General features: G+C 42.1%; 9 protein-coding genes and 1 pseudogene across 10 annotated transcripts; 3 read left to right on the plus strand and 7 right to left on the minus strand.

Moving 5' to 3' along the window:
• Positions 1-335: 335 nt before the first annotated feature.
• Positions 336-9,443, plus strand: ascc2 (activating signal cointegrator 1 complex subunit 2). The gene is made up of 19 exons (XM_070904483.1): positions 336-403; positions 1,520-1,632; positions 1,769-1,927; positions 2,082-2,255; positions 2,449-2,578; positions 2,720-2,787; positions 3,005-3,118; positions 3,498-3,610; positions 3,699-3,773; positions 3,872-3,976; positions 4,054-4,122; positions 4,243-4,317; positions 4,779-5,031; positions 5,635-5,831; positions 6,492-6,611; positions 6,920-7,147; positions 7,330-7,423; positions 7,823-7,914; positions 8,249-9,443. Exons 2-19 carry the CDS (start codon positions 1,549-1,551, stop codon positions 8,418-8,420), a joined length of 2,322 nt encoding a protein of 773 aa, XP_070760584.1. The 5' UTR covers positions 336-403; positions 1,520-1,548; the 3' UTR covers positions 8,421-9,443.
• A 1,513-nt stretch (positions 9,444-10,956) lies between these two features.
• Positions 10,957-15,346, minus strand: rnf215 (ring finger protein 215). Its single transcript, XM_070903872.1, has 10 exons — positions 15,113-15,346; positions 14,415-14,567; positions 14,248-14,319; positions 13,954-14,039; positions 13,078-13,132; positions 12,858-12,962; positions 12,379-12,495; positions 12,086-12,229; positions 11,821-11,923; positions 10,957-11,062 (listed from the first exon to the last, which is right to left on the minus strand). The coding sequence occupies exons 1-10, from the start codon at positions 15,344-15,346 to the stop codon at positions 11,040-11,042; spliced, it is 1,092 nt and encodes a 363-aa protein (XP_070759973.1). The 3' UTR covers positions 10,957-11,039.
• A 1,882-nt stretch (positions 15,347-17,228) lies between these two features.
• LOC139283830 (SEC14-like protein 2) lies at positions 17,229-30,531 on the plus strand. 2 transcript variants are annotated; one of them, XM_070903870.1, is made up of 12 exons: positions 17,229-17,371; positions 18,592-18,667; positions 22,474-22,517; positions 23,506-23,568; positions 23,681-23,869; positions 24,489-24,584; positions 24,663-24,723; positions 24,875-24,958; positions 25,050-25,156; positions 27,835-27,974; positions 28,553-28,722; positions 28,803-30,531. In XM_070903870.1, the coding sequence occupies exons 1-12, from the start codon at positions 17,318-17,320 to the stop codon at positions 28,952-28,954; spliced, it is 1,236 nt and encodes a 411-aa protein (XP_070759971.1). In that variant the 5' UTR covers positions 17,229-17,317; the 3' UTR covers positions 28,955-30,531. The 2 variants fall into 2 exon arrangements, with proteins under 2 accessions (XP_070759971.1, XP_070759972.1); XM_070903871.1 differs by lacking the exons at positions 23,506-23,568; positions 23,681-23,869.
• Positions 30,532-33,002: 2,471 nt separating this feature from the next.
• Positions 33,003-133,377, minus strand: LOC139284383 (protein unc-13 homolog B-like). The gene is made up of 33 exons (XM_070904637.1): positions 133,344-133,377; positions 131,735-131,948; positions 113,412-113,693; positions 113,026-113,113; positions 81,919-81,968; positions 81,692-81,767; positions 78,016-78,090; positions 75,840-76,059; positions 75,042-75,269; positions 72,255-72,396; positions 71,905-72,074; positions 71,547-71,662; positions 70,809-70,972; positions 69,332-69,482; positions 62,313-62,381; positions 61,726-61,815; positions 60,769-60,897; positions 59,338-59,465; positions 59,041-59,126; positions 56,806-56,932; positions 56,194-56,290; positions 53,410-53,553; positions 51,153-51,230; positions 50,786-50,863; positions 39,208-39,296; positions 38,960-39,097; positions 37,780-37,903; positions 36,726-36,770; positions 35,930-36,001; positions 35,671-35,818; positions 34,972-35,055; positions 33,865-34,024; positions 33,003-33,763 (listed from the first exon to the last, which is right to left on the minus strand). Exons 1-33 carry the CDS (start codon positions 133,366-133,368, stop codon positions 33,481-33,483), a joined length of 4,170 nt encoding a protein of 1,389 aa, XP_070760738.1. The 5' UTR covers positions 133,369-133,377; the 3' UTR covers positions 33,003-33,480.
• A 43,762-nt stretch (positions 133,378-177,139) lies between these two features.
• Positions 177,140-178,570, minus strand: LOC139283741 (uncharacterized). The gene is made up of 2 exons (XM_070903770.1): positions 177,282-178,570; positions 177,140-177,200 (listed from the first exon to the last, which is right to left on the minus strand). The coding sequence occupies exons 1-2, from the start codon at positions 178,568-178,570 to the stop codon at positions 177,140-177,142; spliced, it is 1,350 nt and encodes a 449-aa protein (XP_070759871.1).
• Positions 178,571-182,119: 3,549 nt separating this feature from the next.
• On the minus strand, positions 182,120-185,346 carry LOC139283742 (uncharacterized). The gene is made up of 4 exons (XM_070903771.1): positions 184,080-185,346; positions 183,405-183,412; positions 182,262-182,548; positions 182,120-182,180 (listed from the first exon to the last, which is right to left on the minus strand). The coding sequence occupies exons 1-4, from the start codon at positions 185,344-185,346 to the stop codon at positions 182,120-182,122; spliced, it is 1,623 nt and encodes a 540-aa protein (XP_070759872.1).
• Positions 185,347-188,928: 3,582 nt separating this feature from the next.
• LOC139283744 (uncharacterized) lies at positions 188,929-190,974 on the minus strand. Its single transcript, XM_070903773.1, has 3 exons — positions 190,905-190,974; positions 190,645-190,724; positions 188,929-190,515 (listed from the first exon to the last, which is right to left on the minus strand). Exons 1-3 carry the CDS (start codon positions 190,972-190,974, stop codon positions 188,929-188,931), a joined length of 1,737 nt encoding a protein of 578 aa, XP_070759874.1.
• A 21,476-nt stretch (positions 190,975-212,450) lies between these two features.
• rusc2 (RUN and SH3 domain containing 2) lies at positions 212,451-231,554 on the plus strand. The gene is made up of 13 exons (XM_070904088.1): positions 212,451-214,028; positions 215,639-216,221; positions 221,210-221,899; positions 222,824-223,021; positions 223,325-223,498; positions 224,940-225,016; positions 225,740-225,914; positions 226,331-226,436; positions 226,956-227,002; positions 227,112-228,189; positions 228,294-228,464; positions 228,998-229,434; positions 231,114-231,554. The coding sequence occupies exons 1-12, from the start codon at positions 212,451-212,453 to the stop codon at positions 229,203-229,205; spliced, it is 5,085 nt and encodes a 1,694-aa protein (XP_070760189.1). The 3' UTR covers positions 229,206-229,434; positions 231,114-231,554.
• A 2,687-nt stretch (positions 231,555-234,241) lies between these two features.
• LOC139284331 (eotaxin-like) lies at positions 234,242-237,233 on the minus strand. The gene is made up of 4 exons (XM_070904562.1): positions 237,086-237,233; positions 235,416-235,539; positions 235,208-235,325; positions 234,242-234,690 (listed from the first exon to the last, which is right to left on the minus strand). The coding sequence occupies exons 1-4, from the start codon at positions 237,147-237,149 to the stop codon at positions 234,658-234,660; spliced, it is 339 nt and encodes a 112-aa protein (XP_070760663.1). The 5' UTR covers positions 237,150-237,233; the 3' UTR covers positions 234,242-234,657.
• Positions 237,234-241,432: 4,199 nt separating this feature from the next.
• LOC139284369 (C-C motif chemokine 13-like) lies at positions 241,433-243,468 on the minus strand (annotated as a pseudogene).
• Positions 243,469-265,558: the final 22,090 nt, after the last annotated feature.

A 265,558-nucleotide genomic window follows, 5' to 3' on the forward strand; every position in this document is an offset into this window, starting at 1 on the left:
ATAAAAACAATAGGATCATATTCTATAATAATTGTACCACTGTGAAAGAAGCCATTCAGCACAAGGAGTACTTGTACTTTTGATACTTTAAGTACATTTTTCTGATAATACTTCTGTAAGGAGTATTTTTTTTACACTTCTCCTTTAACTTAAAGGATTTTCCTGCTCACAAGACACGTGAAAAACATGGCGACCACACCGACGCTGCGCCCTGGTGCCCACAAGGGGGCGGTAAAGGCAGTCAAGTATAGTTTTATTGCGCATGCGTCATGCCAAAACACAAACATGTCACTTCCTGCCTCCGCACAGGTGATTAGAAAACGTTTGGAAACTGAAACTGTTGAAAGCTGTGACGACTCTGATGAGATGGCTTGAAAAGAGTTACGGACAGTCACATTGAGAGGTGAGCAGATTTATTAACTTATTCCTTGAACAATTATTACATACGACTCACACGAGGACGAGCATCAAGTCACCGGCTGGTTAGCCACGTTACATTAACGTTAGCTTCTCTCCATTCATTGACGTGCTGTCAGTTCTGCTGAACTTGGTAAATAGCGGATAGCTAGCAAGTTATCTTACCGGACACCGCCGTTTTTCAGTCAGAAGTTAGCTAATTTAATACATAGCGTGATAGCCGTGCTGCTGAAACGTTTGTGGTTAACAGGTTACTAGCTGCATTACGTTTCATGGGCAGTGGTTACAGACGTTGATTTAACTAGTTAACGTTAACATGGCTAACTAACCAGAGTGGCAGATAGTAGCTGAAGTTTTACTAGCATATAAACTGCTGTTGTTAGCTAGCTAGCTAACGGTAACTCCCCTCTCCTCAGCAGTTTAGACGCTTCTTAGCTGCTTATGTGACAACAGGAGGTGAAGGTTGATAATTGGCTCTGCTGATGTTGAATTGCAGCTGTTATAAAACTGTGACTGTGGGATCGTTAGAAGCTGCTGCTGTTGACATAGTCATGAACCCTCATGAAGGTTTTCTCCCACTGTCCAACAACATCACTTATACAGATGGTGAACACAACAGCTATTAGCAATAACATATTTTATATATTATTAGATAGATATTCCTTTTGCAGTGTTCACTGTCTGTCTGTGTGTACCTACACCAGATGAATTGTTTGTCAGTTTGTACACATTGTACACAGTGTATGTATTTTTACATCACATTGTAGTATGTTTACTATTCAAATGAGAACAAAATAAATTATACTCTCTCACATTAATGCAACATATTAATGTAAACTCAATATTGCCATAAAGCATTGATTTGTCCATAGTTGCTCAATACAATTAGAAAGGTTGGCATGTTTCTATAATCTCACAGTATATTGCCCATCCTAATAACATGTTATATTTAAAAACAAGAGTTAGCAAAGCTTGTTGTGTTGTGTGATTGAACAGGTACAATACTTCAGTACTTAAAAAAACTGTAAATATAGAATCTTTAAACACCAGCAAGCACGCTGAAATGACTAATACATTTCTTTGTGTTGGTATGATTTGGTAGAAACAAACTATAGAGGGAGAGAGAGAGCCATGGCCTGTGCCCGAGTGCCCCTGGATGAGCAGCAGGTGACCGAGCCCGGCCCGCTGGGAAAAGAGCACACACTGCCTGCACTGGTGAGTCGTATCACTCATTTTAAATGGAAATACACTCAAACAGCAGTCTGTAGTGCTCCAGGAATAACCTGACTTCTGAGCTCTCACAAAGGCCGGTTTATTAGACTCACACCCTGTCCTTTCTATTCCACACCAGCACCCGATCAGGAAGGAGGAGCGTTGCTTTGTGCCTTACAAACCTCCGCCAGAAGACGGCTCTCCCGCTGAGGTGGAGGAGTTTTTGGAACATGCCAAATTCATCACAGAGGACCTGGAGTGGCTGCACGCACTGCCTCACGACAAGTTCTGGTGTCAGGTGAGGGTAACATGTAAACATCCGTCTGGGCCACGTTTCCCTTTCTGTTCACTGAATGGCAGCTGGAAAAATGTAAATAAATGTAAATACACCCAGTGACCACAGCTTGTAACCTTACTCTCCGTCCTCTGCTTTGGTCTGTCTCCTCCACCAGGTGGTGTTCGATGAGTCTCTGCAGAGGTGCCTAGATTCATACCTGCATCATGCTCCTCGCGGCCTCGACCTCGCCACCCTGCCCTCTTCCCCGGCGGTGGCCGACATGCAGCGCTCCGTCCACAAGGCGGTCTTCTTGACCTTCCTCAGGATGGCCACATATAAAGAGTCCAAGGTAGGAGCAGCTCCCAAATATGAACTCTGGAGAAGGAACAATGACCCACTAATCACTCGAACTACCAGTTATAGTTTGATTAGTAAACTGTTTTGACAGCTCATCAAATATAGTATTGTCACGGCCACTCCCAGCGCCTTGACATACAGTTTAACCTGTTGCTTTGTGTTGTGTTTGTGCTCCTCTTCCACAGGAGAACTTCCTCACCCCGGCTGTGTTTGGAGAAATTATCTACGAGAACTTCCTGTTTGACATTCCCAAAATTCTGGATCTATGTGTGCTCTTTGGAAAGGGCAACAGCCAGCTGCTGCATAAGATGATAGGTGAGCTGTTTGTTAAGGTTTAATTTAAATCATCATGGGGTATTTTGATGGAGAGTGTATCCATTAGATTCAAATGTATGGTGAAGACTGCTTGTTTTTATCTGTTTGCCCTGTGTTTGTCACTCTTGATGTCCTTTTTAGAGAACATCTTTACCCAGCAGCCGTCTTACTACAGTGACTTGGATGAGACGGTGCCCACTGTGTTACAGGTGAAATCAGATTAAAAAAACTACTGTATATTTATGTGGAAAATGTAAGACTGGTAGAACATGTTTGGTTTTATTTAGGTTTTCCAAATATGAATTCAAGACACCTCAGAGACAAAAATAATAGACTATTTAGAGTAAATTGTCAATGTCTTTCTGTAGGATTATAGATTATTTTCCTCCTCTCATTCTCTCTCCGTTTATTCTCCGTCACCTTCAGGTGTTTGACACCATCCTGGATAAGTTTGGTCTCCAGTGTGAAGGAGCCACAGCCATGGAGCCCATGAAGCTGAACGCACACAAACAGCCCACTGCCATGACCATGAGCCAGCAGGTCAGACGAACACACGCATCTCAGGTCATCGCTGCATGTGATACTGATGAACTCATAACAATGACACTCACCCATTCTCAAATATAAACATCGTACAGTATTTAACAGGCTGCTCTGGCATGGAAACCTGTTGATTGATGAGACATATTTAGGTGTAATCTTTATAAAATGTGGACGATGACTTTCTGCTTTAAGCCTCAATGAAAAGACCAGGCCTTCCTTAGAAAATAGGTTAGCCTGATTAGGAATTTTTTAAACCTTTTTAATTGCAGTTAGCAGTACTTACTTCTACTCCAAGGATTCATTCGCCTGTGTTATTACTACCGTAGTGTCAGGGTGACATTTGATAATCATTGATAATATATGTGTTTGCTTTTAGGATCTTGTAGATCTTATTCTGTACCTGTGTGACTCGACCACCACCATCCATGCCTTCCTGGACATCTTCCCTGCCGCCTGCTCCAGCTTCCACTCCCACGGCTTCCTCAGCAGGTAGACGGACGAAGTAAACTGGCTGCTCATGGTGACGCCTCACCTTCGCAAAAGCTTTTTATGATCATTTTGTTTTCTCTCCCGGCAGACTGACCTCGTTTTATGAGACCGCTGTGCCTGACCTCGAGAAGGCGGTGAGGAAGAGAAACTTTGATGATAAAGGGTGAGTTTCTGCTGCTTTTAATACTTTGAAAAGACGCCCGAAGATTGTGACCCACTTACTGAATACATTAATGAATCATCTCCCAAACCCTCCGTTAGTCTTCAGGAGGACTTGTGGAAGAGGTTGTCCCACTCCTGTCGTAAGATGGTGGAGACGGCTCACCTGCTGCTGCATCACACCTGCCTACAGCCGATCCTGGAGGGGTGAGACGTCCAAACTCTCGACGTGCAATTAGCATCACACGTATGCATATTAATTCTGCTCATTTGTTGCCTTGCAGGGGAGAAAACATGTTAACATTTGCAGAGGAGCTCCTACAACATTTCACATCTTTTTTAACTGAGAAAAGGTAAAATCACTGGTTAAGATCAGCGGTCACCTCCAAGGCTCTGGGGGGCTTGTTAGTAGGCCCCCTTTAAATCTCACTTTCAGTACAATGACAAAGTGTATTGCTTCTTTGTCCTTTCAGGTTCTTGTCAGACTATGATGAGCAGTTCCCCATCGCAGACGACGTCAGCCTCCTACAACAGGCGCTCCCCGTCATGTATCCTTATCAGCTTTACAGACTATAAACAAATCTGCAGCTTTGACTTTGAACGGTAACTCAAAGATCTGTTGAAGAATAAACTAAACTGTGACTTAAAGTTACAAGGAAATGTCTTAAACAGTTAATATAAAATAAAACACTCACTACAATATATTTAGCTGAACAGTAACAGATTGTGTGTAGAGCTGCAACGATTTGTCGAATAACTAATCAGTAACTATTTTGATAATAAATTCATATTTTAAGTAGTTTTTCAAGTAAAAGGCAAAACTTTTGATGTCTCCAGTTTTTTGAAACGTTCTGATGTTTTAAACACCAAATGATTAATCGATGGATCCAGGAAATAAAACGTTATCAGTCATTAGTTGCAGCCCAACATGAAAGAATGGTCTCAAGGCCAGACTTAAGTGTCAGTTGCTGTTAGTTGTTTCATTTCCTGAACCGCCTGCTTCCCTCAGCGATGAGACCCGGACGTCCTACCTGCTCCAGGGGGTGGAAAGTGCCTGGGACAGTGTGGGCCGACGGAAACCACAGAGCCAGATTCAGCACAAAGTCCCCTCAGTGATGCCGGCCTATCAGGGAGCAGCGGGTGGTGCTGCTGCCGCGGCCTCATCAGCTGGCTTTAAACATCAGGAGGACCGAGAACCAGAAGGAGAAGAGAGCCCGAGGGGAGCAGAGGCCATGTTGGATGTTCCTCGAAAAGGAAACAATGTGAGCTCTGTTATTATTACAGCTAATTTAGTAAGTGCTTATGACGCGGTGTCCTATATTCATCATCACTCTCTAACAGTTCAACTAACAGTTCAACAACCAAAAATATTGTGTTTACTATCATGAACGACAAAGACGAACGTCAATTCCTCACATTTGAGAAAATAACCAAAAATAAACAAAAGAAAACAAAAGAAAATGTTTTGTAATTTTTGCTTAGAAATGAGCTAAAACTATTATTAAAATAGTCTTGTAATCAACGGATCATTGCAGATCTACTGAAATGTTAATGATCCTAATGAATAAAGATAAAAGGATACAAGGAATAGTGGAGTTTCAGTACGTTACAGTGCAGAAATAAATAGCCATGAATGTCAGCTGTATGATAAAAGTGGGAATTTCAAAATACAGCTACAAATGTGGGGAAAAAATAGATGAGGAGACGACCCAATTCTCCTTCAAGTAAGTAGTAGTAAACTGTATTATTTTCTGTGTGTGTGTGTGTGTGTGTGTGTGTGTGTGTGTGTGTGTGTGTGTGTGTGTGTGTGTGTGTGTGTGTGTGTGTGTGTGTGTGTGTGTGTGTGTGTGTGTGTGTGTGGTCAGGGTGCGGTGTGTCCGGTGAGCGAGGCCGAGCTGGAGTCTCTGCTGTCCTGTATCAAGGACCTGCTGCCTGATTTGGGCGAAGGCTTCCTGCTGGCCTGCCTGCAGGAGTACAACTACAACTCTGAGCTGGTCATCAACAACATCCTGGAGGACCGCCTGGCCCCCAACCTGGACAAACTGGACCGAGCCCTGCCGAGGTAACCCCACGCACAGACACCACACACTGGGAAGGACTTTACACATAATGCTCTTATTTCTTTTCTTATTTCCTGCTCTTTTTATTCAACTTATTTCTATCTTTCATTTGACTTTTGTGACAATATCAAGTTATCATGATGCACATTTCTAAATTCACAACAATGAGGCTTCATACCAACAGTAAGTTAAGAAATATTATGTCAGATTTTCAGTTTCATTTGACATCACATTCAGCTTTTCTTTGCAATTAAATGTAAGAAACAGTATTATATTATTAGTTAGCATTGTTTCGCTACTGACTAATTATTGTTTAGTACATAAACTGTTAATAAAAAGATTAAAAATGCCAATGTGACATTCTGTTTTGTCTGACCAAGAGTCTAAAACTCAAAGATAGTCATTTTACATTGATATAATAGAGAAAAACAGCATATCCTCTCATTCTAGAAGCTAAAATCTGTTCATCTTTGGCATTTGTGCTTGATTAACAGATTACCTATTCAATTAACTGATTATCAAAATTGTTGTTGATACTTTTGTAGACTTGTATGAATCCAGAATTTGTTGTGGAGATAGTTTGGGGTAAATATTAAAGAATGAAGTGGGAATTTGTTGCGATACAGCTGTGTTTGACCCCCGTTCCTCTTCTGTCCTTTCAGGCCAGTGAAGGAGAATCTTCCAGATGTTCTGAGCGCCAGATCCAACGTGTTTGATGACGATGAGTTTGACGTCTTCCGCAGAGACCAGGTGGACATGTCCTGCATCTGGAAGGGCAGGAGGTAAGAGCACCCAGCAGATGCTCTCTAATCAAAACATTCAAAAGCCTTTTACGTCCTCGCAGTTATCTTAGTTACAGTTTGAATAATAATGTAAACCACCAATACACTGGTGACAACTGAGCCTTTTATCTGATTCATGTGCGTATAAAATCCTCCTCAAACTGTTTAGTCAAAGCCAAGTAGGAGGTCCAGATGTGACTTCCTCTTTTTGCAATGCTGCTCTTAAAAACTCCTGTGGCTGCCAACTGTACATGTGTTTAAAGAAAACAGGCGAGACTGTCTGAGGTCATGTTTTCGTGCTCCTGCAGGAAAGGCGAGAGCGCTCGAGAGATGCTGAACGACAAGCAGCACATATGGGAGCAGAAAGCTCGTTATCAGGCCTACGAGACGGTGGTGGACGAGGTCGTCATTGAACCCGGTGAGAGCGCAGCCGCCTACGGCCTCGACGACGACTACGACGACGAGTACGACGACACCTACGACATGAACCAAGTGGGAGCTAATGACCTGGACGGAGACAGTTTACTGAACAGAAGGTAAATCGCACTGGTGCATTCATGGTGTCTGCGTCTTTGATCACGATGAAGTCGAGACACTGAAGCAGAATTTCAAAAGCACCTTTTTTCATTTCGACAGGATGCAATTTAAATTTGGAACATGTTGTTCTTGTGGTGGATGCCAGTGCACTTTTTAAAATTTGTTTTGTCGTTTCCTGCAGGCCTTTCACTGTTCCACAGATACTGAGAAAAGGAAACAAACAGGAGGAGGAGGAAGAGGAGGGTGAAGATGAAGAGGAGGAAGAGACTTTACCGGTACTGAAATCATTCCAAAGCGGCAGATCCAACGTTTATTTTTTACAGCATTTGTGCAGTTGACTCCTACAGGATTATTTATGCATGTAACTTAAATTAAAAGTTAAAGACTACACGGACGGACGGACAGGAAGTGATGTATTTTATACACAACTTCAAACTACTCTCGGTAAAAGTGAGAGCCCTGATGTGACTTTTATTACATTTACGAGATCTACAAGCACACGCTTCGTCACGACCATCTTACAAAGGTGCCACTATTATGTCATCTTATCACATGTGAAGATTTAACACATTTGTTGAATTAATTTTTAGTGCAGAATCGTTTGTTTTTCAAACATTGCCTTTCTTCTCTGACTTTTCAACTGTGTGTTCACATGTGAATCCCTTTTCTTTCAGAACAATGTAAACAGGGACCAGTTTGTGCAGGACCCGGCTCTGCTGAGGGAGAGGGCTGAAGCTAGAAGAGCTGCCATGCAGCAAAGGAAAGGGTAAAGTCAGAACTCTCACTCTGTTTCCATCCAAGGAGTTTCTCTTTTCTCTCGTCTGAATAAACAATATAATAGTGTTGTGTGTTCAGATTATACAGCGCTCTGAGACAAATGTATGATCAGGGCTGATACTAATTTATAATATATAAGTAAAATGTATGCATGCATTTTTTGGTCGCAATTTTGAAATTAAATGAAAACACAACTTGGCACGACCTGTCCGTTATATGATGAGAAGAAAAACAATTAGATTCTTCCAATGTCTCAAGGTGTTTTTTAAATTCGGAAACATGATGCAAACCTCCGTTGACTTCCCTTCATCCCTCTCTTCCAGTTTCCGACCGGAGCGTCCCAGTAACGTGGTGGGCCAACCCAAAGGTCAAGGACAAAACCTGGACACATTCCTGGACCGACGCAAAAAGGAGGCCAACAAGAGCCGCGTGTCAAACCACAACCGCCGCTCGATGGCCGACCGAAAGAGGAACAAAGGCATGATCCCCTCCTGAGCTGTGTGACGGCTGCTGCTCGAACCAAACGGACTGATGGTAGGAGGGTGGCCGAGGTGTGAGTCAGGGCAGGGAAAGAAAAACCGGGGTGTTGTTCTGGGTTAAAGGTTGTGAACTTGGTGCCCGCATTTGTCCCCACGATCACGCCTTAGCCCCGAGGCGACTCTTTCCTCGAGGGAGAAGCCACAGAAGGTTTTCAGTTGTTGGTGAAAAGTTGCGTTAGTTTACTGGCTTTCTTTGGCAAAGCTACATTTTGGCCTTTTGTGATCAGAAGTTGCCAAGCAGCTTTTTGAAATGAGACTCTGAACATCTAATTTTAGTGTTTGAGCCTAAAGGACGTTCAGCTCTTTGGCTCAAATGATTTTCTCATTACAAACCAAAGTCCTGAGTGTGAGCCAGAGACTGAGAGGACAAAGAATAAGACCTTTATTTTTGCCAAGTAACAAATCAGTTTATTATTAAGATCCAGAGTGATCGATCTTTGACATCATCATCATCAAATGGACAACATAGGAATAAAAGGAAGCGACATCCAGGGTTTTGGAGAGGCTGCGGTTCCTTCTGTAGCTGGAAGAACAATTACTGACCTGGTGATCAAGTCTGGACATCAGCGGCAGACTGTGTTGCTCTAACTACTCGTCCTGTGCGAGTAGCTTGTGTGAAGGCTGCTTGCATGTAACGTTCAAGTGCATGCATGTGACGTTGCCCACCCAGTTCATGCCACTGTTGTCCAGCCTCCGTAAAACATGACAAAAAAGAAAAAGTCTAGGACTCTCTGACCATCTCATACGATGCTGTTGTGTTTGTGTTTGGAAGCTCGTGCTGTACAGAGCGACCTCGAGTCTCTCAGAGCGCCTGTGGGGGAAAAACCTCCGACATGCTGCCATGCACACACTATTTTCTATGAAGAGAACAGATCTATCAGAGCATTTTGTAACAAAAAAGCACATGTAATTGCTTTTTGGAGTTGACATTGCAAAAAAAACCAACCATAAAATAAATACAATAACACTGTTTTTGACATCCTTCGAGTTTGAGTCATCACTGACAATTAGATTAGACTTTCACAGTAGAATATGATGCTTCAGGGTGCATAAAGACTGAAAGCAGGGGGGAAACAGCTGGCCTGGCTCTGTCCAAAGGTAACACAATCTGCCCATCAGCACCTGCAGAGCTCACTCATTAGACTGGATTAAACAAACGAGTAATAACAAAGTTATTGTTAAGTTAAAGGGGGGGGGGGGGGGGGGGGGGGGGGTTTATGTGCTGGACTGTCTGATGGCGGGAGCAGTAACTTCCTGGAGTTTTGGCGTCCCAGTGAAGTTGCCAACCAGCACCGACTCCAGGAAGTTACTGGTCCTGACCAAGAAATAGTCCAGCAAATATCCCCCTTAAAACCACAACTTGTATATTTGTACACGTTACTGGTGTACGTACATATTAAAGAAACCAGCTATAACGTGTTAATTAGGGAGCTTTAAAGGTGGCAGGCGGATTTCGTTACCTTTGGACAGAGCCAGGCCAGCTGTTTCCAGTCGTTACGCTGCTGGCTGGAGCTCTAAATTTACCGTACAGACGTGAGCGGCCACTTCTCATCTAACTCAGCAAGAAAGTGTTGAAATTGTTCCTTTAAATGGAAAATATTCACTGAACTCGGGCGGATGCCTTTCTAAACAAACAATTGTCACTGCACCAGATTCAAGATGTCGTGTTTATTAGGATTTACCTGTGCAGCCGTACGTCAGAGGAGACGTCATGTTTTTCCACGTGATGAACGAGATGAGCTTCTGCTGGGACGGTCAGAAACCATTGGAGCAGAACAGCTTTCGACTAAAAATGATCAAAGACGGGTGAAAATCCAGCTGAGCTGTGGCTCGACGTGTTTACCAACCTGCATGTTCAACGTGGTGTGAAACGGTGCAGCTCAATGAGCTACTGTAACATACACAACTCAAGTGTAATTCAGGAGGTGTGTCGTGGTTTCTTTCACTCTGCAGTTAAGTCATAAGGCATGTTAAGGACAAGTGCAAACACTTTTTCCACATCTGCTACAGACTGTAGCACAGTTACTTCTGGACGACTACTAGAGAACCTCTACGACTAACATTTAACAGCCAAGTGTGAGTTTGGACACGAGATGAAGTCAGTCACATTTAAACTCCCAGTTAGTCCACTTCATAAGTTGGTTATTGACATCATTTGGACCTAAAGTGAACGTCGACACCGGCCAGTCGTGTGTGACGTCATCACTGCTGTAGATCACACATACAAACAAATATTTCCACAAGAGTACAGTAACATGATCCCAGGAAGAACAGTACCGGCACAGTACTTCATAGTATTGTGTTTGTACTACCACTATGTGTCTGCGAGGCCCGCTGCACCCACCAGAGGGTCAGACGTCACAGTCTGACCGCTCCCCAGTCCAGACGGCCGGCCAGCTGCTGTGAGAAGCTTATATTTGTTCCCACAATCCATTGCTGGAAGGAAGGAGGTGTGAAGTCATTTAAAAAAAAAAAGAAAAAAAAAAGAAAAACGGCTACTGGAGTGTCACCGAGGAAGAGACGAGACTTGATTCCCAGAACTGCTGCTGAGGTGGAGGTGGAGGTGGAGCAACCGTTAACTGTCTTTGCGGATGCTGCCTGGAGAGGGTTAGAAAAGAGAAAGATATGAGAAACAATAAATCAATTCATAGATTAGTGGGTCAACAGAAAATGAACCAACTCCTCGAATATAAATATTTGCTCGTTTTATTATTCGATGATATGAAAATTAATATCTTTGCATTCTAAACTGTTTGTTTTGACATTTTCTGGAAACAAAATTGTCGAAATATTAATTGATAATGAAAAGAACCGTTAGTTACAACCTTATTTTAATTTCTTTGATCAGCACATACTTTCTACAAAAGAGTGTCCACTAACGTTTCTGACAGTGTGTATAATTAAAAATAAATAAATAAAGAACAGGATTAAAATGTTAATCTTTTCAAAAGAAGCCACACTTTTGAGTCCTCGCACACGAGAATAAAATCGTAATGTTAAAGCCAGTGAAGTGTGAAATAACAGTAACCTATGATGAATTTATTTGCATGAAAATAAAATAACTTGATTGATTATTGGTATACAATTGATATTTGCACTGAAAGAGTAACTTAACACCTGAAAATCTTGTCTTTGCTGACCTCCAGTGGTTTAAAACCTTGTTGCAGTGATGTACAGGTGTACTCCTCACAGTACACAGTGACATCACTAGTGGGTGTGGTTACAGGTGCATAAGAGCATAACAGTCTGTGATGTTGGGTGTGATCAGAGTCGAGACAGGCCCCAAACGCCTGGTGTTAATTTACTCTTTAGAAACCTCAACAGATGGACTGCGTGACGCCGTGACGTGAACTCACTGAGGATGCTGCGTTTGCACAGGGGGCAGGTGTGCTGCAGCAGCAGCCAGGGGTCGACACACTCTCTGTGGTACTCGTGAAGACACGGCAGCACCCGTAGACACTGAGACAGCAACGAGACAAGACAACGGTTCATATCACATCATCGTCTGCATGCGTCCGTGACCTTTTTCAAATCTGACGACAGGCAGAATGTACAGGTATGATATGACCACGACTCCACGTGCCTGCCTCTAATTGAGGGGGTGTAGGAGTGTTGGCTGACCTGGTTGTTGTTGAACGGCTCCAGGCAGACCGCACAGTTGTCCGTCTCTACCGGCTGGGTCGGGTCACACCACGGTTTGGGCTGACGATACCTTTTGGTCTTCAGGGACGACATCCTCTTCAGGACGTCCTGTTTAGGAAGGAGCTGAAGAACATCACATACCATGTTATCTAAAGGGCAACAGTTTATCACAGTTACAAAGAGTAAACCTGACGAGAAGCTGCAGGACAGAGATGCCAAAGATATGCCAAAGAATAACCCGTGATGATACCAGCAGCAAAGGCAGAGTGTACCTCTAAGTCGTCGTTCAGCTGGTGGTCCTGGTACTGCCAGCGGGCCTGAACGATGACTCCGGTGCTGAGGATCAGAGCCACCAGGAGGACCGTGTCCCACAGCTGCTGCAGGTACTTCTACAGACACACAGACAAGATCTCCATGAGGTCATCATCTGGTTCCTTTGCAGTTCATTTAAAAAAACACTTGTTGTTTCTCGGACTGTGGCACACCACGACTCAGAAAATGCTTCCGGTAATAGAGGAGAGGAGGAAATGCAAATGATGCTGCTGATTAAGCACCAGACTCAATAATACAGTTAAACTGCATTTGCATGGAAAATGTGTTTTTACAATGTGGTTTCTATCTTCTACATCTGCAGTAGTACTCCCCAACACCTGTGAACAGACTTTGATGTGTAAAAACGGTGGATTTCCCCACAGCGGCTTTAAGAAAACATGTAAACAAGGCCGGTGATGTGTCCGTTGCGCTCCCCCACCTGGACCTGAGAGTTGGTCTCTCCCGTGCAGATGACCCCCTGCCACTCTCCGTAGCGCCCTCCTCTCGATCGGCCGCAGCTGGACCACAGCGTGAGCGTGGCTCCCTGCCCGGACACACAGCAGCATGCGCTCACTGTCAGCTCAGCCTGTCATCTGTTCACTCACCACTGGAGGGTGCTAACAACTGAGAAACACACTGCCAGCTGATTTAAAGCTCACCAGGTTGTCCTGCAGGATCGTCTTGTATGTGATTTTTGCTGTCGCTTGAAGTCCCCTGTGGAGAGAGACAACTATTATTCAGAGCCACTAAAGATCCTCCATCACTACATTTACACACACACACTAACGTGATTACTGTGAATAACCACAATAAGTAACAAGGACACAAGTTGACATGTTTTCTTTCGTTGGTAATGGGATGCATGTGTGACAGGTTGTGTGCTGAACTACAGAAAACATCTTATTAGTGCCACAAAATAATACAAAAAACTGCAGGAATTTGGTGGAGTTAATTGTTTTTCACACTCATTAGTTGATCTGTGACCTTTGTGGTCATTAGATTAACGAATTAATGAATAATAATGATATATTTATTGAAGTTATGATTACTGTGATTTTGTGTTGACTAGATGTTATGGCTGTTTATTGTTTGACAACGTAAATACACATTTATATACAGTATATAAAAGACAAAATAAAAGTTGTCTCAACACAAATAGCTGCATAAGAACTTATCCGAAAAACTATTTTATCATTTCAAGCAGGAAATATCAGATCAAAGAATAAATAAACAAGAATAAAAATCTGACTGAATGAAACTGACTTTCTGAACTTAAAACGAACACAATTCAAAAGTTGGAGCTTGTTTAGATGAAAGCTGAAATATCGTATTTGAATTATTCAAGTGTAATTATTAGTGTACATGTCACATCACTATGATTTCCGTTAAACTGAGGAAGCACGTGACACGTGGTATCAACTTATCTGATTCATAAAACAAACTGTATGTTGTTGCTTTTTATCAGTGATACGAGGGAACAGTTCATGTGTTTCCATGTTGACAGTATCTCTCATAAACAATAAGGTGTTCTGGACCTGAGCAGAGCTCCGATCAGCTTGGTGACATTTTCAGACGTCTGGATCACAATGATGGGCTTGGACAGCACCTGAGACAGATCCATCTAGAACAGAAGGAGGCAGATTTTTAGGTAATAAATATGACCTGGACAAAGTGTCTTTTAAGTTTACATTTTCAGCCTGGGTCTCAGGTTTCTATCAACTTCCCAAATATTCTTCCAAGCCAAAATCCCAAATCCCAAAGCATGCAGTGACTGACGTGGCTTTAGAACACTGTGATGGAAGAAATGGAGAAACAGGGTCCAGGTTTACCTCACTGACGGTGTTTTGGTTAAGAGCCAGAATGATCAGCGCAGACGCTCCGAGGACCAAGGCTCGCTTCATCTTTAGCAGGGAGGGTGCATGTTAAGTTTGCCACAAAAGTCCACATCAGTACGAGCAAAATTCACGACAGATTCACTGTAAATTGAACCTCTTACTTTATTGACCATTGCATCAGCGAAGGACTCCTGGTTTCCTGTGGAGGCTTTGCTGTCGTCCATCTCCACGGGCACCACCCCGATCCACGGCTCCTGCTCTTTGGTGACGTCCTCGCCTTTTCCTCCGCTCACCTGCGTCTCCTCATCCTGAACCTGAGGACAGAAAACAGGCTGAACGTCTGTACTGCAAGGAGGAAATTACAATGCTGTCAGATGTAAGGCTGGTGAAGGCCGCCTTGTTCAGGACCTCCTCAGCAGTGGCCGTTTAGGGAGGCAAGAGGTTCACTTGTTTACTTTTTCCACCCACATTTATTCAATCAAAAACGAATTCAAACCTGAAAATGCAGCTATGCTTGTATATATAAACTCATTATTGTTACTGTTATTTTTATAAATTATTATATCTCACATTCCTGTTTACTTCCTACTGTAAGTCATGATTTTCCCCATGCAGAGATGGAAATTTACTATCATATTTGTACAGGGTTTTTTTTTTAATCTAAAATGTTAGACAGGAATATTTATATCTAAACTTCATCCATTCGTTGTTCATAAGGGTAATATGTTGTTGAACACTTTGGGGTTAATTGACAAAGAGGTCATTACTTTGGGCTCTGGTAAGTTATTAGCTGATTATTCACCCAAATGTGTTCATATTAACGTATTAACATAAATGACTCCCCCTCTGACCGACTCACCAGGACAAGCTCTCCCTCCAGCTCTTCTTGGTCCTCGTCCCGGTGCTCGGAGCTCTTGCTGACCCTGCTGGACTCCACCACCTCCCCCTGGAGCAGAGCGCTGACACCGGGCCGCTGCGCCAGGAAAACCTCCACCAGAGCGACCTGCTCCGCCGCGACCACCAGCCCCGGCCACCGCAGCAGGAGCAGCGGTAACGTTACCCAGAGACAGCACCAGCAGCGAGCTGAAGCCATGGCCCGAACAACAGAGAGAAAATACCACTGAAAACTGTCATAAATGCACAAACTTAATCAACCGTCACCCATTATTTTGGAAAAGCTGCTAGCGTTTTTGTTCGCCAGTTAGCTAACGTTAAACCTCTCGACGAATGTAAACAAGCGAGGGCAGCTTCCGGCCCCGACCGGAAGAAGCAGGAGGATTACTATCTTCAAGGCTGCTGACCGGTAGGCGCATTACCGGAACCCAGCTAAATAACAAGTAGAGTTGTTTTTAGCTAAATGTATATCGTACTTTAAAAACAACAACAAAATGTACCGCACAATTTGCGGTTATTTCGATAATTTCCTGTTACCGTTTTTTGACCGTTGAGTTTGTAGAACCAGAGACGAACGTAGCAGTTTGAGAGAGTTCCCGCCCACACTTCCTTCTTCGTTAATCGAATATATCGACTGAAAACATTTCTCCGATGTGACTTTTGCATCACTACGCTCTATGAACATGATGAAATCATAAAACAAAATTATACCAAAATAAATTTAGACTATCAAATGGCCTTGAAGAGGTAAAGTTTTTGATTAGTAAGGCTGCATATTGACTGTTAACAAACAACAAATATTTTCCTATCATTAGTCCGGAAAATGCTCATGAACTGTTACATATGGTTCCAGAGAAGCCTAAATCTACAAAAACAACAAATGTAGCATGATTGTAGTTTAAAATCATACATGTGCCAGAGGTCAGTGCAACAAAGTGCCACAGTATTAGTGACATAGCTAATGCCACGCCTACAAACCAGTGTATATCCGATATCCGAATCGAATCGTTAAAACCAGACCCCCATAAATACAGCAGGAGTGCTGTATAAAACCTTCACACCGGTCTTCTGTTAACACGGTGAACACATGTCATTATCATATTTTGTGTGATTGAGCGAACAATCAAGCAATTTGCACCTGCTCCATTTTGCGCCTGCGCAGTGTGACAATATCAAATCGCCTAGTATTTAGGATATTTGGTTATACTGTGTAAAACTGAGAGTCTTGAAGAGCAGCAGCAGTAGCTGATGAGCATAACTCGCTGAATCAAACCAAATAACAGTTTTAAGACTTCTTGTATGTGCGCATGTTTCAGATCATCGGATTAGTACCAAAGATTGTCTATTTTCTTCAGCTGGAGATGAATCACTCAATTGTTTATAGTCTTATTTACTTAATGTCATAATTAAATCAGTTAGGCCTAATATAATCATGAGTCAATGCGTTTAATTTTCTTCACATTTTATTGACTAAAGATGTGTTAAATCAAGCATTTGACAATAATGTAGTGAAACTGGAGGGGTCCTGCTCTGTTATCAAAAGCAGGGTTAGGTAAACAAAATGAATTAATTCATGTTAATATTGTCATAAGGATTTCAACCACATCACCCATCCCTACACATTGAGGCTCTCATTATTTAGACATCCATGTGCTGTCAAAGCTTCAGGTGAGCTGTACTTCTTTGAATCCTTTGAAGATTTAAATTTAAAAAAAGTTGTTCCTCTCGTAAAATGACAGGCTGATCACATTTTATCAACCAGTACAGAAGTCGATTCCCGTGTAGTTTGTTTTTGAAGAGATATTGGTTAAACTGGAGAGGAGAGGGGGCGGGGTTTCTCCTCTCTGTGGTTCCTCCTTCTTGTCGAGAGTGATCATCTTCTTATTTCTCTCATCTTTGGCCGAGTCAGCTGGTTGGGCTGGATCTCTCTGACGGGCGGTGCGACGGTCGTGTTTACATTTTTTTTGCCTCCTCCTGACCGTTTTTTCCGCCTCCACCTGCTGACAGCGAGGATATCAGGATACAGAAGCCGTGAATGAGCATCGCCGGGCGGCGTCTCAGACAGAAACCCTCCGGTTAACGGTGACGGTGCTGTTTCTCTCTCCGTCTCTGTCTGCCAGTTTGACTTTGAAGCAGCTCCGTCTTTATCTGACATCTTCTGGCCGCAGACATGAGCGGAAGAGTAGGAGACCTCAGTCCTAAACAGGCTGAAGCACTGGAGCAGGTAAGTTAATGATATTCATAATATTAATAACAGTAATGATGATAATTGTGTTTGGTGACAATGTGCTTTACACTGGTATCCCTTTTTCTTGGTAGCCCTGTAACTGTTATATAATAACCTCTCCGGCACCACTTTCTGATAAGCCACCGCTAATAAATGGCTTATAAACTGCAACTAATGGCATTTTAATGGTAAATGAATTATTTATTAATGTTTTATTATTTTTTGATTTATCAGTTGTAAGCCATTATTAAGAACAATTTTTGCCAGGTTATGAAAAATCTGTCATAGGGCTGCAACTGCAGATTATTAATCGATTAATCGTTTTATCTATTAAAAGGTGCCACAATCTGTTTCGATCGCTTGTTTTTTTCCGAACAGTCAAAAGTCCAAACCCCCCAAAAAAGTTCAGTTTCTGTCATATATGACAAAGACAAGCGTCAAATCCTGACATTTTTTCTTGATTATCAGAATTGAGTAATCCATTAATTGTTTAAGCTCAGAATTGTATTATTCTAATAAAAAGATGCTACAGTTTGCAACCAATCCAAGCTAAGGCAGCAAAGGACAAAGTTCCTGACACAATAATCATTTTCAACATGACAGTGCCCCCCTGCACAAAGTCCAAGTCCATAAAGAACTTGACTGGCCGCCACGGATCCCTGACCTCACCCCCCCATCCAGCACCTTTGTGATGAACTGACATGTTGACTGAGACCCAGGCTTTACTGCACAACACCTCACTAATGTTCACAGTTTTTGACCGTTGGTCCAACAAAACGAGCAATCTAGATACGTCAAATGTCAAAATATGTCAACTGGAAAAAGTGTGATCGTTTTATAAGACAAACGATCAATCAATGAATCAAGAAAGAAATTGTTTAGCAGCCGTAATGCTGTGAGTGTCCACATACTTTGGGCCATTCGCTGTAACCTAAAATGTACCCTAAACCACACGCCAACCGTTCTTCTACCCATGCACAAACTGTTGGCAGGCATCGGTTGTTGAACGCTGTATAAAATAATTAGTCACCAGGTCACAAGTTTCAGCTGCAGGAAGCGAAACTGACTAATCTGAAGTGAATGAGTCCTGTATGTGTGTTTTTTTTTTGTAACTGCAAAGATTAGTTATAGATTTCCCTGAAAGTTGAATCCTCTTTGCGGCTGATATGCAACGCCTGTCGATCACGTCTCTTCTTCTCTCCTTCCTCTGGCGGCAGTTTCGAGAGAGGATACAAGACATTCTTCCTCAACTTCCTGCACAGCATGACCACTTCCTGTTACGTTGGCTCAGAGGTGAGTTGAAAGTCATGAGGCTGCTTATCCCTGACCACAGCTTGCACTCCCAGAAAGAAAGCCCTCCCATGACCCCCCCCTCTCCGCTGAGGTAAATTTGTGATTATTTGCCTATAATCATTTGCATTCATAGGGGGGAGGGGGGAGGGGGGGGGGCTGTCTGTGCCGTTGCATGTTGTGCAATAAGCAGAAGCTGCAGTGGTTTATTACATGAAAGGACATGAAGCAACACATATAAACATCCCTGTTTGCAGGGGTTGAGAAAGAAACTCGTGGTTTCCATCCCTGAACACGATGCTCGCACCACAAAAAACAAGAAAAACCCAGCCTGCTCTGGGACTGGTCACTCAGCAGCGGCTAAACCAAACCAGGAAGACGTCAGGGTTGTTTTTACTCTTGAGACTAAATTTAACTGATACCCAGACTCTGACTTACCTTGGGTAGGCTGAGGCTGGGTGGGCAAGTCTTGAAAAGTCAGAAAAAAAACAAAAAAACAGCCTTAGAAGGTATTAAAAACTCTTCAACTTAATAAAAACAATGTTCAATCCTCTGTTCAATCCTTTTTGGTGGAGGTTCAGTCAGCTCCATCACACCTGTAGCGAACACTAATGCTAGCTACAGTAGCTAGGAAGCGTTAGGGAAGTGTTCATTTTAGCAAACACACACACACACTTACACAATCTTAAATGAATTAATCGTTTTTAATTGATTAATCCATTCACCCATTTTCTGCTGGTTATCTGTGTCCAGGTCGCATCAGTTGAATCAGTTACATCAACAGGAACAGGGTGTTGCAGGGATGACGTATTGACCAGGAAGCTAACATCCCCCTGGTTCCCTCAACAACAAGCCAATGGGATTTTGGATTATCGCAGAAAATAAGCTCTGTGATAAACAAGTTTATGAAACTTATCAGCATCTAACCAAAACCCATTGACTTTGAGACAAGGGAACCAGAAGTGCTAAAATGCAAACTCATTTCCGGGTTTTAGACTCTGTTATTGTATAAACTGCCAGGAAGCACTGAAAAAAATGTGGTATAATAATAAATAATTCTAGACCATATTGTCCCTTCTGGTTTCCCATCATACTTTGGCCGGTGTGGACCATAAAACAGGTATTAAATTGCATTAAATGTGGTATTAGAAAGGCCTTAATAAGTCTTCCATGTAACTTGGTGAACCCTGGTTGAGGTTACGCCCTCAGACACTCGAGGAAATGGGAAGCAGTGATTAAAGGAGGCCTTGTGCTGATTAGTTCTGGAGCAGAGGTCTAGCACTCTGTGTATCAGGCTAATCCAGAGCTAATCGCATTAAAGGCGCACTACGATTGACGACAGTCCGTCTGCCAGGAGACACTCCGCTGCTGTGTTCCTGTTGCTCTTCCCTGCAGGTTTCCTCAAAAACAACGTGTCATAACCAGAATTCAGAGCGGCAGTGAGGGCGTATTGTTTCTCTTTGATGAAGTCTTACTAAATGACCACGGAGGCTGTGACATGCCTCTCAGAAAGACCAGCGTCACGGCTCCTCACGCGCACAATGAGGGTCTGTTCGGGTCGAGCTACGCTCTGAATGATTCAAGTTATTTTCCATTCAACATGGATGTAAAGATGACTCCCATTCAAGCTGTGGGAACAGTGAGGAAAGTTCAGCCCCGTTCACTGACCTCATGATAATCTAGACCAAACCAAATGCTGGATTTTCATGTTTTAAACCCAGGTTCAACTCTAATATTAATGCTTAATATATCTTCTTTAAAGCAGTTTCTTTTGTAATCGATGTGCATGGCGAGAAGTCCTCCTGGGTCCCAGGACATCACCTGAGCCGCAACGCCAAACTGCCTTAAATTGGGCAGTAAAACAGAGGCCCTTGGATGAATCTGAGGCCTCCTGAGTTGTTGTTCTCCTTATTCAAGAGACATGAAATCCACCACTTCTACCAGAGAAGCAAATCAGAAATAAAGTACATAAGCTATCACAGTTTATGACCTATATGCCCCGAGTTGAACAGGAAGTAGCTCTATCCGCTTGTGCATACTGATCAACAAATACACCAAGAATATATTTTGCTTCCTATGTCAAGTTTCCAGTTGGACCCTGTTTCTCACATATAACAGAAGATCTGTGCTAGAGGCCAACGACCTCGTCTTATTCAAATGTTTTCAGCCCTCAGATGAGTCACGCTCCAACTAGCAGTGTACAGTATTTATCTCTGAGGAGCTCCGCCTTAAGAAATAAAAGAGCCAATGACACCAATTCAGCCTGCGACCATATCAGTTATACCGGAGTGCGTTAAGACAAAGGATTAAAGTACAAAAGGGCAAACATTTTGTGCCAGAGTCCAGTGAAACAGCAGCCGTTTTAATTTTGTCTTTATTAGGGGATGTTAGCTGTTTTAGCTGCTTTAGCTACCTGTGGGGCATAAAGATATTATTTGTACTTTTTGCTCAGTATTGTAACATGAAGATATACGTGTTGTCTGAGTCTTATATTTCTTGAAAAGGTTGGAAACCTACAGAAACGCTGTCAGGGTGATGACTGAAAGAGCCACAACATGGTCACAAAGTGCACCGTCCCTCCAAGCTTCACTAGACCTGGACCGGTGCAGTGTGAGATAATGGCTATATGTTATCAGATAGGGAGGTGATATGCTTATCTCCGTAGCTGGAAGGTTATGAACCTCCATAAGATCATCAAATATCTGCAGTGATCTGAGGAGGAACACTGGAACACATCTATCCGCCCAGTACCGTGTATATTATCAGTATTTAAAGGGTTCACCGTTATTATCCAGTGAGGTGATCACAGCGTAAACACTTATTACTGACTCAAAATAATACAGGGCCTGGTCGTGTGCCAGAATCTGCTTTGTGCTTTTGTAATTTTAAGTCATGTCCTAGTTGAGGTGCCAGAATGGAGCATTAGGTGCATTATAATCCACTGCAGGAGTAAGTTGTAAGTCTCACTTCGAGGCAACAGCGTTGTCGTGCTTCTCCACCGGACTGTCAGCTGCTGAGCTAATCACCTTAGATGGAGTATTAGACAGTGGACTGGCTGCGTGTCAAGTCTGTTCTGGATCAGATATACTGACACAGTGGCTTTAACGCCCACCACGTTGGAGAAGAGGAGGTCTTTTGAATGTTACACAAGTTTATTCCCGCAGGGCGTCAATGAAACCTTTTACAATTTCAGGGTTTCTTTCATATGATTATTCTTGGTATTTTGTCCCGCTGAGTCATTTACGGGTGGAGGAAACATTTAAAGAACTCTTGTATAATTGCAGGCTTTTCAATTTTCACATGACCACGTTTTAGTAATCTGGTTGTTTCCTTTGACACATCTTCTGTTGGTTGTCTAAGACTTTACTTTAATGTTTTTGACACTATTTGGATGCTCAAACTCGTTCCTCAACACACAAAACAATGAGACCGGATCATCAGCTGCTGACACTTTAACTATAACACATCTTGCTCTTCTTTTTGTTCTTATTTCAAGTGTGTCAGGGATTTCCTCTTTTAAGCAGATTTAGGTTTAAGGTCAGGCAGATTTCCAAAGTTTCCTCTACTTTACTGACTGAAGATTGATCCGTTTTAGCCCTCTCAAAGAGATGCACGCTTATTATTTTACTCATTCACATACAGTCTAATAACTTCCTTCATTGTGAACATTTTAAAACTAAAACTCACTTGTTTTATATGACTTTTTCTTGATGTTATAACTTCATCTAATACTTAATCTCCTTTTTTGCGTATTTTCTTCTTTGGAGGATGTCTGTATTCATCATTTCACTTTCTTTTCTCTTTTTCAGCCAGAAACTTCAATGTCCAGAAGTCTGAGGCCATGCTGCGAAAGGTAACGTAACAGGACATGTGTCACACGCTAGAAATGCAATGTAGTACAAATGTAGTGAAGCGACAGCAGAGGCAGAAACACAGTGCTCTCTTCTCTTTGTGCGGTTAGCTCAGGAGTGGCTGCAGATTAGAGAGGAGCGGTGCTGTGATGGGGAGATAAGATATAGTTAAAAGGGCTTAAATGAGTATTTAAGATGATAGAAGCAGATTTACTCCACTAGGGGGCAGAAGAACTACACAACAACCTGGCATACTGACGTCTGGCTCGTTAGCTAGCTAACCACACTGCCTACGTTTTAATGACACATCTACCAATGAGCTAACATCAGCAGCAGACAGTCGTGACGTAGTAACAAAGTGCTCCACAAAAACAATACCAGTTGTTACGAAATAAGACCATAAAAACAGTGAAAAGAAACAAACAACAACATGTAATGCTACTCGTTAGCCAAAGCTAAAAGCCAGCTAACTGAGTTAACTGAGCTGCCTCCCAGCATTTTGGAATAACTAATAATTATTACAGTGTCACTGTAACGTCAATTGTCAAAGTGATTTGCTTACACTCCATCTGAACTACAGCGCCACCTGCAGCCTGTTCAGGTGTCTCCATCATTTGTTGCCCCAGCAGCTGCTAGAAGTGACAGTCGGCTTCAAATGATCTTCTGAAATCTATCGACCCGGCTGGAAACAAACATCCATATATCCAAATGACCAGATTGTGGTAGTGAGCATGTGTGTGTGTGTGTGTGTGTGTGTGTGTGTGTGCGTGCTGTAGCGTGGTACACAACTGATCCCCTTCCTGCTGACTGGGCAGGTTTTACGTCACGTACTCTCTGAAATCTCCTAAGCCACTTAAATCACTACATTGTGCTTGGGTGTGCCGCTGTACCGGCAGTCTGTCATGGACGAGGTGATGTTCCTACTGTGTATTATTAATCATATGATTAATAGTTTTGCTGAAGTTAACACGCGCCCATCTTTTCTTGCAGCATGTGGAGTTCAGGAAACAGATGAAAATAGACACGATAATCACTGAATGGCGTCCTCCAGAGGTAAAAGCCTCATAAACCTAATAAACCACAACCTGCTGTAGGTTCAGTTCTTCTTCACAAATTCTCCGGATGATGGAAGCAGCCGTCTGACATTTAAGGTGACTGTTTGCAGGTGATAGAGAAGTACCTGTCAGGAGGGATGTGTGGTTACGACCGCGAGGGCAGTCCCATCTGGTATGATGTCATCGGACCGGTGGACCCCAAAGGCCTCTTCCTGTCTGCCTCCAAGCAAGACTTCATCAAGTCCAAGATCAGAGACTGCGAGGTCCTGCAGAAGGAATGTAACCTCCAGTCTCAGAGGGTAAGAGCGCCAGAGATCCAGCGGTCCTCTTCTCGGGCTGAAGGGCCAATCACAAATGTGTTCACTGAGCTGCAGTATCAGTTTTCCACTGATCAAATCAAATGTGAGCTGAACTCTGAAGTTCTTTTAATTATTAGACGTATAGAAAATAATTAGACATATATAACACGACATGCAGCTTCATATTGACACAGAGAGTCAGAACATGTTGTTTTGTTGTAAGGAGAAGCAAAGACTGTTGGAAGTCCAGTTCAAATTCTCCACCATTTTATGATATCCAATTGTGATTTCAACAGTATATTTTCCTGTTTGTCTTATCCCTTGTTGCATAATAATAATAATAATAAGAAGAAGAATACAGATTTAATTTTCTTTCACACTTTTTTTTAATTTTAATAATAATTTGTTCCTCAGTTTTTCATCACTTCATTTCATAACATTAATTTGGCAGAAACTTTTATCTAAAGTGATTTACATTTGGGTTCAGTGTCTTTCTCAAGTTCACTTTGTGGACAGGAGGAGCCATGAATGAACCACCAACCCTTCAGTTGACGCGTCTCCGCCTGCTGAACTACAGGTCATTATTTCACAGATTATTTGTCTGATTGTTTCCAAGCAGCTGGGGAGGAACGTGGAGGCGATCACGATGATCTACGATGTTGAAGGTCTGGGTCTGAAACACTTATGGAAGCCTGCTATAGAAACATACGGAGAGGTACAGAGACACTCACACATACAGTGCAGACTGTTGTTGGTCATACAGGTGAAGCAGCGTGTTCCTCTGTGTCTGCAGATCCTCCAGATGTTCGAAGACAACTACCCAGAAGGCTTGAAAAGACTCTTTGTCATTAAAGGTGAATTTGCCCTTCCTCCATGAAAGCATGCAACCGAATGAGAGTCCAGATGAGGGGAGTTGCTCGTTGATTCTCCTGCGTTTCTGTTTCTGTATTTGTCTCTGCTTCGTCTTTGTATCCTGCGTGACATCTCTCAGTCTTTCTCCTGCAGCCCCCAAACTCTTTCCTGTGGCCTACAACCTCGTCAAGCACTTTCTGAGCGAGAACACGAGACAGAAGATCTACATCCTCGCAGGTGAGACGCTACACATCACTGCACATCACCCCCCCCACATCAAAACACTTTGACGTCCTCGGTTCTGATCAAATGCTTGATGGTTTGACAGCGAACTGGCAGGAGGTCTTACTGAAGTACATTGATGAAGAGGAGCTGCCGGCGATATACGGGGGCAAACTGACGGATCCTGATGGAGACCCTCGCTGTCGGACCCGGGTGAGTCAGTGGATCACCCGTGGGTGCTGTTCTTTTGGTACTAAGGTGGGCTGATGATGAGTTGGAAGAGACAAGTCTCTGCGTAATTATTTTGAGATACTAATAATACTTGATGAGGACACATTCCCTTACATTTATTTCAATAAGTGACCAGAAAGTAAGATATTAAAGTAACGTAAGCGACATGTTGAATCTATTGGATCTTGTTTAAAACAGAGCTGCATTCTGTTTGTTAAAATCATTTGTGCGACGCCTTGCACCTGTCGTATATATGCTTATAATGTCTAGTTGTTATCAAGCCTTTGAATCATATTGGAAGTCTTAATTTCCTCCTCATAGAAAGTGAAAGTCTGTCTTTATCTGATAAACTGTGAAGTCCGCCCTGTTAATAACAGCCACCATTTTGCAGTTAGTGCTGGCTTTTTAACTCTGCCAGGCGTCAATGCACTAAGTGTATGCTTGGATTATTACTATTCTTATTACTCATCTTTATATTATTTAGTGTTCCTACCTGGATGGCGATTTCTCACACAGTAAGCCGTCTCTCTCAGCTGTCCGTGACCCCTCACACTTACAAAACAGAAACCAGTTAACACCTTTCGTCACAATTTTCACTCAAATATATAATTTTAATGTCACGAAACAATTACTCCAATAATTATGACACTTATATATGAGGCAACTTTGCTTTTCGTGGATACAAGTCTGATTCCAGCTGATCAGCCCTCCTGTAGAGTTAATAAAATCAGATCTGAAGTCTGCAGCAGTTCGCTCGCTTTGCAGCAGTTTCATATAAACCTGTTTTCATAGACTTGTGAGTCCTGCCCTGCTGTTCTTTCACTGGTTTGCATCTTGCGCTCATGTAGTTTGGCAGCTGACAGCTTTGCTTCTGTGAGAGACCGGCTGGCTGGCTACTATTCATACTGTGTGCTTGAAATGTTGTGGGTGGGTTTACATTTGACTGGCAAAATATTTTTCCAGTTCGTCACGGCCCGGCTGAAAGAAATAAAGAGGTGATTTGCCTGAACAGGAATAATGCAACGTGACACTCAAATGAATGACTTTACATACGCAAGAAAAACCTCCACTTCATCCCCGCTGCAGTCCTGCCTCGCTGCGTAGAAATGTTTTAGTGGGCAGCTTTGAGTAGTCGCACTTAAAGATAAATACTCTAGACTGACCGTGCGTTTGTTTTTGTAGATAAATAATTGGGCCCAGGACAGATGAGGAACAGGAAGAGAGATATTCATTTTGGCTGCATTCAAGAATCAAGGAATTGAGATACTCAGCCTCTAAGTGTTTTCTACTTTTTTTCTTTTTAAATAAACCTCTTTAGTTAGCTAGCTGTGTGTCCTTGACGTTGTACTGTATTGTTTTGGTTGTAGGTTATAGGAACTGAGTTATCTTATTAAAAGGAATAGTTTGACATTCTGGGAAATACGTTAGATGAGGAGTTTGATTCCACTCTCATGTCCGTGCAGTTAATGTGGAGCTAAAGCCAGGAGACAACCGGATTAGCTTAGCACAAAGACTGGAAGCGGAGGGAAACAGCTAGCCTCGAAGTCACTGCACCTGGTCAAGAAATAGTCCAGCACATAACATAACATGAACCACAATAAATCATTTTTACACTTTGGTTTGTTGGATTTCGTTGGACAGAGCTAGGCTAGCTGTTTCCCCCTGTTTCCAGTCATTGTGCTAAGCTAAGTGTAACATTGTGTATTTCCCAAAATGTCGAACTATTCCTTCAAGAATTGGGCATCATTTTTGGGCCTGAAAGAATGCATTTATACCATACAATCTGTTTGCATGTATGTAAAGAAAGCGTTTTGGTTTGGTTTGAGTTCGAAGAAACATTGATCCAGTCGTGTGCATTTCACTGCATCTGTAGGGCTCCTTATCGCCTGTGATTATTTAGAAAATAAATAGAGGATTTATTGATGTTTTGTGATTTATTGTTTTTACAGGAAACATTTTCCTGTAACGTTAATGTTGTCTGAGGATCCTGTCTGTTTTAAACTGTTTCACGTCTTGGTGATCTGCTTCCTTGAGCCTTATGCATCTTGTACGTGAGGTTTTTCTCACACTTTCGTGTGTGTTTTTTTCTTTTAGTAATGCCTTTCTCTCTGCGTCTTTTCGTTTTGGCAGTTTCTCAATTCTGTTTGACTTTTCTGCAAGAGTTTTAGAGAAGTGGTTTCAGATGAGTTTGACTTCCCGTATAATAATGCTCATAATTATTCCTGCTAGAGCTGACAGGTATTGTTAAGTTGTGTGTGTGTGTGTGTGTGTGTGTGTGTGTGTGTGTGTGAGCTGTGTCTGTCACCTGTAATAATAATAATGCATAATGTTAATTGTCACCTGCTGGATTGAACTCACTGCCCTCTGTTGGTCGGTTCCTGTGCTGCACTCTACAGTACTGAGAAACCACAGAAACTGATTGGTTTGATATTTATTTTATTTATGTGAATAAACAGAAAAGTGGAAAAGAGAGAACGTTCTTCTCTTGTTTTGTGTGCAAAAAGATGTAAAATTACGAGCATTCAGACAATGTCAGTTACAGTAAGTGATGGCTTCCTCTTTTTCCTCATTTCTCCTAAACTCAAGACTTTCAACATTTCATATGTTTGACTGTCTGACACCCACATCCTAACTCTGCTCATGCCCGGTCTCGGCTGCAGATAAACCACGTCGGCCCGGTTCCCTCCTCCTACTACGTGCGGGACCATGTTAAGGTGGACTACGAGCAGTGTATGACCGTCAGTCGAGGTTCCTCCCAACAGCTGGACTTTGAGATCCTGTTCCCGGGCTGCGTCCTCAGGTCAGCTGGATGCCACACGTTGTCTCGCGGTGGCAGTGATGGTTTCAAAAGTTACTGAAGTCATTTTAGAGCCCAAGAAAAATTGTTGATTTACTGATTAGTTGATAAAAAATTATCAAAAACACTTTTACATTCTAACAGCCTTTTGTGAAATATTACATAGTAGTATTGATAGCTGATTTTTTAGATATATTTTGACTATTGCTTGAAAAAACAATTATTAAGAATGATAAAGCATAATTAACCATGAATCTGTTTAAATTCAGTTATGAAAACTGTAAATTTTCAAAATAAGAGAAGAATAAGGAGCATAAGTAACATTTAAGATCAAATTCAGTTTGAATTAACTTATTCCAGGCCCATCTTGAGATCTTAGTGTTAAAAATGTTTACTTAAATCTCAGTGAGACAATCCCAGTCAGATTAATCTTAACAAATACATATACAGTAATATCATATTCGGTGCATTACACCAAATGTGTACAGTCGTATTGTCTTTTTGTAATGAATTAAATTTACATAAAAAGTCAGAAAAGCGACGGTTGATTAATTAAAAAACCTGTTTTCCCGTCTTGATAGATGGCAGTTTGCCACGGAGGGTGCAGACATTGGCTTCGGGGTGTTTATGAAGGCTAGAAGGGGCGAATGGAAGAAGGCAGCTCAGATGCAGGAAATCGTGCCCAGCCAGCGCTACAACGCCCACTTGGTGCCCGAGGACGGATCACTGACCTGTGAACGCCCCGGAGTCTGTGAGTAACCCGTAGTGACACTCATAGACTGGGGCTTTATGATCCGGCAGTATACTGATTATTCCGTTTGTCCTCCCCAGATGTTCTGAGATTTGACAACACTTACAGCATCTTCCAAGCCAAAAGAATCAGCTTTAGTGTTGAGGTCCTGCTGCCCGACCACTTACAGTCCCCACAGACCAACGGGGGGGCCGGCAACCGCGGGCAAGCCGAGGGCAACAGCCAATCGTAAACCGAGTAATAGGAAGCCTGAGAGACTTGAGTTGAACAGGAAGAGCAACATGCTGCCAATACACAAAGTATTCAACCCATGTCAAGATCTGAAAGTTTGACCCTTTAATCGTCTCTAATGATGACCTTAATCACATGCCGTCCATTTGGAAACATTTATGAAACAAAAGGAGGGACACACATAATATGGCCAAAAGTCTGTGGACACCCCTGTACACATTATTCTGTGTGCTTCTGGTTTTTTTTGTCATGGTTTGGGCCTCTTAGGTCCAGTCGAAATCTGGTCGAACACCTGAAACCAAAGAGTGAAAGCTGTTCTAGCTGCAGGCGTTGGAATGAGATGTTCAACAATCACATGGGGGGTGTAAAGGTTGGGTGTCCACATACTTCTGGCCATGCGGTGTAGCTTCACGTTTATGTGTCCAGCTCTGTTGGAGACACGAGAACCCGTGGAAACAGATGTTGAGCTGCAAGTTGATCTTAAGCTCAAGAGTTAACAGCACATCATCACAACATAGGAGCTCACCAACAAGTGGGCTAACTAGCTTCCCTGCTAAAGTCGCGTAACACTTCTCCCGAGATTTCTAGTTAAGTTGTTCTAGTTAAGTCATTGTGGTTAATGAAGGCGCCAGGTTTTGCAGAGGAAGAAGAATGCACTGAATAAAAAAAGATTGATTTCTGTCAATGCTACAACTCAATTATGTGTTGACCACTTTTAGTTTTTATTATGTTTTTCACGCAAAATGTTTCCCATAGACACCAAGTGAGTCAGGTCAGTAATGGTAAAGTAAGCCACTACGCTTTTAACAAGAGTACAAGAGTACAAGAGTCCTCATTTCAGTGAACAAAACAAAGGATAAACACTTTGTTTTTTTCCTTGTTTATGGCATAAATATTTGCAGTCAACAACAGTAGAAGCACTTCAGTTAATTTATCTAAGAATAAGTTTTGTCACCATTTTGAGATCAGAAATAATAGAAATTCAAGTTGCCACATTGAACATTCCTTTAATTCATAATTACACATTATGGGATGCTTATGGGATAATTTATTATTATGAGTTTCTAAATTAAGTTATTATTTATTCGTCTTTTGAAAGCTCTGTTTACGTTCATCACTCAGTGGATGTGCCTCTAATGGTCGTCTCTGTCAAACTTGACATATTCAAATTTGCAGATAACATTCCTTTAAATATTTATGTCCTCATTTCTATATTTTCAGAAGATGTAATGGGTTGTGTTGAAACAATAATTATTTTATAATAGCAAAATATTCAAGTATATATACAGTATATATATATATATACATATATATTACATTCTCTCAAATAATCAGTATTTATTTTAAGTAAGAATGAATGTTTCAAACAATATTCAGTATTGAATAATTTTCATTTGAACTCATTTGCATTGAGTGTAAATGCTTTTTGAAAACATGTCAGTCCCACCAGACAATTACTGAATGTAGATAGTTGCTGGTCATTATTTTCATATTTATAACAGTATGGAAACACTTGACACGATGAAGATTACAAAAACTATTGTAAGAAAAGTAAATAAACCTGTTGACGACTCAAAATGCCTGAATGTGTTTTTTTTTAAATTCCTCGCCAAGAAACGTCTTTACGACATTGACACATCTCTTCCACGACCTCTCTCTTATTTAAACTGTCAAAGCTTTGTGTCACGGAGGTACAGCATGTGTCAGTGAGAGGGAAATGATTTATGAAAGTGTGGTTCACAGATTGTTTCTTTAAACAGTCTCAAAACTGTGTGTTACCCTGTTATGGTTTTCCCTCACCGTGATACAAAGCCAGTGTCTGCCGCGGTAAATCATGCTTTAAATGAAGGATTTTATTTACTCACAAAATATGAACTAACATGATGCTGAAAGAGACGGCAGCAAACACATCACATGGAGACGGCCTCTGAGGCACCAGGCTCAGGTGCTCCAGCTGGCAGCAATACAACCAGAACGGTCCAACAGGTACAGCCCATGCAGGTGTTGACGAGTCCGTCTCCTCTTAACTCTTGGACTCTACCAAGTCCTGAGAAAAATTGTCAGGATCTTTAGATTCATTATTTCACCACGAGAGTTTCATTTTATAGCCTACAGTCTGTGCAGTCTGTGGTTTGAACACAAGAGGGCGCTGTCTGTCCAGTAGGAAAAGGACTGAAGCCAGTAAACGTGTCCCTGCAGCTGTCTTCAGTTACTTTCCTGGGAAATACTTAATGTCACCCAGCACAGTATCAACTAACAATAACAGATAACAATAAGTGAACCACACGTTCCTGTAACACACACACACACACACACACACACACAAAGCTTGATTCATAAATATTTTATATACAAAATATTGTTACAAGTATATTCAACATATGTCACATTAGAATAATGATAACTACTTTACATACGTTTGATCAATCTTCATATTTCACAGTACATACATGAAAAAGATCACAATTCTAGCTGACTTTGTGTACAATAAATACATGCTCTGGTCATAGGCGTTTATTTGTTTACAAACTTACAGTTAGTTTTAAACAGTGCAAGAGTTCAGCTGTCACTGCAGCTGTGGCCATTGTAAAAGATCACATACCCTCCTGCAGACAGCAGAACCAAAGATAAAACTCCAGACTGTCTCATCGAAATTCTGCCAAACAGATCCTCTTCAGTTCAGCTAGTTTTGTCAAACGTGCAGTAAAGTAAGAGCGACTTCTACAAAGGCCACATCTGCGCGCAGACGACCCAGAATGCGTGAAGAGAGCGAGTTGAACGCGGCTCGCCGAACGCTTGCGTTCCTTGGCACATAGTAAACAGACAAAGAGTGTGGATCAAACCCGGTCACACTTCAGTCAATTCATCCACCTGCCTGCACGTTTTATTTCCCATCCAAGTCTTAAGTTTGATATTCAGAAACACATGATTGGTACAGCGTGTGACTGTGCATGCATGGCAAGGCTGCGGCGTCTGACAGACTTTTGTTTCAAACTGTAAAAGTGGACGTTAAGAAATCCAGAGGCCCATTTCTGGTCCTTTATGAAGGTGTTCACACCATTTAACCCCTGAAAACAGCAACTTTTGGTTGTTTCCATTCAGAGCGGCTCGACGGATAAACAGTGTTCACACTCACAGTTTGACACTTGGCAAAAAGAGAAAGAGCTAAATTCAAAACCTCTGACGCTGCATTTCTTCTCAGGGCAGAGGTCAGTCAGATAGTTTAAACTACTTTACCCATAATTCCTTGCTTCTGAAAAATAGCAACGCCTTCTTACTTTACAGGTCAACGGTGTCAAACCCATTCATGTTAAAAGTCTCTCTGTACGGTGAGCTAGCTACGTTAGCTAGCCATCTTCTTTTCCTTTTGTTTTAAGGCGACGTAATTCATGTGTCATCTTTTCTTTTTCAGTTTAAAGTTTTATAGATTCAGTCTGGGAAAAATGTCACCAGCGTCATTAAAGGGCAGCATCTTGACACACCAGAATATGTCCTTCACTGTCCTCCAGGATTCCCCAGAGTGGACATGCACATTCAACTCTCCAGAAAAGCTGTAGTTTTATAACATTCGCTCTCTGGATCGACATATTCTGGCATCTGGTGCTGCGGCCGTCAACTGGCGTGAATCACAGGACGCGACATGTGATGCTGCTGATGCGTGTTGCCCTTCATTCTATCATCATGTTAAATTAAAAATGAGTAACCCATGATCCTTAATCATAAAAAAGGACCATAAGTTGTTTTATTTTGTTCTTTTGCTCAAGTTGGCCAAGATTCTAATTATGAAACAGTCTCCATCGGTTTCCTGTTTAAATGTTTCTTAAAAACTTGAGCTTTTGTTCGTTTTCATGTGTTTTTTGTAACATTAATTAGCTGGTTTATGTCCATTTTTTTTGGGGGGGGGGGGGCAGTGTTGGATACCAGAGTCAACAGTGGACCGGATGTCGCAAGATATTTGTTAGCAGTCAAAAGGCCTCAAAGGCTCAAACAGTACAAGAATCTGGGATTACTTCCAGGCAGAATTTACTGTTCAGGTCCACTCGGTCCTGTTCACACCAGAGACACGAAGCCCGTCATTCCGGTGGATGGATGTTTGGTAAAGAGCGGTGGATTAGCATCGTGAGGTCACCGTGAGGTCAGCTCTGATGGCCAACGGATGATGGATGGATATGTAAACTTCATCCACATTTCAGTGGCTACAGACGAAACAGTCAGTCATTAGAATTAGAAGATCAAGATCTCAACAGGTGATTTACACTCACATCACTTAGTTATAATGTTGACTGAGCCTCTTGATTTAAACACATTTACTTCTCAACCAAACTATTAAAAATAGTCAACTTCCTCGCGTCTACCGTGTCTTTTGAAGGACGTCCTCCATGTTGAATATCATCGATCAGAAGCTTTAATGTGTTTACTGAGGATGAAGATGACGGTGTTCAGAAACACCAGACGTAGCCCTGAATCTAAACCCTGACCACGTGGTCCGCGTCAGTTCCCAACAAACCTCTGGTCTTGAGTCTCTGCTCATCTGCCCTCCTCCACAGGACGAGTTTCAGATTTCAGCTTGACAAACTCCTTGGCCACCTCGTCAGCGGGCCGCTGGGACAGGATACGCATCACCGTCATGCCCGTCTCGTCGGTCTGGATGCGCGGCCCGAGAGGACACCAGCACACGCAGCTCTTGCGGTCGGCGACGTCACGCAGCTGAACCACGGCCACGCCGACCACCCGGTCCGCCCGGCCGAAACAATAATCCTTCACCGTCACCTGGAGCTCGTAGCAGTCTGGTGACTCCTTCCCCAGGACACTGCGGAGCAGAGGAGCACATTAAAAATCAGCCACTTGGTCGCCGCGTCTCGACACATTTCAGCCGTTGTGAAGAAGAAAGAATTCAGGTTTCAAACTCACAACTGGAAAGATTCGTTGAACTTTGCCGACCAGCTGTTGTTCTTGGATTTTGTGGTGAACTTGCGCTTCTTGTCGGCCAGAAAGGGACCGACCATGGAGACCTCGACGAAAGGCCGGAACATCCCCGACGTCTGCCACTTCATGTCGTTGGCTGCGATGACTGGATGAGACAGATATTCAGTGTTGATGTGGATGAGTAATGTTTGTGGTTGCATGTGTGTGTATTTATATATACATATTGATGCTTCTGTTTTTAAAAGACCTTATTAGTAATTTTACATGTTTATGAGTGTAAAACTATAAAGTGACAATCACTTACTGCGGACCACTTTCCAAAGAAATTCTGAAAATCTTTTTAAGGTATGAAAGTTAACTTGCAAAGCCTTGAGACTCACTTAAGATATTTTAGTCACATTTATTTGTATTTATTACGAAGTAATTGAGGGCTTTGCAAAAGCTAAAAAAAATCTTCATTTTCAGCTTTTTTTAATATATTTTTATAAATGTATATTTGTTTATTTAACATTTTTTATCAATGTTATTATTATTATTAATTTTTTTTCCGGATTCTTCTCTCTCCTCCACACACATACAAATATGAAATATCTCTATGTAGTTTTCTCCCACAAACAAAAACAACTTTTACTGTTTTGTGTTATTGTCTGTATATTTTGCTACACCTGTGTCTGTCTAATTTGTCACCTTTTTTGCACTAATAATATATATATAAAGAATAAAAACATCTCTCTGTTGGTGCTGAATCTTGTTTTGTTGTTCTTGGTGTTGCTGCCATCAGATCTAAATCTCGAGCTTCAGATGTTAGCTTACTAATGACTAGGAGATCTTTATAAAGCAGTTTCTGCTCACAGTTGCGAGGACATAATGTGATGATGGGAAATGGTAATTGATTGCTTGTGCTTTGACCGACAGTTGGCAGTTATTTAAGGTATAAACAGCTCGCGGTTATTTGGCTAAAACACGCAAAACCACCAGCATGGTTTTAAGACTAAGGTTTGAATTAGAACGAGGTTTGGTTTGTACAGTAAGGTTGTAAAACATCAGTGTTTGATTTTAAACGTGTGTGTATTCTGAGTTGAGGAGTCTCACCTCTGACGGTGACTTTGCGTTCCTTCCCGAGCATCATGTCGATCTGCAGAACGGCCTCTCCGATGGGCTTCTCGATCCCCGAGCCTGCAGAACACAACCAGCTTCTTTTACTCTTATCTCGATCTTAAAGTGACCCACTTTCTTATCTTACGTCCCTTTCACTATGGAGGGTGATGATGAGCATTTGAACGGTGGGTAACACCGGAGATACACCACCACATCTTTCTAATTTACAGCAGAGTTTAAAAACCTTACCAACACACAGAATGAGGCATGTGCTTTGCTGCAGCGGGAAAACAATGCTAAAAAAAAAACTAGCTCAACAATCTAATCACATTACAGTTTTACACCCGTTTTCATTAACAAGAAAACAAGCAAACTCCACTGTAACACTGTGCCTTGAGAGTAAAACTCACAAACCTCTAATATTTGGGTTTCCCTCCAGATTTCACTCTAAGAAACCCTACAAAGAAGCCCAATGGTTCCCTGTAGAACCCAAGAAACCCCTGATTTCAGAGTGAGGTGGACTCACCCCTGTCAGGTCGAATCTTCTCATTGCCAGTGATCCTGATGCCCATCCCATCGTGCACTGAGGACAGCAGAGAGCAGAGACGTTTAAGGAACTGTTCAGGCAACCTTTAAAAGCCAATGCAGAGTGTGTGTGTGTGTGTGTGTGTGTGTGTGTGTGTCCATGATCACCTTGGGAGTGTTGTGTGGTGACAAAGGTCTTGATGAGAGCGTCGGTGCTCTGGGAGTAGAGGGAGAGGGCGTAACGCAGTGAAGCCAGTTCAGGACTTTTCTCGACAAACGCCTTCTTCAGCCCGTTTCCGCCTGCGTGGAAGTATTGCTGAGAGAAAAGAGAGCAGCGGGGTGAGGAAGAAGAGACGGACGGAGTTTTAACAATCTCAAAGGGAAGTTTCCTGGTGAGACGTAGCCTGATGTGGAGGCCTCCACTTACCTTGATCGTCTCCAGCCCTGCATCGATGATTATACACTGTTTGGGCGTCAAGGTTTTGGCTTCACCGCCTCCCTACAGAAACCAGAGTTCACAGACTGACATTAGACAAACTTTCCTCACGAGAGCAACACTCAATAAATAAATAAATAAATAAATAAAAACAAATCCGGAGCAGGGAAATCCAGGACTTTATTATTTAGCATAATAATCACATGCTGATCCCTCATCAGTGCATCTTCACTGACTGTGAACTTAAACACACGTCATTAGCGTCTTTCTCTCATTGGCTGAATAGTGAATTGAGACTTGTACTGTGTGCTCAACAGTCACTGCAGAGGGAGAAGAAAAACACAGCGTCTTCATTTTACTCTCTACATCAAAGTTCTACATCCAGCCTGCAGTCTTCAAACTGCCAGCTTTGTGCAACCTGCTGCGAGCTGCGTTCACAGAAATGTTCAAATGCTTTAAGTTGCAGTTCTTCAGCTAACACTGTGGATGCAGAACAATGTTGACATCACCAGGAAAACACCTCAAATGCTCCTCTGAAATGCAAATTTACCAACTTGTGGTCGCTGTAGCTAATTGTACTTCTTCTGATGAATGTTTTTGGTGACAGTTTTGAAATGATTTGTTCCATTAATGAGATATTATGGGGTAAAAACATGTGTGGAGTAATTGCTGCTTGACTCTCTGGTTTAAATAACTAACACGGTGACAAGTTGTAAACCAAAATCCAGGCGCTCAAATGTCCCTTCAGAAACATATATATCATTTTTCTACAGCCTGCATATGTTACCTTTAGATTAGAAAGTCCTTTAGCCGCTGTGAGGAGTTGGGCACCCTGCAGAGAGAGGAAGAGGAGGAGGAGGAGGAGGAGGAGGAGAGAGAAAGACGTGGATAATAATGAGACTTTTCATGCTTCATTGTACATCACAACTCGAAACATTCACAGAAGAAAACAAACTTTAACAAACTCATGAGAAGATCAATCCAGCATTTTGCGAAAGAGAAACACACCTGCTGACATCCACCACTGGGTGGCGACAGAGCACAGCTGCTGATACGAACCATTATCCAACGCGACATAACACATAAACACGTCGCATATTCGCAGACTTACTGTGGTACCCTCCATTCTTTCTACTCTGTTGGGATACAGTACATCAGTACAGTTACAAACTGTTTTAGCAGTTAAATCCCTGACCTTTCCTGCTGGAAGACACAACAACAACAACAACAACAACAACACAATAACGTGGATGTTGAACATGAATATGATGGTTTGTGCGTTATAAACTGTTGCTGTTAGGAAGAGTGAGTCCCTGTCTGCCGCAGCATTACCACATAGCAAAAACATCTTTGAAAAAGAAATTACAAGGAAATCAATACAAAAGAAGATTTAGTAAAATGTTTGGCATTGATACGTACAGAGTATGTGATTTGTTTGTGTGTTTTTCTCCTTCACTGCCCTCTAATTACTCCCATCAGTACGTAAAGCTGGACTTGACGTCCGACAGAAGAAAAGAAATCAGGAATGTGGATTACTCGTCATACGACCGTCTCTCATTGTCTTGGACGTTTTGTCTGGTCCTCACTTCTTCAAAGGGATATATGAAGGTTAAGAACTGGTTTATGGTCTTACACATCAAAGTCTGTTTACAGGTGTTGCTGAGGGCTCCAGAGGGAGCTGCACACAATCTGATAGATTGCCTGAAGTCAGCGTGGTCGGGCTGAAGGCTGAAAGTTTGAAAATGAACAAACTCTGGGGGTGTGGAGTTAGAAAGAAGCGAGTCAGGGTCGGAGGGGGGCTGGGTCGGGCCTGTAGTTGTGATGGTTAGGGTCGCACTTACCAGACTGTCGTTGCTCTGAGGCAGGACGATGGTCTTCTCCAGGCTGCTCAGGACGATCTTCCACAGATCCTTCAGGATCCTCTTCAGCACCGTCTTCTCACAGATGTCGGCAAAGATACTGAGACTGGATCACACAAACAAAACTGTGAGCTGAAACTTGTCTTCATCGTACTGTGGTAGTCACTGTAGAGGTCAGGCATCAAGCGCCAGTCCTTCCTTAATATACTTTCATTGTTAACATAATGACATGAGAAGGGGTACACACAAAACAAACTGCACTGTCCCTTTAAGGTGGAGCAGCATTGAAAAACACTGACTGAAAAACCCTAAAACTACGACTGAAGTGCTGCTACATGTTCAGTTTCTCCACAGTTTGCTGGATTCATAACTATCTCATGAAGCTGATTTGGTTTTGCTGGATAACAACCTGTTCGTGTTCTGCACCTTTCCTGCAGGACGGATGCTTGAAGGAGAACGTCGTGATTAGACAGAAAAGCATCTCGGCTTTGCTTCTCTATTGATGGAAGAAAAGCATTAAAAACACTAAATATTTGACTCTGTCCAAGATGCTTTTCAAGGACTGTGAAATCATTAAATACTTCTTGATGTTTTAACTTTATATAATAATGAACAGCCTCTACAGCCAAGCGCTCACTAGACAACGGACAAGATTCTAGGATCATTATGGAGCCTTGTCGGCTTCCTGCTGTGTTAGTGCACCTTGTTAAATTCCTCTCCAGGTGTCTCCTGATAAGTAATTCAGTTTTTACCCACTAAAAAATGCATCCAGTGTGGGTTAATATACCACCTTTACCTTTACTTTATACTCCAATGGGTTGTTTTGACCTGGAGTTTATATATTACTGCAAAAGATACACATAGTACTGATAGTACTGGTATGAAGTATGTGTAAGTTGCAACCTCTTTAGTTTGGGTAAATATTCCAACAGTAACAGTGGGTTGAGTGTGCAGATACAAAATTAAAGATAAAAATCATTTTGGTTGGGAAGCAGCTGTTTTAACCACTGAGCTTCGCGGTCAGCTAGAAAAAAACTAATTCATGAAATTAGCGGTTTCATGAGAAACAATAATTCATGTGAAAAGTTAAAAGAGACCCACATGTTCAGTCACCTGCCAGCAGCTTGCATCAGGAGCCAGTGTGTGTCGTGCTTTGACTTACTTCCCATCCAGGAACTCCATGAGGGGCCTGAGCATGGCGTCAGCATCTGCCTCTGCAGTGTTGTGGTTGGGGGGGCCTTTGATCTGGTAGAGGATCTCAGCCATCTGACGCATGCAGCCGTTAATACGCGTCTGGAAGCTGGAGAGAGAGGAGACGGGGACAAACTTAGACAAGAATACTTCTGCAAGGCTTGTTCCTCAGACATCCATGGCATACTGTGTGTGTGTGTGTGTGTGTGTGTGTGTTACCTCTTTGCAAAGATGGTGCTGAAGTTGTCCAGGACGGTGTTGAGCTTCACCTGCAGCTCATTGAGGATGTCAGCTGCCTCTGTATCCAGCTACAACACAGGAGGAGAGAGGCGATAACAGGTTATTTAAAGCCTCTTCAATCAGTTCATACGGCGAAATGTCAACGAGGCGCAGCTCGGCCCCGTCGCAGCTCGGCCCCGTCGCATCTCCGTGCCTGCTGCCTCCAGCTGTTCTAAAGCCAGATTTACTTTAATTATTTTCGTTCGTTGAAGTTTTTATTGTATTTTATGTACTAGAGCCGTCGCCTGAACAGCACACTCCTGTGAAGAGTCTTTGATACGAACGAGGCAAAGACAGTGTGACTACATGTGTGTTAAAAACTGTGATGAACTTTCTTAATTGTGATTAACATAAAAAATCATATTAAAGATCAGCGTAATGTCAACTTTGAATGAACAGAGGCATTCATGCGCATGCAGCGACAGCAGCAGGAGCCTCATTCATCAGCGGTGTTTAAGCACAAAATCTATCAAGAGCACATTCAGCTGTCTGCATCTGGGGAAAGAGGTTTCTCACTGAACCTCAGACCTCCACCTTATTGTCTTCTTTATCTTTCTCAGTTTCTCACAACATGTAGTCCCATAATGAGGCTACCAGGTCTTTCAAAGGGATGTTGTTCACCACATATAGAGTCTTTTTTTTGTAAATAAATGAATAGGTGGGTTTCATCCAAGTGATGCAAGTACTGCACATTTTGGAGTAATTGTACTTACAGTAAGTATAAAAGAACCAGCTCTATTTCTGTACTGTGAGTTGAAAACTTTCCAACAAGCTCACACTGAAATACCACAATCAATATCAACATCTTGTTAGTTTCTCCTCAGTGCGTCTTCAACCGTGCACACAGTTTGCAGCAAAATGAATACGTATGGCGCAGATACGAGCGCTGGTCGAGAAGGAAAACATTGTACAGAGCACGTACGTCATTTCTTTCTTTCTTCTCGTCATTTCATCAAGAAATGCTGACTGAAACGCAGCGATCGTGACTGGACGCGACGTCAGCCGGGAAGAGTTCGTAGATGTAACGGGAGAAACAGATGACGAGCTCATTCAAGCCTCTTCAGCGTCTGAAAAGAGCACTTCAAGCTAGAAAGGGCACACTATCACCTGAAGCACGAGCTCAAGGTCTTCAAAAACATACCATGAGGGGCTTTTTCTGCATTAAGTGGAACTCGTCTGACGGCAGGAGGCTCTCGCTCTGCCCTCCCTATTGAGAGTCGGAAGCTGAATTTGGTGAACATAATAACTTATAATAAACCTCTCTCTCACACTGAGGATGTTCAGGAGGTTTTTTTCCCCCGCAGGCATTTTCAGAACCCAGTAATCCATAAGTGAGATCTGCGCGTTGACAAGATATCACAAACCCTGGTGACAAAGTTGCAAAATGCATTGCAGGCGTTCCTCTTGCCTTTGTGGTGTAAATTGGTTGCAGTTGTGGTTTTAGACAACACAATCCAACGTTTGAATGCAAATTTGTCAATTTTGTATATCTCCTATAAGATATATATGTATTTAAATATTGTATATATTCAGCCAGTATTAGTGTGTGGTCAACTTTTCCTCATCATTCATGCAATAAGCTCCTGTTTTCATAGTTGAATTGATTCTATTAATGTTAATATTGGATTTTATTTTAATGTAACTGCCACCGATGATGCCTTCGCAGCCATTTTGCCACCAGTTTGTAGCCACTTCTGTTATCGTAGCTTTCAGAGATTCCCAATATCTCCAACTTGGGATTAAGTCAGAGGTTGAACACTTTTCTTATATCATTATATTGAAAATTAAATATTCCACCATCTATTGTTTTATTTGTCAGTTACTATAAAGACACTAAAGCTGCAGTTTTCAGATGAAGGGGCCTGGAGGAGCCTGGTAACAGACAGCCTGAAGCTCATTAGTATGCACCACATGTTGCACCAGCCAAGTGGCCAGACGACTGCGAGATAAGGCATCAAAGTGTCTTCGTGGAGAGTGTGCCATCGATAACTGTGTTATTAGATAGAGGACGTTGGGCAAACTGCCATAACATATAATTGGACTAAAGGAGGGCCGTGACTTTCAAGTGACAGCGTTTTAGTATCTTGCAGTTTAATGGAGAAATGTTGCAGCGAGTGAAGTGAAAGGTTGGACTGTCCACTCACCCCCCCCCCCAGACCAAGTCTGCTCTTCTAGGTCTGAATCCAAAAATGAAATGCACAGCTGTGGCTACATGAACCGCGGGTGTTGAGCTCAGTCAAACGTCTTTATAGGCATTTGAAGTGAGCGTGCACACTGCGAGCGTGCGAGGTGTCCTTGAGAGATAAATGAAAATACTGGGCAAAAATCCTCTCCAGCATTAGACAGGAGGATGAATCAAGAGCTGTGAGAGTAGATATAAAGAGATCTAGTCTCTAGAGTTTACAATTTATAATCACAAGGAATTTTATGGCCTCTAAAAACACATTTTTAAAATATAAATATCATTAAAATCTGTATATAGAGAAGCCCAGGCTTTTATTTTCAACTATTTCAGGAGCATTCGTGCCTTCATGCACAGAGCTGTTCCTAATCGCCCCCCAACTTTGCTCCTATAGAGACACAACAGCGTTTGCTAGTTCAACACAGTGTGTATAATTTACATCAGTATTTCGTGTAAATACTACCGCCTACGTTAATCTACCAGGCGTAGGTGTGGATCATTTAAAACATGCATTTCAGAGGTATAACAAATTCTCTCAATTCACTTGGTGTAATTCTCCAGGACTCTGGGAGGAGAAAGAAAGTGAATGACTAAGAAGAACAAAAGGAAACACACACACACACACACTCTCCTCACTAGAATCACAGCCTGAAATTGTCCTTTACAGGTAATAAATGTTTGTCCGACTTGCTTATCTCTCTCTACCACACAACTGTACCTTCTTTGTGGCAGCTGTGGCTTCAGTCTTCCCGGAAAGACAGAAAGGGAGAAAAAGACGAGAAAAAAAGACACAAAAGTAAAGAGAAAAAGAAGAAATCTGTGCAGGATATTGATGATTAAAACAGACTATTAGCTACACAGACACAGCGTTGTACATTATGGCATACAGCAGGTTATTTTGGGTGGGTTTTTGTGATATTGTCTGGTGGGTTGGGTAATGGTGAGTGGGTGATTTTAATAAAAGCTTTTTGTTTATCGCCTCTGGTTTATTGGGATGCTACAACACAAAGGGGAGCGCTGACATCACCTGTAGCAGGTTTCTCTGCTGTCTGCTACAGTACAGCTGCACACTGACTGGCTTTTTTTTTAAGTTGATAGAGACGGGTGAAGAGGTAGACGGGAAACAGAGAGAGAGAGAGAGAGAGAGACGGGTATGACGTGCAACAAAGGTCACTGGCTGGAATCAAACCGGCGACTGCTGCAACCGTGTGGCATGTGCTGTAACCGAGGCGCTTTAACAATACACACACTTAAACAACTCTGCTGGGTACTTTGTGTTCAAAACAAGTCAGCAGAATTTAATAACTTCTCACTCCTAATCTGTAGTTTATGACGACTCAACACATATCTGGTAAAAATGAAGCGCATATTCAAAAGATTCACATTAGAGATTTAGATTCACAGACCAAAATCCCCAAATTTGGGATTGGCTCACATGTTTGGCTACTGATTTCATTTGTATTCAAATACGCTAAATAATGACAGAAAATGAAAGAAAAGAATCCATATTTTCATTTTGTTTTGGGCCCTAAACAGCTGTTTAGCTTCATACTACTGTCTTACAAGTACTACTGCAGTATTAATGTTACAGGGACACGTACTGTACCATGGCTAACAGGCTAATTGTCTAAATTCAGGAGATGCATTTCAGCTCTACAAAGGACAAAGGGAGATGACTGAGACAAACACACCTTGTTTACTTCCTCCTTCGACTGGTGGGAAAGACAAAAAACAAAACAACATCAAACATTAGACAGCTGTCCTCTACGGTCATGTTTTTCACCTTTTTCCAAACACAAAGTGCGCTAACAGAAATGACGAGCTGACAATTTAACACAGAAACTAAATCAAGTGAAGTTCAAAGAAAAGAAGCTTCATCCTGGAGGGAAAAAGAAAAAAACTGCTTTAAATTGAATCGAGCGGAGCTGCCGAAGGCCAAATCTAATGTTTTGTCAAATGGGAATGATTCTTTGAACTGCAGACACAGTGGAACTACTGACCCGGTCAGATCCTCCTCTTTATTGCAGCACTTTCACAGAAATGGAACCTAAACATTTACAGTTTTAAACTTGATTTGAACGTGTGTACAAACAGTTATTACACATGTTCAATAGACCCTTGTTACTGTTTGTTTTTAGTGTGTTATATATGACGTGTCACTGGCCACCGCAGCACCGTCGAAACACACGAGCCAGCGCACCAGCCCCTCGGAGCGTCAGGAGAATATGTTACGGGCGTGATCGAGTCCACGTAACAATGCTGTTTGTTCAGGCCGATCACGTGGAAGAGCAGCTTCATATCAGCACCAGCCCTGAATTCTTTTTGTGAATCACATCATCCTTTTTTGAGTGTATTTGCTGCCATTTGTTGATTTTTTCAGGCATCATTTTATCACCAATCCCAGGTACAATAATCATAAATCCCTGCTTGTACTCGTCCGCGCTGCTCGATCACTAGATATCTAAAGAAAGGATGATTATGTGCGTTTTAAGCACCCACCTGTTTGCTCTTAGTGTCCTCCTTTGGGCAGAGACAAGCAAGGAAATGTTTGAAAAGAAAGCCAACACCATTAATCTCTCTTGTTTCTCGGACACAAACCTCTTCTATTAAGCTAACTCTAAAACAAAATAAAAAATCTATGGTGTCTACAGTCGAGTAAATACATTGGAAATGCATTGAAAATGGCTTTAAAGACGAGCGGTTCGGGGGGAATATTACAGAGGAAGGAGAGCAGATCTGAATAGATTTAGAGAAAACAAATAGAAAAGCTGAAGCCTTGGAGCAGAAAGTGAATCCAAACACACCAACCTGCTTCTCTTTGTCTTTCTTTTCAGCCTGCAAGGACACACATTGGAGAGTGAGCTTCACATGTTGACACACATTCACACGCTGACATCGTAACAGACGATGTCAGCCCCCCCCCCCCAGGTGAGACCCTCATAGGTCCAGTCCTGCTGACTCTCAGGTTTTATAGGTTCACGCCACTGATGACATTTTAAGGTGTTTCTCTACATAAAGTCCACACAGGACTTACACCTACAGATTGTGTCCCATTAAACAGCATAAAGGTTATCAGACAAAAGATGCGTGACTTCAACCACTTTGAAGAAAACTCTTGTTCCTCCACTGGCACATACTTGGACCCCGCTAGTCCGGAGCTGACCGAGAACTCCTCTGGACAAAAGCAACTTATTGACGAGAGACAGTCTACGCTTTGGCCTGATTTTGTCAAAAATGAAGGCAAATATATCTGTCCGTCTGCCCGTCCTTCACTAAGCCACAGCGCTATCTCCCTGTCGGACTGGTTTTTAACTCTAACCCACTTCTGAACAGCCTGTACCTCTCAGGGAGGGAGCACACAAGCCCCCGCCTGCTCCAGATCAACTAACTGTGTTAACTCTGTAAATTCTGGAGCTTCAGCTTAAACAATATCATTATTTTCTATTTCCTGCAAATAAAAAGCCGTCCAACATTTTGTCTTTATCAGGTTCAAATTAAGTTAAATTCCTTAAGTGATTCTGTTGGCCACTGGGGGGGGGGGGGGCAGCACATATAAACATATAAATCCTTTTTAGTTGACATGTCGAACTTGTTAGCAAACAGTTAGTTATCGACACATCCAGCAGTTACTGAGCAAAATGATCCTTCATTTGGAGTCGTGTTTCTGATCACCTGGTGAATATAAGTCCAGTGTTCTCTCTCTGTTAGCTCTGTTTTTGGGTTCCACCAACTCCTGAGGGAAACATCTGACTCTTTAGCTGCTAAATGCTGCACTATGTTGGCCAGATAGCTGCTAACTGTGTCCGTCTGGTGTTTGGTGCTGAGCAGGTAGTGTGACACATTGTCACACTGTCAGCTTAACAGCTTTAAGTCTCTAATCTCTAAGTGATTAAAAACAAGACGAGTTTGCAAACACACCTTTTCCTTCTTGGACTGAGACTAGGACGACGTGAAAACAGGAAAAGAAAAAGACAAATGACATACATGTTAATAAAATAAGAACAAAGACTCGTCGCTGAGTATCACAGGGTGCACGAGGGCTCGGGGCTGACGGCTCACCTTCTCCTTATCAAGCTTTTGGACAAAGACAGGAAAGAAACAAAGACATCAAAACAAGAAAAAGACAGAAAACAACAACTAGAAGGCATGGGGGAAGAAAAACAGTTAATGGTAGTGTGAGATGATGGAAAGAAATAGTGGAAACAAGAACACATACATGACACCTGCTCGGACACACACACAGTTTTAGACACAGTGAAGGAGGATCGGGTCAACCACATGTAAGGTTTTCAGTCAGCTCTGAGGTGGCAGCCAGCAGGAGAGGAGAGGTTAGTTATGGAAATGTTGGAGGAACCTGTTATAAAGAAAGCAAACCTTCTCCTGCTCCTCCTCACTGTCATCATAGGCTGAGGAGTCGTCCTACGGGAGGACAGATGCTTTCAGCACAACGCAAACTAAAACATCCAGTAAAATTCACCAAAGTATCGGTTATATAACCAACAGATCAAGACTATTTAAGTTTCAGGAAGAAAATATCCGCTCAGTGATGAATATTAAAGCTTAATTGTACATCAGTATTACACTACGTTTTCCCAGTGTGTCTTCCAGGCACGTCCCTTTGTTGTCTCCTTGTTTTGAACAGAGGAGACACGCTGTCGTGCGTTCTCAATAGCTATGAGAACTCGGCATTTCTCCTTTTAGTGCAGGAAGTTAAAAATATCTCAAGTTTTTGTTCCCCACTTCACCCAGATTTTCAGTCGTAGCAACGTAGCACCCAGCACTTCCCTGACGCATCTTTTTAGTGCTGCTAGCTAAAAATAAAGGCATGTCTGGTGGAAACAAGCATTTAACGTTGCTGATCTGCACTGTCATCATGCGACACATGCTGGACTTTTCCCCTTCAGAAGGCTGAAGGTTGAGGGAACAGCGACAGGACCCAGGGATGATGTCCGGGGAACTACAGCCACAGTTTCACCTGTGATGTTGCTGTAACAAGTCAACTTCATATTCTTCCAATATTCTACGCAAAGTGATCAAAGGCAATATTTTGGTAGAATAACATACGTCTGATTAGTGCAGAACACTTTTCTTTCTGTTCTCATTTTTGTGTCACAAATCTGCTGGTTTGGCAACGTCAAGAAGCCTTATGCAGCTTTTAATACCATTAAACGCTCAACAAACAGTATCTACTCCTCTACTCAGTACGTGGATGTGTGTGGAGATGAGGCTCGCAGTTCTACTTCATTTAGCTAAAAACAGAACATAAACACACACACAGGTGGGTCTAGTTCACAAATACAGCACAACACACAAAACACAAAGTCCTGGTTTTCAAGCGCGTTAACGAACTGCCACTAACTGGCCAACCAACCTTTTTCTCCTTCTCTTTGTTGTCAACCTAATGGCAGACAGGAAGAGAGGCAGGACAGATAGGAGACGACAGGACAGGAAGAGCAGGACAGCATTAGCAATCGTGCCTTTTTGCAAACTTTTCTTCCAAGGTTTAAGAGCTTTAAATGAGTTGGTCACGTGACGAGCCGAGAAACAAAAGACCACAGATTTGATGTGAATCCAGCCTTCAGCAGCTGCGTGATCGAAGCAACGCAGCAGAAAGACTCTGCAGGAAACAGGAGTTATTGAGTTGCAGCTGTGCTGCCGAACAGTCTGCACACACACATAGTTTCTGTTACTTGTATTGACCTCAATTCAATCTAACCATAACAACCCAGACTGAATTCTAAAATGAATGATTTGCCTAGTGGGGATTTGCCTGCTGCTTTTTGTCCCAAGATGGGCGCTGAGTCCCCACAATGTGCCTGTGTGAACAGGTTTGTCCTCACAGCCTGATTAGCACATAGGAATACAACAAACGTCTGATGTCCCACGTAGCGTCTTTATCAACTGTGAGGACAGCTTCAATTAAGGAGCATGACGGGTTTAAAACGATTCATCGTCGGCTCCAATTAAATTCGGCCAGAGTGCATTTATGAAACTGCGTATCTTCACTATAACATCCCATTTAACATCTGTTAAGATAACTTCAGCCATTAACCAGCACAGCCAAGACTTTCTTCACCCTCTGCTCCAAATCTGACATGCCACAGACCCCCCACAGTCAGCTGACAAACAGAACCATTTCAAGAAGCCATTTCGTTGCGACTAAATACAACATTTTCGTACGCTATCAAATTAAATTATCTGGCAGCTCACTGTCTAGTCTATTAAGCACTCACTAGAGGAGGGAGGCTGTGTTAGCGCCCAGCTGTAAATGTGGTAAAAGCTTCGCTAGCATGTGGCACCGGAGGCTTTATGGACGTTTTGGCATCAGGGATATGGAAAGATTTATCATCTGTGCTTGGGGAGAAGCAGATGGGGAGTTCAAATGGGTAACAGTCTCTTGATAATGGCAGAAATCACTTAAAAATCTATTTAAAATGTTTTCGTTTTTTTGGTTCGTCTCCAGTTTCTAGCTGCATTACACACATTGAGATTGTTATAAAATGTCCAAGGTCTCAGGAAAATGACAGAACTGTTTTTTTGGAGGATTTTTTGCCTCGAATGTCAGTTTTTCGTTCCTTAATTCGCTCTTACCTCAGATCCCTCTGAGTCTGAGCAGCCAGACTGGCGTTGAAATGGACAAAACAGAGACAAAAAGAATTAGGAAAAAAAGAATAAAGGACATTTAAAGAAAATGATATGGAATGAAAACTCAGTGGGAATGACCCAGAATCCCTCTCTCACCTTGGACTCCTCTGACTGGCAGCCATAAAGATTGTCCCCATCCCCCCAAACAAACAACAGTTATTTTAAAATATAAAGACAAGGTGAATTAGCATTAATGAAAGTGATTTTTGCTCTTTTGCTTGCAGCTTTAGCTGATGCTGCCTACCCACCATGTCATCCTCCCCTTCATTGTCACTGATGGCCTGGTGGAGATGGTACGGGAAAAAAACAAACAAGCAAATTGTATAAAATGTAGGACAAAGAAAATGTGATTAAATAAAGAAAAAAAACAAAACAAACGCATGAGAGACGGTCTTATAAGGAATTGATGCTCTGCGAAGGTTTCAGCAGTCATTCTCAGATTATGCTGGCGTCCACTAAAACAATTTATTTATCATTATTTTTAATGATAATACTGTTAGCCACAAGCTCAAACTCACTTCCAATGAGACTCATTGCAGATGAATCTGTTTACGTCATCACACGGTACACACTACAGCCAATAAAGGCAAAATCTGACCGCATACCATAATATTTTAGACAGTCGTGTGCTTTGTGTTTGTCCCTTTCCTATTTCAACGTGAGAATACGTCCGTGCACAAAGCCTGGCCTGCTCAGAGCCCTGACCTCAACCCCATCTAACACCTGTGGGATGAGCTGGATCACTGATTGTGAGCCAGACCTGATCACCCAACATCACTAATGCTCTTGTGGCTGAATGGGAGTAAATCCCTGCAGCCAGGTTCCAAAATGTTGTGGAAAACCTTCCCAGAAGAGCGGAGGCTGTTATAGCAGCAGATTAATACAGATGGTTTTGGGATTACATATCTGACATATGGGTGTAATGTTTGGGTGTCCACATACTTTCGGCTATTCATTGTGTTATTTAAAAAAAAAAAAGAAGTAATTGATTGCAAAGATGAAACGAAAAATGAATTAATTTTTGAATTTCTTTAGATTTCAGGAACTCTAAATCAAAATAAAAGCCCTTTTCTCACAGCAAATATTTGGACTTTTCATGGCAGGAAGAGCTCAGATGTACCCAGTTACATTAACGATGGCAGCGAGCCAGCATGCACAACACGATTCGTGTTATTAGGTACACCTGCATGTGTGTATCAAACCAGTTTAAAACCACTGAAAAGTGATTTGATCCAAATTGAACAATGAGGTTTGAGGTTGTTGACCCACCTCCTCTTCAAACTCCTCTGGTTCCTCCTCGTTCTCAAGCTTTTGGACAGAAGCAGCACCACAGTGAAAAGCACAATTTTTTACATGCATCAAGTTTACAAGTTTATTTCTGGGAGTGAAAACTGGGAGTCGAGGAAGGAGGAGGAGGAGGAGGAGGAGGAAGAGTTCGAGTTGATCTCTTACTTACGATTAAATTGGGACCAAACTAAAAATAGACACACACACACACTCTACTGGGTAAAACGAGGTTTGACAGTTGGCAGAGGTTCAGGGTGGGTTTCTGCTTTAATGAACTTGTTTATTTTGGATGTTTGTGTTCCAGGAGGAACGGGGGGGGGGGGAATGGGAGCGAGGGCAAAAAAAGAAACCTAGACGTACCCTCTCCTCCTCATCAGTTAGCTGGAGAGAGAAAAACACACACTCAGTCTCACGTTACTGCAATGAACTTGCAGCCTATGCACACACATGCACGATTCACTTTTTTTTATGAATTCCTGCTGCACCTTTCGCACTTTCAACAAGATATCAATATATATATATATATATATATATATATATATATAGAGAGAGAGAGAGATAGATACTATTATTATAGAGCTTTCTACACTATTAATATTCCAAAAATATATCAGCAAGGTAACTTTACAAGACTGAAGAGCGGGAACTTCTCCTGCAGATTTATTCCCACACAACATCACAACAGTGTTTTCAACTGTATTTTTCCAGGTTTTCCACATTGCACACAAAATTCTCCTCTTCTTTCAACTTTCATCGTCTTTTGAAGCTTTGAAACATGTCAAGTGCAATGACAGTCCTGCACGAATATAAAATTCAACTCTGCTGCTTCTCCTCGTAGCGGCCGATGAACCCAAATACATATAAAATGGTTCTATTACAGTAATTAGGTCACACCTGGAGGACGGTGAGTTGACCCACATAGGTTTGTCTATGCGCTGGAACATACCAACACTGACAGAAAAAAAGGGGAATTTTTTTGAGCCTTCATTTGTTTCCTGTTGGTGTTTTCATTGGCTGGAGATTTTCAAGAGATGCCCATGATGTGAACGTCTGTCACCTCACAAACAAATCAAATTTAAAAAAAATCAGATTATCGGATTACCTGTGATTTTTAAAACACCAACCTCCGGAAAAGGCACCTTTGGCATGTGATCGATGGGAACAAGTTTTTTAACCTTTTTGTGATTCAACATGTTTTAATTCCAACTTATAAGATCTTTTTCTTGGGAAAGCCATGTTAAAACACCTTGTAAACACCTTAAAGAAAGTTTGAAAGCTTCCATTTCAACGTTTTGACCTTGAACCAGAGAGAAAGACCTCATCAGTGAAATCAGCAGCTGCAGGTTGAAATGAAAAACTCTCAGGCAGATGATTAAAAACCAGTGTGTGTCTGTTAATGCTCACCTGTTTCGCTCCCATCGACTCAAACATCTTCTCCAACAGGACCCTCATCTGCTGGATGTTGTTCATCAGCACGCAGGGCTGGAGGAGGACAGATGAAGGAGGCCGGAGAGGACGCAAGGGGACGAGAAAAGACAAAATGAGGGAGAGACGGAAAGTCAATTAAAGAAGGTGACGTCAAGAAAGTCAAATCGCAAATGAATGAAAGTCAGGCGATAAACATAGCAAAACAAGTAAAACGGCGATGACAGGAAGATGAAAGAACCACACAAAGAGAAAACGACAGAGATGGAAGAGTTATAGAGGTGGGCAGCAGAAAATAAAATATGAATCCACTCCACAGAGAGTGCATGAGCTCAGCAGTACTCACTATCTTCTCCTTCTCACAGTAGGAGGGAAAGCTCTTGGCCAGCAGGGCACAGTACTGCAGCAGCACCTTGGTGATCGTCTGAGGAAACAAGATAACACACACACACACACACACACACACATGTAGGACATGTTTACTCTGGGAACTTCAGGAGAGGTGAATCTGAACACCAGTTTTTAGTTTGTTTTAGTTTGTTTGTCTCGTTCTAAAGGAGCTGCAGTCGCTTTGTTAGAAGTGAAGATGTCCTGTCATCAAAGGGTCTTTTGGGGCAATTCCAAATCAGCCCGAGTCTGTCAGAGCAAGTCTCAAGTCTCGTCCCAAGTCCTTTGGGGTAAGTCCAAGTGACACTGTCTCTTCACTGCGTAGGCCTCATAGTTTAATATGCAAGGCGTGTCTGACTCTTTCTCGTGTTTCTCATTCATTGTTGTTCAGGAATTTAAACTTGAGACTCAAATAAGTCAAGTCTCAAGTACGCAGAGTCACATCATGTCATGTGCAACTCACTTTTACTTGGGTCCATGTCTAAGTCTACAGCTCTGGGTGCAAATCTAAGCTAACTACAACAAATTGAAGGACGTATGGATATGAGGAGGTGGATATTGATGCCTGGTGATCCTAATGGTTAGAAAACTAGCAGAACGATTCTCACTTTATTATTTTTGTCGTAATACACTTTGTAGATATAATTTATGTATGGTGATAAGGATACACATAAATGCCACTGGCATGGGCGTTGCTAAGCTAACCTTACTTCAGGAAACACTGCATATCATCAGTTGCTAACTAGATGTGATAACTAAACAAATCAGATGATTTACCTCAAAATCTCCCCAATTTTATCAAATGAAAACGATAGGAACTATCTGACGTCCCTCAGCTTTGTACTATTCAGCATGTTGACAGCTTTTTTGTAGTGATGTTCTGTGCAAGGCAGCGCCGCATCAATAAAAGAACATCCCCAGAAAAAGTATCTGCCAATGTTTAAAGAGGAAGGAAATCCATCCGACGTGTTTGTCGCACACAAAGCCTTTCGGTGAGAAACGATGAATGACATGTTTGTTTACGACGAAAACTCCACAGGGTGCCTGTAAATAATTCAGCGAGTTAATTTATTGGTCGTGGTGGTGACTTGGGGACAGGAAACTCTGTTACCTCACAGCATCTCAAGCTCGCTGTGAGAGATTTCCCTACTTTGTGCTGAGTCAGCCAGATGGCCCTCTTACACTCATGCATTAAACATATGGCCTGATCGCTGCCTGCATTACGTAGAATGGTTTCCTCTCAATGTACTGACTCTGTCTGTCTCCAAAATGAACGATAAGTGCGTCGGCCTGGAGGCAGAAGAGAGATTGGAGGGTGACAAAAGGGAGAAACTGGACGAGATACGGAGAGAAGATAGAAATAAAGGCAGATATAGATGGAAAAAATATCTGAGGACGAAGAAAAGACGAGTCCATGGAGGACTGAGATGGCAAGATGGTAGAAGAACAAAGTAAAGACAGGGAGGAGATGAACATGAAAATGAAAAAGGAGTCAAGGGTTGGGGACAGAGAGATGGATAGTGGCTCAGAGTGATGGCTTATATTAGCCATCCTCTATTTAATGAGTCCCATATTGATCGAGACATCAAACCACACACACACACACACACACACACACGGAAATATACGCACACATATTTCTTCTGCAGAGAGAAAGGTTTGTTAGATTTAATGGCCTGTGCCTAAAAGCAACTGCCTTAAATTAAATTTGAAGAAAAAAAATCTGATATCAAAGGTTCAATAACAAAACAGTGCACTGGGTACATTTTGCAAACAAATACGTGAAACTGGGAACAGTTTACATTCAGACTACTTCAAACCAAAGAAACGTACTTTCATTATTGCTCGGTCTGCTGATTAATTGATTAATCCTTGATGATATCTTCAAAACACGTGTTTAGTTTGGCCAAAAACATGTTCAATTTACTAATGTAAGACAAGGAAAAGAAGCAATTTGAGAAGCTTGAAAACTGACTTGAACTCGATCATTTAAGCTCTAGCGGTGTGGGTTATGTATAACCAGGACATCGTCACAAAACTATCTGCATGTAGACACCACTGGAGGCATATGGAGAATATATCGTTTTTGTATATCGGGTGCGCTCATTTATCAACAGAACGTTTTTATGTGTTTATAATGAACATGACAAACCCATGTCCACACAAATCCCAGAGAGATGAAACATAAAGAACAGACAGCGATGTAAACATCTCACCTTGGCGAAGCGTCGGTTATAATGGCCCACCACGGCGGGGTCGGGGCAGTCCAGCTTCTTGATGATCTCAAAGCTCTGGTTGAGCTGAGTGAAGATGTCCACCACCGAGCTGGAGAACAGAGCGTGCTCAGACGTCTGCTGGAACTGCAGGCGGAGGGAGGAGAAGACAAAGTGCACGCTTTTAGACCACTAGTGCTCTTTCCTTTCCATCTTCTCTCTGATCTTTTCAAGAAGTACTGTTCCTCCCAACAACCTCCTGACTGATTCATACGTCCCTCTGCTCTCTCTACTTTTCTACAATCAAATAATGGCTCGAACTATTCTTATTTCCTTCCCTGGCCACTGCAGCTGTTTTCTTGTGTAATTACTCCACATATTTCAGGGCACTTGGACCAATACGATCATTATCATTCCCCTGAAAGGTTGCTGGTCTGGAAATAGAAGCCTTGTTGAACTGTTGCACTAATCGTATGTTCCTACAGATAAATCCATCAGCTAAATGGCCCAAATGGAAATGGTGCCCATAGGGTTGGTGTGGTAGTTTGTGGTAGTTAAGAGAACCATGCCACATATTTCCCAAGTGACCGAGTCCTGCTGTTGTATCCTGTCGTCTGTGGCTCTCACTCTTAGAAAGATATAGATCATGAACTGGTTCTTTAGGAGCCTGAAGGGGGCTGATGAGCTCTTAACTCAACTCAATATGACCTCTGATGTAATCTAATAACGTTAATAACTCAGTGCTTCCTTGTGGGGAGTGACGAGGTCAGAACCTAGACACTAAACGTCGACGGTGTACATATTAAACATTTACATACTGATCTCTTCTACCTAACTTGGCCGTTTTCGAATTGGGATTTCGAAGTCCTACGTTTGATTGTCGTGACTTTTCGGCCGCATTCAGACCAACTTCAGCACTGCGTGAAAACGTCCGGTCCTTTCATTGATTTGAATGAGGCCAATGCAGAGGCCTCCTTGACCCTCTGCGTTAGAAACGTGCAGTCACACTGGTAGATCACTTTTTAACAGCACATTTATACAGTTTATTGTATTTGCTGTAAAGTCTTTTGGCCGTGTGAGCAAGACTGAACGGAGCACAACCATCTATCTGCACAGGCCACCAAGAAAATAAAAAACAAGCCTGAGGAAGAGATTATATGTCATGACCTTTGTACGTGAGTAGGCACTGCTGGTCTGAGAGCGTGATGGAGAACCACATCGCCTTCAGAACCCACTGTGTGCCCACAGTGTTCGGTTCCAGCCCTGACCCACAAGCCTTTTCTGCAGACTGAATTCTTCTCTCAAAAAACTCCCAGAACCGACAACAAAGTTCCCCGAAGATAAAGTGCAGCTTCGGGACCAACAGGAGGTCGAGAGCCAACACTTGTCCATCATTCTGTTAATCTGGCCCTGGCTGCCCAGAAGCTGAACTCTGCTACACCTGAATGACTCGAAGCATCCTTCAAAGAGTCCGTGAACAAAAAGTCATGAGACCGAGGCTGTTTTTCATCCCGTTGTGGGTGTCAGTTTTATTCAAAGCTATCATTTTTCCGACATAGTTTTTCTACTGCTGTCACACCGTGTCTCCCTTCCTACAAGAACTCATAAATATATGTGTTTTTTACAACGAATGATCAGGAAGTAGCTGTTATATGACACTAGATTTGGTTCTGCTGTGTGACTAAGTAGGTTTTTATGAAAAATAAACCAGTAAATCAGGTTTTCATCAAAAGCAGGAAAGACAACAGAGATGTTTACAGTTTAACATTCAGCTGTGTTAATTAGCAGCAGTGAAATTGCTTTTATGTAATTGTTTGTTAGTATTTTTCTTTTTCCATTTGTGTCTTGATATTTTTCGGATGTGAGTCACTTCCCGTTACATCTCATATCCCCTCTCCAATTTCCTCCTCGCAGGTCATCAGCGTTAGCAAATGGAAATAAAACTTATTGAATTTATTACATTTTTGCAAGATTTGTATTGTAATACACCAGTCATAATAGCTTATATCACCAACATAAATGTCTCATCACCACTAACTGAGGAGCCTGCAAATTGTTGCTGTTTGCCTAAATTAAATTCTGGTGTCTGGTGAGGCAATTTCTCCCCCCACCACAGGAAGTAATAAATTGAAACGTCAGAGCGAAAAGCTAAATATTCTTTCAACAGGGAGGCTGATAATGCTTCAGTATAAAAGAGATCATTGGTAAACAAAAGCATGCTTTATACAGTTACTGACACCCTGTTGAAGAGTACAACACTCAAATATTGTCATTTCATTATATTTCATTATACTATATTCGTTATATCATCCATAAAGCCGTTTAGAAATCACAGAATAATAGACGCTCCGTATAACTGCAGAACTCCAGTGATAGTCGTCTGTCCATCCATGGGTACACTGCTAATAGGTCATTTGTCATACTTTTCATGGTGGTCATTTGTGGAAACACATATAGTTGTACAAAGTTGTAGCCCACAGACTTGATTATCTAGCCCACTGCTGATAGTTTTGTAGACTTTTGTAAACAGCACAAAAGTAATTGAAGGCTGTGACGTGTTGCCTAGTAACAGCAAGACGCTGAACATTGCAACAACAACAACAACAACAAAAAAAAAGAAAGATCAGAGCTGAAGGAAGAAAAAGCACATCGCTCTGCTTAGACACCCAATAAATAAAACTACAGTCACCTAATTTTCACTTGGATTTTGGATAAGGACGGATAAAATCCTGGATTTTTAAAGTAAACAAACATATCTGAGCCCACATTCCCATTTCTTTGACTCACCCCTTCTCTCTTGTCTCTCTCCAGCGCCCCGTGCATGAACTCCATCGACACCTCCTCGTTCTCAGCCAGCCAGGCCAGGACGAACTGGAGAAACCACCTGGAACCATAACAAGACCCAGACTCTGTTATTAAGCTCCTCTTTGACTGTGAAGCTGATCCACGAAACATGAGAAAACATACTGGATGTGACTCTTTAGAGTAAGCAAAATGTTTAATTGTTCAGATACAGATTTTTCAAAAGGTTTGTTTTCTTTCATCTTGTTGAATTTGTGAATGTTTTGTTCTTTTAATTGACTGATGTTACTCGTCTCATTGTTTGAAAAGTTTGACCCATGTGAAGCACCTTTTTTTAACCTTTGTTTTGAAAGGTGCTGCATCAGTAAAAAGTATAATTATCACTACCATCACCCTGCCATCCATATTTCTAGTGTCCAAACCCCAGTGAGGAGGAGTGCTTTGAGTGAGTGGACGTGTGTCTCTATCATTGTGTATGCAACAACAGACACAATCACCATGGAAAGGCAGAAATGATCAATCAAGGTGAGCTCCTGTTTGTCTGGAGGAGAGCAAAGAGTGAGATAATGAGTGAGAAAAAGTGTGTGAGGGTCTTACGCAGGGTACTCGGGCACAGCGTCTGTGAAGGCCGGCAGGTCCTTAACATACTCGTTGTAAAGCCACTTGACCTTGAAGTGCAGGTTCATGTAGTCAGCGGTCTTGCAGAGCCGGTGCTTCTCGTGGTCTGTGAAAAAACGACACACACACACACACACACAGAAAAACACACAGAAATAAACACACGCACCAGATTTATCTCTCGGTGTTGCAGCAGCTGCAGGTTTTTGTTTGTACCCATGAATCTTTTACATCAAATTGGTAATTTCATCAAACTCTGATCAGAGGTGCCTGAGATATTGAGCATCAGATGACAGTTTGAACTACTTTCTGGGTAGCATTACATAAGACATCAAGGGTAACAGATGAACACATGAACAGGGATCTATTCTTAGTCTGTCCCCTTAAATTCATTGTGGGGATTAGCAATATTAAAAAACGTATCCACAAGTTCCTTGAAGTTGCCAGAGAGTCAGACAAATAAGACACTCGTGCTGTAGAGTAACACAGCGACTCCATCGGGCCAGTTTCAAACACAGAGGTGAGATTCTTCGCTGTGAGTTTCATTAAAATTCAATCAGCGTTCTTCGTGTCAAATGAAGCCGCCAACCAACAAATGAATGGAGGGCTGATTTCATTTGGGGATGACTCATTCAAAATGTTTCTATCCTATATCACGGAAAAGCAGTACGAAAGGACAGACGTTAATATATTTGTAATCTCTAATTAATACATCATTATAGGTAGGCTATGTGACGATGGAGGCTAATGTCTATTTCTACAGGTCTAAGGTTTATTTCCTGTTAATTTCTTACAACAAATAATTGAAAACGGTGTCAAAAGTAAAGCAGATCGTTGGCTAACGGGCTGTGAGGAAACATATGGAAGCATCTGTCTGCGCTACATCTTTCCTCATTCCTACCTGTCACGTCCCAAACAACAACGTACACAAGGTAACCCGTCTGCCATCAGTACATGACATCTGCGACGGGTCTTTGTGTATATTTTTGAAATGACAAAAGACAAAATAATAATAATTTTTGCACATTCTTGTCTCCCTCCTCCTTTTATATCTTTCTATTATTGTCTAACTCTTATAAAGGTGGTATAACAAAGATGCCTGAAATAAAATGTACATGATTTGTAAAGTCTAATGGGAGACCTTGTGTTGTATCGGTGCCTACTGATGAAGTGTGGAGGACAATTATGGTCGGAAATCTGTCAGGTCCATACTGTCACTATAAGTGAGGTTGGGAATCTCTGCTATAGATGACTAATTACAAATACACACACACAAACACACACACACACTCAGTCTTACCAGTGTGGAAATCAACTTTGCGGATGCGAAATGAGGCGGGAGCTGAGATGGCAACAGAATTACAAAACAAACCAATGAGAGTTCAGAGAAAACAGAGAAGCAAGTTGGATAAATGAGATGGGAATGGAAGGCAGGCTAGACGCAGAGAAACCAGTCTAGAAACCGGTCCCCTGAAGGACTTGTCAGTCAGAAAGCATCTCAGAGAAAAACTTTTAGACAGACTGCTGACTCAGCTACAAAACTCAGCATCTCTACGGCATCTTGACATTTTCACTAAATAAACAAACTAAATCTATAGTGTTAAAGCCGAGCCTCGCAGGTCTCAGTGTGCCAGACGGTGTTTCAGGAAAGTTTCTACAGGTCTAATATGAGATACAGTCAAGAGCCAGTATATTGAGAAGCTACAGACAAAAGGGACTCTCAGAGTGTGCGAGTGTCAAAGCGGTCTCAGGATGACGGCTCACTAACTTGAAACAGCAGTTAGTGCATTTATCTTGACTGCACCTCACAGTATAATGTGGAGAGCTCCGGGGGAAATCAATCACGTTACACAACCAAAACTCAGTTTCTCACAACGTTAGAAACCTGTAAGAGAGTCTGCTTTCCACCGACAGTCTTTCCAGGTTGGGTTCGGATCACGTTTGCTAGCTTTGACTTATAATTTGTGATCCAGCAAAGACAAACAGGCACCAGCACAGCAGCTGTCCCACCACTGACTCTTAGACTGTGTCTTATCATCAGCTACGCTACGTTTGTCTGTAATCTCACCGTTGTTCCAGCGGTAGCGGTCAATTTTATGCAGAACTGGATGACGAAGAGAAGAAACAGAGTTGATGGAGTGAATGTAGATGCTGTGAATCTTTATCTCTCTGACACACACACACACACACACATACAGACACACACAGTCTTACCCTCCAGGGCATATTTCATGTCCTGAGCGAACAGCATCCACATGACCTCAGCGCTGACTTTACCCACATTGAGTTCCTGAGGAAACCTGGAAGGGAGGAAGAAGTTCAGGACCAGACAGACAGTAAAAGTGTTAGCTCTCAACAAGCACTTGTGATTTACAATAAATTCAACATGATTGACATGACAAATGTTATGGCTGCATGTCATTTCACTCATGAACACACATCTTCACTGATCTCAGACCTGCAATTCGCCAAATAAAAAGGTGGATGACACAGAACAAACTCAGCACTGACTGGTTGATGATGGGTGTGTAGGAGTTCTTGTCCTCCTCAATGATGGACACTATGAGTGTGATGAGTTTAGGCCAAAAGTCCAGATTTTGGATGCTCGGGCCCTGCTCCTCCTGCTGGCTCTCCTCTTTCTTCCCCTCCTCCTCCTCCTCCTCCTCCTCTTCTTCCTCCTCCTCCTCCTCCTCTTCATCGTCGTCCTCCTCCTCTCCTTCCACTTTTTCCTTCTTCTTCTTCTTCTTCTTCTCTTTCTTCTCTGGCTCAGGCTGCAAGAGGGTAAAAAGACCGAAGATGAAGGACTTTAGTTGCCGGACATGATGTGTTTATACACCGATGAGAAGTTGAATTTAAACCAGACGTCCGGCAAAAAGAAACACATGCTGTTATGAAATGAGTGGTAACAAGTTTTTAGTGCTCAACAGGTATTAATAATATTATTATAATAATAATATTATTCCTCCACTGTACTGAGGATTCAAATATTCTGGTTTCATGTTGATGTGACACGGTTCTGCACATAAAGTTGAAAAGGAGACTTTTCTTGATTAACATGCAAAGTATTGTTAATTTATACCGAACACAGACCGGTTTAATGAGTTTAGACACATTAAGACATGAATCTTTCTGGGCACAGTTAAAAATAATCAGTTTCTGGCTGGTGGAGACTCAGTTAATTAGACCACCAATTAAGACTACGCCAGCATGTGCTGTGTATGTACTGATGATTGATATGAGCAACTGGAGGAGGTGAAGTAAAAAGTGAGATTCAGATCCTGTTTTTGCTCGATTTAAACTGTTTAAAGATGCAGTGTCTGGCAGGCTGCTGTCGACCTCCCTTTCCACAGTTATTCTACTCTGCACACTCTCCTGTGCCTGTGTCCATTTTATGTGTTGTATGTTAAGGCTCTAACTGTAAGCTTGCTAACATTAGCATGTTATCGCATGTGTTTACATAGAGTATACTGTAAGAATAAATTGGTACTGGCCCTAAAAACTCCAATCGACCTGTCGCTCCGGCTTTACTTCTGAATGGTGACACTGTGTAACATTGCCTCTGATTACTGACGTGGACTACAGCCTCATTGCAAAATTCAAAATATCATTGCTGAGGCAGGATCAAGCCATGGTTCTCACTCCAAGAGCATCAAAACAGTGACACAGCATGACTTAAGGTTTCCACCTGCAGAAAGGGTGCCTGGCGGTCCCGGTGAGACTGTCACAACACCGACTAAAGTGACCCTGACTATCACTATCGGGCTTGTCTGTAGCGGTCTCTGACCTCAACACTTAAGAGGCAAATTGTCAAATGGGAATTAACGACCGTTACGTGACCAAATTACTAATGATATCAAGTATCATCATTTCTTTCAGGCACATATTTTTCTCCTTTTCTAGCTCAAAACACGTCGGCGCTCAGCAACCTACTGGTTGGAGGGCGGACTGGAACTGGCGGTTGAAGAGCTCCAGACAGTTGTTGAAGATGTACTCGTAGGTGGAGTTCAGGCAGGCCTTGACGCAGTCCCGCACCACGTTGGCGGCCCTGGGAGGACTCTGCAGCTCCAAGACCTGCACAAGACCGGACATTGAAGTGGGAAGACAAGTCAGATGTAAGTCGTACAGAAACACGCGGACTCTCCTCCAAGTAATTTAGAATATGAAGTCTTTGGACAATAAGCCTGTGATTCACCAGACGAGGCTGCAACTGAGTTTAAGCCTGCAGGTTATAAAACTGAGAGAACCGTGAGAAGTCAGAACATAGAAGAAACACAAAAGCCCTTGAAAATTAAGTTATATATGGTTTTCATATGATATCAACAATATACAAATAATCACAAGGTGTAAGCGTGTCATTACAAATGCATCAGTGGAAATAATACAAACAGAAATAGAAATAATTCGACAAATTGAGGCCTTTTTTTTTTTTTTGCTTAATTCCAACAGAAAACCTGTGGATACATGAAAACTTTAACACACACACACACACACACACACACACACACACACAGAGCACACACAGCGACCTTTCCTCTGTCCTCCAGTGTGGAATCAATCTTCACATAACAGAGCTGAACTCGGCAGCACAAGCTCACTCTGAGAGACATTAGTCAGAGGCTGCAATCAATCCTGCAGCCCTGCAGCTCAACTCCGTGTGTGATCGCTCTTGTGTTTCTACTCCTATGAAAGTCTTCGTGAGTACTAAAATATAGAAAATATTCTGATAATTTTAGGCATTTTGTAGCGACAGATGAGCGGAGACTTACTATTGGATATTATCTCGATAAACAACACAGTTTTATATAAGTTAATGTATAATGTCTTCTGTAAACAGTGTCGCATGTATCTGATGTTTGCTTTCATGATCTGTCGATTCTTCAGCTGATGTTTTGTTTCTACCTTCATCCTGAAGAAGGTGATGCTGGTGAGAAGATCCACTGTTGACTTGAGGTCGTGGAGGCGAGGTTTGCTGCTGGCTGGGAAGTTGTTCTGCAGACAAACACACACACACACATAAACACACACACTTCTTAAACAACTCAGTTAACCATTTGTTTCTTTGGATAGCAAAGTTTATCTTCCCGTTTGCAATAAAGTCTTTTAGGGTCTTTTTTTCTGATTTCTTTTGTCAATCATGGTGGTTATTTGCCTTTTTAAAGTTCATCATATTGAACTCCCAATTTACTCAGCGTCTAATCTATTTACTAATCTATCACTGCATAACTACAAGCAAAGACAAAGACACTATCCTGACAAAACCTCTATGAAAAACCTGCTGTGGCCCCAGAATAAGCTCAAGAGAAAAATAAACAACATCTGAGCAGCTGAGAAGAATATTTTTGTATTTTTGACATCATATTGGAGAAAATACAGAAGCCAAATGTCATCAGACCACGTCCTTCTTTGGTAAATGAATGGTGACAAACTAACATGTCAGTGGGACGGACTGAAGCTACAGATCTGAGCGTGGTGAAGAGGAGACTCACTCTGTACATGGAGAGGTCGATGCGCAGGGAGTTGTGCAGCTGATCCAGGAGCTTCACAAACCGATCTCTCTGTCAGAAAGAGAAAAGGAAGAGCAAAGCCATTTTACACTTGTTCAGACATGTGAGAGTGTCTGCCACTGTCTGAATATGTGTGCAGTCTAGCACCACTGAAGAAGAGCAGCGAAGACTGAATGATGCAAGAGGAGAAGAATGTTTTTGTCCGAGAAATATTTCAAAATGGAGACTCTGAATTCTTCTGAACATGTCCAAAATATAAGACCATTAGAGGCACATGAGTGCATGTAAGTTTGGAAAAGCAGAATGGCACTTCATGCTGACGATGAAAGGCTTCTTTACGTGTTTGGTACATGCAACACAAGGCAACACAGGCTGAAGAAGCTCTTTTGTAAGTTCACATTACGATGCACATTCTGCCGTCAGTTTCACACTAATCCTCTTATTCACAGTTGGTGGTCGGTAAAGACCCCAAAAAACATAGCAATGCACTGACAAAGGCAGTGAAGCTGCTCTCGACGTGTTTGCTGCCCCTAGTGGTCGAAACATGTGCAACGTCTAGCAGAACTGTGTGACCTCTGTTATTTAAATGCAGTGACCACAGGTGTCACCAAACCAACCAGGAGTGAAATCTTAAAGAATTAAACCTGTTCACTTTTCACAATTCTTTATATTGTATTCACATCACAGATGCTTTTGCACACTCACATACAGGGCCGGCTCACTGGGAGGAATATGGGTCCAGTGTCTTGCCTAAAGACACGGAGACACATGGACAGGAGGAGCCGGAGGACAGCCAGTAGCGGTATCCCCATTGCTCATCTTTTAATTTATCCACTACTTTCCTTCATATGTTTTGGCAACACAAATGTATTTACATACCATGCCAAGAAAGCAAACAGGAACTGAGAGAGTGAGAGTACTCTGGTGTAGTGGGAGTCACGACATGGCTGACAAACTAACAAGATAAAATGAGTTTTGTCTGATACTGAGAACGAGGGGGAGGAAGAAAGAGAAAATGGGTTTCCAGCCTCACTGGAAATTGGCAAAAGTCACCAACTAGTTTGCAAGAAATTTTCACAAGAAACACATTTATCTGTTAGGTAACAACACCGGTGGATCCTAAATTGGTGCAAGTCGAAAAGTTTCTTTGGAAATCTCTCATCCCTCAATCTTTCACCTCCTGTGATGATCAGCCATGGTTGCATAGCAATTAGTTTGTGTATTGTTAGTACATTGGAAAGGGTTTCCCTGTGTTTTTATCTTTGGATGAAAGTATGAATAATCGCCAACATTAACTGGCACTAAAGGACAACAAAATAAATGCCAAATTCGAATCAACTCTTGAGAGACTGTTCCAGCTCGTGTTTTGTTTGTGTCCCTAGTTGGCAGGAACAATGCAAACAGTTTGCAATAGTGGAAGAGAAATCAGAGACACAGCTATAGCTATGTGAGTCGTGAGAGTTAAGAAAACGAGGAGACGGGTTTGATTTCAGATGAAAAATAAGGAGAAAATAAAGACTACAGGTCAAAGCTCAACGGTGATACTCTACACAACAAGTTTTAGAGCTCCATTGTGCTCCCAAAAAACTATTAACAACTCATTAACGAGCCACACTGTTGCACTGGGCGACATGTTCCTTCATTACCATGAACAAACACACTGTCTTTTACTTTCACTCAATCCCACAGACGCCGTCCTGCTGCAGCAAATAAATGAGCTGCCAATCTGATTCAGGAAGTTAGTTAGTTTCTTTTAGGGATGCACCTTTCTGACGTTTTCCAGCCGTTTGAAGTGAAGTGTTTAAAATGTTTAAAGCCCAGGAACACACGCACACACAGTCACACACACACACACACACACACATCTGACCTAAAAAGCCTGAGACAAGGATAACAGATCAGTTTTGACCTTTAAAAAGTAACACGTTGTCACATTGTCCTTCCCTGAAGCAAGGCCTTCCTCACGCACACGCACACACACACACACACACACACACACACACACACACACACACCAGGTTAGTCCCTTCAGGTCTACTGCAGTGATTGCAGGAACATTCCCGTCCTCTGCTGCCGCGCCTCAATTTATGTGATCATAAAACATTTGGCATATGTTTCGATTCATCAGCTGTGTGATAAATGTCTTTTTTTAATTGGGAATAATTTATATTACAAGCTTAAAGGCTTCACCTCTCAATTAAGTTAAGTAGCCTGAAGGGGAAAATGGAAATGATCATTTAGAGCTGAACTCAACATTGTTTTTGCATTAAATTCGAAGAGAAAACTCACCATTAAATAAACCTCCAGTAGCCTTTTTTTCTATTTTATGTAATATTGATTAGTTCATTCATTTTTTGTACAGTATAACATTGTTTCTGTATTACATTATATATATATATATATATTTTTTTTTTATTGCCTTTCTGTCCTTAACTTCCTTTTTGTTCTGACCAATGGACAAAGTGCTTGCTCTGCAACTTCTACCTACAGTCATCCAAATTTTGAGACATTACTTAATGAGTGAGAGCAAGCCAAACATTATGTCTATGTGTTAGTACTTTTGTGATTTGTGTGACTCTGTAACACAGTAAAATAGGACTGGAAGTGCAGAGTCCGACCAAATCACGTCTTCTTCCTCCATCTCACAGCGCCGACAACTGACATTAACCAAGCTGCTTTCAGCACCAGAGCGTTCCAGTTCTCCTTGTGAAGCAGGTGCAGAATCACCACAAGCTAATAAAAGGTACCTTAAACAAGTTGCTGAAGGCAGATGACATTAAATTATCTTGGGAGGAAAACAGCGTGTGTTGCTCTGGTCCTGGAGGAACTGTTGTCCAAAGCAGAAAACAATTCGATAAAAGTCAGAGCCAAACAGAAGTTGGTGACAAACTGTTGGAATAGTTTGACTATGAGACACCGTCTTAGGTCTCCTTTAATGTCAGTTTAAACCCAAGAAAATATCCATGTATTATTGTAAACTTTGTATTGATATTTTTGCAGCTCGGCTGACCTACTGAACACTTTTCCTATAATAAATAGTAATACGTAATCCTTTTCAGGGACCTTCCTGGGAAATTACAATTGTATATCACTTCCTTTCTAGTAGATAACGACACTACAGGACCCGTAAAATAAAATGTTGTACCCAGTCGTATCTTAATTTTTGTGTGAGTGAGCGTTAGGTCAAATTGGCCAACATATAATCCACAAAAAAGGCAGGTAGCTTTGGAATCGAAGCACTTTTCCGGCATATGCTTTCGACTGCAGGCAGGCAGCACACGTGTTAATCTCTTTAAAACTCTCTAAATTCTTTATAGCAAAATTTCACTGAGCTGCTTAGTCATTATTACGACTGTACCTCTTCTCCCACTCAGGTGCAGTCTTATTCAAGGCAAGTCACGAAAGTACAAAATGGGCACAGACAAGAAAGATAAATAGGCACCTCTGGGGTGTCACTTAAAGAGCAAAATCTAGGTTTTGGTGTTACTACACAGAACCGTGGATAAAACATTTTACACTCTACATTAACCTTAAAGACCTTAATCAACTTAATCCACGACCTGCTCTGCTGCAACATCTTCAGTACACTTTCAATAATTAACTTTAACAGCGCAGGCAGGGAGCGTTTAGGGAAATCTGAGAGAGCTTTTGCTGCTGCTCTGATTTGTTTCGAATATTGCTGAGACAACTAGTCTAGTCTGAGAAAAGTTAAGCAACGAGACATTCACAGCAGCTTCACCAGCACTGCCCGTGGCTGACAAACCAGGGAGCTCTCAGCTGTGAATGTGTATCGCGGCTAAAGGCCATTGCCGAAAAGGAGCACACTGTACGTGCTCAGAAACGATTCCCTGGGAAAGTAATTTATGGTGAAAACAAGCAAAGAGAATCCAGTGAATAATGTTTGTTCCCAGTGGCAAAATTTACTGTTGCGTCAACAGCTTCCTCCCAAAGAAGCAGGGGAGGTGTGAGAGGCTGGCGTGTCTGTGGTGTCCCTGCACACAGTCTGCAGGCATTCAAACACACCCACACACCTGTACAACATAACAGAGGAGTGTCACTAAAGCTGTCAGCCGATGACATGATCTCAGAGATGAATTACGAAGAGCGGCGGCGAGGGATAAACTGATCGATATGACGGCATCTCTTGCAGACGGAGAGACGGAAGACGGGAGGGAAGGAAAGGCCGAAGTGAAGTTTTACGAATTTGGAAATCACCTTATTGCCATGGCAACAGGTACAATGAAATTGGCTTGGCTCAATATTTAAACGGGGAAAAAAAAAAAAAATGAAGCAATGAAGGACCAGAAAAAGGAGCTGATATAATGGAGGGAAATAATGCAGCAGCGCCAGAGAGGGAAGAGAGAGAGAGATGGTAAAATGAAAAGAGACAGACAGAGAAAGCAAGTCTGGCCGAGCAGATGGTAAAGACACAACCTCCCTAATGCCGCCGAAACCAAAAATAAGAAACGATACCTCTGATCAAAAAAACAACTCTAATTTCAGTATAAAAACAATAATTAATGGGAAAAAATGGGACAAAAATCACCTCTATGGAAAAGTATAAAACAGCAAATGTTAATGCCAAAAATGAAACGAACATGACTGATGATTTGAAAGAAGGTCTTACTTTAAGTCCCGTTATGTGCTTAACAGTAAACTGGCAAACTTGATACTTCAGCTTTGATTTAATATTGATTCAGCTCATGTTACAGATTTATTTATACAGCATGTTTGTTTGATTATTGTATGACATGACGATGTCGTGGACTCTCATCATATCAGCTTTGAGTAACCAAATAAAACAAACAAACAAACTCATCAATATTAGTCAAAATGGTGTCTACTGTAACACCAACAATAGTTAAGATATGTGTTATGTAAAGCATGGTGAAATGCTTTGTTGTTGTTATTAGTGAGTAATACCTTAATAAATGGTTTAGAGCTCACAGGTTGATCACTGTATTAAAATTTAGTTGGTTTAGGATAATTAGTTTCCATGTATGAAATCAAAACATTACCTAATAGTCACTTAGTCATTCATTAGTGTGGGTACTCTATGCTAGAGTCAATGATATGTCATGCATTGATTCATACATTAATTCAAGCTGCATTCATTACTGTCAAGTCATTAGAGTGTTACTGATGTTCTTTATGGTAAAGCAGGGAAAGAGAGAACGGCTTAATTAAAAGCTTCGTTTTTTTTCAATTAGAAAATGACTCAATTCAGTGAAATCAAATGAGACAAATAAACGTATCAACCTATCCAGCAGGGCTTATTACGAAGCTGGCTACCCAGAAATAGACTCAGCTGTAGCCCATGGTGAGAGCGAATCTGTCTGCTCGAACACGCTGCCTGCAGACGCTCGTATATCACCGGAGTCTGAGTGCAACCGGTGGGAGAACTGAAGTCGGCACTGTTGGCCAGGATCCCGGGAGTCATTAAGCTCGGCCTCTAGCTGTCATTGTGCCCCCCCCCATCTGTGGGGCCCGCGGGCCGAATTTGGGCCACCGCAAAGTTCAGAGCCGCTCCAAAGGTCCCACAGTGATAAGACATTACCTTTTAATGAGGAAGATTATCAGCAGCATAAAGGAAAGCCACCTACTGGCTCTGTGCAGGTCATTCCCGTGGATGTGGATGTGAAACAAGTCCTTCACACAGCTTTCAGTATTACAGACAACCAGGGTCACCTTCTGTGGGAAGACTTTGTGACGCCTACTTGAGGTCAAACTGCAGCTTTAAAGCTAATTCAAACATTTCTTACCAGTAAAAGATTAGATCCCGGTCATGCTTCCCTCTATAAATGTTGATTTTGTATCTGTGTTTCTACTCTTTTGGTGGGTGTGGTCTGTGTTTTAAGCCTGAAAACCAACCGTCCCTGTAAGCTCTTCATATGGGCTTGCAGAGAACAGTCGTGTCATTATAGTGACTAAAAGCTATTTGTGGTGAATGTCTGGCTAAAAGCATCTTGAAAATAAATGTTGAATTAAGAAAAACATAAAATGTTTTCTGCTTTGACCGCCAGCTGAATCTCAACATGCCCTCCACATCTTAACTTTGTTATGTGTCTACAACGCTCGGGAAAGACAAACAATCATAAGTCTCCGTCATTGTTTTGACCTGTAATTGTGGTGCAACCGATATCCATGTCAGGGTAGTTTTGAGACTGATTGCTTGCTGTTGTGGACGTTTCATTTCCCAGGCTTCATCAGAATCAAATCATTAGCGCCTGAGAAACCAGTTGTGACTGGTTGAGAAGGTTTTGAGCACTCTAAACCCAAACCACAGCTGATATTGTCTAATTGTTGTTAAAGACACGTTAAAATAATTATCTATGCGGCAGTTTATCCTTTAAACTGGAGCTTGATTGGAGTCAGCTCTTAATGTATATAACATGTTTTAGCTTTTGGCTTTGTTAACTTGAGCCGGCTGAACTACCATTTTTACACTTTCATGGAGTCATATTGTATTTTTCTTTTGGGTAACATGCGAACTGATTTGAAATCAGAGTTTGCCGACTACAATATTGTATCTTTAATACAAATACATCACTGATGAAATACTCTAATAACGACCTACAAGCACAGAGAAACACCTCAACTGCACTTTTGGATTACCACTGTAGTATTAGACCTCCAAATATAGACCAAAGATTGAATTTGAGATGGTCAACTTAACGTTATATAATTTAACTTCTATAACTTTAGAATTGGTTTTGGCAAAGTTTTCAATCAGAGATGATAAAGTTTGTGTATAGATGTGGTGGGCTCTTAAAACTGCTTGTCTGAAACTTCGATTTTTAGCATTATTATTATCAAATCACCTGTTTCCTGACCACTGCAGCAAAAAAAACTCAGTCTATTTCACAGCGAGAGTGTCGAAGTAGTTTGCTTTGACGCTTTACAAACTGCCAAAGGTCTGGTAGACAGGCTGATCAGTCGGACTGCATTGAAAAGGTTCGTGTTTATCGGTGTTTATTTCTCTGTGTCTGGTGGTCACTTACCCCGAAGTTGGAGGCTGCGAATCTGGCCGGAGCAGAGACGTTGGTGGAGGCGGTGGGGTGGGCGTAGAAGGCATTGATGTTGGCCAGCAGGGTACTCATCACTGCCGGCACCCCTGACAGCATGTACTTAGAGGACAGGCAGGAGAAATGGCTGAGGAGGAAAGGAGAGGAGAGACATTTGAGGGGGAGGAAGAGAAAGGGAAGGTTGGGAGGAGGGAGGTAAGCAGGTTTGGAAGGAGAGAGATTGAAGGTTTAAAAGAAGTAGGAGGTTAAAAAAGAAAAATGGAGGAGGGAGGATGAGACAGGTGGAGACAGAAGGAAGGAGGGGTTGAGAAGAAGACATAAAGAGGCCAGGGAGGAGAAAATAAATTACAGAGGAGAAGGAGGATGAAGGATCAGATGGACGGAGGGAGGAGAGGGTTGGGGATACGTGGAGGTGAGAGAGAGAGAAGAAAGAACAAACTCAAGCTAGTAAATGCATCCTTTACAGGTGAGCACAGACAAACTTCCCCCCCTTCAGCAGACGAAGAAGAAAACAGCGTTCAGGTGTCAAACTCTGCACAGTGAAGCTCAAACATCCAAATAAAACAATAAGAAGCAAAACATGTTTTTGAGTGGAGGAAGTGCAATACTTCCTTGAAGTAGTACACCTATACTATATTACAGTTGTCCTAGCTGCAGCACACACAGTTCTTGCTACATTAGACATTGTTTCAGTAATAATGATTGGGTGCACACAGCTGTGCAAAATAAGCAGTAACGAACACAGATCTTTAATTTGAGAGTTACTAAAATATGTGTTAGACGCCCGACAGGCTCCCCAAAAACAAACACACATATGACTTCATCAGTTCGTTCTAGCGAAGGAGCCACAATGTAGTTGACTTCTATAATGGCTGCAGTGCGTCTGCGTATTTCAATCACCATTTTCATTTGAATGTTATTGATTGGCTCATATTCCCACGCCACTGGGCCAACTTTAATTAACTCAATGCTTCCCAGTGAGATTATGTTGTGCTCCTTTATCACACAAAACAAACACATAGACCTTCTCTGTACCTTTAAGGTCAAATTACAACATTAATAATGAAATTAAACCTGTGTGTGTGTGTGTGTGTGTGTGTGTGTGCTCACTGAGACTTTGTCTTCACCTTCCTGCAATGATCCAATCAAACAGGCGGGAAATCTCTGAGGTGACAGGTCATCTTTTCTCATTAGATGAGATAAACTAATTTGCATGCTGTTTATAGTTCATGACAACCCCGCCCACTGCTCATCACATCAACACACACACACACACACACACACACCTACAAATACTGCACACAAACACACTAATTTCAAGTATTTCCTGATTTGATTTACCCACACGTGCACACGATTGGCTGACATCATAGCCGGCTGGATGAATTCAATATGCAGTTTTGGATTGCCTGGAAAAAACAATCCCACACACACATTTTAACACTGAGCTTACGTCATGGCCTGGTATATGGACTCGATGCCATAGCGCATGGCGAACTCGTCCACGATTTCCTGTTGCACCTCATCAAAGTAAACCTTCCACGCGTCGTCTCCCTGAGCCACGGGGATCTTCACCACGCCGCCTCCCTCCACGTCGGTGGAGAAGTGGAACGTGTTCTGCAAAGAAAAAGATTGAGGAAGAGGAGAAGAGACGACGTAAACAACAGCCCAGTTATTCCCAGAAACATCCAACCAAACAATAGCGAGCTGAGATCTTCTGGCTTAAAAAGCGAATGTTAACATTACTTTTTCTGTCCACATCTGGCAAACATTCACTTTCTTGCGCTATCAACCATTTAAAGGATTTGTCTGTTCATGTCAACAACCTTAAACATCAGACACAATTTGACAAAACTGAAGGCTTTCAATCAAAACTCTGATCTGCGTCTCTTGCTGAAGAATTATTATTACATCAGAAACATTTTTATTCATTTCCTGTCGTTGAATTTAGTGCTGAAACAATGAGTCAATTAATAGATTAGTCTTCTGTACCTCAATTAATCAATTATAATCAATCGACTATTTTGATTTCAAATAGTTTCAAAGTCATTTATCAAGCAAAAACACAGATCAGTGTGTGTGTGTGTGTGTGTTAGTGACAGATACAAGCAGAATAAGACTCCAGTTACTGTCAGCTTCCCCATTACAGTGTGTGTGTGTGTGTGTGTGTGTGTGTGTGTGTGTGTGTTACCTCATGCAGGCATGTGTACTGTACGTGGTAGGGTGCCACCTTCTCCTCTCCCTCGATCTCCACACTGATCTGAAGACGAATGGCACCAGACACCGCCGACTTGTCCGTTCTCTTTTCTGTAAGTGGACACACACACACACACACACACACACACACACACACACACACACACACACACACACACACACACACACACACACACACAATTACACTGAGTGATTCAACTGCTGTGCTAATGAGCAAACCCACCCACATAAATACTAATTATACCCTCTCGTCTACCCCACAATCACATAAATACACCTTGTTTCCCTTATTAGAGTTACTTTATTGATCCCCGGGGGGGGGGACTACGTACCCAGGTTGTACCAGACGTCCATCTCTCCGCTCAGAGTCCGAACCTCGATGATGCTCTGACCCAGGAAGTCGTCAGACTCCCTCTTCAGACGCTGCTTCACTCGTGACTTGATGTCATCGTCTTCGTCCCAAACCCGCAGCTTGATGCGATCCGATGAGTTGTGGCACTCGCTGTGGAGACAAGGAACAGTGAAATCACCCGTGTATGTTTACCACGGGCGTGTAGGGCCTTTAAGTAAAGGATCTGAGACCTTCCTCCACCAACGCAAGGTGACGGTGACAGAGACACTTTGCCCTCTGAGAGCTCCAGCTGAGCTTTACAACAGGAAGAAAATAACAAGCTGAACTTACAAGCTGTACTTTTCCTCCCAGACTGGGTTCAGGTTGCCATAGATGGTCTTTGTTCTCTTCTTGGTCTTCCCAACTTGGATCGTTACATAAGGGTCGCTGGAGCCCGTCCTGTCCTTGGCCTGGAGACCCTGCGCGCTGACGACTGATAACACACACAAAAACAGAGAGAATGAGTATGAAAATTGCATAAGAACAACAAACACCTACTCGTTATCATCATCTTTCTGTCTCATTCACACACACATACACCAAAACACAAGATATCACCCACACGGTTATGCAAAGGCTCGTAACACAATACTCATGACTCACAGGCAGATGTTGGGTAACAACATTTCTCACCAAAATCACTTAAACAACTATTGTCACCCGACGTTCTGCTGTTCTCTGCAACAATTAGTCAAAGAGGTCTTTTAAAAAGACTTTGAGGCTGTGACATGGCCGCCTTTCAAGGGAAAAGCAACAGCATCCAGTCTGAGTGTAACCAGTATGCTTGGTTGAACTTTAAGAGGAATATAAGGTGACTGATTTAAACCAGGAAGAGCTTATTCATCTGCCAAAATAAAAGTACCAGTCTATACCCAATGTTTTTCCCATTTTTCCACATTGCAGCTCTTTAGGACATTTTGGAAAATGAGCTTATTCACCTTCTGGGGGAATATAAAGCATAAAGCTGGAGCCAGCAGCCGGTTAGCTTAGCTTAGCACAAAGACTGGAAACAGGGGTAAACAGCTAGCCTGGCTCTGTCCAACAATAACAAAAATCGCCTCCCAGAATACAGCAACTGTATTTTGATAATATCCAATCTGGTCCGTATTGGCCCGTATGTGTGCGTCCCTAGCTTAAAATCTCAGAAAATTAGATACGTACTTACAAACTTTTGCACTTGCCTTTTTGTGCTCATTCATGAAGGTGAAAGCCATATTCATGCACAGTCCAAGTCCTGTGCACTTCAAACTCAATGCACATCAGTCCCTGCTAACGGCTCATTCAGTGTCGGTGACTGATGCATTTTATCTGTGCTAACGGGAGTTTTGAATATTAATTGGTTGAGATATTCCCAAATGAAATCGATGGATTCTTCAAAGAGCTCTCTGTAGTGCGTCTCCTGTCAGTCCACCATCAACTTCAGTCACAACTTGGCTTATATACAAAAACGTTGAGTTTAAAGTGTGTCTGAATGTATTTCAGAAGGGGGACATGATTGATTTATGCAAAATGAGAAAAACTGATGAAAAGGTAAAAATGTGGGAATTTCAGATAACTTGAATGATTTATATACGCCTTTTTAAACTCTTTTCTCCACTGAAACACTAATGTGTTTCCAGGGGACAACATCGGCTACAGCTGTCAGACAAACATACAAACTAGATTTGTGAACGATTTGAACGGGTTTCATCTAATTTATCGGCTTACAGAAAGCGGTTACAAGCAGCCACATTGGAGGAGAGACACCTTCACAAACGTTCCATATCAAACCTAAAACTATACCGACACGTTTACATTTTATTGCATATCAAAAAGTCCCTGTTCATGAGTAGAATCTGTGAGTTTGTGGTCTGACTTTGATCAGCAGAAAAGGGAGTGACCATGAAATAATTTCAACAAAGCGCCAGCTGAATTCCTATCCCTGTACCTCCTCTTTAATGGAGCTCATCACTGGTGATCGGGGAGACAAGGTGTGATGGCTGCCATGGCAACACTGCTGCCACTATATGGTGTGATGTGTCTGGTTGCTTTGGTAACAGCGGCAGTCCTGATGATGTTTGGCAAAGGGAGGAGAAGGGAGGAGAAGGGAGGTGGGGACGCGTGTCTGTTCAAATTAGCGAAGCGCTGCACATGAACAGTTAAAGTTTCTCCACAGTTCAGAAGAAGCTGTCAGATAAAAGAAGAAACTTTCCTGATTGTGGGATAGTTTCTTTTTTCAGGTGTTTATGTGGGGAAACCTGGCAGCAACGCCCGGCTTCACATTCACACAGCTGCAGGTTTTAAGACTTAAACTGTAGATGACCTTTACCATGCAGCTTTTTCCTACACCTTCTCACCATTTGAATGTGCAATAAAACTTTCTACAATTTTATAATGTGTTTTGACGCCTGCCGTGTCGATGTCTCAATCTCTGACTTCTCTTGGAAAACTCTTCCTCAGCATTTATCAACTGTTTTTAAGCATTTTAGTTTCACTTATTTCAAAAATAAATCCATGCAGGCTCAGCAAAGTGGCCGAAGCCAATGATGAGAATAGAAGGCCATATAACCTTGAGTTTGTTCTGCGGATTGACTTCACACAGAGATATGAAGTGTGAACACACATACACACAGTATCCTGTTGCTACAGGCCTAGTGGACACTGTTAAAAACAAGTAGGTGCAGTGGTAATAATGGAGAGACTAGAGAAGAGAGAGATGAGACAAAGTAATAGACGGGTCGGAGAAGCTTTTCTTGTCTCTCACTGTGCGTCACGTTTTCCAGTCAGCGTTCATGAATATGGTGTTTTTGCACTTAACATCACACCTCTGAATTATTTACCTTGACTTCTTGACGAATACGTCTGCATTACTGTGAAGTTGGCCTTTGACTGTTAAAGCATTTATTTTTAGTTTTGTGTCTTTCAAAATCCAGAAGAGTAAAGAGAGAAACTCAAAGTGACAATAAAGACTTATTAAAGATTAAAAGAGACAACTCAGGGAAAGTACTGCAGTACATTTCAAGTTTTCTGTCATCTAAGTCACATTCACATGTTCCGCATGGAGTATTAAGATAACTGTAACGTTTTCCATGGACTTACTGTTGATGGTGATCTTGGCCGACCACTTGGAGGTGCCGTCCAGGACGCTCTGCTTGATGCTCTTCATGTGCTGGACGTGGATCATCTTGGTGATGTTGAACACCTTCCGGATCTCCTCGAAGATCTCCGGCTTGTTCCTCTCGCGGATCTTCATCCTGTCCTTCATAGCCATGATGATGTGCTGCGTCCGGTCCTCCGCCCCGGTCTTGGAGCTCTTCTCGGCTGCTCCTGAAGACGACGAGGAAACTAATGCTAAATGGTCGACCATCGATACAGCACAGTATTGTATCGTATCGATAATTTCTATATTCTCTATTATCTATTATTGTATAGCACTACTCAGCATAGTGCAACATGTTTTAAATCTCAATGTCATCGTATCCTGACTGAAGCATTGTGATAACATCGTACTGAGGATCCTCTGGTGATTCCCACCCCTAGTATGTTCGTAGACCTCAGGTTTTCTGGCATAACCCTTCATCCCCTCTCACTCTACCTCCACCGCATTTCTGCAGATAAACGAAACTACATCACACAGCAGTTTCTGTTTGACAAATGTACCCTCTAACTTTTTCTTTCTCAAAGTTCAACTCAACTGTGGGAAGCTGTGGCATCAGACAGCTGAAAGACGGCTGCCAAACAGCACTGCATTCAAAAGCTGACCTCTACAATTTTCTACAATGGCGTTTTTAGCAGACTTACAGTCAGTGCACTGAGTTAAGTCGGGGAAAATCTGTACAATACGGGACATTTGTCAACGGGTTTTACATTTTCAGGTAGTTTAACAGCTTTACTCACTCTGCAGGCAGTCAGCATTCAGCAGCTCTTGGCATTTCTCGTGCACTTTGACCCCGCACTCCGCACAGCGCATACCCTGCCGGGCGATGCCCCACAGCAGACCCTCGCACTCGTAGCAGTAGGTGGGCGTGGTGGCCGTCCAGACCTCAAAGTTGTGTGGTGTGGTGCAGGAGATGGGGTAGATCAGAGCCTGCAGGGTCTTCTTGTACACATGGTTTTTCTGTTGAAGCAAAGAGAGAAGGAACGACGGATGGGACAGAGGAGAAGTTATCCAAGGAAAGGGAAAGGGAAAGAAGAGACAACAGGATAGAGAGTGTTAAAGAGAAGCGTGGGATGAAGTGTGAAAAAGGCAAGACACAAGGTGAAAGACACAAATACAACCAAGCACAGAGAGAGAGGGTTGGCAGGTGACACAAGACATCAGAGGAGCAAAATGCAGAAACAAGAATGAGAAAACAACAATCTTCTTCCTGGACATGCTGATTTGGTGTAACAGAAATTGTCAGAAGCATAAATGCAGGACAGGTGTTCATAAAATCATAAAAGTGGTTATGTATGAAAGTGCTAATTTGTGTTTTTATAATTCTTGGCTTCTTTATTGATGAACTAAATTCTGCTGTTGTCCAGTGTAGGAGGAGTGTGGGAGGAGGTGAGCACATCTCCACAGGATGAGAGGACACCTTGACTAGAAGCCCAGCGTGATTTGGTAAACACAGAATGTGTATGTGGGGATGTGAGTCATTATTATCATGCTTATTATTATTATCATTATTATTATTATTATTAGAGTAGAAATGGTGATATAGCGGTATCAATATTAGGGAACATTCCTTCTTTTGTGGGTTTCCCTGCTGTTATCTGTCATCTCACTCATTCTTGTTCTAACTGTTGCGGGTTTTATTGATCTGACCTGTGTGCTTTTATCTGATTTTTTTTATTTTATTTTATTTTATTAGGACTAAGATGAGGATAGGATGAATGGATGGCTAAAAGACTTTCATTTTGGCATCATACTTACACACAGGTTGTCAGCTTGAGAATATCTGCTCAGCGTCTGTGTTTATAAACCAGCACAAAATGATGCAAAGGTTCTGTGCATATGCTTCTTCCATCTGTCAGTATAGTATAATAATGGAGCAGCTAACATTGCTCATATATACATCCTAATATTTTACTGTATTCTGTCTGCGCAACAACCATCTGGGCACATATGCGTTCATGTATATATGATTGTGTATCTTTTCACAGTAAGAAAGTAAACCAGAAATATACACTTGTGAACGTTGTTATACAATCAAACACAAAAGTCTTGTAGCAAGACATCAACAGAAATATTTAAAGATTTTCACCCAGGGCCCCTCACCAAGACAATGCATCAAGAGAGGAGTTGCCCTAATTAGTTTTCAATGTGTATTAATAAATTACCACAAATTAAACGCCTCACAATAAAGCTGGGGGCCTTCAGGGATCTCTGAGGGTTCGGGGCCCTGAAACAGTTGCCCGCTTTCATCCTTGATAAATACAACCTTTCTGACCTGTTCTTCACATTTACTTTCTATATGCACAGTATGTAATCAAGGTAGACAAAATATTGAGTACTGTACATTTTTCAAAATGTTCCTCAATGCTCCTGATTCTTTATGTTTTATTATTCCCCTTTAGTGTAATTATACTGTATAAATTCTAATCCTTTAAAATTGGCTTTGTTCTCCATTGTATTATTATATCGACTTCCTTCAGTGACCTACTTTATCCACCTGAATAATTAATGTTTCACCTAATATAATGTAATCGCCATCATGACTTGACACATTACAGTAGGCACAAAGCAAACAATAATAAACAATAATGAAACCTCAGCCGGTCACGGAGGCCTTGCTGCTCCTGCCTCCGTTAAAACGCTGCCTGAAGTTGACTCAGCAAAACTCAGAGCCTGCACTATATTGGATCCTCAACAAACAGATTAACAATACGGCTACAGCGTAGTGACAGCAGGAGTACGGTTGGCGAGAAAAGTGTGAAAAAGAGTGTGTGAGTGTTTGTCTGTAAGCTGGCTTTGAGGTGACAGCAAGTCTTCCTGTGGATAACCATAAAATCACAGCTTCAGTGTATATATATATATATATATATATATATATGTAGTGTGTATGTGTGTAACATGTAATTGGCTGCTCACAAGCTCTTCGTCTTTCAGGGATGTCCTTGTGGCCAGTGTGTGGGCGAGTCCAGCTTTCCTGGACTGTATCATAGACTGGAAAGAAGAGAGAGGAAGAAAATGCATCAGTGATAAACGAAAAAAACAAAAACAAACCCACAACAAGAGAAACAAAAGAGCCAAAGAGGACTTTCAGTCAAAAATTCAGGAAATCAATTCTCTGTGTGATGTTGGGCTCTTTCAACTTTGAAGGTTGTGGAAACTTGATATCGCAAAAACAACAGGCACATTTGTTCTCCTTCTCTCTTTGAACACAACCCTCCTTGAGGACAAACCCTCTCACATGGCCCCGCCGCAGATCTGAACACTTAACATTGAACTGAGCCAAACTAAAGCTCAACGGAGAGATGTTCTGCATTAAAGGAATACTTTTGATGAATACGATTCTACGAGGTAACACAGTCCGCCTACCTCAGATCAAGGGAACGCCCACACCCCTCACCCTCCAAGACATTTCCGAGCAGCACTATTCGGCAGGCCAATAGGATTTTTTCTGACCTTTTCATGTGTTGAACTCTGAGTACGTGATAATGAATTCTGGAAGGAGGTACAGGCTCCCCTTGTATAATCGCTAGAAACATTCATCTGCCCCTCTGTCGGTTATTAATGGGCAACTCCTGGAGGACAGACAGCAGGGTCGGCAGGCACTCAGATGAGTGCAGGTTTTCACCAATCGTATGTCTGCTTGTAAGCATGTAAAGTGAGATGTGTTTGCTTGTAATTTATGTACGAAGGTCTTTATGTTTTGAGATGTACAATAAAGTAACTATACCTGCACCCTAAAGATCTCTTATTGACACGTTATATCTTGTTTAATTAACAACAATTAGCTGTTTTGCGGGCAGTTGTGGTCCAGACTGTTTCTTGGCTGGGACCAGTAACTTCCTGGAGTTACCGCTGGTTGCATGGCAACTGCTCAGAGCCAAGAAATAGTCAGTGAGCTTTATAGGTGCTGCTATGCACCAGAGCCAGGCTAGCTGTTTCCCCCTGTTTCCAGTCTTTGTGCTAAGCTAAGCTAATCACCTGCCTTATATTTCATGGACAAATATGAGAGTGGTATCAATCTTCTCCCCTGACTAGTCCTTTAAGAATATACAGGATAGCCTTTGTTTCGGTTTTCCTTTATCAGATTGTGTTGTTTTGGATCTGTTGATGTGGAGAGGAGTGTCAGTGTGGAGCTGCTGGAGCAGGATGGTTTGGACAGGATTCAGACAGCCTTTCTTCTTCTCCAGCACAAACAAAATACTGAAGTTCGTCATGCAGTTTTCATCCTACAGCAGCACTGTGAAGCTGCGATACACCTGAAAAATGTCCTTGAAATAGATGCACAGAGCATCTCACTGATGCATGCTGTCAGTTATCATTAAGTTAAAGCTACTACTGCCATTCATCTGCTACAGCACTCTGTGATTCATCATGTTACTACATGTCTCTTCACTTTAAGACACAGCATTTTAATGGAGAGCAATGGGACGTTTTCGATCGTTGGTGTATTTAGGTTAGTTTAGTTTATTTGACATGACAAGAAGGAGGACATCAAGTCACACAATGACTTGTTTCCATAGTGATCCTTGATATAGATACAGCATGCAGGAGTCCAGGTGACTACAGTGCTGTACATTATGTTAAGCGACCTTAGTGCTTAGTGAAGTGCTATGGCCACCAGGAATAGTCTGTTTTAATATGATTTAATCCAGATGCTTTAATACCTCAACAGTGAGCTTCTCCTTATCTTTTCTGACAGTTACAACACCACAGAAGAAGACATGCTATCACCTAACAAGAGAGGAAGTGCTCCGTGGAGTTTTGAGTTAGAGCAACATAAATCATTTGAGGAGACAAGAAAGTCTAAAACCTGCATTTACAGGAGCAGGAGAAAATGTTTTGTTCTGTTCTGTTTTAAATTCATACGCTGGCCACAAAAGTGCTGAGCAACGACAACAACATGTTGTTATGTGAGAACTTTTGATCCTTACAATTACAATACAAACCACTCTGTCAGGACCACAAGCTATATTTTCTTTATTTCTTTGTAGATTTTGTTGCTTTGTAACTTCTCCCCTGTGCTGAGATTGTTAATCTGCACACTTTTGTATTTGTTCGTCTGTTTTTCCTTTCGCTTCATGATTTGAGTTTCATATTTCTTCAAACCTCACGGGTGCTTTTTCATTCTCCGTGACGTCTGCCGTTGAGAGTGTAACCTTCACTCTGGAGGATCCACTTCAAATCAAATGGGACAAGTTTCTTTAATGAGATGAGTCAAGTTTCTTAGATCTCAGCGACTGAATATTCACAGCTCTAACCACTCTGATACCGCTCAGCCTCCCTGAAGTACTTCAAAGTAAATGTGAGACTAAAGGGAGAAAGACGTTTATCAGCATTTGTTTGTTTAGAGAGGCAGGTGTGTTATTTATTTGGCGACTTGCTGAATCACAGCAAAATAAACATGTTAATTACAGGACTTGTAGCTAAAAAAGCAATCAGACAAAAAGCCTCTCGCTCTCTAAGCACCAATCGGCTGAAGGAAAGCTGAAAGCATTCACAAGAAGGAATTGATTCTTCTTGTGTTTGTCAGAACGTTTTGAGAGGTGAACAATGACTGATATTTGTATGAGCGTGTGGTCGTGCGACGAGCGGATCGAAAGGCTTTGCTGCAATCAGGACCACGAGAGAGTTTGAAACAAAGCCCATCAAACAAATGGTGAAACTCAGAGGCTGAAATCTCACTTCTCTTTTACTCACCATAGCCTGAGGGCCGACGAAGGGAGGGAGACAACATGTGCGAGGAAAGAGAACAAGAAGAAAGAAAAGGTTAGAGACAAACAAACAGGTTCCCCTCTGAGAGGATCAGCAGCTTTTACCTTGAATCCAGCTATGCAGTGCTAGCTAAAACAATATAACATCCACTGCAGGAGAGCTCCTTCATACATTTATCCTCCATGTGGCCTGCAAGTAATCATTCCTGAAGAATCAAATTAGCTGATTGTAACATGTAAAACTCTGGTGTCACTCTGCCAGCTTGTTAACATGACTTTGCTAACAGGCTATTACAGCTGAAATCAATAACCAAAGGTGACCGAGCATCTGGTGCACAGCAGTTACAAAGACAGACAAAAACAGGGTACACACAGGCAACCTAGCAGCATGGGAAACCAACACCATGCACATTCTTGTTACTGGTTTATAAGACAAAATAAGAAATAAGAAAAGAAAAATGACTGTGTCATTCATTTTAGTTATGCTCAAATATTTAACAAATGTCATGGGTTGGGAAACTTGATGATGGTCGTTCATTCTGTATACCAGCGTCACATGACTCCATCTTCGTAGATAAATGTACAACCTCTTAATACATCGGATAAAATCTAATTCTAAAATGGTCTTTAGTACAGGGTTTTATTGTTTTGATACAGGAGGTGGATTTATTTAGGGTTTAGTTGACAACATACTGCTTCCGTCCACTCAGTCAGTATTGACCAATGTTTTGTATTTGGTATATGCCCACATCCAAATTTACCAAATAAATAAGTAAATAAATAACTGAATCTGTTACGTTTAAGCTGTGAAAAAAGTCCAGGTTCGGGTTCAAGGTCAAAATTACATGTCAGGAGGCAGATAATGAATGACGTGTACTCACCAATTCACTAACAAGAGGAATGGGCCTCCTCTTGCGGAGGTCTGGCATGCTGTCAATGCCAAACGGTGTGTTTCCCCTGTACACACACACACACACACACACAAACAAACAAATAATAAAATGCACTGATCAATATCTAAATAAAGAAAATCCAGGTGCAAACACTGCAACAGGTAATCATATTCGCTTGCCCACACACACATGAAGACCAAAAAGTGTTTACTGACCCTGGCTTGGCCCAAGGGTGCTTGCTGGGGTCACCATCTTGATCTCGGCCCTGAAACAGAATGTCAAAGGTCATCCGTTTAGCCATTTGAAGGCTGACAGCCTTTATTGGTTCCATGACAGCATGCAAGCATGAGAGAAACAACAGAGAGAGGAGAAAAGACAGGAGAGAAGCACTGGGACTGAACTGGGTTGGTTGAGTTTCAGAATTGCATGCCAAAGAGGACAATCATATTGTTATGAGCATCATAAATCTGGTTTCACCTTGTAGTAAACACCTACCAAACCACACATGCTTCCAGTAAACGCACACTGAATATTGACTTTTGCTTCCTAACGCAGCATTTTTTTTGTCTGACAGCTTTTAAAGAAAAAAAATACGAACACAGTAGCCTGACCGACCGGACATCTATATTATTTTTCATCAATATTGTGCCCTAATCAATACTGACCTATTCATATTTATGACCGAAACAACAAATGTGCTTAATAGGGCACAGGTGCATTGAGGCTGACATCTCGTAAAACCTAAAGCTATTTCATTGGCATTTCCCCAGAAATGGATAGAAAGCATTATAAAAACAATAAAAAGGAAAATTAAATAAAGAGAGACACTGACATGAGAAAATGCTCAAATAATATACAGAAAACTGCACAGAAAGAACAACTTCTTTTATGATGTTAATGTTAACAGGAAAGAAGACCACAAAAGAGGTAACCTGATCTCCATCTTGACTTCCATCTGTAAAACAGAGCGTAAGAGAAAAAGGAAACAGACAGAAAAGAAAAACAGTCATGGACTAGTTTGACTTATCAGGCGAAATTAACAAGAGTTTTCAGATAGAACGGGGTCTGAGGTCATAAATGTTTCATTAACATGTATAATTTATCATGAAAATGACTCTTAATATTTCCCTTCTCCTTCCTCTTTAATGTCAGTCTCGCTTTCCAAGGAGATAATTAATGTTTTCTAATTCAGCAAATGGCTACTGCTGGAGCCTCGGAGAGGAGTATGGGACTCGTGAACGGCATGTGATATATTACTCCCAAGGGGGTAGAAAATTATAGTATCAGCAGAGACTGTTTGGTACAGTAAATACCCAAAGGACCTTCTGGTACAGGGGTTTGCTGGGTGCACATACCCAAACATAACCTCCTATCAATGTACACATTGCACTGCGAATACAACAGATCAAAGAATTGATATGATGATAAGATATGATCACTGAAAGTTAAATAACATCTATTAACTTCAACATAGAATCAAAATACAAAAATACCAATGCTCTTTTACCCTGAGGGCTATTTAAAGCATGAAGAGTGGGAATAACTCAGGCAGAAACAAAGAAAGATGTACTGTGACTCAAAATTAATGAAAGACTCATTTACTGAAATTAAAAAAAGTGCACATGATGAAACAAAAGATGATTCCAACTTTAAATCCAGAGGTGACTACCTGGTTCAAAGTCATCTTGAGAGAAGGTGGACATGGTCATACTGGCGAGATTGCGCCTGGTCTCCCTCTTCTCCCGCAGAATCTGCTGGAAGCTCCTCAGACACTTTAGCCTACGTTCATCCATCTGGCTTATGTCCATTGGTGGCTCTGCTACATCTCCTTCTGCTTTGCCCTCCGAGGCCACAATGTCTGTGGTGGGTTGCACCTCATTTTCTCCCTGTTCCTCCGGTGCTGCAGGTTCATCAGCCAAGAGGGAGACCGAGAGGGATTCTGTAGTGGTGCATTGCGAAAGCTGGGCTTTAAGGGTCAGATCTGCCGGACCATCTGCAGGGCCTTCTGCAGGTTGTTCTGTAAGGCCATCAGGTGGAGGCAGTATTGCAGTGCTACTGGAAATTGGGTCAGGACAGACTGAAAGTTCTAGGCATGGGTGGATCTTGTCCGAAAAAGTAGGATGTTGGCAGGTGTCTGTAGACTCTGACAATGTAAGGCTGTTATTGGCTTCTTCAAGCATAGGCTCCACAGAGAAAAGATCTAATTTGTCTAGAGTATTGTTTTTGCTCAATTCCCCAACAGCAGTATTACTATCAACTACATCACATTTTGGGGTTTCGTCAGATGTTTGTTCAAATTGTGCCTCATAGCATAAAGGTTTTGAAGGCAACTCAGCTGTAGATAGGTCAGAAGGCAGTGATATTTCAAAGTCTGTTTCCTCTCCAGGATTCTGGGCTCCAGGTACTTCAAGTTTGCGCAATGCCCCCCGCAAGGCAGAGCTAAAATCAAGTACTGCTCGGCCTATGCGCTTGACATTAAAACCACCAGCTTGGACATCTGCACTGCCAAGGTGAGGGAGTCGGTTTTCTAAGCTTTGGTTATTGGCTTCAGTCTCTTGGATGAAAGGCCTATCCACATCAGCTACAGTAGTACATAAGGATGCCTCAGTCCATGTCAGTGCTGAAGACTCTTCGTAGTCTAAATAGGTTTCCTGATAACTATCAACTTGACAGTCTGTTGTGTAGCTCAGGTCACTTGATTGCCCATAGTTAAATTCCTCTGCTTCTCCATCATGCCCATCAACTGAATGGTAACCAGAACTTTGAGGGTAGGAAAAATCTGTAGCACACTCATATCCTACAGTGGGGTTTTCAAGTTTGGTATTTGTTGGAACATGAATCCCAGACTGGGTTTGAGGCCTTCTCCTCTGTGACTGCCACTCCTCCCTGCTAGAAGTGCTGGCAGGTGAGTTGTAATGTTTCCCAGAGCGAACAGAGAGATGTTCTGAGCTTCCTGTGGAGCACTGCCTCGATGTACCATATCCTCCTGCGCCTCTGTAGTGATCCCAGCTACCAGCTCCTTCACAGCAAAGAGGGCTTTCTTCTTCATGCTCCTCCAGATTTCTGTCCCTGAGGTAAGCAGTTTCCCTATGCCACACAGATTCCCCAGCAGCACTGTGTGGTGGTCCAGTATTAGTCCAATGTTCCTCCCCATCATCAGCTCTTTGCTGCTTCCTTCCATGGCTACATGATGGTCTCTCTAGGTCTGACTCAGACTTGGAGCTGTGACCTGAGGACAAAGAGCTGGTGCTTGGACAGTCTTGGCCATCCTGCCTTTCAAGGTAGCCAAAGCTGGGCTTTCTTGCTATGGCACCTACTGGGATATCTGAGCTATGGTCAGAGGTATCCTCTTGTTCCTCCAGTTCCTGATGATCCGCTGATTCAGCAATTGGAGACACAGTAGACTCTTCTGCCCTGGGTAGCAGTAATTCTCCATGAATGCTATGGCGCTCATTGCAGACTTGTGGGAAAAGATTTGAATGAGACTTTGGCATTGCACTACCTAAACTGCCATAAGCACTAGCGGGTCTTCTGCGGGGGGATGCTCCATCTTTGCACCCTACCCCCGACCAGGTACCTGCGTGTACCCCTGAACCAGCCTTGTTACTAGAACGAATACCCTCAATCTCTAACAATACAGCGTCTACACAGGATGATACTTCCTCAACTGACCCTCGTACTGAGGTCAAGTAATCCCTGAGGTCGGAGATTTCCTCCTGGATCTTGTTGATACCCCTCAGCTCTTTCAGAATGTGCTCAATTACAGCACTTGACTCCTCCTCTTTATCTTCGTCCTCTTCCAGCAGTGTACCTGGGACAGCTCTGTTGAAGTTGTAGTCCACACAATCACCAGTAGAATAGGGTCTCTTTGGCCTAACACGGGGTGAAGCAAAATCCCTTCCTGCTGCTCCTGCAAATTTAGTACCATTCATGTCTGGGCCCATGGGACTGTAGTGCGGGGGTGGTTGCATCTGCTCAGGAGGTACCCGAATTTCACCCTCAAAGGAGATGCGTTTCAGGTTTGCTGTAGATCTGCAACTTTTACGCTGCAACGTGCAGGGTATTCTAATACATCCCTCTCTGTTCAGCTCCACCTCACCTACACATGGTGGTCCTGGTGGTACTCCATGTCCTTTACCGTTTGACACTTTTGGAGAGTGGGCTTCAGCCCTGGGGCTAACCTTTGGATATACGCTTCTGTGCTCCTTTCTGCCCTCCTGTGTTTCCCCCTCCTCCTCCTCCTCCTCAATACCTGCATAATAGAGGTGGGAATCTGGGACATGGTGGTCTGAAGACCCTTGCAAGAGACGATGTATTTTACCCCGAATGACCAATGCTACCCTGGGGTTTGGAGCCCTCTTTTTGGGTGAATGGACTTTTGCCTTTGTGCCTCCTTTAGGGGCAACACCTGCTCCATGTTGTCCATTGAAACGATTCCTGGAAAACATATTCTCAAGAGAGCAGATTGTCCTCATCTAGTTCCCCACATTGTCGGTGGGGGTTACAATCAAAATTCCCCCGATATCATAGTTCATTAATCAAGCCTGTTGGACGCTTATTCAGCCCAACCACTCAATCTCAGTGGACCATGACTAAAATGGGAAGACAAAGATAAAAAACGTGTAAACACTAAAAACACTGTAACTTACAAGTCAATTGAAAATTGGGAAGACATTTGAGGAATATGTTTCGCCAGGTGATGATAAACCTCGCCATCATCAAAGAAACAGTACTATGTCAACTTTAAGTATAAACTCAGATAAAATGTTACGTAAATGGAGAAACACTGGCACAGAGTAGCGTGTGCACTCATTCATGCAAAATATAGCAACACAAAAGCAAAGCGCTGCGTTCCTGAACACATTTCCTCTTTTTTTTCCCAGAAAGAAAAAGTGACATACTCTATGTACAATGTGATCATATGAACATATGATATGATCAATGTTGTTATCCATACGAATCCATTTAAATCCTCACCGTCATGGAATTATAATGTTGAGGTTAAGTCAACCTGACCATGTCAGAATAGACCATATCAGTTGAATTTGGATAATGAATTCTGGATGGTTCTAATTTTCATGTAATTGCTAAATGAAAGGAATATCCAGATTATGAGCATGGCATGCATCTTGAAGATCAACAGGAAATGGAGAGTACGTCATAGTGACGCATGTTCCAGTTCATCGGATGCAATGCAGCTCTCATGACTTTCATCAAATGTAATAATGAAATGGTACTTTTGTTGTTTATTTAAAAAAAATCAATTTAAAGTTAAGATTCTTGGATACGGATGTCCCATGTTGTTGCAGTGCACGATACGGTACTTGTCCGAATCTCTCTCAATCACTACAACCGGACATCATCCAATTTCTGATGACCACACATCTGATTCTGATATTGATTCTCTCACAGACACACACTCACACACAATAATAGAAGGATACACACAGTAAAAGACACTTCGCTTTCTGTGGTCACATGTCAAGTTGATTACCAAAACACTGAAACCTACTTTTTGTTAGTCTCTGATCAGGAGCCCAGACTACATGCCTTAAAATGTAATGTTTATTATCAGATATTGATCAAAGGACTAAGTGTATATATGTTAGACCACAGCCAAAATTTGGGCAGGATTTTGTCACACCTATTATTTAATATTTAAGGCTAGATTACTTAGGCTAGACCCCTAAAAGTCTATGATTTTGGCTGTAAAAAGTTTATACTGTAGCCGAGCTACCAATTCTTAGTTTAATTTAGGGAAATTAAAGATTACTTTGGGAACTGTACTGTAGATACTCAGTGTTAGGAAAGTTAGTGAACAACGGGTTGTGAATACGGAAGTAGGATGAAAAATGTAATAGAGTCAAACTTAAATCAATCCCGCCCTGAGGGCAGACCAGCCACCACATTAAGGCAGATGTTCTGACTCAGTTTATATAAGTTACTGCACTGTATAAACTTTTACATTAAAGTACCAGAGCAGACAAGCTCACACAGTTCTGAATGTATGAAATTTTCATTGTTTCTTTTTTTTTGGTGCCATTCTTACTGTTTTAAAGGTTGGAAAAAGGCAATGTCAGATATTTCACTGCAACAAGCACATAACGTCAGATTGAGAATCAACAATTGAGTTGTTGAGAAGCTGGAGGATGGGTGCCCTTGGTTCAGAATGTAAAAGTCTAGTTAATTTTCTTCATACACAATAGGCCTCATCTAAGAATATTTTTGTATTCTTGTCTTAACTTTTTCGTACTCTCCTACAACAGGGCTGGACCGCTCACGAATTGTGTTTGTGCCTCAGAGAAAATTCAAAATACTAAATCACTCCTACAAGCCACTTAAGAACAATGAGGCTTATTGTAAGGTGACTGAAAGATGGCGCACTTCCAAGACTTGGATTGGCATGAAAATCTCCTGCTTGTAACATCAGAACAAAAGATGAACAACTGTGTAAGACAATATCTGGTTCTTTGATAAAAAGTCAAAGGTGTAGACGTAAAAAAAACAAAAGAGAAGTCAACTACGACTTCCAAGGATAATTTCTGTAGGAGACACTCATTCACCAAGCTTAAAATTGTGTTATGTGTGGCACTAATTGCAGAAGATAAAGAGTATCTTTTGTAGAATCTCAGTAAAACAATCATTCATCAGTTGAAATCAATTCACTTTCGGATTCTGGGTCAATTTTTGATGCATTTGGCAGCTATATTTTGTTCCAAACTGCACTGACAAAGCATGCACAATGTGCTCTAACTGGTTGCCTGTGCCTATATAGTTTCTTCTGCATGGCAACAGCAGCTGAAGCTCATGGGTATTGTAGTATTTAGAGCTTTACATCAACCAGACAGAAAAAAAAATGTTCCTCAGAAATAATAAAAAAAAAAAAAAGAGTGGCTTCTCCCACTTTGTTGATGCTGCTGTCAATCAAATCTGACCAAACCAAACCCACACAATCCTGATGAAGCAGATTGGCTGGGTTTTGAGTTTTAATCTATTAATCCATGTGGAGGCAGCTTTGTTGATGCAGTTTCTTTTTTTTTTTTGGTCACAAATAATGACTGTGATATAGAAATGTGATGTGGAACCATGTTTTTCAGGAGCTTTACCTGACAAACTGTCAACATGCTGCTCTAAAGATGACTTTTCTTCAACCTTTTCATATGGCAGAAAAATATGGTGATGCTGTTGCTTACTGGCTGCATCACCACAACTGTTTCACACTGGGGTTTTTTTTTCCAGGGAGCCTGGTGGAGAGCAGCTGGCTGATGGCAGGTTAGGAAGCCCCATCATCCTCATCCAGCCCTATTGATTAGTGAGCTGCAGAGAGGATGGGAGGAAGCTCTGGGCAGGTGCAAGGGTCTCTTAACCACGTCAAGACTCCAAGACCTATAAATATGATGCTTGTTCTGTTTCTTTGTGCAACCCATGCTCAAAGCTCTTATTATCAAAACCTACAATTGGCATAACATTACAAAAGATAGCTCCTTTATATTATTTCGTTTATTCATCTCTCTGCGTCTCCTGCTCCTTGTTCTCCTTTATATTATTTTAATTATTTATGTCTTCTAGTTGGCAACGCTCCTTTGCTTTCCTTCTCAGTCATTTCACATTGGACACGACCCAAAGGAGAAACTCATACCCGAGCCAAAAGTGGAGATTTTCTGAGTGTCTGCTTCAGTGCCAGCAAATGACAAGGATTACTTTGGAGATTTACCTCTTCCTCTCTGGTGAATAATGCTGCAGCATGCATTCATGTCACAGCAGAGAAAGGAAAAGAAAGGGGCGTCAACTTGTTTCTACAACTTAGAAATGCTCACATCTAACTTGTTGGAATGGCTACATCCAAAAATAACAGTGATTAAGGTCGATTACTGCTTGTTTACATGAGGTAATTTACAATAAAACAATGTAATGATGCTAGAGGGGGAAAAACATCAAAACTGGTTGATTCACTGCTTTGTTTCCTGCATTAGTCGTAAAAGATTTACACCTACAAAAAAGACGCCGAGACAAAGCGTCCACATGCAGTACATGTAGTCACAAGGTGATTTCACACTAAATCCAATATGACATGACTGTGGCATGAAACAGCACTTTAATATAACTAGTGTGTTTCTACCCAAGTGTGGAAGTATTGCTACCTTGCTGTGACTTCCAAGTGCATTCATAGTTTATGATGTGAAGCTCGTGGCAGTAAATTTGGAGTCACATAAAAATTAAATGAGGAGCAAAGATTTGGCTTCCAAGACCGTTGGCCTCATTCGTCCCTGCTTGTTAGCCTCTAGCCGTGACGCATATGTAGAATAGAGTAGAAACTTGCCTGGCTGTGGAACAATTTCCCATTTGAGGATTACGACGCGTTTGCACAAAACTACAGTTTAATTTCTTTGGTTTAAAAAAAATGGTTGACCATTTTGATTGGCTGCAATGTTGTATTTGTTTTGCTCTTTGTCCGTTAACTAGGTCTCACTGAGTTTAGGCAACAAAAACACTGTTTTGTTAAGGTCAGACAAAGATGGTCTTTGTGGTTAAAGAAGCTAGTGTTGACTATGTTGGCATGGATAAATGCTTGATCAAACATTGTATTATTTCCTGTAGCTGAGGCAGATAACAATCTACCTCCTAACAAACCACATCACAATGCTGTTGAAAGGAACAACAGAGTCACATTTTAGATCGAACTCCAGATTTTGGCTGAATCTCTTTACACATGCACAACGACTCAAACCTTGAATTGAAAATGCAGTAAGTCACTGCTGTTACATTGAATGAAAGTGATTATTCTTTACCAACATACCTATTGGCTATACTTTTACCTTGACAATGTCAAGTGTACTGCTGCTTTTGCTTAGCTCGCCTGCATTGACACATTACAGTCAGCTCGGTTTATAAGGTGAATAGTGGTGAATTTATATTCTGAATGATGGGCAAAGCAATCGCTCTGCCTGGAAGCGGACTGAGCGCATCAGTTTAGTCAAAGGCCTCTTGGTAAATGACTTTCTTCTTGAGTGGTCCAAGAGCCTTGTAAAAGCTCCTCAGCATGTTTCCTTTTCAAAGGCTGTAAACTTATTGATCAGCATCTTAAATACTCGCCTGTAACCAGGCAAACAGCCCTTCTGCCAATATCCCATTCAGACTATCAATCAGAGAGTGGCATTAGCAGCCAACACGTTTCCATGATACCTTACATCAGGTTACAAGTTACTACAAGTACACTTACAGTAAGAAGGATTGTTCTGGTTTCTCAGCAATTACAGTTTTTCTATGACATAAAAAACAACTGTATGTAGTAGTAATGCAGGACAGATTCAGAGGGGTCGGGGTTTATAAACCACATAACACCAATAAAGCATGTTCCAAAAGAGAAGCCTGTCAATCAATAAATATTACAAGCACTGCATCTGTGAACTAAACAGCCACAAAAGGTACAAGCTTATTATAAAAACAGCATATCCCAACACACAATCAACTACAAAAATAACTGCTGGATAGCTCAGTTGTCATGGAGAATGAAGATGAGGTATTGATAAATGCATATTTTATTGGTAAATGTATTTAATAAATATAAATATAAAACAAATACTTCACATTCGTATAAAACATATTTATATTGTGTTATGTTATCTTCTATTCAAAGTGGGAGTTAAAACATGTATCTCCTCTGAGGATTTCTGCCTTTATGGTTTCTGAATACTCACCGATGGGGATTCTAAAAACAAGATTTTTGACTATGAGGGGTGGATATCAAAATCAGCTTTTGCTGTTGATATCCGAGAAAGCTGAAACCTTCCTGGTATAGATGTTCTGCAAATGCCTCGATAAAATATAATATGAATCCAAGTATAAGAAAAATACACAATGGACCCAGGAAAGTACATAACTACAGCTGGTAACAATTCCACAAGGATGATTTAAGTGTGTGTCTCTCTGTAAGAAGCACATGCTCACAAGCATCTTGAATGTGTGAAATGGTGTGTAATGAGTATGCTATTCTGTTTGGGACAAAGAGTGCCTGACAGAAAGTAAATACCACTATTAGTATGGGGCTTGAATCCTAAAGAAAAGAATGACAGCTGAAGAATAGTGGGTAGCTGGCTGAGAAAGAGAGACAGTTAGAAAGAAGAAGAGCGCGATAACAGCTGTTTCAAACGGGGGAATTTTAGAAAGTAACAAGATGGAGTGAGTATTAGAGGAAGATTATGTCAAGACAATATGTTTTGCAAGTGGACTTGTTCATGATTTGATATCCACTTCTCTTCCTGAGTGGCTTAAAATGAAGGCAAAAGCAGGGAAAGCTCCAACCTCCAGATCTCAAACTCTTTAGGACCATGTTTACCAATTGGTCTTGTATAAGGGGCCACATTACACCATAGTCACTAAGTCACAATCCACACTATGGTCATCTTTACACCAACTTAATTCTATTTTAGAAAATAGGGTATATGGCTTTAAACCCGATGAAATACACTGTACTGCAACAAGAGTGATCAGGGCTGAAAAACCAACGGCTAATTTAGGCTTCTATAACAGTATTTTCCCTGATGGCAGAACATGTTAATATGCCAAATAATGTCAAGAAATGGGAAGTAAAAGTAAAAGAAAAGCATAAAAAGAAAAAAATGAATCCAAGCGAAGTAGTTTGCTGCATACAACGCACTGTGTTTTTTGTCCTTCTCTTCAAAGGAGGTAGTGCAGTGGTGGTTCAAGCTAGCTAGGAAGGGAGACCTTTAAGCACCGGCTACGCTGATTTCAAGCTCAGACCCAACTGCAATCTACTCCCCATTCATTCAGAACGGACCAAAAGTTCACGTTTGGTTAGGTTTCGGCACAAAACCTACTTGGTTGGTTCAGGGAAAGATTGTGGTTTGGATTAAAATGACTACTGGGTTAATGTTACGGACACTTTGTGGTCATGGTTAAACTACTCGGCTATAGTGGTTAGAGATCAGGGTCATAGTTGAAACCCTGACCCATCTACCTGGACCTCCGACCCAACAGCCTTTGAGGTACCTTAGTACATCACGCTACTTCCACCTTTGGTTCTGAGACACAAAAGTCATAAATCACAGGTCCTCATAAACACAGTTAGTTTAAGCCAATCTCACATTGAAATCCAAAAGTATTTATCTATTATCTTGATCAAAACTCAGAACAGGCAAAATGCACAAAATTACTGCTGAGTAGGACCCAGCAAGGATCCCGTACACACCGAGCCAAAGGACTGAGTCATGGCTGAGTGGGACATTGGCCCTGCTGTCACCTTCATTAGCCTAATTCTCCTGCGCACTCTAATTGATTTATCATCGCCACTCCACCTCCGTCCAATTCCATCAGTCATTTCTCAAACACACTGCAGACTATACGCATGTGCTCACACACACACACACATTCAGTATATCATGTGCAGACAGACTTAAGCAGCCCTCCTTTCCATTAATCTCACACACACAATCACGCACAAACACAGGCCGCCGTCCTGCTAGTGACCGTACAAAGGAAATTCAGTTTGCAGCATAAACAGATTGCCATACAAAGTAGAGTGTTTGCACTCCGATGGGCTCTCAAGCAAAGCTGTAAAAGCAGCCAGGAGGAACGCCCTGGCAAGGTGTGTCACTGTCACTTAGCGGCTAACATGCCGAGAGGGAGGGAGGGTTGTTGGGAAGCGGAAGGTGTAATCACTTTCCTGAGCAAATCGAATAAGCTGAGCCTGCTCCCTCTCCCTCCCCCGCAATCCTTTCCTCCCTGTTTCCGTGACTGAGCGTCTGTTCCATGGAGCATTGCTGGCCGCCCGCCACCGGTAACCCGATGCGAATGACAATGCACGGCCTCCTGAGGCTAATTGATTTAGCTTTCTCTCAGCCATTTCAGAGATGCCAAACAATGATGCCGCCAATTCAGGAGAAAAAACCTCTCTTCTGAACAGAAAGCTTTTCCTTTCAGCTGGCTGTGATAAATTGATGGTGGTGGAGAATGCTGCCTGGAGCTTCAACTGCTGCTAAGTCAATGTTTAAAACCTGTTTCACACAGTATTTTCTATGGCTTTTTGTCTTTTGTGGTTGAAAAAGTTTTGACTTGTAGTTTTCTGTGCTCTACGCCAATCAAGCCTGACGTAACACTACCATAAAGCTGTAGTCAGTCGTACCAACAGTGGTCATTCGTTGCTTTAATCTGAGTCTCACGCCTTTCTAATGTCAGAATCTGGGGAAGCTGCATCCGAAAATCTCAAGCTCTCTTCTTCCAGTGTTACTATTTTGTGTGAGTAATTAAATACAACACAATGAATGCTGCAGAAAACATTGCAATGCGTGCTCAAAAAGTAAAGAACACAAACTAAATCAAACGTGAAACCCCAAGGAGAATTAAGGTTAAGCGCTGGAGCTTCACATCAAATACATCGCCCCCTTCCTGTATTTGATAGTACTGGCTTGTAATATCATATTATTTGTTTACATATATGTATATATTTGTATCCATATGCCTAAAAATAACTACAGGTCTCTGAGCGACATCGTGTTACTGTTGTTTTCCGTCGACTGTTTCGCGTGAAGCTGTTCTGACTGTTGCCTGGATACTACAGACGATCCTCCCGAGTATCATCTGTGATTTTTCAATCAAACCCCACCTCAGACGTAAAGGGGATCTCATTCTGCCATTTCTCACCCAGCCCTGCCCCCCTCGGTCCCTACAGGAAACAGAACCATCCCTCAGCTCATTTACTGTTAGGATACCACTGTACACACACTGACCCTTGTTGTCTCTATTTCCTTGCTGTATCGGCTTCAGGGCATCCAACCCATTCATCACCTGTCATGTCTGGACGGAACGAGACATACTTCCACTAAACACACACATACATCCGTGTATTTCCATCCTCGCGAGGACTTTCTAACCCAAACACAACGCTCAGCGCTTCTTACCAAGTGTTAACTTTTATAACAGCTCCCTCCTTTTCAGTGTCATAGCTACAATTACATACAGCTACATTTGCATAATTTTTCCTGGTTTCAAATCTGTGTCACTAACTCTCCCTGTCATATTCACTCTCTTACCAATGTTTCTCACTTTCAGTCATCACCTAACTTCCACACCCACCTGTGCACCTGTTCCCAATCCTCTATTCAGCTCCACTGCATATACAGTGTACTTCATTTCCCTGCCAGCTTGTCTATTGTGCTTGCTGACTTAGCATCGAATCCTTCCTGTTACATGTTCATGCCTACCTGTAATTACTTTTTTCCTGCCTTTCTGCCTTTCTGTCTGCCTGCCTTTCTCTTTTTGCTTTGGTCGTCCGTCCTGACTGACCAGCTATCAGTCATTGAAGAACTAGTCAACGAATAGATGGATTTACACAAAAACTAGCATGACTCTGTCAAAGTAAACAGTAACAGACACTGCAGCAAACAAACACAAATGTGGCACTTGTTCGAGCCAGTGCAAAACCACCAAATTGAGTATATTGCCAGTTTAGACCTTATTCTGATGTAAAATTTGAACCAAAGTCCAAACTTAAATCCTTACGCTATAATCTGAATTCTCATCTTGGAGGACTGGGTGAAATGATCTCACGCTACTAATCTGTCTTTACTCCAAAACGTCCGTAAGTTAAACGGTTTCTCACGAGTTTAGAGGCACATGAACCACCCGGGCAGGCATAAACTGTAATGCTGAGTGTTTACTCATTTGCACATATAAATGTCAACGTGTCTGCTCTGTAAATGCCTGTGCAGGGTGAACCCAGGCACCTCCACAGCCCTCGGCCTGCCCTACAGTTCACGCACATGCGGCTTGATTGACAGCATCCAAATCATTATGGTCTTTCAGCGTGTTGGCATCTCCTCATGCATGGCCACAAACAATTAGCGAGGTCAGTGTTGGTGTGCGAGCGGGAGATAATTTTTCATCGTCTGTCAGTCAGAGGTGTAAAGGCAAAACGGTCATCCAGAAGATTTTTGCAGCCAGACAAAAATGTGAAATGTCAAATGAAATGTGTACGGGTTTAAAATAATAAACACTGACATTTCCATATACAGTACATTCGTTGTGCTGCCATCGCTGATCGATACAGCACAATAGTGATTCAACCTATGTCCACTCCCTGGAAATGTCTGACAGGTCATGTTGGTGTTCCTCCCAAAAAATGTGGGTGTTTAATCAAAGTTAAGTTTAACAAACACTCAAGAATGCATCGCTAAAATGTAGAGCTAGACCGATAAGTCAGATGCATCAGGTTATTTCCGGATATTAGGTTATTGCAGATATCAGTATTGGTGTATATGCCGGCCAATAAGTAACAAGAAATTGCAGCACAGAAATATAAAATTAGGTGGGAGGTAATTTAGAAAGTGTCACCATTACATAGTTTGTCCACCAGAAAGCACTGACAAGTTGCTTTTATAATATATATATATATATATATATATATATATATATATATATATATAATGCTCAGTATGTATCTTGTTCACGAGAAAACAAATATATATATATAATTTTTGAACTCCAAAATACAGATTTATCAGTCTATCAGCCTAAAAAATCCAGTAAGAAAATAAAACTGTCTTATTTTTTGTTAAGTAAAACTGACAATAATCAAATGACTGAGAGTGAAGTTAATATGCGTTTTTGTCAAGAGAGCTACATCAGTATCAGGTGCCAAAACGAACAGTTTATGACTTATATGTCACATCAGAATCGTGGAGAATCATGAATCAGAATTGGGGACGGATGCAAACAGACTCTGGCTGGTGTGATTATACATCTAACCAGACCCTTTGTCAATTGTATTCCATTGGGTCTAATCTAATCATGTTAAGTTGATAAGTTGAGTTATGGAATCTACTGTAGGCAACAGACCAAAGAAGCCTCCTTCCCTGCATGTTTTCCCCCTTTCTGTCTTTTTCACGTCATTCCTGATGCTCTTTTCCTCCAACAAACACCGAACCTGCATCGATGCTTACTCACATCCCTCTGCCCACACCTGGCAGCTGGGATTTACACTCAACCCTTCAGTCTCCAGCTCATTTATCTGACTATTAAAACTCATTACTGCCTCATCTGTAGTTGTCAGCCGTTCAAATCAATTACTGGAGGCCCAACGGCTCTTAACAGAAGAAAGCCTCAGTGCGACCCCCAGTTGTGGACATAAACATAAAGATAATGAACTCTGCTGCCAAGTCATTATTCCAATCTCTCCTTTAGAGCTTATTTTACTTTTTACTTACTTTTAATTACTGAGAGACGCCCTGAAGGCTGCTAAGCATCTCACATGAAAAATGCATTTACCAAATAGATGATTAAACACTTCTAAATTAGAAATATCATGATTCACATTACATAAATCACTCCTCCATGTCATCTCACAACCCACTGAAGGTCCTGGCCTGCAGGTTGAGAAGTAATGTAATGAAGCAATGATGCTAATTAATTAATTAATACTGTTTGGAGCTGCAGCCTGGGGCTCCTGGAGACGCCCAGGAACTCCAAAGCCTCGACACACTCGCACCCTCCGCACACCACGAGTGGGGATCACGACTAGTGTTCCCACACAGCCAGCTGGTTTGGAGAGGCTGCACTGAGTTGGAGGATAAAATACCTTTTTTTTGCCTGCTTAAATATTGTCTACAAGCTCAATGCCAAGCCAGATTGGCAGGGAAGAGGCAGAGATACTGTATCAATGCTCACTCAGCACATACAATGATATCTGGAGGGGAAGAGGGAGAGAAAAGTACACAATTACTGTGATTTTGTTTCAGTAGCCTTCTAAAAATAGAATTTCTGACTTGACGGTGCAATGTGAGAAAAGAGAGGAAATGAGTTTCTTTTTTCAGCACTTACTCCAACACTTTAGATGACACATTTCACATTCAGATCTTACAGCATAACGATAAGAGCTTCATCAGGGGTTTTTCTGAGAACCCAAGGGGCCAATAAGCACATTAGACCTCCTCGCATGAAGACGATTTCCTGATTTATTACATGCGATTGATCTCTTTATCAACTCCCAACCCCTAGAAATTCCTCAAATGTCTTTTTACAGTTTACTTAAAACAATACATCTGTCATTTTAGTAATTAGTCTCTGCCATGCACTTTCTGAAGCCTCAAGTGAAAATAGAAAACCTACCTCGCGGAGAGAGGCGCTGAGCCGAGGCGGTAAAAGCAGAATCAGAGCCAAGTTTGAGAGCACAATCCGAGCGTCGGTCAACAGAGCGCCTACAATCCCCAAAGAACACTCAGAGATTGATTGCACCTCTTTACGTCATTTTTAAAGATATGCGAGACAAAAAGCTTTGAAGTAACGGGTCGGGAAAACCAATTAACTCCCCAGTCACTCAGTTCCACAATAAATCAGAAGATATTAGTGGATCAAACATGAATCAAAAAAAGGAAGAAATATTGCCAGCTTCTCCTTTGCTTTTATCATGATGGGCGTGTCAATCAAAGCAGTCTCTGTCACTTTCCCTGTATTTCCTGTACTCCTCTCTGTCTTGATCACAGCGCTCACTGAGTTGCTTCCCAGTGGTCTATTTCACTTCCCATCTCAGCCTGAACACACCGCACAGTCTCCTCCTCCTCCTCCTCTCTCTCTCTCTCTCTCTCCCCCTCTGTTTCATTCATCTCTCTGTCTTCCTGCCTCTCTCTATTTCACTTCCTCACATCTCCTGATTGATCTTTATTCCTTCCAGGGTTTTCCCTCTGCCCTCCTCCTCCCAGCAGCTCCACTGATCGCAGCTTGTTGCACGGCCGACAGACGCGCCACTTCTTGTGCGCTCACTTCTCTTCTCTTCTCTCTCTCTCTCTCTTTCTCACCCACCTCTGCTGCTCTCTTTCTCACATAATTTCACTTTTCACACACTCTGGCGCTCCAACAGCCACACATATGCCACTCGGCTGGAGTACAGTATGCACATGCCCTCAATGCAATACGGTATTTTAAGGACTATAACCGCTTGCAAGTTTTTACTGCTTCACATTTACAATGACCAGTATAATGGTACTGGTAATTATTATCATAATCACTTTATCATTTAGCCCATCAGAGGTAAGAACTGAAAAATGCCCATCGTAATTTCCAAGAAGACATCTTCAAACGGCTTGTTTTGTCCAAAACGATATTCCAATTACGATCCTCACTTTTGAGAAATTGAATTTTTTGTTTAATAAACGACTCAACCGACTCATCACTTCTCATCAAAATTGTCAATTTGTTTTTGAATGGTCAACTAATGGATTAATTCCCTAATCGTTTCAGCACTACTGTAGAGGTGGTTTGATGTATTAGTCGTACAATTCCAGGCAGCCATTGATTTTCATTAATTCCTTCGTGGAATGAAAATCAAATCTAAGACTTCAATTGAGCAGCTTGTCTCTTGGGATGGCAATGTCTGTCTGTCCATTCACCACTTTTGTCTCAAATATGTGAAACATGTCCAGTCTCACAGAGCCGTACTTAGCTTTGTTTGTTAATGTTACATTGATCATTACATGGTAATGCAGTTTAAGTGCAGATAAGAAATACAGAACAGTCTGCACTTCATTACCTCTACAGCTGCAACTACTGATTATTTTCATTAGCAACGAATGTGTTGTTTCTATTCATAAATCCTTGTTTAGTCTGTATTTTGCAATAAATTATCACAAACGTGCACTAATTATGTGGGAACATTAATGTTCACTGTGATTTATTACACAACTCAAGCAGGTTTCCAGAAACAAAGTGAAACCAACAGTTGCCTGGAAAAAAACATCAGAAAATCTAAATATAGTCTGTCTAGTCTTCACTTCTAAAATGGTCAGAAAGAATGTTGAGTAGAGATGATCTTCTATGGAAATGAATGGAAAGTAATGGCTGCCTGGAACTCAAATTTCTCAAGCACATTACATTTCACTTGCTTATATGCTAACATGACAAATATAAAACTATTATATAATATAATAGTTGTTATGAAGGTATGTTTCCTTTGATTACACAACTGAGGCAAGTTTCATAAATCTGCAAACTGATTTTCATTTTGTACAAAACAGAAATTAATGGAAACCAATAGCTGCCTGGAAATATACATAAAAAATTGTATACTCTGCATTTAAGAATAGTAATTAAACATTATACATGTATACATGATGTGAAGTAATACATAACCAAACTCTACCTATGAGCTTTGAAGGGATGTCAGTCCAGCTGAGATGATGTATAAATGTACTGTGGCCCAGTCACACTTACAGTATCTCTCAAATGTAATGCCTCTGAGTGCTCATCTGCAGAATCAGCTAACCAACAATGTGATTCATGTCAGAATTATGATAATGTATTCCACTTATATCGATGCGGAACCAGCCGCTTTGAAGCACGAAGGCATCCCTTTTGTTTTGGCTGAGACACAGGCACAAAACGCTTTGGAGCAACGGGATGGGGATGTGACTTATGGCTCATTAAAAACCTATTAGCACAATAGAGCATCAAAGCTAGGGCCGATGGCTACGCAGCCTTTGGCCCATGACAAGGCAATCAGCCTTGAAGACGAAGCTCATTGTACTAATAACCAATGATGCAGCTGTTATGAGACATGGGAAAGCATGGTTAAACACAATATCCAGCATGAAGCAGATTCAACTGCTACCAAAGGCATAACTGACCCATGTTAACATTTACCATTGTATAGTACACACTATTCTGCTCCAGAGTTAAATGAAGGGCTGTCACGTCAACAATTAACACCTCTTCCTAAGTGACAAAGAAAAACTTATTTTGCAAAGGGTGGGTGTTAAAACTGTGCTGGGAAAAAAAATGAATGAGGAGGAGGTGATAAGATTACAGCCCTTCTTTTTGTTGTCTTTCATCCATTATGGAGTCGAGGTCCTCCTAACTCCTGTACGTCCTCTAACGGGCCTTTACTGTAAGTGCTGATAAGTTTTCACGATGTTCAATGCTTAGTGGAATTAAATGTGTGTTCTCAGCAGCCAAAGCCCACAAAAGCATTGAATCACGGAGAAAAAACAAATGTCACACATGTTGGAGCTTTAGCAGGTTCGTCAACTGAGAGTAATATTTTGTTCAGAGATTCTTTCAGTCCTTCCAAAGAACTTCAACAGTAGGAGTCTTTAAAAACAGTGCAGCATCACCTCACTCTCCCACCACGCTCTTCCTCCTACAAAACATCAGGTTTCAGGCTTATTTTTATATTTAAATAAATTCAGTGAGGATTTTCTACCCTTTCTACTCTCACTGACTCTGTTTACATGCGCACAGGAAACCTGGTTACAGGATACAGTTGTATTGAAGATTATTTCTTCCCCACTGCTGCCATATTTTAGAAACAATACTGGCCTAATTTAAGTGTCTTAAAAGTTGAAACTGCTTAACGTTAATATGGTGCTGCACCTTCGGGGGGATTGACAGTGCAGTCGAAGGACAGGCTCTGTAGTGAGACAGCATACAGTTTTCCCTTGTTTTGTTTTTAACTTATTCAGACTTCATTATTTTAGTTTCAGTTGTAATCAGACTTTTGCATCTAAGTCTTTTCTGTTGTTCCTCTGCAGTGCTTTCACAGCAATGCTTTCCCCGTATTTGTCATGCACATGTTCACAAACGTCCCTTAAGAAGGTCTAACCACAAGGAATCCAGTTTCTCCTCCAATTCAGCAAACTGGGTTCCTCATCTGCAGAACATTTAAAAAAATCAGGTTATTGCAGTCAGCCAAGTGTAACCGGGTTAGTAAACACATTATTACACTTATTGTAGGGGCTATGGAGACAGGGAGTCCACCAGACACAGCTTTACCTCAGTGTAATGAGTTTTCAAGTCCAAAATAAACCAATTATCTACACTGCTAATTTGGTGGGTGAACACCAAAATAATATACAGAAAGATACAGAAAGAAAACAACAACATAACAAACTCTTCCAACATAAACGAAGGCAGCCTGCCTGAATGTTTTTGTCAACTTCCTAAAAAGTTTAAAAAAAAAAAAAAAAAAAGGAAAAAAGTGTTGCTGTTTACAGCGTCAGTGTTTACTTTATTGATCGGTTGACTTACTGGCTGATTAACATGCAATCTGTCGCTCCCTGGTGCACATGGACCAAATATCCAAATGTACACAAACAGTACTGGAGTAGTAACAAGGTCACTTCGGACAAGGCGAACACAGCACGACACACACGTTTCCCTCCTCACTTCTCGGGTGTTTCGCGAACATCATCAAGAGCAGAAATCACAGCCTCTGTATAAACAGAGTGTAGTCATCGCACCCACAAAACTGGTTGTTAGTAGGAGAGGAACCCTTTCATCCACCAGCTGCACCGCAAAATGTAACAGCCACTTTCATATACTGAACAGACAAACGGCATTTCTGAATAGGAGAGAAACTGATGGTTATCTGCTGCAGCAGCTGGCAGAGCAGACAATACTGGAATTAATTTCATCCCCTTAGAGCATTTAAAATGTGGTATATGTAATACGATTGCAGATAAAAGACTTGTCCATCTTAGTTTTAGTTTTGAGACTCAGACTCTTATCTATAATGAGATGAACACAATCCTGTTAGTGAGACTGAAGTTCCACGTTCATTTTTTGTTATTCTTTCCCCCTCTGCTGGTTGCATCTGACTGCGATCGAGCCAGCAGAGAGAAGAGACTGGATAATGGGCTGAATAATATATGACAAGGTGTATGTGTGAGCGTGTGAGGATGTGTGTTTCTTCACCCCCCCTGTGTTTAAAGCCAGGTTCTGTCACTGCGGTAAACACGGGGCTGACAGTCGGTTCAGGGGAAGCCAAACATCTGATTTAACACCGGCGCCCTGGAGGGCATAAATGAGGACCCTGCGATCCTTGTAAGACACACACACACACACACACACACACACACACACACACACACACACACACACACACACACACACACACACACACACCGCCCACAGGCCTGATTTCCATGGTGACTTTCAGCCAATGTCACGCAGCAGTCTCAGGGCTCAGATCCCTCTGAGGGGCGGTGGCGTTAGTATGCTGACCGGAGTCGTCATCACTAAAAGATACAAACCAATCCTCCCCTCCTCCCGTCTTTCTAACCATTCATCCTTTCTTCTTCTCTCAATTCCTTTTCTGTTTTTCTTTTTTCTCTCATGTCTTTTTTCTTTCTGCTCTTATTCCCTCACTCCAGCGCTCACTACTGAGTAAAACAACCAAAGCAGGGAAACTGAAAAAGAGAGAACAAATGAGCTACATGTATATTTATCTCCACAATAACCTACAAGAGTATTAGGAGTGAGAACAGGTGTTTTTAGGATTAAACATGACCTCCTCTGAGGAGATTAAAAAGTCTAAAATCAATTTGATGAAATGGTGCAGCCTTAATAAACATGGCGTCTTGGGTTTGAATATTTCACTCAGCGCAAACATCATAACGTCAATGAAGAGACAAAATGATATAAATACACATTATATCTGAATGTATTCATGTCATTCATTCAGATCGAGGAGAAGCCCTGGAGAGTAAGTGTTGCAGCACTCAGCTCCACGTTCCACCTGACGCCAGAGCCACAAGGCTGCAGGTGCATGTAACACATTAAGTGCACAGCAATTGCTTTTGAGTGAAATCTCTGCTAAGAATACAATGGAAGACAGTTCATTTTCTACCAACTACCTCACAGGAAACAAAATATGAGAGGAAAAGGTGGAAAAATCTTTATAAAGACAGATGTCATGCTGAAAGAGCTCAATATATAAGCCTGACTTCATCCAGTTAAAAAGTTTACTCCCTGTTAGTGCCCCCAAATAAAAAAACAAACAAACCTCCCCCCGCCTTATTGTTGATGTTTTGAAATTCAACACTTCACATTTCAGTGACCGCGATAACACTCTCTCCACCAATGGCAGCCTCGGTAGATCAGAATGCAGTGAAGCTGCGCGACGGGCTGGGTGTTTTGTGTTTTACGAATCACTGCAATCACAATCACAGAATATTCATGAACTGCTTAATAAACTATCTGTGTAATATGGCACAAACCCCATCTTCAGCTCGAAGCGGCAGGTTGTTTGTTTTCATATTGCAGCATTACTGGAAATGCCCTTAAATTTAGCTGAAATTGTTTGACATTTGGGGGGAAAAAAAACAGTATATCAGTCATTTTTATACATTTTGTCTTATTCTTTCCTGTGTCTTCCCTTATTTCTCCCCACTTGTCTTTCTTATGCAACTTCGTGTGAACCCCTGGACTGGCTGCTCGGAGGCGGTCCACTCCCTCCGTATCCAATTATCTCTGCATGTCCCTTCCGTTGATAATGAGTTATCGCTCTGCTCCACCCGTTTCCTCAACCCTCCTGTATTTCTTTTTCAAATTTTGTGCTGCTTTCTCTTTGTTTCCCTTGATCTCACTCGATTTCACATCTCTCTTTGTTCTTCCTGCTGCATGTAATGTGTCTAAACAATAATCTCTAATGTAAATCTGACCGAAACTGGTTTCGCTTTGAACGCGCCAACTGTACGGGAAAACAGAGATGATTTAATTGTGGAAGCTGGGAGATGGAGACAAAGAGGTGTGTGTTCGTGTGTCTACAAGGCTGCCGCCGAGCAAGGCCTTTCATGTTGTGAGTTTTAGGTTAGGTTTCTTTGCTCAGGCAAGTCATGAACTCTATAAGAACTCTAAAGATGCACCGCTCGTACAAACAAAAGGTTTTAAAAACATCAACTAAAAGCCAACATTTTAGAAATATTGAAAAAATATGGACTTGGACAGTTTTAAAAACGTAAAACGTATTAATTTCACTGTTCAATTATATTTTGTGCACACAGATTACTAGATCTATTAAATCTACTGCTACCAGATGCCTTTAATCATAATTTATTCCCTTTTTTGCTTACAGACAAAACAGGAGAAAAATATCAGAGCACAAATAAGCTGCTGACACATCAGTCCGTCTATACAAGTTAAAATATGGGAATGGTTAAACTACATTGTTTGCGATTACCTTTACCTGGAGTTTTGTATTACTTTGATCGTTTTATCAAAATAAATATAGTTATTTGTTTTTATTTGCAGCCAGAATGTGTGTGTGTGTGTGTGTGTGTTGTATTGTTGTTGGGGTGACGTGGTGGCAGGAAGGGATGAGCTGTGTACTCAACAAGTCCTAATATACATGACAGCCTCATATATCAGTGCCTGGTAACTGATTTATATCACCATTTTACGAACTGCCACCGGTGGTTTTGTTGCGGTTACAACCCTTTTTGTCAGAAAGCATATTGGGCGATTCTGCAAACTTCAGACAATTTTAAAATGATTTAAAATGATGTTTCTACAATATCTGCACATTGTAACTACACAACCCATTGGTTTTAGGGAAAGATCACGGCCTCCTACATTAAAGTCAGATGTGCTACATCGCCACATAATTACTTTCTGCTTTACATAATTACATGACATCAACTTCCTACACTGGCACGAAACGTTGGCTCCAATGTGACTGTATTTCACAGGGCTACTGGACTGCGGCTCAGATTACTTAAAGTTATGATAAAGATTAGGATCATGGTTAAAAGAAAGCACTTTGACTGTCAATAGGAAACAGAAATCAGATGCCCTGTGACATAATCATCCAGACCAAACGCCTCCCTGAGAGGTTTGTGGCTGCTGTTGTTGGTCAATAAACTGCTAAAATTACCACAGAAAAGGTTTTGTGGTACTATGTGAACGTCACGCTACTTCCAGCTTCGTTACTGAGAGTGAACTATGACAGTTGACTAGAAGTTTCGGGTAATTTGAACGACAATTCTGTCATCTTTCTCCTGAGGACAGTCGCAGTCATCAGGTGCATACTGTGTCTACACTAATGCCCTGAGCCGCATCAGACGTGGTGGCAGGAAGCTGCAGGATACAAACACATGAAGAGACGCTCGATCATCTCTTGAAATCAGCACTTTACAAAGTTAATGTCTAGAAAGGGTTCATGGGTTGGAAATCTATAAACTGCTACAAACTTTTATCCTTGTTAGTATTTCTTATTTTTGTAAAAAGAAATGTTGTCTTGAGTCTCGGGGTCTCAGGGCTGCATACCTCGCATTGTTACAGATGAACGGCGAGAGTAGATACACTTTTCATTGCGTTGGATATCAATATTTCACATAAGCACGCTGTCCACTGTGGCCAGAGTGTGAAAACAAGCCCCGTACACACAGTCCTACGTTCTGAAAACATTGATTATGTTGGGAAAACCGATGTACAACCTTGAAACTTGACTCTAATGTGAAACAACACAATATTCTCACACCTACTGTTGCTCTATTTGTAAAGTGTCATGAGATGACTTTTGTTGTGATTTGGCGCTATATAAATAAAATTGAATTGAATTGAATTGAATTACCTGTACAGTTACGTGTCAGCATTCATACTGCACAGCATCTTATAATCTGATTGTGTAATTACTGCCAAGTATAAAATGTGTTATCTGCTGTGGACTGGGAGAGTTTATCTTTAATTGTACTTGTGGAAAGTCATTGTTTTACGCAGGCACATGTTGCTGGGTGAAACACGTCTGTCTTGGCTCTGGCTGTTCAGAATGGAAAGAGGTTCATCAGATGGAAAATGACCCCAATTTATGGAGGAACTTGTAATCCTTCAATTGAAGTTAAAGCATTAAAACCGTCCACATGTGTCAGTTTAACAGCTAATCTGATTAGAAGTTCAGGCAGAGCACAGAGACTCGGCGGTGGCTCATCCAGCACACACTTCTTTTACAGGGGATGGTGGCGATTGGCCATGAAGCCTTTCAGACCTTCAGCCTCACAAGGGCTCCTTCGTGTATAAGTCATGGCAGCATTTTCACAAAACACTAAAGGGTTTTACTTTAAGACAACAATCTTAAAATTTAAATGACACTCCTTTCTCTTCTCACACACACACACACACACACATCGGGCTGCAGCCTCTCATTGCACTCTGAGAGTTGAGGGTCAGGCAAAGATTTCACCTAATGGACAGATAAATGCTTTGAAGTGCTCTGAGAGTGGTTGAAAGACAACACTGCAAACAAAGACAGGAATCAACACAGTGGAGGGGATTTGTTTTTTCAGTCTCAGACTGTTTATTCACCTGCGCCTTGTGATACTTCGCTCTTTTTGTATAAAATTGTGATACATACGTGTTTGACGTGTTTCTTTGGACGTCTTTTAGTAACAGCTGTGCCACAAGTCCAATCCAAAATGACATGAATTCAAGCCACTAGTGTTGATGAAGCAGCGCAAACTACAAACGTCCTACAAGTTGATCAAAAGAGAGATTTCAGGTGGAGAAAAACTTTAAAGAAGTATTCAATTATAAAACTAAAATATGCAGCTGCAGCAGAACACAAAACAAAGAAGAGTCCTACTTTGTCACCCTAACATGAAACTTTTTAAAAGCACAGAGACAACCTGCATTGTGTTAACATATGTTGATTCAAAAGCAGCGAACCCACACATCAAACGTGATAATAGTCTGTCTTGGATTTTTGATGCCTCCCTTCATCTTTCTTCCACCCCTTCGCTTTCTTTCCCTGCTCTCTTGTTCATGTTAATGACTCTGTCTTCAGAGGGCTTTCTGTTGCCGTGAGGAGAAGATGAGACGCTGCCCCGCTTTTCGGGTCATGTGTAATATCCCTTAGTTGCCGCCTCTATCTCAGTTCATGCTTAAATCGCTCCAGTTCTGTCACGCATGTCCAAAACTAAAACCCTTTTTTTCAGACAAATGTGCATTTTTGTGGGGACATGAAAGTGCAGGGTAAATCAAACAGACACATTCTCGCTTATATCTCCTCTTCTCTGGTCATTTTAATGAGCGGTTCTGTCTATGTATCCTGAACTTATACTGCATTCTATGGCTTACTGCAAACCTCCGTCAGAATCTTGAACTTATATAATCAGAGAGGATGTTCACGTTTTGGGAAAACTTTGATATTCGACTTACTGGAAAAGTGCGAACAGACATCATACCTGTGTGGTGTGTTTTCCCCCTTGGTACGATTCATTTGGGCAGATCTGAACAAATTCAGATCCAAATTTGTACAAACAAATTCTGGTGGGCAGTTGAGCGAAATCAACTGTTGCTAGCAGCTAGCCGGAGAATACAATCGAGGTCTGATGTGGACTTCTTGCTCCTGTCCCAGACCCATCTAACCAATCAGTGAATGTTCTCACGTGGTTTCTAGTGATGCATTTTGGTTCACTTGATATTTTTCTGTGTAAAAAGAAACTGAACCGGAAGAGAAAATTCATTTACCAACTCATCCGCTGATTCAGACGTATTAAGTTAGTATTAAAAACGGATTCTACTGCAGATGATAAAAGCTCCAGAGCGAAAGAAAGGTTGAAATTACGAACGGCAAATGAAAACAAAAATAGAAGCCAGACATGATTTCAATGTTCCTTTACTGAGAACCGGAGGTGAGAATTTGTCCGTCTTCTAGTCTTCTGACCGTGTTTTGTTTCGTTCTAGATTCTTTTAAGTATCACACAGATAACAGCACATTATCGGGGCGGTACAGATCATGTCGGATAATGAAAATCTAGCCTCTCCAGGATCTATGTTCACTGTCGACAATTTTGAAACCCGCTATGTATGTCGACTGCTGTTTCTTTATGTAGCCCACACCCGTATGTAGCTCTATCTCATGTTGGTGTTCAGGGCTAATGATGACACCAATCTTGTCTGCCATGGATTGGCTAAAAACTGCTTTTTATTTATCAATCTGCAACTTCATTAAATCCAACTCAAACGGTACACTAGAAGTCTGAAATGTCTAATTACAGCCTCTAGCAGAGAGATCTGTCGTTGCCACACCGAAGCGAGTTCCTAGTCAGCTTTGGTTTTTTTTAAGCAGCTGTCAGCTGAAATTACGAAACTTCTTTTTAATTGTTTTTTTTTTGGAACATAACACTCTTTTGTTCTTATTTTTATTTGTGTTTTTTGTGTCTCAGCGTGCCTCGGCTTCAGAGAGTGGATTGAGGCATTGGGGCATTTTAAATAGAGGAACCCAATTACAAGTTTGTTGTTTTCGTTGACCACTTACAGTAATGAGGACAGAACTGAGCCAGAAGCGACTGGCAGGTAGAATAGCAGTTGTACTATCAACAGTAGTTGTTTAGAGCAGCATCCACTGATGCTATGTGCTACGTAACAAAAACATGTATGTCCCAAAAAATACTCTAACATGTAAAACTGCAACATCTGTAAAAGTTGATGATTTGTCATAATGACCAGGTCATTTCGAGATCATCAACAAAATCCGAAAATCAGATTCTTTCTATCTCTTTGCAAGACGTTGCCTTCAGACATGGATAAACAACAATCAACAGATCATAAAAGCAGCAGAATAACCAGTGACAGCTATCACATTTAGTACAATAGGACTAGAGAGTTGGTACCAGCATGTTATATGACAGGGACTACACTGTGTACTATTTCTGTCCAAGCACACACACCTACCACCAGCTGCAGCGATGGAACCCAAATCATAAACAAATGTGAGGTCGTGTTCCCATAGAAATGTGACATCGTTGCCATGGTGTAATACTCACTACAGAGACTATTTTTGTCCTCAAGGAGATAACTGCTGACCACTGGCAAACCTGGATCTATCCTCAGCCTTTCAGACTTCAGTAACACTGCCACTTATGGCAATTCATTTTTCTGTATGTAATTTTAAAACAACGCTAGCAACCTTACACAAAGCTTGTAATGACACGTGAAGGAAAGGCACGCTCATTATTTCTCATGCTGGACGTTCATATTAGATCATAAGCAAAGAAATACAGACATCATTCATTGTAGAACTACATGCATGCAAAATAAATTTAAGGCCATATGTAAGAGGAACTCTTCCAACAGTGAATTAAAAAGTATTGTCTGCAATAGTGCTGAATAAAGATTGGCGACTGTGACACTGACCAGGATAAGTGATTCCGAGACAGACGGACGGATGGACGGATGCCATTAAGGGTAGTAAGAGACACTGTATAGTAAAAATGCAACATAACAAGAATTTCAAAGGTCAGAGTGAGTGGCCTGATGATTTTACATGTAACTACTACTACAAACTGTCTAATACGGCGAGTTTGGTCTGTGTCTTGATGTGTGTTTAAGTCAGGTTTATTGCATATAAGTGTGAAAATTGATAAATCACATTTTAGGCTTTAGGAACCTGATCACTCTCTACTTACAGTGAATGAGAAGTTTCACAATATAGTATCTTAACATACAAAACACAATGACAGGAATGTCCTTTTCCTGCATGCTGCTCAAAAAATGATGATGTTTCTCTGGAACAAACTCTGTTAGATCGTGTTTTGTATGGACCGATATGCACAAAAGCAACGTTCATCTTACTGAATACACCTAAAATACCCTCTATGGTAATTGTAAAGGTAAAACAATGAGTGGTGTGGGAGGTAACTCTCTCTAAATTGTCTTTCATAATGAAGCACTGGTTTGGTGATTTGAAGGTCAAAAATGTGAAAACTGGTTAAATGTGGTAGAAAAGTACAAGTTTTTCAGGTGTCTAAATTACACGTCATCGCTTCGACAGCATTTCAATGACCACATTTCAAATTAGGACGTGCTTCACAATGAAATACAGCTATTTAAATGTTTTTGAAGCAACAGTTAAATCCGTTGGTGTTAAAGTCACATCTTCTCTCTGATGGCTGATCATTACTGCTCTCCCTTATCAAACAGAACCAGGGCCTTGACCTAAAACATCACTTCGATAAGCTTCACCAGACTGAAAAAAGGTAGTGTACACTAACAACATGCACACACACACACACACACACGAGCAGCCTAATGAGCATCCAACAGCAGAGAGCTTGTGTAATTGGTCGTGAAAGGTGAGTGATCTGCTGTGCCTTCCTCTCTGGGTCTTGAACGAGATCAAAGGTGGCATTTAAAGAAATTATATTTGATATGCAGCTCAGGACTGGATGAACTAATTATTCCCTCAGATCTGTGCTGAAGTGGCCGGCAGCAGCGGCAGAGGAGGCGTCCTCACCTGTACGGAGGTGGTGGTCTCTTTGTTCTGTTGGTATCGACCAACCCCACTAAGAAGCAATAATTACATTTTAAAAAATCATATTCATTCATATTCCTTGTCCCTTCTGCTCGACTGCAGTTAAGCTGATTTGAATTAATTGTTGCTGAACTTGAAGAAATTAAATTGAAGAGAAAACAATGTTTGGCACTGCAATTGAGCACTCTTCCCTCAAGAATGGAGGACATTTAAGTTAGCTCAACAAAAAGATCAGTGGCAAAATTAATTGTATAAAAGTTAAGGGATTTCTTGCCGTTAACTCTGTTGATACTTTAAACTTGCTGCAGTCTTAGCAAGTTAGTTTGGGAACTGGAAGCAAAGATGCAAGACATTGGACATACTGATAGGGTGATGTCCTCCCATTGTAAGATCACCTTAGACTTAAGAGGCTCTTGTGAAACCAGGCCCAAGTCTTTGGTCTTGCGTCTTCATCTATTGTTCATGATAGAAAAGTGGTCAGTCTGCAATAATAAATTAATTTCAGCTGCTACCTTTTGCATATTTTATAGTCCAACATGAGACCACCATAAAATACATCTTATATTAAACCAAAAAGCTGCTTTTCTGCCATGTAAAACAGCTATTTGACTTTTTAACCCCTAAAAAAGAGCAAACAATTCTTAGTAAATATACCCCTCTCGCAACTGCACTTCTTCTGGCACTAAAGTAGTTACTGTTGCTTCTAACCCAGTCAAACAGGTACCGCAATAGCTCCTTCTTCACTCGTCTGTGTTCTTGACCCATCACCTTGAAAACGTCTGATTCTGACTGATAACAGAGCAGCCACTTGTCTGAGGTGTCCTGATATTTGCCTCTTGAAAAGGATTGTTTGAAAAGAGGGGTGGAATTCATGACAGGCAGCCCACCAGGTTTATTGTTTAAGCAAACAGAGAGTCGTGTTTGGGAGCTGAGTCATAAATAATTTAACACTTTATTGGTCCCTTTCTCTCAGCTCCCTTGACAGGTAGGTCAGTTTACAGGGTCAGCTACTGAGCAACAGTGATTCTGATGTCTTTCTCAAGGACACTCCAGTAGGGTGGATGCTTGTCAACACAGGGACTTGAATCCACTTGTCCCCTTAATCCCCTTATATTGGTAGCCCGACTGAACTAAGCTTGTGGCATTTGTCGTCCATGTTTACAACTACTGCCAGCCATTTCTTGAGATTTAATTCCTCTCAGTGCTTCATTTGTTTCCTTCCCTGAGAAACAGATGACTTGTTTAATAGCACATCTCAACAGATTCTAATTTTAAATAAATGCACATGAGAGTGGATTTTCAAGTGTGAAAAAAATGGTCTGGGAGTCCAAGGAAAGCAAGGAGATACGGGTCTGGGCTCAAAGTTAATCAGAGATAAATAGATAAGATCCATCACACCAAGAGGAGCCGATGGGACGGGCAGCGGGGGTAACTCTTGGTATTTGAACAGGATGTAATCAACGCCTGGCTTATAGTGGTGTGTATGAGTGTGTGTGTGTGTACTAATCACATTGTGATAACTCATCTCCCATCTGGGGACAAAACACTGGTCACCACAAACTACTTATTTTAGGGTTAACGCTTGGTTTTAGGGTTAAAGTTAGGATAACAACGAGGTTAAAATGAAGGTAAGGCTGGCACTTATGCATGTAGCCGGTAAGTCAATGTAATGTCCTCAAGAAACAAGTTTGTGAGTGTGCCCAGATGTGTGTATGCAAGGTTTTATCTCCTGGTTTCCTTTCATGTCCTTGGGATGAAATTTACTTACTTAATACTTACACAGAGCCCCAACACCACAGTAAACTGTAAACCACCCCCAGGTGGTTGGTACTATAATCTGAGGGAACGTTTTAACTCAAAGTGCCATATCTAGGAACTAAAAATTTTCTGCAACAGCAGAGTGATAGCCGGATCTGAAGAAATCCATGCTGAAAAGGGGTTTTCCAGATCAAAGTGGAAATACTTAAGGAGCACAAAATTGTTGCAAATTGCTGTGGCATGACTGGAAACTCAACCAACCCATAGGGGAAAAGAGGTACAGAAAGTCATCACTGCATGAGAGTGGGAAGAGAGAGAGAGAGGCAGCAATGTTCATGTGCCTATAAATCTATGTGTGTGATTCGATTTGATTTCCTTGCGTGCTTAAGGACTGGACTTCCACGATGGATAAATACAGTGTAGTATACAAGCTATACAGGTATATGAGTGATGAATATATGAGTGTGTGTAAGAAAAAGAAACAGACAAAGAGAGAGTAGTTGGGGTGGACAGAGAAAGTGAGTCTTTCTACCTCGAGGAGCTGCACTCTGACTTTGTTGTATGCTTTCAGCCAGCGAACTTTGGATGGAGAGCAGGGTGGAGGGCCATCCTCGAAGAAACTGAGAAAGATTCAAAGGCAGACGTGAGTCAATATCAAAAATTAAATCAACCCCCTGAATCTTACAGTCAAAGAATAGGTTCACATTTTTTCACGTCTGTCTTAAAAGCAACACTCATCTAACACCACATGGCTTAGTAGGAGTTGCTAGTGCACCAACAAGTACGTAATACCTCACTGTCTTCCCTCCAGATAACTCTGTTATTGGAACACTAAACCAAGCTGACACAGCTCCATTCTTAAAATTATTTTACTTAATCACTACTTAATCATGCAAACATAGTACATTTTTTACGTACCAGATTTTAGTCTGAGTCCTGTTATCATGGTTGTCCAAGATTGGTTTGGGAAGGATGACAGAAGAGTCCTTCAAATCTTTGTTGGAACCAGGCTCTGGTAGTGGATGCAGTTCTTTCTCAACCTCTTCCTCTTCCTCTTCTTCTTCGTCCCAGGTAGACGGCTGACTGTTCAGAGGGGGACGAGTACCGCTGGTATCTCTGCGTTCCTCAGGCTCAGAGCTGAGCTGGGAGCTGGCTGGGCTGAGGTTGCCTGATGAATCAAAGCGACTGCTGTCCGGTGGACTGTAGGAGAAAGAGATTGTTATTCAGAATATGGTGGTGATTTGAGAAAGCAACATGTAATTAAAGGACTACTGTAGAATCGAAAAGTTTTATTCCAAAATTCAGTATTCAGGAAATAATCACTTTCAGATTTATGAGTTTTTCCAAAACGTAGATATTTGGAAAATTATTATAGAAGAAAATGCACATTTCTTTACTTTGATTAAAGAAAGGAGATTCAACTTTGAATGACAGACATTGATTTTGGAATGAAACAATTCAAAGAATTTACTGTGGGGTAAAAGAAGCTCATTATCATCAGATCCGGGGAAGAAGGTGACACAAAACAAGGACAACTAACAGGGTTCAGTCGGGTAAGCTGAATGAATGAAGCTCAATGCAGATTTCTCTAACAATCATGTCAAGAGAGGGCTGCTATCAGCAGTGGGAGGTCCTCAGCCTTCTCAAAGATGTGGAGGTCGTACTGCAAGTTTAAGGCGGTAACAGCATGTTGAAAATGAGACCAGCTATTACATTTTTTCACAGCTTTGAGGCTCCGTCTAAAAGCCTAGAATAAAGTCACCTATTTTTACTACAGCACATTTACAGGATCTACTAATGTACGTACCATACAATGACAAATGCCCATTATTCATAATTATTTAACCTTTTAATAGGATTGAAACTAAAAGGTTAAAAACTATGTTAGAGCAATGGGGATACAGTGGCTAAGTGGCTGACTGAAGGAGAGTACTGTGTGGCTGCTGAATGATTGAGACTACTAACAAGGAAAGTGGCTCTGGTCTTTAACTGGCATGATTTACTTTGCCTTGGGTGTAGGCCAAATTACTTCTCACTGTTCCTTTTATTCCAGTGTCCAGCCTACCTCCATGGTGTACACTGCCATACCATCATAAATCTATCAGAGTTTGATTCATATAAACAAATTGGCTGAGGCTTGGAGAATAATTCAGAGAACTGCAGGGGACAGAGAAAGGAGGGGCTTTATACATGCCTTGCAAGTGAAAAGCTAATAAATAAAGACCATCGGTTTCTCCATTCAATGCACTTCCATCACTGTCAGGAAAGCTATTACTGAGATGCTGTAATTACAAAATAGCTCCAGTGCATTTACACATAATGGTGAGCACCTCTCAAGCAGATGTGATAATTTCCTTTCCTATGGCTTTGACGATTAACTTATAATGTCAGATATTCACAATCTGTTTTTGTATTCATGGTTATGAGATGGATATGCAGTATACTATAAACAAGAAATTAAGTTGGTTGAACTAAATCTGAAAATGTCTAATTCTAAAAAAGCTTAGGATTTGTTGTGGGATGGGCAAGGGTATAAAAAGGTGAATATAGAGATACAAATGTGGTCCAAAATCTAAATGGGAAAAGAAGAGCAGGAAAAGGGGCTATACATTTGTCTACATCAGCATGATAAATGAACAATGCCATTTATCATACAAATTGTACTAGCCTTCTTGCTGTTTCCTTTGTCAACGAGTCCTTTGGTTGCTCTGTGTCCAAATCTGCATGCACGGTGTCCGGTGTGTCAACTGACCTCCTATCTACCTCACATGGGGTGATCTTTAACTGGGGCTTATCCACACCTTCTGCTAGGGAAACTGAGAGGGAGGGGAGGCCCGACTGAGGTGACTGTGCTAAAGTATCACAGCTTCCTGTTTTTGAAGTTTCTGTTGGTCCTTCCGTATCACTGGCATCTGCACTTTCAGTTTCTCCAGAACCTGGGGAAAGTTTCTCAGACTCTGGCTCACAAACTGTGTCTGTAGGTTTTGAACTTTGAGACTGAGGCTGAGCCGTGACCACAGGAGGGGTGGACTCAACTTTGAGAGGGTCAGGGTTCCCAAACATTGAGCCAAGTTTCACACCAAACACAGATGAAACAGTTGATGGTTCTTCCTTTCCAGGTGGCTTTTCATCCTGAAAAATACCAGCTGAAAGGTTTTTAAAACCCGAAAAGAGACCACTATCTGTCTGTTGTGGCTGTGGTGTCTTCGAACCAGCGGCTGGAGATGGAGTGGTGGAGAAAAGGGATCCAATAGACGATGTGCCTTCAGCAGCTGCAGACATAAAGCCAAATTTAGGGGCAGTCAGACCTGGTATGTCAAACATCCCCTTGGTTTCAGGAGTTGGGGGTGGTGCAGCTTTGTCAGACACTGCAGAACCTGGCCCTTCTGAATGATCAGCATTCTCATCATCTCCTGTTTCTTTCTCAGGGAAAGCAGTTTTCATGGTGGATTCAGACAGAGAACTTTCTTCTGCCTCTGTTTTGTCTGCTCGTTCTGCCTCCTCCACTAATCCTTTTTCAGGAATCTCAGAGTCCTCAGTGCTTTTAACATGTCCATCTCCAGATAAAGATGTCTTCTCTGTGTCTGTCTTTTCAGTACTCTCAGTTACCATTGCACACTCTGTCCCAGACTGTTGATGTTCCTCAGATTTTGTTGTTTCAGAACCTTTGAATATTCCAAATATATCACTGGTAAGGGATTCTGTAGCAATGCTACTTGGAAGTCCAAAAAATGAGCTTTTCTGTTGTTGTTGTTGTTGTTGGTGTTGTGGCTGACGAGGAGCAGGTGATGATCCAAAAAGAGAACCAGGTGAACTTGAAAAAAATCCACCAACAGTTGGTGATTTACTTGGGGTATTTGGGGTAGAAAACATAGACATAAAGCCAGAAAATGGGGCTGGTTCAGGGGGCTTCTGTGGTCCTGGTTGTCTTGGTCCAGCCATTCTTGGTCCTGCCATTCTTGGGCCCCCCATCCGTGGCCCTCCCATCCTTGGTGCTCCCATTCTTTGTCCTGCTGGGCCAGGTGGCCTGGCCAGGCCGGGCCTGGGCTGTTGCTGTGGTGGAGGACTAGCAGGTCCCAATGACGGACCTTTCACAGGCCCCACAGCTTGTGTTGTCATGATTTCTGGTGAGCTGGTACCAACAGTTTTTTCTTCATCTGATGATGAGACCACTGCAACAGAATTATTGCTTTCAAAAGGTTTCTCTAATCCATCTGCAGGTTCTTTACTAGCTTCTCCAAGCTCTAATTTAGCCTCAATTGGTTCCCTTGCAGACTCATCAGATGTGGCTTTCAATTCTTCGGTAGATTTTTCTGATTCTGAAACTGCTGCCTCTGTTGTAACTGCACCCACCACAGATTCTGCGATAGGTTTCTCTGTAACAGCTATCACTGAATTGGCTGCAGTTGCCTCTTCAGTAGATTTTTTGACATCCGCAATAGTGGCTTGTTCATCACCAACAACTTTCAAAGGTTCTTTAGTTAACTTTTCCACTTCTGTGACTGCACCAGCATCTTCCGAAGGCCCCTCAGTTGACTTTTCCATATCTGCAACTGCAGTTTGCTCTTCATCAGCAACTTTCAGAGGTTCCTCAGTTTGTTTGTCTACCTCTGGAGTTATTATCTCTCCTTCAACAACAGCTTCCACATGTTCTACTCCAACCATATCTGATCTTGTGTTTTTGTCAATATAATCCATAACACTTGGTTGTATCTGCGTGACGTCAGTTTTTTCTGATGGGCTTTTGATGGCAGCTATGTCAGTTTCATCACTTGTGCACTTAATTTCAAAAGTATCTGTTTCTGATTCAGCAATTTCTCTCTTGGCATCCAGTGTATCTTTCATTTCTATATGTTCTTTTTGGATGTCTGACTGTTCCTCACTTACTAGTTTTACAGCTTGTTGATCCAGTAGTGTCTCTTTCTCAAGTAGATCACTGGTCACATTTGTTGTGTCTGTGATAGAAGCTTCAACAACAACTGAGGCATTTTCATTGTGAGAAAGGTGTTGCATTGTGGCTATTTTGTCCACCACCAGATGTGATTCTGTTAGGGGAACAGAATTTTCAGTGGTATCTTTATTGATGTCCAAGGTTGAATCTTGGCCATCTTGGCATGTTTGCTCTACTTGGAGTTCCAACTTATCTGATGGTGTAGAAAGAGGCCCAGAGGGTACAATTTCCATGGCCTCAACAAGGCAATCATTTGCTTCATTTGAAAGATCTTTTGAGTCTGGGGGTTTCACTTCTGAGGCAATCTCCTCCTTCACAGGAACAATTATTTCGGGCTCTGTCTTGGTTTCCTCCATGAAAGACATTCCAAACAGGCCAAACCCAGTTTTAGATTTGTTACCATCAGAACTTCCACCAAGTGAAAACACAGAGGAAACTTTGAAAACACCCTCTGATTCAGGTGGTTTAGAAGCTGCCTCTGATGCTTGCTGGTTTTGTCCACCAAACATAGAGAACAGTCCTTTTCCTGAGGGCTCTGAACCTCTGGGTCCTGGCGGTGTAACCGCTGGTCCTGGTGGGGTTATTCTAGGTCCAGTTTGGGGCTGGGCACTAAGACCTCCAAACTTGGAAAACAAACCTGCACCAGGGGCTTCTTTAGTTGTAGTAGAACCTGGGAGAATGCCACCAAATATAGAAGATCCAGTGGAAGGACCTCTCGGTGTAGCACTACCCCCAGGATGACCTCTGGGGCTGGGTGGCTGCTGAGGCGCAGATGTACCAAACATGGAAAACAGGCCTTTGCCTGGAGGTTCTTTGGGAGGAGGACCTCTAGGTCGCACACTTCCACCAGTTGGACCTCTTGGGCCAGATGGTGGCTGACTACTGGATCCACCAAACATAGAGAATAAGCCTTTTCCCTGGGTCTCTTGTGGGGTAGACAGTGGTGGTGGTGGGTCTTTGGATCCAGATGGACATGGGGCATTTGACCCCCCAAACATTGAGAGTAACCCTGTGCCAGGAGTGTCTTTATTGGATGAGTCAGGAAGAATGCCACCAAGTATGGATAATGCAGTTTGAGAGGATGTCTGCTGTGGGGTTGCAGTGGAGCCACTAAACATAGAAAATAAGCCTTTTCCTGGTTGCTCATCAGGCTGTTCAGCCTCAGGCTGATCAACTTTGACAGCTAAACTATCCTCCTTGGAGGATGTGATGTCCTCTGTGGGAGGTTTGGGTTCAGAACTGGGTTCAGGGGCAGATAAGGTGGCATTCTTTTCAGTTTTGTCATGAAGCTGTTGGGCTCCTTCAGGTGATTTTACGTCTGTGGCTGAGGGTACATCTTTCAGTGACATCTTATCAAGAGACTGAACTTCTTCAAACAATACAACATTTAAAGTTGTGCTTTTATCCTTGTGGGCTAACTCTTCCAGAGTTTCAGTACCTTCTGGTGGTGCTGCCACTATAGTTGAGTTTTCAGACTGGCAGGTCTCAGTGACCTCACTGAGAGGCTTAACTACTTCAAGTGGTGTTATGTCTGGAGCTGTTGATTTTCTGTCCTTGGAAGACAGCTCAGGTGGTGGCTCACAAGCCTCAGTGATCTCTGCTTTTACCTCAGCTTCTGAGAGATTAGCTTCTATGGTTGAGCTAATCTTGGTCGAGATGTACTGTGAGTCATGTTCATCTGCATGTGTACGATCTGCTGCAGTCAGTGTAAGTGACATCTCTGGTGAGTAGGTCTTGACCTGTTCTGATTCAATCAATGACTCTGTGCTACTGATTTCAGTAGCCCTGGTATCCTCAGATATATCAGACTGTGCAACAATATCAGCAGGTAAAGAATCCTTACAGTCTGGTAGTGTTACTGCAATGGGACTGGTATTTTCAGGAGCACTGACTTCTGGCAGTTCAGGTTTGCTACATTCAATGAACTCATGTTCAATTATCTCTTCTTCTGGTGAACTTGCTGCTGAGACAAAAATATGGGGTAGTCTAACATAAGGTTTTGGCTCACCTGGGTCAATTTCTGTATCAACAGGAGGTACTTTTGAGCAATCAATGCCAATGTAGATTGACCTTGGGTGGCTGATTTCCTCCTGTGATATTTTAGCTCCAGTAGAGGCCTCATCAAATCCACTGTTGGATGTAGGTTGTTTGGTTTCCTTTGAACCTTGCTGTTTTGACATGTCTGATTCAGATACAGCCATGTTATCTGTGAGGGCAGCAATCTGTTTGGAAACTTCTGTAGATGTAACCTCTGACAATGTTTCTGAATGTTCTACTGAACCGCCTACATTTAAAATTCCTTTGGGTGTCATGGTATCCTGTGGTTTAGCTAGTGAAGATTCAGAAGGGGGCAAGTCTTTCCCTGCTGTCTCTCTTGCTGGGATTGTATTTAGTGCTGCCTGTGGTTGCTGATAGTCTTGAGAAATGGATGGAGACTTGAAACCGTACATTGGTGACTCATTGGAGTGACAGACCACAGGTGATGTCATCGGGGATGCTTGAGGGCTCACACCACATAAAACTGAACCTTTTCCTTTGTATTGTGATTCAGTAATTAGTGATGATGCTGGAGCCAACTCTGTCTGCAGGGCTGCAGATTGATCTTTGGATAATTGAGATGGTGAAGAAGCAGCTAGTTCACCTCCTCCTGTCAGTGGGCTAGATTCAGCAAAGGATTTTGTTTGAGTTGTTGGAGATTTAAGAAGGCTTTTCCTGTTTGACACCTCATAATCTTCATCTGTTAATTTAAAAGCAGAGTCATCTTGGTCACTAACAAGTGTTGGTGTGCAAGGCAGATGGTATTCTGGTATTTTAACAACAGCTGTTTCTGGGGCAATTGTATCGTCAACATTGCGCTGCAAGAGAGATGCTCTTAATGCAAAGGCTGTTTTCTTATCAGGAGTAACTGCAACATGGCTGACAGCAGGAGTCTGTGTTGGAGTAACTTGTGTCCTGTGGTCCACAGGTATAGACACAATCTGAGTGTGGTGGGGCATAACAGCAACTGGTTTTGTACTAACAGAGGGTTGTGAATCTAAACCAGTAAATAATGAAATCAAACCCTTAACAGAGGCAGATCCTGCTGGTGTTGAAGATACCTCCGGTCCTTGCATTTCAGCTCCAAAGCCTTGGTTGAGATAACTACTCTTTACTTGTTTTACAAGCATTGCGTCATGTTTTGTGGTGGGTTGTGATACAAGTGCACTAACCTCTGATACACGTTGAATTGAAACCACAGTACTTAAGGGTACAGTTGGTGTGTCATATTGCTGGACAGCAACAGGACATTGGCTTGAATCAGGTTGTTTTGAGAGTTGAAGAGGTTCTTTTGCATAATAGTCTGTACTGGCAAAGCTCTGCACAGGCTGTATGTCAAAAGCCTGTACAGAAGGATCTGTTCTGTTTCTATCATGTGCTTGCTGAATAACCAAAGCAGGCAATGACTGAACATTCAAAGATGGCGTGGTAGGAACAGTTTGGGATCTACCACTCAGTTGCTGAGTAGAAAATGGAGGCAATGCCTGTCCATCACTTGTCATAGTTCCACTATCTGAAGGGCTTTCTCCAATGCTCTCATAGCTGTCCACAGTTGGCTGCTTGATAAGAATTTTGGGTCTAAAGGTCATGTCATGCTGAACAGTTGTATCTTGTCTTTGCAACTTTTGAGCCTTTGGCTGAGATCTAACAATGGGCGAAGTCCAAACAATTTCTGCACCTGGTTCCTGGTATTGCTGTTGAGGGATTGAATGTTGTGTTTGCAGCTGAGGAATGTTTGGGTATGCACTGTTTAGTGAGAATGTAGCAGATGCAGTGTCCTGGGGAGCTAAATTCTGAAAAGGTTGTATCGTCCTTTGATTAGGCACCAAAGAAGGAACTGAAGTAGTCATTGGGGCAGAGTTCAGTCCTGTTCCTGACTGCATTCTGCAATGTATTCCAGGCTGGGCGATGGCCTGATTATCAGTGGAATATTCCCTATGTTGTAGTGACTTCTGAGTTTGAAATGCTGTAAGTTCACTGAACTCCTTAGGAGTGGGTGGGGGTATATATTCCTGCTGACGGTAAAGACTACTTTGAGACATAGAAGCCTCATAGGGAGAGGAAAGATCCGTTGCATCTTGATGACCAATAATTGTGGTGTTGTTTTGAGGATCCACAGTTAGGTCAACAATACCCAGTAATGTTTTCTTTTCTAATTGCCTTCCAGTTTGCATTCTTTCAAACATTTCTTTCTTTGCTTTGTTATTAGTGAAATTCACGGGCTGTCCATCCTCAGTGTGTTCAGTGTGATTACTTGAAATGCTAGTTGTATTTAGCCTGTCTTTTGCAGAGAAGTCCACCGGCTTATTTTGTTGGTGTGTGTCCTTCAAGGTGGTCCTTGAGCCAGAAAAGACTTCATTACTGTGATAGGTAGATATCTGCCTATGCAATGTCTCAGTTGTGTTGACTCCACTCAAGGCTTGTCTTCCTTGTTGATGTATAGATTGCTCCACTATGAGTGGTACACCAACAGAACCACTCCTTGGTACAATTGCTGTGTTTCTGATCAATGGCACAGCTCCAGTTGACAAGATATTCGGAACTGTTTCTGATTGTTTCTGCTGTGGTTTTGGAGACATGTCTAAGAAGCTTTTGACGCAGTTGGCAGGTGCTGATGGTCTTTGATCTATTTCCCGACATCCACTGTGCACAAATCCTTGTTGCATCTGTTCTTGCAACCCTACTAGTGTCTGTTGCCTTTTAGGTGGCTCCTGGGAGGGGTTTATTTCGACAATTAGTGGCACACCAACAGAATCTCTTTGGGAATATGCCAAGCTTGATGGCCTTGTCCTTACCAGTGATACTGGATCTGAATAGTTTAGCACTGTGTCTGATTTACATGTCTTTGTTGACATATCTAATGTGCCTTTAACAGAATTTGCGGGAGCTGTAGAGAGTGGATAAGGACTGGACACACCATTGGTCTCACTTAAACTGGAGCACTGCACTGTCATACAGCTGGAAAGTGGTTTCTGCAGAACAGGGACAATATTTCTATCCAGGGTTTGCTGTTTCTGCACAGAGATCAAGGTTTGAGGTTGCTTCTGGTATGTTGACTCCATTGGTGTTAGATCAACTACCAGGGGAATACCAACAGAATCTTTTCTGGCAACTGCTCTTGCACTAGGCTTATTAACAAGCGAAATTGCTTCACTTTGAGTAGACTCACATTCTGGTAGTGTTGTTCTCAGTGTGGCTTGGGTTGGCTTGGGTGACATATCCAATGCTGCAGCTGTGACAGGTTTTGTTGAAGTGGATGTCTGATGTGTCTGAACAGTGGCTGGCAACCATAAAGTTGATTGATTTGACAGGGAAACGACACAAGGTGTGCTCTGCTGTGATTGTTGTTGATATAGAATAGAATCTGAGTGGCACTGCTCCTTATTCTCAAACTCCTGCTGTGCATTTGCAGGGGAGCTGATCTTAATGTTACCAAGAGGTTCTTGAGAAGAGATATTTACAACTAGTGGTACACCAACAGAATTTTTTCGTGCAAGTTCACGGGCACTTGGCTTGCCTCTCGTTAGTGGTATAGCTTCAGTAAGAGCATCATCTTTTCTTACTTCTGGAACCACCTCCTTTAATTTGGCAGATTTAGAAGTCATATCAAGTGTGGCCTTAACTGTGTTGGCTGGTGCTGTGGCTTGGTGGGGTGGTTTACAAATTTCAGGGGATTCAGAAGACTGACCTAAAAGAGACTGCTGTCTTGGTAACAATGCCCTCCTTCTACCAGATGGAATCTCCTCTTTCGTAACAGAGCATTTTACCTGATTACCTGTAATAGTATGAGAATGATATTCCTCAACAGGTAGTGAATTAATACACTCTGTTGTCTGTCCCTGAGGCTCTGGTGATTCTCCTCTAAATGACAAATCAATGGATTCGTGTTGACTAGAACTTTTTGCCTCTTCAGAAAGTAATGGTTTTCTCTTTGTCAATGGCAGTGCCTCACAGAGAGGATCCTTTGATGCCACAACAGTTTGCAGAGTCTGCTGGGTTGTGGTCCTGGCAGACATATCTAATGTAGCTTTAAATGAGTTTGCTGGTGCAGTTGCTCTCCTACTGTCAACAGGAATCTGCTGTCTGAAACCAGTTGTAATTATTGGTGGACTTTGTTGCATCTTTAGGTGCACATTGAATGAAGAATCCAGTTGCTGTCTGTGAGGGTCCACTTGTTTTCTCATAACAGGGCTTACCAGTGGTGAGGTACATACAGGTTGCGGTGATCCCATTTTTGCAGGTTGTTTGAGACCTCCATCAAGCCCAGATGCTTTACTGGAAATATGAGTAATTGAAGAGCTATTTGCTGCTGAAAACATTACGTTAGGGTCAGAACTCTTTGGTAATTCCTCAGACGATGTAAGAGACTGCTTGGATGAAATATCTACTGCACTTTTTCCAGAGGCTGTAGCATCAATTTGGTTTGTCTCAGTTATAGAGGTAGAGTGGGAGGCTAGTGGTCCTTGGATATACATTGTAGAAGAGGTATGGCCAACTCTAACCTCTGGACTGGACAATCTTCTCTCTGATTTGCGGTGTTGATCAACTGGCTTATAGTTGATCTGAGAAACTGTTGTCAGAATTGAAACTCTTGGACTTTGCTGTAATGTGCCCATAGCAGGATATTCTGAATTAGGCCATTCAACTCCTTCTTCCTCATTCTGTTTAGTAAGATCGACAGCAATTGTGGTCTCTTCAGTCACGTCCACAATTGCCTTAGTATCCATCTGCTTTTTCTCTTTAAATCTTTTCAACTTGTACTTTGTAAAGTCAACAACTTCATCTTTTTGAGCAGATTCTACATTGGCGTCTGTTGCCTCTTTTTGTTTGATATTTTTGTTTTTATTAATTGTGGCAGAAAAATCTAGAACTTTATTGCTTATTTGAGGGTCAATAGGAGTGCCAAAGTTTTGATGTCTATTGTAAAGGTGGGCTTCATTATATGTAATTGAACTGTCATTCAGTATATGTAACTGTGGTGTAAATTCTTGAGATGATCCTTGTGGCTGCTTTTGAGACAGGGATGATGTTTGGTCCACCGCTGAAGTACTGCTGACTTTGCTAATGTCACACATCCCTGTGACTGTAGTCTTATTTGCTTGTGATAATACTCTGGGTTTGTCTACCTGAGATGACTGCCTTGCAAGCTGGGGTCTCTGTGGAGAAACAGAAGGCACAGGCACAGGCACAGCTACAGTTGTAGTAGATGAAGTTGGTAAACTCCTAATTGAAGTTGCCTGTGCTGAAAGAGCTGAAGAGGCTTTAGTAACAGCTGGTGTTGTCGGCAGTTTCCTTCCCAACTGTACTGGTATTTTTGAAGCTGAAGGAGTCTCCGGAAGATTTCTGGAATTTTTTGAAGTCTCTGAAACCTTGCTAGGCACTGATGGTGATGTAGCAGGTGTTGATGATGACAGTATAGAGCTTGACTTTTGTCTTGGTTGGTCTGCAAGTGTATCACCTACATGTGCAATCCTGATTTCAGGAACTGGGTGATGTCTGTTTGGAGAGATTTGTGTTGAATAGCACCTTGGAGAAGGTGCAGGTGAGAGTGTAAGCACATCTTTTATCCCCTGATTCTTCCAGTATGGCCCTCCATGTCCCCCTTTCAGTGACTTTAAAGTAAGATCAGCTGCCTCCATTGGCTCCTCTTGATAGCTATAACTATTTTGTACTGATTCCACCTTGATCTTTTTAAGCTTGTACACAGTAAAGTCTACAGGCTGGTCTGCTTGAGAAGATACAGATTCCTGAAACATTTGAGAGAAGCTTGCCAAATTCATGTTCATTATTTTTTCACCTTTTCTAAGGGCAGAAGTTAGGTCCTCGGGTGCATCTGAAAGCACTAATTTATTCTGTTGCTGGCCTGGAATCCAAAAACCTTTATCTTCGGTGCAGAGGGGGATTTTAAAACCACAAAGGGTCACTTTGTCCTTTTCTTTTTGTTTGAGAATGTTAGCAATATTTTCAGTGATATTTCCGAGAGCTTGTACATCCTCTGGTGCAGCACAGGCATAAAGGTGTCTACCAACTCTGTCAGTTAAAAGGGAATAAATGTATTCCTCATCTGTATAAACATAATATCCACAATCCCCAACCTCAGCTGGCCACCATAACCCTTGCTCCAATAGTGAAAGCCATTGTTGATACCACTCAGAATCATGAAAGAGCATTTCGTCATCCACATCCCCTGTAGCTCCAGCAGACCTGCTTAAATCCATAGCACCACGTGTTAAATCCACTGGACCCTTTTTTGTGGCAAGTCGTTTTAAAAACTCAGTTGCTGATTTCAAACCAAAGTCTACATTTTCTACATCACTACTAACACCAGTTTTTCCCACTACTTTGCTGAATTCCTGTACACTGCATTCTGTAAGCGACTGGCATCTACTTAACCGTGTCTTTGTTTTTTCCATGGACAAATTTAGAGCACTACTTCCAACAATCCAAGGTTTACTTTTCTTGTCAGGATCATTCAAATGGTCACAGCTACTCCAGGGTTTCTTGTCTCTGCAACTCATGTCAAACAAAACAAGATCTTCATCTGGCTCAAGAAAGCGATTTCCGCTCTCAAAAAGCTGGGCAGCAGCATCCCTCCAAGGATGTGAGGGTATATTGAAGTCACTGATGTCCATTTCTGTTGGATTTAACCATATGTGATTCTCCAATTGAGGTGCTCTAACCTTTGATGGTATATGCCCTTGGCATGTCTGGGAACGTTCCTGAACTTGAGTGGCAAGGGCTTCAGCAAGGGCATAATCATTGAGTTGCTGCCACAGAAGAGCTTCTATGAGACATTGATGCTCATAGAGCTCTGGTGGAATAACACCATGCTCTGTAAAGTTGTATAAAAGATCCTTGTAACCATATTCATGAGCTGTCCCATACAAGAGACGCTGAATTTCCTCAAGATATTGTTGGGTTGAGGAAATTGTAGGATCTTGCCAAAGCTGAGATTGCAGAGGTTCTCTGTGGGTATCAGCAACTGAAGTAGATGTGACAACAGCAGCTGTGAGTGTTGTTGTACTTGAAGAGATATCCTCCTTACTCTTTGGTAGTAAACGATCAAGAAGGCCTTTTTCGGGTTCCTTTCCAGGAGTGCTACTGTCACTGGGGCCTGTTTTGAAAATGCTGGATAACAAACCAGGAGATGTGCTACTTGTGCTGGTTTTTGGTTCCTCCATCCCAAGCTGAGGGGTTGATGGCTGCTGTGTCTTTGATGACTCCTCTGTGACACTAAAAATACCAGAGAGGAAACCTTTTTGAGCTGGACCTTTTAAATCCTTATCTGGGGCCACATCTTGGGAGGAATGCATCTCTACTGGTTTGGTTCTCTGAATCTGTGGTCGACTCTGTCCTACACGTGGCTGATGTTGTTGCTGTGACATTTGAAGGTTTACCTGATCAGATGGTGACGATGACTGTTCAATGGTACCTGAAATTTTGTTCATCAGGCCAGAGAATAATCCCCCTGATTCAGACTGGGCTGGATTTTGCCCAGACTTAACAGATGATTGACCTGCCTGAGCAGGTTGAGATGACTGTTGTTCCTCTGGTACATTTTCGCCAGATGCAAGCTTCAGAATACCTGAAAGCAAGCCTCCACTTTGACTAGGCTGTTGGGTTGCTGTATGTTGAGGACTTGCCATTTTGCCAGACTGTTGCTGGTGTTGAGGTGACGTCTGACCAAATAGACCAGACAAGAATCCTCCTTGCTGACTGGGTTGAGACGTTTGTTGACCTGCAGAATGACCAGGTCCAACAATGTTTGATTTATTGCCCTGTTGAGACCCAGTCTGTGGGGTGGTCTGTTGTTGTACATCTGAAGATGCTAACTTATTAAAAAGCCCAGACAATAGTCCACTCTGCTGTGGCTCCGGTGCAGAGGCAGCAGGTTGTGGAGGTATCTGGTTTTGCCTACGCAGAGGCTGCCTATTGCCTTGTTGGGGTTGCTGCTGGTTTGGATGACTAACAGGTGGCTGCTGCTGTGCTAGAGGAGTAGAACCTGCCGAAAATAGTCCAGAGAAGAAGCCTCCCTGTTGATTAGGTGGTTGCTGGGTTGTCTTAGGGCCTGCTCTTTGCGCCTGTTGCTGCTCTGGTTGACTCCCCACTGTAGGCTGTGGGTTTCCTGCATCTGCAATTTTGTTGAATAATCCAGTAAAAATCCCTCCAGGATTACTGGGGGGCTGTTGTGGAGGGACTTGCTTTTGCTGTTGTAGGTTTTGTCTATTGCCCGGTTGCTGACTAGGTTGGTGCCTGGATGGGCCACTCTGTTGCTGGTTTTGTGAGGGCTGGGCTAGGTTTGCAGGAGCAGAGTCTTGGGCCCCAAGTCCAAAAAGACCAGATAAGAAGCCTCCTTGTTGAGGAGGTGCTTGCTGCGCTGGTTGTTTTTTAGTCTCTTGAGCACCAGACTCTGATTGTAGCTGAGATGGAGCAGGATTGGGTTCCACGATCTTGTTAAAAAGTCCAGACAACATGTTACCTGATTGCTGATTTGGTTGTGTAGATTGTGTAGCCAGAGGTTCTTTTGGTGGCTGGGAAGCGGTTTCTGTGAGTTTCAACAAACCCCCTAACAATCCACTAGATTGAGGCATTGTTGCTGTTGCTTTTGGAGGTAATTGTTCTGTTGTTTGGTCAGGCTGTTGCTGTTGGTTTGGTTGTTGATCTGAGGCTTCAGCTTGTCTTAGTTGCTGCTCAGGTTGACCTTTGTCAGGGGCAGCTGCTTCTGTTGAACCTAATTTAATCAATCCTGACAAAATCCCTGTTGACTGAGTAGGAGGAGTGGTCCCTTGACTCAAGTTTTTTCCAGGTCCTTCCGTTTTCACTGTAGGATCAGGTGCATCTGGCTGTGACTCTTGACTGGACGGAGTTGGTTGAGACCCAGTTACTGTGTCTGTAGCTTTTTTCAAGAGCCCAGATAATAGTCCTCCTGTAGGTGGCTGTGTAGCAGCAGGTGACTGATTTGTGGGAGCAGAAACATTATCAGAGGCAAATTTTAAAAATCCAGACAACAATCCTGACTGTTGTGTGGCAGAAGTATGTTGTGTTTGGGGAGAAGACTGGGAAGTAGATGAAAATAGGCCTGAAAATAGCCCACCTTGTTGAGGTTGACTATCCCCTCCCTGTGTTTTCTTGTCAGAAGACACATCTTCTGTTGATCCTAGTTTCAACAATCCAGAAAGAATTCCTTGAGCCTGCGAGGCTTGTGGTTGTGATCTGGCTTGTTCCTCAGGCAATGGAGGACCTTGACCTTTAGATGTGACATTTGTTTCAGGCTGGGCATCTGTCCTGCACTGGGGATCTTTTTCAGACATTGTTTGTTCTTGAGACAATTGTTCTGTTCTGCAGACAGTGCTCTCTGTGGTGTCGGGCATCATTTGTTCAGTGTGTGGCTCAGTTTGGCCACTAGGTTTGGTTAGCGTCACAGTGGGGGTCACTTGTGGTTTTGCAGGTTCCTTAGCAGGTTCACTTGGGGCTACCTTAAACAGGTTTGAAAACCAGCCTGTTTCTGTGTTTGCTTTTGGTACGCTTTCAAGAAGTGCAACACGACTTGGAGAGGGAGTTCTTGCAGGGCTGGGGGATGGACTTTTTGGTGTGGCACTGGCATCTTCACCAGATGCAAACTTAAGAATCCCTGAGAGCACACCTTCTGTTTTTGGTTGGGTTGGTGTGGAAATATTTTCAGAGGAGAAAAATGGAATTTTGAGTTTGCCGCCTAAAAATGACTCCTCTGCAGGCTTGGTGTCAGTTTGCGAGGAATTTTCAGGAGGAACTGTTGATATGAGGGTAGAGAGAGATTTCTTAAAAGGACTGAAGAATCCTGTTTCCTCTGAGCTACTTTCAGGTTTTGGTTCAGAAATTGCAGAGGTTCTTCTCTGCTGAATATCAGGGAGCTCACCAGATGACTCTGTCTCTGGAAGAAGCTCTACTGACCCAGTTTCTTGAAACAGCTCAATTGATCCACTTCCTGTATCTGGCAAAAGATCAACTGATCCACTTCCTGAACCTGCTCTCGTCTCATCTGATAACTGTCGCTCTGTTTGTGAGCCTTCTCTATTGGGACTTGTGGCTCTGTTTACAGACCCTTGCTGGGATTCATTGCTTGCAGCAGATGCACTTCTTTGCTCTGATGGCTGAGGTGATGGCTCTCTAGATGGCGGTGCACTGGAAAAAAGTCTCAAAGGACTAAGCCTTCCTAACATGGATTCAAACCCAGATGTGGGTTGGTTAGCAGCGGTTGCACTGCCTTGTGCCCCAGTGCCAACATTTGTTGACGCCTGATCAGTGTCAGCTTGCCGACTGGATTCAGAGGATTGAAATGGCAAAAGAGACTGAAGGGAAAACTTTTTTTCTGTTGTGGGCTCCTGAGAGGCAGGGGGAACTACGGCAACTGGGGGGGAAGTACCACCACTTTTGGGAATAAATGAAAGCAGCTTTGAAATACCAGATTCAGGTTGGGGTGATGCTTGGGAGGTAAGTGGATCTGTTGCAGTGGTACCAGATGTTTCTGTGGCTTCAGTGCTAGCTTTAGGGATCAAAGAGAGCAGTTTTGAAATACCAGAGTCCGCCTGTGGTGGCTGGGGGGGTGGAGTTATGCCAGAGGCTACCACGTCAGTGGTAGACTTTGATCCTGTGATTGTACTGAATAATGAGCTCATGGCATTCTTTACTCCAGCTATGCCCTGTTCAACAGCACTATCCTCCTTAACTTCAGGTTTGACTTCATTGCTATTACTGTCCCCAGGTTGCACAACTTTATCGGTTGGCAGTGCTGGGAGTTTCCTTCTAATTGGTTTAGGCATTGATTCATAGTTGTTGATCTCCTCTTCTTTTACAGCCAGGTATTCTGACACAGAGTGAACTAAGCTCTGAAGTTCATCCATTGCATCTACATATTCATCACTTGGCTCCTCTACAGGAGACAACATAGGATCTTGTCCGCGACCTGTTCTCCCTTTGCTTGAATAGCCTTGTCCTCCAAGAGGTGACATATACTTGCCAGGGTAGTAGTAACTTTCATATTCATAACTAGCATCCCCCTCAGTGAATGTCAGCTCATCTAATTCCTCCTCAGATCCAAAGGAATACTGCATCTCATCTGAACCGACTGAGCCATATTCACTCCTCCCCCTGATCCTTGCAGCCTCTTCCCGAGCAGCCTCCTCCTCACGAAAAGCTGCATAGCTCTCAAGTGTGTCTTCTAAGGCAGTTTTGGCCCACAGTCTAGTCTTGTAAAGGAGACCTTCTCTGTCTGTCTGCTGTCGTTGCTGTTTGACGGAGGGAATTATATCAATTTCAGGAGGGGACGATTCATCTTCAAAGCTGCCGGCTTCCTTATAAACTAACCGTACTTCTCCACTACCAAAGCCATGCCTCTGTCTGTGTGGCCTGCCATGCGGCTCCTCTGTATCCTCAGGGGATAGTGCATCACATTCTACTGTCTGATAGAACCTGCTACCTTTGGACTCACAAGAGTTGTCACTGATCCGGTAGATGATGCTTTTATCTTCGTCCTCCCACATTTTCTGCTCAGCGTCCAAGTAATCATCCAAGACACCTGAGTCAGGCACTTTATATTTACTCTCCCAATCCTCCACACCCATACCTGAGTCAACAGGGATTATTCTTACTCCACCCTTACTGTTTGATCGCCTGGATTCAAGAAAAATAAAAAAAAAGTGCCATGCAGGAAGCAGTGGAAGATGATGCAAAGAAAAGGCAAGAAAGAGAAATGAATCAAGACATGAATCAAAAACAGCAGATCATGCAAAGAAAGTGTTCATGCAAGTAAAGAAATAGAATAGCACATGAAAAAAGCCAAGTACACATGTAGAAGGAAAAGTATTTTGTTTGATAATGCAGCTGTTTTCTGCTTGTATGTCTATATTTTGGTAGGCTAGCTAGTTGTAAATATAGTTAGAAAATATCTATAAACTGGTACAAGCAACAAGTTAACAGTGTTAAATTAATTAGACGCCTAATATGACCAACAAAAGAAATAATTACTGCATCCAGTAATGCTACTGGTGCTGTATGTTATACAGAACGACTATCTAAAGCTGTGCCACTTCCGCTTTCAAATGGGACCTTTTTAAAGACAGTGGTGGTATGTCAATGGATTCTGTTGCTCTTGGTAACTTGACTCCTCAAAGCAAAGAGCGCATATGCAATAATTAAGTGATTAAGTGATTCTCAAGTGGCACTGCAGAGAGTTGTGTGTTTGCTTATGTGTGTCTGTGAGTGGGTGTGTGTTTACCTGGGCCCCCTCATTTCTCTGTAGTCTAGCTCATAGCTTTGTATAGAGTCAGACTCCCTGGACAGGGTTTGATGTTGGACCCTGCGTCCTATAGGGTACTGGTGCACTGACGAATTTGTCTGGGAGGTGTTGTGGAACCGTGGAGGTCTGTTGCCAGTTTCACTGCGGTAGTCACTATCGCGGTCATCCACTGCACTATCATGGTCATCAAAAGCTGAGCAAAGACAACACAAACAGTTCAGCAAAACACAAACTAGATACTCTAATTCCTAAAATGAATTAATTTCAAAACATGCAGGAAACTCTAAGACCTCCAATAGATTTTTTTCACTTATTAGTTTTAATGTGAGCCCTCTGCAAGACCTAAGTATTAGGCAGTCTGTTCACTGCTCATAAACACTGTGAAACTTTATCCTGCCTCCACCCTCCCCTTGTACTGCAGACATGCCATTGTAAGCACATAGTAAGCCAGAGTGCAACTCTAAACAAACTGTCAAACAAACAATTGTCCAATAGTACATCACTGCTCATATTCAGAGATTTGATCTGAGAGGCAGGCTGTTAGGACACTGCTATGACGTCAGGAAGACTTCCAAACAATAAAATTTGTTTGAATAAAAAGCTCCCTCTTGTGGTAAGAGGCATGTATTACAAAACCATGAACACCATGCTGATAATGGCATGAACAACACGAAATGATTATAAATTCATGTCACAATTTAATAATGTAACTCCAAATGCCACTTAAAATATGTCAACAAACTTGGCACCCACACATTAATCTGTATTCCGATCAGGAGGATACAAGACAGTGAAATTTCAAATACAATGAAGACAAACAACGGATTCAGACCAAAACATGCAGTGTTCCTTATTTAAAAAGAAAGGAAAAGAGCAGTCCTGTACCATGCAGAAGTGACAATGACAAGTCACGGGGGGGGGGGGGGACACACAACCACTATACGTACTCTGCTGGTCAGTCCATCCGAAATAACTCCAACTGCCTGGTGGCATGGAGGCAAGTGTTCAAAGAAGTCAGGAAGAAAAGTGAACTTCATTACTGAAGAATCAAACCAGTAAATGTAACTGGTGTTTGGCCAAATGAGTATGTAACATGTAATGGGACTGAAAACACCCAAATCTGTGAAGCTTGATGGTGAATGGTGAATGGTAACACCAGTATGAGATAAATACAAACTAAGTGAAGCAATGTGAAGAAGTCACATGAAGTAATGTGATGAATAATTCCACATAGTACAGTATGAGTGATCAGCACTACCACAACAAACACAGCTCTTCATAACTACCATTGGTGCATCCAAAAATCCTCTTTATTGTGCAAACAGTAAGCTTGATCTTTTAAAAATCAGTGGGGATCGTTTAATATAAGCTGGCACTGAAGTGGGTTTAAATGTATGAGACAAAATGCATCAGCACTTGACTGTTGGCTGATATGAAATGTCTTTTCCACGAGGAGGAATGAGGAGGAAAAACATCCTTTGTCATCAGCATGGGATGACACATTAGTGAACAAAGGACCCACACAAACACACGGAAACATACATGATAGCATGAACGCGTTGTGCCAGATGTTTACTGTTGTACTCACAGCACTGAGAGGGCACAGATGCCATTCGTCTTCTCTGGACCTCTTCCTGCAGCGGATACTGCCACAAGAGAAACATACAGACAAAAAGCAGAAGAGAAAGAAATTGTGAGGGGGTCAGCGGAGGTCAACTGAATCAAAATGTTTTAATTGTAAAAAGGCACGTGTGAGTACGGTATTTATAGATCTTCTGTGATGTAATAAGTGTTATTTTTCATTAGATGGCAGCAGAGAGCCAACACACATTGGACACTGTGCACACTGTGACGTGATAGTTGGTAAAAACTAAATAAATAAGGAGAACGCTCTCAAAAGCTCTCAATAAATACTGATAGCAATCTTATAAACAGCACAGTTTCTTTAAAATGTAAACTGACATAAATGAAAATGAGATTTCAGATGCATTATTTCTTGCTCCCATGAAACCTGCAAACATTTCTTATCTGTTTCACACAGTAGAAGATTCACTCTGCATGCTCGCTGAACTTCTGCTGCACTTCAGCTCCAGACGGGGGAAAGGTTTGTAATTGAATATTTCATTTTGTCACAACCCAGCTCAAGACTGGACACTAAAAATAAGATTATTTTACATGAAAGGAAATTAAGATAAAGACAAACAAAATACAACAGAACCACAGAGGGTGGAAGCCAGAGGAGAGAGAGAGACTGGGTGATTGCCACCAGCTTATATATATATATATATATTCAAATCTATTTTCTGGCTTTCTGCAATATGGATGGACGCAGGATACATTAAATGCATGACAGAGGAAAGCACCTTTTAAATGTTTTTATTATTCATATTACGTTTTTACACAAAAAAGACCAGAATGCCATCATTCTGTACGGCTTGTAAAATGTAGTTTCAAGTGACACCAATGGTCTGTATTACCACTCTAAGACTTTTTGGGGGATTCCCCATTGTTTTGTCAGCATTAACATCTCCTTTGAGACGCCTGAATGAACAATTTAACCTCTCTAATAGCTTAGTAATGTGTAACTTATAAACAGGAAATAGACTTTTTCAGTAAACTCACCTCGTCATGTATCCGCATGGTGTTGATCCGCTCCAGTTTACTGGTCCAGTACTGAGCCTCGTCTTCTGGGATATCTGGACAGATGGATTGGACAGAAGAAATAGACGGATTGAAAGTGAGAAAAATTGAAAAAGTGACAAGGCAAATGTGTGGAGGAGAGTGTAAGAGAGGGTGGTGAAAGAGGGGAAGTGGAGGAAATTCAGACATGTAGGATGGAGGGATAGGTGGAGGGATGGATGGTGGGATTGAAGACGGGGTGATGAAGAGAGAAAGTAAATAATGGAGGAGGAAGGAGAGCACAAAACACAGAATGTTCAAGAAGAAATGAAAGACCACAGGCACTGTAGCTCCACCCTTCCCTTAGTCGCCTCTCCTCCATGCTCCCTATCCCGTCCTGTCTTATCCCATCCACGTAGCTTGATGTGCTCCCATCTTATATTCATGTGTGTTTAATAGCTGATGAGGAGGTTTCCTTTTGGGGCCCCAGAAATAGAATTAAAAACCACCTCAGGGGCCTCACAGGTCCTCCCCAAAACCAGAGAAAGAAAAGTCGTCGGGGTAGAAGAAGAGAAAAAGACGAGAATAGGGAAATGTAAAAGCCTGGCTACGGTCTCATGTTCCAAAGTAAAACAATTAGTCAGTCATAAATATGTTGGAAGTACAGTGTAAACACCTGTATATCTCAACAATCTCAACAATCTATCTTACATGTCTAAGTCCAAGTATAAAGTTTCAAATCTAAACTTTAATGTGAGTTTGTGTCCACAGTTTTAAATGTTATCAACACTGCTTTGGGGGATGTAAACTGGATTTGTTAACATTTTGTCAAATTGGCATCCTTAAAAGTGTGCCGAATGAGCTATTAGCAATTCCTGTTTGCAATGTACCCATGGATATACAGACAGCTATCACTGGATTACTTCAATACTGAAGGAAACCTATAAATGTGATGATTCTCAGGCATGTTCTGCAGTTACAAGGAGTGTCTTGTTATTCATGAGCGCTTATTAAGCTGGACATCGCAGATAATGCTATCCTCAGAAAGTGTAGGTCACACTGAATTTAAAGATAAAAACCCCTGGCTTATACTGCAAACACGTTTGTGTGTTTCAGTATGTCTCATTGTGATAAGTGATGTCCAGAAAGATGCAACTCACTATTGATTAGTACCTGTGTTGTAAACTGGATGTCAATTACTTTAACTTTTTTTTAAAAAAGGATTTGTCAAAGTCAGCTAAAACAGGGAAACTGCTATCTTATCTCCATCTTCAGGCCCTGACGAGTGGACAGCAGCATGAACAGTGCCATCTTGACATTAGGTGAGTGTTGATAAATAGAGTGCCAGGCAGTGCAAGAGGAAAGGCACAGACAGCTACCCGAGAAACAAAATGGGCTAAAGAAATGTTGCTATTTATGCTGCAGAAGAGTGCTGAGGAATATTTAGGATTATATTTCAGGCAACCAAAACGTCACCGTGAAGAAACTCTTCATAAAAACTTCATGAACCCTAGTGGTACTTCCACAAGCTCTAATATATGGGGCCTCAACAAGGAAGCCCATGGGGATAAACCATGGCAGCCCAACACAAGTCAGTTATTAGCAGAAATAAACCGCCTTGTGAAAAGTGTGTCTTTCAAACAAAGGAAAATGTTGTACTTTGTGTTGGTTTAACACCTGGCTGATAAAAGCACCAGGTTCAATCCGTAATGTGTTTGATATAGAGCGACATAATAACGTCTTTTCATACTTTCTCAATGTTGGAATGTGTGTAAGCTAGTAAGACTGCTATATTAGCTCAATGCACCACAATCTTGTTGTGCAATTAACATTCACTTCGTTAAGTTGGCTTTGTGTGATTTGCACAGACTATTTTAGTATTGTTCTGTGTTGATAGCGGCTAAAATATCTCTTAAATATGCTGACATGTAGAACTCAATCAGAGCTTGTCAGTTTTTTTTTTTTACATAAAAAGTAGTAATTCATGATTTGAGCAGAAATGTTTATTATCATACAAGTTGTTACAGATTGGCGTTTAATATTGTTGGAAAATCTTTAGGCTACAATGCTATATTCTGTCAGGATATTAAAGGACGGTTATGTTCTTATTTTTGTTTTCCTTCCTTAGATCTTTCTGTGTGGAGATTACAATACCGCCTATTTACATATTAACCTAAGATGGCAGTTTGACCATCATTCAAGGGTGCTATACTATCAGGTTTTTTAAGCTAAATCTCTGTGGCTACGTGTTTGTGTGTTTTTGAACATATGCATACCAAAGGGCACCTCAAAGCGGGTGTCCAGCAGCACTTGGTGTGGAGTTGGGTTGGTGGTACCGCAGATCTCATCCTCCCTCATTAACACCTCAGAGTCAAGAGATGTCCACTTTCCTGGTCCCTCCTGACAAAGACAAACACAGAGAGAAAGAGGAACATTCAATCATTCAGAATCAAAAGCGTCAACATGGTAATTGAGGGTGCGGGTGGGCTGAGCAGGAATGACATTCAATAAATCTGAGCAAAGATGAAAAGACGCATAAAGTGAGGAACAACACTGGCAGTTCAGACCGTAACAGAAAGGGGCTGAGCGTTTACTTTCAAACTGAGGGGAGAAGTCAAACATTGGGGGCTGCATTATTAATGACTACAAGTGTGCTCGCTGCACCACTTTAAAACTCCAGAAAAAGTAATGAGGTCTGGAGGCGAGACAAGCAGCACCGCTAAAATGAGCTGGCAACTGCTTCTAACTGGCAACCTGTGAGAGTCCTTTTAAAGACAGGAAAAAGATGGTGTTTTAATAAGCAAACACTGGTAGGTGGAAGGTGTGTGTGTGTGTGTGTGTGTGTGTGTTTATTTTGAGGGTTGTTCCGAGCTTATGCAGCCTAAACAGCTCATACTGTATAAAATTATTAATTTTAACACAGCAGCCTAACAGTACGTCTTCCAGTTGGCATAAACGCAGCGTTATCCAAAATGGCCAAAGACAGCATCCATCTGGTTGTTGATTGATCAAATGATTCATATTATGCTGGAAGTGATTCCCCTACAGTAACTACAGTACTTCTTTGATCAATCTGTGGGAAAATATATTGCAAAGTTTGTCTGAAGAAGCTAATATGAGGCTTCAGCAGTCTGAGTTCATCAGATCAAGTAAGTGTTTTTCACAGTTACAGTGTTTTTAGTACCAAAATCCCTCTTTGTGTTATCATTCTTCCTCCACAGCTCAGCACTGAAGCACTGTCTGAAGGAGCATAAAGAGGGAATTTAAAAGAAAAACACTGTGATTTTGGAAGATAAACCAATTAACATTAACTCAAATTGACATCTGAAGCCTTGCATACTTCAAATAAACTTTTGTCTTCGATTAGAAACGCAATGGGAAGGGATATCTCAACAGCCAGCAAAACCTTAGTGGACCTTAAATTGAGATAATTTCGTCACACATTCTGATCCTTAGGTCAAGAATGAACTTCTGTGCTCAAGATTGCGCAAAAGTCTTGTGTGTGTGACATCATAATAATTGATGAACACTGTGTTGACACTGTGTGCAAGGATGAAATGATGAGGGCGTGTCTGTGCTGGAGGTGCGTTACCTCGTCAGACTGTTGTATGGTGTCCAGGGGTATCAGCGCTGTGCCGATCATAGTGTCCCAGATCAAACCTTTGTTCCACAGCTCCACCACCAGACCCGACTCCAGATGATTGATCTCACTGTAGACACAGACAAACACACATTAACTGCATTACATACAAAGTAAAAGAGGACTGAAGACTGGGGGTTTTCCACTTCTTCATCTGTGTATTCCAACCAAACGTGATCTATAAAACACATCCCATCCTGTCAACTGGAGGATTTTTCCCATGAAAGGTTGGCTCGACACAGCAGTTGAGAATATGCAAACACGTTTAGCGAAATATGAATGTTGTGGATTATCAGCCTGCTTTGGGTGTTCAAGTGTGTTTATGTATACAGTACTATTGTGGTTTGTTCCAAGTAACTACTGGTAACCAATTCCCGAACATTGAATGACAGACGGCTGCAAGAACTCAGAGGTAGTGATGAAAAACTCACATCAGATTGAGCTTAAGGACGACATAAGGTAGTATCCATTTCTTAAATATGTATCGTCATGAGTAATAATACAATACGCTGGAGTTTTTTGTGGGTTTGTACTGTTGTACCACGCTGTTAGGGATGACGTGAGAATACTTGTAATTACTGCTGTGTAGTAACAGAGCAGGTGGTTGTCTCACACTGATTTTCTTGAGCTGTCATTTAAAGAAAAGTGTTTGCCAGGATTTTTTTGATTATGTGGTCTTTGTTGACGTTTGATTTTAGTGTATTACAAATGTGAGTGCCAAGAAATTGGAAAGAGGTAGTTTTGGGTTTTGGGGCAAGGTTTGCATCTGAATCTGACACGAGCTGACCTGGTATCAAAACGCCATGAGATTTATTTCTGGGAAATTCTTCCGGTATTTTGTTTCATAAAACTACAATTTCACAAATTTAACTGACATAAAAACACAGAATGGGATTTGTTTTCCTTTTCTGAACTCACAATGGTTGCATCCTAGTGGCTAAACTTGATCTATTTTAAAGATCTGGTCTGTGTTGCTGCTTCACCAGCGACATCAATTAGCGTTCTAAATTTGGTCCATATACTTTTATGTACATACTGCAGCGTTTCACTCTGGCGTTGGCCTTAGTCTGACACAATACAGCACCTCTCCTCTCCCCTCAGGTCAGTAAGTGGGCCAGTCTTATCCTAAAGCCGTGAGGGTGAAGGATGACAGCCGCCATTTTCTGACAGATCTGTCTTAAAGAGAAGACAGCAGGCAAACTGTCTCCCCTCCTCATCTGCATATTCATATTCACAGTCCCATTCATATTCATATTGCCTCAGTTTGGCTGTCAGTCATCTCTGATGACACTTCACAGCTGGGATGATGGAGAGAAGAGGGTGGGCGGGAGACGCTGGCTGGAAAGTCTGTGTGTGTGTGTGTGTGTGTGTTCGTGTAGCTACTGAAGAAGTCAGCCAGCTGAGCAACGTGTCGAGTCAAAATGAAGATGTTCCTACATGTTAGCATGATCGCCATTAACCGTCTCTCGTGTGTTTGCTTGTTTACTTGCTTGTGTGCCTGTGAAGTCTTTGTGAAGACTTTGCAACAATGGTTAACGTTGTAAAAGAGATCATATTCTACACATATTGTGCCAATAATGATTCCTGAACTGAGAAGAGTGAAATGAGAGCAGAGGCCAGAGACCAGTCCAGGTAGGAGGGGAATTCTGGGCACAATATGGCTGAGGCACCAACACGTGCAGCCACCTGCATCCAAAATTCAATGTGTTTTGGACCCAAACAGTCTGCACATATCAGAAATCAGCTCCAACCATCTGCTTTCAAACCATGGATATAATAAAAAGATGATGAATCTAAAGCCCAGCACGAAATGCCACCACCACGAATTACATGAAAATAATTAATTCATTAAAAAAGATAATTGATATGAGTGTAGGTGGCCTTTTAAATATATACTTAGACTTTATTCAAAGTATTTTTATAAGAATTCAGAGAGTAAAAAAAAAAAAAGACAAAGCAATCAGAGAAATCATACGTTATGTTAACAATATAAAATGTTTGGATCTGAAACTCAGCTTCAAAATGCATAAAGTGATAAGAAACCATGACATACATCTCGTCTCAATCTACACCGAAATATGAATCACTTGTTTTTCAACCCGCAACCTAAATTTCCATCACATTTCACTGAAATCAAGTTCATGTCAAAAGTGAGGTTTTAATACATACCCTAGTCAAAAGCTTGTCAATAGTATTTTTACTTTCTATGTATGGATGAACTGTGATTGCCTCGGGTCTAACTGATTTGATTGCCCTCTTGACTTTCCAGCCTCCCTCGTTTTGGATCCAAAATGCAAAAATACCATTTGGACAATTTCTGTGTTTTGCTAGTGCACCGAGCAGTTATCCAGAGTTATTTTGGGAGTACGAGTCCCAAAAAGGCCACGATAAACTCCACCCATCAGAATAATGTATTGTGTAACACGACAGTTAAACCTGGATCAGCTGGTTTAAAGAACAAAAACAACAACAAAACAAGTGTCTTGTGATCCACAGCCTGATTTTAATCCATGAGATTATTTAATTGAAACCATGAAACATAAAACCCCAAATAGGATTAGAAATAGGTCTGACGTTGTCCATCCGTACAGTCTGTCTCCAACCTGTCTCTGACTCACAGACCGGATGTGTGTGTGTGTGTGTGTGTGTGAGAGAGAGATCTTGAAGCTTTACATCCGACTCTGGCATATGCCCTCCATCAAAGCCCATCCATTATTTAGGGAATGGTTTGTGTTGTAAGAGGGAATCAAATGGTGTATTTTTATCACTCAGAAGCCACATGCAGACAAACACACGCCTGCCTGACCTCCACACAGCCATCTTGTGTTTAAGAGCAGAGAAAGAAATTGAAAAAAGAAAGGAGGAGGTTGAGACGAGGGGAAAGTAAAGCGTGTGCGGTCGCGCTGAGCACGAGGCTTGATGGAAATTATGGACTGAGAGGGAAGATTGGGGGCACTTTGGGGAACAACAGGTGAAGTCACTGGTGAAATACAGCTTTTTACACGTTTCTGTGAGAAAGCCTCAACACTGGCAGGGACACTGCTCTCCCACCTCATGAATCAAGGCATAAAATTACCAAGTTACGGCTCAGATTTGTCAATTACAACATATTTCACGAATATTAATGTGATAAAACACAATTTTAAGCCTGCAGAACACTTTTTTTTGTCATGCAGCAATGATTATTGAGTTGATAAAATAACAGATATCAGTCTTGTCATACTGGTCATATGGCCACTGTTATGAATGACCATCTTGCTTGGCTGATAGGAAGTGGAAAGAAAAATGAGGCCCACCTAAACAAAACACCCAACTGCCGTTTAAAAGTTGTAATTACGACTGGGAAGCTCAGATTTGGCACTTAACAATGCGACAGTACATCAGCCAAAGTCCGTTGTTCAATGTAATTAAACCCAAGTCTAATGGATATGTTACAGTACTTTAATCCTCACATGACCAACTCCGTAATGACTCTTGATGACATGAATGCTTTGAAGCTGTTAACGTGTGAATCTTTCCCATCCATCCCCTATAACGTTAAAACTGCATTACCTCCCCTGCAGTAAATGAAAGGATCTTTGCTACGTCGCTAAAACTGCTATCTGAGTTACGCTTTCTTAAAGTTAAAGTTAGATGTGAGGAATAATACTCCTCAGCACTGAGAGTGACCGATCGATTGATTGATTGTCAGCGTAAATAAGAGCAAAGGGGAAAGGCTGTGATCAGACAGCAGTAAATCCTTCCTGTCATTATAACTTGATAAAGTCATTGGCTAAAGACTAACAGAGGTTGATGTGGACGGAAGGAAAAAGGTCACCATTTTTTTTTTTTTTAAACTTATACGCTGCTTAATTGACAGAGAACTGGAAGGAAAGAGCAGACGTTGACCTAAAGAATCAGTCTTACACACAGAAAACACCCAAACAGCGATGGAAGAAGAGTCTCGAGAGGCTTCTCCACGTTCTGAATTTGAAGTAAACACAGAAACACTTTCTACCAGGATTACGACATTTCCTAACAAGACTTTGTTAATTTACCACAGTTTAAGTGTCTAATTAATGACTTAGTTTTTCCTTTTTATTTGAAATTTCCCTCTAAATAAAAGGAACACAGGGAAGTCAATGGTTTTATATTAGTATATAGCATTACAGTAATAGTTACCTACATTAGACACACAGCTACACAGTGTGACCCGATACAGGAGATCTCTGAACTGTGTCAGCCAAGTCCTCTAAAGATTACGAGTGGGTTGTGAGGTGAGAAAGAAGCAGCAGTGACAGAAACCTCGTGACCTCCGACACAACACTGTAAATCAGGTCAAAAGATTAAGACCTTCAGTAGTAATGTGAGGACAGCGTCGAGAGGGACAGACAAACAGAGACAGGATGAGAAAGAGCGAGACTACATACTAGGCCGGACAAGGCATCTATCCCGCTGGCCTTGCAAGTGACTCCTGCGAGAGAGAAAACAAACGGCTGAGACGGACAGCGAGAGACTGAATCAAAAGACGCATTAGAAGAGACGAGCACGTGAGGCCTAGTGACCCTGAGTGTAGAAGATCAACATTCAACTGCTTATCCCCTTATCCCACTAGCCAACCAACCCACCAATCAGCCGTCACACACACACACACAAGCAGCTGTTCAGTGACCACCAACATATCAAACCATCAATTTTAATACAGACTAGACAAGAATATGAGGCAACAAAGGATGGACAGACACTGCAGAGCGACAGAGAGAAGGAGGAGGTTTCCATAAATATAAGAGAACATTTTATGATAAATAATAGGGAATGATTAATGAAGGGACAAATAAATATGAGACCTTGCAAAAGTAAAAGACTAGGCAATAATGAGCAAGAGAAAACACATGAAACCAAGTAAAAATAAGATCACTTTTTGCAGTTGTACACATGCCAGGGGACAATTTTATCCCGTTGGCCGTCATGTGTTGTGGCAGTGACAGATTCCAGACAGATTATGGGCAGAAGTGCAATGATTGGCCTGCCAAAGTGGATGTGTTGGAGTGACGTTTGCAAGACTAAAAGCAACACAAATCATAACACACACAATTGTTGCTTTGCTATAGTGTAAAAGTGGGCTCGCCTATAAAACATCAGGTGCAGGTGTTTCAGCGGGTGCTTTCACACGCTGACAGTGACCTTAAAAGTGTCGCCTTGGAGGCCGAGAGGGGTTAATGCGCCAAGCATGAACCGCAACATCCCCGGTTCTCATCCGGCTTGGGATGTAATTCCCTCTCTCTGTCGCTCGCTCTCTCTTTCCTCATTTCCTGTCATCTCACTTCTGCTGCTGTCAAATAAAGACATAAACTCTAAAGCCACGAAAGCCACCCCAGAGTTCATTACAGCTCATGATACTATCGTACTGATCTGAACAAACAACATGCTGACAGTTTTGCAGCTGCTTTAACTACAGTGGGGCCAAAACTATTTAAATTTCCTCCAAAATGACATGAATGCCTCTAAGTCAAAAGCAACTTTTAATGTCAGTTTACCCACTGGAGTCTGGTATGTATTTGACTGGTGCTGATGCTACAGGAGAGGTCATGCTTCATCTTTGGAAGCATGAATATCCACAGTTAATATCTTGGAAATGTGATTTGAATATCTTTCCATGGACCAAACTGTTGGTCAAAGTGAAATATTTACTGACGGTGGCACTAGACACGAGGTCAAAGGGTCACCCAAATCACTCTTAACTCGTATGCAATTGGTCTGTGAGTTTCCTGAGCCGCTAAATTATATATATAGGTCCGGGTCCGTATAGGACGGCGTCTGGGTCCGGGCTCGGACCGCGGTCAGCCTGTTAGTGACCCATGCTCTACAGTTTAATCAAGCTGCAGAGTAAATGACTACAGGGATGGAAACTGGATTGGACAAGACAGAAAAGACACATGTAACTTTTCCACCGTGGAAGACAAAATGAATCCAGGTGTTGCAGTGTTTGAGAATCACCAGTCTTTGTCATTTCATCGTCACAGAAAATGTGGTAAAAAGGTTCTTTTTTTATCTAAATTACATAAAAACTTTTTTTTTCTCAAACAAAAAGCATTTTCATTATAAAGAGAAAATGTTTTCACCTTGGAGGGCTTTAACCAAAAGTGTTGCAGGGAAATTTTGAATACCTTTTCTAGATGAATCCAGCGTACATACAACCAGAAAATGCCTCATTAACCACCTTCTCTTTCATTTTCCTACAAATGTACCTCATGTTGAGGAGAGACGCTTCAAAGCAGTGTGTGTTAAACCCTCCGGCCTAAATGGATGGCTTACAGCTGGAACAATCATGATTTTAAAAAGGTTAACAGCCAGCTGCAAACAGAGGGAGTGTTATCAGCAGGGGAGAGAGTGCAGACGGGTGTACTGCTACCATTCTCTGCTACACTCTACTTTTGTGCAGGAGTGTGAGGGTGGCAGGATGGGCGAGCACAAGCCAGGCTCAGTCCAAACTCTTCTCTGAGTCGGCCTCCATCCCGCTCTCTCTTTAATCTGCTGTATGTTCATCCAGGCCAGAATGACAGCATGCTAAAGTATGGCTGCTAATCCTACAACCTGGAAGCCTCTACCCGACACACAGTGTATATATATAGAGCAAGATATATGCCCATGCACGTTCATACAGTACAGCAAATCTAATCACACTCAAATAAGCTTTGAACACTGACGTACTCCCCTTGTGCATGAACACAACACCGGTCACTGAAAAGGTGAGGAACTTAAAGTAGCAGCTAAAGTCAGCGGCTGCATGAACCGTCAGCCTTAAGCGACCTGCCCTTTTACAGATGTGGCTGGTTTAGTTGATTCACAGAGAGATTCCAAGTTAAAGAGTCAGACTGCACATCTGGCAGGGCCTCAGTGCCTCCACCCAGCTGGGAGAAGGTCGCATCCCTGCAGTTCCCAAGCAACGCAACCATGAGTGAAGTTTGATGACGACACATTGCAGACACACTACTTAGTGTTGCTGAAAGTGTTATGTGCATTTTTTTTTTTTATTTAAATAAAATAAAGACCAAACAAATATAAAGTCCAGTTTCTGTTTTTTTGGGGGGGGTCGCCTGCTCACTCCCTCTTGTATTGTGGGTATCCTTATCTGTGTGTGTACAGTTCTGGTGTGAAGAGGACAATTACTGTAACGCTCCTTACTTTACTCCAACATTTTCCCTCCATTCACCCATTTTCTGGGTTTCTTCGGGGTGGCCAGGGGGCTGGAGCCTATCCCAGTTTAGGTCCCATAAAACTTTCCAACTGACTTAACCTGCTTGTCTTTGCCACACAACTTTTCTAGATTCTGATTTGCTAACAATACAGTTATTCATTCTATATCCTGTAAATGAAAGATTATCTGGTGCCTGGTGGGTTTTACAAAGGAAGTGGGGTTCCACATTTTCTAAGTGTTAACAGCGGTTTGTAAAAGGGTAAGCAGCATGAGCAGTGACCACTGAGGCTGAACAGAAATAGAAAAGAGACTCAGGGCATTCAGTGTCAGAGTACTGCCCACACAGGTAACACCACAGAAAGGGGCACTTAGCACCAAAGATTTCACCAAAGTATGAAAAAAGGTTTATGAGCCTGCTAGTTAACAAGTCTAAAGCTGCACCCAGAAACATGGTATGCTTTGAAGCTAAGTCTCAACCATTACATTATAACCTGCAAATCTAATGCTGGTACTGTGTGAACAAAAGGACCCCCCCACCAGCCTGAGACTTCAGGGCTAATTAGCCATTTAGCATAAGAGGCCATGGGGTTTCCTTTGTATTTAATCGTCAACATATTTTCAATCATTATGGTCACACTAGATGCTTTTCTTACTTGAGGCGAACTCTTGATATAATTTGCCAGAATCACCGTCTCACTGTGAAACACGAGCCTAAGAATCATACGTCTCTATTTCTTCAACGGTGTACATGTAGGAAAGGACAGACAAGTGTGACGTGTTGTTGATTCGTTGTCTGAAGCAGTTATATTTCAAAGAGAGAGACGTGATGAAAGTGAAAACAACAGTCTGAGTAGATCTGATAGAGGATAGGGTAATAGCAGAGATTACGAACAGCATGCAGCGGGGAGGAGAGTCTTATGTAATGGATGTGGATCTACAGTCAGTCTCTCCAATCCCTCTAATCAAGTCTAGGGGGATCAGTCTGCAGGAAAGATCTGTGTCTGCTGTACAGTACAATACATAACTGTCGTGTGTGTTTGTGAGCGTGTATTACTCATGTTGAGGGGACATAAATCACGTTATGGGGACTTGAGTCTAGTCCCCATAATGTAAATCATTACATTTTACTGTGAAGACTTGGTTTAAGGTTAGGCTTAGGGTTAGGTTTAGGTTAAGGTTAAGTTAAAAGAGAGGCTGTCTACGGGTTAGGGTTAAGCAAGTAGTGGTCATGGATGGGGTTAGGGTAAATCTTCAGGAAATGACTGTGAGTCAATGTAATGTCCTCTGAAGTGTGTGTGTGTCTGAGTGAGAGAGAGAGAGATTAGTGTGTATGCCTAATGCGTACGAGTGTTTTACAGACTATAATAAAAAAGCCTCTCATGTTGTCTAAATCATGACGTGAAATTATCCCATCTCCTTTAATTGACGCCATTTAGAGGTCAATAACTTTTCTTGCTGTTTGGGTCTCAAACACACACACAGTTCAGTTTTATGGCTCCTTTCTTCTTCCTGTAGTCATGATTTTACTAGAATAGAGTATGCTGTAGATTATCAGGAGATGAGTTTTACTTTAAGTAGGTTACCATAGGAAATGTAGTAGGAGCATCTAGATGACAAAAGGGACAACTGGGGGCCAGGTTGAGCGTTTGATTAGCGCCTACTGAGACACCCAATCCAAAGTGTCCATCAGCAGCCAGTTCCTCCCTCCTCATACAGACGGAGCGTTTTACTCTGAAACCAGCAGATCCTCGGAGAAGCAGCTTTACTCTTAACTGCTAAACTTCTGCTCCATCCAAAAGAGTAGCTGCCAGGCCTCTTTTCAACAGGCTGAATTTCAAAAGACTGGAGGGCAAATTTTAGAGTTTTTGAATACAGAAAATTGAATTAATGTCCCTGTCATGCTGCACTTACTAACCCCATTGACTGATCACAGTCACTGAGCTGGACTGCAGCACAAAGAAAGGTCAAGGACCTACTGATAAACTGTTTTTTATGTAAAATTAAATGCAGCATTGTTGCAGGATAAATGCATGTAGGCAAAAAAAATGTATAAAGTACATTTGGACATTTGATTAAAGTGGAAATGAATGTACTCAGAGAAAAACAGGGTTGTATAGAACAATATCCAAGTAAATTGGCTAGTTTAGTTTTGATGAGTTACTTTCTATCTCTGAAGCTTTGTGTCAAAACCCGTCAGCACTGAAGCTCAGAACAATACAAGCAGAGAATAACTTCAGCCAGCTGGATCAGAGGTCAGGTTACAGGCTTGACTTGACAAAGCAAAGAAAAAAAAAAAAAAAGATAGAAAGGAGTATAAAAGAATGATAGCGCAAAATAAAACCACTTTCAAAAATCCAATATAAAAGTAAATGCATTTCTGTACTCCGCAAGCCAGAGTCAAGTCAGAGCGGCTGCCAAAAGAAGAAAAGAGTGACAAGCTGTGATATACTTCTGTACAGTAAAGCTTTTTATAGGCAGCGAGAGGAGTAGTCCGCCTTCATCCTGCATCCAGCCACCCAGTAAGAATTCACTGGGTGAGAAGAATCTAGATGTCTGGGCTGAATTTGGTTTTCGAATGACTTTGGCGATCCCTTAACTTTCCCATGTCACTGCGGTTTATGACCAAATACCTGCCAAATTAACAAGATTCCCATTTAACCTAGATTGTCAAATTTAGCCTAGTTTTAACCTAGATGTCTGGACAACTGACAGACTGTTCTGATACAAACTCTAGAGACCCCTTTGAGATATGTACCAGTCCATTTAGCCGAAAAGAGAGCAAAGCCTCATTCTTGTTAACAATTTTGCTTTGGAGGTCAGAACAAAAATGCAGGAGCAGCCAAGCCAGCAAACATTAGGCCTGTTATAGTGCTTTCTGTCACTCTGCTGGGTATATGTCTCTCCACCAACAGGTGACCACACCATCCCTAAAAATATTCTCCTCCAAATTAGGCCCTTCTGGATGTGGATACAAGGAGCAGCACTACTTCTGAGAGAGGTTTCTACATCAGCTAGCATCTGTACTTTTTCTCCCCCGTGGAATCAGACTGGGCTGGACAATTCATTAGATTTATCACTGACTCATCCACTTATCTGGGCTCGGCATGTAATTTCACTTTCCATCCATCCGACCTGCTCCAACCACAAATTCCCATTTAGTCGCCTGTGCCAGCTGGCCAGACTGGAGTCCCACAGGCGGCTGACGCTCCCTTTCCATTTCAGTGAGGCCTATTAAAGCCAGCTAGCAAGTCAGCTAGCCGTGGATACCCGGCCTGTATTCATCTAAGGGCTGACACACACTCCGAAGCTTCAATGTCTCTCTACATTTGTCTTAATACACCCCAAGAGGATGGTGCCGAACATGCTGTTGCTGCTAATATCAGTGAGCCACTGAGCCAAAAAGTAAAAAGCAACTGGAAGAAACGGGAAAATGTAATTTCAGCTACACAAACGTGGTGCCGTAGATCCAGAAAGAAAATGTATTTTCATTTATATTATATTAATTTATATAACTGACATCACGTGAAAACCTTGCAACCTTTAAATTTGCAAAGACAAGAGCTGTAAAATATCCTGAACACACAAAGGAATATGTAATCACTTAACTACGGCAACACAGATGATTTCTACGTGAGCGTCATGTGTGATAGATGTGTTTGAGTGGATATTTACAGGAATATTCATCAGCAGCATTTCAGTCATTTTTATCCTCTTGTACTAGTTTGAAAGCTGAATGGAAATTGGCTCATATTTTAACCATGCTTTTCGAAATGTCAACCTACAGAAGAACATATAATCCTTCAGTGGAATATATTTACACTTACATTTACAAGTTTATACTGTGTGCAGCTGTTGTCAGACGAGAGCAAAAACACTACAATTATTTACTTTAAAATAAATGACTGATGTAATAATGGCAAAAAAGGATCGCCTGGGTCTTCATAGAAAATCCCCAGTGATAGATGAAAGTTCACACAGTAAGTGATTAGGGTTTAAAGCAAGATCAGCAGCAGGGTGACACTCACAACATGAAGTCTTGTTCCCAACATGGCTGGTCCCCACGGACTGTGATGGTGGTGCTCTTCACATTCTGCACCTTTAAAGTTACGTAGGCGTTGAACTTGTCTGGAAAAGAAGAAGACAAAAAAAATGGGTTTTAAATGCTTTTTAAACATAAAGTGAGGAGGTCTTCTGTCTTCCAGAACGGTGTCATTTTTTTGTCATGTATACATTTACAACCTTTTTCTTTTGTCCTGTCCTGTTTGTACCATCCATCATTCACCCACCTCAATTACTGATTAAACTACAGGAGAAAATATAAATTCCCTCTCTGCATAACAATACTAGCCACTATTTCTGGAGCAGTGAAGCATGTCTATAGCTCATGAAAAAATGAAGGGGAGATCACAAAAGCTAAACATCCCAACCATGGGGGGATTATTCAGACAGAGGAGAAATAATCACAGTTACCCACATAAGACAAACAACAACAAATTAAAGAACACACACACACACAGTGTGAAGACAGAATTTAATATTATACACTAATATAAAGGAGATAAAGACATTATCCCCTACCCATCTGCAGGATACGACCACAAAACACAGAGCTTATGTTGATTCTAGCAATACATTATGCTTTTTCCTTTAAATCAGCAAACAGTGCAAAGACTGTAAACGGCTGTGGACAGCATATTTGTGCAGAACTGTCAGACAGCATTGATAAAGTGCGAGTCAGATTAAAGGCAATCAACATCCGAGTCATAACTCGTCAAACAGAGTCCTAAAAAATAATGATAATGATGTCTCATATCTATAAAACAGGATCAACAAACATGGAGATCTTCGGCACTAAACTCCATCCTGTAAAAAAGGAGGGATCTTTCCCCACGCTGTAAAACCCGAAACGTTCATTTTATTCAAAAGAATTGTTGAAAGTGCTTTTTACTTTGTTATCAAAGTACAAATCAAAATCATGCATAGCCTTCACTTACATATTTTTAACATAATCTATTTCATTTTTCATTTCTGCTGACGGAAAGATTATGACAAAACAAGTCTCAGTGAAGTTCAAGAAGTAGCCCTGCGTTCCACAAATGACGTTCATGTACGTACATATTCATTTGTTTTGCCAAATACGTTTAGTAAGAAATGTAATCGCTATGTTCATCGGAAACATGCTGCAGAGGAAACACGTTTAAAGTCAGTGTTCCTAATTAATGAACCCAGAACACGATCTTTCTCTATACCATAAAAAAATAACCATGCTATAATTATATATAATTAGCAGATAAAGTAGTGAAAACAACTTAAATACAGATTTAATTTAATAGTAAACGTTTCCCTCATTATGTTGATTAATAAAATAGTCTTAAGTTTTCTTTCAATCTTATTTGCTGTTGCAAATTATTTGTATTTCAACTTAATTTCTAGGAGACAGGGTTGCGAGAGGTCAGACAGTTTAAATAATAAAAGTGAAGAGCTATGAATGAGATAAGGTACAGTAACACTTTTCCAATAAAAATGTGTAAGCTGAAGTTTCATTTGTACCGTTTGCCTTGCTGAACCTCCTCCGGACTACGTCTCTGTCCTCAAGAGGGACTAAGGGGAAACAGAGTTCCAGCCTTTGGTAAAATGTCTGATATTACTGCATTTTTTTTATATTTCTGTTCACTTCTTCTTTACAAATCAGTTTTTATTCTGCTGTAAAGCAAATACTGTATGACGCTGCCATTATTATTATTAGCATTCACTAAAGATGTAAAGATGGAGCACAAGCATGAAGGTGTAAAATCACATTTTTAACTTATGAATCCTCCATATTTAGTCACCCAGGAGAGAAGTGGGAGGACAAAGACAGGAATGAACGGGAATGAACAGTCGCGCCTTAAATAACTCTGCCGTGTGCCTTTTAATAATGCTCATTTGCAAGAAAGTGTCACCATTCACTGTGGAAGCGCTGAACAAGGAACATTTTGTACCAAGAAAAAGCCACTTCAGAGTCTCATTACATTCTCTCATCACACACTGATGGCTGTACAGAGAACTATAAGACCCTTTCGCTTCTCTTCTATGACGCCGGTCCATTTTCATGATTGATCCAGGCTTAGTACAGTCACATTCAGCCAGGTTAAAGCTACATGTGGTCATTCTATAGAAAACAACAGGTGCTGTTTCCAGGAACTTTCTCCTTGTTCTCATCGAGCGTGTGAGGTTATAATGTGAAGCTCTGTGATGTTAATGGTTCATCATTGTCCTCTTTTAGTGCAACTGCCGTATACTTGCATCCATTCTTTTACTTTCTATTCACACTTGCAATGCTGCAGCCTGTTGAATTGCTGCCCACATCTCTGGTTTTTTCAGTGATTCAGATGGGTCTGGGGTCGTGCTCTTGTGAAATACATGAAAAAGACGGACAGAAATAATGCCACAAAAATAGATTAAGATTGTTGTAAGTGGACTTAGACCCAAAGACATCGTGGCTAACATAAACATGATGTCAGACTGATTAATGAAGGGAAACAAAATGGAAATTATCATTGGGAAGCAAAGATACGCATGTGAGAAAGGTCTGCCTGGTGTGAGTTTGCTGTTATTTATGATTATTACTAACAATATAAATTAGAGTGAGAGGCCAATAATGACATGTGGTTGTGTTCTAGTCGCTGAAGGAAGTTGTGTGACGTGGTTAAAAGGCAGTTCGCTGGTCATTTGATCAAAACCACCGTCGTTCACTGACCTTAACCAAGTAGTTATTACTTTAACCATGACACCAAACTCACCCTAACCTTAACAAAAGTAGTTATTTCAACCCAAACCACAATCTTTCCCTAGTCCTTACCAAATGTAACAGTGATTTTCAACTGTTTTGGATCGCATCCTGCTGATAGGGGACAGAAGTCGTTCCGGAGGGCTGTTAAAAAACAGTCCTGAACTGTGAACCTTAAAAATGTATTTTAATTTGGAGGAAAATATTTTGACCCATGTTTGACCCACCACACCTGTTCGATATAAGGACGGATATTGGATATCAGTCGGACTGTGATCCCTATGTGGAGGGTGATCATATGCATGTCTAACATAACAATGTGGGGACACAAGGGATCTTTAAATTTCAATTTTAGGGTTGAGATTAGGGCAGGCGCAAGGCAGTGGTTATGGTTAAAGTTCGGTAAAGTCCCCGTGGAATTATTGTCAGTCAACCCAATGTCCAAAAACAGGTGTGTGTGTGTGTGTGTGTGTCCTGCTGCCTAACCCCCAGTGATCAGCATAATCAGCATAAAACGAGGAGGTTTGAGCCACCAACCACCTAATCCCTGCTTGATTACCTGCCTAAAGTAGCCCACTCTTCAGATGGACCAATGAGAGCCCAGTGTGCAGCGTTGATGTGTGTATTTGTGTGTCCTTGTACATCTCCGTGTTCTCAATCTTACAACCACTTTCTTTTGAAGAGGGCCAGTGGAGCTGAGGGCAGCGTCAGTGGATTTGGGGTGGCGGCGAGGTGAGGGACGTGATCACTCAGCTGCATACATGAATGCATTACGGCCAGGGCTTGGTTCCAATGCCCAGTTTCCAATTTGGATGTGGTTCCAAGTCGGTTATTAAGCTAAACAACAAATATGCAGTGTATTCGGTGAAACTTGGTTCTTTAAATGTTAATGTTTAAGCTCTTATATAAAAAAATGTTGAAAGCTAAAATGTATTTGATAAGATTTTTGATTCACATTTGCTAAAATGCTATCTAACCCCAACCTGAAATATGGCCATGCACATTTCTTTTGCCATGTTTTTTTCATAGGTGCTGAGTGTAAATTCATGGCTGTAGCGTAGAGGAGCAACTAACATGAAGCATGATGAGAAAAGATGAAATAGAAGACATGGTTTATGTTGAATCGCTTGTTGTGAACCTCATTACGAATCTGCTCCAGATCTCATCATTCCAGATCGCCGAGATAAACAAGGACACCTAATGATGACAATGATACACTTCTGATGAGGGTAAAAACATTTAAATTACGATCCGTTTTTTGAGGGGTTCAGTGCAAAGCCAGGATCAGCACTGGTTTAGTTTGCACTAGTTTGAACAATAGTTTGAGTTTACGCCCTGCTAACATTTTACAGGTTGATATAGTTCCAATGTAGGCATAAGGAGTGAATTATATCAGCTGTTTTGCATCTACTTTTAGCCGTTAGCCTCGTCACTATTGTGTAGCAAAGTATTCAAAGACAATTGGGTGTGAGCGATAACAAGGTATTGGCCAGAGAAAGTGAAAAACGTCATTTTACGCCAGTGTAGCTGGCTGTAACATGAACCTTACACTTCAGTATCAAACTAACTAGTTTCAACATATTGTTTAGTGTTGACTTTGCACACTAACTTAAGAGAGAGAATTTGTGGTGCAACGGGCCGCTGAAGTATATCTTTGGCCCCTCCTGCCTGAAGGCCAGCAAACTACCTACTCTGACATAGTGAGAACCTGGAAAGACGTCATTGTCCTGTAGTCTGAATCCTGCATTAGAGAAAGTGACCAGTAGCATCCACTGACTGTTGAGTGTTGACGTGCGGATACGAATGTATGAATGGGAAGAAGGACATCAATCAAAGATTAACATAATAATCACACAAAAGGGATCCTTAGCATACCTCAGGTCTTGTGTTTTGGTAAACACATCGTTGCACACAGATGTGTTTCTTATGTGTATCCAATTTCTGTCTCAAAATCCCTCTGGAGCTCTTTGTTGATTACATCGTCCTGCTTTAGCAAAGAGAGCAGGGCAGCACTAAGCTAATAAAACATCACCGGGGAGAAGAAACACTCCAACTGACAAGAGCACAGGATGCCCCCTGCATTTCTTAATCGTTATTTGTGCAGGAGGGGGTTGTCTAAGCACTTGACCTGATTCATATCCGTACACTCAAACACATTCATTCAGCTGGGAGCTTCCCAGTACAGTCCTGTTCTGTGGCCTGTAGCTCCACTGGATAAAAGACAACTAAAGAGGATGTCCAGGCTTTCAGGAGGATCCTGATCCCTGAGTCAGTGAGCCTAAAAGTTCATTTTGACTGTACGTGTCACATTTACTCCATTGACACATGGGAGATGGTTTTGTTTTCTGGCAGTAACCTTACATAATATCTTATAATACTTAATATTCATTGGTCCCGGGTAGAACTAGGCTCTTAGAAAGGTTTCCATACAGTTAGATGAGAAGATCCATAAACATGAAGCTACCACCAGTAGCTGCTTAGCTTAGCTTTGCACAAAGACTGGAAATAAGAGCTCACCTGGCTCCGTCCAAAGGTAACACAATCTGCCTGACCGGACCTCTAAAGCTCACTGAATTAACACATTATATGTTATATTTGTTTAATCTGAGCAAGAACCGATGTGTAAAAACAACAGGTTGTGGTTTAATGGGGATTAAGTGCTGGACTATTTGTAGGCCTGGCCTGACAGTAACAACATTTTATGGATGTGTCTTTTATAATAGCATTGAAAACACTGTCTGTGCTGCAGGTTTTGTTTTTAGTTTTTGGCCACTGGGAAGAAATATCAAGCCACGCTGACTCTGCCACACCATATCCAACCCTCTTAATACAACCATCTTTTCAAATTGTTCTCCCGACATGTCAGGCTGGTGCTTTCTTTCCTTTTCTTGGGAAAACACCTTCCACCTCCACCTTCAGCCTGTGTTAGGACCAGATAGTATCTCATGTTTAAATCAAAGATGGATGCAGTCAAATGTCTTAATATTGCTAATGTAGACACATATAATATGTATCTAAGTTTAGAAATTGTACCTAGATTTTATCCTGATATGAGAAACATGAAATGTCAAATGTAAATGTGGCCTATCTGTCTCTGAGACAGGGGGGTGAAAGGGTTAATCTGGAATAATCCATCATTCACTTAAGGGGGTTGCCAGGTCTGTGATTAAGGGGACGAGAAGACTGGCAGGGTGCAGACAGCCCCATTTACTGCCTGAGCTAACAGTGGTAAGACAAACACAACTGGACAAGCCATGAGGAAAGAAACAACAAACAACACGAAAACAGACAAAAACGAGGAGGAAACATATAAAAAGAATCGAGCCGCCGTCTGATTTCCTTTGACACCACCACGGCTGTCACCAACGATGTTTGAATGACACTCAGCAGACCTCCGTAAATGCTCGGTTTCATGCAAACACACACACACACACCTTCCTCCAGTAAGCAGCAACTAACTGTGGTGGGGAGGACATATCCCAGCATGCAGCGGGACCCTCTTGGGGAGCAGCCGACGTCATTTATAATTAAGTGGCGATGACTTATGAAAATAAATAAGTTATATTCAGTTACACATGGACGTGCACAGCGCGGCCAGGCGGGATGACATTTACAGGGCTGTCTACAGTAATGAATACTCTATTATGGGAGGGGATGGAGGAGGCTGGAGAGCGAGGGAGAGGAGTGGGGAGGGTGATGAAGGGAGCTGAAGGAGATATTAAACTGAGACTAAATTCTTTTTGTCTCACAAGTGCAAAAGGACAGAATGTTTGCATTTATTTCAACATCAACAGCCCTTTTCCGTCAACGTCCTGCTTTACACAACTCCGTGGAGTTTGTTAGCCTCTTTTAGCTCATTGTTTTGGTTTCATGTCACGTTTACTGTATATGGTTCAGTCTCAACAGACAGCTGTTCTCAGCAAACAAGCTCTGATGACCTGGACACTACCTGGCCAGCACCAGACTGCAGACCGACAAAGGCAGCTGAGGACTGAAGAGCATCAGATATTTTTCTCAGGAGTTGGTGGAGACCAAAACAGAGCTTAAAGAAATGAATATTGGAGTTAAATTCATCAGGTGGACAAAAAAACATGACTCTAATTGAATGTTGCTCTGGGTCCACTCCTTCAGCAGGAAATTTTGTTTTCTAAAACGTTTCTGTGTGTGTCTGTCAGCCTCTGCTTTCTAGTAACAAAAACTTGATAAATGCAGCTTTAAGGTTTTTGCTACCTTATACAGAACTTATACTACGTATATTAGAAGTTACAGGAGAAGACTGAACAGCTGCTAAGGTTGTCAAAAGAAAGCTCCACCTCAGAGAAATCTGAGGAGGAGGAAGAAAATGCAGTGAAGTGCTTGAAAGACTGAGAGTGTACTGCAGAAACACCCTGCAATTAAGTATTACAAACAAATTGCATAAACAATGAGAATGAAACTATTTTAAGCATTGAAATCTTTTTTGAAATAGAAAACAAAAACAAAATGTTGGTCAAAAAATAGTTTTTCCTCAAATCAGCAATATAAACCCACTCCACCACTACATCATTAATGTCTTTCATTTATTGTTGGTCTTCTTCTGTGTGTCTTCTACAATAGCTACTTACAAATAAACTAAGTTGACTCTGGAGGAATTGCAACAAGCAACAGACAGAATACAAGTCAGACAGCACAGCAGCCCAGGCTGTCTGAGACGGGGCTGCCTCATTACACCAACACCATTGCCTCATTATTGTCAGGGATTCTTCTGCATTCATTAGGCTGCAGTGGACCATCACAGCAAGATAACCACGGCTACTGATGAGCAATGCGTCAGGTATAAAAATCGACATGATTTCAGATAATTCCCTGTTCAAACACACCTGACAGGCCTGTCCTGCAGGGTAATTATCTATTATAACAAGTACAGGCCAAAGTTTTCACTGGCTGCACTCGAACCCAAAAGGAAACCAAAACAGGTATGACGACGAGCCAAAATAAAGATGCATTTACACCAATCTTCCCCAGCAGAACTTGCTTAAGGGCCCTTTGTGTTTCTCATTCACCTTCCCCGCCTGGATTGTTTTTCCACAACAGTTTCAGATTCAAAGTAGTTTGCCTCTGATTAAAATCCCACTTCTCAAACCTCTAATCCAGAGATTTGCAAGTACAGAAAGTGGTGTCATGACCCCAAAGCTCAAATTTCCACCAAATACTAAAACAGCTGGTATCACTTATTTGCATCCCTTAAACCAGAGAAAAGGGAAATATTCAATTAAATGAGCTGCTATAGCGCTGCAGTGGAATGATCACCTTCCACGTGACCATCTAATGTTATAAAGCTATGCATATAGCTGACTATGTCAATATCTTTCAGTTTTTCAAATGTAATTTTTTTTAATGCTACAAGAAACAAACAAAATGCAGTTAATCTCCACTGTACTGGGATGAAAGCAGACATCTTAGAGACAGACATCTCAAAGACTAGATAAATAAAATCAAAACTATATATCATCTATATCACTATATATCATCTGTACAGTACATTGTCAGACTTGACTTGGCTGAATTTTCATTAGCCTCAGGGATGTATTCTATGTTAGCAGTGATCTCAATGTGCTGTTGTGGCTAAAGAGAACCGGACAATCGTTTAAGGGGTTTGACCCACTTGTGGCGCTAGATGAAAAATTTGGGAATCAACAAAGTCATTAGTATACATTCTCTGAGGACCACGAATGTCTACCAAATGTCACGGCATATCCCAGCTCTGGACCGACAGACTCTCTAGAGCCACATTGATGGCATGACTAAAAACAGGATAATGTGCCTTAAATCTTCTAAACTAATAAAGTGACACACATACCAGCCGACATCTCTCAGGGGTCGTCCCTGGAGGGCAGCAACCAGCTCCCCCAGGCGAAGAATCTATTGCTTCTTATTATCAAGACGAATCAGATCATGTTTCCCAAACTGGGGCATTAGAGTGGGACAAACTCTACTAGTTGTGTCTGACCTGAGACTAAAAATCATGTCACATGACAGAACTGCATTCTGGGTATACTCGCTACCACCCACATGACTGGATGTTACAGTTGTTCTGGGTCAAATTTTAAAAGAAAGAAATAAGAGATGTAATTCAGCACAAAGTTATTTATCATACTGGGTAAAAAATGGTAAATTTCTTTTCTTTCCCTATATCAGTCCTAACGCCTCTTGGGGCCACTACTTGGATGGTATTCTTGACCGTTGTCCCATTCAAAGCTCATGTCGTCGAAGCTAGCTTTGTCATTCTCACGCTCCAGTTCTGCTTTGAATGATCTGATTCATAAATGGAACCAAAACAAATTTGCCATCATCAGTAGCTTCAGGTACATCTTCATTTCCAGAGCTACTGTCATCAAAACCCTCCAATATCAAGGACCCAGGTGCTACATCATCATGTAATTGTGACAGTGAGCTGATATAAAGCGTATCAGCTAAGTAGTCGGTAAGTGTCACATTATGAAGGCCACCAAGCACTCCTGTATTAACAGGATTGGACGTTGCTAATGAGCTGGTCAGCTAATGCAAGACTTCAGAGCTCTGCCTGAACTGACGCGACGCTCAAACAAGCGATAACATTAAAATCACAGTGCTTAACATAAACCTGTGTCCGACTGTCGGTGCAGAGATCATCACTGCGTTGTTTATCATCATAGTTTTTAGTTTTACTGACTGACTGTTGCGTAACTTGAGTTGAGGACACACTTACGCACATCGCAGACAGGGATCAGAAACCTGAATAAGGAGTTCACGTGCCACGGTATCCTGGATCGAAGCACTCCAGGTAACATAATCTTGTTTCTCAAAACCAGGATCAACGCTTATTCAGGATTCCGGAAGCAGGATACGATGTTTACATGCACAAACCGCAACCAGGATGCTGCTTCTCACAACTGTACGGTAGCAACACCATCACTCATGTCCTGTTTTATGAACCCTGGGGAGGCCAATCAAATCTCCTCCTTCCGCTCTGAAAATCTGCCCTGCAATCGGAGGCCAGAGGCAGCCAATGACAAATCATCTCCTGTATCTGGAGTCTGTCTCTGTCTCCTAAAGGCACTGAGGGATTTGTCTCCATCTTCTCCTTTATGCCGGGATGACACGTTGTCATTTCAGGCTAGCAGGTGGCCCTTTGTCTGTGATGATCTATTGATTTTCTTCTCTCCTCCTCTGGCTTGACTTTTCATTCTCCCACTCGTCGCTGTTGTTCTCCCCCCACCATCATCGCCTGGAGAGGAGGTGGGACGAACAGCTGCAGCCAGCCAAGAGGTTAAAAAAAACAAAAAAAAACCCAGAAAGACGCAAAGGACGGGAAGACGGAGTCTCACTTTGACTGGCTGCTGAATTGTTGATGCTTCATCCCTGAAGACGAACTGTTCTGTAAAGATTGAACTGTAAATATCTTGTTCTCGTCTGTGACAAATCCACTGAGGATATCCAAATACATGACCAAGGACGGATTCAAATATGGGCTTCGCAAGAAGCAACGCACAGGGACAGGTACAGAACATGCAAACAAACGCTAACATCTGAGGAGTGAAGCTACACTCTCACCAACGGGAAGGTCAACTGAACTAATGTGGCAAAGGAAGCTCAAGAAAAACATCACGCAACAAGTCCTCATACCTAAATGACAAAACAGGTAAAGATTGCGGTTTGGGTTGAAATAACCAACATTACCAACAACCTCTGGTAGGACGTGGGATACAAACAGCCATCTCCAGTGGGAAAGTCAGACAGTTTGTCTGCCCAACCGACCTCCTCTCTCTGAGCTGTTGTGGCACTACAGCAATTCAGAAATACTTTATTGATTGTAATTGATTATTACACAATTACACAACATTCATGAGATAAAAAGTTGCTTACACACAAAGAAATGCACTGAATGTATGTACATAACACGCTGCCCTATGTTTAATCAGAATTTAGCCTTGTTTTATCTATTTATTGATCCAATATCGCCTGATTTAAATCATTTTTCTAATGTGATACTATTTTTTATTTAGATAAATACTACGGTGTTTTTGCATTTGAAATGTTAGGCTTCAGAAGTTTGTTGTAGAAAGATATTTTTACCCTTCTGTTTGTAGTCCTGTTAGTGGCATGGCTTTATGAATAGTGATGTCCACCACTTTGGTCCAGACTGAAATATCTCATCAACTGTTTAGTGGATTGCTATGAAGTTTTGTGCAGACATTCAAGGTTCCCAGATGATCAATGAAAACTGAAAACTTCTAACAATATCTATCCTGAATGAAGAAAATTCTGTACAAACTTTCAACAAATTGGAAAGTCAACCGCAACACAGCTTTCTATCATGACCACACCCCTTAATATTCAAACGTCAACAGATATTCAGTGTGATGTATTGGCTCTTACCTGGAGGCCCGTGTAGTTTGGCTTTCTTCACTGTAGGAGAAAAAGAGAAAACACAGATTAATCAAAAGGTATGTACATTCATTTTATTTCTCGTTTCTCTCATTTTGTTGTTGTACCATTCTTCTTCTGGATCAAATTTTTTGGGGTAGCATGATTTTATGAAGCCCCTAGAACTGTTGTTGTTTTTTTCTCTGACCTGCACACAAGCTTCTTCTTCTTCTTGTCTTGCAAGAAGCGTGCTTAACGCTGAACTTAACAGAGGTTAGGTCGGTACGACAACACAGAATATTTAAAATGCTTTATGAGAAATGCATGAGACATAATTCTAACTGTGTGGTGCAACAACAGCATGTCACAGCAAGAACTTTAAACAGCTTAAAACCTCTGTACCTTACTATATCTTACTGTATTAGTATTCAAAGACCAAAAATTAGATAGATGGAGAACTATAATGTACAGTGGATCATTAGAGTTACTTCATTTATGTCAACACTAGACATTTTCTACTATCTGATGATTGTGCACATTGTCAAAGAACTACGAAAACATGACAAGAAATATTCATTCAATAAATCAATGAAATATATATGTTATTATTTCTAAGAAATTCCTTGTCCTGACTGGGCTGAATTCATAGCACGTGATGAATGTATAAGCAAAAAACAGTTTTTTAGAACGGTAAATAATTAGACTTGATGAAGAAAACTCAAACTGGAATTGTTGTTAAGAGTCACAGCTCTTAGTTAGGCATGTTTGATTATAGCAAAAAAGGATTTTAACTAAGACATTGGGGCTTTTATATTTATTATGCGTTATTATTTAACTGTCAGTTGTGCTTCTTGGTAAGCCCATTATTAAAATATAAAACCATGTGTCTGTATCAGCACTGGGTAGTGTAGGTAATGGATGTAGTCAAAATGTATTCTGTGTGAATCAACAAGCAACAAGGAAACGAGTTGTGAAAAGACAATGGACGCATAAATATTAACTCACTCCAACACAGGAGCCATTCACAGATATGACACATTAGTGATGGGAAATGGATAATAGTTTATCCGGTGGGTGGACAGATGGATTGCCTATGACACACATTTCTTATGACATACGGTGAACCAGAATTATTTCAGTAACAGTGAGGTTTTCTACTCACAAGGTCATTTTATCACCATGTTTATGGTCAAATCAAACCATTTCACCTCTTACTGTACAACACATACTAAGGAATTGTAAAAAACCTTTAGATAACAGAGTAATCATCCATTTAAGCTCCAAAAGTGTTGTGTTTTTATAGTGACTTTTGAATTAAATGTCTTTGTGTAATGTGAAATGAACGCTCACACTGCTGAACCCACAGAGAATGATGCTAACACCAACTCTGCAGCGCTAACGCTACATAGCTTTAGCATTTTTTTGCCGCTTATTTTGGTTATCCTACCGTACCCGCACGAAGACTGTCCGCTGGTTGGATGTACGCTCATCAGCCGCTTTATAGAAAACCGTAGGCAGAAAGTTCTATCAACCAAAACTCAGACAAACCAAACATGCGCTAGCTAGCACCAAACGGCAGACAAAGTTAGCGATTAAGCTAGGTGGTAAAGAAAGTAGAACAAAGCAGCTAAAAAGCCTGACATTTCTATCAGCAGTTGGTGAAGACAAAACCAGAAAGAAAAGAAGAGTGAATTTTAAACTTAATTTCATTAGGTGGACAGAAGCACGGCTCTAAATTAATGATTATGTTGTAATACTTCTTTGCTAGCATGTTAGCCCTAGCAGCTTAAGCTGATAGTAGCCTATTTCAACACTGTATTACACTGTTTCTTTCTGCCCTCCCCCTTCCCTTCTGGAGATCAATATCTAATATCTATCAATATCTAATCTTACCTTAAAATAGTGAGAGAGACTTGTGTCTTTTCTGTGCAGAAACTCTTGCTCATAAACTTGCCTTTTGCCTTAAACATTTGTGAGAGGGAATAGTTAGAGTACAAATAAAGTTTTGTGTTCTTGACACTGTACATATTGTTACTTCAAAATGCAATCAATGTACTTATTGTGGGGGGCGTGAAATATTTTTGTCCTCCAAAAAAAAGTTTGGAAACCACTGCTATAACGACTTTCTTTTAACCTAGCATTGCATTTGAAGAGATAACGCGGTAGTTATGTGTGTCATAAACGGCAAAAAATACGCAATAATATAGCGTAAAATACTAAAAACAACAGCAGTGAGATCTCACACACACTGCAGCACAGAAGGTCTTGAAATGCCACTGTGTGCTGGGCTATAGGCTAACAAGAGAGTCACAGATATTGATGTACAATACCATTAAGCCCCCAGGAGAGGTGTTATAGTCATTTTACTATCCAGCAGTATAAAAGCTTATTTTTTTTAAGATAATTGAGTTATTTAAATTAGGTTTAAATGCATATTCTCACCAAGGGAGATCAATCCGTTTATTTAATCACAGCCTATAAGTGTGAGATGTGATAAGAGAGACAGACATGGAGAAGAATTCACAGTGAGGGAGAAGTGGTTAACAGGTCATTTGTCTTAGGCTGTCAGCACAGCTTGCCTTGTGTGTCACTCGTGCCAGCTTGGCGGAGGATCACAGGAAGCCCAGTGGCCTCGTTGGTTTAGGGCCAACCGGCTCTGACAATACCTGTGTGAATGGCCCGACACTGTGAGCGAGACTCACAGTGATGCAACGGAGAGAGGGGAGATTTTAAAAATGTAAGATTAAGAATACACATAAACACAGTAGCCACGCTGTATGTATTGTCTGCCGACGAGGGAGAGCAGCTGTTCCTCTGTCTCCTGTAACTCAATGCAACCATATAATGAGCATTTCTTTTATCAGTCTGTTTGAAAAAATGACATGTTGGTGAATAAATGAGCATCTACTACAACACTTGCTATTAGAAGTTAGAGCCTTTGGGGTGCCCTGGTGGCCGGCCATGAACTGCAACTTGCCCGGTTTGCATGGTTTGCAAGTTGCATGTCGTCCCTCGACTATAAGCAGTCTAATAGGCATGAAAAGCCCACAAAAATATAATTTAAATTTTAAATTTTTTTGGCTGCAAACTCTGCTGTCTAGAAACATTTTACTTGACTCGCCCATGGATTCACTTCCTTCAGCAATTCAATTAACATTGGATCATTTTGTAAAACTGTACCATCCTTATCTAGACATCCTTATCCAGAATGCTTCCTGGACAAACACCATAATCAATATCAAACGTCTGAGACACAAAATCCCCCAAACTAAGACAAAGCTTTCATCCTGACAAGTATGAGCAAAACCAGTCAACCACTACACCGGAGAGATCAACCCATTTCTCAAGTCTATTGATTAAAATGCCATCATCAATAGTATCAAATGCAGCGGTACAGTTTTGGGCTGGCAAAAAACAAATGGATTGGGAGGTTGGGGTGAACAACAGGGATCAGTCCTGACAGATGCTGTATAATGCTACACATTTATTTTTCTCAGCAAATAAAACACATCAGAGTGACAGCCATCTTTGTCCAATGCTTCCAATCTCCTCGTGGGACAAAAAAATGTTTAAAAGTCTGTTTAAAAATCCCCCCCGAAAGACTTAGAGCACTTACCAGAGACGGACTAAGTGGATACACATGCTACACTAATACCTGATGGTTCCCGAGAGAGGAGCTACGTAAGGACACCGATCTGTTTGAGGCTACTTACTGTTTGTTAGGGGAAATGGACAGTTTAGATTACATTTGTTGTGCAATTTCATCGATCCCATGGTGGCAATTAATTGTTTTTGGTTAAGTGGAGAGTAAGGTCAGACTTTGTGCAGCATCACTGAAGCTGGTGGGGATGAGCTGTCTAGCTTTTATTCGTGTTGAGATGTTTTACAAGCCCCTTGAGAGGGTTTTATTTTAAAATCTCAGCAGCACAAACTTGTGACTGTATGACATCCTTCCTTCTCTTCTTAACTCACTGTGCAAATGAGTTAATAAAAGGGTCACTATTGCCCTTGTCGAGGCACACTGCAAACCTTTCAGTCAAAGGACAAGAAAACTACAGTTTACTGCTCGAAATAAAGGAAAGAATGTCAAACATCTATCATGTTGAACTTGAAGCACGGCAGAAATGAAGTGCTGCTCTCAGCTCAGTTACTCAACATTACTGAGTTCAGTTATATAAACTCCGAACTGCAGCAGACAATGTAAATTACCAGGCTTAACGCTTCCTCCTCTGTTTGCCAGAGTGATCGTCTCCTTTCAAGACGCTCATTGCATTCTGTCACTGAACTGGCATTAAAATACACACTTTATATTTTTTTTATATTTTTCAGTGGGACTATCTGAGATTGGCATTACACGGCCGAGAGATGCCAGCTGTGACACTCTGATATAATGCATCACACAGCATATTCTGATCATCCAGTTGGTCATACTGGTCACACGTTATCAAGCAGCGCATCAAAGGCAAAAGCACGAAGAGATTCTTTATCACTGCAGCTGTATTTCCGTCAGTCAGTTTCTTCCAAATGACAAGAAACAGGCAAACTTTTTAGGACAGGTGTCTGTCAACACTTGTTCGAAGTTATCTCTGTGTGCACAAGTACTTACGTTCAAGAAAAGACTGAAAAGACTTTGTTATGTTACGAGAGACGAAGTCAATTATCATGTTTTATTGCTCATTATACTCTTTTTAAGGGTCCTTAATTTCTGATGAATTATTATAAGAAACTTGTGTTTTAGGAAGGGAACCTTTTGTGTGGCTGGTTTTATGTGTAGAACCTGGGACGGGGGACAGAGTTCTTTGTTTTCAATATAATGTAAGATGTTGTGTTCATGTTTTTCAGTCTTATAAGTCCATGTGGGCTGGGCATGAGATGAGAAACACAGCTACACCCATGAACATAACTCATTCACCATCTATTGTTTTTGCTTTTGTTATTGTTTCATTTTCTTGTGTTTTATATATTATAATATTCTGTTCATGTTACTTGTGATGAATTGACATAAACTTTCATTCCACTTCCTTTTTATTTATAGTTTTTTTTAAATCAGGAAAATTGCACATTGAGAAACAGATACAAATTTAAAGACGTCAAAAGGCACCCTAAAAAAAAAAAAATCAAATGTAGTGGATTTCTATAATTGAACAGTGGCATGCTGCAGTCATTCATAATACAAAGGTCAGTGTCACATTTCAGTGCTAGCAGAGGTCAGCATCCCTCTGGGCCACAGGGGGGGCGAGCCTGATCAGAGGTAGTAAAGCAGGCCAAATATCAGACACGTGTCCGTCGGAGTGATTGTACGAGAGGATGCGTGCTGCTGGTGACCGAGCGTTTGGCTGGTGGGATAATCCCTCCGAGCTAATGCCTTAAGCAGGGCTGAAATCTACCAGACCCTTCAGTATTGTACTGTGGATGAAAACCAAAGAGGAAAGCAGGAACACCTTCTGACCGGCAAGAATTAAGAACAGCTAACTTTTGACCTTATGGAGCATCCAAAGATTTTTTTAGAGTGCATTGAAGATATTGAGGAAAGCCATGGTGGCTGTTTGGGGAAAACAGCTGATGCTGATGTTCACGTAATGAGTCATGGATCAGATTAAACCTGCTGCTGAAGAGCTGTACTGTATGAGAATTATTATTATGTCATAGACCTATCTGTAATGCCTGTGTATGCTACAGATGGCCAACCATTTATCTTTTACAAAAGAATTATGCTTTAGCATTATGTTTTATCATTATCATGAAATGAATTTGACAATACGCTGAGCTGTGTCCTTGCATAATGTGACCTTTTCACTTGAGGATATGAGGTTTTATTGATTTAATAAACATTAAATAAACATTTTGACAATATTTCAATTCATTCATTCAAACAACGAAAGTCACTTAAAAGAAGATTTTGTTTTATTACAACTTCGGTCTTATTTCCATCACCTTGGCCATCATTTCTATCGGTTATGATACCATTGTTGTCACGGCTGTAAAAGCGAATGCTGCCATATCACTACGACAAAGTATGGAAGGTCAAAGTTGAACCAGGAAGCTGTAAATTGTACTGAATGTGTATGACAGAGTTTGGCTAACCTGTGCGTTTGTTTGTAACCCGTCTGATCACGTGGCTGACATCATGTCGGACGTCTTTTTAGCGATGCTGCGACGTTCCCACATACTAGCATTTAAGTCAGTGAGTATAATAAAATATTACTGATAGGTAAAATATATATAATATACCAGGATTATCCTTTAAGGTAGTTAAAAGTCTGATGGTTAACTATAAAACATCAAACGGAAAATCAAACTGTGACGAGACCACTCAACAAACAACAAACAACACTGAGTGAAATCGTTAATTTGTCAGACTATTAATGGTATTTGGCTTTGATGTAAAATGTAAAAGCAAATGCCATGTATGCATTTTGACTTCTAGACAAATTTGTTTCATGATACATACAAACTGTCCTTTGTGCACAACTCAAGCTAATCAGGGAAAGTCATGTTTAAGAGTCAGCTTTGAAGTTGTACAATTCAAGCACCATCTGTTGGAAAATTAGATCGGCCGATCACTAAATAACATACAACAATAACATATTAAGCTTATAATGTTCTCTGTCACGCTTATTTACTTCTTTGCATTGAGGTTACTGGAGCCCTAAAAATACAAAACCCCAAACTTACATCAACAGTGAAATTGGCAACTAAAGACTGACAGCCAGCCTGACTTTGAAGAAACAGTCGCAGTTGACAATATTACAAAGCCAAAATGATTATATGTAATTTCCACTGTACACCGATGACATTCTTCTCTTCATTAGCTTGAAGCTCCGACTGCGACCACTTACTGGCTGCTCTGGTGGTTCTGGTTTGATCTCTTTGAAGTGACATGTGAAAGTGCGGCTTTGAAGCTCAGGGGTGGAAATAACCCGACAGTGAATTAAAGACGTTTTCGAGCCTCTGAAGCCTCACAAGAGACGACTCCCCAGCTTGCTTAGCGCGAGTCTACCTTGCTGAAACCAGTTTCACCAAGAATGGTTTGGATTAATGATCACATCGTTGTCTAATGGCTATTGGAACGAGGTAAAGGGCAAGGGACATTTTTTTCCTCTCCCACCTTTGTCATTTAATTGAAACCCTTTGCAGGAGCGATTCATAATAAGATTAAAGGGCACAGCAGGTATTATGTCTACCATGTTGACTGTCTTAGTTTAGCATGTTAGCATGCTATAATAATTTGCACAAAACACAAAGTGCAGCTGAGGGTGATGTGAATGTCATTAGGTACAATTTCCCCCCGGGGATCAATAAAGTATTTCTGATTCTGATTCTGTTTAGCAGGTATTTGGTCAAACAATAACATTTGAGAATAGAAATTATATATATAGACCTGATGATGGCGTTAGATGAAAAGTCAGGGGATCACCAAAGTTATTACAGTTTATCCTGTGAGGAACATAAATGTCTGTACCAGATTTTGTGCCAGTCCATCCAGTTGATGCTGAGATATTTTACTGGATACGTACAAACTTTGACCTGCTGGTGGCCACTGAGATTCATACCTGGGGCACCATGGCACCATATTTGTACCAAATTTCATCACAATCCATCAAATAGTTACACCAGATAGAACAAGCAAAATAGAAGAATCGATAAAGATATGTTTTTATCACAGTGGTAAGTGGAAGCTAACGTCCTGCTGACTTTTTTTTACTTTTAAACGCTGCTGAAATGTCCTTGAGCGAGTTTCTGAATCCCTACCAGCTGTTCTGATGTTGACCTGTAACCTCTTGAGTTCCACGTACGGTAGGTGTGCAAGGGAAAAGAGAAACTCCCTGCAGGTATCAATAAAGTAAAACATTACTTAACAAGCAGCACTTTAATCTTGTGTTCTTCACTCATTCATTTCTCTCGGGTGCCACTAACGCATAAAACAAAACCGCCGAACATGAGCAGCCGATCGCCACGCTCAGCAGGCACACAGGCGTGGACTGGAGCAGTGTCATTACAAGAGGCCAGACGGTGGATCTATTTTTAGCCCCAGTCCCTCAACTCACGGTGGGTTTGAGTGTGTGGAGGTTGGCAACCCGGTGGCCATGTCATTAACACCCTCTCACTTCCATTAAATGACAGCCCCCGCAGACCTCGCCGAGCCACGTCTGTGTGTCCGTACATGTATGTGTGCGCATGTGTGTGTTGGTCAATATAAACTGGCTGAAGTGTGTTTGAGCATCTTACATAGGCATCGATGCTACTGACCCTTTGCTAACAATGAAGTTATGGAGACAGTCTGGTTCCTAATTGTGGAGTCATAAAGTTCATACTACCAACAAGCATGCGAAAGACTAGACTGCATAACAGAAGTGGACATAGCCACCAGGACGTCACATACTGGTTTGTGGACAAACGCTCTGAAGCCTCAAGTTTTGTTTTGGCCGTCGCCATCTTGTTTTTTTTAACCAGGAGTGACCATATTTGTACGAGAGGGTGGAGCTGGGGATCTGAGAACCCGAGGACACCATGCACGCCTACAGACACCTCCAGCCTGACTGCACCTGGCTCCTGGCTACGCGGTGGGAAGTAGCTGCTAACAAAGTTAGCTTGTAAATGTACTTATCGGACAGAATTAACAGCCGACTCTTACAGTGTCTTTTAGTACAACTGAACGCCGCTATCTTGAATGACAGGTCGCCGTGGTAGCGACTTGTCAATCACAAGGTAGCCACACCCTAAAGCATACCCTGCTTTATCGACTACTTCACTCTAAACTTTACAAAATGAACATCATGATGTATTGAAGAAGACTTGAAACCAGCGATTGAGATCATAAACTCATTAGGAAAATGTTTTCTGAGGGAATAAATCAAGTGAGAAGTAGGGTCATTTTCTCATAGACTCCTATACAATCAGACCAGTGGAGTCGCCCCTTGCTTCTGCATTGTCGTTCATTAATTTATAAGTCATTTGAGTCCTACAAATTATTATTAATTATTATTGAAGAAATAATTGAAGGAAATAAACCTAATAACCTTAGGGTAGCCAACAGGCATACTTTACTGATTATTATTTTTATCCTCCACCTCAGTGTCTCAGGGCGTCAATAACGTACAGTAGCATGTATCCCTCACATCATGCTGCATAATCACAAATTAACAGAGATTCTTGCCCCTGCTGTGCCCCTGCTTCACTGTGATAATGAGCCAATTAGAGACGCCTGAAGAAGACCAAGAGTGATCTACTAGGAGGGGGTCCAGGGAAGGGGCTTCATAGATGATGACATAACCACAGGCACACACACACACACACACACACACACACAAATATCATCCACTAACTCTCTAACAGCTGTGACATTATTGTATGCTTACATTTAATCACAATCACTTTGCAGCCCACGACAGTTATGGGTGTAACGTCATGATATACAGCAGTGAGCAACACTATATCAACACTCAATCTTTGGTTCATCACAACTACAACTGAAGCAGTTAGTCAACAAATCAAACAGTCAACGGAAAATTAATTAGCTCAGTTCCAGTGTGTCCGTTGTGAATATTTGGACTGTTGATTTGCCGTTTTTAACACTTTATAAACCAACAAATTAATTGATTAAACAAGAAAATAACCAGTAAATTAATTGATAATGAAAACAATTGTTAGTTGCAGCTCCAGCCACGACACAGCAAAACAAACAAACAATCCGCATTGTTTAACTTTCAGCACAGGGGTCACTGTGATGACAAGTGGTCCAGAGAAAGCTCACTGAGCTTAAATCGACGATTATGTTTGTCCTCAAAATACGAACATGAAAATGTAACAAGCTGCACGCTAAAATAAAGGTTCAAAAGTTCAAAAGTTAATTAAAATACATACTAAAAAATAAGTCAACAAGTTGGTTTGTGGTGATCTGATTTAGATTACAGGGACTCACTCATCCTGTGACCCCAAAGCAGGTTAATTCAAAAAATGTATTTTTGTTTGATTTCTTTTCATACATACATACATATTAAACTTTAATTACCAGATCTCAGAGATTATTGCCAACATTATTTGTGTATATTATGAATTTATGTAATAAACAAACAGGTTCTGACAGAGCTCTGATGGAGCTCATCGCTGTGCTGAGACAATGAGCCTGCAGCTGCTCTGTCTGTACTGCAGCACTTTCAGCTAAATGCTAACGTCAGCATGCTAACCAGCTCACAATGACTTAATGCTAAGATGCTGATGCTAAGCAGGTATAATGTTTACCAGTGTCTTAGTTGCACGCTAACCTTTTCTAATTAACACTAAACGCAAAGTACATTTGTCTGTATTTATCCGTAATTATTCTCTTTATTTATCAGGAGTTCAAAGTTGCCCAGGACAGGAGCAAAGAGGCGAGCAGCGAAGATTGAGTGTTCGGAGAGAGGCTGTCAGGCCAGTCTGATACCAGGAAGTAGCATTATCATGAAAAGGAGAGAATAAGAAGGAGGAAGTGAATTCCCTGTCCCACGTGAGTCACAGCCCGACACACACACACGAGCATAAACACACACACAGGACTGCAAAAGCAGCAGATGGCCAGGGGATTATTCCCCCTCTATCCCCACCCCCCTCTTCCCGGACAGGCCGCTGAAGCTTTACTTGTGTCCCTGTCATTCCAGCACAGTGTGCCGGGACCTGGTTTGTCTCCTTACCTGTGGCATCTGGTGGCCTACAAAATGCTTTCAGTTATTACCTTCATGAATCCACACCAGGCCTCTATCTTGCATTGCAAAACAGAAATTACACCAGCTCCAGTTTTTGTGCTGACCTGCACAAATGAAGAAGAGATTGAATCCCTTGCTGCGATCTCGACATGACCAGCACGTCACCTGCATGTCTTTAACTCCCATTATTGCAGTTTAATTTCTCCTAATGCTATTTCTTCACAGTAGCCTGACTCAACACTCTGCAAATTATTCAATACCATTACTGTATGCATTTATTCCACTGCTAATTGCCATCTAGAAATAGCTTGAGTGTGGGTACTGACTGAGCTGTCAGAGACTGTGTCCTCCCATCTTCGGCTTTCCATTCTGCAGCCATTCACTCTCTTCAGAGGACTGCCAGCCACCATGCAGGCTCTGAGGGCCCTCCACACAACAAGGGACAAGGAAGGAGGAAAAAGCCTCATAAAAGTATCACTCAAGAAACAAGGAAGCCACTCTTCTGGTTTGACTGCATTTCCCTCAGTGAGTTGGTCTGGGTTCCTTTAATCAGTGGACACATCTGCTATGCCAGGGTTACAGACAGGAACTCTGGCTTTGGGCAACCAGGTCTGTCATTGGTCAGGAGGATGAGGGGACACAAAACTGCCTCTCAAAATGTTCAGTTAACCAGGCAGGGTTTTGGTAAGGGACAAAGCTCTCCAGCAGGAGCGTCGTAATGACGACAGGAGCAAAACATCAGACCTTCACACGAAAGCATGACCATGATCATTCCCTGTACATTAACTTTAACTACGTCTTTGTTACTGTAACCGTAACAAAAAAGGTCCCCTAACCTTTGTAATTTTAACCCAAACCATGATCTCTCATCTGAAATATCCACAGGACTCAAAGAAAGAAGGATTGTGGTCATGGTGAAAAGCAACCAACTTCGACCGTCGCTACAAGACGGCCTGTGAGCTGTGGTGTCAAAGTCAGATGCTTTGAACGCCCGTCAGTTGAACCAAAGTGGCCCGCATGCACTTAAGTAACCAGGTTACAGTCGTCTCTCTCAACTGTCACGTTAACGAGAAACTGGTTTATGTAATCACGATTTCCCGACGTGATGTACAGAGGTAACCAGGTGTGCATGACAAAAGACTACAGACCGGGAAAGTAACAGTGGAGCATCTTCATATTTAAAATAACTACATCCAAACTGACAAAAACGGAAACTAACACAAAGTAGCCTCTAAAAGTCATTTCTCCTCCACATACCCGCACACTGAGAGGTATATTTGGGTATCAGGGTTTTTTTGGGCTCAAGCACACCTCAACATGTGGACAGAACGAGCTGGGAATCAAATCAACAACAATTACCGAGCGGCCCACTCCACCAACCGAGCTACAGCTGCCCGGCCTTTTCTTGTTCCTGGTGTGATAATAACATGCAGAAAACACAGAATCATTCACTGTTGTAGAAAAGGGAACAAGGCAACTAGCGACGGTGTTCTTACGACTTAAACGACATGAATGTCAAGCGCATTGTTCTTCTCACATCAGAAATACAACCTCACAAGTTGTATAAGATCATCAGGCTACTTCCTGGTTTGCTACTGAATTTAACATACTGTAGGCTGTTTTCAGCTGTTAATAAACAGGGACCCCCCCCCTCATAAAAAAAAACTGCATAGCCCGACTAGAGGTCAAAAAATCTTGCTTAAAATCCTTTAAGCAAAATCAAAACTACTGAGCACACATGGTCATAAATAATAACATCATCAGAAGTCTAAAAATGCATCTTGGTGTCAAAGATTCTGCCAAAGTCAACACTTAAACAGTTACAAGTTTCTTTCAAGAGCAACCATGACGAAAGACAAAATGTGTTACTAGAGACTTTGGGTCTCATCGTCCAGCTCTAACTCAGATGAATGACTCGACCCACAGCGAGCTATGAAACACTCGTGTTTCCTGGTGAACACGAGCCACCTGCATCCGTCTCTCCGTCAATATCTGTGCACGCAGTGGAACAAAATGATGGTCTTTTTTATAATTCCACTTGGCTGAGCCCACTGCGACCCAGCTGTGCTTCACCTCCTCCGTCCCTCCAACCCTCCGACCTCACCCTATCTCATCACTCTGTAATAGACGAGTTTGGTGGTGGTGGTGGCCCTCCAGCCTAAAGGCAGCACTCACACCCACAAGATGAGAAATGGTCAGAAACGATCAGTGAGAAACAATACGCCAGAGGCTGAGAGTTAGAGATAGGCAGACAATAGTTTGATGGTGTGAAAATCAATCAGCATGTCAGTGAAAGAAGAGCAATTTGTAACCTGGAGAGGAGCCAAAATGCTAAATAAACTGGTGGCGGTGTGGGATGCATCTGTTTCACTTTTGATTAACTAAACTTCATCTGTCTGTATGCACAAGTTGGTTTTAAGCAACAACTCGCGTCTTGTTCATTCAACCGGGCGCCTGCACCCCCAGCAGATCGAGTGACTTGCTGAAGGGCACCTCGGCAGTATTTGTGCAATATCTCATTCAATTTCACCTCACTGCTACTTGCGATCCAGCATCACTCTTCTGGGTTCCATTTATATGTATTTTTATTGGTTGGTAGTCATATTTGAGAAAAGAAGGAGCCGATAGATAGAATATTTTCATCCAATATTCAATATTCAAATGTTAAAGAATTCATGCACCCTTGTTACCCCCCGAACCTGACTGTCATCATTTGTAAGAGGATCATGAGACACATAACCTTTCCACTGAAACAAGTAATATTCAATAGACCAGCAGCTACTTTGAAAATCAAAATTAAAAAGTAAGTAAAACTTGTTGTTCCTTCAGCACATTACAACCTAGTTTCAAACCCTTAAATAGCCACAATTCGACAACTGTAAGACGTGTGTTGTGAATCCAGTTTTAACCCATTAACATGTTTTAAAATTAGAAATGTGATTCTGCTGCCTCAGATAAAAGGACTACAACTGTAGAGCTGCTCAGGGAGGAATCATAGAATCATTATAACAACATGCATAACAAATAGATATAAATTTAAGGAAGGGATCTAATCAATGCCATGGCTCGATATAACAGCTAACTTTAGTCCCTCCCAAACTGACAGGGCTGCAGGCTCAATGCGACTGACACTCGACTCTATTGCCCCTCTAAAAAGGAAGACCACGTTTAGGCTGGCAATCTGTGACTTGGCGCTAAATAAATAAAACTGAACTGAATTGATTTGAATTTGAAAAAAAAACATCCTTTTCTCTGACAGCCAGAATCACAGCTCAGCTTTATTTCATGCTGATTCATTCACACATGTGATCCTGCTGGTTCCCAATCACCACACAGCCCCTCGGGTTTCTCTCTCTTTCATTGTTTCAGTTGGAAAATAAACACTGTTTTCTCAATTACCTTTAAAGTATTTCTAGCATTTAGAGCATATAGAAAAATATGATATATCTGTTCTAAGAATATCGGCTGATATATTTATCTAGTTCCAGGTTTAATGTCGTCCCTTTTTTCGCTCCTGTTGGGATTGATTTAAGTGTTAAAGTCTAAACTTTTCTAAAACTCAGTAAAACAAATTCTCCAGGAAAAAGGACGTGGCCCTAAAATGTCGCGTATTTCACCATTAAAAGGACAACAGCACTCCATATGAAAGGACTCTCACACGGGTAAGAGTCTTGGTGTAGCTGTGATCTCAGCTGAGCATGTGTGTCACTTCTGATCCAGTTTAAGGAAGTACTGCAGTTATTTAGTCTGTTTCCCATCAACCACTTGTTGTACTGTCAGAACAACAGAGTATAAAACCGAGTTTCCATCATGACTCCATCCAGGCCAGTGAATGCACCACAGTCAGAGGTGAACATGTAATGGCCAGCGGCCACATGGTGTGAAGACCTCTAAAGTTTGTTCATTTTATGCATTTTCACTAATTAACATGATCCCTGTCCTCCTCACCGACACGTTAGTGGTGGAGTGAGGCAGATTCAAAGACTCCATCAACATGAACATATAATGTTCACCTCCAGATCTTCTGTCCAGCCTGCTTGATGTAACATCCTCACATTCTTTATCCCTGGTTTAATAATATAATATTACTGTATGAAGTCGCGGTGATACTTAATAAAATAAAATCTTGTACAGAATTAACTTCGCTTTTTTTTTTTTTTTTTTTTTTTAATTATCATTAAATGTCAGCAGAGAAGCTCATACTTTCTTTCTTTTTTGGTTTGTTTCTATATTAATTTCATTGTTCTTAAAACACGGAACAAGCTGCGGCTCTGGAGTGAGACCTTACCTCTGACACACAGCAGGGACATCGCAGCGGGATTTTGTGCAACAGTTCGTCCAAAGCCGATGAGCCCTCAGTGAGTTTGCGGTCCAGTTGCCTGTTGCACAGCAGTCACGCAGACTGCTCCATCACACCGTGTCAGGGGGGAAAGGGTACAGGTGTGAGCCAGGTGGACAATCCAGGGGGTCTTGAGGGTTTAAGGGATGACTGCCACTGGCAAAGACCGACTAACTACCGGCTGGAATCCGGTAGAGCGGGGCGGCTCTTATGCTGCATTCAGGAACTATAGTGAAGGTAGGGATTTGGAGAACTCAGCACACGCACCTAGGCGTGCGTGCGTTGGTACAAAATACTTTATATCGCGTTATGTTATGTTAGACTTAGCTTACATACAAACTCTGTGGTTATCTTTTCAAATCCTAGTACTTTCTTCAACAAGAAATAACACAAACACAGAGTTATGAGAGATTTAGATTTATATCAGTAGTGCCAAAGGAAACTATGAGGGGCACGACGTCCTACAGAAACATGACCCTGGTGCGTCCAGTTTGGTATAACAAGACCAAAGTTGTGGCCCAAACATGTTTGCAACCCTAATATATGCATGCAGTGAGGGGCCCCAACATGCCTGTTGGCCCTCGTCTGTACCAAAAGAAGTCCAGTTTTAATAATAAGCATGAAAATGGCAGCACAGACCGCCAACCCCATGCATTTTCTCTGCATATTAAACCCAAGAAAATGAAGTGACGATTATGCAAATGCCTTGTCACAGGCTGGGGCCATGGTCCCATAAAGCATTTTAGTTAGTTCATAGTCAGAAGTGAGATGAAGTTGAAAGCTAAAAACATATTATGCCATGATTCAAAATGTCTCTGAAAATCACATTTAGAAATGTTTTTCAAGCATATTTTGATGTCAGTGAGTCCAAAATAGGGAATCTGAAGTAATAATTTAGGATGAGTTTAATCCAGCTTTGAGACTGAGGGAATAAATATATCAGTTTGATGTGATGACACACAGCTTCAGAATATAACTACTGAAACAGGTTCTCTTTTTTCCCCCCACTTGAAAACTATTTTTGAATGCCCAAGTCTACCAGGGTCAGTAAAGGCAGCACCGGAGCATTCTCAAGGCTGACATGAACGAAACCAGAGATGCTCTGACTAAACTTAGTGTGCCAACTTCAGGTAATGGCGTTCTCTCAAGCTGAAAAATCTGTACCATTGCAATGGTACCATACAACTTACACCTGAACAGAAAAGTGAAGGTATGGCAGCATACATGGCTGCTGCTGGACTATAAGCATTCTGATCCAGCATCCAGTGTGAAAGTTTGATTGAAAGGGTACACAAAATGAACCATTTCATTGAGGGGAGCAGCATGCGAGGCACAAGTAGGTCAGCCATTGCTGTCAAGCCAAGTGAACCTAAAGTATTCAGATTAAGACATCTGCATTTGGCAGGTTCCCTGTGGCACTCTTGTAAAAACAGTTTGTTCAGTCTTAGCTACCAAAACCGTGAATCACGAGTGCATTTCCTCAGCCACCATTTTTATATGTATAGTTTATATCCATTTACGTACCCCTTTCAACTTGAGTGAACTAAATAAGAGACCAATGTAATACAAAATGCATTTTTATTTCTTTAAGGATCATCATGGTACAAGCTTGTACTCAAGGCCCATCAGTTGAAACGCCGCCGAGAAATCTGAAATGACAGTAGTCAGTGAGTTTAACCTGAAATGGCAGTAAGCAAAATGAGGGCATATATAACTTTCAGGCTTATCATGAGCAGGAACTGACTGAACTACACTTACCCTTCAGTTTAAGCTCTAGTTGGGGTTGTAGCCCAGTCCTCCTTTACTTCCATAGTTGACATGGGTCCCACTCAGTCTAAAAGCCAAAATCACAATGCCTTGAGAACTAAGCATCAACTTAGAAATGAACTGCAAGAAAAATGACATGTAAACCCACCCCGTTGAATCTCCTGTGCTGGGTGCAGCTTCTGTCTGGGCAGGAAGACGAGAGCCAGAATTGCCGCTGGGCAGGTAGCGAGGCACCTGGGGCTGGGGCATGGGCTGTGGCTTGGGCTGTGGCTGGTAGCGAGGCACCTGGGGCTGGGGCATGGGCTGTGGCTTGGGCTGTGGCTGGTAGCGAGGCACCTGGGGCTGGGGCATGGGCTGTGGCTTGGGCTGGTAGCGAGGCTGCTGGGGCTGGGGCTGTGGTTTGGGCTGGTAGCGAGGCACCTGGGGCTGGGGCTGTGGTTTGGGCTGGTAGCGAGGCACCTGGGGCTGGGGCTGTGGTTTGGGCTGGTAGCGAGGCACCTGGGGCTGGGGCTGTGGTTTGGGCTGGTAGCGAGGCACCTGGGGCTGGGGCTGGGGCTGTGGTTTGGGCTGGTAGCGAGGCACCTGGGGCTGGGGCTGTGGTTTGGGCTGGTAGCGAGGCACCTGGGGCTGGGGCTGTGGTTTGGGCTGGTAGCGAGGCACCTGGGGCTGGGGCTGTGGTTTGGGCTGGTAGCGAGGCACCTGGGGCTGGGGCTGGGGCTGTGGTTTGGGCTGGTAGCGAGGCACCTGGGGCTGGGGCTGTGGTTTGGGCTGGTAGCGAGGCACCTGGGGCTGGGGCTGTGGTTTGGGCTGGTAGCGAGGCACCTGGGGCTGGGGCATGGGCTGTGGCTTGGGTTGGTAGCGAGGCTGCTGGGGCTGGGGCATGGGCTGTGGCTTGGGTTGGTAGCGAGGCTGCTGGGGCTGGGGCATGGGCTGTGGCTTGGGTTGGTAGCGAGGCTGCTGGGGCTGGGGCATGGGCTGTGGCTTGGGTTGGTAGCGAGGCTGCTGGGGCTGGGGCATGGGCTGGGGCATGGGCTGTGGCTTGGGTTGGTAGCGAGGCTGCTGGGGCTGGGGCATGGGCTGGGGCATGGGCTGTGGCTTGGGTTGGTAGCGAGGCTGCTGGGGCTGGGGCATGGGCTGTGGCTTGGGTTGGTAACGAGGCTGCTGGGGCTGGGGCATGGGCTGTGGTTTGGGCTGGTAGCGAGGCTGCTGGGGCTGGGGCATGGGCTGGGGCTTGGGTTGGTAGCGAGGCTGCTGGGGCTGGGGCTGGGGCTTGGGTTGGTAGCGAGGCTGCTGGGGCTGTGGCTGGGGCTTGGGTTGGTAGCGAGGCTGCGGCATGGGCTGTGGTTTGGGCTGGTAGTAAGGTGCGTTGGACCTTGGATAAAAGGAATTAACTTGAGGCTTGGGTTGATAACTGCGAACCTGGGGCTGGTAGCTCATGTCCCAAGTGTCAGGCTCAAATCCATGATATGAAGCTGTTGATGAATCACCAAACAAAATTAAACTCATCAATACCATTTCTAAAATCAGTTTGTTTCACACCCACAAGGTCAATGACTTCAACATATTGCAAGTGAGAAGTTCTTGAATTCATTCAACTTGGTTCAAAAATAAAGACTTTGTATTATGAGTGCAGTTATAACCTGTAGTCTTACATTTCATGTTTGCCTGGAGCTCTCCAATAAGCAGCAGCCATAGCAGCACCACACTAAAAAAGGAAACCATGGTCACATAACAATCTCAGTCACTTTAGACTTTTCAAACATAATGTTGAGAACAGAAAGAACTACTTAAAAAGTTACCGCAGAATAAGTCCCATGGCTTCAGCCAGAGATGAGATCAAATACAAACTGAAGTGCCTCTATCTGACTTCAGCTGACCCAACACGACCAAAAGTCTGTCTTCCTTCCACAGTGACTGGAAACCTGCAGTGCAGTTGTTTTAACTTGTTTTGACAGCCAATCACAGCTCTCTCTTCCTAAAAGGTTGATTGGAAACAGGTGGAGGTAACAAGGCTGGGCTCATTATGAAACACAGGTGTTCAAAAAAAGTCCTTCTTTTAGTGTCTTCTTCGTCATGAAAATGCAAACAAAATTGTCAATGTTTTAAGACTTTTTTAAGAGAGTTGCTCATTCAAGTTAACAAAGTGGTATTATTTTAGTCACTGTACATAAATCTACCAGGTTTGGAGAATCAAAAACTAGCCATGTGTCTTGCTGAAGGCAGATCATACGCATCGTCCAGAACTGCCTAAAATTAAATACATTTGGATGGAATAATGTGCATGAGTTCTTGATTAATTTCCTTTAAAAGCACAAACTGTATTCAGAGATATTTTGGGGTTCTTTTGTTTACATTGAAGAGGTTCTTAGATGTTATAACCGATACCCCCACCCAACGCGGATATTACATTGAGTGACGGCTGTTCTACGACCTAATCTTTAGGTTTTCGAACGGACCCCCAAAATCTACACGCAAGACCGTCTCAGCCTGCTTAGGGAGCCTAGTTACACGTCTCTTGGGCCTACGTGTCCCGACGACCGGATATTAGCAGGACTATCTGTGTGAATAGTGACCTATTCAACATGTCCTTCCATGTTGTACATTGCAATATAAACACAGCAGCTTTCATCAAAATTCACCAATCAAGGTCAAATGATTATCTACTGTCGGCATATCTCAAGGAGAGGAGTCTTCTTACCTGAGGGGGGGCTCCTTAGATGATCTCAGAGAGGAGCAACACAGGAATTTGGTTGGAATGTACAAAATACAACCCAGTTTTATTGGAGTTTCATCAAAAGATTAAATGAATACAAAATGTTCAAAAAGAAGAAAATATAAAAACCAAGTAACAAAGGGACAATACAATTACAATTTTTAAAACATTAATGTTTCATATCAGGTTTCAACACTCCCACAGAGTTGCCAGTGAGTGCCACCCATAATCTACATGGATGCATTATATGTCAGTGATCCCGTCAGGGGGGCATAAACATGTTATGTTACCTATATCTATATAGACAAAAATAGATATATACTGCACATATCATATTATGTCTACGAGAATTCAGACAATTCTTCTGTGTTTTAGAAGAAAAGACGAAGATACTGCTCGGTGGCTGAATTCCTGAGGAGGTGGGATTCTTTTTAATCTTTTTTTTTTTTTGTCATAAAGGTCCAGTTTAACACCAGAGATATTGTGTTGCTATTGGCCAATTTAATCTACTTCAACAGAATCATTTTTAACAGACGTACATGATAAAGATTGTGACAGATTTGCTTGAGCACTCGAGACAGTTTATGAAAGGTACCTATTAACATTTGATGGGCTTTGACCCACAAGTCATGTCTGACTCGGGCCATTGATGTCGGAAGTACAGCACGTTAGAAAACATGGATTGCAATCAAGAAATGAAATCGGCAAATTTAAAATCTGCATTGGAGTCTTTGGGGATTTGATCATTTTGAATTAGCCTGAAGCCGCTGCCTTTCTGTGAGAGTACAGTGAACACCCCTTTAAACTTGAATATAAACAAGTTTGATCCCACACCAACATAGAACGAAATGCATTTTATTTCTCCTAAGTCCACGAAAAGCAAGCATGAAATTCTTGGAATTGACTAGAAGATCGATTTTAGGATGAGACTGAGGCTGGAGCATGGACTTGGGCTGGTAGCAAGGTGGCTGGGGCATGGACTGTGGTTGATGAGCATATGTGTGTCTTTTGGGAATGTGGAAAAAACACAATTCTACTTTGCATCAATATATTTTATTTATCACTGCACTGCCTCAAACCTTTGGCTGCTCAGTTCCAAGACCGCCTTGATTTTGATGTCAGGCGGTTCCCTCTAGTGGCAGAAAAAAAACACCATCATGGCCTTATTGGGTGCCCTAACTGTCTCAGTGAACGTTAAATAGATAAATGATCAAGTTGCAGCCGATGGTGGCACATTAAGTTATAATGGCTGAACCAGAGTAATTCAGGAGGCCTACAAAATAACACTTACCACATTATAACAGTTGCTCCTTAAATAGTTGGGGGGGGGGGGGGGGGTTACAAAGCAACTCAACTGCTGCTGATCAGAGTTTAAGACCAATGGTTGACAACTTTAAGGCTGTCATTGAGGTATAACACGTACATGTCGAACAAATGAAAATATATGCCTATGTTTGGCTATTTGTCCAAGTCACCGTTTGACAAACTGATGTTTTGTGGGGATACAATTTCAATGTAGCTTGAACAGCCGTAATATTTAAAATAAAAATGTGCCCATTTAGTAAAAGACTTCTAGATAGGGTCTTGTTTGCTTGCTCAGCCTCATTACTTATCTGAGCAGAAATCTAACTGAGCCTAGCTTCGTGACGGACCAGAATGATGTCCAGGTCAGCTGAAGAACACAGGAGAAAAAAAAAAAAAAAAAAAAAAAAGTCACTGAAGACAGAGTTCAACTGCCTATTTAAAAAAAAAAAATAAATAAAAAGTTAAAACTTCACAGCTGATGCAAGGAAAATTGGTGTTTCATCTTTAAATAAAGCTTCTGGCTCACTTGTGCAGCTCAAACAGTCCAATCATTGCTGAACTAAAACATGCCATAGTAGGTGCAGCATAGAGAAATCTTTATTGCATTCAATGTCAGATTCACTCAAATCCACATCCACCATGATCAAAATCTGCCTATAAGCCCTTGTGGATTTTAGAGTTTCAAATGGCTGAAAATGCGCCAAAACCTTGCAGACTATGGCACAAATGTCATTTCAACTTGAAAGTAATTTAGTTTCCAGACCAGTGTAAAACAAAATGCGTTTTATTTCTCCAAGGATTGTCATGGTACAAGCATGAAGTCAAGGCCCATCAGATCTGAAATGACAGGAGTAGTCAGTGGCAATTAGTTGGTTTAACCTGAAGCAGCAGTAAGCAAAATGAAAGCATATAACATTTAGGCTGTTAGCATGAGCTGACTGAACTACACTTACCCTTCAGTTTATGCTCTAGTTAGAGTTGTAGCCCAGTCCTCCTTTACTTCCATAGTTGACATGGGTCCCACTCAGTCTAAAAGCCAAAATCACAATGCCCTGAGAACTAAGCATCAACTTAGAAATGAACTACAAGAAAAATGACATGTAAACCCACCCTGTTGAATCTCCTGTGCTGGGTGCAGCTTCTGTCTGGGCAGGAAGACGAGAGCCAGAATTGCTGCTGGGCAGGTAGCGAGGCTGCTGGGGCTGGGGCTGTGGCTTGGGTTGGTAGCGAGGCTGCTGGGGCTGTGGCTTGGGTTGGTAGCGAGGCTGCTGGGGCTGGGGCTTGGGTTGGTAGCGAGGCTGCTGGGGCTGGGGCTTGGGTTGGTAGCGAGGCTGCTGGGGCTGGGGCTTGGGTTGGTAGCGAGGCTGCTGGGGCTGGGGCTGGGGCTGGGGCTGTGGCTGGTAGCAAGGTGGCTGGGGCATGGACTGTGGTTGATGAGCATATGTGTGTCTTTTGGGAATGTGGAAAAAACATAATTCTACTTTGCATCAATATATTTTATTTACCACTGCACTGCCTCAAACCTTTGGCTGCTCAGTTCCAAGACCGCCTTGATTTTGATGTCAGGCGGTTCCCTCTAGTGGCAGAAAGAAACACCATCATGGCCTCATTGGGTGCCCTAACTGTCTCAGTGAACGTTAAATAGATAAATGATCAAGTTGCAGCCGATGGTGGCACATTAAGTTATTATAATGGCTGAACCAGAGTAATTCAGGAGGCCTACAAAATAACACTTACCACATTATAACAGTTGCTCCTTAAATAGTTGGGGGGGGGGGGGGTTACAAAGCAACTCAACTGCTGCTGATCAGAGTTTAAGACCAATGGTTGACAACTTTAAGGCTGTCATTGAGGTATAACACGTACATGTCGAACAAATGAAAATATATGCCTATGTCTGGCTATTTGTCCAAGTCACCGTTTGACAAACTGATGTTTTGTGGGGATACAATTTCAATGTGGCTTGAACAGCCGTAATATTTAAAATAAAAATGTGCCCATTTAGTAAAAGACTTCTACATAGGGTCTTGTTTGATTGTTCAGCCTCATTACTTATCTGAGCAGAAATCTAACTGAGCCTAGCTTCGTGACGGACCAGAATGATGTCCAGGTCAGCTGAAGAACACAGAAGAGAAAAAAAGAAAAAAAAAAAGTCACTGAAGACAGAGTTCAACTGCCTATTTAAAAAAAAATAAGTTAAAACTTCACAGCTGATGCAAGGAAAATTGGTGTTTCATCTTTAAATGATGAAGCTTCTGGCTCTTTTGTGCAGCTCAAACAGTCCAATCATTGCTGAACTAAAACATGCCATGGTAGGTGCAGCATAGAGAAATCTTTATTGCATTCAATGTCAGATTCACTCAAATCCACATCCACCATGATCAAAATCTGCCTATAAGCCCTTGTGGATTTTAGAGTTTCAAATGGCTGAAAATGCGCCAAAACCTTGCAGACTATGGCACAAATGTCATTTCAACTTGAAAGTAATTTAGTTTCCAGACCAGTGTAAAACAAAATGCGTTTTATTTCTCCAAGGATTGTCATGGTACAAGCATGAAGTCAAGGCCCATCAGATCTGAAATGACAGGAGTAGTCAGTGGCAATTAGTTGGTTTAACCTGAAGCAGCAGTAAGCAAAATGAAAGCATATAACATTTAGGCTGTTAGCATGAGCTGACTGAACTACACTTACCCTTCAGTTTATGCTCTAGTTAGAGTTGTAGCCCAGTCCTCCTTTACTTCCATAGTTGACATGGGTCCCACTCAGTCTAAAAGCCAAAAATCACAATGCCTTGAGAACTAGGCATCAACTTAGAAATGAACTACAAGAAAAATGACATGTAAACCCACCCTGTTGAATCTCCTGTGCTGGGTGCAGCTTCTGTCTGGGCAGGAAGACGAGAGCCAGAATTGCTGCTGGGCAGGTAGCGAGGCTGCTGTGGCTGTGGCTGGGGCTGGGGTTGGTAGCGAGGCTGCTGGGGCTGGGGCTGGGGCTGGGGCTGGGGTTGGTAGCGAGGCTGCTGGGGCTGGGGCTGGGGCTGGGGCTTGGGTTGGTAGCGAGGCTGCTGGGGCTGGGGCTGGGGCTGGGGCTTGGGTTGGTAGCGAGGCTGCTGGGGCTGGGGCTGGGGCTGTGGCTTGGGTTGGTAGCGAGGCTGCTGGGGCTGGGGCTGGGGCTGTGGCTTGGGTTGGTAGCGAGGCTGCTGGGGCTGGGGCTGGGGCTGTGGCTTGGGTTGGTAGCGAGGCTGCTGGGGCTGGGGCTGGGGCTGTGGCTTGGGTTGGTAGCGAGGCTGCTGGGGCTGGGGCTGGGGCTGGGGCTGTGGCTTGGGTTGGTAGCGAGGCTGCTGGGGCTGGGGCTGGGGCTGGGGCTTGGGTTGGTAGCGAGGCTGCTGGGGCTGGGGCTGGGGCTGGGGCTTGGGTTGGTAGCGAGGCTGCTGGGGCTGGGGCTGGGGCTTGGGTTGGTAGCGAGGCTGCTGGGGCTGGGGCTGGGGCTTGGGTTGGTAGCGAGGCTGCTGGGGCTGGGGCTGGGGCTTGGGTTGGTAGCGAGGCTGCTGGGGCTGGGGCTGGGGCTTGGGTTGGTAGCGAGGCTGCTGGGGCTGGGGCTGGGGCTTGGGTTGGTAGCGAGGCTGCTGGGGCTGGGGCTGGGGCTTGGGTTGGTAGCGAGGCTGCTGGGGCTGGGGCTTGGGTTGGTAGCGAGGCTGCTGGGGCTGGGGCTGGGGCTTGGGTTGGTAGCGAGGCTGCTGGGGCTGGGGCTGGGGCTTGGGTTGGTAGCGAGGCTGCTGGGGCTGGGGCTGGGGCTTGGGTTGGTAGCGAGGCTGCTGGGGCTGGGGCTGGGGCTTGGGTTGGTAGCGAGGCTGCTGGGGCTGGGGCTGGGGCTTGGGTTGGTAGCGAGGCTGCTGGGGCTGGGGCTGGGGCTTGGGTTGGTAGCGAGGCTGCTGGGGCTGGGGCTGGGGCTTGGGTTGGTAGCGAGGCTGCTGGGGCTGGGGCTGGGGCTTGGGTTGGTAGCGAGGCTGCTGGGGCTGGGGCTGGGGCTTGGGTTGGTAGCGAGGCTGCTGGGGCTGGGGCTGGGGCTTGGGTTGGTAGCTAGGCTGCGGCATGGGCTGTGGTTTGGGCTGGTAGTAAGGTGCGTTGGACCTTGGATAAAAGGAATTAACTTGAGGCTTGGGTTGATAACTGCGAACCTGGGGCTGGTAGCTCATGTCCCAAGTGTCAGGCTCAAATCCATGATATGAAGCTGTTGATGAATCACCAAACAAAACTAAACTCATCAATACCATTTCTAAAATCAGTTTGTTTCACACCCACAAGGTCAATGACTTCAACATATTGCAAGTGAGAAGTTCTTGAATTCATTCAACTTGGTTCAAAAATAAAGACTTTGTATTATGAGTGCAGTTATAACCTGTAGTCTTACATTTCATGTTTGCCTGGAGCTCTCCAATAAGCAGCAGCCATAGCAGCACCACACTAAAAAAGGAAGCCATGGTCACATAACAATCTCAGTCACTTTAGACTTGTCAAATATACAATGTTGAGAACAGAAAGAACTACTTAAAAAGTTACCGCAGAATAAGTCCCATGGCTTCAGCCAGAGATGAGATCAAATACAAACTGAAGTGCCTCTATCTGACTTCAGCTGACCCAACACGACCAAAAGTCTGTCTTCCTTCCACAGTGACTGGAAACCTGCAGTGCAGTTGTTTTAACTTGTTTTGACAGCCAATCACAGCTCTCTCTTCCTAAGAGGTTGATTGGAAACAGGTGGAGGTAACAAGGCTGGGCTCATTATGAAACACAGGTGTTCAAAAAAAGTCCTTCTTTTAGTGTCTTCTTCGTCATGAAAATGCAAACAAAATTGTCAATGTTTTAAGACTTTTTTAAGAGACTTCTTCATTCAAGTTAACAAAGTGGTATTATTTTAGTCACTGTACATAAATCTACCAGGTTTGGAGAATCAAAAACTAGCTGGATGGAATAATGTGCATGAGTTCTTGTTTAATTTCCTTTAAAAACACAAACTGTATTCAGAGATATTTTGGGGTTCTTTTGTTTACATTGAAGAGGTTCTTAGATGTTATAACCGATACCCCCACCCAACGCGGATATTACATTGAGTGACGGCTGTTCTACGACCTAATCTTTAGGCTTTCGAACGGACCCCCAAAATCTACACGCAAGACCGTCTCAGCCTGCTTAGGGAGCCTAGTTACACGTCTCTTGGGTCTATGTGTCCCGACGACCGGATATTAGCAGGACTATCTGTGTGAATAGTGACCTATTCAACATGTCCTTCCATGTTGTACATTGCAATATAAACACAGCAGCTTTCATCAAAATTCACCAATCAAGGTCAAATGATTATCTACTGTCGGCATATCTCAAGGAGAGGAGTCTTCTTACCTGAGGGGGGGCTACTTAGATGATCTCAGAGAGGAGCAACACAGGAATTTGGTTGGAATGTACAAAATACAACCCAGTTTTATTGGAGTTTCATCAAAAGATCAAATGAATACAAAATGTTCAAAAAGAAGAAAATATAAAAACCAAGTCTCACAAACAACCAAGGACCCCGCGACCCGGAGGTCTTCCTCTGCACAAACACAGTTATTGGGTAACAACACATGAGATCACAAAATACATTTTCCATACGTTAACAAAGCACGCTTCAACTTCCGTGTTTAACGAGGCGCCTGCAGGCACCGAAGCAACCGTGCGTTTGCAGAAACCCCCGGCGTGTGGCCGTATCTTCAACTGTCGTTTTAGCGATTTCATAAAGGCGTAAAGTCTGGCCCCATACTGGGGGGACAGGTCACCTAAAGTACATCTTGACCTGAACTGTTAAACTTAATTTGAACTGTTGCTTTGAAAAGAGGGGGGGGGGGGGTATGACTGGGACACAACGCAGGTGGATTGCTCAACAACATTGACCCATCTTTTGAGTGCAGGCATTCTGCAGGTCAGTCATTGTGTTTGCCCTCTTGTCTTGGGTAGGTTTGCTTCACTTGTTTAATTTCTTTAATGTGCTGAAAATCAGGTAAGTGGAAAAACAATATTTCTTATGTTAATTTATTTACAATTTTTAAAACATTAATGTTTCATATCAGGTTTCAACACTCCCACAGAGTTGCCAGTGAGTGCCACCCAACGAAATGAACGAAATCCATTTTATTTCTCCAAAGTCCACGAAAAGCAAGCATGAAATTCTTGGAATTGACTCGAAGATCGATTTTAGGATGAGACTGAGGCTGGAGCATGGACTTGGGCTGGTAGCAAGGTGGCTGGGGCATAGACTGTGGTTGATGAGCATATGTGTGTCTTTTGGGAATGTGGAAAAAACATAATTCTACTCAGTTCCAAGACCGCCTTGATTTTGATGTCAGGCGGTTCCCTCTAGTGGCAGAAAGAAACACCATCATGGCCTCATTGGGTGCCCTAACTGTCTCTCAGTGAACGTTAAACAATAGATAAATGATCAAGTTGCAGCCGATGGTGGTTTGATGACAGGCACATTAAGTTATTATAATGGCTGAACCAGAGTAATTCAGGAGGCCAACAAAATAACACTTACCACTATCAGTGCAAAAAGTATGTCACGTATCAGAACAGGACTTTCCCATAAATCTTAACCAGCAAGATTTACTGTTAAAGTTACAATCTTTTAACTTCAGTCTGTTGCACAGTAGACAGGGTCAGTTGTTCCTCAAATAGTCAGGGGGGGATACAAGGGAACTCAACTGTCGCTGATCCGAGTTTAAGACCAATGGTTGACAAGTAACTTGAAGGCCGTCATTGAGGTATAACATGTACATGTCGAACAAATGAAAATATATACAAATGTTTGGCTGTTTGTCCAAGTCACCGTTTGACAAACTGATGTTTTGTGGGGATACAATTTCAATGTAGCTTGAACAGCTGTGAAATCAGTAATATTTAAAATAATGTGCCCATTTAGTAAAAGACTTCTACATAGGGTTTTATTTGTTCAGCCTCACTGCTTATCCGAGCAGAAATCTAACTGAGCCTAGCTTCTTGACAGACCAGAAGGATGTCCAGGTCAGCTGAAGATCAGAGACAAAAAAAACAAAAAAGTCACTGAATAAATCAGGGTTCCAGTACCTATTAAAAGGGTTAAAACTTGACAGCTGATGCAAGGAAAGTTGGCGTTTCATCTTTTAATCTTGTCCCAGAGGTGATTAGGCTTCTTGGCTCATTTGTGCAGCTCAAATACAGTCCAATCATTGCTGAACTAAACATGTCATGTTTGACTTACCATTTATGGTAGGTGCAGCATAGAGAAACCTTTATTGCATTCAATGTCAGATTCACTCAAATCCACCATGATCAAAATCTGCCTATAAGCCCTTGTGGATTTTAGAGTTTCAAATGGCCGAAAATGCGCCAAAACCTTGCAGACTACGGCACAAATGTCATTTCAACTTGAAAGTAATTTAGTTTCCAGACCAGTGTAAAACAAAATGCATTTTATTTCTCCAAGGATTGTCATGGTACAAGCATGAAGTCAAGGCCCATCAGATCTGAAATGACAGGAGTAGTCAGTGGCAATTAGTTGGTTTAACCTGAAGCGGCAGTAAGCAAAATGAAAGCATATAACATTTAGGCTGTTAGCATGAGCTGACTGAACTACACTTACCCTTCAGTTTATGCTCTAGTTAGAGTTGTAGCCCAGTCCTCCTTTACTTCCATAGTTGACATGGGTCCCACTCAGTCTAAAAGCCAAAAATCACAATGCCTTGAGAACTAAGTGTCAACTTAGAAATGAACTACAAGAAAAATGACATGTAAACCCACCCTGTTGAATCTCCTGTGCTGGGTGCAGCTTCTGTCTGGGCAGGAAGACGAGAGCCAGAATTGCTGCTGGGCAGGTAGCGAGGCTGCTGAGGCTGGGGCTGGGGCTGTGGCTTGGGTTGGTAGCGAGGCTGCTGGGGCTGGGGCTGGGGCTGTGGCTTGGGTTGGTAGCGAGGCTGCTGGGGCTGGGGCTGGGGCTGGGGCTTGGGTTGGTAGCGAGGCTGCTGGGGCTGGGGCTGGGGCTGGGGCTTGGGTTGGTAGCGAGGCTGCTGGGGCTGGGGCTGGGGCTGGGGCTGTGGCTTGGGTTGGTAGCGAGGCTGCTGGGGCTGGGGCTGGGGCTGTGGCTTGGGTTGGTAGCGAGGCTGCTGGGGCTGGGGCTGGGGCTGTGGCTTGGGTTGGTAGCGAGGCTGCTGGGGCTGGGGCTGGGGCTGGGGTTGGTAGCGAGGCTGCTGGGGCTGGGGCTGGGGCTGGGGTTGGTAGCGAGGCTGCTGGGGCTGGGGCTGGGGCTGGGGCTTGGGTTGGTAGCGAGGCTGCTGGGGCTGGGGCTGGGGCTGGGGCTTGGGTTGGTAGCGAGGCTGCTGGGGCTGGGGCTGGGGCTGGGGCTTGGGTTGGTAGCGAGGCTGCTGGGGCTGGGGCTGGGGCTGGGGCTGGGGCTGGGGCTTGGGTTGGTAGCGAGGCTGCTGGGGCTGGGGCTGGGGCTGGGGCTTGGGTTGGTAGCGAGGCTGCTGAGGCTGGGGCTGGGGCTGGGGCTTGGGTTGGTAGCGAGGCTGCTGAGGCTGGGGCTGGGGCTTGGGTTGGTAGCGAGGCTGCTGAGGCTGGGGCTGGGGCTGGGGCTTGGGTTGGTAGCGAGGCTGCTGGGGCTGGGGCTGGGGCTTGGGTTGGTAGCGAGGCTGCTGGGGCTGGGGCTGGGGCTTGGGTTGGTAGCGAGGCTGCTGGGGCTGGGGCTGGGGCTTGGGTTGGTAGCGAGGCTGCTGGGGCTGGGGCTGGGGCTTGGGTTGGTAGCGAGGCTGCTGGGGCTGGGGCTGGGGCTTGGGTTGGTAGCGAGGCTGCTGGGGCTGGGGCTGGGGCTTGGGTTGGTAGCGAGGCTGCTGGGGCTGGGGCTGGGGCTTGGGTTGGTAGCGAGGCTGCTGGGGCTGGGGCTGGGGCTTGGGTTGGTAGCGAGGCTGCTGGGGCTGGGGCTGGGGCTTGGGTTGGTAGCGAGGCTGCTGGGGCTGGGGCTGGGGCTTGGGTTGGTAGCGAGGCTGCTGGGGCTGGGGCTGGGGCTTGGGTTGGTAGCGAGGCTGCTGGGGCTGGGGCTGGGGCTTGGGTTGGTAGCGAGGCTGCTGGGGCTGGGGCTTGGGTTGGTAGCGAGGCTGCTGGGGCTGGGGCTGGGGCTGGGGCTTGGGTTGGTAGCGAGGCTGCTGGGGCTGGGGCTGGGGCTGGGGCTTGGGTTGGTAGCGAGGCTGCTGGGGCTGGGGCTGGGGCTGGGGCTTGGGTTGGTAGCGAGGCTGCTGGGGCTGGGGCTGGGGCTGGGGCTTGGGTTGGTAGCGAGGCTGCTGGGGCTGGGGCTGGGGCTGGGGCTTGGGTTGGTAGCGAGGCTGCTGGGGCTGGGGCTGGGGTTGGGGTTGGTAGCGAGGCTGCTGGGGCTGGGGCTGGGGCTGTGGTTTGGGCTGGTAGTAAGGTGCGTTGGACCTTGGATGAAAGGAATTAACTTGAGGCTTGGGTTGATAACTGCGAACCTGGGGCTGGTAGCTCATGTCCCAAGTGTCAGGCTCAAATCCATGATATGAAGCTGTTGATGAATCACCAAACAAAATTAAACTCATCAATACCATTTCTAAAATCAGTTTGTTTCACACCCACAAGGTCAATGACTTCAACATATTGCAAGTGAGGAGTTCTTGAATTCATTCAACTTGGTTCAAAAATAAAGACTTTGTATTATGAGTGCAGTTATAACCTGTAGTCTTACATTTCATGTTTGCCTGGAGCTCTCCAATAAGCAGCAGCCATAGCAGCACCACACTAAAAAAGGAAGCCATGGTCACATAACAATCTCAGTCACTTTAGACTTGTCAAATATACAATGTTGAGAACAGAAAGAACTACTTAAAAAGTTACCGCAGAATAAGTCCCATGGCTTCAGCCAGAGATGAGATCAAATACAAACTGAAGTGCCTCTATCTGACTTCAGCTGACCCAACACGACCAAAAGTCTGTCTTCCTTCCACAGTGACTGGAAACCTGCAGTGCAGTTGTTTTAACTTGTTTTGACAGCCAATCACAGCTCTCTCTTCCTAAGAGGTTGATTGGAAACAGGTGGAGGTAACAAGGCTGGGCTCATTATGAAATTGTTCAGAAAAAAGCTTCAATTTTAATTGTGTCAGCTTTTCATCTTTGTTCAGTTAAAGTGCATCATAATTATTCATGTCTTACAGCCATAGTTGCAATGATAACTGCAATCGTGCCATATAACTGAAAGCATTAAATATCATGGAAGTGCACCTTCAACGGTTTTAAGGTTCAGCATACCAGGACCCTTCCTATTATATATTCTGCAGGTTAGTCACATGATTGTTTGCCGTTCCCACTTAGATAGATTTGCTTTACCTGAAACTTCTTTCATGACATGATCCGTCTCACACTCTCTGTAGAGGAACATACAATAAACCCATTGCTACAAGTATATATTTCCATGTTTATCACACTGCAAATTTCCATGACAATCTAAATTAAACCAATACCACCAATAATGTGTATATATACTGTATATGCTATCCATCTCTGCCTGCAACTTTTGTCAAGTCAGGTAGTGCCATCTAGTGGCAGAAAAAATGTAATTCATACCTTGAAAATACACACTGGTCTTCCAATGGGTGACAAATTAAAGTACAACCTGAATAAATGAGTTGAGATTTCCGCTTCATCTCTACAGTATGGAGCTTTAAGAGTCCTTCAGCTTTGTGTTGTGGTTTTCCGGCCCACAACTTACCTGTTTTGATTCCGTCTCACTGTTCTTAAAGCATTGTTTCTGGCGTGCAACTGTTTCCAGTGACAAAAGGGAAAAAGCTCTAAAAACCCGCAGTACACGGCCTGTCGAGCGACTAGCTGGTGAACACAGTGGAGCTTTCAGCTGCTAATGAGCCTGATATTTTTCTTAGGAGTTAGTGAAGACCAGAAACAGAGCTAAAAGAAGTGAATACTGGACTTACATTCATCAGGTGGCCAGAAACATGACTCTGTATCTGCTGGATGTGAAATTAACAACTGTTAGCTAGCAAATTGGCCATATCAGCAACAGAGTTATGTCTCAACCTTGTCAGTGGTGTGTTCAGTTTTATTTATATTGCATCAAATCACAACAAAGGTCATCTCATGACACTTTACAAATAGAGCAGGTCTAGACTGTACTCTTTATAATATCATTACAGAGACCCAACAGTTCCCACCATGAGCAAGCACTTTGGCAAGAGTGGCAAAAAGTTTCTGTTATTGTAAATGAAAAAATCAGAAAACAGTGGCCAAAATTCAAAAAGTACTACATTGCACCATATTTTTTTTTGTTGGTAAGAAGACAGCTGTGATTATAGCCTTCAACTTGCAGCTTTGTGGCTGACAGAGCTCAACAGCAGCTGCTTACACTTACTGTACCTTAACAGTAAGACCACTTCTGCTTCTAGTGGGTGGCGGTTGCATCAGGGTCATCTCTGTCGGAAGAAAATGATCTTTCATTGTGTTCAATGCGGTGCCAATGGCTTTGATGCCGTCTAGCGGCCCGGAGCGGTGGGCTGATGGTTCACAATCATTAAATTATGTACAACACAAGTTATCAGGTGATGCTAAGACGTCCATTATAGATATAGTCCAATAAAGAACTTGAAATTGAAAAATGTACTGGAGTTCAGCCATCTTTTTGGGTTACGAAGGACATTTTCTATCCAACCACTGAAAGCATTTTGGTGTGTTGACAAATGTAGGCCTCCACTGAGCATCTAGCATGCTTTACAGCTGTAACCTTGGACAACTACAGGGACTGATGTATTGGAATAAGAGCGTAGGTTCAAAATATGCTCTTTCATAGATGCAGTAGCATTAGATACACAGCAGATGGCGCTCAATCTATACAAGGGACATTTAAGTATCTGAATCCTTCTTGTTTATGCCCGACCCAGCACAGGTCCTATCACTGTTACTAGTTTCAGTTAGTATTAACATGTGGTTAAAAAAAGGACAATGATTCAAACTATATTTGGAAGGTTTATGAGAAATGGAGTCAATGCACTACAATGGAGACCAGTTCAAAGTAATTATGGTGATAATATCTCTCTCACTATCTCACTTTCCCTAAAGAAACCACAGAGCTACATAACAGCAGCCCGTGCACCAATAAGGAGTAGATGTTCTGCTCAAGGACACTTCAGCAGGGTCGATGCTTCAAAACACCGTCCAGCTGAAACAAAGCCCAAAAAATGCAAAAATCCTCTTAGTGCATGTAAAGCACTTTTCCATCATCACGTATAGAGTTAGACATTCCTATTTGAATTTGTTTGGAGAAAAGAGTCTTGACTTCTCTACATTTTAATGTGCAGTGGGAGTATTAAATATTGTTGAGTACAGTGAAATACTCTTTTTCTGTTAAAGCAGCCGGTGATTCAATGTAAATGGTTGTTTTACATCAGAGAAGTAAATAAAGCGGGCCAGGCTTGTTGGCACTATGATATCTTTATATATATATATATATATATATATCAATTTTCAATTGACTTATTTTACTACCAGTTTCAGTACAGAAGCAGAATACATATAGTATGTGCTTTTGTATGCGTCCGTCTGGTAAGTAAGTGAATCAAAAAGCTGTATTTTTTGATCGTTTATTTGTTGGTTTTACAAACGACTGATGTTCAGTAAGCTTTAATAATCTGTTACACCCTTCACTGCTGCAGCAATGATGCCGCTTTCCCACAGGGAACATAAAGGTTTCATAAAATGAGACAGTGTTCTGTTAAACTGCTGACTATCAGCAGGACTGAGAGGGAGCTGTGGGGGGTTTGCGGGGTTAAGTGAGATAAATGGAGTCAAATCCTGATAAAAAAAAAATGTGATGAATTTCACATTAGAGATGGTTAAATTACTAAATCTAACATGCTGATCTGGACAATGGTTGGGTCTGGTGACACACTGATTAAAGACCTAATGAGAGATAATTTTGGACGGATAATTAGATACGGTTTTAAATTATAAGACATTTTAACCCATTTGTTTGTCCACATCAGGATTGTGTCGTCTACAACTCGACTTTTGACAAGAGCCAATAACTAATATCTTTGAGAGAGAATCCCTCCTCAAAGATTCACTAGAGCTCTGGAGAACTGTGTGATTTACTCCACATAAATGATTTATTCTGTTGTCTGCCATGTTAATATCATATCCATCCATCTGTGATCTGGGAGGTTTTGTTCTATTGTCCATTATATCACAGTATTACATATAAGCGTTTCCTTAAAAATCTCTGCAGAATGTCCTGATATGTTCACAGATGTGCCTTGAACAGTTATGTGTTACAGATGTAATGTCTAAGGAGCAGGATTAGGTTCATATTATGCTGGACATTGTTTGACATGTATGGAGATGCATTATATTTCTGTTATTGCTCATGCAGGCTGGGAACCACAAAAACTAAATTACCTTTACTTTCTATTTATGCGTGTGTGCATGTGTGCGTTTGCCTCACAGTTTTATTATCATGTTAAGGGACTGCTTTCTCATTACATAATTTCAGTTTGTTCATCCCTGTGCAGATGTCTCATCAATAGATGCTCATCGGATCCCGGGCTGAGGTGGCAGGCCTAATGAGCCGTCCCACCCAGGGTTAGATAATCCGGTCTGGGACCAAGCTGTGACCTCAGGCTGACGTGACGCTCCGGCCCAGCCCATCCTGCGATGCGCCGCCGCCGACGCCGCCGCTGCTGCGTGTCTGCCCCGCAGTCTGTCACACGGAGAAAACAATATTCCCACGCGTGAAGGACTAGCAGCCCGCCGGCCCGCTCATCCACAGCTGCTTATGCTTTGTTTCGAAAACGGACCGACTGTCGACCAACTGCGACAAGGTGAGTGTGTTTAATTCCGATCTGTGTGCTGTTATCTGGCCGGAGCTGGATGAGAACGGACGGTTAGGTTAGGGAGGAGGGGGGGGCAGGAACGGTTCAGGTTAGCAACGTCGAGTCGGAGGCTGAAAAAATGATGCCTTCGGTCGGTGATAACGGGAAAGACGTAGCCTCCTAACGGCCCGGTCGTCCTCTAACTGACTGTTATTTTCGGGAGACGTTTGAAAGGAAACATGATGCTAGCTTGTTTGGCGTTGTTACGTATTTTTTTTTTTTTTTTTTATCGCAGTGGCACAAAGGCAGCGGAGAGGATGGTAACGGTTTAGACACATCGTCGGTGTTTCGTCCGGACACCGGACAGAAACGCGTCGTTACGGCCGCTGTTCGTTCATGTTACACAGAACTGGCTCAGCGTTGCCACACCAGCGGCCTGCGCCCCAATGTTGTCACCATATTGACCCGATATCATGAGAAACAACAGCGGGACTCAACCTGCGTCAAGTCCGGCAGAATGAAGGAGGTCGACTTCCGCTGGGGATTTACCAAAATAAAAGCCTGGTCGGATTGGGAACTGCTTTAACCAGATATGAGACTTATTATTATTAAGACTTATTCATTCATCCACGTATTTCACTCAGAATCGGATTAAGTGTATACATTTTGAAATGTGTAAGAATCACTTAGAAAATAAAGCTTAGATATCAATTAAATTTAGAAACGAGAGATGCAGAATCACAGGATAACCTAAATAGATAAACAGCAGGGTACAAACAGTCAAAATAACATTGACATTATCAGATAGTGGGGTAGAAAATAAATCAATGATTCATATTTACAAAGTCCAATACAATTTAAAATCAAGGATGAAGTCATATAAAGGACATTTTGAAATATGAACCTACACAATATTAAGACGGGAAATGAAATATATACTTCACAATATCTTCTTATAGCCATCAATCACTTTATATAGCTGCAGGTATGAGTGAATCTGACTATTTTGAAGTGAGTTAGATGGTCCGAGTGCACACACCCAGGCTTTTATTTTTGAAAGCGTTATGGCCGTACTTCCTGCTGTGTTGTGGAGGGTGTATGGTGGTTGGTGTGTGTGTTGAGGTGCACTACATGCAGTGTGGTGGGGATGCAGACCACTCTACTGGCTTGGTCTTGTCATGTTTCCAGCATTAACCTATATGTTTTGCTACTTAGATGACCCCCCCCCCCCCCCACCTCCGTGTATCATCATAGTAATTATGTGACATTCCTTCAGGGACTTACAGTGTGCAGCAGTGGTCTGGCAGTGACATATTTAGTATATAGTGTTTTTTTTATTTCACACTATTCTTATATGAGTTTCTGTATTGCTTAGTTTGTTTTGTATTTGACATTAGACGCTGGTACAACATGTAGGTTAATACAGTAGGTGGTCTACTTACCTAACTGACCCCCCTGCTGGTAGAGGACACCTGATAGAGGGGAGGAAATACTTCAAAACATGGTTGTCCTCCTGTTGTGTAGACTTATTTTTTTCTGTCTTGCTCTCTGGTCTCCAGAACTCGACTCCAGATTTATTTACAGCGTCGACATTTTGGCACCCTGCGGACTTCTGCAGTATGATTATCATCCATTTCTTACTTTCCAGTGAGTCATTGTCTGAAGATAGATAGGTAGCTGCTTTTGTTATAATATTTACTATTAATTGCAGTAGCAGTGGTTGCAGTAACTGTTGCAAGTAAAAGTTGTTGGTAGTACAGCAGCAGCAGTAGTTGTACCAATATTATTCATTTTTTGGAGAAAGCACTGGGCCTGTGGGGTTGAGAAGTTTAGAATAATTTTGATTTTTTTTTCTCACATTCTCCTCCTGGATTTGTTCAGATAAGTAGGTTGAATTGGTTGATTTCCTGCAGAGATAAACCCTGAAAAATGCCTAATAAATGTACGGTAGATGAATATTACGATGGCTGCAAAAACCTTGGCACAAAACCATCCCTCCATTAAATCAAGCAGAAATTCATTGAACTCACTGATTAAAGACATAAAGAGATCAAGGGAGAGATTTGAAGATCAGCAGGATTAGAGCGACGTTTAAGGTCACGATATTACCCCAAATCATCACCAGGACCCAAAGTGTGTAAATGCTTTTCAGGGTAAGAAGTCTCACTGGGGTTTAAATCTCTAATTAAAAGAGGGAGGTTCAGCAGAACTGCAGTTATCAGAGCAGTAGAACCTTCTTGAGCAATACACCGATGTGTGTTAGCTAACACCTCAGTCTCTAAATCTTAAAGGTCAGTCTCGCTGAAGTAAATGCCAGAGTCCAGAGCCCGACTGGTAGTCCTCAAACCTGATGGACCAGCCTGATGGTCAGTGACAGCAATAAAGGCAGCATAGAAATTTAAAGTTGCCCCCTTTTCTTCTTGTATGTCTCCATTTTAAGTCTAAAGTTAACAATCAATTCATCGCATACTCGAAAAACATTCAAAATGTTCATCCATTCATTGTTTGGGTAGTTTTTCAAGTAAAAAACTGCTTTTTAATGTGAGAATTTGCTGCTTTTGTCTTTTTAATATCAATTCTGAACTGAAACTGTGATTGTCAGTTTTCACTATTGTTTGACGTTCAGTAAACCAAAGAATTAACGGATTCTACTGTGAACTATCATTATCATTTCATGTCTTGATTATTATTTTTGATTTATCCGATCACTTAGTGTAAAATAGTGAAGATAATTGCTGAAATTACAAATTGCCAAAGATCAAATTGTCATCTTCAGATTGCTTGTTTTGAATTCTGACTCTATTGAACATTTAGAGCCGGTGCATGTTTGCATTTTTGCTACCTAAATGACATAAAGACAATAATTGTTATTGATTCTTTTTCTGTTCATTCATGGAGAATGTCATCTACGGCCGCAGCGCCTCCACGTTTTCACTCTTTCATGTTTTCCAATGAGACCAATGCTGGATCTGTCAGTGTGGAGACTGGACCTGTGACTATTGAGCTAATCATCCTGACATTACAAGTTTAAAGCCACAACATGGTGGACATGTTTTCAAACCACAGCTGATTCAGTGTGTCAGGCGACGGGCCTGTTCTCAGCTGCTCTTCCCGATCTTGGAATGTGTCTCTCTCTGTGTTACGTAACCCAGAGAGGCCTGCGGAGGCCGGATGTGCACGGTTTCTCTGTGTGTGTTTGATGTGTGTTAGTGTTTGCTGGGATTTAATCTACGGTGTGAGTATTTCTGACCTGTAAAAACACTGTATGCAGATATCATGCAGGTCCTATTGTGTGTTATCCAGTTTCCATGAATAGAGTTTTTCAACACTCTGTTATCTGCAGCTGCTCTCTGTGAAAAAAAGTGTTACCTAAATACTTTGGTTGGCTTGTTTTTGAAGGTTGTCCAGTGTTGAAGGATTATATTTCAACAACATAATTATTTTGAGAACTTTTCAAGGCGTGCCAGCATCCCGAAAGCCTTTTTTGTCCAAAACTCTCTATTGTTGCGGTACTTAAAACTAAGAAAAACAAACACGCCGCTTGTGCTTGTGTAACTCGGAGCTTGGACCATCCTGTTCCCATTAATGCTAAACACTAAATTGTGACCACCACATTATATTTATAAATTATAAAATATGTATTTAGAGAGGGAAAGGCAGGAAAGGCACATTTATCTTAATGTAAGTTTGTGAACTGCTGTCATAGTGAAATCCACTGTGTTTCAAAGTGAATCTGTGACCAGAAAGTTGCTGGTTCAACTCTTTTGTAAATAGCATTTAGTTGCCCGTGAGCAAGGTATTTAACCTCCGACAGCTCCTGTGTTTAAACCGAAAACACATCTTCAACTTGACAGTGCAGTGGATTCAAAAGAGTTGTTCTCAAACCAGCAAGTCAGACAGTGCTCTCACACTAAGCCAGATACGACAGTGTGTCTTCACAGCTAGCTGAGCCCACGTGTAGCCTCTGCAGGCCTTTGGTGGTTTGGCCTCGACATGAACCCCCTTGTGATGTTGATGCAACATTTCTGTCACAGGTTTTTGAAACTGTTCGGTTCTAGGAGTTCCTCAGGGAACCGATCAGGGTCCTTTTCTGTTTCCAATGAGCGGAAGGTCTATGGATTTCTTGAGAGTCCTTTTTCACTTTCTAGGGTGTGGTCAGTAGTGCAAAAGTACTTGTATTGTACTTGTAAGTACTGTACTGTACACATTTGTATCATTTTTTTCTTTTTGTTTTCCATTTATGTTGCTTCATACTTCTACTTCTAACTGATAAATCGGTCTAGCTACAATCTTGATGCAAATATCTAAGGGATCCGTATCAAGATTGTTAGTTTATGTTAAAGACTATGGTTTGATATATTGTATTCAGATTATTTAAACTCTCAAATATCAATATCTGTAGTGTCGGCATCTGTAATGGTGATCCAATGATATACATAAACAAAGGGGCTTTTCTGCATCACTACAGAAGTCTGCAAATACTTATTTTTGATGCTGCACACATTTAGTGATATTAAGTACATTCTGCTGCTGATACTTTTACTTGTATTTGAATACATGATTGATTTTCACTGTAATGGAGTATTTTACCTTGAGTTTGCGTAAAAGATCTGAATATTTCTTCCACTTCCACGGCTTTGTGATTCTGAGTTTAAGGACACGACCATAATGTTTTGTTTCTGAAAGGAAAAGCTGTCCTTTTTGGAGACTTTTTGAGACACACACACAAACACACAAACGCACAAACACACACACACACACGGCTTTTTCCCTCTAGCTTGTTATGATAGTTCTGTTCCTTTCATGGCTCTCGGCCTGCAATGCTTCACTGATTAAAAGGCACCCAGACGACTGGATGAGAGCTGCAGCAGGCCTGCTCTGTATTTTGTGCTCATTTGTCTGACTGTGAAAGAGCACCGAGAGCTTCTGGGACACCATCAATATACTGTGGACGTTTTCACTGTGCTGTTGGGTGGACTTGAACAACAGACTGGTAATTACATGATGACTGGTAGTTCAGCTGCTGAATCAGGGTAGAAATATGGAGGACGACGATGAGGCAATAACTTTCTCCAGCAAAAACAACAAATGCACCAAAGTTCAGAACAAATTTCAATATTTTGATTATAGTTGAATGCCATAAAAATATAAATCCTTCAAGCCTGAAGTTGAACTGAATGCATCAGTGGTTCCTAATTATTTTTCTCTGCTGCCTTTGCAGTTCCACAGTTACTGCAGAAACATTCAGCCTGATGACGAGATTAATACTCCGCTTTCAAACTTAGAGTTGACTAATCGATCGGTCGATTTGATTATTGATTAAGTGTTTAAATAAGTGCCAAATATTCTCTGGTTCCAGCTTCTCAAATGTGGTAATTTGCTGGTTTTATTTAATTGTAAATTATACTCTTGGTTTGACATCTTGTAGCTTCAATTGCTTATCTATTGACTGGAAAAATAGGAAATAGATGAATCAATAATGAAAATTTGGTTCCCGGGCCTTGGTACTGTGCGTATTGGCTCACTGGCACAGCTAAATGGAATAGAGCCATCATTGGTGTTACTAATTACACCTGTGCTTTTCCTACTATAACAAGTCACGATGACAAATGGCAAGTTTTTGTTGTTGTTACACATACAGTATAGAGACTTTTGGATTATGTATGTGTTTTGTGTATATTTGCCATATGTAGATACATATCAATTTCAGAAAATACACCATACCACTTCCAATATTTCCTTTACTTTAAGATAGATATCACTCATTAGAGTTAATAAATTATTAACCGATATATTACAGTTAATAGTGTACGTGTGGTACAGAGTCGTAACAAGCTCATATACAATGCGTGTACATTACACATATGAAAGGCAGAAGATGGCTCATTATTTTACTTTAAATTGGTGTTCTTTGCATCCATAATAACAACAATAATAATAATGATAATAATAGTAATGATTGCAAGCCTGTGACCAGAGGTTTCCTTGGTCAGCACTCTCCTCCGCTTCCTGTGTAAATAGCATTTAGTGGCCCTTGATAAAGACATTTAACCTCTAATTGCTGCTGTCGAAGTACTTTGAAACAGCACAAAACCTTGCAGATTTTCTCTGTTGGAAGTAGACATGAGGTGGTACAATAGTGGCATTGCTCATACGGTATTTCCTATAAACTGACTCTCATAGGGATTGGGTTGTGAAATCTGCTGTGGCCACCTACACTCAAAGTACTGTGAGATTGTGAGGTGACCATCTGCAGCCCATCTTGGTTGGATATTTGTGTGTGCAGCTGCATGGGAGCAGAGAGAGAGGAGATGGATGGAAGGAGGGAGGAAGATGATTATAGAGGCAGAAGTAGGCAAAGGAAAGACGTATTACACTGCAGTGCACACAGTGGATGGAAGGAAAGCAGAGAGAGTAGGGGAGCAGGGATTTAGTAAAGCTGAAGGGGGGATGGGTGAGAAGCATTATAGATCGAAAGAAGGTTGGAAAGAGAGTGAGAGGTGCTTGGAAATGGACCAGAGAAAGAGGAGAAGAGTGAGAAAGACAGAGTCAGCAGAGAGAAGAGCTGCAGCTTTAGAAACAAGATATTGGCCTCATGATGTTAACGTAGCTCGTGTGTTTGTGTTAATGTAAGCCTAGACGTGCGGCAGCGTTAAGTTATACTTAATGAATCCTCGTGTCTTCTACATTTGAGCCTAATGATTCAGATTCAGATAAAACCAAAACAAACTATCTAACAGTGGAGGAAAGGTACCACACATGCACTCAAGTTGAATTTAGTGTGCAAATCTAACACAGCTCAGAATAATCTTTTGTTTTATGTCTAATAGAGCTGCAGCAGTTCGGCGATACATTGATTAGTTGGTCGACAGATTTCGGTTTTGTCATTTTGCTGGTTCCTGCTACTCAGATGTGAGGATGTTGATGCTTTTACTTGTCTTACATGAGAGTAAACTGAATATCTTTGGGTTTTAGACTGCTGGTCGGACAAAACAAGACATTTGAAAGGGGGCTGTGAGAAATTATAACAGGTATTTTGCACTATTATGCAGCAGGGTTTACAGAAAACACCTTATATCTGTAGCATGTACACTAGTATTAATAATCAGTTACTGCAGAATACAAAACCTATTGTTTGTGCATAATTTCTTGTAAAAGAAAAGAAGATAATCTGCTGTAAATTTCCTTATTTGCATTTTAAGCACTCCGCTACTGCCTGCCGCATTCCTCCTGCTGTGGCTGGATGTCAACGAACACTAATACCTGTCAGTGGTGGCAGCACGCTGCCCCACTGTTACGCAAGTGACTATAAGCTCTTCAAGTTCAGGCAGAGAAACTGGCGAGGAGGGAAACTGTCACTAAGCCTTTGGTGGAGCCGGGATCAAGGTCATGTGTTCATCTTTAGCTCGCTGAGAGCACACAGGTAGTTCGAGGGATTGACTTGTGTGTTAACTGTTGGTGCATGAAGAGTAATAAGTGGCCCTACAGGTTAAAGTGTGCCATTTTGAGATGATATTTAGGTGTGAATATCATAAAGGATTGTGGAGTAAATTGGAAGCATCTTTCCGTTGGTCCTGAGAGATTCATCTTCAGCTTCACTGAAGAGAATAAACATTTTACAGACTCAGTTTACTCTTGAAGAAAAGCGCTCTCGTCTTGTTTTGCAGAGTACACTTCCCACCAAAGCAAACTGTGAATCTCCGTGATGTGAAATGCAGCAGAGAGGTCAGCGGAGGATAGAGATGGATGGTGTAATTCCACTAATGGGTCGACATCATTGTGGTAATGTTAATGTTGATATAGCACTTTTAAAGAAACCGTTTTAATAACCTGACCCCCCCCTCCCAGCTTCAGCAGGGATGCTTTGTAGCTGGCCCAGACTGACCTGTGAAGGAGGCAAAGGGATGGGATCATTTTCCTAAAGGGATCAATAAGGCTTCACATTTCGCTGCATCAGTTCACTACCAGCATATTCAGAGCCACCTGTGGTGTTTTGCTAGCTTCAAGGCTTCTAGTTGTAGATAAGGAAATAACACAGAGAGTATATATATGTTTATAGCACTTTATATCAGAGTGAAAAGGTGATGTTGATTTTCTCAGATCAGATAGGAAATGGAAGTGGAAGCCTTTTAGACTTCTAACGGACACAGATTGAAAGACATTTGCTCAATATACCCACGAGCCAGTCTGTCTATGGTCTGTCTAACACTTTTCTGATGCTGCTAATCTCTTTTTAGGCATGCTAGCAGCATAGCTTTAGGGGTCTGCTCCGTCTATAGTTCAATCCAGAGTGAAATATCTCAAGAGCTAATGGATTGGCATGAAATTTGGTCCCCAGACAGTTTATCATAAACCGCCACCAGCTGGTCAAAACGTCTTGTCCAAGAAGTTTGTGAGAGAATACCTCTAAACTCGATGACCGCATTTCTTTAAAGATGAATGCAGATAATGACATGCTGATATTATGCATGTTAACATCAGCTTGTTGTCATTCAGCCCAAAGCACAGCTGAGGCTGACAGACTGATGAAAGCTAAACCCAGTCTGACAATGTTGAGTTTTCTGAAATGTCCTAAAATGGCTACCATACAGCGTACAAACCCGCTTAATCTACGTAGCATTAAATCCTTTTCCTCCAGTGCCATCCTCAGTCCAAACATAGCAAAGTTCTTCCTTCGGTTTTCATCCATCACACCGTGGCTATAAACGCTTAGTTTTGAATAGATACCTTTTTTTAAATTGTGTGTTTTTAACCTTGTGTCTGGTTTGACAAACTTTCCTTCCACTTGGCTGGTGTTGGTGGGAAACTCCGAACACAGTGACACTGGGTCATTTCCTGGTTGTTTCCTATTTTTCTACATATCTACATACATATTTGTGTAGCTTTTTGACTCACTGTGCCTTCCTGGTTAGACAAAGAATAACTACTTAACAAACTGTGATCAGTTGAGCTGTAGGCGGCGATGTGAGACGACACCAAACGAAACCTTCAAGGTTGTTCAGTCTTTTGTCAGGCTTTATTTGACACTGATGTACGATGGTGAATGTGTGCAACAAACAAAAGCTCTTTTCATTCAGTTTGCAGCACAGACACACACACACACACACACACACACACACAGAGCTACAGACAGTGCCACTGGTGCTGCAGACGAAAGAGAAACAGAGACTGTCTGAACAGGATACATGAAAAATGAGTTCACAGTGACGATGCTGTTTGTTTTCAGTGGCTTAGAATCACCGTCATTGAAAGCAGGATGGGTAACTATTTACACAGGCTTAAGGATATCTCATAATAATCACACATGCTTAACTATTGAAATCAAAACAGATTTTATGAACATTTTATTGTATGAACTCACCAAACAAATGGTTACAGCATCAGATATATCAGAAGAAAACAAGAATAGCAACAAGAAAACCAGAAAAGAGAGTAAATGACTATGTTTCTGGGTTAAGCAGGTCCTAACTGATAACAGCTTTCTTCTTTTACAAACAACAAAAAAAACGTCCACTCTTTAGCTTACTCTCAACTAAGAAGCCTTTTGACCTGCAAATGACCAAAACATGCTAACTGGGGATGTGAGGTCATAGTCACACACACATTTATTTTCACATGTTCACTTTTCATTTTACTCATTTACTTCAGGGCAGTTATCTTCATCATACGGACATCGTAAACTGTTTTAAAAATCAAACGGCTGGCAGAATACAAGTCGACCATCTGCAGATAAATGATGGTCATTTTCTGCTACGGAAGCGAAACAAACTTGACTTACTGTCCTTTCGTATTTTGGCTTCTACATTAAACAGTTATCTTCTTCTCTATTGTCGTACAAACAGTCACAAGATTGCACTCAATAAACATGAGTCGCACTGTGAGTGTGTACTACATCCATCATCGTAATTGCCACCTCCTCTGGCTGCGTCGTCTGTCTCTGCCTGGCTTGGGTGCGCCTTCACTCGGATGTCCCCCTCCCAGGCTCAGATTTATTCCTGGAAGTACAGCCCTGATGATATAAGAGGGAGGATGTCCTTTGTTACAGCTTTGCTTTCCTTCCCCCCCCCCCTTAGTGTGTTTGTGTGTGTTTCATAAATAGGTCAATTTCCCATCCTACTCCCCAAAATGATGACACACAGTAGTGTGGACTTTCCAGAGAATCCATTAAGGAGGTGTTTGTGTAGAAAGATCCGAGCTAATTGGCTCTTACAAGAACCCTCGATGAATCCCTAGTTATCAGAGTATTAGCATGGTTAGAAAACCCTGGAGGCATTTCTCTCCTCTCCTTTCCTTTTCTTCTCTGACTCTGTAGCAGCAGACAAACCCAACCTGAAGCTGACCAGGACCATGGTAGTAGAAGTAGAAGTAGGCTTAGTCCTTCTGTTGATACCTGTACTTGTTTCTTCAAGCTAAAAGGCCTCAATCTTTTCTAACATGTTGCTGATTCTTGCTGGTTTACCACCCTGAGTGATATGTGGTTTGGTTGGGAATTTATAACTAGCCTACTTGTAGTTTGTCCCATTTTATTCTAGTAATTGTCCATCATTGCTTTTTGGCCACTCTGAGGCAGCGGAACAAGCTATAAACACAACATGCATGATGCATGTAAGTGCAATATTCACGCTTCTTCTACCTCTTCACTTTCTCCTGTGGGAAATATCTGGCTCTTCAGCTGGTAAATGTTCCACTATCTTCACCAGCTAGTCGCTTTATCTGTCTTTAACTTTATCTGTCTGATGTTTGCTGTTTCGTTGCATGCAGTGAGTTTATCAGAGCATTTTCTGCAACTACAGCTGCCTGCTGCGGCTGAATTAAAGCAAAGTTAAAGCAGCAAAGTTGCTAAAAACCTCTGAGGGGAAATTACACACTACATATGTGGTCTATTGTTAGTATAAAAATATTATTTAGTGCAGCTTTAAGTATTGGTTCATATGCACTTTTCAGAATGTGAGAAGTTGTGTGTCTTATTGTTATGTGCTTCATTTTCAGCTTCATTATGAACGCTGTGCTACACCTGGTTGGCGGTGTTTCTGACTGTGTGAACTGGTGCATTAACAGATGTTGCTCATGAAGGAGCAAACCTGAAGAAAAAAAAAAAACGGTTTTACAAAGTGTATCACATCCAGAAATAGCACGAAAACAGCTCGCAAGTGTGAAAGCAGGGCGAGATGTTGCGGTCGTGGTCCGGTCATTGATTTCAGATATTATATATCAACATTTACAGCAAGACAGGCCAAATAAACAGGAATCATATTAGTAGTAAATGTAGAATCAGCTAATACTGATTGTGTTTGGAGCAAAAGCACACGTAGAATGTGACATAATGTAAGTAAGAGTAAACACTAACAAATGCACAATCTCAGTGTAAAGGCATTTATGTGTAAATGTCTCTTTTCCCTCTTACTGTTCTCGCCGCTCTGATCGCCATGGTTACTTCAGTTTGTTATTGACGCATTCATCACTTTCCTCCCCGGATTCTTTTCGTGGTTGTTTTCTCATGACGCCTCTCTCACAGCATCGCTCCCCCCTGACTGGCTGCCATTGTAGCTAGGGCCTCTGATGTTGCGTGGGAAATGAAATCTGATTGGCCAGGCTCAGCTTCTTTGTTCTTGTTAACCTGTTGTCTGATCTGATCTGCCCTAATCTGGTAATAACACAGATCTCAGTGGTGTTATTGTTGGTTTAAAGGGAGAGGACAGTTTCTGTATATCCACTCTGTAACACGCTCTTTGACTGGTATGATAAATTTGGAAAGTGCACTAAATGTAGAGGAATGTGTTGATGTGGAAGTGCACATCGTATTTTTTGTCTTTGTTTAATGTTCAGATATTTTTGATAAATCCCTGCCAGTTTATATGAGGTCATTATTGAGCTGCGTCCCCCCAGGAAGATGGATGGTTCCTCTGGCTGTGGTGGAGCATAATGGCAGGGAGCATAATGGCAAAGTCTATTCAATGGTCCCATTCACGAGTTTCTCTGTTTCAGTTTCTGTGTGTGGACTTGAATACTTGAATAGCCTGGTAGCCCATATGCGTCTGTCTGCACTGTGCCACTCCTGTAAGGGACATCATGTACCAGCACAACATTTCCTGTAGGACAGTGACACATTTCTGAGGTCATCCTTTTACTCAAATTTATCATTACTTGACTTTTAGGGATGCCTTAGCATATAATGCAAATCATCACATCATCACTAACAGTAACCCAGAAAAGTAAGCCCGATCATATAAACTATTAAATCTTATCTTATCTTGCCTTTTTATATGAAATGTTAGAGGTCTTAATGTAATCTTCTTTAACATAGTGATCTGTCAGAGGTTTAAACTGCTGTCTGAAAATTATTTTCTTGAAAACGGGTCCTTTTACGTAGCCCAAAGTCTAAGAGCAGTATCACTGAAATTGTTCTTGGTAGCCAGCTAAGGTCTTTGGACAATTGTAGTCCAACCCAGTTAAGACATTTTCTGTCTTATCTTACTGAGAACCGAGTCAGGTGGGGGATTCAGGTACCAGCGAATACACAGAGATGACTCCATTGTGTTGGAAGAGTTTAAGTAAAGAGGTTAATCCAAATCTTTTAAAATAGTTTTTCACTCATGGCAATAAATTGAGGATAAACCAAAGTGCCTTTTGCATTGCGCCTCTGAGTTTAGATTAAATGAGGAACTTCCTACTCATGTCAGTTTGAAGTGAATGTCTGATGTCCCACTTGGCACTGAGTGAACTAAACTTACTTTCATTACCAAGATGAATTGTTTGGGATGAAATCAGGTTTTCCATCGTCAGTGAATATAAGAAATGAGAAGGAGACAAAACTGATCATTATGTCTATCATTCATGAAAGCATCCCAGACTTATATTAACACTTTGTAGGTGGAAAATAGACCCGTACAGAGGACTTTTATAGCTACCTCTCTAAGCACTATTCCCATACCTTCCCAGGCTTAACGTGATGGCAGTCATGGTGTACGTTATTGTGCTATAGCTGGTGGTGTACGCTGCTGACCCCGAAAATCTTTGGAGAGTCAGAGTGGGCTGTTTGTGCTGTCTCTTCACAAAACCGTGGACGATTAGATGGGGCTGTTGCTTTGTACTGACAGAGGATGGACGCAGCATCTTTCTCTGCATGTGTGTGTGTGTGTGTGTGACCCGCTGTGTTTCTCTACATACCTATTTTGTCTGCAGCATTCTTGCTTACAAAGCTTTGTACCAGGAAACAGAGCGCAAACAGTTTGATCATCTGTGGAAAACACACACACATACACACATATTGACCAAACTCCTTTTGATTAAAACCCATATTAGTCGTTGACTAACATGATATAACAAGGATATCCTCAAGAACAGTGCATAAAAGAGACATAAAGCCAAAGGAGGTGAGACGAAAGAAAGCCCAGTTTTGCTAGTCGCCTGTGTTAACACCAACTGTCTTGTCTGAACACACAGGACACAAGCTAGCCTGCAGCTAATCTCTTAAACCAATTTCAGTTTCCCTTCTCTGGTGTTAACATTGCCTGCACTCTTTGTCTGAAGCATTAAGCTAATCTTATTAATGTCACTTTCCACTGACAGGAACCATCAGACTTCAGATGCATTAAAAGTTATCTTGGTAGGATTTTTGTGGTATTGATATTTGATATTCTGGTTGAAGTAAAGTTTGCACAAAGCTCCATAGATAGAGCTTCTTCTGCCTGAACAAGAGATTGTCCACCCGCGTGACCTTTATTTCTTATTAATTGCTATTTGTTCTTCACGATTAAAAGGATTACCTGTCTGAAAATATTACTGCTTTGGCTGTTAATTGCAGTGGAGAGTTTTCTTTATGTGCCCTCTTTGGTTTTATGTAACAGGAAGATCTCTGACTTCCTCCATGACGTCAGGTTACTAAAGCAGTAGTAGTAGAACATAAGCCTTTTTGTGGCCGTTACGCACGTAATCCCACATAATCAATACAAAATGCTCTCGTCTATAGTAACCTTATAAAGTCCTGAATAATAATGTTAAACTTTATTTGTACAACAAAGTACAAGGTGCTTCACATGGGTAGATCACAATTACAGCATTTCAGGGATGAGAATGTGTTCATTAATATCAACATTAGGCAATTAAGAATACAAAGAAAAAAGAAATATAGTAAAATCAGATAAAATAAACGAAGCAGTTAAGACATATTAGAGGATTGGATGCAGTGCTCTGATGATTATTGTCATTAATCATTAATGTTTTTTCAATCAGTCATTTAGTCTATAACATTTGAAAAATAGCCACTAATTTCCATCACACTTTCTCAGAATCCAAGATGGCGTCATGATTTCAGTCCAAAAGCCAAATATGTATTTAATTTCCGATGCAACAGAGAAAAGCAGGAAGCATGTAGCATTTTCAAGACTTAAACAAATAAGTCGATTATTAAAAGTATTTTTAATAATCAGCTTACCGATTAATTGACTTGATTGTTTCAGCACTACGTGAAATACTCTGATGGTCTGTGTGTCAAGGAAGGAAGTGTATGTTTCGTGCTGTCGTTTGTGATTCAGATCACTATTCATTCAGAATAGTCATTCTGGTCTTGTCCGTGATGGACTTGCTGTGATTTCCTTGCATGGTGGAGGAGTGATGCTGTATGAGAGAGGGAGACGATAGGGGCCTGAGCGTATATACTGTCTCAGAGTTTGGAGTGGAGAGGGAAACATCTGCATGGTGGTGCATGAATTAAAAACAAACAAGCCATCATGAGGTGGCATTGAACAAGGCATGTGACTCCCAGCTGCTCCAGTGAGGCAAGCGAGGTACAGCAAATAATGGTTGCCTTCCCTCAATAATTGATCAAGGCAAAATACTAAAAGAAAAGTAAATATCTGTAAAAGTTCATACGTTTTCTTCATTTATGTGTGCGGCAGGGGCTCGTGGGCAGCTGTGAGGTAAAAAGGTTGAGCTCCACTTCTTTGTAGGTGAAGCTGAAGCCTCCCTGACAGCAAATACCATCCAGCCCTCCGATTTAAAAAGGTCATTTGTCAAGAGTGGCATCTCAGTTATTACCCTGCTCCCAAGTAAACCTGTCTCATCATGCGAACATTTAGCCCGAGACCTGCAGTCTGCAGCCTCAGCTGGCCTTTCTCTCCTCTCTATTTAGCAATAAAAATGATGAAGCAGCGCTCACTGTGCACCTGCTTGTTATTGTGCTCGTAAAGGTCTCATCTGTATTTGCATATTATAATCCATGTGAATCATATTTGTACATCTATTTAATGTAATGTTATTTTTTTGGCTTGGGTCTTTTTTTAACCAATTTTCTGCTCTTTCTTTCTTTCTTTCTTTCTTTCTTTCTTTCGTCTGTAAATCTTCTCCCACCCTTTTTTTTCTTCTCTCTAGTCACAACAACGCTCGCAGAAAGATTTAAGAACCAAAATTTCATTTCAAATTTGCTTTTAATCGACCGGCTGTATCTGGGATTATGTTTCACTAAGCAGGTATAATAGAGGGATTACTTTAAGTCTTAGTTAGCACTCGTCTGGGTCGGGTCGCGATCGGGTGAGCGGATGATTTAAAGCAAACTCTCGTTCCTAATCCAGCTCATATTGTACCGTGTAATACTTTACTGGAGAAAATTAAAGACCTTTACAAGGCATGAATTAACTTACAAAAATCAAATTTGATTAACCTGAGCCTGGCAGGATGGCCAATAGACACTGAGGATGCTCGGTAACCATGGCAACAGAAATATCCATGCATTTAAAAACAGTTGTACAGACAAAATATATTGAGGTAGTTCATGTGGTATGTGAATAAATCCTTTCCACGTTCATTTGAGATTAGAGTAAAATCACCATAAACAAGCGGTGAAGAAGATTCTCAGCGTCTGCCGGCTGTTAAACTGCGTTTAATACTTTATGTAACAGCGTGACATCCGACATTGTCCTCTGCAAAACAAAGCTTGAAGAGTTCCATGTAATTTTAGATAAGGGAGCGAGTGAAAGGCTGATGGAAGAATGGCTGTCAACACATTTGTCTTCTTCTGCTAGGCACATGAGAAAAGTGTTGACAGAAGAAACGACATCCTGCAGCAAAGCAGAAAGCACCCTGGAAAATGTAGTCTTACCTGAAAGAAACACAAGGACTTAATAATACCACCGGCATCAGATACAAGCTGGTCCAATTTGTTTGCTGTAATTACACCGAGGTATTAGCCCTAATTTGGGATTTACGTATTGACATCTAAAACCACTACATGCTCCATCGATATAGGCTCGATGCATTAGCAGCCGGTGTCCATTTATCTAGTGTGCTGTCAACGTGATCACAGGGTGCCAAAACTGATCCATCATTTTAAGTTGACTATTTAAATTAAACTAATTATCAGCTAAATACCTTTTATTAGCCTAACAAAGTGAATCTGAGGAGAGAGATGTGAGTTTTAGGGTGTAATGGATGTGCAACAGATGATGGTGATGGTTTCTGTACTCGGTGTGTGTGTGTGTGTGTGTCATTTAGGGTGTAATATGCGGATGGGGATGAGATCATAGCCCTGTTTAAGAGTCAGCTGCTTTGTGTGTGTGTGTGTGTGTGTGTGTGTGTGGATCTCAGTGTTTCCACTTCACATGGTGCTGACTCACCCTGCTCAGTGTACAGATGAGACTGGAAGGCTATAGTTCTGCTATGTTACTGCAGCTGTTTCATACGAGCTTATTTTATGGTGCTTTTGTTGCACACGAGACTTATTCAAGAGAAAGAAATTAAGGGTTTGTTGAGTATTTAAATCATATTGTTAAGTCTGTCTGTCATCAGGGTTATCTCAGCTTGGGCCCAATGAAAGATGCTATTGAGTTGTATTACGGTAGGATGCAGTGTTTTTAAGTTATTACTTTTAGATAAAGTTCTACATAATGTTACACATACCTGGCTGGTTGGGGAACTGGTGTTTTTGCGGCCCCTTTAAGACATTTTATGGATGAACTTGACTTTAATATCTCATAAAACACACAAAAAAGAAATAATAAGACACAAGAAAGAATGATACAATTAGTAATATAATAGCAACAAAACTCTCTCAACTTTGGTTAAAGTATGATCATTTTGTTTGTGAGGAAATGAGCTAATATCATCGTATTGATCGCTTTCTCCTGGACTCTCTCAACATGATTTTTACCTTGCTTGTGGAACGTGTGCATGTGTGCTTTGGTGCCTGTACTTGCCTCCTCCTATAACGTCTTTCCTCTCTCTGTCTCTTCGTGTTTTTCAGATGTACCACTCTGACCACGGTGTTGATTTCCCCGACCTCTCCTTCCAAATCCCTGGCAGCCCTGCAGAGCTAGACCCAGCAAACACAGTGTGAACGCAACCCTTAACACACCACACGTCTACTCCCCCCGTCACCCACACAGGGCCTCCCTCTGCTCCAGTCCCACCCTCCCTCGTCCTGGACCATGGACAGCCCTCCGAAGTTGTCAGGTGAGACCTTGATTGTGCATCATATCCCCCTGGTGCACTGTCAGGTGTCGGGAGGGCGGCAGGGAGGCTGCGGGGGCTCGCTGAAGAGAAGCAACCCGTTTAGCCAGCCGGAGAACCTGGGCTTGAGTCGCACCACGTCCCTCCCCGAGAGAGACGTCCTTCAGAGAGAGGCTCTGCTCTACAGCAGCCTGATCCAGACCTCTAGCGGCTCCTGCTCCTCCCGCAACGGAGGGAGAGAGAGGAAGGGTGGCGGGAGAGGAGGCAGCACAGCAAGTGATGATTCATCATTTACCTCGAGCAATTCAGAGGACCAGCTGATTACAGCTCACACGTTACCCAGAGCCAAACCGAGGAACAGGAATCCGTTGCGTCATAATCCGTTCCTGCTGAATACCGAAGATGGCGAGGATGAAGAAGAAGAGGAGGAGGAGGAAGATGGTGACAACCTCAGCGGTTACCTTGAAGACTCCTCTTTTCACCTCCACAGTGACACTAACTCTGCCCTCGATGACGGGATGGCTTCTTTCCACTTACACGACCTTGGCTTTGCCTCTGAGCCCTTTCTGTTGCACAGCTCAGTAGGTGGAAGCAGTCGGGAACCCCTGAGGGGCGTAGCCTCGGATCTCTCCAACCACCTGGAGGACCTGGACATTCTAGGACTTGACAGCCAGCGGCGCCATGGCAGCAGCGGTTCCAACATGTCCATGGACTGCGGAGAGCAAGACTGGGGTGATGACGATGAAGATGATGATCATCCTATGAGGTGTGGACGAAGCAGCAAGACCGGTTCGTACTCCTCCAGCTCCTCCACACAGCACTGCTCCTGCTGCGCACTCTCCCAGAACTACCCTCAGCACTTCCCTGAAGCCTTCTTGGAGCCTTTCGCAGAGTGCCAGCAAGGCTACGGCAGCGACTCCTCCTGCAACAGCTCGGATGGCGTGCTCGTAAACTTCAGCGCTATTTACAACAAGATGAACAACGGTATCCCAGAGAAGCCACCGGTCACTGGGCACACCAACCTCAACAGCTCCACTGACCTCTCCTGCACCTCGTCTGTCTCTGATCCACCAGGAAACCAGCGAGACTCAACCAGAGGGGCTTTCTATTTGGACCTTCACACCTCCCCCACTGAACCTCCCCTATCACAGCAACAACCCCCCTGCCTTGGCAACACCTTCCCTCTCATTCGTGAACCTCACCTGTCCACCTCCTCCACCTGCTCCTGCGCCGTGGAGCACCAGGGGGCTCTTGACCTCGACGCCAACTGCAACTCCTACCACCCTCCACATTCTGGGTCGTCCGGAGACCTTGCGTCCTGTCTGCAGAGTGAGGCGCGCCTGGTTGTCGCCACCCAGAACTACTACAAGCTGGTCACCTGTGACCTTTCTTCCCAGTCGTCCCCGAGTCCCGCAGGATCCTCGGTCAACAGCTGCTCCGATGAGCACAGCAAGGGCAGCCCCACCCCAACCCAGCCCAGCGAGTACTTCCTGTTCAGGCAGCGAGCTGATGAGGAGGGCGTGTTTGAGGAAGATGAAGATGGAGAGTCGCCCAGGGTGAGTGGAGAATCCTACCTCACTAGTTTTAACAATTCGTAATCCATCCAACAGGATAAGTAATGTATACACAGGTTCACACTTTATTGATTTACCGCACATATTTATTTAAAACAAACAAGCCAGACATGAGACCGGGTGATAAAGTTGATCAGATATTTCCTGATTTGAACATTTGTTTGGCTGCCTGTGATTAGACAACAGTTGATTCAATTTGAGGACATTGGGTCATTTCATTTAAATAAGAATAAGGGTTTATATTTCTCAAAGTAAGGTTATGAAATAAAGTACCAGTCAGTACCAAAACTCAGTATCAAAAAATAAACAATACCAAACCCTAATAATGACATATATCATGAAATGCTTAAGTTTTTAATTACAATTTGCTTGGAAATTTGTAAAATGTATGGTGTTATCATATCATCATGATATTATTCTAACAATATTGAATTATCGCCCCCCCCCCCTCGCTCCACACAGCCTTGCTGAATAATTGCCTGGTGACATACTGTGGAAGAGACAAAGAATACAGTTTGAAAGAATCCGTTCTACCTCCCGGCTCAGCTGTTGCTGTATTGTTACGTGGTTCTTGGGATTACTTTGCCTCCTCTCATGTGTGGGCGCTCTGGTTGTGAGTTTGCTTGTAAAGTTAATAATCAGGGACTCACAGAGGTGAAACTCGTTGTTTTGTGTGTAAAATAGTGCCAGCTAATTGTCTGTAATACAGGACATGACGAAAATGGAGCACAAGAATCCTTGGAAATAAACTGATTTGCTCATTAATTGGAGCATTTGTTATAAAGTAGAATTAAAGATTACTCAGACGATTACATAATCCAAACAAAACGTTTTCTCTCACTCTTTGATTTCTCTTTTCTTTGGTATCTTGAAAAACACAGCTTGCCGCGGGTGGTGTGCATGATTAATCAAGTTTAAGCAGAACATTTAGTTAATTTACACCAACAAGTAATTATTACTTAGCGAAGTGATAAGAAATACAGTCTGAGTAGGTAAGGCGAGGAAGAATGGAAGAAATCCAAATAGAAAGCAGAGATTCAAGTGATTTGGTGAAATTACACCAGACTTAACACGGAAGGGAATAATGCAGAACAACATAAAGGCATAAATAGCAACTAAGTGGTATGGAAGTAAATAAACTGCAGGCCCCGTGACAATGACAATAACCCTGAGCTTTAAATATCAGTGACACTGGTATTAGTCTGGTGCTGGCTCATTTTAGTTCCCAGCCACTGTCTAGTGGTTATATCATGTCTGAGGATTATTTTAGCAGTTATGTAGAGCTGAAGGCTACTACTGTCAGTCACCAACTGCCACTGTGTCAAAGAAACCTGGCTTGAAGGCAGTTAAGGCCTTTGATTGATATAGCCCAATGTCACAAATCACAAATTTGCCTCAGGGGGCTTTACAGTCTGTCCTCAGACCCTCGATTCGGGTAAGGAAAAACTCCCCCAGAATAAACAATGGTTTACTGTGGATTTGTTGTCCTTTAGGTCTAAACCCAAACCTGGTCGGTAATGTGTTTTATCTGATATACTATTGGAGAAAGTTTGACTGTTGTGTTCTTTCTTTCCTCATTTCTCTTCATTCAGCGAGATGATGATGACGACAATGAAGAAGAAGAGGAGGAGGAGGAGAAGAAGAATCAGCAGGCAGCTGGCGGGGCGGAAGCTGCTCCTGCCGTGATCGAAGGCCAGGTGTACGTCAACATCTCCCCTCCCGTGGTTGGCCGGGGCGTCATCGGTGGAGCCTCCTCAGGAAGCCGCCCCCGTTCTCGCAGCTACGACCGCAACCTGGACAAGTCTCCGTCTCCCCGGCTCGGATCTCTGGAGCGCATGTTGAGCTGCCCCGTCCGGCTCAGCGAGGGCGCCGCCCCGACCCCGCCCCCTCCTCCGCGAGTCACCTCCTTCGCTGAGATCGCGAGAAGCAAGCGGAGAAATGGAGGGACAGGGGGAGGGACGGGGGGGTCGCCATCGATGAAGGCAGCTGCAGACCCTTTCTCTTCCACTTACTCCACCCACTCCCACTCCTCTGTGGATTTCTCTCCAATCCTGGAGCAACGTGTGGAGGTCGACAGTCACGGCCCGTCACCTGTACCCTTTACCAGATGTTACAGTCAAGGCAGCATTGAGCGACACCTGGAGGGGGCGAAGGAGACCAGGGCCAAGGCTGAAGGTACGTCACCTCTTACTATATTTATTTTATTATCTCTTGGTTTGTTATTATTATTTGACAGGGAGATTTTTAATTATATGTAATAATGGACAGATGTTACAAAGTAATCCTGTATACAAGATGGATAAAGAACCGCAGATACAACCTCAGATTAAAGCTCCATTTATCAGAGGAACTCGCAAAGAATTGTCTATTTACACAAGCTGTTAGATCAATATTTGTTGATCGGTGCATTCACTGCTGTCTACTCTGCTTCAATTACTAATTAGTAATTTACCTTTTTTAATTGACGTGCTGCCTTTCTTTAAAATATAACCTGCCTTGTGGCTACACTGATGATTGATGATCTTAGCTGAACTTGTCCTTTTATGGCCGTTGAATATTGCTGATTTTGGTGTTGAATTAATGAGCAGATATGTAAGTGGCAAAGATGAAGAATATTGATTCTGAGGAACTGACACAACATGCTGCGACAGAGACTTAATACATCAAAATGGACCCAGAAAGGCCACGTGCTTTACCAACAGCTGTGATTCAAAGGTTAACATTATCATTCTAACATACTGTATAGACTTACTTTATACATGCAACAGATCATATAGTAATACACAAAAAACAAAGAATAAACAGTATTTTAAACTCAATTCTTCATGGCATCATTCAGACAAACACAAACGTTTCCCCAGTCAATGTTTTTGTGGGAGTGTTTGTTCACTTTTTGGACATTTCGTATGTTGTATTTGTGGTTTATGTGTGTATGGTTTTGTTTGATTCTGCATCTAGACCTGCTCTGTGTGTGTGTGTGTGTGTGTGTGTGAGATAATATACGCTTGTGCCAGCATGTATAGATGTGCTTCGAACAGAGTGTGTATCCTCAACTCAACTAGAGGGAATGAAGGGTTGAAGTGGGCCGAACGTGCTCTGAATAACAATCAGGTGAGAGAGGAGATAAAGGTGCAGAGAAACCCCCCACTGAGCTCTACCTCAGCATACTGAGCTGTGTGTGTGTGTGTGTGTGTGTGTGTGTGTGTGTGTGTGTGTGTGTGTGTGTGTGTGTGTGTGTGTGTGTGTGTGTGTGTGTGTGTGTGTGTGTGATCCAGAGAGCCTGCAGGCCCGACTCGGCCCAAAAACAAGTGAAGGTCAGAGAAAGTTACAGAAGCTTCTTCGTGCTGACAGAAAAAAGGATGTCACCTCTCTTTCTCTGCAAAACATTTACTTGCTGTCGTGTCGTGGGGGGGGGGGGGTGACTTTCAGTGACTTTCATCATGCTAACAAGTTCAAGTTCTTCATTGTCACATGAACAACAAGTACGATGAAGCCGTCACTGGCAATGAGATTCTTAGTTCCCCCAAACAATATGTATAAAAAGGAAATCAAGTAAAAGAGAATCAAAGAGTTGAAATAGCGCAGAATCACAGAAGAAGTGATATCTGGGAAGTGCAGTGCTAAAAGACCACAAATGATTTTAATAAAGAACATGTGTCCCGAGGAGGAGTCTTGTAGGTCTTGGGAACACAACCACTTGCAAACATGTGCAGGCGAGTGCACGAGGCCGCGGGAACGTCTGAACGAGCCGTGAAGTGTGAAGTGAACGGAGCGCACAGAGAAGCAGGGTCCTGGTGCCTGAGACGACGTCTTTTTAAAGCCCAATTCAATTAGATGGCAGAACGTTTTCAGCCACCGTGTCTGTGCTCTGACCCCGATGACGGCTGGAGGACCCGGAAGGCCCCCTATCTGTCCGTCGTATCATCTAATTAAACGGTGAAACAGTTTCTCTCCGTCGAGTACAGAATCATTTATCTGACAAGACTTTTTGCATGAACAGACGCCGCCGTCACCTTATGAAGCTCAGTCTCAGCTGCATGCTGTGTGTGTCTGGTTAGATAAACACACACACACACACACACACACACACAAACAGCGAATGCTTGGAATTCCATTGGAATAAGACCAGGGACAGCGTGCACCAGGAGGGGAACGTCCCAGGAAGCTCCAGCTGTCCCCTTTCACACTCCCATACTCCCAAAAATCATTTTAGGAAGGTTTGAAGAAAGAAAAAACTCTTGTTATGATGATGTTTAATTAACAGAGCAGTCACCCCTGGCTTCTTCAACTAATTATTTAGACTAAACAGGTGTTGGTGTTTGTCCAGAAAGAGGTCACCTTGTCATGTGGTGGTATGCTTTAATTTTTTATGAAAAATCATTTTAAGAACAAGTGAATTTCATTGAAATGAATAAAAAGCTGTATTTAGTAATGGTTCAGCCCGCCCTCAGGTCACCATTACCAGCCTCCACAAGTATAACAAACCATTTTCTGCTTCATTTACTCCGTTTGTTTGCTAGATTATGACATTTTATTCTCTTCCAAGTTAACATTGTGAATGTCAGTTTTGTAACTCAAGCATTGAATGAGCATGGTACACACAGTATGGACTATATGTAGGTCAGAGTGCAGGAATGTAGGTGTGCATTCCTCGGTCGCCTCCACCCAAAATCTTTTTAACTCCAGTCCAGACGTCCACCAAAGATTTTCAAGCCACGCCTGCAGAACAATTCACTTCTTTACTGTCCATTTCAAAAAGATGTACGTCCACAAGTTAATATTCAAGCCAGGAACATGCATGTGTTAAATCAAAAACTACACATGCCACAAATCCTCAACATGAAGACAGACCCGAGGTCAGTACCCGCCTACCCCGTATGTTCTGTACACCTACAATCACATGGCTGCAGAAAAAGAGCTGAACTGAGTGATCGATTAGTGACAGAAAATCTTAGCTTCGCCTCCAGAACAAAAATCACTCGTTCCAGCTTCTCAAAGGTGAACATTTGCTGGTTTTCTTCGTGATCTATGAAAGTAAACGGTGTGTTTTGGAGAAAACAAGACATCTGAGAAACCGTGATGGCTATTTTCTGACATTCTTATTGACCAAACGACGGATCAATTAATTAAATAATCTGCAGATTAAGAGATATTGAATGTAATTGTTAGCTGTGTCCCTAATTATCAGATTTCCTCTCTACATTTTCAAATACAGCAAAGAAAAAAACAATGTAATATGGTGAAGTAATGTAGATATATAACTGCTGTTGCTGAATGTACAGATGTTTCAGTTCAAACGAGGACTTCCCCACCTGCTGTAAGACGTTCAGTTGTTGGACGGGGGCCCGTGACACTAATGAAACGATGATGATATGGAGGGCAGGGGGAAGATTGATAAAGAGATTTGAGGAAATTGTCTCGCACATGCCTCTTTAGTTTCTAATACTATTCATATTGACTGTGATGGTTTAAGATTATAATGAGAGGCTGTGCAGCATCTAAGCACATATATTATTCATCACACTTCACTTCACTCCGCTGCGTCGTACAGGCCTCTGTAAAAGCCTTTGGGAAGCAGCTCGCTCGCTAATGATGCTAACATGAAGTGCGGAGCTGCACAGGAAAAGCCTCTGCTGTCTAATGGGTTCATCTGTAAGATAAAAAAAGAAGAAGAAGAAGAAGAAGAGTGGAGGCAGCGAAGATGGAAAAGGGAAAGAGGAGAGGTGGGTGAGGAGAGCAAAAGGGAAGAAATGGCAATTAGAGGGATGACGGAGCAGATACAAGAGAGACAGAGAGGGAGTGTTTCTATCCTCCATCCCCAGTGGGAGCTCAGGCCTGCTGGGTGTGTAGCCTCCTCTCTCCTCCCCCCTCCCCCCTCCCTCCTCCCTCCTCCGTCATGTTTCTGCAGCAGCTCAACGTCGCCCTCTGTGGCTGAGGGACGTCGCTGCACCCTGCTCAGGTGGCAGCGGTGGGCCGGCCTTCAGGGTGACAAACAGCTTGCGCAACACCGTCGACGTCACACACGCTTCTGTCTATCATACACTGCAAGCTCTAGAAACACACACACACACACACACACACACACACAGACAGAAAAACACACACAGATCTCAGTGGCAGAGAAGAAGTGCAGAAAGAGGCTTCTCCTCGGCGGTGTCTCTCCTGACGCAGTGCCTTCAGGTTTAGTCTATGTGTGTGTCTTTGTGTGTTTCTCTGAATGTGTGTTTGTGTGTGTGTGTGTGTGTGTGTGTGGGTGGGTGTGTGTGTGTGTGTGTGTGTGTGTGTGGGTGGGTGGGTGTGTGTGTGTGTGTGTGTGTGTGTGTGTGTGTGTGTGTGTGTGTGTGTGTGTGTGTGTGTGTGTGTGTGGGGACTTGGGCCTGAATAGTGGCATGGTTGTCTTTGATAAGGGCTGTTGATCTTTGTGACTCATGACTGGGCAGTTTTCTGTTAGTCTGTGTTTGTGGTTTCAGTTCTAACCTTCATGTTTATTCAGTTAAGGATTAGCAGATTAATCAATTCGTCAAACCAGAACCAGAACTAATCCCAGTTATTTGACTGGTTATTCGCTGGTTCCAGCTTCTGAAATGAGCATTTGCTCTGTTTGATATCATCCTTTTGGTTTTGAACTGTTGGTTGGAAATGAGCAATTTGAAAATGTGAACTTTTTTTCTACATTTTTGACTATTTCCTGACATTATATAGATTAAATGATTAATTGATTAATCAGAACATGATCAGTTTAATAGAAAATGAAAACATGTATTAGTTGTACCCCAAAGTTAAAGACTGAACTGAAATATTATATAATAATTATTATTTACAATCTTCTACTGTGGCAAACATCACAGTAAAGGGAACAACTCAACTGTTGCCAGTTTATTAGGTCCACCTACAGAAAGCCCCCCCCCCCCCAAGGGTACGCTTTCATTTGAAGGCTGTAGTTTGTGGTGCTGTTGAATTGTATTGTGTTGTACTTATTTGTAAAAATATGCTATGACAATCATCACTTGCTGCCTTGATTGCATCACACATATTTCTTCTATTGTTGTCGGAGCAAAAAGTTTTTTAAAACTTCTACTGTACAAAAACTAACCGGTTCTTTTTATTCCCTCCATCTCCTCCATCTCGTCTCCATCCGTGCTGCCCCTGTTGTGCTCATCCAGGTGGTCTCTCGAGTTCCTCAGACAGCCGCCCGGGGGTGGTCCGCTACAGAAAGGACCAGCGGCCCACCACCCTCCCCATCCAGCCCTTCACCTTCCACCACCAGTTCGCCTCCAAACCCCCGCAGCCCAAGCCTCTGCTGCCCCTGCTCACAGGCTACGTCTCTGGGATGCAGGCCCGCTCCAGCTCCGGCTCTGGTTCTGACTCTGGAGGTCCGGTGGGGGAGGACAGTGAAGATGCGGCTGACAATGTGCACAGGTACCAGGGGCCTCTGGCCGCAGCAGCCCCTCCTCCTGGCTCAGTTCGTCCTTCCCCTCTCGGGAGCTACTCACCGGTTCGGCTCCAGGGGGCACCCAGCTGTGGGACCTGCTCCACGTGCACCCCAAGCCCTCAGCCACCACACAGCCTCTCCTGCCCACTTTCAGCAGGCCTCGGCCCCCTGCACACCCCACAGACGGGACAGCAGGGAGGGGGTCCAGTGCCGTTACCGTCCACCCCTCCACCTCCATCACTCGGGGTGAAGAGAGGGACGGTGCCGCCAATGCTGCCGGCGGTGCAGGGACACTGTTACCATCGTGGAGCTCTGGCCAGTTTACCAGGACTCCACAGTGACACACTGAGCCCGCTGGGCTGCCTGGACTCTGGAAATCACATGGAGGGAAGCAAAGGACCCGGAGCCAGAACACATAATGGTAGGTTCCGAAATAATTCCAGTGTGTCCGTAAAGAATTATTCACAAGGTTTTCTCACGATTCTTGTTCTTGAAGGAAATAAAGGCTGAAATCTTAAACTGTATACCAAAGCAAACTTTATAAAGGAGCAGTTAAGATAAGCCTGCGTTAGTTACATGGCTCAATGGTAGGATAATAAAAAAATACTTCATCGGGGTTCAAAACTGTTTTGCTTTGTATACACATAAAAGTGCAAAACGCACAATCAGTCACCATTTTTTGAGTGTCCATTTTTAGTGTCAGTCCCATTCATCACGTTATATACAGACCTCACAAGTTCCAATATACTTTTGCTGCTGGGTTCACTTTTTCAAACTGTACCATCTACTTTTTTCTTTCAACTTCTTTGTGACTGTGGTCATCTTTCCCGTTTTGTTCTTCTTTATCATTGTACTTTACATTTGCTTTCTTGCACCTATCAGTCTCTTGACGATGGAATCAGTCAACAGGTTTACATAGAAAGGAACTAAAGCGTTAACTGCTGCTCTAAAGTTAGTAAAGTGTCACACGCCTGCTTTGATATCACTTGTTTGTGGTGCACATGATGGAAAGCTCACAGCGAGCCGAGCGGCGGAGGGTTTCTTCCCCGTTTGATTCTGAATTGGTTCACCTTCCTCGCCGGCTTTGACCAAAGAATGAAACACGGTCATTTGGGAAGTTATTAAATTCAATGTAATTCAGTGTTTGAAAAGAAGCTAAGCTCTTGTACATTCTTACTGTTGTCTTTTTCTCTTTCTTCTCTCCCTTCATGAATGGACTTAAATCTTCTCCTTCACCTTTTCTCTCATATATTTCTTTTATCCATCTCCTCAATAATCCATCCTTTAACCCCAAACCAACCACAAAACCCTTGACCCTAACCCTGACACCTCCCCGCCCCTACAGCACACCACCTCTCTCCCCAGGCTCTCAAATGGAGGGAGTACCGTCGTCGAAACCCTCTGGGAGTGGAGAGGGTCTCAGGATCAGGCCCCCACTCCGGTAACCTGGAACCCCGACGGGGCGGGGGACCGCGACCTGCCAGACGGAACGTGTTCGATTTCCCTTCAGCCCTCTCTGGCCACACGCTGGGACGGTTACATGGTGCTCATGATTTTACTGACAGTGTTGGAATGAACGCAGGATTATGAGGATATTTGAAAAGTAGACTTGGATTCTTAAAGTACTTCTACTTTTTATTAAGGAGTTCCAAATCCAAAGAAAGCATTATGTGCAGGGTTCCTCTGAGAACGACTATGTTAGAGGTTCATAAAGGCGCTCCTCAAAGTCTCACCTGCATTCTTAAGGATCCGTAAAGGCTTCTCATGCTTTTAAAAGTGGTGTGTGTGTTTGTACAGTATGTGTGTGTGATCATCTGTGTGTGTGTGTGTGTGTGTGTCTCAGCAGTGGGCCAATCAGCTAAGCTGCAGCACAGCTACAGCGACTTCCTGCCGGACTACTTCTCCCTGACCGAGAAGCCTCCGGAGGAGTTCTGCCTCTCCCCCGACGCTTCAACTTCCTCCTCCTCCTCCTGCTCTTCCTCACAGTCCCACATCTCTGTGGACCTGACGCAGAAGAGAGGTGAGTGTGTGTGTGCATGATAGACAGCGACAGCAGGAATCAGTGGGAAATCTCTAAATATTGAATTGCCAGTTAGAGTTAGTACTGATGCAGTACTCCACATGACCACCAGGAACCAGTTTAATCCTGCACCAAAAAATCCCTGTTCTCATCTCTGAGAGGGTTTTCCAGTACTGGACTGACTGGTCAAACACACACAAGCCTCTAGACTGGTACAACATACGTGCAGCGTTCATTCAGGCTGTTTAATTCAGAGATTTAACAAAAGAATCTCATCTTTCAGCCACATCTCGGTGCTCAGTTGTTATGGAAATAGATTCATTTTCATGACGTGACCCGAGTACATGATTGATCCAATGCGGCTACATACATAAGTTATAATTCAGCTCAGACCTTTGCATTCCAGCATCGTGCGACAGTAAAGTATGAACAAGGACTTGGAGTTGCTGTCCTGTCCTCTGCACAAGTTGCATCTGAAGCAAACAAATGTTTGTCATGATTTAGTTCCAGAGAGAGAGACCTGACCATGTGTTGCATGTCTTATTACCTTTGTACTAATAAATATAAATCATGACAAGCTGTCAAAAGGGGAATACACAGTTTTTTTTTTAACTTTGAGCCACAAAAGAAAACTACTGCACTGCACAACACCCACAGAGTCAAATAACGATCTCAGATTACTGCTTAGAGCATCACATTTCCTGAGGATGCAGTGTTGTTGTCAAGGAGAACGGGGAGTGAAATGATGTTGAAAGGTGCTTAAATCAAGTGGCTCTCGGTGCAGAAAGGCCACTTGACATTGAGGAGAGTAATTGAAGGCCTCTTGAGGCAGGAGGGGGTCGTATAATGAGCAAGGGAGATCATTCCTCTGCTGGATCGCCCAGGTTTACTTCTCTGTATGGACCAAGTTGAAGTGTAGTTTACTGAGCCATGTTCACCTTTGTGTTATTCATTTAACAGATACACAAACTGAGAAGTTCAGTTCGGCTGTCGTGTATCATTTTATAAATAAAGCTAAAATACTTTTTGCTCAGTAGGAGTTGGATTGTGGTCTTTTGAAATGTTTTGTTACCTCATTTAGATTTCGACATCAGTACATTTTGTCTGGTTTGTTCTGAGCACGATAATGGCAGACAAATCCCTAGAAGGCAGTCCCAGCTGTTCGTTGCACAACTACTTGCTGTTTTAGTAAATCAAACAATGAATTCATGCAGATTGCAGAAGCACAAAGACAGAGAAGGACACAGCAGAAATGTGAGCTAAATTTGGATCTTAATGCCTCTCACCTCCCGACGGAGGAGGGGAAAACAGGAAACCAAACCATGGATTTAAAAAGACACTTCCACCGAGTGACGTTCATCGCAAAGACACAGTTACTTTTAGCCAAATGGATGATTGACGAACTCTTCCTTTTATTCTGTCCCTCCCTGAACTCCGCCAGGTTTGGTGAAAGCGGTGAACACAGCAGTGGATCTGATTGTGGCACACTTTGGCACCAGTCGAGACCCAGATGTAAAGGTAGGAGTTAGTGGTGGATCAGATTGACTGACTGACTGATGCCCTTGGTATGTTTCTCTTTGTGTGTCCTTGCGTGAAGCACTTTGGTCATCTTAAGCTGTGTGCTCTATAAATAAACTTTAATACTACTGCAGTGTAGTAAAGTACAAAAGAACATAAAACCTTTCACTTGGTAAATTACATTAGTTCACACTCAGACACACCAACAGTTTTCTGGCATCACCGTTTGTCTTGGCTCAGTCAAACGCAACAAGGATTCAGTTATTAAATATAAACTCTTAGAAGTATTAAGTAAAACTGTTTGTTTAGTGTCAGTCCCATCATGTTTAGGACTCGTGTGTCCTTAAATTAGTTATGTATTAATTATACAACACATAATTCATGGAACCACCAGCGCTTTGTGATATTTAATTGGTCCCTTGTGACTTTTGCTTTCTTCAGTGGCTTCAATCAGGAAACTGAATTTCTGGCACATAACGTGTGTATTAACACAGAGCTGATAAGATATAAATGAATAATAAACTGGGCTGCAGATCAGTCTAATCCAGAGACAAAAGGCCAAATACAGCCTTCAGTCATCGATTGATCGAAATCTTGAGCAAACAGATAACATATTTAGTTTCAGTTTGAAGTTATGCATCATTCTCTATCTTTGATCCCACATCTTTCCTAATTTGTTTCACTTTCACTTTATCCCCCGATGTTTCTCTGCAACCCTGCCAGGCAAAGCTGGGGAACAGCTGGGTGAGCCCCAACGTGGGTCACCTCATCCTGAAGTACCTGTGCCCGGCCCTGCATGAGGTGCTGCAGGACGGGCTGAAGGCCTACGTACTGGACCTGATCATCGGACAGCGGCGTTGCCAGCCCTGGAGCCTGGTGGAGGCCTCCACACAGCTGGGTGAGAGATGAGATAGATACTCAATATTATTACTTTTTGAGTAAGTTCAGCAGTAAGCAGAACCAGATTCATGCTTAATGCGCTTTTAAATAACATCACAGCCGGCAAAATAAAATCCACAGTAGACTACTTGTTATCCACAACACCCAACATGGTTGTTTGGTTGTAAGTTATATGCAATAATGTTTCCCGTCATTGTTTTACATTTAAATGTGTTTGAACAAAAGTCCCGTCAAAGAAAGATATACATATTTTCAAAAATTGTAGATGCATCATATTAGAGGAAAACTGTTCAAATCAAAGTTTTTGCAGACTGATTTCTGGTAAGATTATATTGATAGCATCCGTGTGAGGTAATAGGTTAGAGAAGAAGCAGGTGCTTATGGGTAACATATTTGTATGTTTGTCTCGATCAGGCCCGTCCACACGTGTTCTCCACAGCCTGTTCTCAAAGGTGAGCCAGTACTCTGAGCTCACGAGCCACAGCATGAGACTCAACGCCTTCATCTTCGGCCTGCTCAAGTGAGTCATTTTTCTGTCATTATCGCCCATATGTTCTCTACAACCATGGTTCTCGTCCTTGGGGGTCACGATCTTTAAAGCGGCCATAATGAACGTATCAACAGTGTGAAAGGTGCAGAATTATCACATGAATCTGCAGCTCCGACCAGCTGGTGAACATAGTGGAGCATTTAACAGCTAAAGAGCCCAATATTTCCCTTAGGAGTTGCTAGAGACCAAAAATAGAGATAAAATAGAGAGAATATTGGTGGCCAGAGACGCGACTCCAAATGAATAATGAAAATGATAACATTGCTCCGTAACTGCTGGATGTGTAGAAGTTCGCCTATAAACTTAAAAGGTGATGTCAATGTTCACAACTTGTTTTTGCTGCCCCCAACTGGCCAAAGAAAATCAGTTGTTGCAGGTTTAAAATAATGATTTGCAGCGTCAGATTCTTACAATATCTGTCGTATCTGTATCTGTACAATAACCTGTCATTTTTTGTCATTTTAAAATGAGATTTGTTTTTTATTTCAGCCTAAAATCTTTGGAATTCTGGTTCAGTCACCTCTACACACATGAAGGTAAGACTCCGTCGATAAAGAGAGTTATTTGATGACTATATGTGTGTGAAGTCTTGCTTCTTCTGAATCTTCCTCTGATATTCCTCCTGTTTTGTTTTACTTTCTTCAGATATTGTAGCAGCACACTACAACCCGTGGGGTTTCCTTCCCCTGTCGCAGGGGGCATGTCAGCCACTGTTTGAGGAGCTCCTCCTCCTGCTGCAGCCACTGTCGCTCCTCCCCTTCGACCTGGACCTGCTGTTTGAACCACACCTCCTCCAAAAAGGTCAGGAGCATCTCCGTCGCAAGGAGCAGCTGTGCTCCGCAGGCCAGAGTGTCGACCAATCGACTCGCTCCACCTTCCAGCTCATGAGAGGATGGAGCACCACCGTGAGCGAAATGGTCAGAGACTCAAGTGCAGAGGTGAAGAAAGAGAGGGCGGTGCTGAGACGAGAGGGGACATGGCCGAGGATGGAAGGGGTCGGGTCCAGAAGAGAGGGAGCAGGAGTGAGTTCAAGGTCGAGGAAAGACGGGGCAACAACTGAGAGCATGACCGCCGGGCCTGTTAGCAGACAGGCGACGATGGATGTAGGGTTTGCCAATCTCTGGAAGGAGAGGGGCGTGGGTGGGCAGAGAGTGAAGGGCGTAGGACAAGAGAGCCAAGGAGAAGGTGAGGACGGACCGGAGAAGGACAGGAGGAAGGAGAAAGAGAAGGATATGGCGGATGAGGGGCGTCAGCGGCAAGATAGACAGGCGGGCTGGTGGTACCAGCTGATGCAGTCCTCCCAGGTATACATCGACCAATCCACAGAGGGGTCAAAGTTTGTGAAGACCGAGAAGAGGAAGAAGTCATCGGAGAGACGACAGGGCCAGCTACCGCCCACCAGAGAGGGAGTGGTGGAGGGGGCGGAGTCAAGACAAGAAGGGGAGGGGCACAGAAGCAGGAAAAGCAGCAGTAGCTCCAACGGAGAGTCAGCTGGATCCAGGGGACGGCATTCGTGGATGGGAAGCCCTCCAGAGTCTGTCGTCAACCAGGAGAAAGACTCCAAACCTCTAAAGGTTGCAGGGACCGGAGCCCAAGCTGCAGCCCAAGAGGAAAGCCCCTCTCAGGGACAGAGTCTGCGTTGGGGCAGGCTGTTTGGGTCTAGTGTTGGTTCTCCTTCGAGGGTGGAGGGAGCTGAACAGAGGGGAAAAGCTCAAACAACAAGGTGAGTTAAAAGTCTGATGGTATCTGTAACATTTTACCAAAGTTTATTTTAGCTATCGGTACAATAAATTTCACATTTTTCCACTCTGTGTTTTTCTTTCTAAGGCCACCGTCAGGTTGGCTTTCTCTGGATCGGTCTGTTCTTGACCTTGTAGCTCAGACTATTGGAGCAGGCAGCGGGAAGAAGGCAGAGCCTCCAGCCACACCCACCCACGCCCAAACCACACCTCCACCAAGGTCAACCCAACCAACCGAAGCTAAAAAACAGGCCCCATGGTGAGCAAATACTACACATTGTGTGGTGTTCTGTCAGAAAACATAGTAGGATTATTCTCTAAGAACCAACTAACCCATGTATTAGATAAGAGACTTGGTAGATTGTAAAAGCAGCACAAATCACGTATAAGGTCAAACACAGGTTACCGCCTGAAAGTATCCAAAAGTTTTTTAAAATGAGAGTCAATATGATTTGAGAGAAATATGCATGTTTAAGAAACAAATGGTAAGAACTGATCGTAAAAATCATCGTATTTCAGTTAACGGGGTGAATTTATGGAGCAGAGAGGAACTGAAAATACTCTGTAGTTTAATGGGTAATTATAAAATATACACGACCATCTAAAACCCAAATATATTCAGACCACCACATCACAGTAAGATAAAAGCAGCAAATTCTTAGAACTGAGAAGCTGCTGAGTGTTTGGTATTTCTGCTTTTTAAAAATGATCAAAACGATGAATCATTTATCAGAATAACTGACAGTAAGGACTCTACTCACCTTTTGGTCCATGTCCTCTGTCATTCCTCAGTGAAGTGCGAGCATTGTGCCACCACATAGCCACCGAGCCCGGCCAGCTGAGCTTCAACAAGGGCGATGTCCTGCGGGTCCTGAGCAAGGCTGATCCAGATTGGCTGCTCTGCTCCCTGGGCTCCACGCAGGGCTTGGTTCCCATCATCTATGTTACCCTCAAAAGCATGGAGGACAGCCAGGATGTCGCTGGACTCGGGCAGTGCTGAGCCGAAGCTGCCCAAAGAGGAGTTAATGCAAGATGAAGGCAAACCGCTTCGGACGCAGAGGGTATCCCTGCCACGTCAAAAAAAAAAACTTGTTTATGGCTGCTGCTCGAGACATTGAGGGAATGATTCCCGAAAAAAACGTTGTAGAAAATAGGAAGATTATGAAGACGATGTACAGACACGTGCGAGGGAAGCATGCGGGCTCCAACACAAACTCACATCCAGACAAGTATGCATGCATACATCCGAAAACCAAAAGACCACACGAGAAACGAACCCAAAGACACTCCAACACACGCTTCTTTCTCTGCGTGCAGCCGTGCTACTAGCTTAACTATGTGACGGTCTTTACGGTATCTCATCCATCTCTACTGTCAACTAAAACAAGGAGGGGCTACTCACAGACACTATGATATATACCACGCCTAGCTGCACTTCGCTGTCCGTACATTCACCTCGCTGTGCCACACTTTGAACGCAGTGCTCAGCGGTTGCCCTCAGTCTAACTCCGGCGTCCGGTTTGATGTCCTGTCGCTTACTTGGTGCCGATTGATCGCTTTCATTATATATAGAAATAGAAACCAGTGAATCCTTGCTGTTTTGGTAAGATTTAAGGTGGTCGATGTAAAAGCAAAAAAAACCCGTTTTTGATCCCCGTCCTGCTGCAGAGGTGTGAGTCAGCATATTCTCATCATTAGAAGAGCAGGAACCCACACAGGAGTTTGTAGTGGATTTGCTCGCTGCTCATCAAAGCCTGTTTTTGTGGAGACGAAGAGTTGGACGGACTGACGAGCAAATCCCCCCCCCCCCTCCTTTCCCTCACGAGACCCACCACAGCCCTGATGAATCATTGACATTGTTTAAGTGCATGTAAACCCTGCAAAAATGTCCCACATGTGTCCCTGCTGAGTCCTGCCCCCCCCCCCCCTCCCTTCTTAATTTCACAGTTTTTGAAGAGGACGCACTCAAGCGAGCTGTACATGTGCATCCTGATCTCTTGGTACATACTGTAAATGCATATATGACTTACACATGTGGTGAGTTTCTATTTATTTATCGAGCAGTTCAATCAGCTGAGGGAAGCATCTAAGTGGACGGTTGCAGAAAACAGGGGGAAGGATGTCCAATGAAAGCAAAGCGTAGCTGTGGAGACGTGCGGAGGCCTTTTTGAATGTGTTGGGGATCCAGCCTGGAAACTCTTAGCTGACAAAAGTATTGCTAATTAGTTATATGTGTTGCATTTAGAGAGGGGTATCTATTATCTTAGCTATGCCTTAAAGCACTTGAGGAAAAAAGGGAGGACTGCCCCGTTGGACACTTCAAGGCTAGAGACCTAATATTATATTTTGTATGCTAAGACGTGTCTAACTTGACATTTTCTTTAGATTTACGTCCACTGAGATTCAAAGCAAATAGAGATGATATGGAGGGGCTATTTTCTGATGCTTAAAGGGACACCCCAACACATTTTGTGATGGTGGCTTTGTGGGCGTTCCTGTCTGTAGTGCGTACCTGTCGTGCCCAGGTGTAAAATGTGGCCTTAGGTTCAAAATGAGTTGACGAGGAACTAAAATCACGGCTATATATATATATATATATATATATATATATATATATAGAATACCCAAGGATGCCCAAGCCAAATGTTACACATCATAAAATGGTCAAATCAGTGTACATTTATTAAATAACTGAATGCTTGTGTAGTTTTCGAGAGATCATTTAACCTTTCTGTTAATTCAGTTATTGTACAGTTTGTACAGTCATTTAATTTCAGCAAAAACAATTTAATACACATTTTCATTGAAGTGTAAATATGTTTAAATCCTTCAGTGATTCTTTTCTGCCACAGAGGTACATGTGTGAATGTTGTTACTGATTTGTTGATGCATTTTATGTGAAATACAGGACGCAGGCATGAGCTTCAGTTTCAGTGCTAACAACCGTGACGGCAGCCGGGCCGTGGTAGTGGAAGGTGTGACGAGTGGTGTCGGTCCTCCAGGCAGTTTGCTGTTCATTGACATCCTGTCCAGAGTTCACACGGGACAGACGGAACTAAACGGAGACATCGGGGGTGAGAGGCAGAGACAGATTCACGTTTGATTGGCTGAAATGTCGCGCTTTAAAATGCTACACTTGTAGGAGTGACATGAAAGAGCGGAAGAAAGAAGCTCTTTCTTCTGTTTTTATCTGCTTTCACGCTCCCTGGCTGCCTCCTCCTGCCTGTAAATACCTTCAGCATCAGTGACACTGCTCTTCTCTCTCTGTGTCCTGCCTATATGACGTATACGTATGACATTATCAAACTACTATGGATGTTAAATAACAAAGTGCTCATGTGATCACAAACTTCAGTGGCTCCTGTGTCTTTTGTCCTTAAACACAGTTCACTGTTGAAGACGCTCTGTGTAGAAATGAAAGGAGGCTGTGGACTTCCTGTCCGTGGAAAAGGTTTCAAACTAACTCCGAACTTTTTAACCTTCGCCAGAATACGTCTAAATACAATCCTGTAACTGGTCAGATTGCTTGTTTCTAGGTTACTGCGCACAATATCACACAGCAGCATCCGTCCTCCGTGAAAGACAAAACCAGCTTTCACTGCCTTTCGAGCCAGAGAGTGTGTGATCCTCAAAAGATAAGAGTTGGGTGAAGTATAACTAATATTTGTTATACAGAGAGTTGCTCACTCTCTGCCCCGAAAGATCATTTTCTTATCAAATCCAGGACAGCTCCACTGCCACCAGATGGTGCTGTTGTTTTAAAAGACGAGAGACATCAGCCGTGAGTTCAGGCTCTTTCACACAATGCCATGCAGTCAGTGAGTGGTATATTCCCTTCTTCTTTATATGATGTCTCTCCCGTCAAGCTGTAGTGTTTGACAGTCTGCATCCCTTCCTATGAAACTCGGGTCAGTCTGAATTACTGACAGGATCACGTTGACTCAACATTTACAAAGCAGTCTGTTTGACTAAAAGTGTATAAAACGAGGCACAAACATGTAGAATATGTGTGATTGGTGTTTGTTAGCAAATTTAGGCATTTTGGGTTTGAACGTTTTCCTCAATGTTAGCGTCATATTGCCTCAATCAGCAGGAGCACCGGTGACATGAAGGCCTGCGTATATTACATTAATATAGTGTGAACAAGTGTTCTTTCCAACTTAAAAGATACTTGGAGGGGAGGTGTTGTAGTGCTCAAGAGGTAAAGTTTGAGGTATCATCTGTCTATTATCAAAAACCAAAGCCAAGTAATTGAAGTCCGAGTGTTGAAAATCTGGCTGCCGTCGGCATCACTTCCCTGCATCTTTTCAACTTTTAAGGAACTGATTCTTTTTTTAAGGCTTATTGAAGGATTTATTGTCCGTATACAGTTTGACTCTCAGACGTGATCACATTTGTTTTGCGTCATACAGCCGATAATATTTCAAGAATCCTTCTTGCAGAAACACGTCTTATTTCACGTCACAGTTTATTATATTTAGTACTTTCGTCACAAGGAAGTCAAATTAGATTCCCCTGAATAGTGAAGACATATTTTCTGTGGAAATCAGCACTTCCCATGATTTAGGGGGGGCCTGTCACAACTGTGAGCGAGCTGAGGAACTTGGCGACAGGTGAGATACAGACAGTTCATTGTTCCACTGCATTTATTTGAACCCCTCACCTTTTGTTATTTTTATTTCCTGGTAACTCCCTGGCACTGTTTTTAAGATTTTACAACATCCACCGTAGACAAGTGGCTCTGCCAAACACCCAAAGTGTGAAATCTAAGCTTTCATTTATCCAGGAAGTTTATAGGAGGATTAAAAGGTGAATGGGTGACACTCAGCCTTTTAACTTCTTAAATGAAAGATGAAAGATGTGGGGGGGGGGGGTGGCAACCTCGAGGTCAGGGAAATCACAGGTTTCAATCCTGAGCGTAATCTAGAAAGCACGTTCTTTCCCTCGACTAACACTGTTGACTTGAGCGAGGCTTTCAACCCCCTCAAGTTCACGGTACTTTTAGCAGCCTGCAATTGTGCGTTCTCCACTTTCATCTCCCTTTCTGTTTGTTATGTATACAAAACCACCTCAACAGAGACGCCCAATTAATGTCTCATGTACTGTTTGTCGAGGGTTTAAGTTACTATGAAAGGAGAGTTGTGTAAGTTCACAAAAGACGTCAACTCGGCAAACTGGATCTGCTGGGTCTCCAGCATGGGCTTCAACTCACAAGCTCCTGCTCCTGTTTGTCTCCAACAACAGTAACAGGAAGGCCAAAATCTGTCAGTTTAAGCATGCAAACTAATGCAAAATGTCAGGAGACTGACAAAAACATAAACCCCAATGAATGTATTCATTCATTCATGATAGAAGGGAGCGAGTGTCCAAAGTAAAAACACTGCACGAAAGCTAGAAAAAGCGGGATCTTAGATCAGTTGCTGAATGTGAGGAAACGTCGTAAATTCAGCGGTTTATTGGGAGTTCGTCAAAGATTCTTGATGAGGGGGAAAATATTCACCTTGGGGGGCTCATGACCTGATGATGGCCGCCGGCGTGACGAGACCAAAGAGATCAAAACTGTTGTGACTTGTGAATTCAAACTTTGCTTTCCAATTAAACTGCAGCACACGAACAAGAGTGTGTTGTTTGTTCATGTAGTTCTATCGTATTATTGTCGTCTTCTGAATAAACTGATCTGAGGTCCTTTTGTAGCTCATGTACACAAATACAAGCTTATTCAACCTTTAATGGACACAGATTTATGGATATTATGTTGACATTTGGTTCCTTATGTTTGGAAAGGTCAACATAACAAAGGAATTGGAAGGAAGTGTGTGGGCTGACACTTATATTTATTTCTTCATCATTTCTTACCAAGAATAACCGGAAAAAGTTCTGAAACTTTGTCCAATAGACGTCACGTTATGATTGCAGTGTAAACTTTAACAAAGCAAAGCTAAAACTGAAACCAACTTTTTTGCAGCAGTGGTGGGATTCAGAGAAACCAACAAGGAGAACAGTGTCACCGACGAAGAACGATGGACATGATCGGGATTTGGAAAGACAAGGCTTTTATTTTGAAAAAGGTCAACAATCACAGAAATCCACACAACAAACCTGAGTAGTTCGGATGTTCAGAGTTTAGCTTAGTGAGCTACGCACATTCACATTTTAAACTTTGATATTTCTTCCACAATCCCATATCTTCTAAAACATAAACGCCACAAAAAACATAAAAATCCTTCAAAATGCTTTATTTTCATTGCGACCCGAACATAATTTTATAAAATACAAAGGTAAAATAGAGAAAGTGCCCTTTAATGACGGGAGGAATCACTATGATTATCCTTATAATTTTGGTCTATGTATTATAGATTAGATATATTATTATTGATCTGCCCCGTCTCCTCCCTGACTTGCAGCGGTCCACTCTGTTGTTGTTGCTGAAGGGGTCACAGGTCGTTCTCACTTCACTCCTGCTTCACTCCAAGGCAGCGGTTTCCCTGAAAACACACAAATATTTATTTTTAATATATTTTAAGCATCATCATTTCATCATTTTCATGCTTCAAACTGAAGCCCCTGCCCCAAAAATAATGAGAGCTACATGAGATGCTATCTGGTTGAATGTTACAAGAAATCTTGCTTTTGAATTTCTTTTAAGTAAAAGACCAGAAAAGAAAGCTCCCTTGTGTTCTTCAAAATAAAAGCACATTGATCAAGTAAGATTAAGAAAAAATGAGAGGCGTTGCATCGCAGGGAGCCGTTTCCCCCTGCTTCCAGTCTTTATGCTAAGCTAAGCTAATTGCCTTCTGAGAAAATGCAAAATGTTTAACTATTACTTCAAATTATGTTTTTTTTTCACTAATAAAAACAAAAACTAAACTAACAAGCACTACAAATCTGTATTCAAAGTGGAAATTTGGAGCGATATCTGTTGCTGCGTTAAAAAAAAGGCCAGAAATTAGCATGGAGTTCAATACAACAAACTCATTAAACACACAGAATATCTAAAGATACCTTGTAGTTGTGCTTCTTGCAGTACTTCTTCAGGAAGTCCACGTGCTTCACCACCTCTTGGACCCACGGCTCGTTATCAGGCACACAGAGCTTCTTGTCTCCGCGTCGGGTCACCAAACTGCAGGGAGGCCAAATCATCCAGGTCAGAAACTGGCAAAGAGTTAGAGTCCCCTTCTACTGATTAGATAAAACATCCACCTCTACTCACATCATGGCGCTGAGAGAGCAGCCCTGCCCCTTGATCTGCTGACGGTAATCTCCAAAAGCAGATTTGGCGATTGTTTTGTTTTTGACGTTCAAGCAGCAGTCCATGGGTATCTGCGCCAGCGTCACTGTGAGAGAGAAGAGATCAGATCAGGTCAGTCCTTTGAGTATCACCCGCTGTAGGCCAGGAAATGTCTGCAGTCTCCTTCTTCAGATGTCAACGGCTTGAGTTCATTAATGAGAACTGAGTTTCAAAACGTCTACAGGAAGTCCTCGCCTTCATGCTCAGGGTGTCCCCAACACCCAGATGCATGTCAGTACGGGAATCCACTGTAAGTGATATACAACGCAGATTACAGCTGATAAAGAGGGAAATTACAGACTTTTGCAACCCACTGTTTACGGCTATAGAGAGTGGTTTACAGAGTGGTTCAAATGGTTTGACCGCTGTGATTACAAACAGTTCACTTCACTCACAGGAGGTTTGCTAAAAAAAAACCCATCAAATTAAACACAGGAAAAGCTAAATAAAGTGCAAACTAAGTCACCACCAAACCCTTAAGTGCAATTTAAATCTACTGCAAAACAGGAGCACAGGTTCATTTGTTGACGAGGTTGTTATGCTGTTGTGCGTGTGTGCAGGTGGATGACGAGGTGTGGCAGGCCGGCACTCAACAGCCCATCAAACGTTTGAGTGGAGAGGCTTTATAGCAGAAACACAATACGAACTTCAAAAGGCGAGGTCTCCGTTCTTATACCTCAGCGTAATGTTCATTTAATTTGTGCACTCTTGCAATAAAGTACTGTATGAGAAATTCTCTCGACGCTGTAAAAGTTGTGTTAAGCAATAAAAGTACAATGAAATAAAATCTGTGGTAAAGAGCCTCGCTCAAGGGCATCTTATTATTACACACACACACACACACAGTCTTGAGTCGTCATCAACACAACAAAAAGTTGCCTGGTTAGCTTTTGGCACTTGACTGGGATTTTCAGAAGTTAACCTTTAACACGTTTCACGAGCCGAGGAGAGGGGAACCCCCCCGGCAGCGCTCAGCCTCACTGTCATTACGTTGCTCCTTTGCACTGATAAATAACAGTTTACTGTTGTTAAGTGCTGCACAGATTTCAGCATTAAAGCAGCTAATTGAGTTTACTTTAAACTGTTCAAGTTATTTGACTTAATATTTACTTTATGTTATATTTCATACATCATACTTGACCTCTATTTACTTAATAATGGCATTCTGTTTCTTCATATTGTAATTCTACTACTGCCGTTGTCCTCTTGGTGGACTATTTCCCTGTCTGGATTAAGAGTGTAATGATAGAGGGTGTCATGTGCCGCACAGACTACAGGTTGTGAAGCTCTCTCAGACACAATTAGGATTTCGGACCGGAGAAATAAGAGGAACAAGATGCTAAATGTCAAGTCAGGTGAAGGACCGCAGATGTGTATTTAAACCTCAGACGTAGCCCCGTTTCCTGTTTTTCCTGCTCACTTTGTAAACCACAGCCTCTGTTTGCAGCCAGGTGAATTTGTTCAGGTAAATTACATCCTTTCATGTTTTTTTCACATCAAAACGATGACTCTTCTAACTGGAAGATGGAAGATAAAAAGCTTTGCTGTTGGAGTTTGATGATCAGCCGAGGAGGGGGGGGGGAAAAACTCACCTGTGCAGCAGCAGGCGATGAAGAGGATGCAGAAGAAGAGCTTGGCATCACCCCGGGGAGACATGTCTGCTCGCTGAGCTGGTGAGGTCGTCTCTTTGTCTTTCTGGAGGCTGATTGGCTGATGAGGAGCCTGTTCTTCCTTTTAACACCTACAGTGGCAAAGGAAGTGAGGTGACTGCCTCTGTGTGGTCTGGTTTTTATACTGTGAGCAGAGTGTCCACTCAGTTTCACTTTCACCCCCCCCCCACCCCCCCCCACCAAGGTTCAAACTGGGAAACCCTTCTTCTTGTTTATCTTTTATCAGCTCTTATTTCAGTTCCCAGCTTTTCTCAGACGTGCTCCGTCTCTTCGTAGGTAACGGGAACAGTTTTTCACACTTTGAGTCACTGGAGCACTTCTCTAATCTCTGAACAAACACCAGCAGTTAGAGATTTAACCCTCAGATAACCATTGATCAACAGTTACACTCAGATAGAAATGACATTGTTAAGGCACATGGCTCTGACGTTATGTAATTCAAATTTGTACTTCGCATTTTTTTAAAAAAGCCTTAGAATAAGATAAAATGACCTTGACCTTGACAATTCTTTGGCGATCCGAAAGAAAAGTGATCTTTGCAAACAAACATTCCTTCAGAGGTTCCTCGAATAATCTGCTGATCTCCAAAATGTCAACTAGTCAATAAAGGTGTTTATTTATTGATCCAGTGGATTTTGAGAACACCAGACCCGTCAAGAGCTAAGATTTAAATACACCAGAAGTGACATTGATTGCGTGATTTAACTTTGTCACGGTTGTATTTAGGCTGCAGTCAAGACGAGGGTCCACATGAAATATGAATTACTCTGTGGAGGGTCTTGCTTCTTTTTGAGACATAACGTCCAACTCCCACCCTCACGCCAATACTTTTTGCACAGTCCCTAATGTCATCATGCCACTTATATAAAAAAATTATAGAAAAATTACAAAACAGACTCTTATGCAACAGTAGTGCAACTTGTACCATAACTCAGGTGTGCAACAGTAATATGAGTTCATTTAAATGTGCAATGCAATACATTGGATGTTATTATTGTAGATCTGTACCCTCTGGGTCTGTTCTACTTTTTATCTCCACAGTTGTTTAACCAGAAATAAACCAAAAATTAAAAAAACCCAAAAAAAGAAAAAACACTTGCATTATTTTTTACTGTACTTGGTTTGTTTATTTCTTCCCATGTGAAAGATGAGATGATTCCTGTGAAATTGATACCACCACGTTTACGTTGTAAAGAAGCACTTTCTCTTCCCCTCTTACTGGATTGAGGAAGTTCACACCACTCGAGCTGTGATCTCATCATGTACACGTAAAATGATATTTAATTTGTATGCTTTCAGATTAAATTCTATGTCGGCCTTATTGCATCATCGGGCACAAATATTTAACTGTGTATTCAGTCACACGCTGTAAGTGCCAGTGGAGCATTTACAGAGGAGGTTTCATTTTCTTGTAAATCCCTACTTGGATGTCTGCCTGATCTGTCTGCAGCATTTACTCTCTCGGAGTTTCCCTGCTGAAGCAATTACAGGAAATAAAAAAAGTTGATGCGCCTGAAGAATAGCCTGAGGGAAATCTGGCAGGAATTCAGACAGTAGTCTTTATCTAAGTGAGGCATGCATCCAAGTGTTATAGGAGTGAACATGTCATATTTGCATCCTGGACGGACAGGAAAGGACATGTTTTACCTTCCCTGAGGAGCCTTTGAAGACCATGTTTAATAGGACATTTGCTAACATGCCAAACATACAGTCTAATTAAGGTCAAGGTCCAAGAGGTTCGATGGTCGTGCAGCTTTGTTTATGTTTCCTTCATTAAATTACACTTGAACTTGAAATTAAGTTTATTTAAATGAATTTAAAGCAACATAATGCAAATATTTTACCTTAAAATAACAGCTTCAGTATCATTTAGATGATACACTGACTTATAATTCCCACTCTGCACCTGAACGTCTGTTCCTGCATTATGTAACTTGGTTTAGCGCGAGAAGTGCGTAACACTACGTCACACAGGAGTCCAGCTCGGTGTCCATCAGTGCGGACATCATGGCAGAGGCGAAGAGACAGAAGAAGACGCGAGAGAGTGACCGAGCAAGAGGCCGGACGGAAGAGTAAATCTCAGACTGGCTTTTAGTCGTTGGCGAGAGCAAAACAAAAACGGCTGCAAGAAAGATGACGTTTGAATAGAAATGATTTAATATTGAAATTAGACACTTTAAGTTTTGGTTATAGGGTTTGAGAAACGTGTGATCATAATTAAAGGCAAACTGACATTCGAATTATCCTTACTGTAATGAACGTGCAGCCATGGTGCATACTTTTCTATTTTTCAAAAGAGGATAAAACATAAAAAGAAAAATACTCAACTGTTAACTTCTGTGGTGGTACAAGACTTTCTCCTGTGCATCAGGGATGTTGGGACGTTTGTCCCTTTACAACATTCATCCATCATGTTGTTAAGTCAAGGACATCTGCAGCAAACCGGGTAAATAAAGTTGTAAATAAATGCTCGGTTTTATTTTTGGGTGGTCCGTGGTGACCTAATGCAACCCCACATGCATTGTGGGAAACTCCACAGGATGCTCTTGGACACTAGGAGCCTTGTTCTTTGGCCTTAAGGATAATTGTGGATGTCTGCTCAGAGACACTGTAATGTCATGAGAAGGTCAAATGAAGTCGGAAGGACTTCCTGTTCTCAGATGGCGGTGCCAGCATTCAATAAAAGCTTATTCTCAAAAGTGTTGGGAATTAAAACCGACGGTTACTCATCACTCGCAATATGCAGAAATAAGTAGACAACCCCGAACAGTGAATCAAGTCTTGCGTTTAATATCTTGTATCATGTATAATTTGAGATGTATTTTAATTGAGTGTTGCAGGCAAGGCTGCCTTAAATCTTAACCGTAACCTTAAATGAAAAAAGAAAACCAATAATGTCATGTGTTAGTGATGAAACCAAATCCAATCAGTGCAGAAAAACATTTAAAAAGTGCCTCAATGATTCCATTAACCTCGTTGCACAACCAATTTACAACTACACAAAATTATAATAAAATAATTCAATTTTAAGTTAGCTTTTAAAGTAAAGAAATCTGTAAAGCAAAACTGCAGAAATGATGTTATAGACTCGATGGAGTTCAGCTGCATCAACGTCCTGTTTGATTTCCGGCATATGTTCTCTGCTTTTCTTGACCCCTAACAGGGGACAGAGTCTGCGGCTCACAGCAGACGACTGTTGCTGTGTTGGGCAATTCCCAAGAGAAAAGGGTCATGGGGGACGAGAGCTCAGCTTAAGAAAAAAAACATGCATGTAGACAAAACACCAGCAGATGAAGTAAACAGCTTTTACCACATTGACATCACATTAAAGAAATTCAAATACAGAAAGACTGCAGGTGGTAAGCAGCCCACTCGTTCACAACACAACACAAGTTTCCATTAAAAAAACAGAGCTTTCGACCGTATCGTCTTCATCACTGAGACGTAAAGCTCAGGATCATGGAGAGTTTGAACTCAGTGACAAGTGAGCAAACATTATCTGCTGCTGAAGACTGTGTGAGATGGTCAAAAGCTCCAGAACAAGAAAGTGAACCACCTCGGGTCTGAAAGGTGCCTTAAACCTGCGTTCTTTCTAATGGCCAGCAGGGGGCGACTCCACCGAAGTCCGATTGTATAGAAGTCTATGAGAAAATGACCCTACTTCTCACTTGATTTATTACCCCGGTAAACATTTTCCTGATGGGTTTATGGTCTCAATCGCTAGTTTCAAGTCTTCTTCAATACAGCGTTATTATTGGCTGTTGGCTACATGGTGTTAGTTCACCATTGCAATAGCTTCATTCATGCTTCACCATCAGCTGTTTGGCTACCAGGTGTATTATTCATACAGGTCTAGAGCGCGACCATCACTACATGTCACTGTTAATGACTATAACTGTATAACCTTTTCCCGTTGGGTCTGTTCCTTGCAAACTTAGCTTTTTAAAAAGTCTTGTGTTAATGTTACTCCAACGTGTTATTTTTCCAGATCCACCATGTTTTATTTGTTCATTTGTTGTATGTTTTTTTTTTATTGTATTATTGTATTTTTATTCTACTTTATTCACTGTACTTTTACATGCTGGATCTTTGTTTAATTTCCTTTGTAAAGCTCCTTGTAGCATTGTTTAGAAAGGTGCCATACAAATAAAGTCTTACAGGTGTCTGTGACTGAAAGTGTACGCTGCCGAAAACTCCAGAGAAAACTCTGTGCAGAAGATGCAGTAATATGATGTGCTTCAGTGTTAATGAAAGGCGGCACCCCCGAAGTTACAAAATAATATCAAACTTTATTTTACTCTCAACAATAGTTTCGACACAAATCGCTGACACAGCACTGTAGATTCAAATTGAAGACTGAAGTTTTAGAACATGATCGTAAAAGATAAACACAGCTTGTCAAACATCATTTAGTGACATTTTGGACAAGCATCTCACATTAATTTGAGGGTTTCACTGTCACTATTAGTTCCCACCCTTTAGGCAAGTCGAGTCAAGTCAAGTCTTTCTACTTCTAAAGTACTCTCAGGGATAATAAGAGAGTACTATAGAGTTTTACACCACAGTCACCACAAATGAGAAGAAACACATACAGAACTGTACATTTAGCCACTGAAGGCTTCCACAATAAACCATCATAAATAAGATGATGAGGTGATGATTCCTCGATCTTCTCAAACTGTTCTGATCTTCTACAGTCCAACATGGCCGTTCTGAGACTCCAGCCATCTTTTCCTCTTTACACCTGCAAGAAGGAAGTGCAGTGATAAGTGCAAGGTTGACGCTTTTAAAGGGAAACTCTTTGGGAATGATTTCCACAGCATTTTAAGAAAGATTTTTAAAGCTCAGCCTCCCAAAACATTTACCTGAGTTAGTGGTGTTTTTGTTTTTTCTGGTCCATATGCTCAATGTGACTCCTCACCCATGCTTTCTCGCTGGGGTGGGAGACGCACAGTGTCCTTCCAACCTTTGTAATGAACCTGTGAAAGCAGATGAGAGACAGAGAAGTGAGATTAGGCTGCAGACTACAAAAACCCCAGTCATCCACTTTCATTAACCTCACTGAATTAAGTGAAATAAAGCAGCTACTGTGACCATTCAGCAAAGGATCTAAAGAAAGAACTTTCCTTTGCCTGATGAATATATTATATTATACATATGGTTGCAACTTACGCAGTTGCGCTGATTTCGCAGCCTTTGCCAGCATCCTGAATGGAGTAGCTTAAAAGGATGTTGAGCGGCAAACGCTTTTCACTGGCGCTCAGGCAGCAGTCCACCGCAATCTGAGCTGCAGGAAGATACAAACAAATTCATCAGGAGGAGCAGATTTGTCAGAAAATGTAGAATGAAATGAGTGAAATGAACAGATTATACATACAGAGATACATTTAATATCTGGTTTGGTTTGAGAGTTTCAAACTGGAAGGTCGAATGCACCTTGCACCTGCACTGAAAGCATTCTGAAATCTGTTTTTTGTGTGTGTCTTACCTGATGCTAACTCAACACAGAGGACACCCAGCAAGAGCAGAGCTGCGACTCGAGAGGCCATGTTTCCGTTTTCTTCGTAGGTCTGAGCTCGGGTCGGCTGCTTCAGCGAGTCTCTTCAGGAGTGTGAAGGTGGTGCTGTAAGGAGGAGAGGGGAGCTGCAGGTGCATTTATAGCTGGTGCAAGTGAAAGTAAAAGATGTTTACTTTAACTGGAAATGGGAGACAGTTGGCACCAGACTCGCACGTGCCCTGTCATTTACCTTTCACTCCTCCTCTGTTTTGTTCCTTGCCAAAATCCTCTTTCTTTTCCGAAACTTCCCTGAGGCAGATCTTTATCCAGTCATGACAATATCTTCCATGCGTCGTGCAATCCATACATGCATTAAAATGTTCATTTGCACAAACGTGAATAAGCAAATACTGCATGTTCTTTATGTTCTACTGTGCATTAACAACCAATATTTTGTGCTTTCACTATTAGTTCAATGCCATGGATTTCAAGGATTCTGTTTCCTCTTGTCAGTGAAAATTATGTAATTGTCTCAAATGTTTTGAACTTAGTTACATTTAAAGTAGAAGCACTTAGTGTTAGTTTAAGTGTGAGCACCGAAAGGAGCTGAGGTGTCAGTTGAAGTGAAATCACTGACAGCAAATTAAGTCTCAGTTGAACAGTAAGAGATAAAAGTAAGAAAAAAGTGTAAGAGAAAGCCCTGGAGATGGAAATATCTGCACTTTAAGCGGTGAAGTGTCAACTGTTATGTAAGCAATGTAAGAGCTAAAAGTAGTTGAACTGTCACTCGCAGGTTTGAAAGGTGCATCTGTGGCTGTGCAGCTGCATCATATATTAATCTAACGCTAGTCAGAGGACAGAGGATTGTCCTATTAGCACAGCTAGAGAGAGACATAACTCTGAATTTCTCAGTGTCAGGAAGTGGAGGGCTGCTTGTACAGTAAACCAAGATATCTGGTCTTTATCTCAACCATCATCTCGTCTTTTCAGTAATAAAGCCACATTTCACAAGTTGTGGTTTGGGGATTTTTCATGGAGTGCATACGGGCAGCACTGGGGAGTGTGTGTGAAGGGTGTCTGTGTGAGTGTTTATGCATGTGTGTGCATGCATCCAAGTACTTGATTATAATCTGTGAGTGTGGGAGTTGTTGAGCAACAGGAAAGAACCCTTTCCCGCCAGAAGCATAGGTTTTGCCAACAGTGATGCAACTGCTAACGATGCCATGAGGGACCAGACAAGAGAGGATAAACTTATTTCGCATGAAGCTCTGTCCACTCATTTTGGTCAGTCTTACAGTTGTGGTCTGTTTCCGTTGTCTCCATAGACAATGTGCAGTGGTCCAAGATTTGTTTATATCCTTTTCTTAAAGGAAAAGTTCAACATTTTGGGAATTATTCATATATTTTTTTTTTTTTTAGAGGGAGTGAGATGAGAAGATCGATATCAACCACATGTCTGTGTATTAAAGTGGCTATAATCACTATCTATACCAACGCCTCAAGTGACTATGTGTAATATGAAAGGGGTCGCTCATAGTGGTCAAACCACAGAAAAATCTCCAAACCCCCCCCCCCCTCCAATTTTATAGCATTTTGGTTTTCCAGCCCGCAACACACAGAAAACTATAAAAAAAACATAAAAGCCATCAGGTTTTGTAAAAAACTGTGTAAACTCTACATTAATGCTGAGCATGTAGAGATAACATGCAGCCTTACTTACATTAGTAAGCAACTTTGAGCAGAGATGAAGTTAAGTCAAGATAACTACGTTTGTTTATCCTTCAAATTTACCATACTTTTAATACTTAAACCACAGCAGAATAATGCATCCACAAGCAGGTGAACAGAAATAGTTAAAATGATTTTTATTGGAGATTGTCTAAAAAGGTAACAGTATATTTCCACTGTGTTTCTGCTGCGCGGCCAGCGGTATGTTCACCACACAGTGGAGCATTAACAACTAAGAGCCATACATTTTTCTGATAGAGAGTGGATACTGGGCTTACATTCACCCGGTGGCCAGAGACATGACTCCAAATGAATGCTAATGTTGCTACATATCCGCTGGATATGTAAACAGGAAACCGTATGCTAACAAGTTCTCTATATCAACTTAAATGGTGATATGTCAGCGTTCTGTCTCGCTGGAGGCAGTTGGAAACAGCTAGCCTGGTTCTGTACACATTTCCATTCATGTACAAGTTAAACAACCAAGATACTATGTTAACTAGGGAGCTTTAAAGTTGTTTGTAGTCCTATTTTTAGGCTACTTGTATGCTAAGCTAAGCTTTGGTTTTTTTGGGAGATAGCCTACGCTCATTCACTTTCTTGCTGAGAGTCGGGTGAGAAGATCGATAACACTCTTATATCTGTCAGATGAATGTGAAGCTACTGCCAGCAGTCAGTTAGCTTAGCTTAGCTTAGCACAAAGACTGGAAACCGGGGGAAACAGCTAGCCTGGCTCTGCCCTTTATACGCTCTATATCTCATAATCCATACAAAAACCGAGTCTTGTTGTCATTGTAAGGTTGCCAGGCAAAGAAGGCGATGAAGCGTATTTCTAAAGATGTCGAACTATTCCTTTAACACGCTCACACATGAGAAAATATCACTTCACATCCTGGAATGACTGTACGACAATGCCGACCCTCTCCAGTGCACTTTCACGCATGTACGTGTGGGTGAATGGAAATGGTCAATGTATGCAATCTGTTGAGGGGGAAGCTGCGGTAAAAAGAAAAGGAGAAATGGTATTACAGAGAAATTTGACTCATAGAACAATAGAGAGTCTTTTTTTCATAGTTGGGCTACTAGAGGTTTCTAATATCTAAATACTGCTGAGAGATTAACTTGCACACCCTGAAGTAAAAAAACAATCAAGCAATAATTACAAAAATGCTTTGACTGGCTGATGGGCCCATTTATATTTCTGACATCCTAAACTGTCATCTAGACACTCAGACAACATTTAGCCCAGACGCAGCCGCAGGGCTTGAGGCTTCTCATGCATCCAGCTACCTGAACAGCTGTGTCAGCATACCTCATGAGGCGGTGCGATTAGTGTGGATGGAGCGTAACGATGTGAAACCGGATGTCTCAGAGAATGTTTGGATCGAAGCGCGTTCACTAACTTTCACTAAATTTGACTAACCTTCCTCGTCACCTGTCTTGTTCCTAATGAAATTGTTTGGAGAAATCAAGCTGTGCTTCTGTTTCAGCCAAGGGACGTTTCACATGACCATCCTGAGAACGACGACTGGCTGAGAACCCCAGTTTTGAGTTTCAAGATTATGGAAAGACTAAAATGATTTTTTTGTATTAATTATCCTCATTCCCTCAGCAACGTGCACACACGTGTATTTGTTGTGTCTCCACTGAATATGCATGACCTAGTCTGACTAGTAGTAGGCCGAGGGTGTAAGCCACCTTCTGCCACCTACCACTATCTATTTTGCAAAGGCACTGCATCCTGGGCTCAGCACCGCCCAAGACAATTGGCACAGTGTGGAGATAGGTCTGGCTATGCGAGACTGCGCGTGACATCAACACTGTCCAATTTCCAAATGAATTCAGGTTATCACATCATCATCATCATCATCTTACTTTCCCTACACTAGCAGTGACTCATGCAGCTCATCTGTGCAGAAATGAGTAAATCACTGACCTGTAAACTGAGATATTGAATCCAAGATCAAATCTGATGATGGTGAAACATCAGCTTCCACTTGAGGCTGTGGCTCCTGTGTTCACCTGATAAATGTAAATCCAATATTCTGGTCTAGTCTCCACCAACTCTTGAAAAAAATATGTAGCTGCTAGATGCTAAGGAGTCAGCTAAGCGCTAACTTTGTCTGTCTGTTGTTTGGTGCTGGGCAGGTAGCGTACGGTGGGTTTATCAGAGAGTGTTTGCAGACGACCGGTGCCTGCTGCTGCTGCTGGAAACAGGACTTATAAGAGTGCTAATACTGAACTAATGAATACAGTCTTCATAGGAAAAGGCAGGAATGGAAGTGTAAATAAGTCTGGGGAACCACGTGATTTTCAAGAAAGCAGGGACAGACTTCATGTCTAGGTTAATATTTAAGTCCATTAAAAAAAGGGAAGCAGGCGAGGCCCACCATTTGACATGAAATCAAAACATAACTCAAATGATTCCTGTAGCAGGGCTGAGAGATTCTAGGCTTGGCTTGTGACCCCTCAAAACAAAGAAATGTCTATTGAGGCCCATCATCACAGGCCTTTTTTTATGTAGCAGAAATATATTATTCTGCTTTCCTATCTTGTTTTTCATCTCAAAACCTTCCAACTCAGTTTCAGGGGTCTCAAACCCCAGTTGTGAAGCACTGTTCGCGGACATCAAGGCTGCAAGGTCAGAGGTTAGAGGTACTCCTAGGTACAGTATGTCTGTCTTTTCCCCTCATGTGACCAAATGTTAAATTGAAAAGACAATCATTTTTATATTTTTGTTGCTTTCAACTGTCAATAACCAGTCACATCCGACCCAACGAGTAGCAATGGATGTCACGCTCTAATAGTAATAGATGCTCATTCGCTAAATAAAGACGAGCGTGTGACACATGCACAACAATGTTTTACCTACCTTGAGGTCAAAACTACACCCAAAGTCAAAGCAATCATACTGCCAAACTATGACTCACTAATGGAGACATTAAACTGTTTGACAGTAACGCCAACATCAATGACTGGCCACATAAATATAATTAAAATGGATATACTATACTGTTTGTGTGTAAAAAACTCTTAATATAGATAAAAACAAACATTCTCATTTGTTTTCTTGCCAAACATTAGATGAGAAGATTGACATCACTCTCAAACATAAGAGTGGTATTGATCTTCTCATCTAACCCTAAGAAAACAAGCATATTTCCCCACATTTTTTATGTTTCTTCTTTACAAAGGTACGTCTCTCCCGTCCTGCTGGAATGTAGCCTGCAATAAGTTTTCAAGGACGGTGGAAGACACAACAACAAGTTTTGTCTACATGAAAACTAAACAGCATTGCTGGATGTACGTCTGGGATGAAGCAGGCCTGCCAGACACACTCAGAGTGGAAGTAGATGATATCTTGTCATGTTATGCACCTGTGAAGCTCTCCCACAATTTCTGGCATTTGACAGGATTAGAGGACATACAAGTATTTCAACTTTGATGGATATTCCAACAACATGACACAACATATTTTCATTTTCATTTTCCATACATTCAAAATTAAAGTATTTCTGTTGTACGTGGAGGTCTTCAGATGCCTGAGTTTGTCATAGTAGGTCTCCTTTTCTTGAATGCTGTATGTTGAAATGAAACTCTTTATGTCTCTTTTTCATTGGAAATGGATAATTGACACTCTCTGATGTGTTTGGAAGTTTGTTTGCAGAGGAACTAAACTCTTCATAGCCGTTAACTTACACCATTGTTGTGTGCTGATTACAGGCACTCTTCAATCAAACACATACATAGCTTCACTTTTTATGACATGATTGACTGAAAGTTTCGTTTTCTGTCTTTGTTTATCAATGTTGCAGACTTACAGTAAGCTTCATGTTCGGGCTTGTTTGGTTTGAAGTGCGGCCAGTGGTTTCTGGTATTGTCTACTGGAGCATAGTTGTTCTTTTTTGTGTTTACTCAATCAGCTCCCAGGATGGGAACTTTCCACCAACCAACGGGTAAATATTGGTCAGATTAGATGTGGCACATTGAGTCCTCACTGGGTTTTGTGTCCCGTCTTGAGAATGTGTTTCTGCCTGGTTTTTTAAGAGACAATGGCGGCCAGTGTAGACCACAGCGGTTGTAGATTGTGAGACTACTCTACCAGCAACTTTGGAAGGCCCTGTTCCAGTTTAATAATGCCAGTAAGCATTGATTTGGTAATTCGTTTGCAGGAATTGAAACTGTCGGTCTTTGTTGATACCACCACTGGACCACTGGATGGGGCCAAAGTCAGACATTTTTAAACACCACTCGTAAGGGGTTTTAAATGACATGCAGGCCATGAATACACACTGGAGCCACATTTTAACCTGTCTAAATGTCTTTTAACATGCAAACCATCAAAACTATGTATGCTGAGATTTGACTGTTTTAAATTAAATATGGTGAAAATATGGCAATGGCAAGTGAATTCTTGTAGCCACAGTGGCTGACAGAAAAGGTTTCTAAAGAAGTGAGAAACTTAAGGCGGACTATATTTCTTTGTCCCTAACGTTTTGACCTAATATTTTGATCAAACTTGGCTGGGTGGCCCAGGCCCATTACTGGAGGCCGCAGTGAGCTTTTTATCCAGGGGAAGCCCTGCATTGAGCAATAATGGATGAATTATATCCCCAACTGCCAATAAAAGGTAGATTTTCAGGTCTGACTTGTACTGACATTATTTCATAATTAAGTAATAATAATATATCCCATTTAGGAAACTTTCCAGGCCAGGCCCAAACCTCAAAACAGCACAATAGATTCAGATTTTGATTATAGGCTTCAGTGCAAGAGAAGATAAAAGTCCAACTGACACATGTCACTATTTCCACTGGGATGGGTTGAAACTTGACCCAGGATGTGTCACTTAATTTTACTATTTAATGAAAACTAATCTGTTTTAAAATACCTAAAAAGAGTTGACTTTTCATGAAAAAAAGTATCATAGATCTACTCAGGTATGTCACCAAAGTATCACTATTACTGGCTGAGGTTGCTGTGGTTTGTGGCTTGTATGACTCACAGCCAACCAAACCAAACCAAACCACCCACACACACAGTGGCTTTGATTACAAAATGTGTTTCTGTGGTCGAATGAGCACTGCTGTCACCTAGCGCCTCATACTTGATATTACAATGTTACTAAGTCAAATCATTAAGATCTCTGCTGGCGGTGACATTAGGAAGTGAACACCAATGCCCCCTTGCTAGAGATTGTGGAGTCGGCCCAGAGGCAGCAGGCCTGATCCAGCACTCCAGGACCCCACAGCAACACACTAAACTAACACAGTTAGTTAGGAAGGAGTACTCAGACCCTTTACTTAAGTAAAAGTAGCAATAGCACAGTGTAGAAATACTCTGTAACAAGTAAAAGTCATGCATTCCAAGTTTTACTCAAGTAAAAGTACAAAAGTATTAGCATCAAAGTATACTTAAAGTACCAAAAGTAAAAGTACTCATTTTGCAGAATGGCCCATTTCAGAAAAATGTAGATTATATTATTGAATTATTATAATTATTATTGACATATTCATATTTACATGACTTTAATGTTGCAGCTGGTAAAGGTGGGCCTTACTTTTTATTATATAGTAGCTTCTGAATCTGCAAAGCAACTAGTAACTAAAGTACAATATTTCCCTCTGAGAAGTAGAAAGTAGTCGAAAATGTACAAGTACCTCAAAATTGTACTTATGTACAGTACTTGAGTTAATGTACTCAGTTACTTTCCACATACTTATGTGAAAATGCATTTAAGGCTCAGGTTATGCAGGATATACCTCAGTCACTAGAACAATCTACAGTATCCAACAGACGGATAATAAACCAAACAAAATGGAGAGAAACGTACAAAAAGCGATGTGACTGTCACTCCAGGAAATGAAAGACGAGGTCCTTACAATGATGCTTACTTATTAATGCTGTCATGGTGTATTTATTTGAATTAATATGTAGTACAAATGCTTTTGGGCAGCTCTGGGCCCTCATCAGTGCAAATACAATGCAAATATTTGTGGACAAATTTATAGTCATCATGCATTTGCTGGAGTATGGGTCACATGCAAGTTATTATGATTAGTTATTATTCATATTATTATGTATTACTATTATATTATAAATAGTATTTGTGTGTTGTTAACTGTATATTAAATTAGTTCTGTTTTTTCACACTTTTTGTATAATATCCTCTGCTACCTGCATTGTATTGTTTTACTTTAAATAAAGAATAAAAGGACAAGAACGATATTTGTTTAGCACCCTTTGGGTATTTATAATATGTGTTACATGCACAGACTTAATGTTGCCTACAATACAAATTCATATTTCCTCAAATGAATGAATGAACTTGCTCCTAAAACAAGAATTAAACAGAGGAAAGTTTCCCGTTAAGCTTCTATTATGTAGTGAATTTGCATTATTAAATTAATTAAAAGTCATTTTCCTTCTTTATGACTTATTTATGCAGAAACCAGGTCACATTTACTGTTGATGTTTCATGCAACAGAACAACCAGCATTACTATTGTAATCACAATCATCTTCTAGAATATTAAATATATTCTAGAGAGATAAAAAAAAAGAGATATGGGTGATTTATAGTTTATCCTGTTAGCTCTAATATGAGGAGAATAATTAGATGAATCCGTGTCCCCTCAGTCCATTTCATGAAGTGTCTTCTTCCATTCATCCAACAGATGTCAGGTTTGTCTTTCACTTGAGGCCCCGCTTGGTGCCGAGAGAGGAGGATGCTGTTTGGAGGAAAATCAGCGCTGGGACTTGGCTCGGACGAGCTTGGTATATTTGGATGTGGAGGAAAAATGGCTACTAGAAGGGGGGAGAGGAAGCAGTGGCCACTTTTGGAGTAAAGCCTCGTTTGTATATAACATATGGATACACTGGGAGACATTGGGGACTATCTTCAACGCTCTAGCCGAAGGATTTTGCTGCTTACTGGTAAGGGGATGTCGGATACACGAAAAGGCACAGTGGTCTGTGGAGTTAGCACTGCGCTGCTAGCTTGCCTAGCATGCGAGTTAGCTAGCGTAGACAGGAATGTGCATCTGGGCTCGCGTTGACGTTAGTTTTCAACTGGAGCAACATTGAAGCTAATGTTAGCGCGTCTGCAGTAACGTCCAGAAAGACATAACGGACCCGGTCTTAATATTGAAACACAGACCAGCTTCTTTATTTGCAGTGTATATTGTTTAAAGGCCAGCGTCGCCGCTTAGCTTGACAGTTGTCCTTCAGATGCTGCGATCAGCTGGTGGCTAGCTAACTGGCGGTAGCGTTGTATGCTAACATAGCTGGCAGCATTTCGGTTACACGTTAACGTACAAGGTTTGCTGTGTTGTGTTTTCACTCAGTGTCAGGGCACTAAGGTGCTCAAAGCAGGTGTGATAACTGATAACACAGGAGGACGCAGACCGGTGTAGTTAACCGTTAGGGGCTCAGCTCCTTGGCTAGATTTATTACTCTATATTATGGGTGGCTAAACGGGGTTGCTTTAACGTTACGACTGACCAGTATTAGCCGAGGTCTGCTGCTGTAGTCGCAATGACTGGCATATTTAGTGCGATTACATCGGCCTCATTTCGTGCCTATCGATCTGCTGTGCTCCTGATGTGCAACTTGGTCACCTGTGCGTGTGGCCACCGGTCAGTGCATTGTTCCTGATTACATGTCTGCCTGTAGAGCCACCTACATACCTAACAGCAGCTCAGGCTGGCTTGCAGGCTGGGCTTGGATGTGTACTATGGTCCATCTAACGTCGTTACAGGCTTCCTCTGTCACGCTCTTGCGGTGTTTACTGTGTCCCTTGAGCTCCGAGGTAGACACAGATCACATGATAGAAATGGTTTTACTTCTGCAGGTTTTATCCCAGAGAAAGGAGCTCGCACAGTAAGTTATAGATCAAACAAGAAGTGCATAGTGTAAAGCTTCACTGGGGGTCTTATTAGATATAACATATAGTATGTTTCCAGGCATATTTGTTTTATGTACTTAAATTACTGAAAAATAGGTAGCAAGACTGCTGAAGAAAATATTGGGGGAATAAGAAATTCCTTATGTAAAGAAAATATTTTTGGTGAAATATTGTAAAAACACGTCTTCTGTCATTTGTGCATTGCCGTTGACTTCTCCCACAGAGTAATAACTGCTATCAACCCAGTGCCTGGAGGATACCCGTAAACATTTGCAGGCGAGGCAGAAAAATAGCATTTTTATTTTTAGGTTTACAAAATATATTTTCAAAATGATGACTGTAAACGAACTTATAATCAGCCACAGCCAACATTTACCAGCTTTTCCTACCTCTGTAGACAGTATCATGAGTGAGATGTGTTTTTAATGTTCAGTATCAGGTTGTTTAATTGGGTCTGAGATGCTCTACTGCTACAATGGCTTGGGGTAATATCTTAATCTTTTCCAATGACATACCTGTTTCTCTTAATAATTCACACTGGCATCATTAATTTACATCTTATTCAGTCACACTTGATGGCAATGTAATGGATGTAACATGCAGCTCAATTGTTTATCCTGGTTGTCTCAGCTTCATCTACCGAAAACAACATCATGCGAACTCACAACTCTTTGTCACGGGTGTACAGACCTGGAATGATAACACTTTAGACCCACACAGATACAATAATAATAATAATCATTTGTATAGTAATTTCCTTTCAACAAGTTTAAAAACAAGGCCTTTTAAAAACACCTCTCACAGCAGAAGCTGAATATTATGAGCTTGACCAAATTGGTATTTACTGCAGGGCTACTGCATTGTAAGAACCTCTTGCTGTTTTGTCTGGCCCAAAGGAAAAGATTTAAAGGGTTTTAGTGGACAAATGCAGTGAAAAAGCCCAAGCCACTGGGAAGTTTAAATTGTCAGGGATGGTGAAGTTGTTGCAGTCCCTCCATTTCAGTATATTTGGCCATATTAACTAGTAATTAGGCACGCCAACACCGTCACCTCAAAGAAAGGCAGCGCCTGAGCAGACTGAGGATTAACTGGCAGCGACCATCAAAATGCTGTTAAAGAACTGAATGTAGCTACAGTAAATCTGTTTACGCTGTCAACCACCTTAACTGATCATCATTTGAATGTCTTAATCTAATATAAAAACCTGATTAGGTAAAGTAGCCGCTGACGTGCGTGCCGCACCTGCCTCTGCAGCATTTAGAGAGAAATGTAGTTTCCCTGTGTGTTTGCACTGTGAGCAGGAGGCTCTGATTTGATCTCCTTTCATGTGCTTGAAGTCGTATTTTTTGTTTTACAGGAAAAGTTAAACTAGCAAGTAAGCTAATTAGGTGGCGTTAACTCAGAAATACAGCTGAAACAATGAGTTCATTGACTAGAAAATCTTTTGGTTTCTAACTGTGTGCAGGACTAAATAAACAATTTGAAGATGTCGTCTTGGGCTCTGGGAATTGTTATTAAAATATTGAAATGACTGTTAGTTGCAGCCCTAACCCAAAATATATTCGTTTATACCAATATAAGGTTCAGTAGAATTTAGGCATTGACGACAACAATAGATGTCACCACTCTTTGCTTTCAAATAAGCAAAACTGTAAAAAAAAAAAGTCCCAAATAAGCATGAAACCCTTCCCTTTACAGAAATCAACTGTTGAGTTCCCATTTTGCTGTGATTTACTGAGATTACTCAAAACCGGCAGTAGTTGTTGTGATGAATACCTGTAGCCTCGGGGGCCTTCCTTTCTTCTGCTTTTCTCACACTGTTTGACGATAACAGGTATTGAAACTGTGAAACTCTTCTCACCAGGCCAGTCAGTCAAGGCTAATAGGCTACCAATGTTTTTATGATTAGTCGAACCCAAAGTGACGGCTTAAATTGCTTATTTTGTCAGACCAACTGTCAAGAAATCTCAAAGCATCTAGATTATAATGACACAGCACTAGTTTATTGAGGAGGATCTATCTGAGAAGATACAGTTATTGTTGTGAAAACTGGGAACAAAAGTAAACAACATTGACTAATGTAAACAAACAAACCAAAGATTTACATATGAAACTATATTTTTATCCATGCGTTTCGCTCTCTGTGGTGGGATGGAAGCAGCGACGTGTATTCTGTGCTCTGTGAGTTGCTTGTTATTGATTAAATGTGGTTAGCTAGCTACATTAAAATCTTGTGGATGATGCAGCACAAGGCCAATGCAAATTTACCTCTCAATGCACCAAGTGAGCTTTCTCTGGCCATGTGAAATGCATCACAAGGAAAGAGACAGCCTGTGTTGTGTGTGTGTGTGTGTTTCTCACTAAATGCCATGTCACACACCAGACTTCACTCACAGTTTACCAGTTTCTTGAGAAGAAGCAGCGTGTAGTCAAAAAGCAAGAGAGGATAATTCTTAATTAGCCCTCAGGGAAATGGTGTGCACGTCATGCGAGCCAGCAGAGCACAGAAATCAGTGCACATATACTGCAGCCGGCACATAGGCTCGTTTTTTTAATCCGCCACTGAAAATAGTTCTCAAACAAATGCGCTATTTCCTCCTGTTAATATTTGCTTAAACTACAGTGCCCAGCCGTTTTAGTAAATTACTGAGCCCTTTTTAAAAGGGAAACTATATATTTGTGTCATGTTTTCTTTAAAGACGTTATAACTAGGAACCAGTGGGCGTAGGGCTGAGAGCCTGAGACAAGGTAGGGAAATCAGAAAGTACTGAAAGGGTCGTATTGGTGGATTTGGTCTCTTCAATTTGTCGACAGTAAGACAAATCTAGAATAACTCCAGCGTTATCCTTCAATCGATTTGTTTTATTTATTACGTAGTATCTGCAGTAGTTTATGAATTATGTATCCACAAATGGTATGGATTAAAGGATTATAATTTTTCTATGTCTTTAAGCTCAGCCTCAGGGTCAGAGGATAGATCACATATGAAAACTGAGGTATTTACTAAATGTTGTAGTGGTAGTGGTGTTTCACTGGACAGACTGAAGGGTAGAGATTTTCCCAGCTCTGTTTATTGCTGTAGTGTAATTGGCTGTGATTTTCACAGACTGCGCTCCACCCAGCACTGGATGGTAATAACTGTTGGGACTCTTGACGGTCCTAAATGTTTATGATCACATGTGTGGTTTATGGTTATTAGTGTTTGTCAGCAAAACTATTTTATTGCATTATTCATTAACACATTGGATTATTTTGTCAATTTTCCTTTATACTGAATGGAAACTAAAATTGCATGATTAGTAGCTGTCAAGTTTGCTTAATAAGTGCAGTTTTAGGCAGAAGAGCTGAAATCCCATCTGTACTTTAACTGTAGAGTGATTCAAGTTACTGAGAACCCCTCAGGTCTCTCGGGCTGCAGATTTTTTCACTTTCCAGTTTATATTCAACCTTGCCACTGGTGGTATGAGTAGGAGATTGTATAGCAGGCTTCATTCAGTGGGGTGGATGATCTGCTTACCCCGCTGGCCTAATTTCCATATGGCCCAGTGTGCCCCTGCTGGAAACCACACTTCAGTATCTTCTTAGTGAACCAGAAGACTCAGTGGTTCTCAGGATGTTCCACTACAGTCCCTAGGAGAGGGTTTCTGTACTTCAGAAATTCTCCTCGTCACAGCAATTAAAAAAAATAGCTGTAATGTGAATTAGAGGTTTGGTGTACTTATTCTGTACGTCTGCAACATCAGAAAATAGTGAAATACTCCCATTGCAGTTTCCCAGAGCCCAAGGTGACGTCTTCAGATGGCTTGTTTTGTTTGAGTAATGGACACGATTCATCAAAATAGTTGCAGATTAATTTTCTGTCGGTGATGTAATCGATGAATCAACTGTTTCAGCTCTAGTATTCTGTTTTCATGAACATGAGCTCAAAATAGATTACACAGAAATTAGGATATATTATCAGATGATTTTTTTTTTTATTTACAAAAAAATACATCAGGTGATTTTTTTTTTTTTTTACAAAAAAATACATCAGGTGATTTTTTTTTTCTTTTTACAAAAAAATACATCAGGTGATTTTCTTTTCTTTTTACAAAACAATACATCAGGTATCAATATGTCAGTCTTGTCCTGCAAGCCCTTTTGTTTATACAGTACACACATTTAAGGTTGAGAGACTCCTCTTCCCTAAATGTGTCTGAAGTCATAATAATGCAAAGTGATGGACTCTCTGAGCCTGGATCGGCATAATGATCGCTTAATCCCCATAAGATACATTTTTAATGGTGTTTACTACTGTGGGTTATGCATGCCCCCTCCCCCCTTTTCTGGTCTAAATGGTATGTTCCTCTTGCTGTGACGGCCATATCCCCTCCACACTCCACCCCCCCGCACTCCTCTTCCTCCAAAGCCCTGTACACCCCACCCGGTGTCAGGGGGGGATCAGCTGTGCCAGTCCCGGCAGGCCACACACACACACACACACACAGTACGCTGGCTGGCGAACAAAGCCCCTGGCACTGCCAATGAAGACGAGCCATGCCTCCGCGCTTAGCCTCTCCTCTTTTCAGTCCGCCGCGAGGGGAAGGCATGACACCATTGTCGTCGCCTTTCCTTATCAGATAGACGGCAGTTTTTTGGGGAAAGAGCAGTCGGTGTTGCTATATAGTGGAATATTTTTGTCTTTTCTGCTGCTGATGAGTTGAGATGCTGGCGGAGCGCAGAGAGAACAGCAGGTAGGGAAAATCAAGAGCTGGGTGCTGAGCTTGTCTCCGCGGTGACCGGGGGTTTGTTTACTGTTACCGGCAAGCCTGACCTTGGTGGCTTGTTTATTGTTATTATTGATGTAAAAGCATTGCCTCTCAGAGTCAGTGCCAGACCCATTTGCATGTATATTTAACATTTAAGCAGTTTGGTAGATGCGCACATCCAGAGTGACTGAGTGCAGTCGTGTAATAAGCTTCGATTACCTTCATTACCACCATCGAGCAGTGAGGGATGCAACAGTCGGAGCCACTGGATGTGTAACAAAATACCCTGATGTCTCTAGAGTCATTGTTCGCTGGATAAAAAGAAGCAGGGCCTTTGTTAGGGCTACATTTAACTTTGTACAAGTGAAGTATGAAGTCTTTCATTGCTGATGCAACATAGAAAATCTTCAGTGTGTAGTGAAACAGAATTATTCCTGATATATTTTTCTCAAGAGTGTCACTGATGTCTGTTTTCGTTGGAACATCTAGTAACAAATGTTAAAATTGAAGAGCACAACTCCTGATTCACAATGCTTTTTAAATTGAATTAAGCATCCAAGTGCTGCTTAAACTGGCAGAGAGCAGGGATTTGTTTTGAGTTTCTTACAACTTACATTTTAGATTATTAAATACCTCCATAACAAAGAACACATTAATAGACTTGTGGCCAAAACAAAAGCTGAGATGGAGGGGTAGGCACCTCTGATGGAACAGACAGAAATAAAATGGCAGCTAGCAGCCTGATCATATTTAACCTCTTTTCTAGGTGTTCTATGTTTTTGGTTTGTTTTTGATGGACAAATTTGAAATACTTAATTGATCCCCGGGGGGAATTTACTTACTTTATGATTGAAATTTTACATATGGCCCACAATGCATTGGTGCTGATGCTACATGCATATCAAAGTGCAAATATCAATATGACTGGATCTAATACTTTGTAATTATATAAGTTATGTTTTGTAATTGTGGTTGTTGACAGCCAGCAGTTTTTTATGGGAACCACTTGTTGTCGTGGATACCATTCAATGATGTAAGAAAGAAGAGAAATAAACCAACTTTTTGTCTTCCAGTGACAGTAGCTGCTGCACCTCAACTTTCAGCATTTACAGTGATAAATGTTTGTCTGCCGAAACAGCTGGCAGAAGAGACACGGGAAGAATTTGGCTGGTGGCTGTTGGTAATAGCCCGCGACACCTCAGGCGTTGTTTACCGAAGGCCTAAATAGATATCCAGTGAGGAGGCTGTCAGCTGTGGTCCTGTCAGGACTCGTGTGGCGAGAGATCATATCCTGCCCTTCTGGTTCTTGTTACGCTCATACAGGTCATGCATCAGCTGCTAATCAAAAGCATAGCAAGCTACAGTAGATGGAAGCTGCTCCATTGTAGATTTGTCACTCTGAATCCATGATGCTTCAAGTTCTTTTTTAGTAGTGGTGATTTTAAAATGTCTCAGGATGTCAGAAGATTTTTTTTTATCTTTCTTCTTCTGGCTTGTCAGCTAACAAAGGGAAGTATGTAATGGTAGATTATGTGTCACAGTGGTTTCAGAAGAGACAGTTTATCACCCGTAGCAGCATTTGGCTGGAGGTTGGTGTGAATTCACCACCCTGCTTACAGAGCCCTTTACTTTATTCAAATTTGCATTTTGTTTCACAAGTTTGGTTTTTTATCTAACTCCTGTCAACCCAGTTTTTTCTTCCCTGTGAAGCTCCCCAGCTTCCACCTACCCCCGTAAACTGTCAGACAGGAGACATTTCTGTGATTACATCACTTTCTCCAGAGGAACAACCACACAAGCCTTTGAAGAGTTGGGCTTTTCCAGGGCACTGGCTGCCTTCATCTCCCAGGAGTTAGTGCTAACTCTGTGAGATGTTCATTGAAGCTGGCGTCCGCTTAAAGAGAATGCTTTGAAAAAGACTGGAGGGCCAAGAAAGCCAGCTCGGTTCCCCACTGCATAGGAGTTGACGTTCCATTGATGCCATTGACTCATTTTCTTTCAGCCAAGACAAGACATGGTTTGATGCTGTTTTTCCTTTAGACAGGATTTGTCATTGCTATAGCATAGCATGATCGGGGATACACATGTTTTTTTGGGGGCTGTTACCATGAAAGTATCATTAGCTTTAAGTTGGTAATCACTTTGTATGATGATGGTGCTGTGGGTTTCTAATCCTCATCAAAGCTGCAATCTTAATCCTCCCCGTTAAGTCAGTGCTCCCTGAGGTTGATCGAGTATGCAGTGAGATGTCTGCTCGCATAGGTCAACAGCTGGACATTCAAATTCACATCAGGGCAGAGAGACGAGTAATGGGCCAGCAAGGTCTAAACTTGTTTGGTTATATTAGGGTATGATGAATTCTGTGTCAGACAAAGCTGCTTAATGGCAGGGTTGGAGATAACAGCAGCATCATGTGGAAGCTGTACTTGGGATCTGATTTCTCAGTCCTCCTGAACCGTTTCCAGGTTCCTTCAGGTGCATCCATTCTCTCGCAACACATTTTGGATCAACGGATAAGGTGGCCTCATATCTCTGAAGGAAGTAAGAGTGTTGCTAAACGTATGGGCATCTTGTTTTGGATCATGGATCATGTTAATTTAGAGACAAACGCTTGAAATAATGCACTCCCTATATGCTGCTTTTATGTTTTATAACACACTTTTTATGCAGAGCATCTTACAACACCAACCAGTAAATATCAGTAGTCAAAGTCTATTTGTATAACTCTATATTACATACATTGTCTCAAAGGATGCCCAGACATTTTAAGTAAAACCTTAACAACTCGGTTATCAGCCAAAGGAGAGCACACAGTGATTTGACACTGTTTTTCGGGTGCATTGTACTGTAAATAAGAGTTAGCATCTCTTCAGGAAGCCAATCAAAAACAAAATGTGGCTATCAGGTATAACCTCTACTCCTCCCTGAGATTTTAATTAAACTGCTGCACCTAGACAGTCATTTTTGCACCTTAAGTTATTTTCCATGTGTCTTAGTTTCAGTTTCGACTGCACATAATTGCCTCGCGCTGGGAGGGAGGTACAAACAGAACTCTAAATGAAGTGTCCCAGGCCTAGATTCTGTGGTTTCGTGACGCTCGCTGCTTACCAAATAGGTGGAGTGAGTTGTAATCCTGAATTTGTCTGCAGATCACTGCCTCGCCTTTTGTTGATTTTCCAGCTCAGCCTTATGCTGAGTCGTATGACATGTGTTTGCCCCAGTTTGTGGTCCCGGCCCTGCTGAGCTCCGGCTCTACCATTCTCTCAGCACTCTTGTCTGCTTCAGTGACTCTCTGTTACATAGGGCCCGGTACAGCAGTGTTAACAGTCAGCATTGTTCAGAGATAAATGCTGGCTTTGATCTGAAGTAAGGCTACATTATAGTACAAAAGATAGGTGGGCTGTTGCAGCTTGAATACAGCTTAAAGGATAATTCCAGTTTATTGCAGTTTACTTGGCATTTATTTTCCTTTCTGTTGTTTAAACAAAGTCCCAGGTTCGCCAGACTTATTTTGAAGATAAAGCAAAGGCTAATTATTATAAATTGTCCTGTAAATATCCGTCACAATGTATAGAATGGCTTCGTGGTTCAATTTCCACCTCCTGTACTTACTGCAGTTGGCCTGCGCAACGATCGGTGGCTAAACTGCTGGCTGTTGGTTTACAACCTGTCTGAATGTTTGAATTTCTTGTTTTATTGTTCCCAGATCTCAGCTGTTATTGTGGTGACTACAATGTTATCATAACCAATCAGTCAATCACCTGCTGAGCTCAATCACAGAGATCCTAACGCAGCTATCCTCATTAATAACGTAGTTTCTAGCTGCTGCGTGATGTCTCCCCTCTGTTGTTTATTTCCCTGAAGCTTGATCAGCCTAATACTTGATTTCATAAAAAAATTCTTGTGACACTGGCGGAGGTGCTCCTTATTTTGTATAAACACTGTGGGCAACCCTGAAGTCTTAAGTTGTAAAAAAAAAACAAAACAGAATTTTCCTTTAAATAATATCTTGGTGGATCGGGCAATATAGGTTTCTGTGATTGTGTTTTTTTCTGGTTATTTCATCAAAACAAGCCTAGAGGCAGCACAGATTTATCATTTAAGAAGAAAATGTATGTGTGACAAAGACAAAGCACTTCATTTTGCATATTAGAAGTCAGTTCTCGTGTATAACTCCCCTTGTGACCCCACCAGATGACCTTAACATTTTCTGCTTGAAGGCAGAATTGTCCAGGTTAGAATCAGGATCTGTTTTTAAAGTTTCAGTGAGTGACACCACTTAGCCTCTCCAGACAAATCCCACCAGTTATCATCATTCCTGTTTTGTTTTGTTTTGGGGTTTTTTTCACAGTGAGACTTGCAGCTTTAAACAATGACTCAGGAACCTGGCCCACTGGGCTGGATATTTTTAAACCGGCCGCAGGCCAACCGCTTCTGCTTTTGGATTCTCAGTTTCTGACATCCAGCAAGATTTTCTCCTTGACTGGCGGCTTTTCAACAGGCTTGTCTGAGGCTCGGTCTGAGTTTCCATTTTAGCCAACAGCTGAAGACTGGCTTTTCTGCTGATGCTGCTGAAGCTAGTGCATTTTGATCACTTTATAACTGCACTGCTGGTGTGCTGGCTTGGACACAGATCTGTGGCTGCCCATTCATCCAGTGGAGGTTATGATTTGTTTTTGTTTTTTATGATATGGACTTTGCCATGGGTTATCATGTTATGAACGAGAAGCAGTGTTATAATATGTTATACGCGTCACCGCGGAAAGGGGATGGATGTTAGCAGTGCAGAGAGCTGATTAGGCTACAGCAGTGCTGAGAATTAGCTCCTCATCAGTGTTATGACTTGTCAAAATAGTAATGAACCTGTACTTCCATAAACTCAATCTTAATAAGACATAATTGGTTCATTACTTGTCTCTCACTGATGAGCCTTAATGAGCTAGTAAACTTTTGAAAACCAGTTGTCATTCAGAGCTCCTCGGCTACTCTTAAAGCATTCTCAACAGGTAAAACAGCGAATGTCTCTGTTGAAATGGGTGTTTCCAGCCACATATACAGAAAATAGTTTTTGGTACAGCAATTTCCTGTGCTGAGTCTCAATTTCTAATATGCTGTCAAAATCATTTTTAGTCATTTTCCTCTGAAAACAAGGCTGTGGTTCTGTGGAAGGCTGTTTCTCATGTGCTGTTAGCACTTCACGCTGATATTTTTATGGTGGTGTTTGTTGGTTATGACCATCTCAGCTGGCTTACATTAAAATTAAAACAATATTTTTTCCGCAGAAATGTTGGATTCTGACACATGAACAGATGTGGCCATTGTGAACATCTGCCCTGGATGCATCTGTTCATGATTTTTTTTTTTATTGTATTAGTTAAAGTTTTGATTTGACTCATCTCCCAGTGTAGTTAATCAGACCTTGCCTTGCAACTTCCTGTGGCTGAAAAGACTTAATGTTCTGCAGTCACTTCCTCTTATACGTGGAGTGAAAGTGTTGCAGGAGTGTGTTATCAGTCAATATATATTTTTTTAGCCTTTAAAAACTTAAGACAAAATATAAACTGAAGGTCAAAGGTACAGTACTACTTCACTACCTGCAGCATAATGAAGTAGTACTGTACCTTTGACCTTCAGTTTATATTTTGTCTGATATTGTTTTATTCTTTTTTTGCTGCAAAGGTGAACTGTATCCCTTCAGAAATCAGTCCACCTTCATATGTTATCTACATTTGTGAGCATGCAGTGAAGTGGGACCACTACAATTTACAAGTGCTGCATCTTCAGACCTGTCAGTGAAAACAAAACTCCCCTGTCACGTGTTCACCAAACTTTATCAGTGTCTGCAGCAGGGAGTGGTATATTTTTGTTGTTTTGGAAGGATATACTGTAGGCCTTGCTCTAATGCCTTATCTCAGACAGGCAGAGCTGCTGGTTATTAAAAGCTGAATTGTGGAGTATATCGCTGCCAACACAGGCTGCATTGTAAATGTCAAACCCTGAGCCTTTCAGGTCTTGTCTCATTTGATCTCCATCATGTGTCTTAAACGGGTCTGATATGAACCCAACATTGTACCTGTCTGTGGTTATTTTCTTATGAAATCTTCTTTCAAACTGGGGAAAGAAGCCCAAAGCATGACTACGGCAGTCACAAAGCAAAGCACTAACCGGGTGAAGGAGCTCAATCCCTTGAGACTGTGCATGCTAAAAACGTATGCACACTCTCGTGGACAGTGCCAGGCACCTTTTTAGATAAAAGTGTACCAAATGGCGGATGTTAAATGGAATTGCCGTTCAGTGAGTGAGAGTTCATGCAGAGTTCATGCAGAGGGCAGCCCTGCTGTGTGGGCAGAATGAGCTACTAAAGCCTTCAGTCTTGAGTAATTCTGTTAGTGCCACAGATGCCATGTTCTTGTAAATCAGAATAACACTTGGAAGCTTCTTTGTCGCTGTCTGTCTGTGCCATTGTGTTTCTTTTCACAAGCTTTCTTTCATGACAGTCCTTAAAGGAGTGAGAGGGACGTGGAGAAAGTAGATGTGGGCTGTCGAGATGCCAGACTTTGAACAAGAAAGCACTCAGTGAAGGACAGAGCTCTGGGAACACCTAATAATTTTATCCCACTTAGCCGTTACGGTCGCAGTCAACATCGTACTGCATAGATAATAAATGACTTATGAAATGGTAGTTTGGTCTTTTGGTGGTGCTAGGTGGAAAGGTCATAAGGTCATCAAATTAATGTGCTGTAAATATTATGTGTTTAATGAATCTGGAGATAAGCTGCGATGGTGGGATCGGTATGTTTCTTCCTCTTGGGAATGAGAATTTCATGCCAGTCTGGCCATTAAATTTCAATATCTTTTGTCACAAATATATCTGTGTATGGATTGTTTGATTGGCAATGATTTGGAGAATATGGTGCTTATTAGAAATAATTATTTCAATAAAAATGTGCACAACATAGTCCCAAGTGTTGGGCTGTTGTTTTCATGAAGAGAGGAAACGGATAGAGCCAACAGCAAGGAGGAGCATCCTCAGTCACATTATTCATCTGTTTTGGCCTGAAATCAAGTCTACAAGCTACTTCAGAAATACCCTAATATCTCCATAGTGGCAGCACTAGTGATATCACAACAGTAGAATCAAATTTATATACCAACAGATGGAGAAGTTTGCCAAGAGTGAATTAGCCTCCTGAGAGGGGCTCTTACCCCGAGGGTGGCTGGTTTGAATCCAGATTTGTTTGGACTTCACATAAGTGGCTGAGGAGAGGGAATGAAAAATACTTTCCCAGGCCTCAGTAGCTTCTTCTGAGGTGCCATTGAGCAAGTACGTGTTTATACTGGCAGGTGTCAGGGACTGTGTGGCACTGCATAGATGTGAAGTACATTTATAAAGTAATTTGTCACACGAAAATGTTAGTTAAATATGTGACTTTGCAAAATTTTAGACCCGACTGGTAATAAACCTAATTACCACCCGGTTTAAACCCCTTGTTTTTGTTTTGGTTGGCTTGCTGAGTATACAGTACATTACACTGGCCCCAGGGACAAAGTTCGGTGGCATGCATAAACAGTGGACTGTACAGACAGTAGGCATGTTTCTGTATCAGAACTGTCCCTCTGTGACTAATTTTACTAGCCTTTTTGAAACTTTTCATTTTGAAGTCCTGCCTGGTTCTTTGAATTATTTTGTTATTAGATATTCCTTTTGGGGCTCTGTCCTCTTTATTAGATAGTAGACATTGACGGGGAAGAGACATGTGGTCCTGGGCTGGCTTTGTTTGCTTTCCTCTAGCCATTAAAACAATGAGTTAAACACAGTGACATTTTTGAGCTTTTTGCTCACTTAAACAAACTTTCTTCAAAGGAAGTCAGGATATGATGCGTCGTTCATGTGAGTGATGAGATTATAAAGGGCCAGTCAAAAAATGGTAATTAAAATTGGCACCCAGAAAACCTGATAGTTGAATCTTTTATTGTGTTTATTTTTGAAAGTAAAGGGCCTATTTTGTCAATGACTAAAGTGAGAGTCTTCCACTGTGAGGAGTTCACTTCCTCCACTGGGAAAAGAGGGACTACATGGTAGACTGTCATGTCTCTCAACCGTCCATGGTGCTGGCTGACTCTCTGAGAGCACAGGAACTCAACTGTCAGTGCTTTTTAGCTGCAGTTCACCTCAGCGTAGGTCTACAAGTTGATGTAACCTTGGCCCGACGTTTGTATATGTACCTGATGGTCAGATGTGAAAGGAAAGGAAGTGTTTGAGCAAATGTCTTGTACAATTCAGTAATGTACACATAAGGAAATCTGATGCTTTGGAGCAGCACATGATTTCAAAAGTAGGACAAGCTTGCAGCTGCTAAATCTCCACCTTTACAGTATGAAAGAGTCAAAGGGTCAGAGTCATTATGATGAAGCAACATGTACCAGTAACTCGATAGTGATTATGTATGATGGAGAAGTGCAGGAAGGGAAACAAGCTGAGGAAAGAGGTAGAGAGGTCTTTACATATCTCATTTA

Source organism: Enoplosus armatus, chromosome 4 (genome assembly GCF_043641665.1).
Source record: "Enoplosus armatus isolate fEnoArm2 chromosome 4, fEnoArm2.hap1, whole genome shotgun sequence".
NCBI lineage: Eukaryota > Metazoa > Chordata > Actinopteri > Centrarchiformes > Enoplosidae > Enoplosus > Enoplosus armatus.

Excerpts from the sequence above, each read along its gene's own strand:
- LOC139283742 (XM_070903771.1), bottom strand. The coding sequence starts at position 185,346 with ATGAGCTACCAGCCCCAGGTTCGCAGTTATCAACCCAAGCCTCAAGTT. Across the intron at positions 182,181-182,261 it reads AGCACAGGAGATTCAACAGG|ACTGAGTGGGACCCATGTCA; the intron begins GTGGGTTTACAT and ends TTTGGCTTTTAG.
- rusc2 (XM_070904088.1), top strand. The coding sequence starts at position 212,451 with ATGGACAGCCCTCCGAAGTTGTCAGGTGAGACCTTGATTGTGCATCAT. Across the intron at positions 214,029-215,638 it reads AAGATGGAGAGTCGCCCAGG|CGAGATGATGATGACGACAA; the intron begins GTGAGTGGAGAA and ends CTCTTCATTCAG. Across the intron at positions 216,222-221,209 it reads GACCAGGGCCAAGGCTGAAG|GTGGTCTCTCGAGTTCCTCA; the intron begins GTACGTCACCTC and ends GTGCTCATCCAG.
- ascc2 (XM_070904483.1), top strand. The coding sequence starts at position 1,549 with ATGGCCTGTGCCCGAGTGCCCCTGGATGAGCAGCAGGTGACCGAGCCC. Across the intron at positions 1,633-1,768 it reads AGCACACACTGCCTGCACTG|CACCCGATCAGGAAGGAGGA; the intron begins GTGAGTCGTATC and ends ATTCCACACCAG. Across the intron at positions 6,612-6,919 it reads TGCATCTGGAAGGGCAGGAG|GAAAGGCGAGAGCGCTCGAG; the intron begins GTAAGAGCACCC and ends GTGCTCCTGCAG.
- LOC139283741 (XM_070903770.1), bottom strand. The coding sequence starts at position 178,570 with ATGAGCTACCAGCCCCAGGTTCGCAGTTATCAACCCAAGCCTCAAGTT. Across the intron at positions 177,201-177,281 it reads AGCACAGGAGATTCAACGGG|ACTGAGTGGGACCCATGTCA; the intron begins GTGGGTTTACAT and ends TTTGGCTTTTAG.
- LOC139283830 (XM_070903870.1), top strand. The coding sequence starts at position 17,318 with ATGAGCGGAAGAGTAGGAGACCTCAGTCCTAAACAGGCTGAAGCACTG. Across the intron at positions 18,668-22,473 it reads CCTGTTACGTTGGCTCAGAG|CCAGAAACTTCAATGTCCAG; the intron begins GTGAGTTGAAAG and ends TCTCTTTTTCAG. Across the intron at positions 22,518-23,505 it reads CTGAGGCCATGCTGCGAAAG|CATGTGGAGTTCAGGAAACA; the intron begins GTAACGTAACAG and ends CTTTTCTTGCAG.
- LOC139284331 (XM_070904562.1), bottom strand. The coding sequence starts at position 237,149 with ATGTCTCCCCGGGGTGATGCCAAGCTCTTCTTCTGCATCCTCTTCATC. Across the intron at positions 235,540-237,085 it reads CATCGCCTGCTGCTGCACAG|TGACGCTGGCGCAGATACCC; the intron begins GTGAGTTTTTCC and ends TCTCTCTCACAG. Across the intron at positions 234,691-235,207 it reads GCAAGAAGCACAACTACAAG|GGAAACCGCTGCCTTGGAGT; the intron begins GTATCTTTAGAT and ends GTGTGTTTTCAG.
- rnf215 (XM_070903872.1), bottom strand. The coding sequence starts at position 15,346 with ATGGCTTCAGCTCGCTGCTGGTGCTGTCTCTGGGTAACGTTACCGCTG. Across the intron at positions 12,230-12,378 it reads AGCTGAACGACGACTTAGAG|CTCCTTCCTAAACAGGACGT; the intron begins GTACACTCTGCC and ends GATGTTCTTCAG. Across the intron at positions 11,924-12,085 it reads AGCCGTTCAACAACAACCAG|TGTCTACGGGTGCTGCCGTG; the intron begins GTCAGCCAACAC and ends TTGCTGTCTCAG.
- LOC139284383 (XM_070904637.1), bottom strand. The coding sequence starts at position 133,368 with ATGGCATCTGTGCCCTCTCAGTGCT. Across the intron at positions 72,075-72,254 it reads TGGGAGGAAAAGTACAGCTT|CGAGTGCCACAACTCATCGG; the intron begins GTAAGTTCAGCT and ends TTGTCTCCACAG. Across the intron at positions 71,663-71,904 it reads GGACGTCTGGTACAACCTGG|AAAAGAGAACGGACAAGTCG; the intron begins GTACGTAGTCCC and ends GTCCACTTACAG.
- LOC139283744 (XM_070903773.1), bottom strand. The coding sequence starts at position 190,974 with ATGGCTTCCTTTTTTAGTGTGGTGCTGCTATGGCTGCTGCTTATTGGA. Across the intron at positions 190,725-190,904 it reads GCTCCAGGCAAACATGAAAT|CTTCATATCATGGATTTGAG; the intron begins GTAAGACTACAG and ends ATTCATCAACAG. Across the intron at positions 190,516-190,644 it reads GTTATCAACCCAAGCCTCAA|AAGCCCCAGCCCCAGCCCCA; the intron begins GTTAATTCCTTT and ends CGCTACCAACCC.